Below are 288,358 nucleotides of genomic sequence, written 5' to 3'. Positions count from 1 at the left end.
GTCACTGCATACGCGGCGACTAGTTCTCCTGTACTAGTTCTCATACATGAACCATCCACATAAAGTGTCAGGTCAGGATCTGGTAACGGAATGTCTGTCAGGTCTTGTCTTGGCTTTGTCGTAATATTAACTACTTCCACACAATCATGTGGGTCAGGAATTAAACTAACTGATGGTAACAGTGTAGCAGGATTCAGAACGTTGCAGCGTCTAATTTCTATGTGTGGCTGGAACAGTGTCAATTCATAACCTGTTAAACGTGCAATTGTCAAGTGCTGTGTTTGTGTTCGGTTTAAAAGAACTTCCACGGAATGTGGGACTTGTACTGTCAGAGTATGTCCTAAAACTATGGAATCACTTTGTCTGATAGCTAGTGCTGTGGCTGCAACTGACTTGAGGCACGCAGGCAAAGCCTGGGCGACTGGATCTAGTGTGCTCGAAAAATAAGCACAGGGCTTGTATTGTCCTGCTTGATCTTGTGTGAGAACAGATAATGCTGTACCTTCGCGTTCAGTAACGAAAAGTGTAAAAGGCTTACTGTAGTTCGGTGTGGCTAGAACTGGAGCTTGACATAAAGCTTTCTTTAACTCGTTGAAACTAAGTGTATGTTCAGATGTCCAAGGGAGGACAGTCGATACGGCTGCCTCCTGTGTCGTTAACTGTATCAGTGGCTTGGCTAGAAATGCATACTGGGGAATCCATTGTCTACAATAAGAAGTAAGGCCGATAAAGGCACGTACCTCCTTCTGGGTTCTGGGCTGGGGAAGACTCGCTATTAACTGGATACGGTCTGGTGTCAACTGCCTACCCCTCTTGGACAGCAAGTGCCCTAAGTATACCACTTGCTGGACACAGAATTGAAGCTTCGAAGGTGACACCTTGTGCCCCATCTCGGCTAGAAAATACAGGACTGTAAGTGATGCTCGCTCGCAAGCACGTTCAGAACGGGCTGTGATCAGGAGATCATCGACATACTGGAGCAGGGCAGTGTCAGTTGGCATGTGAATATTGTCTAGTTGTCTCTTGAGTGCTTGACTGTAAATACTAGGACTTTCTGTGAAACCCTGAGGAGCGCGTGTAAACATATAGCTCCTTCCATTTAAACAAAATCCGAAAAGAAACTGGCTGTCTGGATGAATCGGAACACTGAAAAATGCATTCTTGAGGTCAATAACAGTGAAGAACGTGGCTTCGGAATCAATGGCTGTTAATAGGGAAGAGATGTCTGGGACAACTGGGTACTGAGGAATAATACATTTATTAAGTTCTCGTAAATCAATCACTAATCGATATACTGGGGGTGCATTCGGATCAGTACGTTTCATGACTGGAATGATCGGAGAATTGCATACATTGGAGTCAGTTTCTACAACTACTCCTTGAGCTATGAGCTCGTCAATAATTTTGGATAAGGCTGCTACAGCCTCGGGTGGCAATCTGTACTGTCTGATTCGTGGTAGCACTACACCTGGCTTGAGAGTCACACGATGGGGTGTGATTTGCATGTAACCTACATCAGTTGGACCTTGCGCCCATAAATGCTGCGGAACATTAGACAATCTGGAATCAAAATCTCGTAATACATAGTGACCCTTGAAGTCACGTAGGAACAGACGTATTCCCTCTGGGGAACAGCAAATGACTGCACCTAACTCTTTCAGTGTCTTAATGCCTAACAGATTTTCTGGACATGACTTAGTAAGTAACAGATCAGTAGTGCGGGACAATGGACCTACTTCTAGAGTAACTGGCTTTGATATCTCATTAACTATTGGCTTTCCTGAAAATCCAAGGGAAACATTTCTTGAGCCTGAGAGCGGAGCCCCTGGAACTTCGGCATGACTAATTGTGGTCCTACTTGCCCCTGTATCGATCAAAAACTTTCTGTCTTTCCCTAATACTTGACTGTGAACATAGGGACCTTCTTGATCTACAGGTATCTCGATGAGAGGCAAGCCTACCTCCCTCTCTAGGCTGTTTCATGAATATGGCTGATACTCTGGATACTCGGTCTGAGCATACTGGTACATCTGCGATGTAACGTGCTGTGTTGCAGCAATAGGCTGCGGTGCTGTAACTGTCTGTTGTGCATTCTGTGGCTGAAGAGTCTGTGAGACTTGTTCTTGTCTAGGCGGACGTGGTCTTTCTTTAGTCTTACCAGTAGCTATGTTATGTTTCAGAACTGCACACTCGTTTATAAAATGACCTGGCTGTTTACAATAATTGCAGTTCCCTTTAACGGGAGCTGCAGGATGACTGGCTTGATTCGGACCCCTCTTCTGACTGTCTTGAGGAACAGATTGTGCAACTAGCACTTTCATTTTCGTGTCTTTCATACGTTTTCTCTCGTGTTCTTGCTCTTCCCTGATTCTATTCTGGTGATACTGGAGCATCTGGAGCATCTGGGACGGGGTATTAGCTTGCCAGGTGCTTTCGACTTTCAAAACTCGGTTTTTAATTTGTGGGCTTGAATTTTCGACTAATTTAGTAACAAAAAGATGAGGGTATGACTCACTACTTGTCTTGAGACCACTGTTGATACTGAAACATTTTTCAAATCTAGAATAAAAATCACTAATATCTTCATCTTGTTTCTGTTTACAGGCTGAGATTGCATCCCAGTCTTCTTTTCTCGTTGTCAATAATCTGGGTAAAACTTGAATCAATAATTCTGGTAATTCTTTACATTTATCTCCAAGACCGGTACCTGGTACTCGTGCCTTGTCTTCAGCTTCTAGAGCTGCCCAATCGATCTTTTTCTCTCCCACCTCCCATTCTTTTTCTTTTAACTTTTCATATACCCCTGCGGGCAGCAGGACTTTTAACATTTTAATGATATCTGGGTAAGTGTATTCTCCCATACGGAGCATGTCTTTTAATTCTCTATGGAACCCTGCTGGATCTTTGTCATGACAGGGAATTAATTTCTTCATTTCAAGAAGTTCCATCTTTGAAATCGGAGTGTATACAAACACTCGTTGCATTACGCCACCCGCCCCTTGGACTGGGTGGACTTCTCGTAACGGATTCTGTCTGTCTATGTAGAATGGTTTACTTTCTGGGGGTGAGACATGAACAAAATGCGGGTTCAGAAACGTTCTATATTTGTGGCGCTGTTCTAGAATGACACTAATTAAATCGGTACCTAGACCTCTCCATTTATACTGGAGTAACTCGTTCAGGATATCGTGTAACGGACCTGGATCAGAATGTTGACCCTCATACAGAGTAATGAGGTGCTGGATCATATACATACCCACCAGTCGCTGCTCGGCTGGGGGCAATTTCAGAAACATTTGTGCCACTATTTCGTCTGGAAAAGTGGTAGAATCAGTAATCCATCGGACTGCTGATCGGACTAGTTCTTGTTCATGCATAGTACTTAATTCGCTATAACCGATTCGTGATTTCAGAATGTGATTGGTAGCTTGAAATACTTGTTCTAGAGAACCTTGTTCTGGTGCTGGATGATGAAAAATAGACTTGTGTTCTAGACGTAAATGGCAATCTGGAAATCTAGATTTTCCTACATACGCTATTCTGGCGGGATTCTCGTTCTCTTCCTCTTCAGGATCAGAGATACTTTCTTTCTCGCTTACTTGTGCTGCTTTACGCTGGTCGTGTAACCTTATTATTTCTTTACGAATTTTCTTGTACATACTCTCCATGGCACCGACGGTCTTGTGCTTACCCTCGGCTATATTATCACTCCACCTTGTCAGGATCCTCATTTCGGCGGAATCTTTAGACGGATAATCTTGTTCTCTTATTAGACAATTGATCAGGAACTTTAATATCATGAGCTGGATCTCGGCTTTCCTTTGAGACATAATCTCGCCAATACTTTCTGGATCATCCCCTGTACGGATGAAACGATATATTCTGTCTAGATCTTCTTTCATATTCGGCAAGGTGACTAGATACTCGGTCACTCTCCTTACACGTAAGGAATATAAAACCATATTATATTCGCCTGGAACTGGATCATAGACACATTCGTTAAGGGTTTGCCTGATTTCTGTAACAGACTGATGTTTAGGCGTGCGCTGTAACGCTTGAGCATGTAATTCGAGTAATGTTAAACGCTTGTGTGGCGGCGGGGTTTGAGGAAGACCTCCTCCCGCGGCCCCTAAACCAGTATCATCAACTGATGCTTTCCGACCTGGCAGGGTCGGTAATTGTAAAGTGGGCTGGACTTGTATGGCGGGCTGACCCGGGGGAGCTGTTAAGGGCACCCCGGTGTCTGGAGGCGCAGGAATTACCTGGTTTACAGGGACTGGCGGAGTGCGAACAGGATTTGCATATTCAGGGACTATGTCGTCCAGATAGGACGAAATAAAAATATCAGCTGCGGTCGGTTTGTGACGTAGCTTGGTCGGAACTAATGGTGGCGGGAAATTACTGGATGCCTCTGGGGTCGCTTTTGGCAAGCCCTCGGCAAGGAGAGGATACATACCCTTAATGAGGGCATGCCTCTGTCTGTCTGATTGTTCGGTTTTGACTTGTTCACCTATCTCGATTAATTCTCTTTCTTGGGCTCGTTCCTGGGATTCTCTACTTAACTCCGACTTTCTGACTTCCTTTTCGGTTCTTCTATGCGCTTCTTTACGCCATAACTCGATGGCATCTTTCTGTGACTGTCTGGCTTTCTTTTTCCATAATGCTTCTTCTACTCGCATGATACATTCGGCATCCCATGTACCCGATACGGGCCATCTATACTTTTCTTCTAACTGTTTGGTATACTCTACCCATAAATCTAGATACAATATGGCGCTTATGCCATGTTTCTGATACATAAAATGACCTGGACTGTCCCTAGGCGGAACAGGAACTGCTTCTTCTAATAAACCCTTTCTAGTTTTTAACTGACGTAACTTGGAAAATATAGGCATGACTGAACTGTAATCTGGACACAATACAATATACAATGAAAACACGAAATCACGTCGCACTCATACCACAACATTAAAATACATGAAGAACATTGTAAATAACAGTTCGGACAGAATATTACCTGGAATACTGAAAACAGAAATACAAGAATTTTCTCGAGAACGGAACAGACTAGAATTACTGGATGCACTGCTGTAACAGTACGGAACATACCGGTCCCATGAAAGGGACGCATCAAGACCCGTATCCACCTAGGTGAACACTTCGTTTGTGAGTCTGGGCACCACCAACCCACGGACCAGGAGTCAATTTAGATTGGTCCTGTCTAGATACTACCCCAGCAATGGTACTCACCGGGCAGCACGGAACGGAAGGCCTCGGACTGGACTGGACGACGGACGACGAACTTCGGACTTCAGTTACGGGTGGGCCTCCGGATACCTCGGACCTTGGACTCTCGGCTTGGGCTCTGGTCGGGACTCGCCGCGTTCCTCCACCGTCTCGTTCGGATGCTGGACCGCCTCCTCCGTCTCCTCCGTGGGCCTGAGGGATACTTGGAGCAGAAATATCTGCCAGTGCACGGTATGGTTCCGTCACGACTGCAGAGGGTCAGGGGGTCGGCGTGGCTTCACCGACGCGTGGGGAAAGGGCAAGTCCCTGTTCGGGCGCCATTATGTGGTATATAAATAAATAATACCGGATCTATTTTTGAATGAATGAATGAGTAACAGATAGCTCAATAAAATAAGAGTCAAGATTCGAGGTAGTAGGAGTTTCTGCAGGTTTATTACAGCATAAGGACAGGATCAGGACAACCTGCATAGGAACAGAGGTGACAGGGCCCAGCAGGACAACTGGGGCCCAGCAGCTGCCGGGGCTTGATCTGGGATGAGCGCGCTAACTTTTAATAACAATACATCGACTTATATACATAGCGCAAACACATAGCATTACATTGCAGTAGGCGTAACAGTGGGTGGAGCAGAAGGCATGACGCGTAGCAGTCGCGAGAGATAACAGTAAAAGTAGGTGTAACTGGGAGTATACATAGACATGTGATGCAAACGTAACAGAATATGTCATGAAATGGGCGGAAACATAGGAGGGGGCTACCTAAGGAGCCGGGACCTCTAATCTAATGGTGCGCGAAAACTGGCAATGACGTGTTACTAGGAGAAGCTGGGGGCTACGAACTCTGTGCTAGGAGCAGAGACTAGAGTCTGGAGGGTCGGAGCGACATGTACCTAAACCCTATCTGGTATCTAATGTTTAGAGAACATGTTGATATAAACTAGGAGTCATGAGGGGAAAAGCTAACTTGACTCTAAGACTGGACCATGCATTATTCTACATGTAGTGCGTGATGAAGAATATTAAATGACCATTAATACAGTATTTCTCTAACGTGGAGCCGAATAGGCTAGACAATGACGGAAACTATTGATGCAGTTCAGTAGCTTAGGAATGCAGAGAAGAAGGACTGAACTGATAGCTGGAATCATAACATACTCTTGGCAGACTCAGAGGCAGAGCCAAGCTGCACCGGGCACTGCGAGGCAGGAAGTAAGTGAAGGGTCGAGGATACAGGTGGGGGCTGTATTGCTCCTCAGCGAGGCTTTCAGGAGACAGGAGCTGAATCTGTGGTCCGGGCCCTGTTGAGGCCTAGAAACGGGGACTTTATAATGAAATAACGTGCACACTGAGAAACGTGACAACGTAGCTTTACATAGGCCTGATATTCGTAGTATTCACGAGGACTGGAAACTAGCATACTAAAGGTGGACACAACTGGAATTGCGTCATTAATCGGACATGGGGAATAACATATGCATATTGGTCATGCACACATAACATATGATGGATGAGGCGTAGGGACACAGAACATGGCAAAATTTACTTTTCCACACTCCTGTAGGCTAACACCTATCTACATAGTTACATTTAGTAAATGCTAAATTTAGATTGGCAGCAGCTACAGAACTAATTCAAGGAAATTATTAGTAATTTAAAATCCGATTTAATGGCCAGGTTGTATTTTATATTACTATTTTGGAAATTACACTTTTAGATATTTGTCATTTTCCTGCCTAAAATCAGAAGGATCTTTCTGCTTGTGGCTAGTGTCACATGACTGCTGATGGCTCCCCTGCAGTGAAATGTTTATTGCTTCCGGACAGTGGGTAAAGGGCTTTGGTTTGGAGAGAGTTTTTTCTACTTTGAGCAGGATGGCCTGGGGGCTGTGCTAAGCCCCTTGCTGAGCTTCAAAGGATGCCTAACCTGTCACTGGAAGATGTAGCTCACACCTATTGTACAGGAAAAATGGTCACAGTGGAAGCAAGAATTTCATCGAAACACATGACCCTAAATAATCACATAAAACAATCAGAATTAAAATTCAAAAGGAAATGTTATCATCATTTAACATGAGATGAGCAATCAAAGTAATTTGTATAACGGTGCTCCAAAGAAAGGTGTTCAGCAATTGTGCAGGGGATTGTGCTTCAGTGAGGGTTTCATGGAGAAAATGGAGAATTGTGCAATATATCCAATCTATTTACAAAGCCCTGTCTGGTCATTACAATAAACAGAATTGAAATACGCAGTATTATGCAATTACAGTCAATCAATAACTGTTATCTAACTGTGAGTACAAAGCTAGTACAGATATAGGGAAAATATGTACAGCCATCCCTCAGTCTTTCTCCCCGCAGGGAATCACAACGCGGTTGTTACAACGACCGCGTTGTGATTCCGCATACCATTACTCCGCAAGTCGGAACAACAACTTGCGGAGGGGGGGTGCAGGATGTTGGAATAGTATAATTTACTATTCCAACTCCAGTCTGTGCGGATACTAGGGAAGGTGTTGGATTTTAAATCCAACACCTCCCCCCCCTCCGCAAGTCGTTGTTCTGACTTGCGGAGTAATGGTATGCGGAATCACAACGCGGTCGTTGTAACGACCGCGTTGTGATTCCCTGCGGGGAGAAAGTTTTGGGGTAAACGTTGTTTACCATATAGAGAACAGTCGATGTTTCTTCTCCAAATTAAGAGGAGTGTTTAATCCTTACACAGGGGTATTCATTAGGACAAGGGGAGCCACCTTGTTCCACAGGAAGATAGTCCGTGGAATAGATCAAATGATTCGGCCCACAGGCTCCCATGGCAGAGGGATGAATTGTCTCTGAGTTGTCTAGTGAAGCCCTTCCTCCAATAATTTGCTCACTCGGATGGATTCCCATTAACTAGAATGTTTTTGCCGATGCTGACAGGACCATCCATTCAATGGTTGTCGATTATGATGACACGCACCGTTTACTCTAAAACAACTCAGAGACAAGTCATTACTTTGATTGCTCATCTCATGTTAAATGATGATACAATTTCCATTTGAATTTGAATTCTGATTGTTTTATGTGGTTATTTAGGGTGATGTGTTTCGATTAAATTCTTGCTTCCACTGTGACCATTTTTCTTGTACTCTAATTGACCCAGGTCCAGTGAATTTTGGGTTTTCCCCGTTATTGTGTAAAGTAGTTCACACCTAGGCCTACCTTCCTTTCGTCCTCCTAGTCAGCTTGGCCCCAATTCCGATGAGAGGTGGGAGCTGATCTAGAACTGGTTTGGATGGGCCACAAGGGAGGGGTTGCCCATTATCATGACCAGAATTCAGGGGGACCGAGGTAGCTCTGTATAGGGGAAGGAAAGTTCTATCAAGTTGGATTCAGGAGGGCAGAGAAGGGCACTGTATGATAGTTTACAGTAAAAACAAATGGGAAGTTTTGCAAAAGTCATCAGCTCACTCCTGAGAACCAATTCCTCATTTATTGGAGAGTCGCCAGGAGCTTCCTGTGCCCACAGGCTAGCACTGGGCATAAATGTGATATCTCCAGGACCCTTTCAGATCACGTCTGGTCCTGTGGTTGAATAGAAGAGGACTGGAACTGCTGTCTGTGACCTGAGAAGAGCCTTAAAGAGCCTGCTACCCCTCTTTTGCCCAGATTATACCCTGCTTGACTTACAGGGATACAACAATCTGCAAGAGGCCTTCCCTTGCATTCCCAGCTGACCTGTCCAGGACCCTGCTGCTTGCCTCTACTAGAGGGTGTCTTGACCCCTAAGTGTTGTCCTACGGCCCTGGACCCTTGACTGGTGTCAAAGTGTACTACTCCGGAGGTTTCCTGAAACTATTTGCCAACTTATTGCTCTGAGAACCAACGTGGCAATGAGACAAACCTGCTAACCCAATCCAACAAAGGTGCATCACTGCTGGGCCATATTTGGTTGCCCCTACTACGTTCTTCTCTGCAGAAGCAACTATGATTCAGCCGAAATTGTGGAGAAGGTATCCGGCCTTGTGGAGCCCTCTTCTGCAACAGTCTGCAGCCTTGCCCCTCTGAGCTCAAAAAAGTGACTAAATCAGAAGATACTAATCTCCACTGGGCAAAGGCATGAAAGGTACCTAGCTGTCAATGGACTTTCTTAGGTCATGAAATTCAAATTCCTCCCACTTGGAGCTTTCCCTCCAAAAGCCAATGGCTTCACAGAGACTTCGCACAGCAGCTATCCAACTACGTGAAGCCCTCATTGGCCACAGACTGTAGCCTTGCCTCGCTGAGACAAGCACCAAAGGTAAATCTTCTCACCAGCGTGAACCTTTTTCCTGTATCCGACCCGCGCTCCATCACAGTCGGCCTTAAACCTTACCCATGGCCCTGTAAAGTGCAACCAAATGACAGGGGAAGGTGCTTAATGCTTTTTGGCATTATTTTGAACCTCATACTATAACGATATACTGTTCAAAATCCTCTAAGTTAAGCCTGACTGCTTTGTGTCACCCTCCCGGAGAGTTAAGCACAAGTTCCTTTTGTAACAGGTGGTTCACCCTGACAAGGATTGTGATTATTTTCTGAGGTGGGTTTACACCCCCTCAACAAATACTCCAATCTCTTCACCCTATCTCTCTCGCCCTTCTTTTTTCCCTTCCTCACCCCACTCTCTTCAATAAACCCCCCCCCCCCCCGGTGCCTGCCTACCCACACCAGTTAGTGGTGGTGCCATCACTGTATGAGAGGAGGACAGCTTAAAATATATTTGACCCATTCCAAGATGGTCCCTGAGGGTGCAAATGTGCTGAAATATACTACAGACAACTCGGAATGAATTATCTCAAAGCATAAAAAATTAATTCAAAGATGGCTGCCACATGTGTGCACACATAGCAGGCATCTGGGAAAAACAAACAAGCATTGACAAGTCCAACAGGTTTCCCAGATGAGACCTATTGGCTTTGTCATTGCTTGTTTAAAATATTATTTTCCATGGCTACGCCTCCATCTTGTACAGAGAGAGCTATCACATGGCATTTATAGTGAAAATTTTCCACGGACTGTGACATGATTGCATAAGAGCAATTTCCAAGAACTGTCCTTTGCTGCTCAGGAAACGTTTCAGCTTCATTTTGGAAGCATTTGCTTTTATCCTGACATTAACTGGTTTCAGATCTTTAAACAACAGCTCTGTGTTTTGATAACAGTTGTGCTGTGAACCTTTATTGAGAGGGTCAGTCAGTCAACATTCCTCTGAAAGTCACAAGCGTACAGTTTGCATTTTTCACATATCACCAGCACCCAGTGGAATCTTGCAAAGGTGATGAAAAGGGCAGAGCAGAAGCAGTGACATACAAACACAAAGAACTGTGCTCTGGAACAGAGAGTGCTAAAGGGCATTTGTTCCCCAGTTCAGTCTAAGTACTTATGTTGGATTACTTTATATCAGAGTGCTGTGTGCCGCTGTTCTATGTTTGAGTGCATCAGAGGACATACAATACAGGAAGAGTGTGAGCAAGGACAAAAAGGGTCAAAAATAAATATGTCCAAAGTCTCCAATGACTACAAGTACTTTGAGAAGCATGTGGCACAGGTTAGATATGAAGTAAGTCACGCACTTTGATTTAATGGCTAATGCACTTATTTTTAATCGTTAATGCAAATTTATGAATCCTACTGCCAATGTCTCTTGGCTCCTTGCGAAGCACAAAAATCAATCAACTCACCAGCACCCTCTTCATTTTTATGTGCATTTTTTACTTTGGTAAGACTTGTTCTACTTATATAGAATGGACAACTACCGCACATTCAGTTTCATTGCTTGTGAAGTGTGTTTTGTCTGGTGGCAGCACACCAGAAAGGTTTAATGACTAAGATTCCTACCCAACAATGGACCACTGTTCGAACCTGGGTTATTGGTTGAGAGGCGTGGAAGCCCCACTCAGGCAAGTCACAATCCTTGTCAGGCTGAATTAACAAAGTCAATAATTTAACTTGAGCTTGACCCTCTGGTAGCTTTGCACAACAACAGTCAGGCTTAACTTAGACGCCATGTGTAAAGTATCCATGCAGCACACAAATAATTAAGTGAAAATACAAAACAAAAAGATTTGAGTATATTTTAATAAATAAAATGATACCGGAGTAACAAAAATCCAATAGTACCGGAAATATTCAGTTTTACAGTTTTTAGTGAAAATAGCACTCACAGACCCACTGGCAGTCCTCTGGTTGGGGTAGAATTGGCGAAAGTCACAGCTCAAGGTCAACCATGATGGAGTGCGGGCTGGATACAGGGATCAGGTTAGTCCAGCTAAAAGGTTACCTTCTCAAGTCACTATGAAGAGTTCCAGTCACAATAAAGGAGGGCGCAAAGCTGAGCGTCATAGACAGCTGTCACTGTAGTGCAAAGGGCAGTCATCGCAGTAGCGCAAAGAGCCTGTCAAGCTATGCTGTGGCTTCACGTTGTGCAACTGCATGTGCAGGTGGCAAATACACAGCAAAGTGGTGTCCTCATTGTGCAAACTATGCATTGCTATATATTTTATAATTAATTGTTTGCTGGAGTTGGTAGAACTATGTGCAATGCGCGGAGTGAAGTGCTTAACCGAAGATGCATGTGATTAATTGTACTACTGAGTGTACTGATCAGCTAAATCATCTTGATGGGTATACATATAGCGCCTGCCTCAGGCGGCCACTATGATGTCTATCAAGTTACAGCATTTAAATGTATCAATGAAATTTCAATGTCTGTGCATTCAAGCAAATACATGCATGGGAGAGAAACTGGTACTCCCCAAATACATGCAATGTGCCTCAGCTTTCTTCCCATTAAGTATTCCCAAGGGGGGCGCTAGATAGCCCACGGCAAGATGGCCGCACTCCAATGCTGCTCTGCCATCTGAGTGCAGAACTCGACAAATATCCTGAAATGGGAGGGCTATCCGGGCATAAAAGTGGGAGACTAGTCCTAGGAATACAGCAAGACGGAGTATAGCCGAGTGTACAGCAGATCAGTCAGTGTACAGAGCCGCAACTCAGACTCGATGCAGCAAGAGAAAATGGTGGGCATCTGGGCTCGAAGACGGTGAGAGATCTGTTGTGAGTGTGCGGTTTGGAGACTGCTAAAATCCCAAAGGTGCATCAGCATCCCACTGCAAGATTATTGAAGGGCGAGGCAGCAGACGATGCGAGCGTACAGGAAACTGAGACAGGAGAGGATCAACAGCAGACTTCTGCGAGGGAGCGTGTGAACTAGCTGCTTTGCAGGTAACGAGCTGCAAAATGTCTGGGCACCTCCCTGCAAGACACAGTAAAGGTATGTGGACAGGCAGGTCGGCAGCTGGCGGTTCAGGCCGAAGACCACTGCGCAGAGCGTGGAAAGCCTGACCTGGTGCACGTGCTGAAAGGGGCCGGACCAGCAGTACGTTGGACCGTGGTCTAAGGCCCTCTGCAAGACCTTCACTGCAGAAGGGGCAAGAGATCAGCATCAGAAATATGCTTGTCGACACTGTTTGGGCATTTCATTTAGCCTTCCATTATTAAAAGCTACCATATAAAAAGTAACAGTGGGCTGTCTCCTGGGTGCCTGTGAGAAGACATTGCAACAGAGGGTGTGGCAGGTGGGCAGATTGCGGAAAGCGGTCCTGCCAGCCTGCGTGATACAGTACATAAAGCTCTGGAACTGAGGGGAGCTCTGTTAAATCACTTCTTTGGGGAAATCAGACAAGCAGCCAGCATGCCTAACCTTTGAAATGCACAGACCTACAAAAACTCAACAACATGCTCCATCTGACTTGGAGCAGGAGCCCCAGGAGAAGGGTGCTTCAGGGTTGGAGGCAACACTTTTGGCAATGCAGTCCAGTTTGCAATCCACCGATGGAAATATAGATGCGCTCAACTTGAGGATGGACCACATGGTGGCAAAACTCAATAAGCAGGGTGCCAGGATGGGTGAGGCAGAGCAGCACATATCCATCGCAGAAGATGATTTGCAGGCTGTTTCTACTAAATGTTTAAGTATGGAGAGGGTACTGGTGGTGGTACAGGGTAAAAATTAGGACTTGGAGACATGGTCCTGCCACAATAATCTTCGTATTACTGGGCTGGCGGAGTATAGAAATACAGGTCAGCCAGAATTTAATGTCAAGATGATGCTGAAGGAGATTTTTGGACCCCACAACCTGTCCAACGTTCTGATAGTGGAAAGAGTGCATTGATCGCTGGCAGTCCAGCCGGTCCGGGTGCGTCGCGGCGGCCGATCATCGCCAGGTTACTAAACTATCTGGACCGGGACGAGCCTCACAAGGGAGAAAAGGTCCATCAGCTACCAAGGTAATGATATTGCCTCCCATTGGGATATCACAGCTTCAGTCCAGGCGGCGCGGAGAGAATTTCTTTCAGTCAAGAAGAAACTCCAGGCAGAACAGATAAAGTACGCCATGCTGTATCCAGCCTAGCTGCGCATAGAGGTGGAGGTCAAGACCTGGATTTGTAGCACATCTAAAGCAGCAATAGAATATGCTAAGACTATACTGAGATTTCGGAAAGATCAAGTTGAACAGCTAGAGGAAAGTGCAGCTGTCCGGGACTAGGCCGGCTCACATGCTGTGACAGAGATTTACGCTGTGGGATACCCAATGTACAAGATGCATATTGTATTTGGTACGATTGTGGAAAGTAAACCTCCCACACAGGCATGATGTTAGTCAACTGCACTTTGTACCGAATAAGGGCCTGTGGAGGCTTGAGTTGTTGGCAGCAGCCTGGTATAAAGGACATTAGAGGGGGCACCCCGGGTCTGGGTACAAATTTCTAGGCAAGTGGACCTCATACAGAGGACACTGGCAACACACATAGACTGATATAGAACACTTCCCTCCTTTAAATGATACTTGGCCACCCCGACCACCGGGTGGGATTACGGGCTTTGGTGCCCCCCGAAAGGTATACCCCAGTGACAGATGGTTGTATTTGTTTGCATTCTGTATTTGTTTTTGTTGTATTGGGAAAGCTATGCCAAATTGGGTATGCTGGTGTGGGTGGGGGTTGCTATTGTTTGTTCTTGGAAGCAGGAGCATTGCATGCCATACAAAACATAGAGGACATGGTTGCCGAACCAGATGAGGGATACACGCCACTGGAAGTACAGGAAACACACGGAAAATGTCAGACTGTATGGCCCTGAATAAATTACTAACGAGGAACATAAGGGGGCTGAATAGTCCTAAAAAAATAAGACAGGTATTAGCATATCTTGACAGGCATGGGGTACATGTAGCCTTGGTGCAAGAAACGTACCACACAAAGGTCACGGGAGGTGCTGTTGGGAATATACGGGACGCGGTGAGAGTGGCCTGTCATATTCTTCCTACTCTAGAGGAGTATTATTGCTGGTAAAGAAAGGGACACCATTCACTCTACGCCATACAGAGAAGGATGAGCAGGGCAGATTCCTGATGGTTCTGGGTTGCTTGGAAGGTACGAGGGTGGCGCTGGTCAATACATATGGACCAAATGTGGATGATCTCAAGTTTTATAGTATGGTATGGGTTTTATGATATCCCTGCCCCCTATGGTAGTGATATGTGGGGGTGATTTTAAATGTATATCTGGATTTGCTGTGTGATCGTTCAGCCACTACGGAATGGCATTGGAAGCAAGCAGCTAAAACAGTTCATGAAATCATGGAAGCTGAAGGGCGGGTGGATGTATGGAGGGCTAGGAACCCCAATTCCAAAGAGGGGACGTATGACTCCTCAGTACATGGCACCTGGTCTCACCTTGATTATTGGCTTGTGTCAAAAGAGGTCTGTAACTGGGCAGTAGGGGTAACACATTTGGCCAGGACTTTGTCTGACCATGCACCTGTCCTTCTGGAACTGGACATACCTACACACACATGCCTTCCCTTTTGAATGGAGGCTGCAGCCACCAGCATTATTAGATCCAGTGTATAAGGGTAGCATTGGCATGCCCATTACTCACTTCTTCCTAGAAAATGAGGGATCAGTGGACAGCGCCGGAACGTTATGGAAAGTGTTTAAAGTTAATATCAGAGGCGAGTGTATGGGGGTGCAGGTGGGGATACTGAAAGTGCTTCAAAATAAGATGCAAACATAGAGAGTAAGTTACATGCTCTTGAAAGAAGCTATGAACGGTGACCTAATAAAGATAGATTAGTTCAGATACAGGTGTTGATCACAGAACACAAGGAAATAGCTGAGCAAGAGGTGAAACATAAATCAAGGAGGTGGACAGCGAGGGCATTTTGTGAGGGGACAGACCAGGCGCACGCTTGCCTCCAAATTAGCAGAACTAAAGTTGCAGGTACACATATATGAGATTATTGATGAGCACTAAGTTAAACGTCACACAACACTGGAAATCCTCATGGTATTTGAGAACTTTTATGCCAGGCTATACTGGGCATGAAAGTCAGCCTCGGAAATCGAGATACCTAGCTACCTGGATGACATGGCTTGGGCTGGTTGTCACTAGGCCAGAGTGAGTACCAAGCGCAGTCAATGACGGTGGTGGATGTGAAAGTGTTCATCATGGCATTACCAAGTGGGAAGTCAGCGGGGGCGGACATGCTGCTGAGTGAATTCTATAAAAAGGAAGGTGGATAGGCTGGCCCTGCACCTGCTAGCGGTATAAGCAGAAGCGTATGAAAGTGGAGTGCTGCCTCCCACCCTAAGGGAAGCTCTCATAGTTACATTATTAAAACCGGATAAAGACCTGTGTAGATGTGAAGCATATAGGCTGCTTTCACATATTAATATCGCTACTAAAATCCTGGCTAAAATAATCGGCACTAGACTGCAACACTTGGTGCCCAATTTGGTCTTGCCCGATCAATCTGGCTTTGTTGCCAAGAAGTCGACATCGCATAATTTAAGAACACTGTTTGCGATGCTCCATCGACTAGACCCGTGGATGAAGACTGTGGCAGTGTTGTTAGACGACACCAATGTATTCGATTCCATACAGTGGAGATATATGTTTAGAATATTACATCAGATGGGGATGAAATTGGCGTTCCTAAGGTGGATACTTTGCTGTACACCGACCCAGTAGCAAGTATCAGAATAAATCAGTCCATATCGGATCCGATTGAAATTTGCAGGGGTACCAGACAGGGCTGCCCACTGTCCCCAATGCTGTTCTACATAGTCATGGAGCCTTTGGCATGCATAATAAGGCAGAAGTAGGCTTAGACAGCATTGCTGTTTAGGCAGTGTGTGCTAGCTATCTCTCTGTATGCAGACAACACGCTGCTGTATGTAAGATAGCCAGAGAGATATTTGGCACATCTAATGCAGGACTATGTGAGATTTGAATTGTACTCAGGCCTAAGCATCAATTGGGATAAGTCCACAGTGCTCCCCCTTACACAAAGTACCACTCCACATTACCTAGAATTCCCTTTGACTTAGGCATATGGATTGGCAGAGACCTGGAGGCAGTAGGCCGTGTGAATTATGGGAGGGCAATTGAAAAATTATCAGAGCAAGTGGCCCGATGGATACAGCTGCCCCAATCTCTGGTAGACCATATTGCGATTAAAAAAATGATGATACTGCCCACATTTTAATATATGTTCCTAAATATACCAATAATCCTAAGGCAATGTTTAAAACCATCAGAACATGTATGATAACGCTGGCCTGGGAGGGAAAGCAAATGAGGTGCAGTTGGGATGTACTAGGATGCGCACCCTCTCCCACCAAGGTGCAGCAGAGCCATCCTGAGATCTCTCGACTGGAGATAAACATGGTAAACAGCACTTCACTGGCATGGAGGGGACTAAGTGTCAGGGCAGGCAGGGACCACATATATGAGCCATCGATATCCCTTGCTGCACTTCCAAACATATCAGTCACACATGAGTCAAGAGCTCTGAAACTGCTGGCTGCTGCGGGGAGCAGGCACTGGGAGATGTATATATAGACAGGCACTTTCTGCTGCTGAGGCAGTTAAAGCTAAGCAGCCTTATACTGCAATGCTGGGACTTACATATGCTATACTGAGAGGTCAATATATTCTGAGTTCCCGAAAGAGCCAATAACCTTAAAGGCGTTACAGATGCTGTGACTAATGTGTCACGAAAGGGGATAATCACCAGACTCTATAACACATCCCTTAAAGAGAACCAAGGTTCCAATACTATAGCTTTTGATAGGAGGAATGGAGTGTTAGACAGGCTTCTATCTTTGGAGTAATGGGAGGCCTGCTACTCTCACCGGGCGTCTCACAGCTAACTGTAATCTCAGGATAATTAATTTCAAGTATCTCCAGTGGATATATTACACTCTGGCACAACTGCACAGATACGAACTCCGGAATAACTCCCGATGTGACCGCTGTGGGTGCGAGGCTGCAGATTGTCTACATTTGGCCTGGACATGTGTGCCTGTTATCCAGTTTTGGACCCAGGTGACGCTAATATTGTCCGAAATGGTGATGGAAAAGGTTGGGTGCACTCCACAGCTCTGCCTGCTGGGACTGGTTAAATCTCTAAAGACATGCAATCGCAAATTGGTGGCCATCACTACACTACTAGCTAAAAGACTGGTTACAAAGCATTGGGCGGGAAAAGGGCTCATCCAAGGATGCAACGGCTAAAATCAATCAATCAATCAATCAGAACACTTGTATAGCGCACTACTCACCTGGAAGGGTCTCAAGTCGCTTGGGGGAAGGGGTCCGTTACTGCTCGAAAAGCCAGGTCTTGAGTTGTCTCCTGAAGGCGAGATGGTCCTGGGTCAGCCGAAGTTGGATGGGGAGGGAGTTCCATGTCTTGGCCGCCAGGTAGGAGAAGGATCTGCCTCCGGTGGTGGCTCTTCAGATGCGTGGAACGGCAGTGAGGGCGAGGCTGGTAGATCGTAGCTGGCAGGTGGGCGTGTAGAAGGTCAGGCGGTCGTTGAGGTACTTGGGGCCCAGGTCGTGGAGAGACTTGTGTGCGTGGGTGAGGAGCCTGAACGTGATCCTCTTGTTGACGGGGAGCCAGTGCAGGTTCCTCAGGTGGCCGGAGATGTGGCTGCATCGGGGGGTGTCCAGGATGAGTCGGGTGGAGGCGTTCTGGATGTCTTTTCTGTAGTTTGGCTGTGGTTCCGGCGTAGAGGGTGTTTCCGTAGTCCAGTTGGCTGGTGACGAGTGCCTGGGTGACCGTTTTCCTGGTTTTGGTCGGGATCCATCGGAAGATCTTGCGGAGCATGCGTAGGGTGTGAAAGCAAGATGAGGAGACGGCATTGACTTGTCTGGTCATCGAGAAGGAGGAGTCCAGGATGAAGCCCAGGTTGCGTGCGTGGTCTGTTGGCTTGGGAGTGGTGCCCAGGGCGGGGGCCACCAGGAGTCGTCCCAGGCGGAGGGCGATGGTCCCAGGATGAGGACTTCCGTCTTGTCTGAGTTCAGTTTCAGGCGGCTGTTCTTCATCCACTCGGCGAAGTCTTTCATCCCTTCGTGTAGGCTGGTTCTGGCGGTGTCGGGGTCTCTGGTGAGGGAGACGATCAGCTGGGTGATGTCTGCGTAGGAGATGATGTTGAGGTTGTGGTGGCGTGCGATGGCTGCAAGAGGTCTCATGTAGATGTTGAAGAGGGTGGGGCTGAGTGATGATCCTTGCGGTACGCCGCAGATGACTTCGGTGGCCTCGGATCGAAACGGGGGGAGGCGGACTCTCTGTGTTCTCCCGGCGAGGAACGAGATGATCCATCCAGTGCCTTCTCTTGGATGCCGGTGTTGCTGAGGCGTTGAACTAGGGTGCGGTGGCAGACAGTGTCGAACGCTGCAGAGAGGTCCAGGAGGATGAGTGCCGCTGTTTCTCCGTTGTCGAGCAGGGCTCGTATGTTGCCGGTGGCTGCGATGAGGGCGGTCTCGGTGCTGTGGTTGGCTCTGAAACCGGACTGTGAGGGATCTAGGGATCCGTTCGTCTCGAGGAAGGCGGCAAGCTGTCTGTTGACGATCTTCTCGATGACTTTGGCAGGAAAAGGGAGGAGCGAGATGGGACGTAAGTTCTTGAGGTCGGCGGGGTCCGCTGTTGGTTTCTTCAGTAGAGCGCTGAGCTCGGCATGCTTCCAGCTCTCCGGGAAGGTGGCGGTGTTGAAGGAGGTGTTGATGATGTTCCGGAGTTGGGGTGCGATGGTGGAGTTGGCCTTGTTGAAGACGTGGTGGGGGCAGGGGTCGGTTGGAGATCCGGAGTGGATGGTGTTCATCGTGCGGGCTGTGTCTTCGGTGGTCACCGTGGTCCAGGTGCGGAGGGTGGCGTTGGGGGGCGTTGATTCGACGGTTGGGTGCGTGGATGGTGCGCCGAAGCTGTTGTGGATGTCGGCGATCTTGCGGTGGAAGAACGAGGCGAGAGAGTCGCAGAGATCTTGTGAAGGAGTTATGTCGTTGTTGCCGGTGCTGGGGTTGGAGAACTCTTTGACGATGCTGAAGAGTTCCTTGCTGTCGTGGGCGTTGTTGTCCAGTCGTTCCTTCAGAGATTTCTTCTTGGTGGTGCGCATGAGCTGGTGGTGCTTGCGGGTGGCGTGTTTGAGGGTGGTCATGTTGTCGGTGGTCTGGTCAAGGAGCCAGGCTTTCTCGAGGGTGCGGCAGGTCTTCTTGGAGTCCTTGAGTTCGTCGGTGAACCAGGAGGCCTTCTTGCTTCTGGGTCTGCTGGGAGGGTTCTTCAGTGGTGCGAGGTCGTCGGCGCAGGTGGTCAGCCACTGCGTGAAGTTGCGGGCTGCTTCGTTGGGGTCCGTTGTGCTGGCGGGTGGGTTCTGGCTGAGGGAGGTGGTGAGCTGGTCGGTGGTGATCTTGCTCCAGTTTCTGTGAGGAACCTGTTGCGGGCGGTGGTGGGTCGTGGTTCTTCTGAAGCTGAAGTGGACGCAGCTGTGGTCGGTCCAGTGGAGTCCGGTGGAGTGGCTGAAGGTGATGTGCTTGCTGGATGAGAAGACAGGATCAAGCGTGTGGCCAGCATAGTGGGTGGGGGTGTTGACCAGTTGCTTGAGTCCGAGGTTGGCGAGGTTGTCCAGCAGGGCGGCGGTGTTGCGGTCCTTGTTGTTTTCCAGGTGGAAGTTGAGGTCCCCTAGGAGGTTGTAGTCGGCGGAGGGGAGGGCGTGCGGGCTGATGAAGTCCGTGATGTCTTCGCTGAATTGTGTGCGTGGTCCTGGGGGTCTGTAGACCAGGGTGCCTCTGAGGGTTGTCTTTGGGTCGGTGTGTATCTGGAAGTGGAGATACTCGGCGGCGGCGAAGGTGTCGTCGGAGTCAGTCGTGATGCGGATGGTGTTCTTGTGGACGATGGCGATGCCTCCTCCGGTCTGGTTGACGTGGTCCCTCCTGATGATCTTGTATCCGTCCGGGATGGCGATGGCGATGTCGGGGGCTGAGGAGATGTTCATCCAGGTTTCCGTGAGGAAGGCGATGTCTGGTGATGTTGTGTCGAGGAGGTTCCAGAGTTCCACGGCGTGTCTGTGGACGGAGCGGGTGTTGAGCACGATGCACTTGAGGTGGTTGCTGCTGGTGCTTGGCTTGGTGGGTGCGGTGCAGGTTTGAAGACAGGAGAACTTGCAGGTTTTGCAGGAGAAGGGTCCGTGGATGCGTTTCAGGGTGGCCCGGCAGCAGGCAGGGTTCCGGCCGGCATTGAGTGCGTTGAGGGCGGCGGCGTTGTAGGTCTGTCGGGTTGTCTTGCATCGGCGGGGACCAGGGGTCCTGGCGCTGGGCGCGGTCCAGGCGCGGACGGGCGCAGACGGGCGCAGACGGGCTTGCCTTTGGCGCGCCTTCGGCGCACAATCAGCACGTCCGCTGCGCTTGACCGCTGCGCGTAGGCATGGGCGTCATAAGAAGGAGCCGGGAGGGAGGAGCAGCTGGGTGGCGGGAGCGGGGCGGCGGATGGGCAGGAGAGGAGCAGGGCCGCAGGGAGGCAGCGGCGGGAAAGGAGGACAGAGGGCGGCTCAGCGGCGGCTGGGTCGCCCTGTGAAAAACGAAAAAAACGAAGAAGATATTGTCTACTGCAGAGAACAACTGGATATATCTATTGGAGCACTCAAAGTTGGAATAATAGCTATAAATTGTATTGTGTTTCAGAATGAGATTGAGGGATGAGGGTGGGATGGGCACATCTACAGAGCAACATTCCGTCCATCATCTTGTGTGTTTTGATGGGCAGATCTAAGTAAATAAAGTAGGGGGTTGGGTATGTACTGCAATGCACTGCACGAGTTCTTGTGTTATTGTTCTATTTACATGTAATGTCCGCATGTATGAAATTACATAAATAAACAACAAAAAAAGTCTGCTCAAAAGTGCTAATGATGCTGTGAGAACCATAGGGCCAGTGAAGCTATCCGCATTACAAGGTGGGCCCTAAAAGTCTCATTAGAATAGGGAAGTTACTGGATATTCAGTCACATTAATTCCTTATTTTCACCCAGAATTTCGACCAGAGACTTCTACAGCTTTCAGAAGCCGATATCATTGTGTCAAATGTACATTTTCTTAAGTAAATAAACCGATCTTGCAATTCCTGTGGGAATTACTAGAATACGTATAAGAGGGGTGTGTGTCCCTGACAAATGTTTATGAGGTTCCTGTGTCACTATTGCTGCAGACTTATTTGTGGTGCAACTATCTATCTGTGGGATCAATCAAGGTTTTCCCTGGGCGTGCGATTATCTTTGGGTCGAAAGAGACCCCACCTGTTACCTGTTATCCGATAGGTGGCATGGCCTGTCTGACCATGTATCTCTGACTCGGGGTTGATGGGGAGGTCACCTTGGGTAAATCCGACAGCAGTGGTATGAGTTTACTGTAACTCCTAAAAATATTATGGCAGTCACTGGTGTAATTTTTATCAACATTCTCAATAGCTTTTTATAGTTCTCATAGAGAATATTGTAATAGTTTTACTGATATTGGCATAGTTATGTATTCCTAGATCATGACATACATTGACATCGCTTTTACTGGTAACACCATTGTCACTTGTACATGGATTATGGCATACTTTGACATGACATCACTACTGCAGGTATCACCACTGTTGTGCTGGCATAGATTATGGCACTTATTGACATTTTATTTATGAGCATTTACATTGTCATACGGGCACAGGGTATGGCATACTTTGGCATTGCATTTATTAGTATTGTTGGTGTCGGGCCTGCACACATCGTATTTACCCATTCCAACACCACCAAGGAGCTTATCGTTAAAACACATTTTTTTTAAAACTATTTAGAGGGTCACGATATGGACTTTATGGATTTTCATGTTTGGAGGGTCATCAGACATCTACAGTGTGGATGGAAAGAGTACAGTATGAATCTATCATAGTCAGAAAATAATAAAATGTGTACAACCTGCCATTTTAGTCTGCTGGACTGTGTGTTTCTCAGAAGTCCCAGAAATGTGTCATTTATTTAAACAATGTACATTGTAATGAACCACTGTACTGCTCTATGCTGCTGGTTATAAATATGTGAACAATAGCTTTTATCAGGTGCCCTGATCAGAATTCATAAGCAATGTTGTGGTTAGCAGAGCTTGAAAGAGTAAAGCTCAGCAAATAAGGCAACGCTACGCTCCCTGGGTGTGTTGTAACACTTTTCTGAATATTTCATATGTAGTATTTCAGAAATTCTTGTTTTGTTTTGTCATGGTTTTTGTGTGGGCAAAGGAAAAAGTGTTTTTCTGGTTTCAAAATCGTACACATTCCCATGGTACAGCTGGACCTGAAGGGAACTATCTTGTGTACGGATGTGGTCTTTGTGAAAAGGCAGCATGCCATAACTCATAGGCAGGGCCACTGGAATGATGCGAATATGTGCTTGCAGAATCTTCACATAATTATAGATGTTTCTCATTTGCCACATAATACATCATCTGCCGCATAAATCACAGCTTTTAACAAAAAGATTTCTCGATAAAAACAGTTCAACAGTGCCTAAAAACGTAGACAGACGTGTTGTCGCACCTGAAAACCCTGGTAGACAGGAAACTCCTAATATGCTTGGCGGTACTGCGGTGGTCCCGCCTGGCAGCTAGATGCCTCTGGACCACCATACCACTGCCAGGGAACAGCTGTTCCCTGTGGGTGTCGGCGGTTCCAGGGCAGCACGACCACTAGGATCGTAATGTGGCAGCCGCATGACAGCCACTGCCAATCCACCACGAGTCTGGTTGTCAGAGGACCACCAGACTTGTAATCGGCCCCTATGTGTCCTGTTGGACCCAGGTTCACAGAGGGGTTTGATTCCCCATCTGTACGTGGCCATGAAAGAAGATAGACCAGTGGATATAGTTTAGTCACGGCGTAACTGGGACGTGGATCTGGAGGTCCCTTTGACAAATGTGGAATGGCATAGGGTGAGGACATAGGTGCAAGGAATGGCAAGTAATTTATGATTCCGACGTACTCAGTTCTATTACCTCCATAGAGCTTAAGGAAGCGGAGGGCCCTTAATAAACAGGAATTCATTGAATCCTTGGCTAGCTCAGTGCCTGCTCCTAACCCCAATATTAACACCATGGAAGAAAACATCTCCACCTGGCTACAAGCGGTATAGACATGATTCCTTTCCTTGTAATTCGAAGTGTATTGTATTGTATCCTTGAAAATGAGCATTGTGAAACTTTCCGGTCGCCATTTTATGTTATGTATTGTTGTTTTATGATGTAAAAATGCCAATAAAGACATACGGAAAAAAACATTCAAATAAATAATATACATATATAACATAAAAAAAATACAAGACAGTATTTACCACTGAAAAATGATATTATCACCACTGATATACACCACATGGATATTAAAAAAATAGATAATTTAAACAACACATAGAACAATATTTTTGACAATGGTATTCATATCCACGATATCAATGCTAATACAATTTTCTAAACACAATATTTTTGTAACACAATATTTTTGATTCAATATTTTTGCCAAGTAACATGCAAGGCATTAAATAATTGAAATCGAAAAACTACAGAGTAGGAGAGAAAGAAAATAAAGAAGCAGCTGAAGGGTTAATTTAGACAATAGCTTGAAGCTAAGTGGAATCTCCAGTAGAAATGTTGGAGAAAGGATATGGTTGAGGAGTGAGAATTCCCTGCAAAAGTCAAAGAGATGATAAACAAAAAGAAAGCTGATGAGAGAGACGGAGAGAATCTGATTCCTATGAGGAGGATAACCTTTTATATTATCTGTTGAATTCCAGATCTCCTCCATATACTGATTGATTCCAGAGATAGGGTCATAATGCCTCATACAGGTGTAGTAGGAGATGGCACAATTGTACAGTCACAGTGATTAACTGAGCTTGCAGTTGCAGGTCCATCAGTAAGTGTCCCATCTGAAAATGCATTGACAGTTGTTACTGCTATTACTGAAGAGGGGGACATACATGTTGGGCTTCTAAAGATTGAATTTGGAGAAAAATCAATATACAGATTAATGTCATACAGTGTGGATGAGATGAGGTACTTGATCGAAAAAGAGGTGTGCAAACGAAGCACATAATAGTCGAAGAATTTGCAAAAGAGTTTAATGTTGATATGAGTAAACTGAGAAATGTACAGATAAATTACAAAGTTGATCGAACTCATGATGAAATAAAAGAGCTGGGTTTAACAAAAAAACAACTCAATGGCAATGACTGTCTAATCACCACCTCACCTATTCGAGTGGAGGAGTTAGACGTAGAGAGGAAGCATATGCCTGTTATACCCCAATCCTTGCCATCTGGGGACACAGTAAAAATACTTAGTTGGAACATTGCTGGGCTAAGAAATAAAAGTGAGGACGATAATTGGGTTCTCTTTTTAAAAGATTGTGATGTGATTGGGCTTCAGGAATCGTGAGAAGAAAATAGCCCGTTATGATTAGATGGTTTCAAATCTTATTTTGAACCAGCTAGACCATCTAACATGGGAAGATCAAAAGGTGGATTGATTACTCTGATTGCCCTAAAGGTTGCTGGAAGTCACCGTAAGCTAGAAACTGGACTACCAAATTGTCTAGATGTTGAGATCATCCCAGCAAATTCAAGCAGAATTTTAATTGTGAATTTTTATATATCATTTGATAGGATTACAGTCACAGAACACTTGCTCAACCTAAAGACCTACTTAGAGGGTTATAGGGAGAATTATTCTGCACCTTATTCGGTTATTATTTTAGGGGATTTTAATATAGATCTATGTCATAAGCAATGTGGTATTTTTGATTGTTCAGGGCCCGACAGGTTTCCCGAGCCCCACTTGAACATACCATACAAGGTGAAGATTTGGAGCAACTTATAGCAGATCTGGGCCTCATTTATCCATCTGATTTAAGTGACATAGACGCTATCCCAACATTTAAACGGAGGGGTAACGGTACAACTATCGACTATATTTTTATAAATACCGCTCTCAAACTATTGGTCAAGGATTTTACAGCTTTGTGTTCTCAATTTAGTGACCACAATCCTATACATCTGGTTTTGGGGGGTGGTATTCGACCTAATTTGGAGGTTAATAAATGGGTTTCCACTGCAGTAATTAAGAATAAAGGTCAGGGTCGTAGACTGAAGTGGAGTATGGTCATTCCTGCAGATTTCTGTAATGGATTAGCCAATACAGTAGGGTCAGAATTGAAGTTGTGCTGTGATAGTGAGGCAGGAGATGATGGTGTTCTAAGTGCATACGATAAAATTAGTAGGCAAGTGGCACAAGATCTTTCACACGCTCTCAAAGAACACGTAAATAAAGGGGAAAGGTGGTTTGATCATAGTTGTTCAGCTGCACATCAAAAATTAATGTGTGCACTAAAAAATAGCACACAAGATAAGACCTACATAGCTGATTGTAGGAAAGAGTATAAATTAGCTACAAACACTCGTAAAACTCAGATTAAAAATGATGATTTTATGGAATTAACGTCTATTGACGTGTTAAAAAACAGCGCCAAATTTTGGAGCGTAGAGAATAGACCCTTTTTTTCTTACTGTAAAAGTGGTATGTTGGAGTGTAATATTCCTGAAGAGGATTGGTACAATCATTTTACAGTTATATATGGGGACCAGGGAGAAAACGAACGGAGGGATTCTATTTATCTGGGTAAGAAATATTTTCTAACCTTTACAGTTAGTGATGTAGCAAAGGCTATAGCCCAAATGTCTAAAAATAAAGCCCCTGGCCCGGACGTGGTTCCCACCGACCTCTTCCTAACAAATATATCCCTTTGGTCTAACCAAACCTATATTATTCATCAAGAAATGGGCATAGGTTATATAACAGACACCCTTGGAATGGCTCCTCTGCTCAAGTGGATAAGTATTTAGACAAATCCGGAGCTGGAGATGAACCGTGTCATCATTCGTGACTGTTTAACTCTTGACTTGGCAAGTAGCATCCCATGGTTAAATTATGTCAAAAGAACTGCAGCTTATTTAGGCAGACCTGAGCTCTTTGGTTCCCTGGCAATTTTTTTAAAAGCAGACAAATTGTGGGTTAAAAATGTATATGTTCAGATTTCTCAAAGTGATAGAGAGCAGAATGAGTTAAGCAAACCGTCTGTTCGGGCTCATCAGCTGATATGTACATCATTAACGATTGAGCCATACCTAACCATTGTGTCTAACGAGCACCATCGCTTCCTATTGGTTCGATTTAGGTTAAACCAACTACATTTGGTTTTTTGCCGAGCCAAAGGGAAGGAAAAAGCTGGAGGACTTAGATGTATGTACCTGTGACAATTTCTCTACTCAGGATTCTCTGCATTTTGTTTTATTTTGTGAATATTTTTTGCATATCCGTAATCGTTTTATAATACCCATTTTAAAAGGCAAAGGTTTTACTCATGCAAAACCGGCTTTTATTTATTTGCAAATGTTGAATAATATATGGGAAATTTTTAATACAGCTAGTTTTTTAACAGCGGCTGTCAGGATTAAGAAGAAAGGAAGTGCTGCTAATAATGTGCATCTGGTGTCAGGACTTGTATGAAATGTTCCCCTTTTTAGTCTGTATATTAATAATTTAATTATGTATTTTTTGATAAATCGTGATGATTATGTTTATTTAATATTTTTTGGAGAAAAAAAATGTAATGTATTTTTGTAGTATACTTTTATGGTTTTAATTAACCGAATAAAGTGAATTTGACTGACTGACTGAACAAAAAACAAGTTAAAATTATGAATATGGTTGCAACAAAAAAGGACTTGAGGGATTTGAAGAAGTATAGAAAAAGGTGGAAAAAGAAAGTTACTACTAAATTGAAAGTTTCCAAGACAGGAATAAAAGCAATGGACTCTGTAAGTGATTGCGATTTCGAGGCAGTTTCAGAATTTCCTCTGAGAGAAGTGCATGGAGGGAATTATGTGCATGTGCTATGGACGAGAGATGATCTTTATGCTTTGATGACAAATTTTCCAAAATTGTTATTGGAATCTGAGGAAGGGTACATTGAGGCCCTCTGATTAACAAGGATTTTGAAAATACCTTAGGCTGATTTGGTTGCGCTATTTGAGATTGGTGTTCCTAGTGACTGGGTGTCTTGAGTGCAAGGTTGCTGTTGCTTGGTAAATGCACCTAATAAAGCTTCACCTGAATGGGTTGCTGACAAGTACAAAGCAGTAATAGAGTATTTGACAAAGAAGAAGCAGAAGAAGGAGATTAACTGTACAAAGATGTTGGTATTACTTAAGAGATGATAGTCAGTGTTTGCTTATTATTAGAGGCGCATGCTAATTTTTAAGAAGCACAGTGAAGATAAAGATCCAGAGAAAGAAGCTGCAGCAATTTAATTTCTGCTTTGGTTTTGAGTTTGCATCCTGAGCTTAGTTTTCATATTCAACAGACTGTGATATGCTGGCAGACTAAGGATATTGATGAGATTCTAAAATATATCAAGTGCAGTAGTGACTGATGTGATGTGTAGCAGAAAAGAATCAAATAGAAGTGTATGGTTACTTAGACTTAGCAGTTTTAGAAAAATGTCAGGAATCAGTTGATGGGTTCTGATACAGGACCTATATTGCCTGGCAATGCTGGGATGAATGGAGCATATCTGATTCAAGGAATGAGAATAAGAATTGAGATGGTGCAGAAGTGTGGTTGCGGAAAAGGGGTAGTGAATGATTCTGGAATGGATTCAAATATTGATTTGCTAAAGAGGAGTACTGTGTGTCATTTCTGTGATAAAATTGCTCACTTGAAGCAGGAATGTAGACAGAACCCAAATTGAATCCAGAATGATTTTGTACTTCAGATACAGAGTGATATAAATCAGATGCAGACACGATCAATGATCCCAGCCCAACCATCTTCTGTGCAGAATGTGCAAAATCAAAGGCAGTTTCTGAGGAATATGCCTCCAGCTCTTGTTTTGCAACAAAATACGAGAAACAGATTGCCTTGGGGAGCCGCAGCACTCGAGGGAGATTACGAGCAAACTTACCTGCCACACACGGACTCGCTGTCCCTGGGGGCCGCTGACCACGCCTGCACCTGGCTGCCTGATAAAAGGACCTCGCCGCGCAGCGCTCGAGGGAGATTACGAGCAAACTTATCTGCCACACACGGACTCGCTGTCCCAGGGGGCCGCTGACCACGCCCGCACCTGGCTGCCTGATAAAAGGACCTCGCCGCTCCTGCTTCGCGGGAGCCGCAGCGCTCGAGGGAGATTACGAGCAAACTTACCTGCCACACACAGACTCGCTGTCCCAGGGGACCACTGACCACGCCCGCACCTGGCTGCCTGATAAAAGGACCTCGCGCCAGGAAAAGCCCGGGCTAAGTGCGGGCCCGTTTAAGCCCAGAGGAGACCGGACCGCGCCTCCCCTCTAAGTCTATCAGTGGGGAAACAAGCTGTAAGTACTTGCAAAATCCAACTATACCCCTAGGGATAATGGCAGGGCGCAGGGGGATGAAACCTACTCCGGTAGGCCACGTAGCTGGAACATTGGACCAATTCATTCTACGGGCATCTTCCGTACTGGAACATGAAATAGCTATAACGGAACGCCGCCTCTCTTTGGGCCCAGCTGAAAGCAAGAGATCCTCACTGGGCACCTTGGCTCAAGCTCGCAAACCTGAGCACTTACCAGAAATGGGTGTTTTGGTAGGGCATAATGGTGGGCGCAAATTTGCCTCTCAGGTTGTGGACACTTGGACTCAAGGGTCCTGAAATCAAGCTTCTGGGCTCTTTACTCCCATGAATGGGCCCGGTCGCACTGAGACCTCGTTGCTCTCACAAAAAATGAATGCAAAGCTCTACCAGCCTGAATCTTTGCACTGCAGCATCAACCACTTGCGGGGAGGGCCAATGTGAAGCTCCAGAAACTCCTGCCTCCAACGCTGGCATTTTGCTAACAGCCTCTTGCCATCCTCTCTCTGATCCTTGCGGAGTTCTTCAATGTAAACGGGACTCTTGGCATGAACTTGAGACGGTAAACATCAACGGCCCTGACCTGGTGACTGTAAACAACCTATGCTCCATCAGGGTTGGCCTGAAACTGAGACTTTGACCCAGTCCAGTGCAACCAGATATCCCAATTTGGTGTTTTGTGCTTTTGGCTCTTTTTGGCCTGAAACTGAGACTTTGACCCAGTCCAGGGCAACCAGATATCCCAATTTGGTGCTCTGTGCTTTAGGCTCTTTTTTCACTAACGTCTCTAAAAATCCATACCTCCGTTCTACTGGTTGGATTTTTGACATTTTGGCCTTGTTTTATTTATAAACGTTTGCTCTATTTTTCTTACTTGGTGTAGGTTATTTTGTGTGTGCTGTTTTCACTGTTTGAAGTGTACTTTACAAATTACCTCTTAGTTAAGCCTGACTGCTCTGTGCCAAGCTACCTGGAGGTTGAGCACATATTAATTTAGGGTTTGCTTGTGTCTTATTCTGACAAGAACTGAGGGTGCTGCTTGACCAGGGCTAATACCCCAGTCAAACATTAACCTAGTTTCCAACAGTCAGGGAGTGGTTTAGTGAGAGGTGTCAATCATCCAAACACTGATAACCCAACTGCTTGGCTCTGGGGTAGAGATGTGTAACTTACACTTATGTAGTAAGTTTTCACTCACAATTTGTGAATACTGAAAGTAAAAAACTTACTACAAAAGGTAAACTTATTTAAAATTATAACCTACCTTTGTGAATCAGGCCTTATGTGTTGGTACTACCATGCTAGTCTAAATACTCTGTGACACAGTTAGAATTCTTGGTCATTACTTGAGGGGATACTTCTTTCTAATGGACATAGAGGTCTTGGGCATGTGTCCGATAAGATGCTGTCACAAATACAGGCTAGCCATTCAGACACACACACACACAAGTTTTCAATTAGACTAGGTCCATAGACGACATAACGTGATAGTAGACACTTACAAATAAGAATGCAGGGCATGGGCTCTTAGTATACATTTTGCAGGCAACATTTTTTGTCATCAAAGTTTAAATATTGTAGGTGACAAAGGGTAACGTTATCTGCCCGATTTGGAGTTTGGCAAATGACAGATCACACATCCACCATATTACAGGTGTATTAAAGAACATGGTATTTGTAATTTGACAGACCAGACCAGAGTGCCCCATCCATCAAACTCTATCTTTTGAGCCAGAAAAAATTCTGCATCTGTTGCAATTGTTAGCTTTGCTTCGAACTTTAAACCTTAACTACATTACAGGTGCTTTAAGATATAATGCACTTGCAATAAGGAAGATGAAATGTCCTTGAAATTTGTGACGCAGCAATTGATCCCCCAAATTCTAAATCAGGCCCTTTGTATTGTCAAATTGGAAGTCCTATGTTTAGAATATTTGAGAGATTCAGCTTCCGTGTGAGCCGATGTCAAAACTGTGCCACTGTAGCACAGCCGTTGCTACTGCCTAACTACCGTCACTGAGCTGTTGGCGTTGTGAGGGGCACCAATATTTCAAGCTGTCTGCAGCTCGCTTCCCTGACGGTTGCCGAAGCCCAGAGCACCTTTCAGCTGTTTGGTGTTACAGTGGACAGGAGGTGAGAGTACAGGTCGACGCTGCCGACACAGGCTGGAGCACCTCACCGCCCATGTGTCCATAGTGGGTGCGGCCCAAGGAGGCTTGGAGTTTGGGGGTTGTGTCTCACGTAAGCATCTGGGAACATTTAGCATGCCTCCCCCATGAAGAGCCTGATCCCACCCTCCTCCCAGCAATAATTACCAGATAAAAGAGTCCACCATTTTTGGAAAAGAGTGCCCACCGGACTGACAGTCCCAAGCAGTAACACCCCTTGTTCCATTGATCTTTGTTGCTGTTGCTGCTGCTGCCATGGTTGGTGACTGACACGTTAGGTCATCTCAATCTCTGCAGTTTGGAAGCAGTCAGTGTTAGGCAGGTGCAGATTACACGCGGGGCATGGTCGGCATCAACCCTGTGCTCCCCTTCACGAGCTTACCCCAAGGATCTTGTAATGGCATAATCTACAAATCCATAATTAAATTAACAGATCTAGTTACTTCTTCACCGGGCTGCACTGACAAGTAACCCAAAGTTTGCAGTCTATAGCGTGCCCTTCACCCAGTGTCCAGTGGAATATCCTTGTCACGGGGGGGGTGAGGCAGCACTATTAGTGGCAGGCTCTTGGACCTGGGGACCATAAGGTCAGGCAGAACAAGGAAAGAGCCATTAACTGCCCTAAGGCACAGGAAGAACAAGAATGGAAGTGCCAGGTTCCCTTGTGGAATTGGGGAATCATCCCCATCAGTCCTGTCAACAACACTCTTTAACATCTACCCCATCCTTGACACCTGCACTGGGCGCTGACTCCATAATTGTTAAAAGTTTTGAACAAGCCACAACCTCCGACAACATACTGACCACGCCACAGAAAATCAGTAAAATGGTTGGTGCCAGAGGCCCCCGTGCGACAACCCTTTGAGACTTTTTCAAAAAAACTCAGACTGTTGATAGGGCAGTCGACAGTGCAGCCACAACCACAGGAAGTGAAAATGTCCCTCTCACACATTTTAGTCAAGTTTGCCCAATGAGAAGGACCTCCAAGTTTAAATTTTTCATCTGTGATACATCCACCCCATCAGTATTTCCCTCTTTGGACATCAATGGTTTCACTAGCAGCCAAGAGGTCAAGGGGGTGGCAGCTAAATTGTCAGAGTCTAAGAAAGAAGCTGCTGTTCTAAGTATATCAGCTTTAAACCAACAGTCTGGTCAACAGTCCCTCTCTTGGATAGATTAATCTGGGCATAATCTGTCACCAATAGTCATATCAAGTGACCATTCACTCACTTTCTCAGAATTTATACTTGCCTTTAAGGAATCCCTCCAACAGAATGCGCAAGGCCCCCATCACAATGGCTCTTTAAACCCAGAAGTTAGTTCTCGAATATATATGGGAGAGTTAATCTCGTTAAAATGACGATTCTGCCCAAAAAACCCTTTTTGTTTAATACAATTCCCCTACCTTTTAATTCTAAGGATCTCGTTACTCTCCAAGGAAAAATTGGTTCCTTCATATGGGTCACAAAAACTCCTAGAATAGCGTGAAAAAAACCAAGGAGAGGGTTGAAGTTAGGGGGTTTGGCTCTACCCGATTTACTCTCCTACTGTCATGCCTTCCATTTTAAGAACTTTAGAATATTAGCCAATAAATTAGATTCTTCCACGGAGGGCCTTTTATTCCAGGCAATGCTATACGATGTGCCGCAGGGACAAGAATTTTTTCTTTTTAAATTTGGTGACCCCAAATTTTACAAAAATAGTCTGGCTCAAGACTTTGTTAGCTGCTCTTAAGAACTGGGGGTATATCAGGAGCGTTCTGAGAATACCGTACTATACTCCACAGGCTCCAATTTGGGACTCCCTCGACACTCCTGACTGTTTCTGGGACTAACTGTGTCAGCCGCTTAAATCAGCTGGTATTGCTGTGTGGGGTGATCTCTGTAAAGACTCACAGCTTATGAGCTGGGAGTCTCTTTCCAATCTGACAAATGGGACTTTAACAAGATTTAAGTTTTACCAGCTTTCTGCATGGTGGGCAACACAGTCTTGGGGCAACGAGGATGCCTGTATGATCATCAATTCTGTCTCCAGAGTGGGTCATGGAAAAGTGAGGTCTCTTTTTTGTATGGGGCCCTCATTGGACCAGGAGAATTCTTGGACTCTGAATTGGAGAACCTCTGGGGCAATGTTTTTTCAGTTCTCTTACCCTTTTCCGCCGCATCCTTACCCCTGACTCCCTCGCAGCCGATTAGGCGCTGCAGCGGGACAACAAGGGGAGAAGACGCCATTTTGGGGGGATTGCGAGGGTGGCGGACTAGTTGCTGTCATTCTCTCGCCCTCTTCCTGCCTTATAAATATCCACGGCCATTCGTCCGCGCAGCGGGCGGGCGCAGCGGGTGCGCCAAAGGCAAGCCCGTCTGCGCCTGTCCGCGCCAGTCCGTCACCTCTCGCCGGACACGCTGGACAAAGTGTGCCGAATGGTGGCTATTACTCTAGAGAGGAGCTGGTCGGTCTGCGCCCTCCTAAATCCCATGAGTGTTTGGCCCCTCTGTATCCTTTGAGTGGTCCATGAACTTGTTCATGTGGCTTATTCTCTCTTTCCACACCCACTAAGACAGGGGTTCTCTCAAAACCATCTGCTCTACAACAGTTAAAAATACTACAGCTGAATGTTCGGTCGCTAGCTAAACATCACGCGCATGTGCTCGACCTCATAATTGATGAATCTCCCAATATTCTTTTTCTTACGGAAACTTGGATGAGTGATGACATGACGGCTATTCCGAACCTGGCACTACCCCCAGACTATTCGATCTCCCTGGTTAGTAGAGCTACCAGGGGTGGTGGCATTGCCGTGATCACGAGGTCGGTTTTTTCCTGCCTCTTTGAGAAGGTTAACATGGAGGGTGGAGAATGCGCTCATTTTAGCATCTCTGTTAACAGTCACTTTACCTTCTCTGGGCTGCTAATATACAGGCCCCGCGGACCCGCTTCCGGGTTTAAAGAGACCCTCCTGGAGACAGTAGGAGCGTTCGATGTGGGATCAGCAAACTTTAGTGTCTTTGGTGATCTTAATCTCCATTTCGAGTTAGAACACGACCCAACCATTCGTGCCCTGATTGCTGATCTAGCTTCTTTTCAGCTCCTCCAAATAGTCAAGAGCCCCACTCATATAGGAGGTCATATGCTGGACCAGATTTTTACTAACATCGAGGTGTCCAACATTGCTGTGCCTACTTCTATAGCTTGGTCGGATCACTTCCTGATCAATATGACTTTCTCTATTCCTACATCTATATCTTGTACTATTCAACGCTCTGTTCCTAAAAGACCATGGCGTAAGCTTCATCTAGAAGACTTTCATACATTGTTGGGATCTGACCCTTTGGGTCCGGTTGGCAACGTCGAGACAGGTTATGATTCCTTCTGTGCATGGCTCACTCGGGCATTGGATATACTTATACCTGCTACCTGGGTTAAAGGTCGCACGCAGGATGCCAAACCCTGGTATAACATCGCAACTGTGGGACATAGAATCATGCCTCAAACCATGGCACATTAGCTGCTACTTATGTAGTGATTATCGTTCATTTTTTCACCATTTTTGACCTTTTTGCTCTATGTTCTCATATTTTCATCATTTATGTTGATCAACAGTTTTTAGTCCGCGTGCAAGGAAATGCCAATTTCCTGAGTTTCTCATATTTCTGATGGGCCATCCGTACCTCTTCTTTCAAAAATACGTGCTGAAGCAGATTTCATCCAAAAAGCAGTTTATTAACAACCCAATGCATTTCGGGCCTCGTAGGGCCCTTCGTCAGGGGTAACTGGAAAATTAATGAAACAAGTATTGTAATACACTGCGCCACTGTACATATTGATTCCAAATTCATTAGTTATTTACTCATTCAATATAATAATAATAAAACAATACAATTATGTGCGCTGCTGCAACTGGACATCTTGACTATTCCTATCATGATCAGCTCGCTCCGGGTCAGATTTATGTATTAGCAACTACGTTCACCAAATCGCATCTTAACCCATAACTGTACGAGTACTATACTCTCCCCCTACTTTTCGTGTTTTGGGCCCAGATGCTAAGTTCCGTGCAACATTCCTAAATTAACGCTTATCCCTCGACTCTCGGTGATACAAAGTGATTCAAAACAGGCATCCCGCCCTCCATCCTTCCTAATTACATCGTACGTATGACTTTGTTTAAACACTCGGCAGTGTTAACTAAACTTCACATCCTCCTGCTGAGGGTATTTCAGTGCGCTGCGATATATGCTTTTAACAAAGTAAAACTGCTCATGTGTTCTCAACCTGTCAACCTCAGCGTCATCCAAATAACTCTCCACGTACCTGCTAACAAATAAACGTACATCTCTCTCCATCTCCGAAAAAGAATGCCACTCGATGTGCCTCCCGCCCTTGTTCTTAAACTCAACAACCATCCCTCCTCCCATGTTCACCCTCCCATTTACACCACGTGATCATCATCGGAAGTGCTGTGATTGCTCTAAGTGTACTCTCGTACTTCAATTCCCAGAATGCATGCTAATGTTAAGAGATCGTCACCATAGTTAAAATCTCAATACACATGTTGTTTTTAAAAAACAAGCTCCAAATTCCAGTTCTTCAACGTGTAATACTTAATTTCAAACATAGTCCCATTATAGACGATACGATCCCAGATTACTGCCGACTCCTCTTAAAAATAAACTTGCTGATGAAATCAGATGTTACACCTTGCATGTGGTACATAGCGTCCTCAATGTTAATCCATTCTTTTCCGTTATATGTGGGTGCTAACCCGGTGGGGCCAATACTTGAACATCATTTGTAGATGGGTTGCACACCTTTATCTGTATCGTGTAAACATTCTCCTCATTTGATTTCACAAAGCGTGCTCAGTGGTGACGTGCCCAGCCCCAGTGGTATAACGACACCTTAGTGGCACTAAAAAAGACCTGCAAAAGACATGAACGAGAGTGGAGGAAAGAATATTCCTCTGTGAAAAAATCAGACTACTTATCAGAGCTTAAAGCATATCATAGGGCTATTTGTAGGGTTAGGGCGGAGTATTATGCCGCCGAGATAAAATTTAGCTCTAATCCAGCGAAAGTCATTTTCAAGATTCTTAAGTAGCTGAACACTAAGAAATCTTCCAAACTTATTCCCACATCTGCAGCCCAATGTGAGGAACTTGCCTCCTTCTTCGTAGACAAAATTCGAGGTATTTATCAATCTTTTATTCCTCTGAATGTGTCTGACTACAGCCCCTCTACGAGGCTCAGCCCAGCTTTCCAACTGTCTGTTATCCCTGAAATCTCCCGGGAGGACTTTCACAAGCTTACTCTGCGCATTAAGTCCGGTTCTCCGGCTGATCCTCTCAAGCCGGTTCAGTTCAGAGATTCGTCTCGGTGTTGCCTGCCCCCGCTATATAATCTTATTAATGCCTCCTTTTCAACAGCTATTGTTCCAGTCAAATGGAAGCAGGCATGGGTCTCTCCAATACTAAAAAAACCCACCTTAGACCCTTCAAAGCCTGAAAACTTTAGACCTATCTCCCTTCTTCCTTGGGCTGCGAAGATTGCGGAATCACATGTTAATTTAATCCTTACCAACATATTGAGTGCCAATAAGATTCTAGACAAAACTCAACATGAGTTCCGCGTAGGTCATAGTACGGAGACGGCTCTCCTGGCCATGACGGAGCATCTTCGCTCTACTCTTGACTAAGCATGGGCGGATTTTGCGAATCTGGCGTTCGCGAATGTGCGTATTTACGGATTCGCAATCCGCAAAATCCGCGAACTCTCGCGAATTTGCAGATTTTTTTTTGTGTGTTCGCAGGGGTTTCTGCCAGTTCGCGAGGATTTTGTACCAGTTCGCAATTGCGAACTTACTTGTCGGCTCTCAACGGCCGCGACTATGTTGTTTCTACATCTCGTTCATCATCACAGGTTCACAGCACCCTCTGTTTCACCACTGCCACCCTCTGGTACACCCATGCAACCCTCTGGTACATCACTGCCACCCTCTGGTTTGCTTATCACTGTAGATTATGTGTGTGAAAAAAAGCAAGCACACCTGCCCTGCTTCAACTGACATGAATTAATTTGGGGTTGATTAATGTGTCACTGAATTAAAACTGCCAGTCTGGCACCTGCTTCCTTATCTGTAATTTGATTTCTGTTGCAGTGCAATTTTTTTTCACAGGACCTTTGTGGCCTACTTGTAGCTATTCTATGAGCCTGCTGTGAGGGTCAGAGCAGGGTCATAGAATAGTTGCACATAGGCAACTGACCTCTGGAGGGGCCCCTCAGGAAGCACTAGAGGGAATGGTTACAAATGTTAAGATTGAACTTTTGCACCTGCTGAGTGCTTTCAGTTTTGCAAAAATCGTTTTTCTGCAATTTTGCGCGATTCGCTGGGCGCAAATTCGTGCGAGATCGATTTCGGAAGCCGCAAATTCGTGCGAATACAGGATTTGTTTTTTTGCGGCGTGTTTGTTCGCGTGATTTTTTGCGTGTTCGCAAGCCGCTTGTAGCGCAACGTTTGCGAAGTTACCCTAGCGGTCGTACATGGGCGCGGCCATCTTGTTTGCGTGACGTAATTCCGTTTCCGGGCGCTATGTGTAATCTCGCAAAGTGTGCGGCTCGCTAGTACAATTTCGCGTGTGATCGCGAGGAAAATCTCGCGCAAACTCACCCACGCGGTCGTGAACGGGCGCGGCCATCTTGTTTCTCATTCATTGCTATGGTTCTGGGCATGCTTTCTGTATCCTCTCTGAATCTCTGCCATCCTTTCCTTGTTTGAAGTTTTGTTTGATCTATTTTACTTATTATCTATCCCTCTATTTTTCTAGCTCTATATTTTTGTGTTTTCTGCTACTTTTGGTTAATTTTAAACTACTTTTTTAAACTCTTTTCTTTTCTTCTTCCCTATTCTATTTCTTCTTTATTATTTTGCTTCCTTTCTGCCCAGACCATGGTAAAGGGAGCCGGGAAGCATCCCGAGAAGGGGAAGGGTCCCGCACCCCGTGCCCGGCTCCCGTGCGGGCGTTTGAGGGGGGAGAATGTCCAACCCCGGGAGATCTTCAGCACGGAGGAGGTGGGCGCACTAGTTTTTTATGTTCAGCGCCGCCTCCCCAGGACCATCATGGCAGGCGGCAGGATCACTAGCGGGTACGGGATCCGGGAGCGCCGGAAGCGGTGGGAGAAGGTGTGCCGGGCCATGTACCAACACTCTCGGGTCCGGCGCACCTACAACCAGGTCACCCACCGTTGGACGGATATCCTGGACCGGGAACGCGATCTGCTGGACCTGCTCGGCCTTGAGATCCCCGGGCTTGGTGAGTAGCAGCTATTTCTTTACTACTCTGTTTTCTCCTGCTCTGTGTGTTATTATCTTGCAAATTTTTGTTTTTTACCAAGAGCAATAATGCTGCTGATTACATTGTAGGTAAATTATATTTAAAAATCTTCTGTGCATTTCAGGTGCACTGCTCTCCCTCTCAGTAGCGCTGCTACTATGCTTATTTGTTTTCGATTTTGTGTTCATTTCATTGGCCTGTGAAAATATGCATGAGTGTAGTTTAAAGAACTGCGTAATGCTAGACACTAAGGGTCAGATTTTTAATTACCGGCACATCCCTGCAAAGTAGCAGGGATGCGCCAGTAATTGTGTGCCATGCCACCACCACCCATGGTGCGCCGTATTTACAATGCGGCGCACCATGTGCCCGAAACATCACCGAAGCGTTACGCTTCTGTGCCGTAAAGGCGGCGCATTGCCGGAGTTGCGTCGCAACGATGGTGCAGCTCCAGCAATGCTCTAGGGTGCCCTATCTCCCCAATGCTGCGTCAAGCCGTACGTCTGCTTCAAGCAGGCGCAGGGTTTGAGTCACGCATCATTGTCCTCAAAGTGACTGATTGAAATCTTGTAGATGTCCCTCGGCCACTTTTAGGATGCGTTCCTGCGCAGGAACGCCCTCCCTTGCGCCGGAACGCCCCCTGATGGCGCAGGGCTTTACAACGTGATGCATCTCCCATATGCGTCACGTTGTTAATATACGCCGCACCATGGCGCCTCTTTTGTTCTGCCGCTGCGTCACAAAAGTCACGCAACAATGGAGCAAAAGAGCCACAAGGGGCTTCTAAATCAGCCCGTACAGACTCAAGTCCAGTCCTTCCTTTCTACACATGGCGATAAGAAGAAATAGTGGTGGTGGATTGATAGTTTGAGTATTCACTGATCTGCAATCACGATGGACTTTGTCTGTGACTTTGCGTGCTGCGGACTCCTGCCTGCCAGTCCTAGGCGCACCTTTTTAGTAGTTTGTTTAGTGAGTTACATAAGAACTTTCCAAGTCGACGGTCCGCAAATCAAGCAATACTAATAACGTAGTAGACCACATGAGATCGGTCAATATATCCCGTGGAATAGTTGTCTCTTTGCTATTTCGCCAAAATATTTTGTTATTGTTCTTTTGAAATGTTTGATTTGGTTGACAACAATCATCCATGTTTTCGGGTCTTTCTTTCTTTCATGTTGTACATCAGCTCCTCCCAGGGGCAAGAGGACAGAGGAGGAGGTGGTTGCTGCTGCTGTAGAAGCCCAGGATCGGCGAGGCGAGGGCTCCTTTGCTGGCCCCAGTAAGTTCTCATTTTAATACAGAGTACCTATTTTTTCCTGGCGTTCCTCATTCGACTTTTTCTAAATCGTCCTTGATCTTCTTGTAGACTGTATCTAAATTCTTATCCTGCCTCGACTATGACTCCCTGTGGTATTACTAGATTATTCTTATTAGTCTGTCTATGTAGCTAACTAAGATTGCACATTTGGCAATTCCATTGGACTCCCATTCTAGTCAGCAATAGCTGTATGCACTGAGCCTTCCCTGGAAAAAGGAACATTTTTACTTTAGATTAGACAGTCACAAATTATTACATTGTTTTCTGTTTTTTTCACATTTCTTTATTCCTAGACCAAATATTATATAGTAGTGAGTGGTGTATTCTAACAATCTTAAATGTACTTTGTAGGTGGAACATCTGGTGGCGGGACCAGCGCGGAGGTGGTGGTGGTGGTGGATGATGACGAGGAGGACAACACTTCTGGGGAGGAGGCGGTGCAAGTGCCGGACGACACCAATGTGCCTGTGAGGGTGCACACGGTGGTGGCGGGCAGAGGTAAGCTATATATTCCTTACTTATTGAGATTGAAGACTGTAGAGTGTGCTTTCTGCACGGGTGTATTATAAATCAACCAGGTAGTAGCCTCCTCTACATGTACTTCGACTTAGCTGTGAAGTTTTTGGCGAGAAGAATGCCAATTAGATCTGAGATGAACTTGATGGATGGGATGAACGAAAAGCGAAAGAAGGGTGTAAGTAAGTGTGGAAGGACGAGAAATTTAATGATGACTGGCAAAGAAGAATGATATGTGTTTGCTTGGTCCCCGAGGTGGCTGAGAAGGAAAGAATATGGTATGGTGCATGGCTGGGTGAATGATGAAGCAAGAATGGGTGGAAGGAGAACAGCCTTGGTGGGTGAAACAGAAACTGTATGTGTGCATATACTTTGAATGGATGGATGCCTGGATCATGGTACTATCTGACTCTTAGATAGCATATGTGTATCTCGAGAGGGTACACAGACAAAATATCGAAAAAAAAATATCGGAAAGACAAAATATCGAAGTTAAAATATCGAAGGTAAAAAATATTGGGAAGCAAATATATCGGATACAAAAATATCGTAATAGGTAAGTAAGTAGAAATATCGAAAAAAATAATATCGTATGACAAAATATCGACAATACAAAATATCGTGTAGTAATGGAAAAAATAAATAGTGTAGGAAAAAATATAATAATTGTAAATAAAAATTTGATAAAAAGGTCTATATTAAAAAATTACAATATATTTAATATAAAAATATTTTTAAAAAACATATATAGTTTTAGGAGCGGGTTATTGGGTTTATAGGGGATAAGGGTGGGAAGTAATTTAAAAATAATTAATAAATTAATATATATTTGTAAAAAAAATGTATTAATAATTAATTGGTAACTAATTAATATTAATTAGTTAATTAATTAATATAATTTTGTACATTATTTTATATAATAATTAATTGGTAATTAATGAATATTAATTAGTTAGTTAATTAATATAATATCGTACATAATTGTAAAAAATTAATAATTGGTAATTAATTATAATTAATTAGTTAATTAATTAATTAATATAATTTTGGACATAATTTTAAATAATAAATAATTGGTAATTAAATAATAATAATAATTATTTGGTAATTAATTAATATTAACTAGTTAATTGATTAATATAATTTTGAATATATTTTTAAAGAATAAATAATTGTTAATTAATTAATATTAATGAGTTAATTAATGAATATAATTTTTTACATATTTTTAAATAATAATTATTTGGTAATTAATTAATATAAATTATTTAATTATATTAATTAGCTTCATTTAGTTTAATATATATTTTTTACTTATTGTAAATTATTTTGGAAAATATAATATTAATAATTAAATGTATTTCTTTACAGCTAATGTGCAAATATATTAACTTTATTGTTATTATTAATTAATAATTAATTTGTAATTACATAATAATAATTATTTTTGGGTAAAGGAGTATTGTTAGAGTTCAGGGTCAGTTTTCAGTTCTTGGTTAAAGTGGTATTTTTAGGGTTCAGGGTCAGTTTTCTGTTTTTGGGTAAAGGGGTATTTCTTGGGTTCAGGGTCAGTTTTCAGTTTTTGGGTAAAGGGGTATTTCTTGAGTTCAGGGTCAGTTTTCAGTTTTTGGGTAAAGGGGTATTTTTAGGGTTCAGGGTCAGTTTTCAGTTTTTGGGTAAAGGGGTATTTCTTGGGTTCAGGGTCAGTTTTCAGTTTTTGGGTAAAGGGGTATTTTTAGGGTTCAGGGTCAGTTTTCAGTTTTTGGGTAAAGGGGTATTTTTTGGGTTCAGGGTCAGTTTTTAGTTTTTGGGTAAAGGGGTATTTTTTGGGTTCAGGGTCAGTTTTCAGTTTTTGGGTAAAGGGGTATTTTTTGGGTTCAGGGTCAGTTTTCAGTTTTTGGGTAAAGGGGTATTTTTAGGGTTCAGGGTCAGTTTTCAGTTTTTGGGTAAAGGGGTATTTCTTGGGTTCAGGGTCAGTTTTCAGTTTTTGGGTAAAGGGGTATTTTTTGGGTTCAGGGTCAGTTTTTAGTTTTTGGGTAAAGGGGTATTTTTTGGGTTCAGGGTCAGTTTTCAGTTTTTGGGTAAAGGGGTATTTTTTGGGTTCAGGGTCAGTTTTCAGTTTTTGGGTTAAGGGGTATTTTTAGGGTTCAGGGTCAGTTTTGGGTTTTTGGGTAAAGGGGTATTTTTAGGGGTCAGGGTCAGTTTTCAGTTTTTGGGTAAAGGGGTATTTTTTGGGTTCAGGGTCAGTTTTTAGTTTTTGGGTAAAGGGGTATTTTAAGGGGTCAGGGTCAGTTTTCAGTTTTTGGGTAAAGGGGTATTTTTTGGGTTCAGGGTCAGTTTTCAGTTTTTGGGTTAAGGGGTATTTTTAGGGTTCAGGGTCAGTTTTGGGTTTTTGGGTAAAGGGGTATTTTTAGGGTTCAGGGTCAGTTTTGGGTTTTTGGGTAAAGGCGTATTTTTAGGGTTCAGGGTCAGTTTTTTGTTTTTGGGTAAAGGGGTATTTTTTGGGTTCAGGGTCAGTTTTAATTTAATGTACGCTGGATTTGGTATAGTAATAATTAAATTATTAGAGACCAACATATACTCACATTTAATATACAGTGCAAAATTTCTGATAAGATTGTTACATTATAGTAAGATAATGATACAAATAGTACAACATGATTGTAGAAACATTATTTTTATTTATGTTTCACAAATAAAATGTTATTTCATTACAAAATTCTTTTTATTACATTTGGTTTTATAAACATATTTTATAAACACAATGATAAGCAACTATACAGAAGCATTATTATTTTCATACTTTTTGTACAAAAATGAATATTATTTATTATCTCTTTTACATATTGTAATTTCATAAAGAAATGTAGAAATAACAAAAGTATTTTTTACACTTTATTTCAATACATAAAATATTTATTATGTGAGTCACATATTTTTAACACATTTTTCTATTATTATAAATTTTGACAATGTAGTTATATTTCTATACATTGTTAATATAAATATTATTCTTTTCATAATATGTATTTATTACATTCATTTACATATTTGTTAAACAAATCATTGTAGGATTAAAGTAAATATTTCTTTACAATAATAGAAACTTAATGTTCATTTTTGCATATTTAGTGAAGTATATATATTATATTTTATACTTGGGACTATTTTATTGCATTTGGGTGCTTTATTTTGTAACCGGGTTAGGTCGTTTTGGGTTATTTGGAAGAAGGGCTGATCGCGGTTGGGAGACACTTCACGTCGCTTCAGGTAAGGTTTATTTTATATGTTTTATGTGTATTTTAATGATGTTTTGAGATTAGTGACCTTATATTTTGTGTTGTTGAATGTGAGGGAGGTATGTTTTAGATTTCGAAAACAGATAATTACTTATGGTATATACACGTAGTGTTAGTTAGTTAACTCATTATATATAGAGTGAATTTTAGTCTTTTACGGTATATCTACAAGTGAAATCATCTATTTTAATATGTTTGTACCTAATTACTAGCTAATTAATGTGGGTGGGAATGTCTGTTTTCTATGTTTTTGTCATAGGTGTACGCTACATCGGAAGTTCCGTTTTTTTTTAAAGGAAGTGTTTGTTTGTTTAATTCAACACTGCTTTACAAACACTTCTTTACATTTTTCGGTTTTGCTGGAGCGATTCTTTCTATTTTTCAAATTTTTCGGGTTTTTTATGCTTATTCGATGGCTCTGGATAACGTGGATGTCTTAATTTTGGAACAGTTGTATTTTTACATTTTTTTGGGGTTAATTTGGCACTACCTGGATTACTTTGGTGGACAAGGAGGTTATTGGATTGACAACATGATTGGTAAATCCTTGCTTTCTTATTTTGTGTGGGTGGGTAATGTTATTTTTATTATGGAATAGTTTTTTACTTGTTATTTAGTTTTAATGTGTGCATATATTATAATAATATCTCTATATATTGCATACATTAAATACTTTAGAAGCTCACGTTACATATTTTTCCATACTTAGGTGATACTTTTAGTGTTTTATAACATTTTGGGAATTAATTAGAGTAGTGTTTTGGCAATGATATTTAGGTATTCTATGCCTTTTGTACTAGGGTAAAGTTTAACTTGTTCTTCCAGGTACTTGTGCATTTGTTTATTTTGCTTTGATGTTTTAGGGACAAGTTCAGTTACAGATTGGTCCATTCTAAATTCCTGGTAGCTCTGTTCTTTCTGTAGGCATTTAATGAAATGTTCTAGAGTAGGTTTGGTTCTGCCAGTTGATTGTACAAATGCATTGTGCCAACCTTCCACTGCATTGTTAGTTTTTGAATCTCCGTTAAGGGTACTTCTGTAAACGTTCCACCAGGGTATGAGGAATTTGGGATTTCGTCTGTGGCCAGATCTGTGGAGTCTGCCTACCCAGGTGTCTTCAAAGTAGTCGAGAAATGGACTTAATTTAGCTTCATTTTGTTTGTAGAAGGGGCTGTCTATAAGAATGTTGTAGTGTTCAGCTACGTCTGTTTCAGGTACATAAGCAAGTGCAATGAGTTTTTTAATTTGGAAAGCAAAAGATGAGTTTGTAGCATATTCGACACTTAGGGTAGTTTTTTGAAGGTGTCTCCATAAACACTGGTTTAAATGATAATAGCAGCCTTGAATGCAGGTATGGGGGTGGATTTTTATGATAGTTGAGAGCATTGCTTGCTCAAAATCAAGAATGATACTTTCAGGAGAAAAATCATTAGTTTTTTGTTTAATTATATTTATTAATTCCATATATGTGGAATTATTTTTGTTTGGTAATAGTGCATATAGCAAAGGTATGTTGCAGTTGTGGTAGAGGCCATGTATTGTGTATAATTGGAAAAATGGTTTGGGACAGATGTTAAATGTTCCATCCATCATCCAATATTGGCTTTGCTGCAGTTTAACTAAATTCATACTGGTACCAAAAATTATAAGCCTTTTGTCATTGTTTTCGTTGTCGTAAACTATAAATGGTTGTTTATTTAAAGTTATTATTTGGTTAGCAGTTAAATTTATATCCTGATATGTTCTGGGAGATGGTGTTGTAGAAGTAGTAGCTTTTTTAGTTCGTGCTATAGTTCTTTTTAAGGAGAGGATATTTGGCATTTGAGTTGTGGCAGTTTTTGGGATTTTAGGAATGGCTTCTTTTAAAATGACATTTGTTTGCTTTTGGGAACCAGTACTAGCTTCTTTTATATTTTCCAAAGCTGTTCTAACTTCTATTTCAGTAACATTAGGTGGATGATTGTGTTCCCTAGTATACAGTACTGTAGCTTCTTTAGTTGTTGCTCTGCCATAGCACTTGTTAGAATAATATTTACAACATTTCCAATTAACTTGCATGCCATATTGCTTTTCTTGTGTATAAGTGTAACCCATGTAGCATAGTAATAGTTTTCCTTTCTGGCTGGTCACAAATTCGGCTCCTTCGGTCATTTTGTACTTTGTATATCTATAAAATGTATATATAATAGTTAATGTCAAATTAAATGTGATAAATAATCTATGTCAGTGATAAGTAGGAATGTTTATACTTACGTGTTTTTGAATTTACAGCAAAATTAGGAGCTGCTTGCTTCTTTAGTTGGGGATATTTATTTGTGATGTTGTTGTAGCTGTTATGAAAAACATGAAAGTAGTATATTATTAATTAATGTTTCGGTACATTTGCAATGTTAGAGCTCATTTCTACTACAAAAGTGTATCTTCATGATTCACATTGTGAAGATACTTACATATTTTTTTAGGTTGGTCTTTGCCAGTATAGTTGTTTCTTCAGCTTCTGGAGAGTAGTTTGTAGTGTTACCTTAAATAAAAAAGGAACATATGTATTAGAATAATCACCATGTTGGTATGTTTTTTAATAGATTATCTGGTAATTATGTTCTTTAATATACTTACTTTGTGATTATTATCTGTATTATTCAGAATGTGGAGTTCTGTATTATGTCTGTATATCTATTCGTTGTGTTTGCTCTGTAAATAAACAATATATAATAGAACATATTTAGAACAGTTCTAAATGTTTGTATTGTTTTTCCACATTTATTTCAGTTGCATAATACTTACGTAGTAAAATGTATTGGAGAAATAGTACTGATGTCCTTAGTTCATTAGTAGTGCAGTTTTCAGTAGTAGAATCTACAGAAAAAAAGAAATATGTGGGGCAAAAGTCATTATTTCTGTGTGTTTAGATTTATGTGCACATAATGAATCAATGTGAAATTACTTACATAGTTATTAGAATCTGTATTCCTAGGGTTTGTTCACAGTTATTTTGAGTAGAATATTCAGTACTCGTTGTATCTAAAAAAAATAGTTTCATATAAATATTTAGCATGTTAAGTAGTATGAATAGCAAAGGGGCACTGGGTATTTAGCAGGTAAGTAAGTAGTATTAGCAAATAATGCATTTTCTATTTTATTTACTTACTTAGAAGATGTGATAGTAGGTTGATAGTCTGGTTCTTCTAGTTGTTGTGCAGCAATTCGGATAGAGATGAATCTCCTTCAGTGACTTTTGGCAAGTAGTTTGTGCTTAGATTTTAATTGTTTATATAGGGGAGTGTCAGTAGTAATTATTTTGCTATTGGTTCATTTAAAAAATTAGGTTTGTGATTGGTTAGTTAGTATATTTGAATTTCAGTTGTGATTACTTTGTAATAGAAGTGAAAAACAAAAACAAATTATAAAATTATACAAAGTACTATAGAATATTTTTATATGTGTAGGTGATATAATTATACCAATAGGATATTTTTGACAAATTAATAGTGTGTCTATAGTATTAATTTAAGTATTGTGTGTTTATTTAGATGTGAAAACATATAAAACGTTAATTAATTATGCAAACAGATGCATATAAAAAGTCGATATAGCTGATAATCCGATATTGAAGTGCACGATATTTTTGATGTCGATATTATAGTTAATGTCATTATTTTTTGTAGATAGCGATATTTTTGTTTTCCGATGTTAATGTAGTCGATATAAAAGTAAACGATGTTTTTGTATATCGATATTAAAAAATCGATATTTGTGTATATATCTAGTTAAGTATAGGAACCCGATATTTTTGATTTCGATATTTTTGCTCCGATATTTTTGTACGTCGATATTGTGAATCTCGATATTTTGTCAGACATTCTCTAGAGAGAGTAAGTAGACGGTTACTGGATGAACTAAGTGTTACTTTGAAGAGCATGTAACACCGCACCCGCACGTCCGTTCCAGTGTAGGAAAGGCAAGGAAAAGAAGTTGTAATTTTGTCCAAATACTACCATGAATAGTAGCAGTAGTTTGTATTGCAACTGCAAGCACAGCATATATCCGGTTATTACGGTGGACCCTCCCTACCTCTCTTAATAATTTTAGTTTAGTAGTAGTACGTCATTCATGTGTGGGTGTATCACTGTTCACTCAATAAAAAGCAAAGCACCTAAAGTCATCCCATATGTAATCAAATATACATCCCATGTGAAGTGATAGATAATCAGATTATTTAGTTTCTTCTTTTTCCTTTTCTAGTACTCATTTGCACTGTAGGGTGAAAGTTAAATTAATTAAGCAGTAGCCCTTTTAACAGAGTATTCTCAGTGCCACCTGTAATGGAAAAATATGAGCTTCACCACCTGCATGTACTGTACCGGTACAGTAACGCAAGTCTGTCTCACTCATCATAGTGTGCGTCTGTTTTTCTCGGGTGCAAGTTCACTGCGCTGGCATTATGCCGGCTTGCAGAAGATAACGTATCAATTTTCCTAAACAAGAGAGAAGAAGAAGAATAAGACTGGTGTACTGTCATAGTCGACTGTAATGGAAGTCCATAGTGCTCGTCGAATTTGTTCCTTAAACTCACACTAATGTTAGAGCAAGGATGAAGAAGTGGGAGGTTAGATAGATACTGGCCTCAATAGTTATGTACTGTGCTTTCAAGTTGCTAGTTGTACTGTGACACAACTTTCTGCTCAATCATTTTGTGTTAATCTTAAGAGCATTGGTTACAGACTATGTCTTTCTTTCTTTATATAGTTGCTCCTTCCAAATCCAAAAAACCATCAAGGAAGGAGCAGGCTCGAATGGCCCGGCAACGGAGGCTGGATGCCACTGTCGCAGAATATCGGCGGCTGCTGGCCCTGGAGGAGGAGGAGGACACGCAGTCTAACACTACATCTACTGCGACAGCTGCATCCTCCTCCGGGCCCACACGGGCTGCCAGCCAGCGCAGTGCTCCAGCGGTACGGAGCCGGGCTACCAAAGCCAACCGCCACCGCCGAGCAGCAAAGACATCAGCTGCCCCCCAAAGGAGTTGCAAGGCTAGCAGCGCCGCTTATCCCTCAGAGTGTCCTACCTGGAGCAGGAGGTCTCAACTTATAAGAACTTGGTGGAGGGCCTCCGCTCCGACCATGCCACCCTCCGCAAGGAGTATGATGCCCTGGCCGCTACAGTGAACAGCATCCTGCCGTAGTGTCCCTTGCCCCTTTTTTAGAGACTTTTGGGGGGTGGGATTTGGGAGTTGGGTTCTTTTTGGGACTTTTGAAAGACAATCGTTGGGGTTAGGGAGGGTCTTGAGGGAGATTATTTTGTTAGGGCTATACAAATATACTTTTTGAAACTTTATCTGAGCATACCTGTTTTTACTGCTTTTGAGTCTGGTGGGTGGGGGTTTAACAGTAAGTTTGTTTTCCTGAAACTTAAGTCTGTCATTTTCTTTCTTTAAGTGTAAATGGCTAAATGTTTTCAACACTAAGTGCCTCTCACAGAGTAAGTGATCCCCCCTTTCCCACCATGGATTTTCTTCAAATCACTTGCAACCAAAATTACACATTCCCACGAGTGCTCTAAGACCCCAGAACTCAGTTGCAAAAATCAAGAACACCCCGAAACACATGCAATCCTGCTGCTAGGGCTAACCCTAACGAACCCTAAGTTACAAAAAGTGACAAAAGGCTTTCCCGCATGGATGTTGTCCAAACCAGTTTTATCCAGTATTAGACCTTCCCAGCAATGGCCCCAGAGCCGTCAACCCAGGCGAAAACAAGTGGAAGACCCCCAAACAGCCAAAAAGCAAAAGTACAAAAATTGGGACTTAGTCACTTTCCTGAAAATTTCCAAAATCACTCAGCGCGCGCTCTGCAGCTAGGCCCTAACTCCCCTCTGCCTCCATGGATTCCCTTCAAACCTCTTGCAATGAAAAGTATCCATACCCAGCAGTGCTCCCAGACCCCGAAACCCACCCACAAACACCAGGAATCACTATCATCACCCGATATTTCTGTTGTGTCTGGTGCAGATGATGCGGTTGCCGGTGTCTTTAATGGCTGAGAGGTCACTTCTGCCACAGCCACAGGTGCAGAAGTGGAGTCTTTTGACTGGGGATGGCCTGCTGATGCTGATGTACTGCCTTTTCCTTCAATTTGCTTCCGTTCTCTTTCAAACCTCATGGCTGACAAGGCTAGCCAACGTTTGTACTTTGTAACATCTTCATCACTAAAAGGAAATAATGCACTGCCTGCCAGCGCCTTTTTGTAGCGTGGATGCAGAATAGTAGCACAAATGTAATGCTGTTCTGAGTGGATCTTTTGAAGACGTTCATCGCCAAGTAGGCGCTCTAATAATTTCTCCGCCAAAACAAAAGCTTCTTGCTTTTCTTCATCTTTTTGAAACTTAGAAGACACCGCCTTCAGTTTGTGCTCCAGCATGCGCAACAATGGGATAGCTTTTCCCAAATTACAGTCCTTCCTGCTGACTGCACGCGTGAAGACCTCAAAAGGACGAAGCATGTCTGTCAGGCTTTTAACTAGCTCCCATTCCGCCGCATTTAACCTCAGGTCCTTCACAGCTGTACCCAGTGTTAAGAAATACTGATCGAGTACCGTAAACTGCTCATACAGACGCTCAAGCATGTAGAAGGTTGAGTTCCAACGTGTTGGCACCTCCTGGATGAGTGCTTTTACTGGCATTCGACGTTCATGTAGCAGGCGCCTCAGATGCTTCCGGGCCTTAAAAGAATGGCTGAAATGGTTGCACATTTTTCGGCAGGTGACCACTAACTGGCATGCTGGACTGTCTTTATCCAAGAATTTTTTAACAACCAGGTTTATACAGTGCGCCAGACACGGCACTCTGAAATAGTCACCCAGATCCATGGCCTTAACTACATTGGCGCCATTATCCGTGGAAACATAACCAATGCCGCGTTTTTTTGGGGACAGCCAGTGAAAGACCTTTGTGTTGAACTCATTCAAAATGTTTTGTGCTGTATGACGTTGCTCCAAGCCAAACATGGCTAGTGTTGCATGTTTCCGAGCAGCTTTAAAAACTTGGTCCAGGTCAACACCTGCGTTTAGCTTTGCTTTAACCCCTGAAAAAGAGACCCAGTGTGCAGTGATGCACATGTAATCAGTGCCTGCGCCACTGTTCCACATGTCTGTTGTCAGATGTATAGTGTGAACAGTACTCTTCTGCAAAGCTGCCCCAATCACCTCCAGCACATCTTCATGTAGTGCTGGAACCGCTACTCGGGCAAAATAGAACCGGCTAGGAACCTTCCATTTAGGGCAGAGCGCTGCCACTAATTCAAGAAAACCAACCCCTTCCACAAAAGAAAAAGGGAGAAGATCCAGCGCTAGCATTTTAGCCAGCTTAGTGTTATACAGACGCGCCGTTGGGTGGTTGCGGTCATATGGCGCGTCTGAAAAGAACATTGTTTTAATGTTGCCCTGGACCATTTTACGGGATGATGATGATGATGTTGATGACTTCTTCAACCCAGTTACGCTCGCTGATGAACTTTTTCGCATTGGTGTCTCACTCTGTCCCACACTCTTAGTGTGGCGCACAGGGGGTGTGCTGACAGGGGTACTGGGTGTAAGTGAAGTGTGTGACGCTTCTTCCTCCTCGTCATCATCAGATGGAACATCAACGTTTTCTCGACTTGCAATTCGGGCTTCCTTGATCTCCTTTAGGTGCGCAAGCCATTGGACAAGGTGCTGTCTCTTAAGATGACCTCTCTGGCCTCCAGTCCCATAGTTGGTACCAAGCTTACCACGACTAACTGCAAGCTTACAAATGCTACAAATGGCTATGTTTTCCCTTTTTGGGCAAACACTAAAGAAGTCCCAAACAGCAGACTTGAAATGTCTGTGGGGGCCGGAGGAGGCGATACTGGTGGTGTCACTGGTCATGCTGCTAATGCCAGATGAAGTGGAGGAAGTGTATTGCTGAACTTTACTACGTTGTGCACTTTCACCACCACTAATTGAGGTCGAGGTGGATGGAGGTCCCTTCTGGCGAGTAAGAAATATGGAAGCGGAAGGTTATGGTGTACTAGTTAACTTCAATGATTGTGGTGTTCCCATTGCCTCCTCGTCGACTTCATCATCACGCTCAGCAGCTTGTTGGGCTAGGGTCAAAATGTCTGTTTGCTGCATGCCCGCTGGGGCTTTAGTGACGTTAGTGATGACTGCGTCGTCGTCGTGAGAGTCTTCAGCAGCAGGAGTATACGCCACTTCTTGTTGAGCGTCATCACACTCCATAACTATGAGAGTTTTGACGACCTTCCTTTTACGCTTAGCTACCTTTGTCAGATCATGGTGTGCCTGAGCCTCACTCTCAGACGGCAGTGGTGCTGGTTCCCAAGTAAGATCCATATCATCAGAAGGAGGTGGGCTTGAAGAAGATGTAGACACCACCTCCCTTGATCTTTTCCTTGCTCGGGATGTGGAAGACAATGAATGATCATCAGGAGGAGTGGCTTCCTCGAATGATACCTCGGCTTGATTGTCGATTTCCAGATGTGCCCCTACTTCTGGAGGAACAACTATTGTGGCCACTTGTTGTGCCCCTCCATGCACCTCTGCTTGCTCCTCTCCTTGCGCCGCCTCTCCTTCCACATGTACTTGGGCTTGTACTTGCACATGTGGTTGTTGTTGCGGCTGTGGTTGTTCAACACTCGTCAGATGAGTTACAACAACAACGTGTGTTGATTGAGGGACATTGCTGCTACTTTCTTGCGATGAGCCAACATCACTGGTCGATGGTGATTGAACAAGTAGACTGGCTGCCTCTTCAGCACTCAAGGGCTTGTACTTAAGTTGGCGTGGGCGTGGTGGCACTGAGCCCAATGCAGCGGGGGTGCTGCTCCCAGCTTGGTCCCCAGCAGATCCCGCTGCTGCTGCAGGCATACTTTTTTTTTATTCCCAAAAAATGTGGCGGGCGGCACACCAGTCTGCTTGGTAACTTGCTTCTTCTGCTCCTTTCTGGCATCTTTCTTGCTAGAGGAGCTACCGGAAACTTTTTTTGGGGCCATCTTCTTCAGATGTCACTCTGAACAGCAGGCCGCAGTTGCACAAGTTGCAGAGTTGTCTGTGGCCACACGTGACGTTGTGCTGCACACACCGCAGCAGGACTTCTTCCTGGCACTGGTGGTTCTCTTGTGCACCTAAAAGCAATGGAAGACAGAGGAACATCAGTTATACACCCCAAAAAGTCGAAAAAACACACAAAAATCAACACAATCCCAGCCCATCCATGGCCTCAATGATGTTTAAGTTCAAGAAGACACCCCACAGAAAGACTAGGCCCATGCACCACTCACTACCCCTGGGCAAAAGGCCCCACCAGCAGCACCAACACATCGACAAAAACCACAAAATTCAGCACAATCCCAGCCCATCCATGGTCTCAATGATGTTTAAATTCAAGAAGACACCCCACAGAAAGACTAGGCCCATGCACCACTCACTACCCCTGGGCAAAAGGCCCCACCAGCAGCCCAAAAAAACCGACAAAAACCACTAAATTCAGCACAATCCAATGCCATCCAGGATGTTTACATTAAAGAGAGTGAGACCCCACAGGCAGACTCAGTCCATGCACCACTACCCCTGGGCAAAAGGCCCCACCAGCAGCCCCAAAAAAATCGACAAAAACCACAAAATTCTGCACAATCCCAGCCCATCCATGGCCTCAATGATGTTTAAATTCAAGAAGACACCCCACAGAAAGACTAGGCCCATGAACCACTCACTACCCCTGGGCAAAAGGCCCCACCAGCAGCCCCAAAAAAACGACAAAAAACACCAAATTCAGCACAATCCAATGCCATCCAGGATGTTTACATTAAAGAGAGTGAGACCCCACAGGCAGACTCAGTCCATGCACCACTACCCCTGGGCAAAAGGCCCCACCAGCAGCCCCAAACAAATGACAAAAACCACAAAATTCAGCACAATCCCAGCCCATCCATGGCCTCAATGATGTTTAAATTCAAGAAGACACCCCACAGAAAGACTAGGCCCATGCACCACTCACTACCCCTGGGCATAATGGATGAAAGCTAGGCAAAATGGGTGCAGGCCTCAGACACTGCCTCTCTTTAAATGGCCCCTTGAACTCCAAGCACATGTTGCCTGTACCAGCACTCAAGATGGCCACCACCACCACCCACATGGCCAGTCCACATCAACAGTACACCCCAAAAAAAACGAAAAACACACAAAAATCACCACAATCCAATGCCATCCAGGATGTTTACATTAAAGAGAGTGAGACCTCACAGGCAGACTCAGTCCATGCACCACTACCCCTGGGCAAAAGGCCCCACCAGCAGCCCCAAAAGAATCGACAAAAACCACAAAATTCAGCACAATCCCAGCCCATCCATGGCCTCAATGATGTTTAAATTCAAGAAGACACCCCACAGAAAGACTTGGGCCATGCACCACTCACTACCCCTGGGCATAATGGATGAAAGCTAGGCAAAATAAGTGCAGGCCTCAGACACTGCCTCTCTTCAAAATGGCCCCTTGAACCCCAAGCACATGTTGCCTGTACCAGCACTCAAGATGGCCACCACCACCACCCACATGGCCAGTCCACATCAACGGTACACCCCAAAAAAACGAAAAACACACAAAAATCACCACAATCCAATGCCATCCAGGATGTTTACATTAAAGAGAGTGAGACCCCACAGGCAGACTCAGTCCATGCACCACTACCCCTGGGCAAAAGGCCCCACCAGCAGCCCCAAAAAAATCGACAAAAACCACAACATTCAGCACAATCCCAGCCCATCCATGGCCTCAATGATGTTTAAATGCAAGAAGACACCCCACAGAAAGACTAGGCCCATGCACCACTCACTACCCCTGGGCAAAGGCCCCACCAGCAGCCCCAAAACAACGACAAAAACCACAAAATTCAGCACAATCCCAGCCCATCCATGGCCTCAATGATGTTTAAATTCAAGAAGACACCCCACAGAAAGACTAGGCCCATGCACCACTCACTACCCCTGGGCAAAGGGCCCCACCAGCAGCACCAAAAAATCGACAACAACCACAAAATTCAGCACAATCCCAGCCCATCCATGGCCTCAATGATGTTTAAATTCAAGAAGACACCCCACAGAAAGACTAGGCCCATGCACCACTCACTACCCCTGGGCATAATGGATGAAAGCTAGGCAAAATGGGTGCAGGCCTCAGACACTGCCTCTCTTCAAAATGGCCCCTTGAACCCCAAGCACATGTTGCCTGTACCAGCACTCAAGATGGCCACCACCACCACCCACATGGCCAGTCCACATCAACAGTACACCCCAAAAAAACCGAAAATCACACAAAAATCACCACAATCCAATGCCATCCAGGATGTTTACATTAAAGAGAGTGAGACCCCACAGGCAGACTCAGTCCATGCACCACTACCCCTGGGCAAAAGGCCCCACCAGCAGCCCCAAAAAAATCGACAAAAACCACAAAATTCAGCACAATCCCAGCCTATCCATGGCCTCAATGATGTTTAAATTCAAGAAGACACCCCACAAAAAGACTAGGCCCATGCACCACTCACTACCCCTGGGCAAAAGGCCCCACCAGCAGCAAAAAAAAATCGACAAAAACCACAAAATTCAGCACAATCCCAGCCCATCCATGGCCTCAATGGTGTTTAAATTCAAGAAGACACCCCACAGAAAGACTAGGCCCATGCACCACTCACTACCCCTGGGCATAATGGATTAAAGCTAGGCAAAATAAGTTCAGGCCTCAGACACTGCCTCTCTTCAAAATGGCCCCTTGGACCCCAAGCACATGTTGCCTGTACCAGCACTCAAGATGGCCACCACCACCACCCACATGGCCAGTCCACATCAACAGTACACCCCAAAAAAACGAAAAACACACAAAAATCACCACAATCCAATGCCATCCAGGATGTTTACATTAAAGAGAGTGAGACCCCACAGGCAGACTCAGTCCATGCACCACTACCCCTGGGCAAAAGGCCCCACCAGCAGCCCCAAGAAAATTGACAAAAACCACAAAATTCAGCACAATCCCAGCCCATCCATGGCCTCAATGATGTTTAAATTCAAGAAGACACCCCACAGAAAGACTAGGCCCATGCACCACTCACTACCCCTGGGCATAATGGATGAAAGCTAGGCAAAATGGGTGCAGGCCTCAGACACTGCCTCTCTTTAAATGGCCCCTTGAACTCCAAGCACATGTTGCCTGTACCAGCACTCAAGATGGCCACCACCACCACCCACATGGCCAGTCCACATCAACAGTACACCCCAAAAAAAACGAAAAACACACAAAAATCACCACAATCCAATGCCATCCAGGATGTTTACATTAAAGAGAGTGAGACCTCACAGGCAGACTCAGTCCATGCACCACTACCCCTGGGCAAAAGGCCCCACCAGCAGCCCCAAAAGAATCGACAAAAACCACAAAATTCAGCACAATCCCAGCCCATCCATGGCCTCAATGATGTTTAAATTCAAGAAGACACCCCACAGAAAGACTTGGCCCATGCACCACTCACTACCCCTGGGCATAATGGATGAAAGCTAGGCAAAATAAGTGCAGGCCTCAGACACTGCCTCTCTTCAAAATGGCCCCTTGAACCCCAAGCACATGTTGCCTGTACCAGCACTCAAGATGGCCACCACCACCACCCACATGGCCAGTCCACATCAACGGTACACCCCAAAAAAACGAAAAACACACAAAAATCACCACAATCCAATGCCATCCAGGATGTTTACATTAAAGAGAGTGAGACCCCACAGGCAGACTCAGTCCATGCACCACTACCCCTGGGCAAAAGGCCCCACCAGCAGCCCCAAAAAAATCGACAAAAACCACAACATTCAGCACAATCCCAGCCCATCCATGGCCTCAATGATGTTTAAATGCAAGAAGACACCCCACAGAAAGACTAGGCCCATGCACCACTCACTACCCCTGGGCAAAGGCCCCACCAGCAGCCCCAAAACAACGACAAAAACCACAAAATTCAGCACAATCCCAGCCCATCCATGGCCTCAATGATGTTTAAATTCAAGAAGACACCCCACAGAAAGACTAGGCCCATGCACCACTCACTACCCCTGGGCAAAGGGCCCCACCAGCAGCACCAAAAAATCGACAACAACCACAAAATTCAGCACAATCCCAGCCCATCCATGGCCTCAATGATGTTTAAATTCAAGAAGACACCCCACAGAAAGACTAGGCCCATGCACCACTCACTACCCCTGGGCATAATGGATGAAAGCTAGGCAAAATGGGTGCAGGCCTCAGACACTGCCTCTCTTCAAAATGGCCCCTTGAACCCCAAGCACATGTTGCCTGTACCAGCACTCAAGATGGCCACCACCACCACCCACATGGCCAGTCCACATCAACAGTACACCCCAAAAAAAACGAAAAACACACAAAAATCACCACAATCCAATGCCATCCAGGATGTTTACATTAAAGAGAGTGAGACCCCACAGGCAGACTCAGTCCATGCACCACTACCCCTGGGCAAAAGGCCCCACCAGCAGCCCCAAAAAAATCGACAAAAACCACAAAATTCAGCACAATCCCAGCCTATCCATGGCCTCAATGATGTTTAAATTCAAGAAGACACCCCACAAAAAGACTAGGCCCATGCACCACTCACTACCCCTGGGCAAAAGGCCCCACCAGCAGCAAAAAAAAATCGACAAAAACCACAAAATTCAGCACAATCCCAGCCCATCCATGGCCTCAATGGTGTTTAAATTCAAGAAGACACCCCACAGAAAGACTAGGCCCATGCACCACTCACTACCCCTGGGCATAATGGATTAAAGCTAGGCAAAATAAGTTCAGGCCTCAGACACTGCCTCTCTTCAAAATGGCCCCTTGGACCCCAAGCACATGTTGCCTGTACCAGCACTCAAGATGGCCACCACCACCACCCACATGGCCAGTCCACATCAACAGTACACCCCAAAAAAACGAAAAACACACAAAAATCACCACAATCCAATGCCATCCAGGATGTTTACATTAAAGAGAGTGAGACCCCACAGGCAGACTCAGTCCATGCACCACTACCCCTGGGCAAAAGGCCCCACCAGCAGCCCCAAGAAAATCGACAAAAACCACAAAATTCAGCACAATCCCAGCCCATCCATGGCCTCAATGATGTTTAAATTCAAGAAGACACCCCACAGAAAGACTAGGCCCATGCACCACTCACTACCCCTGGGCAAAAGGTCACAACAGCAGCCCCAAAAAAATCGACAAAAAACACAAAATTCAGCAAAATCCCAGCCCATCCATGGCCTCAATGATGTTTAAATTCAACAAAACAGTTGTATCATGCACCCATAACTAACCCTGGTCCTACTGGATACTGTGGCTACCCACAATATATTTTATTTAATGTTCTGAAAAAGTTCCAAAATTGTAGTTGCAGCAACTGTAATGCCCCAAACAAACTTACTTGTGAAAGTTGATTTCTAATCCAAAGAAAGTCAAAAAGGCCTCAAATATCCAGCAGCATCCACAAAAAGTAATCCTTCCAGGTCAAGGTCCAAATGAAAGTGACCAGCACATGAAGAAAGCACTGGGAGGAGCCTGCTGGACAGGAACAGGAAGTTGGAGACTGTGGGGCACTTCCTTCCCCCCCCCCAAAAATGGACTCCTTGCAAAAAAAAGTGCAGGCAAATGTCAACCTGAGGAGTGATTCTGATAAAAATCATCATTTTCTGAAGGTTTATGCTGTTTGCTGGTGGATTTCTTGTGCAGAATTGCAAAATCTCTATTTCGCGAGTGCGAGATTGTTGCTGCCCGCTGCACCTACGTGTTCGTAATTGCGAACTCTCGCGATGCGTGCTGTGCAAGGTGGCAAGCCGCGATTACGTATTCGCGGTCGCCAAACTCCCGCGGGATACCGCAGCAAGATCCAAAATGGCGCAGCACTCGCAAAATATCGAGAAAAACAACTCGGCAAACGCTGAATGACGGAAAGTGAACGCCGCGCGCCACGCCGCGCGCCACGCCGCGCGCCGCAATATTGTATCACCAAGCCAAAAAATCTGCCGCGTGCGGATTTGCGGATTTTCGGCAAATTCGCGAGAGTTCGCGGATTGCGAATTTGCCGAAAATCCGCAAAATCCGCGAGCGGAATGGATTTTACGCCCATACTTACTCTTGACTTGGGTCAAACGGCGGCACTGATCCTATTGGATCTGAGTGCCGCCTTTGACACCGTCTCCCATCAGATCCTACTTCAACGGCTCGAGGAGGCAGGGATTACGGATAAAGCTCTGGCTTGGTTCAGATCTTTTCTGACGGAGAGGTCATTCCGTGTTTCCACTCCCCCTTTTCTCTCACGGGCGCATGCCATCGAACAGGGTGTTCCTCAGGGCTCAGCTTTGAGCCCCACCTTGTTCAATCTTTATGTGCAGCCACTGGCTGCGGTCGCCAAAAAATGGGACCTTACCATCGTCTCATATGCGGACGACACGCAGCTAGTGGTTGCCCTTACGGATGGTATTGATTCGGATCTTACAAGATTCAAAGCTGGTTTGGCTGATGTGTCTAAATGGATGACTGCCAACTGTCTTCAATTGAATGCTTCTAAGACCGAGGTGCTACTGGTTGGTAAGAACACTCACCTGTGGGGAGATCATTGGTGGCCTATTACCTTGGGCAAAGCTCCTACGCCTAAGACCGAAGCTAAAAACCTGGGTGTCTGGCTAGACTCTTCCCTTAGCTTCTGTATGCACACCAAAAGGTTGCCGCCACATGTTTTGGCATTTTGCGCAGCCTGAAGCCTGTATTAAAATTCTTTGATCCTGTTACTAGGCAGTTGATTGTCCAGTATACTGTTCTGTCCAGACTGGACTATGCTTGTTCTCTGTTGTTGGGAGCTAATCAAGCTGAAATTGTTTGTTTGCAACGTATCCAAAATGCGGCGGCCAGAGCCTTAGTTGGCCTCCCCCGGTTTAGCCCCATTTTGGCCACCATCCGGAGGCTTCATTGGCTCCCGGTAGCCCAGTGAATACAATTTAAGACCTTATGTATTTCATTTAAAATTCTGAGATTGTCTGCCCCCAAAATGCTTGGATCCTTGCTGACTTGGTATGCTCCCACTCGGACCCTACGCCCGGCGAACCAGAACCTAGTTACAGTGCCCAGGATCAAGCGCAGCCATGCAGGCGGGCGCTCCTTTCGCTTTTTAGCAGCAAAACTTTGGAATGCCCTCCCAGCCCACATTCGTGAAGTGGAAGGGCTGTTAGAATTTAGGAAATTGATTAAGACCTACCTTTTTCCTCTTAGGTAATTTCTGTGTTTCTGTTGTCTCCTCTGCCTATTCTCTTTATCTGGAATCAGCGCCGGGACGCCCCTTCGCTGGGGCAGCTGAGCGCTCTACAAATTTATGTAACATAACATGTAACATAATAGGGAGGGGTTACGGAAAATCTGGTGTTATTCCTTTACTATGTTACAGACAGTGATCAACCCAGCGACTCTAAGGAGGAATCATCTCTACACCGCCTATATAGTGTACTAGACTCCGGGTAAACTATTCAAGGTGACTACAAAGACATATCACTTCCCCAGATGTAAGTACCCAGCTGCAGACGACCAACACATGTTTGCGGAGTGCCCAAAGATTGGCTCATATTGAACTGAGGTATGTGGCTTTCTGGAGGATGTGTTATTAAGGCGGATCGAAGTAAACCTAAGATTAATCTTTTTTGGTCTGTTGCCGGACTACTGTATGAGTACCCCTGCTTCGAAATTTGTATTCTATGTAATAGTTATTGCCAGAAGGGAAATTTGTAGAGCATGGAAATCGGAGGCTCCACCCTCATTTGCAGATTGTCTTAAAAATATCATCATGATTAGCCAGTCAGATATGGCCTGCGACAAATTCAGCGCCAATAAGATCTGGGCAGCTTTAGAGACCTGGAGGGAGGACTAAGATCGGTCCTATGATTATGCCAGAGGATTGTTGTCAGTTCCTCCCAAGTAACAGGTGGTTTGGCAAGAGTGGGGAACGGGAGAGGTACCAGGAGACAGCCTTACCTCTGGGTGCACTCTGCCGGGCACAGGCTTCCAGGGCGGTTATTGAATATGCTTGTGTGGAAGGCACGGAGGGTTCCCATCTAGAGTTCATTGGTTCTGGTGGCATGTATGAGGACACAAAAAAAAAGAAGATAACGACTTCCTATTGGAGGCTGTTGCAACGTACTGTGCCTACACGCTTTTGGATTGAAATAGCATAGTTCTGGCTTCCAATGCGTGCTGGGCTTGTGACTTTTTTCTTTAATTTCTTTTACTCTGTTCACATTTCGTGCCTTAGAGACTGTGCAACCTCTAATCTTTAAAAACTCATATATCTGGTTCCCTATATTAGCTTGTTGTCATTTTAATCCTAAAAATATCTCCCTATTTATAAATTGGTGTTGGATATTTATTGTGCGTCTTACTTATTTAATGGTATTTGTGTTTTTAAATGCTTTACGCACTTGTCTCCTAAATTAAGCCTGACTGCTTGTAAGCCAAGCTACCAATTGTTGAGCAAAGATTAATTTATTGAAACTTGACTGGCCCTTATTTGTGATAGAGTGTACCTACCTGCACCTATTAATAAGCCACCTTTCAAGATTTGCTGGCAAATTGCTGAACTGTAGAAGTGAAGGACCGATGGACCATCGACTTGTGTGCAGAGATAGCAAACCTAACAGGGATATAATTAATGCAGATGATTACAGGCAAGAAGTTGAACTGCAGACATGTACAATTAAGAAGTAGAGCAAGAGAAACCATCCTGCAAACTAACAGAAACATTGCTTAGCAGAAAGGCCATTTGGCACAGAAGGTAGAACTGTTAGTTTACAAGTTTCTTCAATGTGTTTATAAATTAGATGTAAATTCTCCACATAATGGCAAGAATGTACATCAAGAGAGTAAGAGCCATAGCATGAGAGAGTCGGTTCATATATTGTGATATGTGCATTCTATCCGTATTTAAGTGCTTGGTCAAGTATCCGCTTTTGAATACCATCAAAGCACACAAGTGAAAGGTTTGCCATTTCCACTTTGATTGATGAACCTCAAATGACTACAGACACCGGTGGAGGCAGTGCTCTCTTCCACTCTCTTAACCAGTTCCACTTGTCTCATTTGTGTGCTTAGACCTCATGTTTCCATTTGCATGGGGTCAAGCAGGCAAAGCTGAGTATTGGGATCCAGCATCATTCCCACAGGATTCGGCTGAACACAAAATTAGTGGTCCTGTCTTGACACTTACCCAGGAGAATAAAATGTTCAATACGTTTAATAGACAAAGATCATGAAAACATAATTTTGTGTGTAACGATCGGGTACAGACCGGGTGAGCACACTCTATTTACACCTACTGGTGCCTTCCAAAGTGGCCTGCTAACCTCTCTTCTAACCAGAACCCTTCCTGGTAACTTCAACTCAGAACCCTTTCACCTTCTTTTGAAACTTACCACCCTTGCTTCTTTTCCCTCCACCACTTGATATTCCCCTTTCTTCTGTACTTCTCGTTATCACAGCCCTACGTATGTAGAGGGTGTCAGTGCTTCGCAGCTAGTTCAGTCTATGCCAGTCCCATACCTTCATAGGTACATCATCTGAATCATTAAAGCAAGAAAAGACAGAAAGAATGTTCAGAATATAGAACAGCTAAGATAGTCAGTGCCTGTAGGTATGGTATAAAGTATTCTAACAGAAAGATAAGGATTGCACATTAGCGGCCAAAAAGGAGACTAGAGAACCTTTCTTTACTTTGCTGGCTCTATTATAAGTTCTCTCCGTAAAAGTCGTGAACTGCTTGGATCTGACCCACTCTGCAGCAACTGCTTCTGACTTAGATCCCATAAATGCCCCATTCGAAATACTTGGCTCCTAAGATTAACAATTTCGTATCTGCACCCATTCCAACCCTACATAGTAATTCAATATTTCTCTCTTCTTACATCCCCCTTTGCCATCACAAGACGAAACAAGGTCAAAGACTGCCCTGCTTTGATGCTGAAAACAACCCCCGTGAGTAACGCAAGTAAGCGAGAGAGTATGCACACGTATATTCAATATAGTAACCTCCTCTGTCCACTGATCTATCACAGACAGGACCTACAATCACAATAAACATAGAACTGGTGAGTGTTCAGCTTTCCTTAATTTCAGACATGTGCGTAGATCTCGGCAAGGAGTTCCAGTGGTTCAAGAAACTCTGCTCTGCTTTGGGATGCAGCTAGAAGGCTGCCAGAGCTAAATAGGTGGCGTGCCCTGCAGCTCAGATAGTATAGATTGAATCACGGGTAGAAAGAGCCGCCTCTCCCTCGTTGGCGTGAGCACTCCAATTATGCACCTTACGCATCTAGCCTACAGTGCACGGGCGTCCCCATTCAAATTAAAAAAGAGCCCCTCCTTCCAGCCCCAGGCGAGGGCTACATTGGAACGCGACCATGACCTTAACTATCCTGCTGCAAAGGTGCAGGCCTGAACATGCACCTGATAGTGTGAACTGACTGACCTGGGGACATTCCACTCCCTGGCGATGATTAGCCAAGGACTGAGAATGCCCTTTAGGAGGTGAAGGCTGGGTGGGAAAGTCCGAGAGTTGTCTAAAACTGCTTATTGTGTCACAAATACGCTTAAAGCTGCTTCACCACCTACGTAAACAAAGAATTAAGTGTTGTCAGATTTTCGTTCTCTCGTAAAAGTAGAGCTGTGCATAGCATATATTATTACGCAAACCTATAATTCAAATTAAATGGCTCCGAATTAAATCCTGTCTGTTTGAATACTTTGATCAAAGAAAATAAATGATGCAGGTAAGTATTCACAGACCTAAAAATGTATAGATCAAACTGTGCAAACAATACCATTAAAACACTATAGGATTTTGACATTCAAATGAAACTCTGACTTGTGTTTCAGCTTCATTGGAGGTAAATGTTTTTGAAACCCTCGCGCCACCATGGATGCGGCGTATTTACAATATTAAAGTTTAAGGGGGCACAAGGGGAAGCAATACGTAATTAAGGACCTTCGGTAGCAATTTTGATAACAACAGTGGTCCTTAAAAAGAACTGTAGAAACATTTGTATAAAATATAGCCTTCAATGAGTCCTATATTCATTGGTGTCGAGCCGGACACAAATGTAATCAGTTAGGTATATGTAACAAATATTCAGAAAGCAAACAAAAAATACAGTGGGGCACAATCCTGCATCCGATACACAAGAAAATCACACAAAAGGAGAAAAATATAAAGCAAACATAACGTTTTTTCAGGCAACAAGTAGGCGGGAGCTTAGGTCAATGGTAATACATAAACAAGCTATCCCCGATAGTTAACACACTGGTAGGACACATTGTTTGACTGTGTGAAATTATACAGGTGGTCGACGGCGTTTCGATACCTTACAGCGTATAATGGGATCATCATCAGGACTGTTGTAATCATGCCTGAATTTAATTTCTGCCTTAGTAACTGTAAATGTACAGGAATTTATATAGCGCAAATCACCGAGCGGTTTCTAAGCGCTTGCTTAGGGAACCTGTCCTGGCATTCCCCTGTGAGATAACCCCTGCAGGGTATCTGCAAGGTGAAAGCCAGGCATCCCGCCGCAAGGGGCCGTTGTGGAGATTAAGCAAGCTATTGCCCAGCGTCGCAGAGTTTGAACCTGTGAATCGAGTAGGCACCGGAGCGAGAATTGTCAAGTCCATGGACATTTTAGGACTCAAGACCCCGCAGAGCCGGGAATTGAACCCTGGTCCCGGGCTGACCTCTGCTTCCAGATCTGCCTCATCTAACCAGTGAGCCACACTTCTCCACGTAGTAGTGCTGCCTTAGTAGTAGTGCACGTCTGTTGGACAATATGGCAAAAACACGATTGTTTCCTTTTTAAAGTGGTCAGCTCATCGCGCGCGCGCCATTGCGGAAGCAGCTTACGTCCACTGTGCCGTCTCGTAAGGCATTGCCCTCCTAAGACAGTTGCTCACCGGACTATCGTTCCAGCAACCTCGCACCCTTGATATCCTCGGAATTGCCCGCCCGCATCCAGGAAGTGTGACCACTTTAAAAAGGAAACAATCGTGTTTTTGCCATATTTTCCAACAGACGTGCATCTACTACTAAGGCAGAAATTAAATTCAGGCATGTGATTACAACAGTCCTGATGATGATCCCATTACACGCTGTAAGGGATCGAAACGCCGTCGACCACTTGTATAGTTTCACACAGTCAACCAATGTGTCCTACCAGTGTGTTAACTATCGGGGATAGCTTGTTTATGTATTACTATTGACCTAAGCTCCCGCCTACTTGTTGCCTGAATAGACTTTATGTTTGCTTTATATTGTTCTCCTTTTGTGTGATTTTCTTGTGTATCGGATGCAGGATTGTGTCCCACAGTATTGTTTGTTTGCTTTCTGATTATTTGTTACATATACCTAACTGATTAAATTTGTGTCCGGCTGGACACCAATGAATATAGGACTCATTGAAGGCTATATTTTATATAAATGTTTCTACAGTTCTTTTTAAGGACCACTGTTGTTATCAAAGTGTTTACAATATGGCGCACCATGGCGCAAGGATTAACAGATGCGTCAGAAACTATGACGCACCTGTTGGGGCAAAAGCCACGCTGGAGTCGTGTCGCAAGCACGGCGCAACTCCAGCAATGCATTTTTAGGCCTATTCCCAATACACTGCGTCACTCCTTACCCCTCCTTCAAGCAGGCGTAAGGTTTTGACACAGTGGCGTCCTAGAAGTGACGCAGTGAAATGTTGTAGTTTTCACAGCATCACTTTTACGAGGCTTTCCTATGTGGGAACGCCCACCCTGCAAACATTATACCTGATGCACATATAATGTGACGCAGGGCTTTACAATGTGACGCATCTCCCTAGATGCGTCACGTTGTAAATTCGCCGCATTATTACGCCACCGCTGCGTCAAAAAACTGACACAACTGAGGTGCAAAAGTGTCACCAGGGGCTTGTAAATCTGCCCCTAAATGTCTGCTTTTGATTGCGCTCTAAAGCATATACATAGCTCAATGTTTTAAAAAAGCAAAGCATCAGTAAAACGCACAAGTGTGACGTTAAAAACAATGCATGTGAGTTGTGAAATAATGGTGATATATCAGATGTGTTTTGTACTTGTTAGTAGTGAATCGTTGACTTTTCTAAGCATTTTGCAAACACAATATTTCGCACACATAATTTTAAAAATGCATCGTAGAGGGTATCCTTGAATCACAGACCCATTTTTTTACCACCAGTTAAAGACATGAATTGTATTATTTGTATTGTAAGCCTGCCATTTTAGGATTGGCAACTGGTGCGTATATTTGCAATAGTTGTATAGCAATCTCGTCAGATAAAACTACAAAACAAAAGATGAGAATGGACTTTTGAACCACTAAACAATCCACGTTTGGCAAACATAGCAGCGCCAGAAAAATACAAGAAGCTTGGGCATTGCCGAGGGTTGCCTTCATGGAGAATTAAAAACGTATATGATGACTGTTTTTGTTTTTGTAGTAAATAAATCAGAAAAAAGGGATGACAACATCCTATCAATATTATCAAAGCTCATAAAATGTAAAGGACTGCTACCAAGTACAAAATTACAGCACAGCTGGAAGGGAGGCAACATTTTAAGCAGATCTGTCAACATGTTAAAACGTGTCCCTTTGTAAAGGGTTTTCACTCCAAGCCTGTCACTGAGGAACATAAATTGTGGCTTGTTCGAAAAAGTCGAGTTGGCAGGAAGTGAAATGCAGTTGTTCACAAGGCACCTTCCGTTTACGGAGATGGTCAAGACTCCTTGTGCTGATGTGACATAGTCAGAGCTCCAGCTGACTGCGCTGAATCAGGAGCATAAACACATACAGTACCAAGGCATCAGACCAGCTGTGTGATATACTGTGTAAATAGAGGCCTCCCGGCTCCCCCTTCCAAAACTACTATACCAAAGATAAGATCCCAAGCTGTTAAAGTAGTCTAGAGACTTATGACCAAGGCAGCATGGATCTAAAGATAAAAATAAATCCAGCATTCTTAGGGTAGTGTTCATGTTTACTGCTTGTCTGATCGATCGGTTATTTGTTTTCGTGTAATTTATGGATGATTTAAATGGGGAAGAATGTAAAGGTTCTGAAGCAACCACCTGTTTCTTAACCAATCCAGAGCCTGCCATCTTGACTGAGAGAGCACATACATATCTAGCATAGCCTGGAGTGGTGCATGGTGTGAGGCCTCCAATGTTGCTATGTTTGCTATGGGGGTAAGATTTGCCTTCTGGATTTCATCTCTAGGCTTTGACACGGTTTACACTGAATGCATGTATTTGGTATCAGCCGGATAGGTCTTGGAAGCCTTCTGCATTTTTTTTTATAGCAGTTGATATTAATCACAGAATGCTTTATCCCATCACTATAACTTTCGATGTTTAATGTGCATGTAATTGCCTTTGCCTGCTGTGTCTTCATTGAGGACCATTATCGCCACTGCACAGTTATGATATGATCCCTTAATCTGCTTGTTTGGTTGCTATTTCTGAAACCTTGCATGTTTTTTTCAAAAGTTAATGGCTTCTTATTTGTTTTTCCACCATCAGCTGAGAGCTTGAAGCTATAACCAGTGGCCCTGGAACTATGCGACGAAGGAGGAGCAAATTATGTGGCAGGGTCTACGGAAATATGCAGCATGAAAATGCAAATTATGCTGCATATTTTGGCTCATTTTGTGATCGAATCAATGTATTCTTTTGTCATTTGTACACATCTTAATACTGTCTGAACAGAGGTTTTGTCCTATTAGTAATAGTTTGCCACAAAAATACAGCAATATGCAACTGTAGGGTGAACAGTTAACCTTTGCAAACTGTCTCCTGTTCCAAAACAATATGCGTAGCTACATTTTTGGTAACTTTTGATTCGTTTGAGCTCAAAACTATTTATTAAATTAAAATCTGAAAATTATGCAGCAGATTATGGGCTATGTGGTAAATGCTGTATATCCGTTGAGATGGAGTGGCCTCAGAATCGCATAATTCCGGTGTAACTGGATACTACAGTGCCCATTGTGCAAGCTCTTTAATCAAGTAGAAGGCACGCTCTTTAATCAGCTAGAAGCAGTTTGTAGGGCAGCTGTCTGACCTCGTAAACAGTTTAGGAAGACCAGCCACGCCTGCATTGCCACACCATCAATGCACATGTTGCACATCATGAATCATAACACCTTTACCCTGAATTACGTTTTATTCAAATGCTTCCATTCCCTATCCATGCAATATTTTAGGTGTGTGATATAGCACTAATCCCACGGACGGACAATGGAATTCGTCTACCTGTGTCTCCTTCCCATCTCACCATCTGCTCAATATTCAACCTCTTATGTGTCCTTGACATCTTGCACTCTCCTGAGGCTGACCAATTCCCATGGTGTAAGCAGCAAAAACCAGGAACTCTGCTGTCTGTATGACAGATTAACAACTTTTCTTCCTTGAAATAAACAAAAGTTTTATTTTCGCATTTTACATCTATTTGCTTCCATCTTTTGGCCCTCATTACAAGTTGCACAGTTTTAGGGTGCAAGCTGCAAAAACAAAATTAATGTTATGACTTAATTCCCGTAGAATGGGTCATAAGTGTGCGGACCCAATTTTACCTGGCAGAATTCTGCATGGTGTTCCAGGTGCAGGCAGGTTGAATGCTCACATTTGCCACCTGCTCTGAGAAGGTATTAAATACGAGCTCTGGGCTGGTGCTGGGTGGGAGTGGGAGGAGGGCAGAAGGACAAAGGAGGAAAAGGATGCCCTGCAAAATAAAATGCTTGAGAATTGATGGGGGCATAGGCTTGTAAATCGGGCATGGTGAAATGTTGTCTCTTTTTTGGTCAAAATTGTTTTTTACATGCTTTTTTAAACCTAGAAGTGCTTTTATTCTTTCAAATGTGTTCTCTTCATTTTCTGCAAGGTTTGCAAAGATACCTTTTCACTTTACATCTCCTTTTCCTCCCACATCCCTTCAATGGATGATATAATATATTACACTTTATTTATTTTTTTAATCTGTTTCAGTAGGTGAAGGAAGATAACCTGAACTCTTGTGTTTTGATGTTTGTGCATCCAACAATTCTTTCCTGCCCTCTACTCCATTTTTTGTTTTTAAGGGAGGCCACTACACACTTGTTCACTCATTTTTAAAAATGTGGGTATTTCCCTCTCCTCCAGTCTTCCACAATTACCACTAGGAGAAGTGAAAAAGCCCTCTTTCATGGGGAAAATGGACTCTGTGCACTGGCTTACGGGTAGACCACCACTTTCGCAGCCCCAGCAAGTAGCCTGAGCATGATAGCAACATTCCAGGGCTCCCTATTGTGTCTCCAGTGCTCTACTGCTGAGTTGGCAGCAGGGGTGCTCTAGGAGATTGGCAAAACCAAAAGAAATTAAAGTGGGCGCCGTGCTCACACATAAAGTATGGCGCCCATGCACGTACCGTGTACATAAAAGTTATGAGCATGGCATTAGCGGGCGAAAACCAACAAAAGACTCATTAGAGGAAAAAAAACGCACATTAGTCAGCCCAACATGAGCTTTTTTGCCTCTAATGGAAAAATAGCCTATCAGTAGACCTCCAATAAAAAATAGGCAAAAAAAACAATAAAATGCAGAATAGAGCAGCCAGGGCCAAGTGCAGAACACACCCCTCAATCCACCCAACATCCAGGATAACCAGGATGAGAGCCTGGATGCCTCGCTGGACCTGTGCCTGGAGCCTGGAAGCGTTGCTGGACCTGCGTCTGGAGCCTGAATGCCTCACTGGACCTGCATCTGGAGCCTGGATGCCTCACTAGACCTGCACCTGGAGCCTGGATGCATCACTGGACCTACATCTGCAGTCTCGAGTGGGATGCGGAGGAGCTGTGAAGTCGATAAGCCGTGGTGGTAGACATTGAGGCGCAGCAATCGCCTGTACATGGTGGTGAAGTCTGGTCGGTCGCATGGAGAAACGTTGCTGACCTGTGTGAGAAGACCGCCTTGCACCCCTTGGAGCTGTGAATGGTAGAGGCGCTCCTGCGCACCAACGTAGGGTGGTCTGCATCGCATACTACGATCCACCACTACAACGGGGTACACAGAGAGTATTACCAATGGTGGGCGGCACCTCTCTGCATCACAGACCGATGAGGTTCTGCTGCCCGGACGCTGTGGAGGGAGAGGCCCCTTAGCTGAGCCAAACCTGTGTTGTGGGAGCGCTGCAAGTTCAGGCCTTAGGGGGCCCTGCTGCATCAACTGCATCGGGGGGTTCACCAGTGGACTTGGCGGCGACTGCTGTACCCACGCTTGTGAAATCCCACCTGGCTGAGGCTCCTGCTGGGTGAGTCACAGATTTGGAGAGAGTGTAGCGGATTGCACCACGGTGTCAGTGTCCAGGTAAGGAAAAGGTGGGACACTCAGTGGAGGAGGCTCATGGGTCGATTCGCCCAAGCCTAGCACCGGTGGATTACGCACCCCCAGTAGTGGCTCATCCGCTATGGTAGAAGAGAGTCTCCCCACTGCTTCCAAGTAGTGCAAGAAGAGGAACAATCATCACATGATGATAACTTCCTGATGTTATGGTGTCATGTTTCCATTGCTGGCGAGAGAGTTAGTAGGGCTGCTCCACTCACGGAGCAGGGGCAGAGTGTCAAGCCCACTGAAGTGTGCAGTGACTGTTTGATCGGCCCACTCAGGCCGCACAAAGCAGTCATGAACACTGTCCTGTTAGCTGTAATGCAACCTGCATGGAGAACATGCCCACACCTCCAGCCCCTGGCTGAACGCCTCGTACCGGCACCAATGACCAATCCTAAAGCCGCATTGCAGCGTTGTGATTGGCTTAGGGGAGGGAGCGTAGCTGCCTACTTTCTGTTCCTGGAAGCAGATACAGGAGAGCAGGAATAACGAAGACACAAGACCAAGCGTTGAGTTAAGATTTCTCTCATTTAAATATTTACAACAACCGCTCACACACACACCCCAGCGTCCATGCCCCATCCAATGTTCTTTCCAGCATTTCCCACCTCCCAGCTGTCCAGTCCCCCCCTGCAGCACTTCTCAATGGGGGGCGCTGTGCGGCCATGGGCTGCGGGTGCACCACTTGTGTGCCAAAGGTATATATGGAGTTATGATGCATACCATTATATCGCATTCCATTACAATGCAAACTAATACTAGGCATATTGCAACAGTTGGGAAGGTGTTGGATTGCGGAGATGTGAACATTACTATTCCCACTTCAGTGAGTGCAACCCTAAAACTGACCCTTGCACCACAAAGCAAACCCTGAACCCTAAAATTAATCTTTGAGCCCCCAAAATACACCCTACAAATCATATTTGACCCAAATGCACACCCCAATTTTCACATTTGACCCCAAAACACAACTCGAATTTCATGATTGACCCCAAAAGCACCCTAAATTTCAAATTTTACACCATAATCACCACACATTTCATCTCCGATACCCGGAGCCCATACCCACCATAAAAATAAAAAATACCCCATTACTGACCTCACAATATGTTACAATGGAATGGGATGTAAAGGCACCTACGCTGTTAGATTTGCGTTCTACTGAGTTGTAATGGATGTCTCCCGTGCCAAAGGCAAGCCATAGGCAAGCCCATCTGCATCAGTCAGCCCCTGGACCACGCTCAGCACCAAGGACCCTTTCTCTCGGACACTCCACCCATACGGCGCCAGCACCCACCTCGCCATCAACCCTGGACACCACATTGCTTGCCAGGACCAACATCTGCTCCAGACCGGACTTCGCCATCGCCATCACTGACGGCTACTAAATCACCCGCAAGGACCACCCCGACCATCCAGGAGGAGGCATTGCCATCACCTACAGAAGCACAATCCGACTGACCACGCACTCTAATGACCCAACGGTGACCATGGAACACCTCAACAACCAGATCCGGACCAACCCCATCCCCGTCCTCTGTGGCACCCTCATCTGCAGGCCTCCCGAGCCAAGGACACCGATTCTCCGATATCATTGTAGGCCTCATTGCACACCAGGCTCTCCCATCCATGAGCACATCCTACTCGGCGAACTTAAGTTCCACCTCGACAACCCCAGAGAACAGAACACTACCCCCTCCTCGGGTAGCTCTCCAACATCAGACTCAAACAGCTAGTCATCGCAGCAAGCCACATAGCAGGACACACAGTCGAACACGTCTTCTCCGCCATCTTCACCTTCAACTACAGCCATACCACCGGACTCTCCTGGACCGACCATCATTGTATACATCACAGCTTCACCATGCCCACCGTACACAACCACCATCATCGCCCCACTTGCAGCTGGATCAAGGCCACTGAAGTACATCTTGTCAACTCTCTCAGCACCACCACTCCGCCAACACTTACAGACGATGACACCACAGCGCGCAACCGCCACTGATGGATCTCCAACTGTGCCGACACCCGGGCACCCCTCAAGAAAGGCACTGCGTCAATACCTTACGCCGGCATGATGGCCTGACAACAGGGATAGGCTGGCCTCCGTGCATTGCTGGAGTTGCATCATGGTTGTGACGCGACTGAAGCAATGGCTGACTTTAGAGCAGACAGATACGTCAGGATTCCAAATGTATCTGTCATTACCTGCGTTATGGGGCACTGTCCAGTAAATACAGTGCATCCGTGGTGTCTCAAGAAGGGGGTAGTGAAAGTATTGCAACGCTGTCTTGTCACATCGCTGCAACACTTTTCATGAGTGAGGCCCAAAAATGCACATTTTCTTATTGATGGTGTGGAGTCCTGCCCCGTAGTTTTATCGCAGGGCAGTGCAGCAACATTGCTTGCAGCGCGGTCCAGCAACAAAACCTTCTGAAATAAGGCCCCAAGGGTTATCTCCATTTTTAAGACCAGCTATTTTCTGGTTTTAAAAAAACTGCCTCTAACTGTAATTAGTTTTTTTGATCCTCTAAACTTAAGGAATACCCTGGTAAATATCGCTATGTGGAGTTAGCGGCCATTTTTGCACAAGAACGCCTCCCCTGCATGTCATTATCACTAACAGAAGTGTCGATCTTTATAATGGACATTTTTGCTGGAACATTGCCGCTAACAGAGGTTAGCGGCAGCTTGTACATAAGGCAATAAAAATCTTGCTGCAAAACCGTCGGAAAAGGGTTGCTAATGCGGCGTCAACTCCTTGTACATATGCCCCATAGTACCTTATAAAAGAGGACACCCACTAATAAATGGAAATGAATGTGTAGTTGAACGGTGCTCCTGACCAAGAAAACGGAAGTGATATTTGTGGTTAAGAACCAATTAGCAGGCTGTAAAGAAATCAACCTATGGTATCAGCCGGCGGGATTACAGTCCTGTATTGAATACATATGTCTTGCAGCAGCTCATGCGTGCTGACGCTCAACCTAAAAAGGAAATAAACTGAAATACTGGAACACAATGCACTCCGATTATGAACTGATATGTTTAGATTTAAAGTGTAAAGATAAGCTTATCATAGACAAAATTGGAATTTACACTTGTAAATGTATTTTATAATTTAAAACATTACACTAGTCTACTTGTTGAAACTAGCCCTTTCTGCAATGTTACCTCAGATTTAATGCCTTCCTTTGCAGAATTTGTTTTTGTTGGCTTTTGGGACAATGTGTACTTTTTCTGTGCAAGCCAGTGGTAAAGTGTTTGTGCTCTCTCCCTGAAAACATAATAAAATGTACCTACACCTGATTGGTACATTTAATGTACTTGTAATGCCCCAGTAACTACATGTACCCCGGGCCTGTCAGTTAAATGCCGCTATTGGGTCTGCTAGTGTAGAGGAAACAGGAGTGAAAACCCATCAACCTTGTTGGGATTGGGGTAAGAAGATATATATACAAATAACAATATCCCAACTGGTATTATTTATAGACGATTAGATAGGATATCTATACAGTATTATCCAAAAGGAAACAAGGAGACTCAATTAAGTTATCATATGTGTTCAAAACATCATTTATATCAGCGTATCAAAACAATTTGAATGTAGGACAAACGCAATTACAGTTAGTAACAGCACTGTAATTAATCAATAACAGGTAACAGCCCAATCTGCAGCGCTCACCGTGCCACCCGATAAAGTGGTCTTTTAAAACATGTCTTAAGCCTGTCCCTACAGCCTGTAGTACAGTTTTTCAACTGCCACTTTGACCTGGCAAAATATACCTTTTGCCAAGCCTAAACCTTGCTTTTTAAAACTTATAAGTCTCCCCCCTTAGGTAGGCCCTAAAGGCTTGTAGGGAAGGGTGCATGGTGTATAAAAATTAGGACTTGTGTGTTTAAAATTTACATGTGCTGACAATGAAAAACTCCTAAAGTTATTTTTCAATGTTGTAAGGCTTATCTCTCCTGTAGACTAGCACTGAGTTGCATTATTACAATTAATATGTGTTAACTTTCGATTGGGAGCAGATAGAAAAATTATGTTTAAACTCATATGAATTGTACTTTAAAATACTCATGAATGTCGGATATTAGATTATAATTTTGAAAGTTCCTCTTAAGTTAGCATTTTCCTGTCCCCAGGTTCAGAGGCCCGTTAATGGTTTCCCCATCAGGAATGCATATTCGGCCCACACAGTGAACAATGGGTCATGGGTGTAGGTAGTAGTAGGTCATCCTGGCTGGATGACTGGAAATAAGCTGTATCCTGCCCTGGTTACATTTTGAAGGACTTTGCCCACAGCACACACACAAGAACCTGACAACAGGCCAGCCCTTGCCTTTGTACCCCTAGACAGTTTGGAGCCAGGACCAGGGAAAGGGGAAGAACTAACAATTTCCCCACACAAACGCTGGCACCAGGTTTAAAAGTAGGATCTTCAGAACCTCTCATCAGAACTCTCCTGGTCCAATGGAAGATTTAGAAGAATGACTGCCCTACTGCTTAAAGGACTGTTAAGATGTCGAAAGAAGGTGGTTTGGACCTGCATGACATGATCCAAAGCTAACTAGAGTGACGCCAAGTGTCAGTTGGCCAACCTCTTCAGTGAGCTACAGGGACACAACAAGCCTCCAGAGGCGTCCCTGCAACTGACCAGCTGCAACTCGACCTGCCTTTGTCTCGAAAACCGAGCTTCTCAGGTTCAGGGCGATGCTCAGAGGGGTCCACCTCTTGACGTCCCCACACTCTGACTATATAACTATACAGAGTATAAAGGCAATCAAGCGAGGGATGGGGATAGGGTAGGAACAGCGGTGGAAAAAAGGGAGACCTGGAACAAAATAAGCAAAGAATGAATACAGTATAACTCTCTGGTTATTCTCATATAATTCTCACTGGAGTCATAGTCATACCCTAAAAAGACCGTCCCACAGGTGAACCCTTCCTCTCTCTTTCTGACAAGATAATCCTCTTTCAGTAGGGAAGTTATACACACCTATAATGTAAACACATATAAATATTAAACGCACTGTCCAATATCAAACCCAGGCTGTGCCCTACTACTCTCCATACATACCCTCTGTCACACACCCTGTATTCCAAATAATAAGGCCAACTCCAGCACCAGGGCATAAATCATGAATCATGTAGTAATCAAAAATAGCATCAAAAAATGTTTGAGATCTCTGAATTCCTGAGCGTTCCAAATAACACAAAGAGAATTAAACCAGGGCTCCAAGAATGAACAGCTGACCCAGCTATATAGTTTTGTCATTCCAGGAATAAATCAAATAGTGAAAAGAAAATGTCTCCTAGCTGGGCATCCACTCCAGATGCCCTGGAAGCTTACCGGTCTCTGAATGTCTAATGCTGAAAACTCCAATGGCAGTAAGATGGAGGCGATTGTTCCGAGTATTCCCACCGCAGCCGTTAGTTGGAATAGAAGCCACAGAGGAATGCGTCCACGCTCCACCGAGCGTAACGCGACCAACGGCTCCAACGGAGCCCGATAGAAAATGCACGAATCCAGAGGGCGTTCCCGCTCAGCTGAGCGGAACGCGGCCAGAATTCAAGAGTTCAACTCCAACAGCAAAATAAATCTTCTCCGCGCCTCAACGGAGGATGCGGAAAAATCCAAGGCGGCACACGAACAGCTAACTTCAGAGCAGCCGCTTTGAAAACCAGGAAGCAAGCACTTCGCCAGAATCACGTACAACACACCTTGCGTGGTACATGGTTTTATGAGGCAGGTCCCTCCCAGAAGGCCTTCTTGGAGATGTAGTAGGAAGATCATTTCTCTCTGCCTAGCAATGTATGCGCAACACGGTCAATTCCTGACAGCCTGAACCTGCCTGAGCGCAGCTGTTGGCCTCTGCTGAAGTGAGTTCTGATCCTTAAGAGGCTCTCCCAACCCCCAGGTTCAGGACCCTTGGCTGACATCAGTGAGAAGCTCCTACTGAAGAAAAAGGTGAAAATCCGAAACTTTGTCCAGTGACCATATACAACACGGTTAAGAGGACTAGTAGTAGAAATGGGGAATGGGGAATGGGAGGAGAACGAACACAGAGTGACCTCATACTAACACTTTGATCCATCACTTCTGCTTGTCATTGATATCTGCAGGTTGCAGCCGGAATTTAAAAATAATGAAAGTTGTCTAATATCCTTCTATGAGAGTTATGCATCTAGCTGTAACTGGGTTAGTATATATGATAACTATGTCTCTGTGTAACCACATGTCTTTACTCTGGTGTGTAACTAGTTATTCTTAAAACTAAATATATATGTTATTAGTAACTTAAATATGTGTGCATCAACACTTGTCCCTATTAGTAAGATCACTACCATAAGCGTTGTAACTATTCATTCTCTTTTTGAAGATTAACTTAATTACAAATGACCTCTCTGTGGCACTGGAAAAAGAATGACCATTATTCTGTAGTTCCAATGTTATTAACTAAGAAGTCTTAATACCTTCATACCTTACACATAAGTGAATGTACCTAACAAGAGTAGCATTGTCCTATCATGAGAATTCTTTCTGTCCCATCATAATATTCATACCAAGTTAAGTGTAACAATGTTTACAGTCTTTTAAAGGTCATAATTAAATATTCAAAACATAGTTACATTTTTGTTTTCACAGCACAATTTGATTGTCAGACTCCATCCCTGTGTTCCAAAATGTCCTCCATAAAAACCTCTGGGAGCAACAGTTATTTGCAAATGGAAAACCTGACTTTCTGTACTGTGGTCCTGGCTGCAGCAACATTACACCATGATTGCATAGCAAGATTACCCAATATTTCAAGATGGATCCGTCAAACAACTTGAGAGTTCAAAGACTGCTGGGAACTGTAGGTTGTTGTCAGGGTTCTGTTGTGTAGAGTGCTCTCTACACACACACTAAGCATCAAATCAGAAAGTGGCAACACTCTGTGAGGGCCGCAGCCTTCCCTTCTATTCTATGGGACGAAATTAGCCAAGTGAGTTTGGGTAATCACTCCTTAACACCCTCTGACCCATAGACAGTAAGCAGACCTCCTAAAATTCCTCCTCACACTCTTTTGCATTCATGCATGTGAAAATGCTTACTCAGGTAAGCAACTTGGATTTCAAAAAATAATTTCGGAAATATTCTTAGGACTCTGTACTCTTGGAATACAAATTGGAAAATAGAGTTGGAAAGCAACTCACAACAATGATGGGTAAGAATATCACTTCATGCAAAACCATCTCCAAAACTTTAGAAGATGCTTACAAGAGAAAAGACAGGCTCCGGGTGGACTATTAACTCACTTAAAATTCCATGTGAATGAACTACTCCATCCAGTGGTGTACGGTCGAGTAAAGGCCTTTACTCGATGGTACACTTCACCTAGCCTGAAGATCAAAATACCCTATTCCTGAAATTTCCAACACTATCTGGGACATAAATAACAACTCAATGGATGACAAAACCAATTAGAATCTAAGCAAGAAAACACCAATACTTTACGAGACCTGAAGAAGTTCTGGAAAGTGGAAAAAAACAAGTTAGCTGTGGTTATGTTATGGATGTTTCTGAAGAACTGATTTAGGAATCACTTTAAAGAAAATTGGATGCTGTAGAAATATTCAATGATATAAACTGAAAAACCTCTACCATGATGTTACCCATGGAATTCACTGTGGGAGTACATGTTTCTTTGGTACGCTAGAACAATAAAGAGAGCCTATCTCACTCTTTAAGTAGTAAATGTACTTCGATTTATATAGCGCACTAATCACCCAGGGGTCTCAAGGCACTTGCTTAGGGAACCTGTCCTGGTATTCCCCAGCAGGGTATTCACAAAGTGAAAGCCAGGCATCCCGCCGCGAGGGGCCGTAGTGGAGATTAAGCAAGCTATTACCCAGAGTCGCAGAGTGTGATCCCGTGAGTCGAGTAGGCACTGGAGCGAGAATTGTCAAGTCCGTGGAATTTTTGAGCCCGAGACCCGCCGAGGCGGGGAATCGAACCCTGGTCCACGGCTGATCTCAGCTTCCGGGTCTGCTGCCTCTAACCACTGAGCCACGCTTCTCCAGTAGTGAATTATGTGTGGGTTTTTGTGTTGGTTGGCCGAGGGAGGTGGGCACCAGACACACACATAGGTTTGTAAATCATCTCTAAGGGATGAAGAAATGCTTTGAACCATTCTATTACTATTTTATGAGTCGCATATTCAATGATTAAATAGATCACCTAACATGCAAAACATATGGTTGCTCTCTGACACAACACTGATCTAATTTGCACTCTGTTCCTTTTAACACCCTAGGAAACTCCTTAAGGCAGACATCCTGAACAATGCTAGATGCAGGGGGAGGAACAACTGTGACACCCTACTTGAGCATATGATATGAAGGGTTCTTTTTTATGCAGCTATTGGAACAAAATAAAAACTCTTAGGTTAACAGTAACTTGTCTTTTAGCATCTCACTTTTAACATAAAATAACCTATTCAGCTATCCTCTTCACCAGTCCAAGCAAAAATAAATCTTTTGGGTAGGATGTCTGCTATAGCCATACAGATAGTAACAACCAAGCAGGAACAATATCACCATCTTATGAGCTGTGATGGAACACCCTATATCATATGCATCTCCTTGAAAAGAGAGATTCTAGTTTACATTAATTCTCCTTAAATTATTTTGAGAGAAAACATGCAAAAGTGAAGTAAACTAGTTGATGATCCAGACAAAGCTAAATAAATCTCTAAGATTCTCTAGCTCATTGTAATTCATAGGTGTATGTGTTGTTTTCTCCTAAATGCATTATACTACAGATTTACTATGCTTCTGTCTGGCTAGAGTGTAGTATTCTGGGCTTGTTTATGGAATGTCCAGAGTACAGAATCTCACTGCGTGGGAGCTCTGTGCCTGGAATTCCAATATTGCCAGTTGGAGACTTTCCTGTGTTCCAAGTGGCTGCTCTGCTTAGTGGCTCAGTTTTTATTACGAATAAAAGCTTTTACCACTTACCTGTGTTCCTGGCTCGTTACAACATTGTTTTGACAACGAGGACTGAGCCACCCACACGAACCCACGATGAATTTGGAGATTAGCGGACTTCCAGAAAGATTGACGAGCAGAGAAAGGAAGATTGGATCCCTTGGATCCCGAAGTATTGTCTTCCCACATTACGTGCGGCTACCGGAATCGTTTGGGAGGCTGGCGGGATCAGCGGTGAGTAGAGCGGCTCAAGTTTGTGGTTGGTGGCCCGTGGAACGTATATGAGGTGATCTGCATTTCAGCAAAGTTGATTTCATGTGTGCTACGCGTAGTCACACAATGACGCAGGCACGTTGAAACGCGCTAAACGCTTCCTGGTTCGTGCGTGTTTGCGTTCCAAGAAGAAACGCAGAGTGAGCATTGTTTTTTTTCCTACTTTGCGCTTCCTCAGCCAAGCGCATTTGCATCTTAGTAAGAAACGCAAATAGCTTTTCCTACGTCATAGTGAGCATTTTTTATAGATTCCAGTCCTTTAATGAATCTAGGGAATCCTTCTATCTGAAGATTCCTTGCTCTCTGATTGACATTCTGTTCCAGCATCATAATGGCACAAAGGGAGCAGCTCTCTTCTGGTGACAAAGGTTACAGGTACACCCACCTTCATTAATTTATTTTGTGCTTGGTGCAGGACAAATTGAGAGACATATTGCAGGAATCCTTTCCTTGCTACTTCGTTTTATTTATAGACTGCAGCACTTTCGTGAGGCTAGACTCATATAAGTTTTTTTGGGGGGTACATTTTCAAGCCTCAAATTAGTATACTATTACAAGCATTTATCTAAAATCAATCATCTATCAGTTTTTCCTGAAATTTCGTTTTCTACCTTGTTTAGACTAATAAGCAAACTGCCAGTCCTCCTCCACCTTTCCTCAAAACACCAAGTGAACCACCCATCAAGTGGAAGCAATGGTTTGATGGATTTGAGACATATTTGGGAGCAATTGGCGGAATCAGATTCAGGGCAGAACGCAGAAAATATTTGCTTTTACACTCATTAGGTTTTGAGGGAAGAGCTATAATGAAACATCTTCCAGCTCCTGTTGTTGATGGTGGGAACGTTCCTCTTGATGAGTATCAAGATGCAGTTAAGAGGCTACAGACAAGGTTTGATGTGCAACCCAGTGTTGCTGTTCTTCGTCACAAGTTTTTTTTGCGCACGCAGAATGCAGGAAAAGATGTTGACAGTTATATCACCGCTTTGAAGAGACTGATAGCAGAATGTCAGTTTGATAATGTTTCAGATCAACTAGTGCGCGATCAATTCATTTGCCACTGTTCTGATAAAAACATCATACAAAAAGTTCTCTCCATGGGAAATCCCAGTCTTGAAGAAACTATTAGGGTGGCAAAAAGCATTGAGACTTCTGTATTGCCAGCTAAGGAACTGGAGAGTAAGAGTAATGAAGCAGTTGCTGCTATTTAAGAGAAAGACAACAAAGATAAAGACGTCAAATCTTCTGACAAACCTCATTCACATTTTGTAGGCAGAAAGAATCTTTTTCACCCTCAAAGTAATATCTGCAACCAATGTGGATACAGAAATCACTTGAAGGGCAACAAGTGTCCAGCAAGATTTGTGACATGTACACTGTGTAACAAGACTGGTAATTCTGCTAAAGTCTGCCAAGCTAATAAGGGAAGATTATCTCACCAACCTAATTCTGTAAAATGTGTTGTCGATGGGGAAATATCTTGGATTGATGAGAAATCTGTAACAAGAGAGCTCTGCGACAGGGTCGTTGTAGTAATTGATGATGGGGTTATTGTCGGGAATCCTGAATTGTGTATGGATCCTTATGTAGAAATGTTTGTGGGACATTGTTTGCTTAAGCTCTTGGTGGATATGGGGGCCCGCATTTCCACGATAACATTAGAATTGTACAATGCAACACAGCAAAGACAGACCACTTCTACCCCCTGATCATAAAGCTGTTTCTTATGAAGGCCGAGAGATAAACTTGTCAGGATATATTGAAGATGTGATGGAATTCAAAGGGAGTAGAATTGCGGGGAAATTGTACGTAGCTCACAAAGGATTAAATATTTTAGGATGGTTTCACCAGGGTTTGTTTGGGATGGTGCTTATACCTGGTACCTCTGAACAGGTTCTGGCTATCAGTGAGAGTCCTGACATAGAGAATTTAGTCAATCAGTTTCCTCATGTTTTTCTGGGGAGCTTGGCAAGATAAAGAAATTTCAACACAAGAATATTATGAAAGATAACGCCAAGCCTGTTAAACACAAACTTCGGAATGTTCCTTTCAGTGTTAGACAAGACCTTGAGAAAGAGCTGTACTCATTATGTGCCAAGAGTATCATTGAACCAGTGATGTCTTCGCTTTGGTCGTCTCCACTGGTAGGAGCTCTGAAGCAAAATGGTGAGCTTTAGGTTTGTGTTGACCTTCTCTGCCTTAATGGTGAAATCTGGGTAAACTTCCATCCTCTTCCGAATATTAATGAGCTGCTGGCTGGTTTAAAAGATGCTAAAGTCTTCACGAAGCTAGATCTAGCGTCTGCCTATCATCAGGTAGAGTTAGCCCAAGAGTCGAGACACCTCACAGCATTTGGTTCCCCTTTTGGAACTTTCCAATATGTTCGCATGCCATTTGGTCTTGCATCAGTGGCCTCTGTGTTTCAGCACCTCATGTTTAATATGTTGAAGTGAATTGAGGGAATATCTGTGTTCCAAGATGATGTTCTTGTGTTTGCCCCTGACAATGTTATGCATGATTCTATTCTCAAAGAAGTTTTGTCCAGGTTCCAAGTGAATGGGGTAGTGTTACATAGAGACAAATGTGTGTTCAGGACCAAAGTTGTTGAGTATTTAGGTCATGTTGTCAATGAACATGGCATTTTACCCAAAAACAGTTTAGGTGACTCAATTGTCAAATCCAAGGCTCCTCCTGACAAGGGGGGTCTCAAGTCTTTCCTTGGTCTGTGTGAATTTTATTCGCCATTTGTACAGGATTTAGCAAGCAAATTGAGATTGTTATCATGTATGCTAATGAAAGGTGTTGTTTTTGTGTGGAATGATGAATGCCAGAGAGTCTTTGAGTGGGTAAAGCAGCAACTTATTTCACCCAAAATTTTAAAACACTATGAGCCGTCTCTCACATGCACCCTCACTGTTGATGCCAGCAACGTTGGTTTGGGTGCTGTTCTTTCTCAGAAGAAAGAGGGAGATGTTAGAACCATTGGCTTTGACTCCTTTCCAAAAGAAAGTACTCTGTTATAGAAAAGGAGTTACTAGCGTCCTGGTGGGCTGTAATGAAGTTTAGGAACTTCATTTGGGGGAATACATTCTGCTTACAGACAGATCACAAGCCTTTAGTTTTTATCCTCAGTGGAAAAAATGTCAGGAGTTTTACTCCTAAAATTGCTCGTCTTTCTTCCAAACTCCTTCAGTTTGATGTCGGTGCTGAATAAATTCCTGGTAACAAGAATGGGTGCGCAGATTTTCTTTCTCGTTCCTTGACACTATTGAGAATGAGTTTGACGCAGGTGAGCAGGATAAGGAAGAGTTTATTGTTGCAGCTGTTGACCTTGCACAATTGTTTGCAGTCTCAGAGAGTGAGTGGTGTAAAGCCCTCAGTACTGATACCTCCATGCCTCAGTTCATGAAGTATGTTGAGATAGGATGGCCTAAAGAAAGGAACCTTAATTTTGAATTTAAAACCTTTCTCCAAGTTGCAGACGAACTTGCCATCAAAGATGGATTATTACTCAGAGGGGACAAACTTGTTCCTCCCATTTCTTTGAGAAATGTTCTAGTTAAACAAGCACATGAAGGCCATTTAGGTGCCACCATGACTAAGAAAAGAGTGTGTCTGTCCTTTTGGTGGCCCTCCATTGACACAGAGATTGATGACATTGTTAAATCCTGTATAGTCTGTGCCAGTTGTGACAAAGCTGACAAATTACGCACTCCTCCTCTTTCCCTCATTGAATTGCCATCTTCACCGTGGGTGAAATTGGGGCTTGCACTCAGAGTGGTGGTGATCCCAAACAAGATGGGGAACACACAGTGTTGTATAAATGCCCCTCACACACCAACAGGCCCCTTGGTGTCATGCTTCATCATCGGGGCCTTCGCACCCCTCTACGGGATGCGGCGTGCTACGACTCGCGAATACGCAGGAGCACTTGTAAGTGAACTATGTGAGGGGGTGTGTGTCTACAAAAGTGTGAGTGAGGTGAGGTGAAAAAATGGTTAAAAAATACCTGGCGCGTGGGTGAGACAAAATTTATTAAATCCCCGGCTGGTATTATTAAAAAAGTGCAAGGCGTGGTTGATACAATACTAATTAAGGTATTACAACCACTGTGAAAAGTGTCAACATGTTTCGGAACTCAGAGGTTCCTTCTTCAGGACAAGGATAGCACTTACCCTCCCCTTACTCACATGTAAATGTAAAAGTGTAAAATTTAGTTACAGCAATGTGTAATGTACCTAACCATGTTATATATATAGGTAGGTGTCGTTGCGCCCAATTGGCGATGAAAAACCTGTAAAGAGAAAGCATACATAAACACACTGGTTTTGAGATGCACAGGTACTAGGAGAAGAACTTCCCAAAATATAACTTCTCAAAATACAGCAGGGTAAATCCAAAAATGGTGGAGCCCTGAGAAAAATGCAAAAAATTTTTTAAAAGGAAAAATAAACTCACAAGGACATAGCACAGTATATACATGTATAAACACAGAACATGAACTTAGTCTCTACTCTGATGGAAATAGAGCACAAAAACAGATAATTTCACAGCTTACTTTAGGTACTCAAAATTAAGACCTCATGAGCCTGTGCGTGTTATTGGGGGATCCTTCTTTTCTGTTCAGAAACTGACCTATAGAAACATTAGTATATGGGATTTAATTCGTAGTAGGTATCAATACACCAATGCGCCATACTCAAGCTCCTATTTCTAACCCAAAACTCACGGTTACTGCAATGGCTAGTTGCCTGCCTTCCCTCAACGCGGCTCCGATGAAGTGAGCGTTTATCGCGTCAGTACCCTTCTTTATATTCTGCCATTGGCTCATTATCGTCGGTTAATTGAATAATGAGACCCGGTAGATGCCCAAGTATGGACTTTGTGCAATGTATAGCGGTGACAGATCGCGCAACACCGGACTCCCTTGGATCACAAAGTCCATACTTCTATCTATTTCCATGGTTAGGTACATTACACATTGCTGTAACTAAATTTTACACTTTTACATTTACATGTGAGTAAGGGGAGGGTAAGTGCTATCCTTGTCCTGAAGAAGGAACCTCTGAGTTCCGAAACATGTTGACACTTTTCACAGTGGTTGTAATACCTTAATTAGTATTGTATCAACCACGCCTTGCACTTTTTTAATAATACCAGCCGGGGATTTAATAAATTTTGTCTCACCCACGCGCCAGGTATTTTTTAACCATTTTTTCACCTCACCTCACTCACACTTTTGTAGACACACACCCCCTCACATAGTTCACTTACAAGTGCTCCTGCGTATTCGCGAGTCGTAGCACGCCGCATCCCGTAGAGGGGTGCGAAGGCCCCGATGATGAAGCATGACACCAAGGGGCCTGTTGGTGTGTGAGGGGCATTTATACAACACTGTGTGTTCCCCATCTTGTTTGGGATCACCACCACTCTGAGTGGATTCTACTTTGTTTATGCATATAACTAGGGAGGCCGAATCCACTGACTCTCTCTCTCCCCCCTCTTGTTAAATTTTTGAAATTGGGGCTTGACATTGTTGGTCCTTTCCACGCACTTGATGCTTCTTCGAAGTTTGCCTTGGTTCTTATGGACTACTATTCTAAGTGGCCAGAGGTCAAGTTTGTGAGAGAAGTGTCTTCTAGAACTGCGGGGGAATTTCTCAATGAGGTTTTTTTAAAAGAGGGTTTTCCCGAATTCTTAGTGACAGACAACGGCACACAGTTTGTTGCTCAGGAGGTTGAAGATGTTTTGCACAATTGTGGTATCAAGCCCCTCAGGAGTTAACTGTATCATCCCCAGACAAATGGTCTAGTTGAGCGAATGAACAGGGTGCTTGGGGAGTGTATATAGTGGGCTCTTGCTAATAAATGTGTCATAAGTAATTTTGTGAGAAGCATGCTCATGTTTTATCGCACTACCCCACATTCAACAACTGGTGTGTCACCTTTTGAATTGTTACGTGGTCAGAGAGCAGCTGCTGCTTTTTGTCCTGGCCTGATGAACAAATGGGTTAGAGGGAAACAATGGATGGACACTAGTGTCAGAAGTAGGGTTGAGTTGATTCAGAGCAAACAAAAAATGTATTTTGATTCCATGAAGAAAGTCATGGAAGTGGAGATATGTTTGAGTGATCTGGTCCATGTTAAGAAACCTGTCCATGTGAAGAAAGCTTTTTCCAAGTTTGATCCTCCTATGGAAGTTATTGGTATGAAAGGTGATTCCCTTAAATTAGCAAATGGTCAGTGGTGGAACAAAGGTGTTTCTTGTGAAGTATCGTTCTTGTGAAGAGGATGCATGTAAGGGTGTGAGCAGTAACAATAAAGTTGTAATTCATGATGGGGTTGCAGATTGTGCTGTCCAGTTTCCTTTGAGGCGTAGTACTCTTGCCTAGAATGTACCTTTTCGTTATAGAAAATAGTTGGTAATTTTTTTATTATCTTTTGTGTCTGTTCTTTTTATTCTTACTTCTTTCTTGTTCTTTCAGTGCTCATTTCTCCATTCTTTCTCTCCTTCTTCTTTCTTAGTTTTCTCTTAGTTATTCTGTCTCCCTTATTTTTTATTATTTGTTTGTTTTAGTTTTTAGGAAAGGCCAATGTAGTATTCTGTGCTTGTTTATGGAATGTCCAGAGAACAGAATCTCACTGAGTGGGAGCTCTGTGCCTGGAATTCCAATATTGCCAGTTGGTGACTTTCCTGTGTTCCAGGTGACTGCTCTGCTTGGTGGCTCAGTCTGAATTACGAATAAAAGCTTTTACCACTTACCTGTGTTCCTGGCTCGTTACATCATTGAGACTCTTCTCGATCAACCTGTACATTCAGAAACTCACACCACATGATCTATAATGTTTTTCTCAAAGTGTGAGATCTCACCCCTTTATATGCTTCATGAATAGTATTCCTTAATATTTGCCCAACTAAGGAAGCTATTGTTTTACCACATCTAATAAAAAAATTGGATTGAATATCATGAATATGTTATGCTTGTAATGATGCACAGGTACCTTAGGACTAAGGGTAATAAATCGTAGAACAGATTTGTAGAATTTTTTCATTCAATGTTGATATGTGATGATATCATGATGAGATTATCAGGACTGTGTGAATATTTGAACCTGTGTTTTGCAATTTTAAAAACAAAAAACAAAATAATGGAAATAAAATGTACCACACATTTTGACCTGATTTTTTTGGAGCATGGGGTTTTTAATTTGGTGAAACAGGGAAAACATGTTTATCAACTGCCAAAGTAATAATGTGTAAAGAAGAAAAACAGACAGAAACTTGTGATCAGTTATGGATTACATTCGTTCAATCTGATTGGTAAAAGCACGTGGATGCAGTTTCCACAATTAATAAATCTGTCTTTTAAATTAATGCTAAACAGTTGCGAATGCAATGTTTTACTATGTTTGAAAAAACGAATGTTAGCTTGACATTAGTAGGCCTTGGCCTAGTCGTTTTATGCAGATTGCACATTTCAAATGCATGTGAGGCGCAGTGACTGATACTAATTTGTTTTCTCTCTCCCTGCCTTTGCATCGAGATCCACAAATGTGACCTTCATAACTTGATTATTTGTTTGAAATTCAGTTTGCCGGACGGTCTTGGTCTTGTTTGAACTGTAACATTATAAATAATTTATTATTTTCTGTTCCTGATGATCCTGGAGAGGACAGAATTACAACTTTATACAATTGAAGGCCAATTTTATAGGCCGAACGGAGGTATTGTTTATATTTTGGAATGTGCTTTTGTTTTATTTTGCAGGACATAATACATGATTGTTCAACAGATGTAGAGTAAAAGTCACTGTGCCACGTGATGTGCATTCTGTTATTGGATGACTTGATATTGATTTTGTACTTTTTAAATGTGCTACAATGGCTCTAAACTTTAACTGTTCATTTAGTGTTTGCCTATCTTGCATCTTGTTTCTGTCCTACAGGAATACTCACTATTGAGAGTGACACACTTAACAGAGAATCACGCATATCTGAAAAATAGTCAGTAATTGATGGGATGTGCACTTTACCCAAACACGACACTAACCCCAATCAGTAAACTTAAGAAAGTACTTAATACATGCACCCAACACACCTCTGTTCTACCTATATATGGATACCAGTCTACGCTTTACATCAAATAGTAACTGTAGACATCATCCTTCAATTCTCACGTAGAATTGGTCTTCATCAAACAGTGCCAACAAGACAGAAACCTACACCTTCCTGCACGCAAAACACCACCAAAATCATGGCTGTCAAAGAACTACCAACAGTTCTATCCCTCAACACGCAAATATATATCTTAGAACCACTCACAACATACCTTACACGTACACCACAGCACACACAGCCACGTACCTGGATTAGGATGCTTTTATTTAAAGCGTTGAAGGTTTACAAAGGGCAAATGTTTGTTTATTTCACTGTAAACTATGGCTTGAAAAATACAGTAAAAATGCATTTCAACTATAAATACAACATTTAGGGGCCATTTACAATGTCAGGCGTATGCACCGTTTCGGAACTGGGACCGACCGACCTCCTGTCAGTGGTCGCGGCCTCCTGATTAGGATGCGACCGAACACTGTTCGGTGGCATTCCAATATTTTTCTGTGGGAGCATGTATTATGGCCGTAAACCAGCCGTAGTATATACACTCATAGGGAAAGGGGAGGTGGTGTTAATCCCTTCACCCTGTTGCAGCACCTCAAGGGGGTCCCCCATACTCGCCCTCCAACAGGCTTTCCATGTCGGAAAGCCTGACATGGAAAGCCTGCCTGAGACCAAATAGCATAACCCCATGGGCAGAGAGACCCTCCTTTGGGATGAAAGGCCGGCCTCCAACTGGCTGAAGAGCTCCTTTAGCCTGTCAAACGCCTTCCGGAATAACCGGGCGGTTTAGTTTCCAAAGGCCAACATTGTACTGCAGCGGTCGAAAAGTAAACCAAGATGCAGTCCCTCTATGTACATGTCAAGTTCTCTCAGGGATCGAACTTTTAGTGCATCTTTTAAAAACTTTTGTTGTCCGTTGCTAAGCCAATACAATGAAGGTACTATGTACTGGCCCCAAGCAATGGACAACTAACCACCCAATCTGAACAAAAAAAGTAAAATGTTCTTCAGTACACTCATCCAAAGAAATAAAGCACTACAAAGACCGTTACATAGATCAAACTCATGTTAATTGCACATTAAACCAAACCACAAACCATTGTTACGCTAAACATTTAACACACTTGCTACTGTTCTACAAACACTTACAAGAAACTTGCACAGTCTATGCCAATGCCCAAAGAACCATGTGGAAGGGTGCCCAGATTACAAAAGTGGAGCTATACCATACTAAGAGAAGAATGTGCTATACAGAAAGCGATAACATAAGAAATACCTTTCATCCATGTTAAATAAATACCTGTGGAAACGGTTACATTATTGACCGTGGGTGCCATCATGCTAAACCTCATCTTATTGCGTTTTCTACCATCAGTCAATCCTGTAGGGGTGAGTCTCCCACCAGCTTCATTTTGTTAAGAAAACTCTTTAATAAATTCCACCATAGAACAGGCCTGGCATGAAAATAGAAATTGATGTCTTAAGGATAGACTGCCTTAATAACCTCATTGCCAGTAGGGCACGACAGGCCTTGTATTCCATCAGGCATTTCTCCAGTGGGCTGGACCCTGAAGCCAATTTCTAGGGTGGGGGCTGCTCCTGGGGCCTTTCTGCAGCTCCCTGAGGTTAAGTGCAGCAAATATCGGGAAGCTTCAAGAGAGAAAGAGAGGGAAGGAGATAAGGAGGGGGATGGTAGACAGAAAGTGATCAGGGAGGAAGGAGAAAGAGAGAGAGAATGACTGGATGGAAAGAGAGAGGAAGTGAAGTAAGTGGGACTAATTTGAGCATTTTTGCCAAGGCTGCTTTTAGTTCCTCTGCCCTGCCCAGGCGGCCAAGCAGTCAAGTTTTCTGAGCATTTGTCTGCAAGTGAATGAAAGCAAGAAAAGAATGAAACTATTCATGCGAAGCACAGACTGTCACTCAGCAAGGCATCCTGGCACTAAGGGAGGCTGCCATCAGTCTAGAGAAGAAAGAAACATTGAGTTAAAAACACCAATATTTGGAGGGTGTTAGAGGTCTCAAATGGATTGTAAGACTAGAATCATGTAAGGGCCTTTCTAATAAACGTGGTTATCATTCAAACACAGAGGCAAGGGGAGGTCATTTCACATCTTGTCTGCTAAGCATGAAAATGATCTATTGCCAAGTCAAGATCTCTTGAAAGTTGGATTTTTAAGAAGAGTTTTTCCTGATGGAAGTTATCCTGTAGGGTTGCACTGTTCAAAAGTCTCTTGCAAGAACAGAGAACGCAAGTTGTCAATGGAAAGGTGGACTATGCACACAGTTGAATCTGAATTTAAGGGCATCTGCCAAAAATTTAAAGTCTCCAAATGCAAAGAAATTCGAGGAGGACTGACTATACGCTGTCAAAAAACAGCAAAACTGCTGTCAGGCTAGGGGATGCAGCAGAGATTTTCAGATTAGAATACAGGTAATAATGTAAATTAAGGAATACGAGATAGAGAATCTCTATTAGTGATGCTTAACAATTTGGAGAAGATAAATTAGTTTCAGTTAATTAAGGAGATTTTGAGTGACTCAGGTATTTTTATTTGCTGTTGCACGAAAGTTATTTTGGTGACATAATTGGTGGAATCGTTGGTCGGGGGACAATTGGAGGCCGAGATGTCAGTCCCTTTCCTTGGATAAAGAGGTTGTAGGGCATGAGATTGGTGGCAGGTAGCTAACAGGAAAACAAAGTCTATTTTGTTCGTATAGTTAGAATGATGAGTGGTGCAGTTTGCCGTGGTTGGGAGCCTTTAGGACTTCTCCTGCACGTGTCATCAAAAAGTATAACAAGAGGGGGGCGTGGCTTGGATGGCGAGTTTACAGCAGACCTAAGTCCGGAGCTCCCGACCCCCAAGTCGAACGAACGGCGAGCAACCGAGGGAAACACCTCAAAAAGGGATAAAAGTGGAACGAAGAGGTGTATGAAGCCCAGAGGCATCCGAAGGAGCAGTCCGCAGACCCCCGAAACCCGTAAAGAAGAAGTTATAGGCGGCGAAACAACGGCTGTGGAAAAAGGGACCGCAGCCCCAAGATGGCGGCGAGAGGGAAGTAGGCGATCAAGCTACTACAGAAGGATCCACCAGCGTAAACGCACCCAACGCTGGCACCACACAGCAGGTAACCGCCAAAAGGTGCGCAGGAAGCGATCGGACAAAAGATCACACAATAGGGACATAAGGTAGCCAAGCACTGGGAATACTCATGAGGCAAACTGAAACCGAAACCAACAAGCGGGTTCAAGGTGCGACCATTTTCAGGCGCCCGTCTCACCCCGGTATACAAGCAGGAGAGCCCTCACTCGCCACAGCGCGTGAAGAAGGGGAAGCAAGGCAGAGCGCAGGGGAGAGGGGGAAATCAGACGCACAGAAGCAAGCGGTGGTGCGACCAAGTGACACCAAGTCGCAAAGACACAAGCCAGCAACACAAGTTGAGAATTAAGGGGTGCACCCCCCACCAACCGGCCCACGCCTAAGCGAGACAGGCGCAGAAGCCAACTGTTAAAATCAAGAACAGCGGCAAGTGCAAACCTGCACTAATAACACCGGCGGCCAGAGACCAACAGAACCAGGTGGCGGCCATCATGATGCGGGAATAAGAATCGATATAGGAGCGGCTACAACAACAAAGGAGAGAGGATTAACAACTCCCTCGGAGCCAACAAACAGGAAACAAGTGGGTAAAGCCACCACACCTAAGCAAGACAAACCTCAGCACGGAAAGGCGGAACGGAACTTGGACATACAGTGGCCATTTTGAATCGGGCAGACACAACAGTCATCAGAGGCCATCTTGGTAAAGGTAAATCCCCAAAGCAGCAAGGTGGGAGGAGCATAGTGCCGCGGCGGCCATCTTGAGGTGGGACCAAAAAAAAAAAAAAGAAGAAGGGAGACTGAACACGGCGTCTTGCGGATGCAGCACGGCGCGCTCTCCCTCAATATCGCACCATACCAAGCGAGAGGCACAAGAGGCTAGCGACCTACTGGGGGGAGCACGAAGTGACGCAGTGGATCGAACAAGAACAACACACGGTAAGACGAGCAAATGCAGCGGCGGCCATTTTTTGAGGGGGGACCAAACAGGCAAAAGAGAAGATTGAACACGGTCTGCAACGGGTGTGAGACTAGCATAGACAGCGCGACGCGCTCTCACAAGCACGGCCCATCACCGGTTCTTGGTAACACAGCGGCCATTTTGGATCGGGTTGACACACCGATCATTGAAGGCCATCTTGGTGAGGGCAAACATAGCACTGCTGCGGCCATTTTGAAGGGAGATCAAACAAGAAGACAGAAGATAGAACACGGTGGCTCGCGGATGCTCTCAAGACCGAGGCCAATTAACGAGGGGGTAAAGGCAGCGAGTACAATTAAAACAGACACAAAGAGGGGCCACCCTGAGACGAGGCCATAGGCACACCCCTCCCAAGGGACAAGCACGTGAACAAGGCCACAGCAGCAGAACAAGGCGCAGTAAACGCAGCTAGACATACCCCCAGGCCAGGAATACCAGACAAAAGAGCTGGCGGGGGCAAAAACCAGAACCAGGATGATCAAGTGGCCGTGTCGATTCAGAGAAGAAGTTCCCACACCGCAGGGGAATACCACCACTAAGGTCGCCAAAACAACCAAAGCTCCCAAAGAAGACCCAACTAAACAGCAGCAAATAGAGGGCAGGCTCCTAACTCACCAAATCAGAAGGGGTTTTGACACCATGACAGGGAAGGACGAGAAAAGAATCTCAAACGACCCAAAAAAAAGCAAGAACGAATACCAGGACTCCCCAGGGAAAAACAAAAAAAGGTCAAGGCGGTGAGACAATAACACTAGACACACTCCTAAAGAAAATTACGGAAGGCAATGACCTCGCTAAAGCCACGAAAAAAACTGTGGACAACATTGAAATGGAACTAATTGCTATTAGGGCCGAACAAAGTAGAGCAAATGAGAGGTTAGGCGAGGCTGAAAGAAGAGTGAGTGCCCTGGAGGACCGCACGGAAGTAATGCACAAAGACTTGGGCATGGTCATAAGAAGAACAAACATCCTGCAAAGAATCCAAGCAGAGCAAGACGACAGAAGCCGCAAGGGGAACATAAGACTGCTGGGGCTACCTGAAGGCGAGGAAGAAACCCCCGGATCGTGCGCAGCCATGCTAGAGACCATAATACCGAAACTCACAGGCCTCAAGTTCGACAGGCCCTTTGAAATTGAGAGAGCGTACCGTATACCAGCTAGGAAACCCTCCAACAGCAACAGCCCAAGACCTATAATATGCAAACCACTTCGAGCAAACCAAACAGATGCAATCTTCGCAGTTGCAAGGAAAGGGCAGCCTCTTCACATCAACGGCCAGAAAGTAACAATTACACAAGACTTCTCCAAAATAACGGTGGAGATAAGGAAAGAGTTCCTAGCCCTCAGAGACAAAATGAGAAGGAACAACATCACGTTCAGCTTCGCAGGGCCGTCCAAGATGAAAATAACAGACAGGAATGGCACCAACGTCTTCGAGGACCCTAACGAACTAAGGAGATACCTAGAGGGACCAACCCCGGAGGAAATGGACCTGCAGAGCCCAGGAGCAAAGAGAAGAGCATCGTCAGATGCCGCCGCAGGCGGAGCAGAATAAGGACGCACTGAATATAAACAACAGCCAACCGCAAGTCCTACATGCACAACCACCTGCAAACTTTCAACAACATACCTACCTCAACCAGGAGAAAGCAGCGACACGAATATCATGCGACCCCAAGAGGGACCCTTGCACAAGCACACAAAAAGACAACCTATCTACCTCTAACCACCTCAAGTTCCCGACGAGGGCAAGCGTGACAACTACGATCACCCCATGACATTAGCAGCAGAGGGGTAAAAAGGACGCAGACACCACAGAAAGAAGCGTCGGAAGAATGCAAAGACACACCAGAGTCGACATATCCTTTTTCTCTTTTCCAAACGCTCGAACAATTGGGGGGAAAGCCACTATGTGTTGGACCGGGCCCTTCTGGCAGGTCCACCCCTGAAGTTTAGCTTGTTATATGTGACCTGGGAATGGTGATTCCCGCTCTGAGTGCGTGTACATGAGAGAAGCCTGCCCTCCCATAGGAATGCATGGGGCATGTGTGTGTCCCCGATAGTTCCGGGTGCGTGGGGGGTACAGGCTCGAGTCTGGTATGTATGGACTCGTGTGATTGAATGCTGTAAGATGATGTATGCGACGTGTGTGTGTCTAAAAGAGAAGTACCACTTCTAGACATCGGTGTGTGTGTGCAGTAAGTATGCTGGCGCGTGATTGGCTGAAGTGAGGGAGGGGCTGTGCCTGTATCCTGTATGGGTCTGGGCTGTCCCCCACAATGCTGGCTCCACCCACCTGGGGGGCGTCTGGTGTCCTAGCCTGGCCAGTAACAAGAAATTCCTTATAACCAGTTCTAGCTGGTTCTCATCCTGCCTGCCCCTTTTTAGACAAAGGGATCTCATGTATAAAAGGAGGGTGTGCCCTCTTCTCTCTCTCTTTCCTGCTTGTCCTGCCTGGCATCCTGCCAGGGGCTGTTGCTGCTTGGGCCCAGGGTTGGCTTGCCTCCCTGGGCCCTGCCCTGCTCCTGGACTCTTATGGTCTTTCCCTGCTGGGAGCTGCTGTGCTCCACCGGAGGTCCGGGACTCTGAAGGACCTTGCTACTTTCTTTACCCCTAGCGCTTGGGAGCGCCTTTTATTTATTTATTTTATGTAGCTTGTAGAGCACGCAGCTACCCCCGAAGGGGTGTCCCGGCGCTGAAATTCAGGGGTTACCAAGGGAGAGGGGGAGTGAAGAAAAGAAAAATGGATAGACTAAAGTCCGGAGAAGAGCCAGGTTTTAAGTTTGGCTCGGAAGATTGCTTCGGAAGGACAGAACCTCAGCTCGAGTGGAAGGGAGTTCCACAGTCTGGCAGCAATGACACTGAAACCTCTACCACCGGTTCTAGAAAGTCTGAACCGGGGAGAGATCAGGAGGCGGAGGTCATTGGATCTCAAGGATCTGGAGGAGCAGGATATCGAGACCCGTTTTTTCAAATAGGAAGGTCCATAGTTGTTTACGGCTCGGTAAGTAAGAGTAAGGACCTTGAATTGAATGCGGCTAGCCACTGGTAGCCAATGGAGTTGTCTCCGTTAGGCAGAGATAGATTGGCGGTACGGGATATTACCGATCAGTCTGGCTGCAGCATTTTGGACAATCTGCAGCCGGCCGATCAGGTACTGGGGAGCCCCAGCATAGAGACTATTAGCATAGTCCAAGTGGGACGTGATGAGAGCCTGGGTCACTGTGCGACGGGAGTCCTGAGGGAGATAGGGTAGAATCTTTCTTATCATGCGTAATTTCATAAAACAGGCGGAAGTAACTTTATTAATCTGGGTTTTGCATGACAAGGAATCATCAAATTGGAAACCAAGATTCCGCGCCGAATGGACAGGGGACGGGGCAGGATCAAGCGCAGTGGGCCACCACCAGGCAGAGGGGATAGGGGTTTTCTGATTGAAAAACAGAACCTCAGTTTTATCAGCATTCAATCGGAGGTGGTTCGCAGTCATCCAGCCACTGATGTTATTAAGACATTGGCGGAACTTGAGGAATGCGGAGTCCGAGTGGTCCCTAAAGGAAAACACCAGCTGAGTGTCGTCAGCGTAAGAGACCACCCTAACTCCGTAAGACTCCACAACGTCAGCCAAGGGGGCTAGGTAGACGTTGAAGAACAGGGGGCTGAGGGCAGAGCCCTGCGGCACCCCGCATGATAGAGGTTTTATCTCTGACCTAAAAGGGCGTAGCAGTACCCTTTGACTTCTATGTGAGAGGAAGGACTCGATCCAGCCAAGGGCAGTGCCACCTATGCCAATCTGCTTGAGTCGGTCGAGGAGGATGGGATGAGAGACCGTATCGAATGCTGCGGACAGGTCGAGGAGAACCAACATGGCCTCCTCGCCCCTGTCCACGCATTCTCGGATGGTTTCAGATACTTCCAGCAGGGCCGTCTCCGTGCTGAATCCGGCTCGGAAACCGGACTGGGATCCGTGTAGCAGGGAGTGATCTTCTGAGTATTCCGTAAGTTGGAGCTGTACGGCTTTTTCCAGGACCTTGGCGGGTTTAGGGAGGAGGGAAATGGGACGGTAGTTAGTAAAGACAGCGGGGTCTGCGTCTGCCTTTTTCAGAATTGGGATCACCAGAGCCTCCTTCCAGGTGGTAGGGAAGAAGCCATGGTGGAGGGAGGCATTCCAGACGGCAAGGAAAGGGCAGGCAAGTGAAGGTGCCAATTCTCCCATGATTTTCGCGGGAACAGGATCGGAGGGGGCACCCGATTTGCAGCAAATGAGTAATCTGATGGCCTCGTCCAGGTTGAGCTTATTGAATGAATGAAAGGACGGAGACTCTGGGGGACTGGTGAGAGCAGAGTGGGTGACCAACTCAGTGGGGAAGGAAACACAGAGTTTGTTGATTTTTTCCAAAAAGAAATCTGAGAGTCCCTCACAGAGAGCCTGACTAGCGGTGTTCTGGGGGGCCCTGGCCGGAGGATTAATAAAGTCTTTAACAATGTTAAAGAGCGTTTTAGATGAGTTTTTAGCTTTATTAATTTGAGCGGCAAAGTGATCTTTCATCGCGCCTTTTTTAAGTTTAAGAAATTGTTTTAGGGCCGTTTTATAAAGATGTTTGGCTTCAAGGTCATAGTTAAGTCTCCACTTGCGTTCAAGAGCCTTACATCTGCCTTGCCTGCTGTAGCGCTGGGAGCGCTCTATTTTCACTGATAGCGCTGTAAGCGCTGTCCTGACCGAGCCGGTGCCCACCCGGCATTTGTCCCGTGCTCAGGAAGATTCCTGAGTCTCAGCGAGTGCCTACCTCGCTTTATTTGCCTGCCGTGATTTCATTCCTCGAGGGAGCTGAGCCCTCGCTATCCACCCCGAGTTCACCGCCGCCGCCCGGGACCCTCGTGACGTTATCTCCCCGGTCCGCGCTGGCATTGGTTGCCGGCCCGGGATTTCCCCTGTCACGTCATTCCCCGGGCCGCGCCGTGATTGGCTGCCGGCCCAAGGAGAGGAGGGAGGCCGGCCGATGGAGCTCGTCGAAGCAGGAGCGGCGGGAGCCTACTCCGCGCTCCTGCCTTGCCCCGGAGATGCTGACGAACCCCCCCCCGGGGCTCCCGAGAGTGAGGGAGAGCCCCGGGAGACCAGAGGGAGCCTGCGCAGCAGCGGAGACCGGCGCGACCGACCGGTGAGTGCTGCAAGGCGCGGGGGAGAGGAGGGGCGTGGGGACACATTGTCGGTGCCCGCCCCTCCCCTCGAGCAAAGCCCGAGTTGTGTCTCCAGGCCCGTGGGGCCCCCAGTGATGCCGGGTCCCCCGAGGGGGGACCCCGCCTGCCCCAACTTTGTTCTCCGAGCCCGAGAGGCTCCACCGTGACCCTTTGTTCTCCGAGCCCGAGAGGCTCCACTGTGACCCTTTGTTCCCCGAGCCCGAGAGGCTCCACCGTGACCCTTTGTTCCCCGAGAGGCTCCACCGTGACCCTTTGTTCCCCGAGCCCGAGAGGCTCCACCGTGACCCTTTGTTCTCCGAGCCCGAGAGGCTCCACCGTGGTTCCTTGTTCTTCGAGCCCGAGAGGCTCATCCCTGCCCCTGTCCCTTTGAGCCTGCAGGGCTCCGCCCACCATTTTGTTCTCGAGCCCCGAGATGGCTCCCACGTGGCCCGTGCCCATGTGGCGCAGTCCCAGCACCTTTGTCCCAGAGCCTGCGAAGCTCCAATGTGATGCCCCCATCATCTACGGCTGCCCAGCACTTCGTGGGCAGCTGCCACGTTTAGGTTTATTGTTGGCTACTTACAGCCGGTCCTGAACATTGAGACTTTCGGGCGCCTCGCCCCAGAACGGCCCCTTGGCCTGTGACAGTATTAGCTGAATGTTAACTGTGCCCCTCTCCTTGAGAGTTATTCTGTGTTTCCTTCCTACAGGTACGTCTGTGATGTTATATTCCATGTCATTCCTTCCCTCCTGACTACCCTTGCCTCATGTATGTTGATACTGGTTAGAGTGAGTTCTAGTGCTAGTCCTATGAAACCCCGGGGCGTGACGTATTCTAATGCTAAGCTCCTGGTGATTATGTGTTCTAGTCCTAGTTCGAGGAAACTCCTAGTTGTTATATGTTCTAAGTGCCGACTCCATCATGTGCATATCCCTGGCAGTGGTCCCATGGCCCTGTCCTGTATATTGTCCCTTGTAAATCCTGCCCGTGCCTCTGGCACCCTGTAAGGTATGTGTTCCTATGTGTCCCTTTTAATACAAAAGCTATTTTTATATATATCTGGTGTGGAGTCCTTTTGTGGGGGGCCCGGAAGGTTGTTGCTGGGGGGTGCGTACGCAAATGCTTTACACATGACCTCCGAGATAGGCCGGACTGCTCGTGCCAAGCTACCAAGGGGGTGAGCAGGGGTTGTCTTGGCGGGTGACTTCCCTACCCTAACTAGAAGTGGTGATTTCTGCCTGGCCTTGGCCCAAGCCTCGGCCAACCAGGGATCCCATTTCTAACATTGTTGGCTAGCGGTGGGATTTGGACTTGTGTTTGCGCAGTACCTCAGTGATAGCCGGCCCCACTACAACACTCTGCCGTTTTAGATTGTCGCAAAGAAAAGAAACTATTGGTGCACGTTGCTAAAAATATTTTTTTGTTTTGTGAAAAATGTGGTTCTGGTGCTTTTTGCTAAAAATGTATGTTCTTGTGAAAAATGTGGTTCTGGTGCACTATGCTAAAAATGTCTATTGTTGTGAAAAATGTGGTTCTGGTGCACTGTGAGTTAGGTGTCCCTAGCTCGGGAGGGTAGACCATCCCCCTAGGTGCAATGTGTTTCTGGATTCACCAGAAGGGTGGGATCCAGTGGTGGCAGCGAAATTGTGTCCAATATGTGCGGTCCTTGTCCCTTCCCTAGAGTAATGGTACCTGTGCCACATGGGTCAGGTTGAGGAATCCGGGGCGGTGGAAACTGTCTTACCAGTCCAGGGGAGGGTGTGTGGATGAATGTTGAGCTTACTGAATAATGGAGTGTAAGTCCTCTGGGATGGGGAGCTTGCTGAATCAACGATAATTGTGTCTTACCTACCCCACTGAAAGCGTTGGATGCATCATGTGTTCCGTACACCGCTGAATGTGTTTTATGCGTCAGGTGTCCCCCTTGTTGAATGTGTGTGAAGTTGTATCCCGGACAAGGAAGACCTGCTGGCTCGGCCGCGGCTTGCCTTGGGGAGAGAGGAACACTGAGACCTGCTGGCGCTGCCGCGGCTCATCTTGTTTGTATGTATGTGTAGTTGTATCCCGGACAAGGAAGACCTGCTGGCGCTGCCGTGGCTTGCCTTGGGGAGAGCTGAACACTGAGACCTGCTGGCGCTGCCGCGGCTCATTTTTGTTGAATTTATGTGTAGTTGTATCCCGGACAAGGAAGACCTGCTGGCGCTGCCGCGGCTTGCCTTGGGGAGAGCTGAACACTGAGACCTGCTGGCGCTGCCGCGGCTCATTTTTGTTGAATTTATGTGTAGTTGTATCCCGGACAAGGAAGACCTGCTGGCGCTGCCGCGGCTTGCCTTGGGGAGAGCTGAACACTGAGACATGCTGGCGCTGCCGCGGCTCATCCTAGTACAAGAGGGAACTCCTGCCTGCGGAGGGAGGAGAGGAAGTGTTAGATTCCATTTTTTTTCTTGTAAAAAGTCCTGGTGCGCCAGGCATCTGGCCGGTAGGGTACTGCCCGCGGTTGGGGAGCCAGTAGTCGGTGTTTCCGGATCTGGACGTCGGGGCGACTGTAGCCAGTGTCCTGGCCGGTTTTGTCTTCTAGATGATCCGGTGAAGTTAGTTCCCAGGTGGGAGACCAGTGGAGGGAGAGAGTTCCGAGACTGGTGAGAGACGGTGTTCTGGAGGGTGCTTCTCCTGGGAGAGCACGGAACCTCAGAAGTAGAGGTAGGGTGGGGCGAGCTTGCCCGTGACCTCTGGCCAGCCTGAGGGTGCGGACCCTAGGTGGAAGCGAAAGTGGTGAAGTGGTACTACACAAAGAAAGGGAGTGGAGTATGGCTGTCGTGGGCCAGGGGTTACCACCCCCCACTCCGGGTTGGAGTACCAGTGGGGTAGCCTAGTTGGGCCTATGTTTTTATTTTATTTTATTTTTTTGTTTTCTCTTTGGTTGTTGAATGGATAAGATCAACGTGGCATAGAACTGGAGAGGGTCCCGGCCATGTGGGCCCGCGTCCATGTTTTTTTTCGCCCAAAGCAGGGAAGTCCATCAGTGTGGTGATTGGCCTACCCTGCGTTTTGGGCTGGAAGGGGGCTGTGTTGGACCGGGCCCTTCTGGCAGGTCCACCCCTGAAGTTTGGCTTGTTATATGTGACCTGGGAATGGTGATTCCCGCTCTGAGTGCGTGTACATGAGAGAAGCCTGCCCTCCCATAGGAATGCATGGGGCATGTGTGTGTCCCCGATAGTTCCGGGTGCGTGGGGGGTACAGGCTCGAGTCTGGTATGTATGGACTCGTGTGATTGAATGCTGTAAGATGATGTATGCGACGTGTGTGTGTCTAAAAGAGAAGTACCACTTCTAGACATCGGTGTGTGTGTGCAGTAAGTATGCTGGCGCGTGATTGGCTGAAGTGAGGGAGGGGCTGTGCCTGTATCCTGTATGGGTCTGGGCTGTCCCCCACAATGCTGGCTCCACCCACCTGGGGGGCGTCTGGTGTCCTAGCCTGGCCAGTAACAAGAAATTCCTTATAACCAGTTCTAGCTGGTTCTCATCCTGCCTGCCCCTTTTTAGACAAAGGGATCTCATGTATAAAAGGAGGGTGTGCCCTCTTCTCTCTCTCTTTCCTGCTTGTCCTGCCTGGCATCCTGCCAGGGGCTGTTGCTGCTTGGGCCCAGGGTTGGCTTGCCTCCCTGGGCCCTGCCCTGCTCCTGGACTCTTATGGTCTTTCCCTGCTGGGAGCTGCTGTGCTCCACCGGAGGTCCGGGACTCTGAAGGACCTTGCTACTTTCTTTACCCCTAGCGCTTGGGAGCGCCTTGCTTGCTGTAGCGCTGGGAGCGCTCTATTTTCACTGATAGCGCTGTAAGCGCTGTCCTGACCGAGCCGGTGCCCACCCGGCATTTGTCCCGTGCTCAGGAAGATTCCTGAGTCTCAGCGAGTGCCTACCTCGCTTTATTTGCCTGCCGTGATTTCATTCCTCGAGGGAGCTGAGCCCTCGCTATCCACCCCGAGTTCACCGCCGCCGCCCGGGACCCTCGTGACGTTATCCCCGGGCCGCACTGGCATTGGTTGCCGGCCCGGGATTTCCCCTGTCACGTCATTCCCCGGGCCGCGCCGTGATTGGCTGCCAGCCCGAGGAGAGGAGGGAGGCCGGCCGATGGAGCTCGTCGAAGCAGGAGCGGCGGGAGCCTACTCCGCGCTCCTGCCTTGCCCTGGAGATGCTGACGAACCCCCCCCCGGGGCTCCCGAGAGTGAGGGAGAGCCCCGGGAGACCAGAGGGAGCCTGCGCAGCAGCGGAGACCGGCGCGACAGACCGGTGAGTGCTGCAAGGCGCGGGGGAGAGGAGGGGCGTGGGGACACATTGTCGGTGCCCGCCCCTCCCCTCGAGCAAAGCCCGAGTTGTGTCTCCAGGCCCGTGGGGCCCCCAGTGATGCCGGGTCCCCCGAGGGGGGACCCCGCCTGCCCCAACTTTGTTCTCCGAGCCCGAGAGGCTCCACCGTGACTCTTTGTTCTCCGAGCCCGAGAGGCTCCACCGTGACCCTTTGTTCCCCGAGCCCGAGAGGCTCCACCGTGACCCTTTGTTCCCCGAGCCCGAGAGGCTCCACCGTGACCCTTTGTTCCCCGAGCCCGAGAGGCTCCACCGTGACCCTTTGTTCTCTGAGCCCGAGAGGCTCCACCGTGGTTCCTTGTTCTTCGAGCCCGAGAGGCTCATCCCTGCCCCTGTCCCTATGAGCCTTTAGGGCTCCGCCCACCATTTTGTTCTCGAGCCCCGAGATGGCTCCCACGTGGCCCGTGCCCATGTGGCGCAGTCCCAGCACCTTTGTCCCAGAGCCTGCGAAGCTCCAATGTGATGCCCCCATCATCTACGGCTGCCCAGCACTTCGTGGGCAGCTGCCACGTTTAGGTTTATTGTTGGCTACTTACAGCCGGTCCTGAACATTGAGACTTTCGGGCGCCTCGCCCCAGAACGGCCCCTTGGCCTGTGACAGTATTAGCTGAATGTTAACTGTGCCCCTCTCCTTGAGAGTTATTCTGTGTTTCCTTCCTACAGGTACGTCTGTGATGTTATATTCCATGTCATTCCTTCCCTCCTGACTACCCTTGCCTCATGTATGTTGATACTGGTTAGAGTGAGTTCTAGTGCTAGTCCTATGAAACCCCGGGGCGTGACGTATTCTAATGCTAAGCTCCTGGTGATTATGTGTTCTAGTCCTAGTTCGAGGAAACTCCTAGTTGTTATATGTTCTAAGTGCCGACTCCATCATGTGCATATCCCTGGCAGTGGTCCCATGGCCCTGTCCTGTATATTGTCCCTTGTAAATCCTGCCCGTGCCTCTGGCACCCTGTAAGGTATGTGTTCCTATGTGTCCCTTTTAATACAAAAGCTATTTTTATATATATCTGGTGTGGAGTCCTTTTGTGGGGGGCCCGGAAGGTTGTTGCTGGGGGGGTGCGTGCGCAAATGCTTTACACATGACCTCCGAGATAGGCCGGACTGCTCGTGCCAAGCTACCAAGGGGGTGAGCAGGGGTTGTCTTGGCGGGTGACTTCCCTACCCTAACTAGAAGTGGTGATTTCTGCCTGGCCTTGGCCCAAGCCTCGGCCAACCAGGGATCCCATTTCTAACACTATGCATGGGACACAAGACCTCCTCACATGCCTAACAGACAAGGACTTGAGGGGGGAGAGAGGGAGGACCCTTGCTGTTACACGCTCACGATTCAAGAGGCGGAGGGAGGAGGGGACGGAGGGAGGGGGTGGGGGAAGAAATGGGAATGGGAAACTACGTGTAAACGCCACAGTACATGTATATGCATCTCACTCACTGTACATCTCTATCTTATCTACATCCCCGCTGTCACTATCCCACGGCCCGGGGGGGGGCGCTAGAGGAGGAACTAACAGAACAATGCCACAGATAGCCACACACCAAGCCAACCCACTGAGCGGCGAAACACCGAAACCACCATGATCCCACCAACGCAAGCCGGGCGAGCCACAAACCTCAAAGTAGTGTCCATGAATGTCAAAGGTCTCAACCACCCCATCAAGCGCAGGAAGGTGCTAGACCACCTAGCCAAACTGAAGGGAGACGTCTACGTACTTCAGGAAACCAAGCTATCACAAGAAGAAGCATCCCACCTGAAGGCAAGATGGATAGGAGAAGTCCTATGCTCTCCTGCCAAACAAAAAAAGCGGGGGGTGATCACCATAGCGAGCAAGAAAGCTAACCTAATCCTAAACACCTCCCGTACGGATGAGGAAGGCAGAGTACTACTCACAAGCCTGGCCAGAGGAGATGAACGGCTACATATTGCCAATATTTACGGCCCCAACGCAGAGGACAAACACTTCTGGCAGGAAGTAGGCACGATGCTCGGGGAAGTCCCTCAAGCTGAGCTTCTATTAGTGGCAGGCGACATGAACCAAGTTTGGGACCAGGCAACAGACAGACACCCACACAGAACAAGCCACGAATCACAAAACACTAACACCCTGAAAAACCTATGTGCCAAGCTCCACCTCGCCGATCCATGGAGACTTCAACATCCAAGCGCAAGGGAGTACACCTTTTACTCACACCCACACAACTCCTACAGCAGGATAGACTACATACTGATGTCCACCACACACACACACACCTTATAGACCACACTGAAATAGCGCCGATAACCATATCAGACCACGCACACATCACACTGTCACTGAGCGGAAGACACAATGAGAGACCAACGAGCAGATGGAGATTGAACAGCGACATCCTGCAGAACCCCAGCAACGTGAAAGAGATCGAAGACACCATACGAAAGGACCTGGACCACAACGACAATGACGAGGTGGAGAAGAGCACTATTTGGGACGCCCTAAAAGCGACATTGAGAGGGAAACTGATAAACATCAAGGCCAGAATGAACCACGGTAGAAACAAGAAAATCAAGGACCTAGAAGAAGAGATTACCCTTCTGGAAAAGGGGCACTGCGCGAACCTGACAGAGAGGAACACCCTAACGGCCCTAACCAAAAGGAAATATGAACTAAACAAGATACTCAGCGAGAGGGCAGGTACGTGGATAAAAAAATTCAGGGCAATAAACCTATGCGCAGCCAACAAGGCGGGGAAACAACTGGCGTCTTACCTGAATGCAAAATAGAGGCAGCACACAATCGCGGCCATAACTGACAAATCAAACAAATCACAAACAACAAACAAGGGTATCCTAGAGGTCTTCAGACAATTTTACCAAGAACTATACTGCGCTGACAAAAACCTAGACGCCGATGGAGGCTCAAGCCTACTCAGCAAGACCAACCTGCCAGCCCTCACAGCGGCTCAAATTGATACACTTGAAGAAGACATAATGGATGCGGAAATCGACGCAGCAGTCACCCAACTCAAACCCAACAAAGGCCCCGGACCGGATGGGTACACGGCAGACTTCTACAAGACATTCAACGGCCAACTGAGACCGATCATGGCCGCAACCTTCACGCAATGCATTCACAGGGGCAGAGTGACAGACTCCATGGCCGAAGCCAACATCATTGTGATACCCAAAGAAGGGAAAGATCTGCAACTTCCACAAAACTACAGACCAATATCCTTAATCAATGTAGATTGTAAGATATACGTGAAAATCCTGGCAAACAGACTGAACAGGGTCCTACCACTACTCATCCACAACTCGCAAGTGGGCTACATCAAGAACAGACTCTCCCAGGATACACGCGACTACTATGCCATCTCATCAACCACACAACACACAGCGAGGACCAGGCAGTAATGATAGCTCTAGATGCTGAGAAAGCCTTCGACAGAGTATCATGGCCCTTCCTCAACGCATGCATGGAGAAATTCGGACTAGGTACAAAATACAGAACAATGGTAATGGCCCTCTACAACAAACCAAGGGCAAAGGTGGTGGTGAACGGGTGCACATCGGAGACACTAACGCTGGAAAGAGGCACAAGGCAGGGCTGCCCCCTATCACCCGGTCTCTTCCTCCTGGCACTAGAACCACTACTAGCCAGAATAAGAAACAACAACGACATACCCGGTGTCAAAATCAAAAACAAGACGGTGAAACTCGCTGCCTACCCAGACGATATCCTCATCACCACCACGGAGCCCACCTCATCAAACACAGCCCTAATGGAGACCATAGGGAAATACGCAGCAGCCTCGGGATACAAACTCAAAAAGGACAAGTCGGAGTGTAAGCCAATGAAAGTGCACACCACTAAAGATGTACTGGGCCAGTCGGGCTTAGCCTGGCAAAACAAACTGCTCAAATACCTAGAACTACTCTTCGGCAGGGACCTAAAGACAACACTGGAACACAACGAAGAGGCCATCCTGAAAAAGATAAAGGAGAGACTGGACACCTGGTAGCCCAAATACATAAGCTGGTGGGGCAGGATTGAAACAATCAAGATGATGGTTACACCAGCTATCAACTAGGACGGTGGAGAAGTGTGGCTCACTGGTTAGAGGAGGCAGACCTGGAAGCAGAGGTCAGCCCGGGACCAGGGTTCAATTCCCGGCCTGGCGGGGTCTTGAGTCCCAAAATGTCCATGGACTCAACAATTCTCGATCCGGTGCCTACTCGATTCACGGGTTCACACTCTGCGACTCTGGGCAATAGCTTGCTTAATCTCCACAACGGCCCCTTGTGGCGGGATGCCTGGCTTTCACCTTGCGGATACCCTGCCGGGGTTATCTCACAGGGGAATACCAGGACGGGTTCCCTAAGCAAGCGCTTAGAAACCGCTTGGTGATTTGCGCTATATAAATTCCTGTACATTTACATTTACATTTACATTCACACAACTACACGCTCAGCATGCTGCCCTGGCTACGACAGACAAATTCCACAAGAAACTTGATAAACTAATCAATGGCTTCATCTGGAGAGACAAAAGACTGAGAATAAGTCTACAAAAGCTGAGGCTAACAAAAAATTTGGGAGGCCTCAACCTAATGAACTTCAAAAATTTGCAGACGGCTTGCTTAGCGAAACAGGGCACCTTTTGGCTGACCAGCTTTCAGGAATACGAACCAGAGTGGCTGAAGGTGGAAAAAAACATCTTGGGGGGGCTCAACCCCATAGCGCTACTCACAGCGAACAAACACCCTCACGGATTCAACCCAATCCTCAGACACACCAAAGAGGCACTAATGAAAATAGACAAACGAATGGAACAGAAACTGAAGGGTTCAACCTGCGAGTCGATCTGGCTAAACACAAAAATAACGTACCAGGGTAAACGGTAGCAATAACGTAGCAGTGAAACGTGGATGGAAAAAGGCATAACCACACCCAACCAACTGGAAACAAAAAACTCGCCAGTCACATTCCAAAACCTGCAACAACTACACGACCTCCCGGCAAAGGAACTATACACATTCCTGAAAATGAAAACGCCATTACAAAGGCAAACCTAAGCAAAATCCCGCCAACCATCATCAAATACATGGAAGCCCTCAACGCGACTGGCCACCACACAGCAAAAATATACAAGCTTCACAACCCTCAAACATCCTCACTAAACAAGAAAGTAACGAACACATGGGAATCACTCCTTGGAAGGCAGCTAAACGAGGAAGAAAAGGGCAAACTGTGGCGGTCAGCAACAACAAACAAGGTCACGCCACAGCTGGCATAAACTAAGTTCTGGCTCCTCCACAGAGCATACTGGACCCTGGCAAGACTCCACAAAGTAAGCATAAAAGACACAAGCATCTGCTAGAACTGTGATAAAGAGGAAGGGACCCTGGAACACCTAACCTTCGAATGCCACAAAGTCAAGAAGTTCTGGGCGAGAGTAAACAACTTTATCAATGACATCACCAACAAGAATATAAAGCTAACCTTCGTGAGCCTCGCCACAGGCTTCATGACGGACGACCTGGACAGCAAAGAGGAGAGAGACCTGGTAGACATCCTACTAACGGCAGCACTAAAAATCATCCTAACAAACTGGAAGAACACAGCCAAAGCAAACTTCAAAACATGGATAAACTGGGTCCCTTTCCTCAGAGGCGCAGACAACATCACCAGCAAGTTCACAAAGGAGCACAATGCCAAAGATGGTATGTGGGAGCTCCTCGACACATACCTGGAGTCACGAAGGACTTAACGACAAACCCCCCCCTCCCCTCCCCCTTTCTCTTTCTTTCTCTCCTCTTTCTTTCTGCATTATAATGTACTGTATGTAACTTCTGATATGAAAGTTATATTTTAATAAAAACATTTGAAATTAAAAAAAAAAATTTAAAAAGTATAACAAGAAACAGAGTCCTGGCTCAGGAATTTTGTGAATGGCAATTGCTAGGCCATGGCTCTGTTTGTTGGTTACTACAGACTGGCACAATTTCACTGCATGTCAAGCACACGTTGATAACACTTAGGTGCATTCTCCTATTTTATAAAATGACTTATGCATGGACAGGATATAACTCCCAATTAGAAACTGCACCACAGTGGATCTGATGGTGATGGTGAGCCTTTGTTCATTTCTTTATGTTTTGAGTTTATTTTTACCATGTAAACCATTACGGATCAGATAAATTCTATCTATGCTTATCTATACTTATACCAAGCAGTGGATCTTCTGTGTTTTTTAGGTCTCGCTGAGCCAGCGCATGCGCTGCTCTGCGAGACATTTAGTTAGTTTAGTTTCAAAATGCTACCAGAGGCTTTTGCTGGCCTCAAGCTTGGGTTCACGAGGCGCATAGCGCCATCTGCCTTTCACCTTTCTTTCATGGCTCATTAAGCCTTACAGCATGCTCCTCCACCCCCTTGCTCTCTGCTCTCACTACCCCCTCCCAAGCAGCCCTCACTACCCCCTCCCACACAGCCCTCCTCCTCTGTAGCAACGCCTTCCGTGTCTAGCCTTTCCTCACGACCAACGCATAAACGCACATCCACACACACACACACACACACACACACACACAACCACACACAACCACAAACACAGACAACCACACACAGACACACAACCACACAATCACACACACAACCACACACCCACAACCACACACACAAACAAACACACACACACAACAACACACACAACCACACCCACAACCACAATACACAACCACAACACACAACCACACAAATCCACACATACAACCACAAACAACCACACAACACTACACACAAAACCACACACACAACCACACACAACCACACCCACAACCACACCCACACACAACCACACCCACAACCACACACAACCACAACCACACACAACCCCCCACACACACAACCACACACACCCACACAACCACACACACACAGCCACACACACAAACACACACACATGACCACACAACCACACACACAACACACACAGCCAAACATAACCACACAACCACATAAAACCACACAAACACCGAGACACCCCTTACACAACCACAACCACACACACAACCACACATATAACAACACACAACCACAACAACGCCCAACCACACACACAACCACACACACACATCCACACACAACCACACACAAACACAACCAAATGCACACACACACACACAACCACACACACAACCACAGACAACCACACATACAACCACACCCACAAACACAACCACACCCACACACACAACCAGACACACACACACACAACCACACACACACAACCACATATACACACACAACCACACACAACCACAACCACACACATACAACCACAACCACACCTACACACACAACACACATACACAACCACACACACACACAACCACACGCACACACAACCACACACACACAACCACACACGCGCAACTACACACACACACAACCACACACACACATAACCACACCCACAACCACACAAAATCACACAACCACAAAAACACACACACAACCACAACCACACACACCACCACAACCACACACATAACCACAACCACACCAAACCACACAACCACACACCCACACACACAACCACACACACAACCACACAACCACACAAACAACCACAACCACACCCACACAACCACACAACCACAAACACAACCACAGAAACACACAACCACAAACACAACCACAGAAACACACAACCACAAACACACACAACCACACCCACAACCACACCCACAACCACACACACCACAAAACCACAAACACAACCACAGAAATACACAACGACACACACACAACCACACACACATAAACACACACAACCACACACACACAACCACATACAAACAACCACACACACACACAACCACACATACAACCACACACATGACCACACCCACAACCAGAACCACTCACACAACCACACACAGCCACACAACCACACACATAACCACACACACAACCACACACACAACCATACACACATAACCACACACACACAACCACACACACACAATCACACAACCACAAACACACACACAATCACACACACACAACCATACAACCACAACCACACACACATCACACAAAACCATACACACACACAACCACGCACACAACCACACACACACAACCAAACACACACAACCACACACACAACCAGTCACATACACCACAAATATACCCACACACACACCCACACTTACACCAACACCCACACACACAACCACACACGCAATCACACACACAACCACAACCATGCCCACCACACAACCACACACACACAACAACACACACAACCACACACACAACCATACACACAACCACACACCCACCCACAACCACACACAAACACAAACCACACACACAACCACAAACAACCACAGAACGACACACACAGAACCACACACACACAACCACACACAACCATACACACACAACCACACACACACAACAACACACACACAACCACACACACCACAACCACATACACAACCACAACCACACACGGCCACACAACCACACACACACACCCATACACACAACACACATACAACCACACACACACACAACTACGCACACTCAAACACACACAACCACAACCACACATAGCCACACACACCCACAACCACCCACACAACCACAACCACACACAACCACACAACCACACACAACCACGCACACACACACACAATCACACACACACACAACAACCACACACACAACCACACACACAACCAAACACACACAACCAAAGCCACACTCATCCACACAACCACAGAGACAACCACAGAGACAACCACACCCACAACCACACCCACACACAACCACACCCACAACCACACACAACCACAACCACACACAACCACACAAAACCACACACAACCCCCCACACGCACAACCACACACACCCCCACAACCACACACACACAGCCACACACACAAACACACACACACAACCACACACAACCATACACACACAACCACACACACACAACAACACACACACAACACAGCCAAACATAACCACACAACCACATAAAACCACACAAACACAGAGACACCCCTTACACAACCACAACCACACACACAACCACACATATAACCGCACACACAACCACAACCACACCCAACCACACACACAACCACACACACACACATCCACACACAACCACACACAAACACAACCAAATGCACACACACACACAACCACACACACACACAACCACACACACAACCACAGACAACCACACATACAACCACACCCACAAACACAACCACACCCACACACACAACCAGACACACACACACACACAACCACACACACACACAACCACATATACACACACAACCACACACAACCACAACCATACACATACAACCACACCTACACCCACAACACACATGCACAACCACACACACACAACCACACATGCACAACTACACACACACACAACCACACACACACATAACCACACCCACAACCACACACAACCACAACCACACAAAACCACACAACCACAAAAAACACACACAACCACAACCACACACACAACCACAACCACACACATAACCACAACCACACCCAACCACACAACCACACACCCACACACAACCACACACACAACCACACACACAACCACACACACAACCACAACCACAGAAACACACAACCACAAACACACACAACCACACCCACAACCACACCCACAACCACACACACCACAAAACCACAAAAACAACCACAGAAATACACACATACAACCACACACATGACCACACCCACAACCACTCACACAACCACACACAGCCACACAACCACACACATAACCACACACACAACCACACACACAACCATATACACATAACCACACACACACAACCACACACACAATCACACAACCACAAAAACACACAATCACACACACACAACCATACAACCACAACCACACACACACCACACAAAACCATACACACACACAACCACACAACCACGCACACAACCACACACACACAACTAAACACACACAACCACACACATAACCAGTCACATACACCACAAATACACCCACACACCCCCCACACTTACACCAACACCCACACCCACAACCACACACACAATCACACACACAACCATGCCCACCACACAACCACACACACACACAACCACACACACAACCACACACACAACCATACAACCACACACAACCACACACAAACACAAACCACACACACAACCACACACACACAACCACAACCACACTCAACCACACAACCACACACACAACCACACACACCGAACCACACATACCCACACACAACCACACGCACACAACCACACTCACACACACACACAACCACAACCACACACAACCACAGAACGACACACACAGAACCACACACACACAACCACACACACAACCATACACACACAACCACACACACACAACAACACACACACAACCACACACACCACAACCACATACACAACCACAACCACACACGGCCACACAACCACACACACACACCCATACACACAACACACATACAACCACACACACACACAACTACGCACACACAAACACACACAAACACAACCACACATAGCCACACACAACCACAACCACCCACACAACCACAACCACACACACAACCACACACAACCACGCACACACACACACAATCACACACACACACAACAACCACACACACAACCACACACACATACACAACCACACACACACAACACACAACCACACACAACTACACACACAACCAAACACACACAACCAAAGCCACACTCATCCACACAACCACAGAGACAACCACACACACTCAACCACACACACACAACCACACACACACAACCACAACCACACCCAACCACACCCGCACCAACAACCACACACACAACCACACACATGACCATACCCACAACCACACACACAAACAAACACACACACACAACCGCACACACAACCAAACACACACAACCAAAGCCACACTCATCCACACAACCACAGAGACAACCACACCCACAACCACACCCACAACCACACCCACACACAACCACACCCACAACCACACACAACCACAACCACACACAACCACACAAAACCACACACAACCCCCCACACGCACAACCACACACACCCACACAAGCACACACACACAGCCACACACACAAACACACACACATGACCACACAACCACACACACAACACACACAGCCAAACATAACCACACAACCACATAAAACCACACAAACACTGAGACACCCCTTACACAACCACAACCACACACACAACCACACATATAACCGCATCCACAACCACACCCAACCACACACACAACCACACACACACATCCACACACAACCACACACAAACACAACCAAATGCACACACACACACACAACCACACACACAACCACAGACAACCCCACATACAACCACACCCACAAATACAACCACACCCACACACACAACCAGACACACACACACACACAACCACACACACACACAACCACATATACACACACAACCACACACACACACAACCACATATACACACACAACCACACACAACCACAACCACACACATACAACCACAACCACACCTACACACACAACACACATGCACAACCACACACACACACAACCACACGCACACACAACCACACACACACAACCACACATGCACAACTACACACACACACAACCACACACAACCACACACACACATAACCACGCCCACAACCACACACAACCACAACCACACAAAACCACACAACCGGAAAAAACACACACACAACCACAACCACACACACAACCACAACCACACACATAACCACAACCACACCCAACCACACAACCACCCACACACACACACAACCACACACACAACCACACCCACACAACCACACAACCACAAACACAACCACAGAAACACACAACCACAAACACACACAACCACACCCACAACCACACCCACAACCACACACACCACAAAACCACAAACACAACCACAGAAATACACAACGACACACACACAACCACACACACACAAACACACACAACCACACACACACACAACCTCATACAAACAACCACACACACAACCACACATACAACCACACACATGACCACACCCACAACCACAACCACTCACACAACGACACACAGCCACACAACCACACACATAACCACACACACAACCACACACACAACCATACACACATAACCACACACACAACCACACACACAATCACACAACCACAAAAACACACAATCACACACACACACAACCATACAACCACAACCACACACACACCACACAAAACCATACACCCACACAACCACGCACACAACCACACACACACAACCAAACACACACAACCACACACATAACCAGTCACATACACCACAAATACACCCACACACACCCCCACACTTACACCAACACCCACACACACAACCACACACACAATCACACACACAACCACATACATGCCCACCACACAACCACACACACACAACCACACACACAACCACACACACAACCATATACACAACCACACACCCACACACAACCACACACAAACACAAACCACACACACAACCACACACACAACCACACACACACAACCACAACCACACTCAACCACACAACCACACACACAACCACACACACCGAACCACACATACCCACACACAACCACACTTACACAACCACACCCACACACACACACAACCACAACCACACACACAACCACACACAACCACAGAACGACACACACCGAACCTCACACACACACAACCACACACACAACCATACACACACAACCACACACACACAACAACACACACACAACCACACACACCACAACCACATACACAACCACAACCACACACGGCCACACAACCACACACACACACCCATACAAACAACACACATACAACCACACACACACACAACTACGCACACACAAACACACACAACCACAACCACACATAGCCACACACAACCACAACCACCCACACAACCACAACCACACACAACCACACAACCACACACAACCACGCACACACACACACAATCACACACACACACACAACAACCACACACACAACCACACACACATACACATCCACACACACACAACACACAACCACACACACAACCAAACACACACAACCAAAGCCACACTCATCCACACAACCACAGAGACAACCACAGAGACAACCACACACACTCAACCACACACACACAACCACACACACACAACCACAACCACACCCAACCACACCCGCACCAACAACCACACACACAACCACACACATGACCACACCCACAACCACACACACACACACCCACACACAACCAGACACACAGAACCACACACACACAACCACAACTACACACACAACCACAACCCCACCCAACCACACACCACACAACCACACACAATCACATACTGCCACACACACACACAACCACACACACACAACCACACACACAGCCACGCACAGACAACCACACACACACACAGACACACACCCCACTCCTGGCCACTCACTGCCTATCAGACTCCTCTCAGCCAGGTAGCGCAATCGCGATCAGTTTCACTTTCATGCAATCACGATCAGTTTCACTTTCACAGCCGCGTTCGCAGTGAAAGTGTTCGCGTTTCTAGTTTTTTTCAGCATTCACTCTTGTTTCCTAGTGCTTGACAATCCATTTAAGCAGCCTGCACGTCTCCTGTCAACCATACCACTCCATGCATTTTCTCTGATCCACATAAATATCAGTGGTACAGACAATTACAGACAAAGGTAACCAGGTTTTTTATCCTTCCTTCAAGCAATTACCAGAATACTAAACTGCATTTGTGCCCCACTTAGTTTTAAACACCAAACATTTATTCTAATCGGTTTGTTTCACTAAGGTTGTGTCTTAGAAGGGCAGTGGCACTCGCATGGCGCTATACGCTAGTGTGTCCAAAAGAGTTGTTTAAAAAAAGTTTTGGGAAAAATTGACTCTTTTAAAAATTCTGATTCCACTAGAATCTGAGTCCTCCACAAAACCTTGTTTTTATGGCTGTCAGCTGTGAAAAGGAGACCAATATTGACCCCATTTTTATTATTCTGTATCCTCGGTTCAATTCTCCCCCAAGGTCCACCTTCTCATCGGCGCCCGGGGATGGGTTCCCGGCACCCTGGACATCTTTAAGGGGGGCCCGGCAGTGCTACCCTCCATCCCGGGCACTTCAGGGCCTGGAGATGGGGTCCCGGGCCCCTCCTCCACTTCACAGGCAAAGCAACGGCGCTCCCCGGCTGCTCTTTGTTAGCCAGGGTGGGCTTCTGCCCCCGTTGGGGGATAACTTTACGGGGAGCCCAACAGCGCTCCCCAACTTTGCTTCGCGGCCCAGGGATGGGGTCCAGGGCCCCCGAAGACCTCTCTGCAGGGGGCGTGACGGCGCTCCCCGCCTCCACCTCACAAAAATGGGCCCAGGGTTGGGATCCCGGGCCCCCGAACCTCCTCAAGGGGGGTACAACGCAGCTCCCCTCCTTCCACCATCCATGGAAGCCAGGGTGGTCTCCTGGCACCCCGCTTGGGTCATTTTCACAGGGAGCGCGACGGCGCATGCTGTTTTTTTCTTCTTCTTGGAGGCAGCCCCCGGGACCTGACCCACCCCCGGGGGCATATCCAAGACCGGCGGCGGAGCCCCACGTGCTTTGTCGTCAGTCTGCCAGAGGTCAAACGTTGCCTACCTTCTCGGGCCATTTCTCAGCCTCCAGGGGACCGATCTTCGCAATTTTGGCCTCTTCTTGCTCCTGGTGGCGCACCCCAGACCCTGGGAGCACTTTCCTTTGCCCTCGTGGTCACATGGAGGTGGAATCAGCAGGGAGCTGTCTTCCAACTGCCCATTGCCCAGGCTCCAGCACCCTCTGCCTCAGAAGACCACACCCAGAGAGAGCTCCTCTTCCTGTGCAAACACTTTGGGGTGGGGGCTGGCAGGAAGTCTCTGTTGGCACTATCACACAGCGACACATCACTTCCCTGCCCCGGCTCCCTCCTTGTTGCCCAGGTCTCTGGGTCTGTTCAAGATGGGATTGTCCAGGGTCTCTGGCCACATGGTCTCTGAAAAAGCCCCTTCCCCCCAGAGCTGCGTTCTCCTTGAGGCAGCCTGGTGCCTGGCACCCAGTAATAGCTGCTGATGGATGAGCCTGTAGCTCCACCCATCTTCTCTTCCTTGGAGAGGAGGCCTTAGCTCGTGGAAGAAAGGTGGAAGAAAGGTTATCAATCCAGCCTGCTGAGATCAGCCCTAAACCAGGCCCTGGTTATGGCTGACTCAGAGAAATATGACATTCCTGGATGACCCAAAAGTAGTACCAAATGGACTTTGGACTCTGCAGAATACGGCTTCTCACACCCGTTACAGTGGACTTTAGTGCGTGTCTGGAATCTGTAGGCCTTAGGAAAGTTAATCTAGCCCATGGGCTCCACATCCCCATAGGAGAACAATGAAGTGAAAAACAGTAAAACACACTGACTTTCCCTGGCATGTTTCTTCCCAGTGTATAAAGCATATTCCATGTCACCACCCTATTCTGCATAAGTCCTGCCACACCAGTCTATCTGCACCTGCTTTTTGGCTGCGCGCGCTAGAAATCTCTCCTGCACAGCCCCTACACATGTCCACACGCAAGTACACATGTGTCTGCATGTAACCAGTCCGGTGTCCCTTACTCCAGCTGCTGTGCAGTGGCCTGGTCAAGCTAGTGGCACACCAGTAAAATGCCCATGCAGTCTCTTTCATCCTGAGTTCAATCTGGGTGAGTCCCAACTTATGAGGCTCCTGTCAGGACCCAAAGACCTGCTCATGTGCTGGGTAGAGTAATATCGACCAGAGCATACCCCGGAATGTATGATGCCTATTCTTGGTCAGAATTAGTGAGTTTCAGGAGAATTAAGATGGCCGCCCTTGTGCCCACACCTCGGAACGGAGTGGCGGTTTAGACTTTTCTGTGCAAGATGAGGTGACGCGCGAGCGCTCTACTGCCTGCGCACTTCACCGAAGTTAACCGCCTGAGTAGACCAACCTGAAGAAGCTCCAGATAAATTTAGTATTTTTCCCAGTTTGACCTTCATAGTTCGTGTTCTAGTTATGGTCCGAGGTTCTCGAGGAGTACGTAGAAGACTCGGCGCCTAATTCCAGCGCGCGTCTTAAAAACGGAGTTTGCTTGTGACAACGGCTTCAGGAGCAGAAGCGTTCTCGACGTGATCGACTGAGAGGGCGGAGCAACGCTTATGTCGGAGAGCCGAAAATCGCACGATTATAACTACGCTCGAGTACAACAGCAGTTTGGCCAAGAAAACAGAGCTGAGTGAAGACATTTAAATGCAGATAACGATTGCTAGATAGAAACTTACCTGTCATCGAGATACTGTGCATTCCTTTACAAGCTGAAAGACAGATTACAGAAGTAAAAGAAAGCATTAGTAGTTTATACAGCGCTAAGCACAACCGAAAAAGACTTAAGCATGGTATATGTACAAACGTGTAAATATTCACCTGCAATATAAACCTTTTGATGAATTTCTGTCACAAGTCCTGCAAGAATAAAAGAACAGAATTTAGAGGAAGTGATTGTAGATATTGTACAGCCCAAAAGCCACAGAAAATAGATAACAGAACCCCAGATAAAGAATACCTCTTTTGATTGGTGAAGTAAGTGCACTTACTACATTAGGTTATAAAAGGTGGAGGTGTCTGGATACCCAAAGACTAATCTGTTGTTATTTCTGAAAATAGTACAACTAACCAGAGGAGGAAGTTTTCTCACAACTAAGAAACGAAGAGAAGCAAGAGTCCAGTATAGCCAGGGTGGGTGAAGTATTAATATAAATTAGAAGCTTACGAATGAGGGGAGATAGAGTGTGTAGTATAATGGTGTATTAACTTACAGGGTTCCAGAGAAAGAGCAGAGAATGCTTGGCAAGTACCGAAGAAAGAAGCCAAATCTGGACCAGTCTCTTCTTTGTTTGTTATTTTATCCAATTCCCCCATCCCTTGCGGCAATGACCCGAAGGTTCTGTTAAAAGACCTTAGGGCATTGCCAAGAGGGATTTGGGATCTAGCATCTCTGTTCCTGTGCAAGTTCCAGCAAGAAGCATAATTCCATTTTTGAGTTCTGACAGCTCCCCACAGTAAAAGCTCAACAATTAGGTGCTCAAAACGCAAACAATCCGGGCGGCCCATAGTGTCAGAACCACCTTCTAACAGGGATGTAATGTTACATCATTATAGGAACATATACGGCCAACAACAGACCATTGATATGACATCCTTCAGAGATTTTCTCCAGAGACATGAATTGCCCGCACTTACAGATGTTGAAAAAATGAGTATGGCTAGTCCTTTTACAAAAGAAGAACTGGGGGTTGTCATTAAAAATCTCCCGAATGGTAAAGCCTGTGGCCCGGATAACCTCCCTGCAGAGTTTTATCAAATCTTCTCTAGTACCATTTTGGATTATATTTTGTTGTTGGCCAACTCAATTTTAGAAATGGGAACATAGTCAGTTTTTTTTTTTAAATGTAAAGATAGTGAAGACCCTAATTCTTATCGTCCCATCACGCTCTTAAATTCTGACTATAAAATAATTACTAAACTTTTAGCCAATCATTTTAATTGAATTGCCTCGCATTTGATCCATCCTGATCAAAATGGTTTTATCGCTGGAAGGCAGCTTGGTACTAATACGCACTATTTAACATAAGCACTTGATTATTTTGAGACTAAGAAGATACCAGATTTGGTCCTCTTATTAGAAGCCGAAAAGGCATATGACCTAGTTGTCTGGGAGACCCTATTTTTTATTCTGGCAAATTTCAGCTTACATCCCAAAATTATGGGGTTGTTTCAGAAATTATACTCAAATGCAGAAGGCAGCATTATCATTAATGCCATGGAGGTTGGCCAAGTCAAGGTTAAACGGGGGACTAGACAAAGTTCTCCATTGTCCCTGGTGCTATTCGCCTTTATTATTGAGCCATTGGCGATAGCCATTAGGAACAGTAGGGACATCTGCCCTCCACTGCCAACTATGGCAAAGTTGAAATTATACGCCGACGATACCATCTTCATTATAAAGCCTGAAAAGGAAGTTCAAGCAAAAGCTTTTGAGCAATTTGAGTCACTTGGCGGTTATAAAATAAATAAAAAGAAAACAGATTATACAGTGTGGTGGTGCACCTACTGATTTACATCTCGATATTCTTCCTTGTCTAAATACAAATCCTAAAAGATATCTGGGTATCTATTTTACGGCACAAATGTTTGAATTATATGATTTAAATTTCGCCCCACTTTTAGGAAAAGTCCAGGATTTATTTCTTCAATGGAATTCTCTTCCATTAACCATTTTGGGCAGGGCTGAATTGATTAAAATGTCTGTTCTTCCGCTGTTTAATTGTTGTTTTTCTGCGATTCCCTGTGTTTTAATTACCTCTTTTTTTGGTACATTAGAGTCTATGTTTACATCTTTTCAGTAGGGAAAGAAGGTCCCCCGAATAGCACTTAGCACTTTATATGAGGAGCTGGAAAATGGTGGATTAGCTCTCCCAAATTGTAGGGATTATTATTTTGCATATTTTGCACAATATATGTCCAGATTTAAGCCGGAATTACAATCGGGTCCTTTTATTAATTATTTTATTAATTTAATCTGCAAAAAGAATCAGATTCACTGCCCATTAACAATTGTTAAATTTCCTGAATTAGTACGGTATAAGTGTATACAGTGATTTTTCCATAAACGCCAGGCCTTCTATAGAAGATATTCTGTCCCCGCAATTAACTACTCAACTCCACTATCTGGTCCTATTTTACTATCTGGGATCAGAGATTTGCCTGTAATTACACAAAAATGGGCCAAGGCTGGTTTTGGGAAAATTTCAGATTTTTTTAAGGAATGATAGATGGCTGAATATAGCTGAAATGTCTCATTTAATTCCAAATGACTTCCTTCTCCTTGGCTCATATAACATTTTTAGTAAATTCCTGAGTAAACTTGATTTGGTTCATATCATCGAGAGGAAATGCTTAGTATATGATCTATTAGAAGATATTGTATTTAAGAAACCTGGGGAATGGAAAAAGCGTTTAGCCTCTATCAAGAGTATCGACCTGGAAGGGAATGCCATAGCGAAATGGGAAAAACATGAGGAGATGGAAATTACAGCAAGTATGTGGTCAGTAGTTAATAATCCCAACTTTAGTACATTAAGAGGGGCTAATTGGCGCAGGATGTTATTTTTTAGTAAATGGCTACTTTATAGGAGTCCACTTTTTTTAACTAAAGTTTACCCCAACCAATCTGGCCAGTGCTTTCGCTGCCTTAACCATCCTTCAGCTAACTGGACACATATGATATTACAATGCCCCTTGATCCAGAGATTCTGGAATGTTTTCTTTCACTATTTGGTAACTGAATGCTTTATTATAATAGGTTTGAATACTCGGCTGAGAGTGTTTGGCTGTAATCCAGACCTTCTTCTTTCAGACAAGTTGATCAAATTATTATATATTGCAACTAAGCATGGGCGGACTTTGCGAATCTGGCGTACGCGAACCTGCGTATTTACGGATTCGCAATCCACAAAATCCGCAAACTCTCGCGAATTTGCGGATTTTTGTGTTTTTTTGTGTTCGCAAGGGTTTCTGCCAGTTCGCGAGGTTTGTGTACCAGTTCGCAATTGCGAACTTACTTGTCGGCTCGCAACGGCCGCGACTATGTTGTTTCTACGTCTGGTTCATCATCACAGGTTCACAGCACCCTCTGTTTCACCACTGCCACCCTCTGGTACACCCATGCCACCCTCTGGTACATCACTGCCACCCTCTGGTTGGTTTATCACTGTAGATTATGGGGGTGAAAAAAAGCAAGCACACCTGCCCTGCTTCAACTGCCATGAATTAATTTGGGGTTGATTAATGTGTCACTGATTTTTAAACTTCCAGTCTGGCTGGCACCTGCTTCCTTCCTTATCTGTAATTTGCTTTCTGTTGCAGTGCAATTTTTTTTCACAGGACCTTTATGGCCTACTTGTAGCTATTCTATGAGCCTGCTGTGAGGGTCAGAGCAGGGTCATAGAATAGTTGCAAATAGGCAACTGAACTCTGGAGGGGCCCCTCAGGAAGCACTAGAGTGAATGGTTACTAATGTTAAGATTGAACTTTTGCACCTGCTGAGTGCTTTCAGTTTTGCAAAAATCGTTTTTCTGCAATTTCACGCGATTTGCGGGGCGCGAATCCATGCGAGATCGATTTCGGAAGCCGCGAATTCGTGCGAATACACGATTTGTTTTTTTTGCGGCATGTTTGTTCGCGTGATTTTTTGCGTGTTCGCAAGCCACTTGTAGCGCAACGTTTGCGAAGTTACCCTAGCGGTCGTACATGGGCGCGGCCATCTTGTTTGCGTGACGTAATTCCGTTTCCGGGCGCTATGTGTAATCTCGCAAAGTGTGCGGCTCGCTAGTACAATTTCGCATGTGATCGCGAGGAAAATCTCGCGCGAACTTACCCACTCGGTCGTGAACGGGCGCGGCCATCTTGTTTCTCATTCATTGCTATGGTTCTGGGCATACTCTCTGTATCCTTTCTTAATCTCTGCCATCCTTTGCTTGTTTGAAGTTTTTTTTAATCTATTTTACTTATTATCTATCCCTCTATTTTTCTAGCTCTATATTTTTGTGTTTTCTGCTACTTTTTGTTACTTTTTTAAATGCTGTTCTTTTCTTATTCCCTGTTCTATTTCTTCTCTCTTATTTTGCTTCCTTTCTGCCCAGACCATGGCAAAGGGAGCCGGGAAGAAGCCCGCGAAGGGGAAGGGTCCCGCACCCCGTGCCCGTCTCCCGTGCGGGTGTTTGAGGGGGGAGACAGTTATAGCTCGGGAGATTTTTAGTGCGGAGGAGGTGGCCGCACTAGTCTTTCACGTCCAGCGCCGCCTCCCCAAGACCATCATGGGAGGCGGCAAGATCGCTACCAGCTACGGGATCCGGGAGCGCCGGAAGCGGTGGGAGAAGGTGTGCCGGGCCATGTTTGAACACTCTGGGGTCCGGCGCACCTATAACCAGGCCACCCACCGCTGGACGGATCTCATGGACCGGGAACGCTACTTTCTGGACGTGCTCGGCGTAGAGATCCCCGGGCTTGGTGAGTAGTAGTAGCTATTTCTAGCTATTTCATCACTACTCTGTTTTCTCCCGCTCTGTGTGTTATTATATTGCAAATTTTTGTTTTTTACCAAGAGCAATAATGCTGCCGATTACATTGTAGGTAAATTATATTTCAAAATCGTCTGTGCATTTCAGGTGCACTGCTCTCCTTCTCAGTAGCCTTGCTACTATGCTTATTTGTTTTCTATTTTGTGTTCATTTCATTGGCCTGAGAAATTATGTATGAGTGTAGTGTAAAGAACTGCGTAATGCTAGACACTAAGGGTCAGATTTTCAATTACCGGCGCATCCCTGCAAAGTAGCAGGGATGCGCCAGTAATTGTGCGCCATGCCACCACCACCCATGGTGCGCCGTATTTACAATGTGGCGCACCATGGGCCCAAAACGTCACAGAAGCCTTACGCATCTGTGCCGTAAAGGCGGCGCATTGCTGGAGTTGCGTGACAACGATGGCGCAGCTCCAGCAATGCTCTGGGGTGCCCTTTCTCCCCAATGCTGCATCAAGCCGTACGTCTGCTTCAAGCAGGCGCAGGATTTGAGTCACGCATCATTGTCCTAAAAGTGACTGATTGACATCTTGTAGATTTCCCTCAGCCACTTTTAGGATTCGTTCCTGCGCAGGAACGCCCTCCCTTGCGCCGGAACGCCCCCTGATGGCGCAGGGCTTTACAACGTGATGCATCTCCCATATGCGTCACGTTGTTAATATACGCCGCACCATGGCGCCTCTTTTGTTCTGTCGCTGCGTCACAAAAGTCACGCAACAATGGAGCAAAAGAGCCGCAAGGGGCTTCTAAATCAGCCTCTACAGACTCAAGTCCAGTTCTTCCTTTAGACACATGGCTATAAGAAGAAATAGTGGTGGTGGTCGGTGGATTGATAGTTTGAGTATTCATTGATCTGCAATCACGATGGACTTTGTCTGTCACTTCGCGTGCTGCGGACTGCTGCCTGCCAGGCCTAGGCAAACCTTTTTAGTAGTTTGTTTAGTGAGTTACATAGGAACTTTCCAAGTCAACGGTCCGCAAATCAAGCAATACTAATAACGTAGTAGACCACATGAGATCGGTCAATATATCCCGTGGAATAGTTGTCTATTTGCTATTTCGCCAAAATATTTTGTTATTGTTCTTTTGAAATGTTTGATTTGGTTGACAACAATCACCCATGTTTTGGGGTCTTTCTTTCTTTCATGTTGTACATCAGCTCCCCCCAGGGGAAAGAGGACAGAGGAGGAGGTGGTTGCTGCTGCTGTAGAAGGCCAGGATCGGCCAGGCGAGGGCAGTGGCCCCAGTAAGTTTTCATTTTAATATAGAGTACCTATTTTTTCCTAGCGTTCCTCATTCGATTTTTTATAAATCGTCTTTGATCTTGTTCTAGACTGTATCTAAATTCTTATGCTTCCTCGACTATGACTCCCTGTGGTATTACTAGGTTATTCTCATTAGTCTGTCTGTGTAGCTAACTAAGATTGCACATTTGGCAATTCCATTGGACTCCCATTCTAGTCAGCAATAGCTCTATGCACTGAGACTTCCCTGGAAAAAGGAACATTTTTACTTTAGATTAGACAGTCACAAATTATTACATTGTTTTCTGTTGTTTTTTTCACATTTCTTTATTCCTAGACCAAATATTATATAGTAGTGAGTGGTGTATTCTAACATTCTTAAATGTACTTTGTAGGTGGAACATCTGGTGGCGGGGCCAGCGCGGAGGTGGTGGTGGTGGTCGATGAGGAGGACATTTCTGGGGAGGAGGCGGTGCAAGTGCCGGACGACACCAATGTGCCTGTGAGGGTTCACACGGTGGTGGCGGGCAGAGGTAAGCTATATATTCCTTACTTATTGAGATTGAAGACTGCAGAGTGTGCTTTCTGCACGGGTGTATCAACCAGGTAGTAGCCTCCTCTAAATGTACTTCGACTTAGCTGTGAAGTTTTTGGCGAGAAGAATCCCAATCAGATCTGAGATGAACTTGATGGATGGGATGAACGAAAAGCAGTATTTTATGTGCATATGTCTGTGGTTACTGCTTTTGTCACAGAGAATCTTTTGTTAGTGTGCACATAAAAAAACAAAAAGCGAAAGAAGGGTGTAAGTAAGTGTGGAAGGACGAGAAATTTAATGATGACTGGCAAAGAAGAATGATATGTGTTTGCTTGGTCCCCAAGGTGGCTGAGAAGAATATGGTATGGTGCATGGCTGGGTGAATGATGAAGCAAGAATGGGTGGAAGGAGAACAGCCTTGGTGGGTGAAACAGAAACTGTATGTGTGCATATACTTTGAATGGATGGATGCCTGGATCATGGTACTATCTGACTCTTAGATAGCATATGTGTATCTAGAGAGAGTAGACGGTCACTGGATGAACTAAGTCAGGGGTCTCCAAACCGGTCCTGGAGGGCCGGATACATGCCAGATTTTTAAAATAACTACATGTATCTCAATGGGGATATCCAAAAAATCTGGCATGGATCCGGCCCACCAGGACCGGTTTGGAGACCCCTGAACTAAGTGTTACTTTGAAGAGCATGTAACACCGCACCCGCACGTCCGTTCCAGTGTAGGAAAGGCAAGGAAAAGAAGTTGTAATTTTGTCCAAATACTACCATGAATAGTAGCAGTAGTTTGTATGCAACTGCAAGCACAGCATATATCCGGTTATTACGGTGGACCCTCCCTACCTCTCTTAATAATTTTAGTTTAGTAGTAGTACGTCATTCATGTGTGGGTGTATCACTGTTGACTCAAAAAAGCAAAGCACCTAAAGTCATCCCATATGTAATCAAATACATCCCATGTGAAGTGATAGATAATCAGATTATTTAGTTTCTTCTTTTTCCTTCTCTAGTACTCATTTGCACTGTAGGGTGAAAGTTAAATTAATTAAGCAGTAGCCCTTTTAACAGAGTATTCTCAGTGCCACCTGTAATGGAAAAATATGAGCTTCACCACCTGCATGTACTGTACCGGTACAGTAACGCAAGTCTGTCTCACTCATCATGGTGTGCGTCTGTTTTTCTCGGGTGCAAGTTCACTGCGCTGGCATTATACCGGCTTGCAGAAGATAACGTACCAATTTTCCTAAACAAGAGAGAAGAAGAAGAATAAGACTGGTGTACTGTCATAGTCGACTGTAATGGAAGTCCATAGTGCTCGTAGAATTTGTTCCTTAAACTCACACTAATGTTAGAGCAAGGATGAAGAAGTGGGAGGTTAGATAGATACTGGCCTCAATAGTTATGTACTGTGCTTTCAAGTTGCTAGTTGTACTGTGACACAACTTTCTGCTCAATCATTTTGTGTTAATCTTAAGAGCATTGGTTACAGACTATGTCTCTCTTTCTTTATATAGTTGCTCCTTCCAAATCTCATAAACCATCAGGGAAGGAGCAGCCTCGAATGGCCCGGCAACGGAGGCTGGATGCCACTGTCGCTGAATATCGGCGGCTGCTGGCCCTGGAGGAGGAGGACACGCAGTCTACGACTACATCTACTGTGACAGCTGCATCCTCCTCCGGGCCCACACGGGCTGCCAGCCAGCGCAGTACTCCAGCGGTACGGAGCCGGGCTACCAAAGCCAACCGCCACCGCCGAGCAGCAAAGACATCAGCTGCCCCCCACAGGAGTTGCAAGGCACGCCAGCGCCGGTTATCCCTCAGAGTGTCCTACCTGGAGCAGGAGGTCTTAACCTATAAGAACTTGGTGGAGGGCCTCCGCTTCGACCATGCCACCCTCCGCAAGGAGTATGATGCCCTGGCTGCTACAGTGAACAGCAGCCTGCCGTAGTGTCCCTTGCCCCTTTTTTAGAGACTTTTGGGGGGTGGGATTTGGGAGTTGGGTTCTTTTTGGGACTTTTGAAAGACAATCGTTGGGGTTAGGGAGGGTCTTGAGGGAGATTATTTTGTTAGGGCTATACAAATATACTTTTTGAAACTTTATCTGAGCATACCTCTTTTTTACTGCTTTTGAGTCTGGTGGGTGGTGGTTTAACAGTAAGTTTGTTTTCCTGAAACTTAAGTCTGTGTCATTTTCTTCCTTTAAGTGTAAATGGCTAAATTGTTTCAACACTAAGTGCCTCTCACAGAGTAAGTGATCCCCCCTTTCCCACCATGGATTTTCTTCAAATCGCTTGCAACAAAAATTACACATTCCCACGCTAGATCACTTGTGCTTCAAAGATGGCGATCGGATCTTATACCATCTAAAAATAAATGGGTCCGGAAAATAAAGCAGTTTAAAAAAGCAAACGAGCCTATGCACTGTGAATTGGTGGACTTAAGAAGTTTGAGAGGGTTTGGGCAGCCTATTTTATTTAAGATCTCAAAATCTAACTTGTATCTCATGAGGTATCGTCAGCTTGTTCCACCCCTAAGTATTGTACTATTAGCATTTTCATTTATTATATGACACTTTATATTTTTCTGTAACATAGCTGTAAGACCTGGAACCTTGGCGTGGGTCTCCCTTCCATTTTTTTGCTGTTGCCTCGTGTTTTTGCTGGTTATAAATGATTTGGGCATGGTGCCACTGCTATTCAGTGCCACAGCACAAATGCTCCCTATGGTAAATTGATGTATAGATTAGTAACTCCATGATTGGCTGGTTTGGTTCACTTGTCAGACCCTAGTACAGTGAACTGAGTGTGCCCAGGGCTTGTAAACCAAATGCTGCTGGTGGGCTTGCAGCACTGGTTGTGCCACCCAAAGAAGCAGCCGGTAAAAGTGTGTCTCAGGTCTGCCATTGCAGAGCCTGTGTGCAGTCTGGTACTGCCCTGCTGACTGGGCAAGTGCACCCACTTGCCAGTCCCTTAACCTTCCATTTTCTGCATATTAGTCACCCCTATGGTAGGCCCAAGGGCAGGGTGCATTGAACGTAAAAGGTAGGACATGCCTTGGTGTGTGTGGCATGTCCTAATAGTGAATTACAGCCATTTTCTTTTTTCACTATTGCAAGGCTACTTATTCCCCATAGGCCAGAATGGGCAGTTTGATTATTACATCTTATAATCCTAACTGACTCAGGGAACTAGATGGAAATTCATGTTTAGTATGTCTGAACTCAGAATGATAAAATACATCTTTTAGTGAAATTGGTTTTAACATCTCGGGGATTCAAAATACCACCTTTAGAAAGTAGGTATTTTCTTGCCTAACTATCCAAGCCTGCCTCTGCTAGGTTGTGTATTCTTTGTCTAAAGTTTGAGTGACAGGGGCTGGGGGATTCCAGGAGACAGGGTGAGTCAGCACAGGGCTGAATAGAGAGATCTGCAGGCAGATGGGCGGGAGGAGTTACACATGGGACCTGAATAGGGCTGTGCCTTCCCTCCACAATGCTGGCTCTACCTCCTGTGGTGCGTCTGATGTCCCTGGCCTACACTGTGAAAGGAAAGAAGTAGTCTTGTCATCAAAGTGCTCCAGGACTGACCTGAACTGGTTTGGACTAGGTAAAGGCCTCTCTGCCTTCAGAGAACAAAGGGAAAATGAATATAAAAGAGGGTATCCAAACCCAAGAACTTTAGATCACTTTTGGGAAACAAGAAGAACCTTTGCTGAGAAGAGAAACCAGAGGAACTGAGGAGGAGACTATCCCTAAGCTGAGTGATGTTTGGGGGATTGGCCTGCAGTGGTTGCCTGACTGCCAAAGAAAGGAAAAGGGACTTTGTGCTACTTTTGAATTCAACTTGTAAAGAGTCTCCAAGGGGTTGAGATAGAGCTTGTCTCATTGCTTAAGTCTCAGGGACAACAGACTTCACCTACCAGCTCCACAAGAGTGCTTTTGAGGTGCCTGCTGCTGTGTTGGGCCTTCTGAGGGACTGCATGTCGCAAGGAGCTGGAAGCGTTACTCACAAAGAAGAAGCGTGTCGCTGCCGCAGCCGCTGTCATCGCGTTACTGAAGAAGGGTGTCGCGGCTGTCGCTTCGCCTCGCAGAAGTACCTCGCATCACTGGAGAAGAGTGTCGCCATCGCATCAGATGCCGTTGCATCATCAGAGAAGCGTGTCGCCACCGCAGCTGCTGTCGTCGCATCACAGAAGAAGGTTGTCGCTGCTGCCGCTGTTGCATCACATCGCCGAAGCATCTCGCATCACCGGAGAAGACTGTTGCCGTCGCATCAGAAGCCATCGAATCACCGGATAAGCATGTCGCAGGCCTGTTGCGGCTCAGAAGAATTGTTGAGTCGCCACACGGCAGTCAGGCGTGCACGCATCGTGTCGCATCAAGGAGAAGATGCCATTTTGTTTTCATTGCACCGGATCTTCATTGCATCACGGCGCTGCTGGTCGCATCGCCATGGACGCGCAGTAAGAAACCGATGCATCACCTCCCCACGCCGAGAAGAACTGACGCATCCCCTGCGCATCAGTAAGGACCCGACGCATCACCATTCTTGCGTGTAAGGAACCGACGCATCACCTTCCCTGCAACACTTTTGTTGTATAGCGTTACGCATCCACAGGTACATTGAACTCCAACTGTCGCATTTTACATCTAAAAAGAACTAAGCTATTTCTACCATTTTTAAAGTACAGTATTGTGGATTTTTGTCGTTTATGGTCTTGTGTTAAGTCTATATAAAAAAACGTATTCTTATACTACAACTTGTGTGGTGTCCATCTGTAGTGTTGTCACTGGGTTACTGTATGTGTTCACAAATGCTTTACACACTGCCTCTGAGATAAGCCTGTCTGCTCGTGCCAACCTACCAAGGGGGTGAGCAGGGGTTATTTTAGGAGTGTACCCCCTTACCCTGACTAGATGCAAGGGTCCCTATTTGGTCAAAGGTACCTACCTTTGCCAACTAGAGACCCTCAAACCTAACATTGGTGGTCAGCACTGAGGATTCTGGACTTGCATTTGTGACTCATATACAGTGATTGGTGAACACTACTAGTGAGTGCAGACCAAACGAGACCACATACTTTTGGTCGATTGTTTTTCCTGGGATTTTCTATTTTTGCCAAGAACTGCCAAGTTTAACCAGCATGGATAAAGCCACATCCTTAGCATCTTTTGATTTTGATTGGGAAGAGGAGAAACTGGAATGTTACAATGTGAGCGCTGAGGGCCTGGGTCGAAGCAAGGAATACCCCTGAGAATGAGGAGGGGGTTGAGAATGCAGATGAGCAGCTACATCGGCCATTGGGTCCAGAGGGGCGGAGAGCACTTAACAAGTAGGTAGGAGTGTTTCTGCCTAAGGCCTGTCCCAAGAAGAGTTGGAGGACAGGGAGAAAAGTAGGATGCACAAATTGGAGCTGGCCAAGCTCAAATTAGGTGGGCAGTTGGAGTTGGAGAATAGGAAATTGGCCCTAGAGGAAAACAGGATGCAGTTGGATCATGAGAGGAATTGGAGGGAATTGGAGTTAAAAGCTAGAAGCTTAGAGATTACTCCCTCTGGTGGCAGCACACCGTCTATGCCTGTTGAAGCAAGGGTGTACATACCTAAGGATGTGGTTAGAGAGTTTTATAAGAATGATGACATTGGGCAGTGGTTCAAGGGCTATAAGGTAGTTATGTCCACCCACCGGGTCCCTGACAAGGATTGGGGAGCAGGGTTGTGGGGACGGTTCCTTAGTGAGGGACGGGATAGATTGTTAGACTTGCCCTCTGAAGTCCATAATTCTTACAGCCTCATGAAAGATGCATGGATGTCCAGGTATGGGTTAACTCCTGAATTATATAGACAGAGATTAAGTAATTGCAAGAAGATGGAGTCAAGCACATGGGTAGAATATATAACTTTCTTTTGCAGAGCATTGGATGGTTGGGTGAAGGATAGCAAAGTGAGTGCTGATTCTGGAGGTCTCTTTGATTTAATTGCATGGGAGCACTTGTCAAGTAATTGTTTTCCAGAGCTACGCCAGCACCTTATTGATAGCAGGCTGACTAACCCTAGAAAGCTTGCTGGGGAGGTGGACCGCTGGGTGAGTACCCGCGTCCACAAGGGTCACATGGGACACAGCCAAGAGTGGGCAGGGTCCCCAGCAGAAGAGTGGGGGGGACAAGGGTAAACAGAGGGAGTTCCAGAAAGGACCCCAAAGTAATTACCAAGGAAAAAGGCTCCCAGCCTCCCCCTGAGATGAAGCAAGGGTCCCCGACAGGTAGACCTGTTCCCAGAGGACCCCTGAGATGCTTCACATGTGGGGAAGTGGGCCATAACTCTGTTTATCCTGGGTGCCCACAGTTTGGAAGGACAGCACCCACTGGTGCTCCACCCCGGCAGATGGTGAGTGTAGCCCTGGGGGAGGAGATGGGTGCCCAAGGTGGGTGGGATCCCGCATAGATGTCCCTTGTCTCTTTAGGAGACTGTGGGGTGGTCCCCAGGACCCAAGTGCCTGATAACACTAAAAGGTACAGGCAGTGGGTGACCGTCAATGGCCATAGAGTGGAGGCTCTTCGAGACACAGGAGCCAGTGTGACAGCTGTCAAGTGTCACCTGGTGTCTGAAGAGCAGGTTGTCCCCAATGCATTTTACACAGTTTTTGCCGATGACGACAAAGAGAGCCACTGCAAGGTGGCTCAGGTTCCCTTTGAGTGGGGGGTCTCTGGTACTCTTCCAGTAGCTGTGAGGCCAGCAACGCCTGTTGACTGTTTGTTAGGGAACGATTTGGAGAGCTCTCCTTCGGCTAAGGTGGAGCGCAGTGCTCATTTGGAGATATTGGGTCTGCCTGAGTGGGAGTGTGTGACCAATCGGTTAATGGCAGCCAGTAAGGGTGTTCAAGAGGACCTGGAGCCTGAGAGGGGGGCCGAGGTGCCTGCCTCAAAGAGAAGAGGCAGGGGGCACTGGAAACTGGCCCCTGAAGTTCCCACAGTCCAGGAGGAGGCAGACCCTGAAGGGAATGCCATGGAGCCTACTTGGGAACAGGTAGCTGAACTGGGGGACCTGCATAAGCCGACCCATTGGCAGGAGGAAGGAGGACCCTCCAGGGAAGAGTTCTGCAAGGAACAGAAGGATTGCCCTACTCTTGTGGATTTGCGGCAGCAGGCTGCAGACCAGGCAGTAGGTGATCAGTCTGGATCACATTGGATCTACTGGGAAAATGATCTCCTGTATACTCAGCCTAAGGTTGCTGAGCCTGGATCAGCCCGTGTGCTGGTGGTACCCCTGCGCTTCAAAGCCTTCCTACTGGGGCTGGCTCATGATGTGCCTTTAACACGATATTTGGGGCAGGACAAGACCTTTGAGGCTTTTCACCCATTTTTATTGGCCCCAAATGCGCAAGAGTTCAGACACTCATTACAGGACCTGTCAGACTTGCCAGACAAGTGGAAAGAGTGGGAGAAAGCAGAAGGCTCCTCTCCAGCCATTCCCTGTGGACAGCACCCCCTTTGAACGGGTGTGTATTGACATTGTGGGGTCACTGGACCCCAAGACAGCCATGAGCAACAGTTCATCCTGGTCTTGGTGGACCATGCCACCCGGTACCCGTAAGCCATACCTCTGCGAACAGTGACGGCCCCCGTGGTGGGACGGGCACTGATGGGAATTTTCTCCTGTGTGGGGTTCCCTAGAGAGGTGGTGTCTGACCGAGATGCAAACTTCATTTCCAAGTATATGAAGTCCCTGCTGCAGGAGTGTGGGGTAACTTATAAGTTCACCACTCCTTACCACCCCCAAGGAAATGGGTTGGTTGAGAGATTCAACCGTACCCATAAAGGCATGATTATGGGTCTTGAGGAACCTATGAGGCGTAAGTGGGACGTCCTCTTACTATGCCTGCTCGTTGCATACCGTGAGGTGCCACAGAAATCTCTAGGGTTCAGCTTCTTTGAGCTTCTCTATGGTCACTCAGTGAGAGGACCTCTGAGTCTGGTAAAGGAAGGCTGGGAGCAATCTCCCAGGAAATCTCCCCAGGATGTATGTAGCTACATGCTGCCCTTCAGGAAAAAGACTAGGCATTTCAGGCAACTCACTGAGGCGAATCTGGAAGCCAGCCAGGGGGAGATGAAGTGGTGGTACGACCAGAATGCCACTATAGTAGAGCTTCAGCCTGGTCAGAAAGTGTGAGTCAGGGCACCAGCGGAGTCTTGTGCGCTCTAGGATAAGTGGACCGGTCCATTTGAGGTGGTGGAGCGCAAAATTCCTGTTACCTACTTGGTCGACTTGCTGTCTCCCAGGCACCCCTTACGGGTCCTGCATGTCAACCACCTGAAGCCCCACTTGGAGAGGTCCGAAGTGGACATGCTCTTAGCGATAGATACTGGAATGGAGGAGGAGACTGAGCCTCTTCCTGACCTCCTGTCTGCGTCAGAGTGAGATGGGTCAGTGGATGGAGTGAATCTCTCTTCCACTCTGACCCCTGAGCAACAGAATGACAGTCACCAGTTGCTGGGACAATTTTGTGATCTGTTCTCCCTAATTCCTAGGGTCACTGATTGGTGCGTCCATGATGTGGACACTGGAGCTAGTCCTCCTGTGAAGCACAAAACTTACAGGGTGACTGACCGGGTGAGGGCTTGCATCAAGGAGGAGGTCTCCTAGATGCTTGCGTTCAGGGGTGATGGAGTCCTCTAACAGTCCTTGGGCCAGCCCAGTGGTATTGGTCCCAAAGGCTGCCGCACCAGGTGCCACGCCAGAACTTCGGTTCTGTGTGGACTACCGAGGGCTCAATTCAGTCACAAGTACTGACGCACAACCCATCCCCAGAGCTGATGAGCTCATTGATCGGTTAGGGGCTGCCTGGTACCTCAGCACTTTTGATCAAACATCTGGGTACTGGCAGATCGCCTTGACTGATGGGGCAAGAGAGAGGTCAGCATTCTCCACACTAGATGGGCACTACCAGTTCCGAGTTATGCCCTTTGGGATGAAGAATGCCCCTGCCAACTTTCAGAGGTTGGTCAACCAGGTGTTGGCTGGACTGGAAGAGATCAGTGCCGAATACCTGGATGACATTGCAGTGTTCAGTACCAGTTGGGAAGAACATCTCTGCCACCTCTGGGAAGTGTTGATGGCGCTGTGGAGAGCTGGCCTCACGATCAAGGCGAGTAAGTGCCAGATCGAGCAGGGAGCCGTGGTGTACTTGGGACACAGGTTGGGAGCGGCCAGGTGGTGCCCCTACAGCCCAAGATTGAGACCATCCTGGCTTGCAAACCCCCCAAAACCCAGATAGAGGTAAGAGCCTATTTTAGGACTCACTGGGTATTACAGGAGGTTTGTCAAGGGGTATGACAGCATTGTTGCACCCTTGAAAGAGCTGACTTCCAGGAAGCAGCCCAAGAAAGTGATTTGGACTGACACCTGTCAGAAAGCTTTTGAGGCCTTGAAAAATGTCATGTGCAGGGTGCCCGTGCTCCAGGCACCAAACTTCTCAAAATAGTTTATTTTCAGGCAGACGCTTCAGAGCATGGTGTGGGGGCTGTTTTGTCACAGATAAATGAGGAGGGCCTACATCAACCTGTAGCCTTCATCAGTAGGAGGTTACTTCCACGGGAACAGAGGTGGAGTGCAATTGAGCATGAGGCATTTGCTGTGGTCTGGGCACTGAAGAAGTGGAAACCATACCTGTTTGGGACTCACTTCCGGGTTCAGACAGACCACAGGCCCCTCAGATGGTTGATGCAGAGGAAGGGTGAGAATGCACAGCTGTTGAGGTGGTCCATTTCCCTACAGGGGATGGATTTCACTGTGGAGCACCGCCCTGGTACAGAAAACGCCAATGCTGAGGGTCTGTCCGCATTTTTCCGCCTTAGTGATGAGAACTCCCAGGAGGTAGCGTAGTTCTCCCCACATTTCAGCTGGAGGAGACACGATTTGATGTATGGAATTGATGTATGGATTAGTTCAAGTTCAAGTTAATTTTTTATTGTTTGATTAATTAAAATCATTACAATACCCCCCTAGAACTAAATAATAAAAGAAATAGGATTACGTGGACAATAACATTACCATTCAATATAAAAAGACACATAATTATTATATATATTGTTTTTAAAAAGCTTATCATTAAAATTTGTAAATAAAAGTTCTTTCTTTAACAGCTTTTTAAAGCTCAGAGCTACAGGTTAATAGAGAGCGAATCCCTTCGGGAGTATGATATAGTCATCGGAACCCCCGTGCTCGGCTGCGATTTCCTGGGATGTAATTTTATTTTGATTCTCCGTCTGCTTGCCGCAAAAGTCTACTAACGATCTTCATAAATTTAACTCCCTGGCAAGCCAGGATGGTTGACGAGCCTTCTAACCAGCATATCACTGCTTGCCTGATGGAGCGAATGTTCAACTCGTTAAAAATTTGTTTCAGGTGCTGTCTCCTTTGTGCTAGAACGGCTGGGCAAACGCATAGAAGGTGGATTAGAGTTTCTTGTTTATAGCCACATAGACGACAGGACTCTGACTTGAAAACCTTTTTCCACGATGGGTGCAGGTCCTTTGAGTCGTGAACGCCCATTCGAAACTTAATAAAACTCATTTTTAACTGAGAGCTAAAATGGGTGGATAGGTATGCCTGTGGCCTTGAAGATCTGTAAGTGTTTATAATTGTCCACCCATGCCGGCGCTTGTTGAGGGCCTTTTTATCAGCCCACAAAGATTTCTTTTTGGCTGCAATGTTTACCTTTTTGCCGAAGCTTCCTCTGTCTTCCCTGGATTCCCATACTGTTTGTAAATTCAGCTCGGCCAGAGAATCTCGCAAAAAGCTTCCCCAGGAGTTCGGTGTTTCGAGGTCCACCTGGTGCTCGATTTCATCCCAGCATAGTCTATTCAGGGTGTTCGGGTCCGCCGAACGAAAGGCATGACAGAGTTTAATAAAGCAGCTCATTCCCTGGAATTTCTGGTGAGGGAGGCCGAATTCCAATCTGACCTGGGAAGGAGAGGCAAATTTTGGCAGGTCAAAGACAGCTTTATAGATCTTATACTGCAACTCGTTCAGTAAATGCGCTTCTTTGCCGCACCAGGGGGCCAGGCCTTAGGACAGACTGGGCTGAATTTGGGCGGCCATTACTTTTAGCAGGTGGGAGTAATTTGGACAGTCCACTTTTTTGCGTAGCAGTCGGTATGCATAGATTAATGATTGTGCCTTTGCTTTTAGTATCATTTTGTGTTCTTTGTGAGTTGCGCACTGCCCGATTATTACGCCTAGGTATCTATATGAGCTATATTCTTCCACGATTGCCCCTTTAGCCCTCCATTGGAACTGTTTTTTTGCAGTCCACTAAACGGACGATTTTTGTTTTTTCTTTGTTTAGCTCTAGTTGTTCCTTATCCAAATAGGCTACGAGATTATTTATTGATCTCTGTAAACCAATCGGGGTTTGGCTCAGCAAAACAATGTGGTCCGCATATTGTAAGATGGCAACTGGCTCATTGGCCATTTTCGGAGGATGAGAGTCAGGTTTTTCGATGTGTGGTGCAATATCTGATAGGAACAGGTTGAATAAGTTAGGGGCTAGAACGCAGCCTTGTTTCAAGCCTCTTTGCGTGTAAATACTTTCCGTTGTACTGGACCCAGCGCCCATCTTAACTCTTGCCCAGGTGTCCGTGTACAGAGAAATTATGGCGTTGAGCATTGAGCTAGGCAAGCCCCATGTGTAAAGTTTCTTCCAGAGATGATTTCTGCTTACTCTGTCAAAAGCAGATTTGATATCCACGAAGCAGGCAAACAGCCGAGATTTCCTTTTTTGTGCTGTTTCAGTGAGTAGTGCTAGGGTAGCGAGGTTCGTTGTAGTGCCCATGCCTTGCCTGAATCCCGTCTGGAACTTTGGGATTATGTTTTTTTCTTCCATCCAGCCTTTCAGCTGGATTAACAGGCACGAGACGTACAGTTTGGCTTCTACATCAATCAGTGAGATTAGTCTATAATTTCCCGGCTTACGGCGATCTCCCTTTTTAAATATGGGGTGGATGATATTCCCCTTCCAGGAAGCCAGGATGTTGGTTTGCTTATAGATCTCATTGAAGAGAGGGGTGAAATAGGAGGACCAAAACTCTGGATCGTTTTTAAAGATGGCGTTGGGAATGCCATTTGGACCGGCCGCTCCCTCGGTCTTAAGTTTTAATATTAGGCCTCTTAGCTCCTTTGCGTTAGTTAGGGTGCTTGGCTCGTTGCTGAGTAGCTCTAATCGGGATGTACTACCTTCTGCATGATCCTGGGGGGGAAGTGATTGTGTTTCTTCCTGGTCGAGATCCAGCCCCTGGGGCCATCCTGCAAGACCTGTCCCTACGTTGTTATACAGTGAATGTACATGGGCAATCCACGTGTCTTCTCCGATTCCCGCTTCTTGTTGCAATTTGGGACCGATTGCCAGTTTGTTAATTATGCCCCAGAATTCGCTGCTGTTGGGCTTTTTGCTAGCGGACAATAATTGCAGCCAGATTGACCCTTTGTGTGCTGTTTTAGCACTCTGAACGAAAGAGGGGCTGGATGGCGCACAGCTTGAGTTCAAGGTTTTTTAGAAGAGGTTAATCTGTTAGGTTAATGGGGAGAGTCGGGTGCTCCACCAGGTGACGTGTCCGTCCTTCACGCCTTTCGATGAATCTTTAGTGTGTGACACCTCGGGGATGTGGTGTCATCCCTGTGTTTGTGGGCACTCCTTTGGTTCATGTAAGCAAGACTCCGTAAAAGATGTAGGTGGTTTGCAATTTTTATTTCCACATCATCATTGTATGTCATGATAATACTCCATTATTTCAAATGGTTTAACAATTCTTTTTTGATTCCACGTATTGGACTGTGTGTCCGATCAGCTCCAATGCATTTCGGGCGGGATGCCCTTCGTCTGGGAGCTTTAGTGGTTCATAGTCGCTAGCTTCAATCGTCGGTTTGATTGCAATTGAAGTCACCTGAGATAACAATGTGACAGTTCTCATGGCTTCTCTGCATTGATTTTATTAAATTGGTTAGGATTATATATTTCCCCTTCTGCATTTTTCTTTCTGGGTGGATGTAGACATTAATTAATAGAAGTTGCCTCATTAGTTCGTCGGACATGTGTTTGCTGCTAACTTTGGTCACTTGGATCCAATTGGTCCCCGTATCTAGTTCTTCCGATGTCCAATTCAGTTTTTGAGTAATGAAAGTTTATAGGCCCCCTCTTGGATGTCCAAAGCTTGAGAGTCTTTCTGCCATGCAGTGGTGTTCTATGAATCCTGGAATTGGGTTAGCAACCAGATTCCAGGTTTCCTGGAGCAGGATTATGTCTTGTTGGATGAAGAATGATAAAGTTTTGTGATCCTGCCCCATATCTTAAAATCTGTGGACGTTCCACGAGCAAAGCGTGATGTTGGCTGTGCAAGAGTCTTCCATAATGGGGGACGTCCTCCTTTCTGTAATAGTGCATTACTTGGCTTGATTAGGGATACTTATTGTTTAGTGTTCTGGGCACCCAAGACCAGTCCCTGGCTTCCTGTGAGCGATCCTCGTTCTTCCCGGAACTTTCTCTTGCGTTATAGCTGTTCATACTGGAGTATGTTGCTGGCGAGGTAGAACGCGCGCCGGGCACACATGTAGTATAGGGTTTCCCCGAAGTATCCGACTCTATTAGATTTTTGAGGAGTGGATGCGGGTACCTTGGGCGCTGGTGAACCTTCAACAAAATTCCCCAGGCTCCGAACCAAGCACTCATTGCCACTATTTTGTCCACCAAGTCCTTACGTGACCAGGTTGTCAGCGTCTCTTTGACTTCGCTCTTGGTTGTTTGTTTGAAATCAACCGATATTAGGTCACAAGAGTGGGTTCCTTTTAGCTCTGGAATTTCGTTGAAGAGCCTCAAAAGGTTTCCTCTGTTTAGTGTGTTTCCTGACTTCCTTTTGTCGAGTATTCAGGGATAAATGACAATTTCCGTTCAAATTCCTCAGGTTGAACTTGATCGATTTGGAGGAACGGTGCATTTTCCTTTCTTCCGACTTTGGAGGTTGTAATTAGTAAGGAGTCCTTTTCACATTGGGGTTCGTGCTCCCTGAGAGCAATACTTGTCATCTCCTGTGTCAGTTTTGGTGTTTCAGGGGTTATTAATGGTCTTTTCCCTGATTGCACAGGCACGTGGTGCATGCTAACGAGCTTACAGTGTCGGACTTTTCCTGTTATTGTAACCGCAATTGGTTTGGCTGGGCTTTGAGCCTTAGGTGGAGTTAGTACCTGGAGCGTCTTCGCTACTGGGGCTTTCTGCTTTGCTGTTTCTAACCCCTTGTTTGTTTCTTCGTGTTGAGAATCCAACGAGTTTGATTTCGGATCTTTACAGCTCCCTGGGACACTGTTGCACAACATGGGCGAGGATTTTTCTTGCCTCTCTCCCATGTTGGATACTGCGTTTCCTCCTTGTTGCTGCATTTCCAAGATGGCTTTTTGGGCTGCTTTAGCCTCAAGAGGTACACTTCTGGCCCTTAGTAAAACTTGAGATGTGTTTAGTAGTGTGGGAGTTTTACTTATGCACTGATGCTTTAGGTTTGGAGACTGGACAGCTTGGAGTTGGTCTCTTGCCGGGACTGCCGGCCCGCACGGGGGGAAGTGTTGTTTTTCCCCTTGCTGATTTTACTGAAAATAGAGGGAAAAAGTTTTCCGCTGCTAGGCTAGGCTGTTTGTTGGTTTTAAGCCGAGCCTTTCTTGAGCGTTTTCTTTCCCGTTTAGTCGGTTTGGCTACCACCCCTGCTGGTTTGAGAAGGTCCTCTGGAGCATCTTGTTGGGGATCAATTGTATCCGATTGTACCTCGGTCTCTGTATTCACTGATTCTTCGTAGGGGTCACTTTTTCTTTCTGTTTTTCCATTAAAGCGTTTTGCTTTTTCCTCCGGATCCGCACTTTTATTGGAGTTGGTATGCTGTTTGCTGTTGCAAGATTGTTTTACTGCACTTAGGATGTCCATTAAAATTTCGGGGAGGGTTGCCAGTTTTTTGATTATGGGACTGCAACAGCATGAGGATGCTTGATTGTTAGTATCTCTTTGTCGGTCAGCGATTTCCCTTTTTGTTAGTAGGGATGTTATTAGATCTATTTTGGAGTTTACACCTGAGATGTGACTGGCGATCAGATTTACAAGGTCAATTTGAACGTCCATTTTATCCGACTGGAAGTTTAAAACCCTTATGGCTTGTTCGAGGGTGTGGATCAAGGTTTGAGCCCATTGCATATTGGAATAGTCCTCAATGTGCTGCACCGGGACCTCTGGCCCGAGATCTGACCCACTTTCTGAAGAGATTGTTATAGGAGAGGAAAGTTTCAGTTGCTTAAATCTTATGGAACTATGACAGGCCTCCTCTAAGTCTGAGTGCCTGAAGTCTTGTTTGCCTTGTGGGCTTAAGGGTGCTGATGAAACCAATTTGGATCTGCTTTGTGATGTTCTTTTTCTTGAACCTGAACTTTGGTGTTCATTGTCCTGGCTGTTGGATTCTAGTAATTCAAGGATTTCTACCAAGTTTGAATCGTTTATATTGGAAAATTATTTACTGCGTAGTGCTTCCTTAGGAGCTGCATTTGCTGCGGATTTTATTAGAGTTATTTTTTCTGCCTTGGTCCATTTTGAATTTGATCAACCCACCTCATTGAAACCAGCTAAATGTTTTACATCCTTTGGGTCTGTAGCGGTTATTGGAAACGTTGTTGCTACGTTTGATGGTGTTAAGCTGCGGTTAGAATTGCCATGTTCTCTCGTATCCTCCGTGAGGGGCTCGGGCCATTCCCCTGAAACGACACGTGTGGCTGGTATTGTTCCGATTAAAATTGGCGTATTGGTGGGCGCTTCGGATATTGTTATAGGCGTAGTGCCGGTGTTAAAGGGGCTGTCTGATGCACCTGAGCTGTTGTTATCACAAGCTTCCTAGCGCCTGAGCAGTCCGGGTTTTTCCCAAAGGGGAATTCCCTTAATAATTCTTTATTTGAATTTGCGGGGGACAGTAAGGCGATGGCTTGTGGTTTGTTGGGTTGGATTGGACTTGGTAACTGGGAGGCTTATTTAGAGTGGGCATATATTGCCGCCATTGGGTCTTTTAGAAAAAATAATTTTCAAATCCCTGTTTTGTGGATCGGGCTGGGTGATTTTGTTGTTGGGGTGGGTGCTGAAATAAGCCTCTCCCTTAGGCCTGCCCTGTTTGCTGGTGGATTGGAAAGAGAATCCTCCTCTTTTGCTGATTTACATTTGTTTTTTTTATTTGTTTTTTGCCTGATTTTTTCCCTGGCGCCGCTTGGCGAACAGTCCCTGATCTCATTTGCGCGGCCTTCCACTTGGTCTGAGATCTGATGTATTACTTGAATTCTTTATGTGTGAAGAAAAGAATTCCCTGGCATGCAAGGGGTCGAGATTACTGGGGTTCTTACTCCGGCTAGGGGATTTCAAAGGGTTTGCTACTCCCCCGGCGATGTTACTGCCTCGCCCGGCGGTGTTTCTGCCTCACCTGCCTCTTGCTGTTCAGCGAGGCTCTCCGCTACTCCTGCCGGTTGCCGTCATGCCAGCTTCCTCACGCCACGAAATCCGGGCTGACTTTTCACACTGAGTTTCCCCTCCACCGACTTCTGTCTTCAGTCACGCACGCTGCACTCTCCGCACACGCCGCACTCACCGCACTAGCTGTGATTGGAATGGTCAGAGTGATGTCTTGGGCTTGCACACTCTTGCCAGGCACTTACTTGTGCGGGTGCTGATGCAGGCGCAGGAAGAATCAGTGGGCGGGAAGAGTCCGGGGTGATTCTGAGGTTCTGTAAATTACGAATTCGTTCGTGCTCAGCCTCCATTTTGTAGTCGCCGCCATTTTTGTTGCCCTCACTCAGGCAGCGCGGCGAACGCGATGTTTTTGTCGTTTCTGCATTTACGTGTCAGGTAACTTCTTTGCCTGTGTTTACTAACAAGTGTCAGGGTCTGGCCGAGTACACTAATTCCTGTCTGAGCTGATTATCCCCGTCCGGACTATTTGTTGGTTCGCACCATTCTTTCCTTCAAGTTATCTTAGCTGCTGTCTTTCGCAACATGTCTCATGCATTCTCCTGTTTCACGACTGTCCTTCTACAACATGCAGCTGTGTTTACTCTACTTGTAAATCGAATTGCGTGGAATCACTTGTAATTTACTTAAGGGGTCGAGTGACAAACATAACCGGGAAACTTGAGTTACTTTAGACTTAAAGCATTGTTTATAACGTTTGCCCATGTCTCATGCTCTTGTGTGATTGCATTTTGCATTGAATTGTACCGTATATAAACCTGTGCGCCACGGAGTTAAGTGACAGTCTCTTTTGAACCTTGTTTTACCAACGACTTCTAAGACCACTGTACCAGCTGCAGATAATAAATACTATCTTCTACGCCAGACGAAGAGTCCGTGTCTCTGTTTCTGACAAGGCAAGGCAGGTGAATCCAGGGGATTTCAGGCATACCCTGCGCCGCCGAGCCTTAAGGCTACAGTTCTCCAACTGGCGCCCAAAGCGGGGCGACTTCAACGGTAGCAGTTGAGCCCGAGGGTCGTGAGGAGCCCCGCAAGAAAATTCCGGAGGAAGCGCACCACGTGATCGACCCCTGTATGTTGGAAGTGGACCGAAGGTCTTTGACAGCGCGGCTACTCCTCTCCGACGACTGCTGACGACTGCTAACCTGACTGTCGCCCTGCCTTGGACCCTTCTGATGATGTTTGGTAAAGCGAGACGATAGTCGGACCTTCGCTGGTGTAGGACGATCCTTAGTTAAGTATTTGGTGGGTCGCTCCCACAAAACTTTGTTTTGTTTTGGTTTTTGGGTTTTTATTCAGGTATTGCAATACCCGAAGCCAAGGGGTAAGTACGTTTGTACTGTTTCATTGATTTACACCCCTTGTTGTTTGTGAGCAGTCTAGAGAAGTAACGATGCCTGGACTGAGTAAGTTCAAAAGAATTTGTTGTTTAGGTTGTACGAGGGAGTCCCAGTTGGAGGAATCATGTCCGATCCCCCCAGGTGGAACTCCCACTTATGAGCTCTATTTGAAACATGGTATTGGTCCCATTTCCTTTAACGAGACATGGGTCCGATACACGAAAAATAGTGGAGTTTTGAGATGGCCCCAAAATGGTAGTTTTGATCCTGCCATACTAGATAATTTGGAAACGATTCTGTTTAGAAGAAAAGCCCGGCCGGCAATGTTTGACTCTTTTCGCCTTTGGCGTAAGGAAGCCAAACAGAAGGAAATTAAACAAGCAAAAAAGGATAAGAAAGCGCAAAACATGTCAATTATAGAGGCTGCTCAGCAGTTTAAAAATAATGAAGTAGACGGTGCGAATGAGATACTAGAGAGACAACATCGCATGGCGATAGACAGATGCTATCCGATGCTGCCTACTTCCTCGTCAGATAAAAGTAAGGAATTGGAAGAAGATTCCCTAATGTCTTGTTTATTGAATTCACCTCCGCCCTACGCCCAAAATCCTAATGCACCTTTGTTACCCCCTCCTATTGCTCAACCAATGGTTTACTCAATTGCCGATTGTTCAGCAACCGCCTCAGCCTATTAATGCTTCCTTGCCTGCCTCTGCTCCGTCTTTACAGCCTGTAATTCAGCCCCCACCTCCTCTCCAATCCCCCGCTCTTGTTCCTCAGTCAGCTACGTTCCAGTCCCCGTTGTCTTCTATGTCTGTAAGGCCTCCTGTTCTCTCAAGGGATTCCCCAACCTCACACAGGAGACTAGCAGATGCTGTTTCGAATTTCTTTTCTCCTCTTCTTGGGTCTTTGAACCTGTCTCCAGCTTTCTCTAGACGACAATCTCGTTGTCAACTTCCTCTCACGGATGAGAAAGTAGTTTTGGGTTCTCTAGCTCGTAAATGGATTGAGAATGGACTAGAATATAGTACAGAAGACATTATGAGTTCCTTTCATCAATGGGCAGAGCCCACACAAAGATATGTTTTTAATGTCATGTGTCACACTCTTATCAAAGGTTGGGAAGATATGGAGTTGGACACAGTTCCTTCGGAGTTACTGAAATTACAAGCTGATTTTGATAAAGGTTTTATTGTAGGACCACGAGTTGAAGAGGCGGTGAATAAACTTGTTGCGTTTATTTATTTAAAATTTATAGTGCGCAACAGCTACCCGCAGTGGGTTTCCCGGCGCAAGGGACAGACTGAAGAAGAAAACTGACATCAATCACCGCTACAAAAGGAATTTTTTTTTTTTTTTTAAGTAAAGTTTTCAGTTTTTTTCGAAAACTAAGCATGTTGGTCTCAGTCTTCATGGCAATAGGCAATGTATTCCATAGTTTGGGGCCAAGATGGGAGAAAGATCTTCCACCCATCTTCACTAGCTTAAATCTGGGGATGACATAGTCGCAGTTAGCCGACGATCTCAAAGTACGACAGGGCTTGTAGGGTAGAACCAAGCTTTGAAGGTATAGTGGGGCAGAACCCTGCTTAATTTTAAATATGTAGCATAAAGCTTTAAATTGAATTCGACTCGAGATCTTGAGCCAATGAAGATCTCGAAGAGCCTGCGCAGCTGAAGACCTCCTCGGGATATTACAGAGGAGACGGGCTGATGAGTTTTGTATGACCTGTAGTTTCCTTACAGTTGCAGCATCTGCACCAAGATAGAGAACATTTCCGTAGTCCAGGCGAGATGTTACTAAAGCCTGGACTACTGTTCTTCTCGTGGCAAGGGGCAGCATCCAAAGAATTTTTTGGAGCCATCTTAAGATGGTAAAACAGATGGCCGCCACCTTAGAGGCTTGTTGTCTCATAGACAATTTGTCATCAATAAGGAAACCCAGGTTACGTACTACCTGGGCTGGAAGAGGAGTAGGACCCATGGTGCTGGGCCAATGTTGAGGGCCCCAAAGATCCTTCTGCTTCCCCAGGATGATGATCTCGGTTTTGTCACCGTTAAGTTTGAGGAGATGCCTCTGCATCCACTCAGCCACAAGTGACAAACCAATTTTTAGACCCGACACGTTGCCATCTTCTGCACTGGAGAGGGAAAAGACGATCTGCGTATCATCGGCGTATGAAAAAATAGTCAGCCCGGCTTCCTCTGCGATGGTAGCGAGAGGTTTGATGTAAATATTGAAAAGCAACGGGCTGAGAATAGACCCCTGAGGGACACCATACGCCGAAGAGCAGATCGTAGATGCAGCTTTCTGAGAAAAAACTTGGAATGTACGCTCACTTAAATAGGAGGCAAACCAAGCAAGTGCGGGGCCAGCTATCCCAAGGGAGCGGAGAGAATTTAGTAAGATGGAGTGGGACACGTATCGAACGCTGCGCTCAGATCCAAAAGGATGAGAGCAGAAGTTTCACCGCGATCGATGCCGTGCCGAAGTCTCTCCGTCACCCCTAGTAATGCAGTCTCAGTTGAATAGTGGGCCCGAAAGCCGGACTGAGATGGATGTAAAAAGCCCTGGTTTTCAATCAACAGAGTAAGCTGCGTGTTGACATGCCTCTCCAGTATCTTAGAGAAGATAGGCAATAGAGAGATAGGTCTAAAATTGGAGAGGTTAGAAGTATCCGCACCAGCTTTCTTCAGGAGTGGGATCACCATCGCGTGCTTCCATTCTTGTGGCACACGGGACTCACTTAAAGAAGTATTAAGGAGTCTCATGAGAGGGCGCCGGCACTCAGGATCGAGCAGCTTTAAAATTTTAGCAGGCACCGGATCACGCGGTGAACCAGATCTCACACTGTTCAAGCAGGCGAGAAACGAGTCATCGTCAAACAAAAGCCAATTAGTTATCAATGGCATCACGGGTGAGGGGGCGGTCAAAGTCACACACCCCAGTTGAGACTGAGTTGCTGTATTAGAAGCACTCAAGGAATTGTTAATACGCTCAACTTTAGCTATAAAGAATTCGGCAATGGAATTACATTGGCCTTCTTCCAGAATTGGGGGGGTCGGTAGTGTGTCGGCACCTGTCAGTTTTTTGACCACTGCAAAAAGAGTGCGAGGGCAATTCTGAGCTTGCGACACTATGTTTGTCGTGTAAATAGCTCTTGCCTCTTTGCACTTAGAATGGTATCCTTTCAAGGCTTCTTTGTAGACGGTTTTCCGAGAAGCAGAGTAGGTGCGCCTCCATCTCCTTTCCAAGGCCTTACACTGAGTCCTCAAAACCTTTAAATCGGGCGAGAACCATGGGGACGGACAACGATGGGGTTTAGATAGTCTCGAAGTAGGGGGAAGCACCTTGTTTACAGCATTCGTGAGCCATGATGCAACTGCCGAATTCAGGTCTTTGAGAGGGGCTTCGTCATTCAGAGGACGAGTATCAAAAAGATACTGATTGAATTTCAAAATATCTAATTTACCCCATCTGTGGACTAATTCGCCCTTACCCTGTCCATTCCAGATATACGATTTGATGTCAGATAGGGCGAAGTGGACTGCATAGTGATCAGTCCAGTCCAAAGGACGAGCACTCTGTGAGCAATCAAAGGAAAGAGTGGAAAGGACTGGATCCAATTGATGCCCCGCCGAGTGAGTGGGACCCGAGTTGCGCAACATCAGACTCAGCACCTCGAGGTCGTTTAAGAAGCTCTTACTAATGGCGCAAGAGGTATCATCGAGATGTAAGTTCAAATTGCCGAGAATGGTAAAATTTGCAGCTTTAAGGAGTAGAGGGGCTATGGAGTCACTGAGCGCAGATAACCAGGTTTGAGCATTCCCGGGAGGGCGGTATATTAAGAGACCGGACAGAGTAAGTTGAGGGTTAATAGCAAGTTTAAAAAGCGCCGCCTCACATCCAGGAAGAGGAAAGGTTTCAAGTTTGCAGACGTAGCAAGATTTAAAAATTATTGCAATACCCCCTCCTTTGCCAGAGTTTCGGTCCTGTCTCAGAATGACGTAATTATTGGGGACAGCACACGCAATATCCGGCCCAGAGCTACCATGTAGCCAAGTTTCCGTTAGGAACAAGGCGTCAGGTGCTCAGCGACCAAAAAATCAAAAATATTTGATTTATGTTTGGGTAGGGACCGGCAATTAATATTCCAGAACTGGAGAACAGAATGTTTAACAGGAGGTACCTTAGTTCTTCTTCGACCGCGCGAGTGGACCGGTTTCAAGGCCCTACAAGTGGACATTTTGCCAGTGCGGAATTTACAGCCTCCACAGATGAAATTGTGGATCGGTAAGACGCAACATGAGCATGAGTCAAATGAGGGAGGGCGTAGAGATCGCATAAACTCACCTGTATAAGATCTTGTAGGTGCAGCCTGAATAGCAAAAGTAGACATAACTATGAACCGAGTCCCTATGCCCAGTCCAGCCCAGTCTAGCGCGGACGGGCGCAGACGGGCAGGACTCTGGCACGACTCAGGCTAAGCGAGAGGCGTTCCCGCTGCGCGATCCCGCTGCGCTAGGCAGGGAGCTTTAAATAGGCGTCCCCCGTGTGCTTCTGCGCACTAGAGCGCCCTGAAGCGCTTCCTAAAAGATGGCGCCCATCAAACAGCAGCAACACCAAACTACCCCACTCCAAGATGTCTGCCGCGATTTGAGCCCACCCCGAGGACCGGACCCGCTCTAATAGCGGTGGTTTGACAATTAGGCTGCAGGTAAGGGGGCTGAATTTAAAATAATGCAGATAGTAAAACGAATATTTTACACAAACAAGGTCGTTTAAAATAACACTTAGCAGCGTGCGCGCGAAGCGAAGCGCTGAGCAGCAGTATAGGTGTCAGTAGGACTGACCCTGGGGCAGCTCGCCTTAAATAGGCGTCCCCGTGTGCTTCTGCGCACTAGAGCGCCCTGAAGCGCTTCCTAAAAAATGGCGCCCATCAAACAGCAGCAACACCAAACTACCCCACTCCAAGATGTCTGCCGCGATTTGAGCCCACCCCGAGGACCGGACCCGCTCTAATAGCGGTGGTTTGACAATTAGGCTGCAGGTAAGGGGGCTGAATTTAAAATAATGCAGATAGTAAAACGAATATTTTACACAAACAAGGTCGTTTAAAATAACACTTAGCAGCGTGCGCGCGAAGCGAAGCGCTGAGCAGCAGTATAGGTGTCAGTAGGACTGACCCTGGGGCAACTCGCCTTAAATAGGCGTCCCCCGTGTGCTTCTGCGCACTAGAGCGCCCTGAAGCGCTTCCTAAAAGATGGCGCCCATCAAACAGCAGCAACACCAAACTACCCCACTCCAAGATGTCTGCCGCGATTTGAGCCCACCCCGAGGACCGGACCCGCTCTAATAGCGGTGGTTTGACAATTAGGCTGCAGGTAAGGGGGCTGAATTTAAAATAATGCAGATAGTAAAACGAATATTTTACACAAACAAGGTCGTTTAAAATAACACTTAGCAGCGTGCGCGCGAAGCGAAGCGCTGAGCAGCAGTATAGGTGTCAGTAGGACTGACCCTGGGGCAGCTCGCCTTAAATAGGCGTCCCCCGTGTGCTTCTGCGCACTAGAGCGCCCTGAAGCGCTTCCTAAAAGATGGCGCCCATCAAACAGCAGCAACACCAAACTACCCCACTCCAAGATGTCTGCCGCGATTTGAGCCCACCCCGAGGACCGGACCCGCTCTAATAGCGGTGGTTTGACAATTAGGCTGCAGGTAAGGGGGCTGAATTTAAAATAATGCAGATAGTAAAACGAATATTTTACACAAACAAGGTCGTTTAAAATAACACTTAGCAGCTTGCGCGCGAAGCGAAGCGCTGAGCAGCAGTATAGGTGTCAGTAGGCGTTCCGAACCATGTTTTTGTCCATGTCCTTTTCCGAGACTGATCCTGCCAAAAACAAATGCATTAAGAATTATCCGATGCGTGAAGTTCCTCCAGTATGGAGGGAAGCGGTGAATGGTCCGCCTCCTGTCCCTGCTCATTTCCAGCGTATATGGGTTCACGCACCCTGGAAAAGGTCTGAAGTATTGGCGCTTAAACAAACTCTTCCGGACCCTCGTAAAAATCCAGCTGGATATTACAAGGAATTGTCTCAAACAGTTGAGGCCTGTATTATGAATTTGGCCGATATTGATATGTTATTTGGAAATGTTGTTACACAAGCATTATGGGCACGGATTCGTAGGGAGAATCATGTTGGTGAATTAGGTGGTGATTGGGCTGCTATTAGAGCCGCTGACGCAAATTAAGTGGGTGGTGCGAAGCCTGAGGATCTGATTACGGCCCTACCAGGCAGAATATTTGAATTGATGAAAACTATGATGCCCGCGGTGCGAGTTAATTGGGATAAGCTGGCTGCATGCAAGCAAAAGAAAGACGAAAGCGTCTCGGATTGCATCACTCGTTTTGAAGAGACGTTTTTTTATCATAGTGGTCAAGATTTGAGTGTAGAGGGTGGTCAGCGGTTGTTTGTGGATAAGTTTGTATACAACTTGCTTCCCGAATTGTCAAATAAACTAAAGAGTTCTGAAAGTGCATGGGCTGTCTCTTCCCCTGCTAAAATACTGGCTACTGCACAGTATTATGAGAATAGAGATAAGGAGGAGAAGGAGAAACAAGAGAAGAAAGATAAAGATTTGAAAACAAAGGTTCTTTTACAACAAGCTTATCCTCCGCGTTCTGCACAGCCTCAGTTTTCTCAACCCCCACAGTTTCAGAAAGTGCTCCAGAAACCTGAGTACTTCGCACCACGTCTTTCGTTGGGTCCTAATCAATGTGCGTATTGTAGGGAAGAGGGACATTTCAAGAATAGTTGTCCGGTTTTATTACAGCGTAATAATGGGATGTCTGGTCCACGGGGTCGTGGTACTTTCCAGACAGGATCTAGAGGTAGAGGACGAGATGTGTCCTCTCAGGAGCAGCGTTCTTTTCCTCCATCTACTACGAATTACTTTGATCAGCAGAGAGTTCAGTCTACGCAGTATTATAATAACGATTATAGTGAAGAAAGGGCTGACGATTTTCAGATCGAATAGGACAGCCATGGACAAAGTGAGGGAGTTGTGTCGATTCCAGTAGATCAAAATGGGCCATATGTCACTATCAATACTATGGGTGTTTCAGAACCGTTTCTTTTGGATACTGGTGCGATGAGAAGTTCTATTATGCATACTAAACTCCCTGGGGCACCTTTGTCTGGCTTAATAAATACTTCTGTAGGATTTTCTGGCGCCCCAGTCCGTAATCCGGTTTCTTGTCCCTTGCCCGTTTCGATTGGTCCCTATGATTTGAATGCTCCACTTATTCTGACAACTGGTTGTGGCGAGAACCTGCTGGGTCTGGATTTATTGAAAAGACTACATGCAACATTGTATTGTTCCCCTTCTGGTGTGCATCTTACGTTGGGGAAGAAACTGACGTCTTCCATGTATTTGTCTCGAGACCAGTTCCCATCTGAGTTGCTTTCTCTTCCTGAAAGTCTTTGGGCTACAGGCCCGAATGACGTGGGTTGTCTTGCGATCCCACCGTATGTTGTCACAGTTAAAGAGAATGTGAGAATGCCACGCATTCCCCAATACCGTATCTCTACTGCTCTTAAGTCACAACTTGATGCTTTCTCTTTGCCTCCAGGTGCTACGCTTATTCAGTATGTGGATGATTTGCTGGTGGCTGTTGATACGGAGATGTGTGTAAGAATGTGACTGTTGCGTTGTTGCATCATTTGTCTGCTCTACATCATAAGGTGTCTCCCTCTAAGCTGCAATATGCCCGCCAAGAGGTTATCTATTTAAGTCATCTCTTGTCGAAGGAGGGAAGGCGATTGACCCCAGAACGCATTCTTGCTATTTCACAGATGTCTGTACCCACCACGCAGAGAGAAGTGCGTGCCTTTTTGGGTATCACTTCCTACTGTAGACAATGGATTCCCAATTTTTCACTTTTGGCTAAACCACTGTTGGTACTAACGTTGAAAAATACGTCACATCCGCTCCCTTGGACGGATGAATGTCAGAAAAGCTTTGTTGACCTACGTACTGCTCTGTGTTCTGCTCCAGTGTTGGGTATCCCAAATTTTAGCAAGTCCTTTACACTGTACGTTCACGAGAGAGAGGGTTGCGCATTGTCAGTTTTGACACAGCAATTTGGAGATAAGCAGAGGCCATGTGCCTATTTCTCCGCTACACTAGACCCAGTAGCTAAAGCTTTGCCCAGTTGTCTCAGAGCTACCGCAGCTGCGGCGATTTCTATTAGACAGTCTGCCGGATTAGTGTTGGATAACACACTCATTGTTATGGTTCCACATGCAGTGGTTACCCTGTTGAATAGGACAAGAACACAGCACCTTACGAGTGATATGAGCTGACACTTCTAGCGAGTCATGTACATATCAAAAGATGTAATACGTTAAATCCAGCTACACTGTTGCCACTCCCAGAGGAGAAAAACGCTCAGGAAAAACATGATTGTTTTCTTCGAACGGAAGAAGAAACAAAGGGTAGGATTGATTTAAAGGACACTCCGCTCAAGGACCCGGACGGGATCCTATTGGTGGACGGTTCTTGTTTCAAGCTTCCAAACGGGGAGACTACTTCTGCTTATGCTGTTACCACCTTATGCACAATTGTTGAGACAGCACGTATTGGACATAATTCAGCACAAGCAGCTGAATTGATAGCCTTGACTAGAGCGTGTGTGTTGTCGATGGAAAAGAGAGTGAATGTGTACACAGATAGTCAATATGCTTTTGGCGTTGCACATAGTTTAAGTAATTTATGGAGGGAGAGAGGATTCTTTACCTCTCACGGGACAAAGATTCAGCATGGTCAGTTAGTGACTGATCTTCTTGAGTCACTTACCTTACCTGCACAAATAGCGATCATAAAGTGCAGCGCACATAAGAAAGTCACAGATGATGTGGGTCGTGGAAATGCATTTGCAGACGAGGTAGCAAGAACTACAGCTAGAGACACCGCTAGTCGAATGTATGTGGCAGGTCCTGCAAACTGGGTTAGGGAAATTAGAATGTGTGAAGACACGATTGAGAGTGTAAAAACGATTCAGTGAGAGGTTACTGAGAAGGAATTGAGAACGTGGAAAGAAAATACGGGAATGTTAGACTCGACGGGTTGTTCGACGGAATTGTCGGAACATCAGCGATGGTTATTACCGGACGCTTATGTGCTGCCGGTTGTGACTATGGCTCATGGTCCAGCTCACATCAGTGCGAAAGGCATTTGTAAGCTTTTGGCTCCTGTGTGGCATACTGAAGGAATTCCAAAATGTGCAGAGTATGTGGTTAAGCATTGTATTGTTTGTCTAATGCATAACCCAGGAAAGGGTACCCTAACTCCGGCAGGCAATTTTGCTCCGTGCCCCTAACTCTTTTGTCAACCAGAACTACAGTGCACTCTCGTATGGGACTTAGCCCATATGAAGTGGTATTCGGACGCCCAGCTAATATTTGGGGTGTCCCTCGTCCCAAGAAATACTCTGACATACCATATCCTCTGTTAATTGATTATTTGCATGACTTGACTACTAAATTAAGTATTATTCGTCAACAGGTACAAAGTGCTTTGCCAGCGGCCTCCACAGACCCAGGTCACACCATTTTGCCCGGTGACTAGGTCTGCGTCAAAAATTTTCAACGGACTAAGAATCTGGAGCCTCGTTGGTCCACGTCTACGCAAGTTTTGCTCGCCACCCGCACAGCTGTGAAGGTGGTCGGCAAGCGAAACTGGGTGCATGGCATGCACTGTAAGAAGGTGCCCTTGCCATTACCCTTCGACCAGTGGATTCGCAGTGGTGTAAGGGAATCGGACACTGCAGCGGTTCCTTGTTTTGTGCCTTTCAGTGATGCTCAAATTTATGGAACTCAGTCTGAGAAAGCAGATGACGATATTCTTCAAGCCGCTGTGCCTGCGCATCTTCGAATAGACACTACGAATCCAAAAACTCTGTTTAAGGACCAGACGGTGCCGAGCAAAACCCACTACAACCTGAAGCCGAGAGCTGGCCAAAGGAACTGAACACTTTGAACACTTTTTTTCTTATTGATCAGAGACATTTTTTTTTGTTTGTTAGTAAGTGGCTAGTGCCTCAGGATATACAGAAGTACGTAGCTGAGTGATTGAGGAAGATTGCCGTGAGCGACATTTTTTTTGGGATAAAGATGGATGGTACCACAACCATAGGTAGGGAAAAATGGAAGCAGGAAATGAGATTGAAATATTGTAAATTATTGTGTAGTCGATTTGGCGTAACTTTGTGAATTTTCATGTTTTTGTGTATTTTATTAGCCTGCATAGGTTGGATTGTACATGTTCTACACCCGAGAAATGTTGCTAACTCTACAACTTCTTTGCCCTCTCGTCTTTCTGTCTTTTCACATAAAATGCATGCTCTACCCCCTCATGAACAGATAAGGAGAGCTGAATATATGAATAATACGTTTATCCAATTGTTACACCAACACCAGTTGGCTATTAATATGAGTGACTGTTGGGTGTGCGGTCTTATGCCACACAATACACGAAAGGGGATGCCATATTTGGTTCTTCCCTCCTCATATGAAGGTTCGGCTTGGGCTTACCTGACTATGTTGTCGGCCGCATACCACAACAGACTTCGAAGCCCTGTAAAAACTTCTGGGAATGGATTGGATTTCAGCCACAGCTCTTTGATAAAAGGTATAGTGACGATGGCTAAGATTGTAGAGAAGAGCAAGATTCCGTTTGATGAGAAGAAAGCTTATGAAGGATGGAATGTTACCCACTATGTTTTTAGCCTTGGTGACAAAACCAGAAAGGGTGAGTCTTCTCCTGTATGGACTGTACCCCATCAAGGTAATTTTTGTCTCCAAGTCAACAGTAAGAAAACTGACATCAAGCAGAGTTGTTTGCACAACTACATTTTCTCGTCCCCTGATTTCCCTCCATTGGTTCCGTCTCAAGGAACCTATTTTGTTTGTAAAGATAGAGCTTACACATGGCTCCCTTCCAACTTTTCTGGAACCTTTTATATAGCTTTCCTTCTTCCCCCTACATATACGGCTCCGTCAGACCACCACAGAGTTAGATATAGCCGAGGTATATTTGATGCCAAGGACACGGCAGAACAAGAGGGAGGAGACTTCCTTAAAGGATTCCTTCCCTTTTGGGGCCCGATGGTCAACAGCAGAAACATCAGGCAATTGGTGCCTGTGGTTGAGACCACTATTAATGTTACTGCAGGTGCAATAGGTAACATTACAGCAGAGCTTAAGACTGACCGTCTTATGACGTTGCAAAATCGAATTGCGCTAGATGTGATCCTAGCAGACCGAGGAGGCGTCTGTAGATTGATCGGGTCTAGCTGCTGCATTTATATTCCAGATGATGCTCAGGCAGTATACCAAGCCATTTCCAAATTGCATACCATCTCTGAGTCGATTCATCAAGACGAAGGGGATTGGTCCTTTATGGGATGGTTTTGGGGAATATTGTCAACTTGGGGATGGAAGATTTTAACGTTCCTTGGAGCAACTTTGGCCATCATATTCTCTTGTTGTCTGTGTGTTCAATGTGGTCCCACAGTGTGTGGCCTGCTGGCTACTTTATGCGTTCCACGTCCTGCAACTCAGAAGACAGAGAATATTAGGATGATGGTGCAGCAACAGTTTGAGGATTTTATGAACATCGATGCTGATTCCGACTCAGATTAGCATGAGTTGGTTTGTTTTTGCCTGAGTAATGGCAAAAGGAGGGGCTGAGGTTCTGTAAATTACGAATTTGTTCGTGCTCAGCCTCCATTTTGTAGTCGCCGCCATTTTTGTTGCCATCACTCAGGCAGCGCGGCGAACGCGATGTTTTTTTCGTTTCTGCATTTACGTGTCTGGTGGCTTCTTTGCCTGTGTTTACTAACGAGTGTCAGGGTCTGGCCGAGTACACTAATTTCTGTCTGAGCTGATTAATCCCCGTCCGGACTATTTGTTGGTTCGCACCATTCTTTCCTCCAAGTTATCTTATCTGCTGTCTTGCGCAACATGTCTCATGCATTCTCCTGTTTCACGACTGTCCTTCCACAACATGCAGCTGTGTTTTCTCTACTTGTAAATCGAATTGTGTGGATTCACTTGTAATTTACTCAAGGGGTCGAGTGACAAACATAACCGGTAAACTTGAGTTGCTTTAGACTTAAAGCATTGTTTATAACGTTTGCCCATGTCTCATGCTCTTGTGTGATTGCATTTTGAATTGTATTGTACCGAATATAAACCTGTGCGCCACGGAGTTAAGTGGCAGTCTCTTTTGAACCTCGTTTTACCAAACGACTTCTAAGACCACTGTACTAGCTGCAGTTAATAAATACTATCTTCTACGCCAGATGAAGAGTCCGTGTCTCTGTTTCTGACAAGGCAAGGCAGGTGACTCCAGGGGATTTCAGGCGTACCCTGCGCCGCCGAGCCTTAAGGCTACGGTTCTCCAATGCCTGCCGCGTGTGCCAGGACCGGAGACAGTGAGATGCGGCTGGTGGCCTGTGGCGTCAGTGGTGTCCTCCTGCTTGTCGCCTCTTCGCTCACACGCTCCGTTCTAGGCTGCTCCTCACTCTGTGCCGTGGCCTGTACGAGAGTGTGGCTGTTGGGTCAGGATTGGATTTGGGCAGTTTCACCCTTTCTTTAACTTAGTGGGTCACGGCTTGTAGCTCTTGATGCCTTTTAGTGCCACTTGGTGCCTGCCGCTCAAAATTGCCGCTCAGTCGCAGCGTTTCCGCGTAGCCACCCTGCTGTTCTTCTCCTTTTCAGACCTGAGGCTCGTGGCTCGTGGCTCAGCAGTGATGCGGCTCGGTCCCCCCCCCGCGGGACTCTCTCCCTCCTTCCTTCCTCTATCGTGCTGTGAGCGTCGGCATGCAGCTTGCGGCTTGTGGGTGGTGGGAGCGGCTTAATCAGGTCTGCGCAGATTGCCCCGCTTTACCCGCTCCGCCGCCCGCCCGCCGTTTGTCCTGCTTGCCGCCTCCTTGCTCCTAGATCCTTGCTCCGTGCCTCGTACCTCGAGACTCCACGAGATTCACCTGCGGCTTCCCGGCGGTGGGCACCCGGCGGTTGGCACCCGGCCGTGGACACCCGGCCGCGGCTGTGGCTGTGATGGCTGCGGTGCTTTTGCTTTTTGCGGTGGTTTTTGGAGTTCTAAGCTTGCGGTAGCTGTAGCTGCTCTCGGCCAGCTCAGCCTGCTCACCCTCGGCTCTGGCGCGCTGCTCTCTGCTATCGGCTCACCGGCAAACTTAGCCTGGATTAGTGACTCCATAATTGGCTGGTTTGATTTACTTGTCAGACCCTAGTAAAGTGCACTGCTGGTGAGCTTGCTGCACTGGTTGTGCCACCCAAAGAAGTAGCCTGTAAAAGTGTGTCTCAGGTCTGCCATTGCAGAGCCTGTGTGCAGTCTGGTACTGCCATTCTGACTGGGCAAGTGCACCCACTTGCAGTCCCTAAACCTTCCCTTTCCTGCACATTAGACACCCCCATGGTAGGCCCAAGGGCAGGGTGCATTGAAGGTAAGATGTAGGACATGCCCTGGTGTGTGTGGAATGTCCTAATAGTGAATTACAGCCATTTTCGTTTTTCTCTGTTGCAGGCTACCTGTTCCCCATAGGTCAGAATAGGCAGTTTTATTATTACATCTTATAATTAGGGCTCCCGGTTTTCCGTTTTTACGGATATTTACATATAAATACAGACGGAAATCTATATTTCCTTTGTCTGTATTTATATGTAGAAACGGAAAAATACTAAAAAATGTTGCCACACTGCCGTGCTCGAATCCAGCTAAGCCCCCTTCCTGCTTCTGCTTCCTTCCCGGGCGCGCACACAGCCGCACCCGAGTACTTCACAGGTCTTTTGAAAGACCATTTACTTGTTAATTAGGCTTTATTGTTGTTTCACCCCATGCCGTGGCCTCCCCCAACGCCCCTGACTCCTCCTGTGCCAGGCTCCATGCAGTGCACATTTTAAGCCCTTCAATTCACAGTGCTGCAGCCAGAGAAAAAAAATGCGTGTTCTCATCTGTCACTACTTTATATTGTCTGTCGGTCCTGGCAGTGTGAAAACAAGATTGTTTCAAACGCATGCCATTCGCCCCCTCTGGCTAGCAAGAGGTGGCCTCTTGTAGCCTGCACGTCTAAAGTTATGTATTGTGCTATTCGAAGAGCCTTATGCTCTGATCCATAATTTTATCGACCTGAGCAGCATGAACTGCAGGGATCAAAACGCCCGAGGTGCGGATTAGGGTGAGATTTCGACAGTAGTCATGGCTGAACCCACTGAGCTATTTGTCACCTGAATGTTACAACCTCCCCCGCTCTCACACAGTCTGGGAAGGAAGGTTTTCACGGATAAAAAATTGGCAGCAGTCTCTGAACTGGTTTGGTGTTTGCAGACAGTATTCGAACCTGAATATTTCACTTGGCTCCAGGGCTAATTAATCTCCTAAATGTGAGTAAAGATGTCATGGAAGGAAGCAGCTCGTTTTGACTGTGTGGAGGTCCAAATTAGATTTTTGATTTAATTGTTCAGAGAAAACGACTTCCTCGGTGCCCTGCTCGGCGAGTGAGTGCACACGCAGACCTGGCACACGTTGGCAGAGGCGGGCATGCATCCACCAGAGATCTTCTGCCTTTTACTGCCAAGTGGGGATTCTTGTTTCCAGGGCGGTGCCCTGTAAATAATATTAATTTACGCACCTACCAAGGACAGAACTTTGGACCTAAGGGAAACTGAACAATCACAGACTGCATCGGCCTTCATTTCTAGCCAACAGCTCCAAGGTCACGCGGGGTGCATTTGTACGGAGCCGGGCATCTGTGGCAGCACTGGAAATAGAAATGTCGGCTTGTGTTGATTTAGAAACATAGAACAGTACAGAGGACATTCACCTCACCAACAAGGCTGAACGTCATACCCTGCACCAGAGACCCCCTTACTGGCCAAACTATACCCAGCAGCAGCCTACCAACCCTGCACGCCAATGAAGCAGATGTGAATCGGAGCGCTTTCAGGCCTCATCAGTGGTATGAAGCGCTATATACATTCTGCAATACATTGCACAACCATAAGCTGTAGAATAAACCAGCCCCCGCTCAGAGGTGCACAGTGTGGTACCCTGAAAAGGGCCAGTCTGCGATGTCGCCTGAAGGGGGCGCTGAATGTGGCTGCAGCTGCCACTAATTTTACCTCGTGTTATTCCCACATGCTTAGTTGTTCTGGCACAAAAAATTACTTTGCTTTCCACTGGTGACGTGGATGGCTGTGAGAATCATATCTGGGCCTTTGTAAAATGTTAGAATGAGAACAGAAGGCTGGTATTTTTCTCGGGGTGGGAGAGATACAGAAGTGATGGGGTTCTGGTAGTTTCAATACCAAGCTGGCCCATGCTATAAAATGTGCTTTTTAGGCTAGCGCGTGGTCATGAATGATCAGGTCATCTTCTGAGCAGCAGCAGTGTCTGCCTGCCCTCAGTTACTGAAAAATCGAGTCAGCAGTGTATCTCTGGTTAATGCCCTTCCATTTCAGGTGCTTTGTAGCAGTTTTAAGCTCTTCTTAGAGTTTCTCGTTGCTCAAATGGGTGTAATTTCTGATATTTATATGTTCCTCTAATCTTCATTGCTTGATTTTTCTTGTGAGAATTTGTCACTCATAGTCGTTGAAATGTCACTCATAATTACACTTAAATTATGAAAATGTCACATATAGCAATGTGAAACCTTGGCAGCTATGAGCAGAGAAGGAGCCGACGCTCCCCTCCCGGGGTATTGAAAACAGCTTTCGGTGGCAGAGAGCTCCCAAGCTACATGCCACGTCCTTAATTATTATATATATATATATATATATATATATATATATATATATATATATATATATATATATATATATATATATTATATATATATTATATATAATATGTATCAAAAGGATGTGGTGTGTAGCTTGGATATATCTATCTGTCTGTCTATCTACACACAAACACACCACCACCAATATATGTACTTACTTTCTGTGTGAAAACCATAGACATTTGAAGGCAGATTTCTAGCTGGCTTTAGATGGAAATACAGAAGCACTGGCACATGTTTGCTCCTGATAAGTGCTTGTACTCTATCCTAAAGTGTTTTTATAGCAGAACTGAGAAGCACAGTTACTCTCCTATTCAAATTACTCAGTACCGGACCATTCAAAGCACTGCTAAAGCCACAACAAATCGCCAGTTTAAGTGAGCGCATGTGTGCATTGTCAATTTAAATAAATGTGGAAAAATACTAGCTGTAGCATCGTCTTTTATTGTGGCAAAAATAAATGTGGATAAATACAGAAAAAATGCCCAAAAAATAAATATGGATAAATACAGACGGAAATGGCAAAAAAATAAATACCATAAAACCGGGAGCCCTACTTATAATCCTAACTGACTCAGGGAACTGGGTAGAAATTTGAGTTTAGTATACCTGAACTCAGAATGATAAAATACATATTTTTGTGAAGTTGGTTTTAACATTCTGTGTTTGAAAATACCAATTTTAGAAAGTAGGTATTTTCTTGCCTAACTATCCAAAACTGCTTCTGCTAGGTTGTGTATTCCTTGTCTGGAGTTTGAGTGACAGGGGCTGGTGGATTCCAGGAGACAGGGTTGAGGTTCTTTAATTTTGACTCCATCTTACATTCGCCGTCATTTTGTGTTGCCTTTACACAGGCTGCTTGATGAACGAAGTGTCTCTGCCCTTTGGACTGCAACATGTCGAAAACCCCCTTCGTCCTTGTTTTTGAAACCAATCTCAGACACCAGCCGGCCTAACTAATTCTTGTCTGGACTACCTAATCCCTGTATCGACTTTCTGTTAGCCTTTAGTATTCTTCTCTTGCCGTATCTTATCTTTTGGCCTTCGCTATTCTCTCCCTGTGTTTTCCTATTTCACAACCTTTCTTTTGAAGCATACAGGCATGTCCTGCCATTACTGATTGACCTATAGGTGCTGTAATTGATTGACTTATGGGGTTGGGCAAAAACACGACTCAAGGGGGACGTTCTGGTTACATGATGCCTTGTTTTGAATGTTTTCCTATTGGCTAATATTTGGCAGATCTTGAATGTCCTTACTAGGCATTTTGCATGCTTGCAAAAGCTAGGACTGCCCCTTACTTTTATGCTGAGTTTGTAACCCTCACATATATATAAGACCCCAGTGTTCTGTCCTCTTTAGACTGCCTCATTCAGTTGCTAAGGCTTCTGTGTGACGTAGTCTCACTCATTTGAGTTTAATAAAGATGTTCTTTTTATATTCCAGCTTCTCTGTCAACTTCTTCTTTGTATTAGTGAGACCCCTGAGAAGGAAGATTTGAGTTCTTCAATTGGCGCGGCCAACGTGGGCTTCATCAGAGAAGTGACTATCTGAGGGAGTGATCTTGTCAGGAGACTGAAATCTACTGAGGAGGACAGGACAGGATTCTACCAAGGAGGTACTCTGTGCACGGAGATTCTGGGGATTCTTTTTCTCTGCATCCCAGTATATTTCTGATCTTCCACATGATGTCACTCCTGACGGGGGTGTGGCCAGCCGGGCAACATGGTGGGCGCACCTTGCTAGAGCTCCGCTAGCGAGGCCCCGAATTTATCCTAAAATTCCCCTTATGGTGCCGTGGGCACCCGCCGAGGTGGAGCGGAGGAGCCGTGCGACTGTCTGGGAACGCAGCCGGTACAGCTTGTAGCGGGCAGAAGGACTGGGACGCCGAGTGTCCGCTGCTGTGAGGGAGCTGCTGACGGGCCGCTGTAAAGGGCGCGAAGCCCGGCTGAGCCCCGTAGCGGAGGGGACCTGCAGTTGCTACTGCGGAGGGATCCAGCCCGCGGTAGGGAGCTGTGGAGAACGTCTGGGGAGCGCCATGGCAGCCCCGGATCACCTGCTGGGGCGCTGACCAGCCCACGGAGGGGGTCTCGCGGTGCCCGCGAGCGGACTGGATGGCGAGCCGCCATTTTGAGGCCAACTGTGACTAACTCTGTGCGCTCCTGACGGTTGGTGAGTCCTAGAGCAGAAAGTCGGGCAACCGATCCGCTGCCGGTTGCATGAGGAGGTGACACCCTGCGACGCCCGAAGACCCCGAGGTGAGCTGGGAAAGCCGGAGGAGAGGGGACAAGGAGCCGCCTGATCCCGTCGAGTGGTGTCCGGGGACCGGATGGAAGAACAGGGTGCCGAGAGTCCGCTGCCGGGGGGGTGCTGCTGGCGGCCTGCTGCAGGAAGCGTGAAGCCTGGCTTGGCCCGTAGCGGAGGGGGCCCATTGCTGCTGATGTAGAGGAGCCTCCGCCTGTGGCGGTGAATCAGGGAGAACACTCGGGGAGTGCAGCGGCAGCACTGGACCGCCCGCTGGGGTGCTGACTGACTTGCGGAAGCTGCCTTGGGGTGCACGAGAGGGGACTGGTCCCTGGGCCGCCATTTTGTGCCTGCCGGCGCCCACCTCCGCTGCGGAGCGAGAATGCGCTCCTGACTGCTGACGGACCTTGGAGACGGCGACCGGGGGTCAGACACCCGATTCGCCGCCGTTTGTGTGAGGAGGGGACTCCAGCAGCGCCCGACGACCGGAGGGTGCTGGCAACCCCCGCGGTGAGCGGGGAGAGCCGGGAGCAGGAGGGCGCGAAGCCGTCGGACCCGCTGTGAGGTGTCCAGGACTGTGGGGCTAACACAGTGAGGCCCTAGAGGTGAGCAGTGGCATCCAGGAGGAGGGGCACGGAGGCGGCGTCCTGACCCGGTGTGAGGGCCGGTGTGGGAACGGAGGCTGGGAACGGCGGAGGAGATCCCCCGCGGCCCTCGCTGCGACCACTGGGGGACGTAGTGGACTGCCGGGGCCCTGAGGAAAGCATAGACAGGGAGCACATGACTTAGGAACGATCACCTGGCGCCCGCTCGGGAATCATTTGCAGTGCCTATGAGGACGACCCCGAAGAGAGGCCCCCCCTTTTCACGCAAGGCAGCACCTGGCATACGGCTTGAAGTGGACGCCAGGGGCGGACCGCAGTGGTGAAGAAGCTTGGCTGGCCCTGGGCCCACCTGGAGCTGCCTAGACGAGAGCCATCAGCGGCGAGCGGGCTTGTACATAGCTCCTGACAATAGCGCCACCGCCCCCGCGAGTCAGAACCCTCGGCGCATGGGGTACGGCTAATGGCGCAGGGACCTGCCCCCTGGGAGGCGGCCGCGCTCCGGCCGTCGCCTAAGCTGGAACGGACCACACAACAATCCGCAGGCATTCCCTCCTTGCACTGCTCACTGAAAGAGCTTGAACAACGCCTCTGCTGGCACTGACGGAGATCCCTTGGGAACTGACCGCTGACGGCTGGAGAGTGGCGTCCATTGGCGAGAGAAAGAGGCTGCAAGTTAAGGAAATCTAAAGCAGTGGACCACCACTAGCCGCCCAGCGGGAGACAATCTGACGAGACCCCGCTACCCAGAGATCGCACCCGACCACCGCGCAGCCGGGAGTGCGGATGCCCACGCCACAGCAAATTGCCATGGGTAGACTGAAGGACAAAGCGCTGCTGTGGCAGCAGGAGGCGAGTGGACAGGATGCGACACAGGACCAGCGACGGGCAATTGTAGACCCCACAGCTGCATTAGCGGCGAAAATGGACACAGTTCTAGCGGCAGTGGAACGCATAGGGGCGACTCTGGAGCAAACTAAGACGTCGCTGGAGGGGCGGATTGACAAAGTGACGTCTGATTTCACACTGCTGCACGCTGACCACAGAAAACGGGCGGAGACCATCACAGAGCAGCGCCAAATAGTTCAGGAAATCCAACCTGTGGTGCACAGCCACGCAGCGGCCCTACAAGATCTGATAGACAGAGTCCACGAGCTGGAGGATCGTGCCGAGGATGCTGAAGGGCGCTCTCGGCGCAATAACGTCCGGGTAGTAGGCCTGCCGGAAGGGGAGGAGGGGACGACGCCAGAACGATACGCTCAGACGTGGCTCAGGGAGATCCTGCCGCCTGGAGTACTTTCCCCGCAATTCGTGGTGGAACGGGCACACAGAGTGCCTGCGCAGGCCCGGAGGGTGGGAGACAGGCCCCGCCCGTTCCTCTTCAAACTACTCAACTATAGAGACCGGGACACGTCCTCCGGGAAACCCGGAAGCTGAACGACCTGCAATTGGGCAATAGTCGAGTAATGCTCTTCCCGGACTACACTGCGGCGACTCAAAAGAGACGGGGCTCGTACTTGGCAGTGAAGAAACAACTCATAGACCTGGACCTGCCCTACTCACTGCTCTTCCCCTTGCGGCTGCGTGTAGTGGCAAAGGAGGGCACATGCTTCTTCGACACTCCAGCGGACATCTGGGATTAGTTGGAGGAAACCGGGCAGTGGTCAGGGACAAGGCCGACGAACCATGAGGGCGACGGATGGCAGGAACAACGCTCCAGGAGGAGGAGGAGACGGCGAGGGGCCAAGCGAAGGACAGGCCTGGGACAAGCGGCGCCCAGCCCGGAGAAGATACGACAAGAGCGACAAGAGGTATTGGAGGCGGTGGTCACGCTGGGCGCGGGATCGGGCCACGGACACGATGGAGCGGGTCCTCTTCACCGTCCACTGCACTGTCGGATGACACTCTGCTGCCGGAGGTGACACCCCAGACAGTGGACTACATAGTGTGACACACGAAGGAATCATGATGGACTACTGCATGGCTGATGCCCTTGAACACAGATCCGCTGTATCCTTTGAAAGACTATGGTAACATACGGATTGGTAACCTTGTGGACCCACTGGCCCCAGTACACATAGACATAGCAGCTGGTTAAGCCAACGCGCTGCAGGTGCGCGGACACGCTGTCCATCTGGGTCACAAATACACGCGCTGCCGCACAGGGAGGCGCTGGTGGGCAAATCGCGTAGGCTGGTACGCTCCGCTGGTGGTGGCGGCCCACAAGCACCCTAACTGCGCTGGGGCTCTGCTGTGGGAGTTTCACGACGGCATCACCGACTGAGCGTTCCCCACACGCACACGCGTTGCGTTCCTAATACACTAGGCAGCTGCTACACATTGCGCTCGCAATAAGCTAAGCCATAGTTTGGTTGAACAGTTTGGACACATCTCCCATTGGGGTTACGCCCATAGAGTTATGAACTTCACCACAGCTCTTACATTTCAGATGCAGTCACTGGAGCCTCCTGACAGAGAGCCCACCCCCGGACCTCCCGCGACATACCCCTGCCCCCCCTGGGCGAACACAGCACAACCCCTCACATGGCATGCACTAATATCATAACCTGGAACATCCGGGGCATGCACACCCCCTCGCGCCGCTATTCTGTTTTTGCGTATATGCAGCGTCATCACACAGGGATCGCGCTTCTCCAAGAAACGCACATGTCTCGAGTAGAGCTGGACAGGCTACGCAGACGATGGAGGGGTCAAACCTATGGCACTACCTACTCAGCGCACCCGCGGGGTACTCTGGTCTGGGTGAAGGCAGGGGTCCCCTTCCACACACGGACACGCAGGTAGATGCGGAAGGGCGATATACATTAGTAAGGGGGAGGCTTAACGTGCAAGACATACTGCTGGGCTCCATTTATGCCCCTAATACGGAGCAACCTGCCTTCCTGGCGTCTCTAAGCCAAGTCCTTCAGCAATACGCGGGCCTTCCCTGGTTACTAGGAGGCGACTACAACATGGTACTAAACACACAGTTAGATCGCTCATATCCACCCCTGCGCGCAGCGGCTGCGACCTCACTGGCACAGGCGTTTGGTGACTGGCTGATACACTGGGCCATCCAGGACCTTTGGCGAGTACAGCACCCCACAGACAAGCTATACTCCTACTACTCACCGGTACATGGCCTGCATGTTAGACTAGATAGGATAGTGGGCTCTCAGTCCCTGCTCCCGCTCATAACCAAGTCGGAGTATTTAGGCAGGACACACTCTGACCACAACCCCCTGTTATTCCAGATTAGCTGGGCGGCTGACAGACCACCGGTGCCCACATGGCGACTGCAGGCGGCTGCGCTAGAAGATGCGGAGTTCAGGTCATCCCTGGAGGGCGCCATTCTCTCCTACTTTGAGGACAACGAGGGCACAGCGAGCGACCTTTTGGTGGAGTGGGATGCACATAAGGCAACCATACGAGGGCACTGCATAGGGACCACGTGGAACATCCGAGCAAGTCTATCAGTGTCCCTGACCCGCGTAGAATCCGAACTGCAGCAGTATGAACGGGAGGGGGAGGGTACGGGTAGGCATGCGCTTGAATTGGAGGGATTACGGAATGAGCAAGAAGTCCTGATCGAACGATTACGGTGCCACAACTATGTGGCGCACACGGCCCGGACGCACGCGAAAGCAGACAGAGCCGGACGTTTGCTCGCCTGGCTGATACAGGCCACAGAGCGCAGGGCGCCAATAGGAGCCATCCGGTTGGACAATGGCACTGTGGTATACACGCAGCGCGAAATACACAGGGCGTTCACGGAACACTACCGAGACCTTTACAAGGCCGGGGCTCTGGCCGGGAGGGCGCGGTGGCTGCCTTCCTGGGGCTGGTCACAGTGCCCACAGTCGCTGCCGCACAGGGGGAGGAGCTAAGTGCCCCGCTCGCGCTAGAGGAGGTGGGTGACGCGATCCAGGCGTTAGCAACTGGGAAGACACCGGGACCTGACGGCCTACCGGCTGAATATTACAAAGCGAACAGAGACATCTTATCGCCGAGGCTGCTTCAGATGTACCAGGAGGTGATAACCGAGGGCCGACTACCGTCCTCGCTGCGGGAAGCGTTTTTGGTGTCCCTGCCCAAACCAGACAGGGATCCCGTGTCCCTGGGCTCCTATCGTCCATTGGCAATGCTCAATACGGACTATAAAAAATATTGGCCAAGATGCTCGCCACTGGTCCCCCACCTGGTCCACTCGGACCAAAATGGCTTTGTGTCGGCACGGTCAACGTCCCTGAACCTCAGGAGATACTTCCGTGTAGCGACGGAGGCGACGAAGGCTTGGCCCAGAGCGGGTTGCCTGATATTGGATCTGGAAAAGGCCTTCGATAGCCTCGAGTGGGGATAACTCCGGACGGTGCTGGAGGCGTTTGAACTGGACAGGGAATTCCTGGAGATGGTGGGGCTATTGGACAGGAGCCCCGTGGTCCGCGTTCGCTTGGGGCCATATGTGTCGGAGGGGGTGGCGATAGGCAGAGGCACCCGACAGGGATGCCCCCTGTCGCCGCTACTCTTCGTGCTGGCCATTGAACCTCTAGCAGCAGCTCTGAGGCAAACACTAGCAGATGGGATCCCGCTGGGAGATGGCACATATCAGGTGTCCCTGTACGCAGACGATCTGTTAATATTTGTCAGGGACGTGAACAACATGCCGGAACATCTGGACCCACTCTTAAGTCAATTTGCTGACCTCTCGGGCTCCGTGTTAACATGGGCAAGTCCTGTCTCTTCGCCTTCAATAATGAGACGCAAGACCCGGAGTACACCCTTCATGGTGCAAGAGTGAGATGGTGCCCAGACACGTTCAAATACCTGGGGATCCAGATATACCGGCAGTCGGCGGACCTGCTGGACGGGAACCTAGGCAGAGCGGTCACCGCGCTCAGGGCGCAGGTGGACTTTTGGTCCACTCTTCCTCTGACGACCACGGGCAGGGTCGCCCTGGCCAAGATGGTGATGCTCCCTCGCCTCCTTTACTACTTCACAAATCTCCCGCTGTTTGTGCCCGCGGCTTTCTTCTCCAAGCTCAATGGGATCCTGCGCGACTTTGTATGGGGCGCATCCCGACACCGGCTGGCCCTAGGGAAGCTATTCCTCCCCATAGACAGAAGCGGCCTGGCTGCCCCCTGCTTCGGGCACTACTACTTGGTAGGGCAGCTCAGGTGGATTGCGCGCTGGCTAGCAGACAGGGGGAGAGAGGACACCGCTACAGATGAGCCGCCTTACACCCTGGAGCCGCGCTGTTCCACCCGCTAGCAGACAGGGCCAAACCTGCCCCGCTCCTATTGGGGGTGGCATATCGGTGCTTCCGTAGGGCACTATACCTCACGAGGAAAGTGCTCCCGTACGCGCCCGCAGTGCCGTTGGAGGGCTCACCGGGAGGCGAGGGTGTCCGTATGCACCGCATGCTTGAGTAATGGCAGGAGGCGGAGGTGCAGACGCTGGGAGACCTCTACCAAGACGGTACCCTGATCCCCTTCGAGTCACTAGTTGCAGAGGCTGGGCTTCCCCCTGGGGGATTCCTAATGCACAGATCGCTCATAGCCCGGATGGCGATGAGGTGGGGTGACATGGCGGAGGAGCCAACGCAGCATCTGGTAATCCAGTACCTCCACGTCATGGGCAAGGGCAAGCACCTCATTAAATGGTTCACCGCGTCCCTGCGTCGACACACAGAACTGGACCTAGCCCCCCTCCATGGGAAATGGGCACGAGACATGGGGAGGCCGCTGGCGGACAAAGAATGGGAGCGAGTGCTCAGAAGCCCGGTGCGCATACCCAGAAACATGCGCTTTCACCAGATCCAAGTTTATATAGTCCACAGGGCCTACCTCACCCCGGATTTAATTAATAAATACTTTCACAGGGCGAATGCAGCTTGCCCCAGATGTGGCGAGGTTGCTGCGGATCACCTTCACCTCCTGTGGCGCTGCCCGAGGCTTGATGATTACTGGGGAGTAATACACGCCCGGCTTGTGCAATGGACTGGTCGTGACGTCCCATGCGACTGGCCAGTGTTCCTCTTGCACCATTTCAAACGGTCCCCTACTGCCAAAGCGTCGTCCAGATTCCTAGACCTGGAAATGATCACGGCGGTGCGACTCCTGACAAAAAGATGGAAGGCGAGGGAACCGCCCAGTGTACGGGCATGGACCCTGTCTCTCCTTTCGTGGGGCCGAGCGGAATGGACTGCTATCAGGAGGGAGGAAACGTTGGGAGTGCGCAAGGAGCCCATGGCGGACAGTTGGGAAAGTATGCTCAATGCACTCCAGGTGGCGGAGACAGAGGTGGCTGCGGAAGGGGCTGAGGGCATGGAGGGCGGAATAGAGCATCATGGAGAGGGAGGCGCAGCGACCACCAGCGACAGTAACAGAGGCAGCAGAGGCATTGACACCACCGCACAGGCGGGAGCCCGTAGCCGAGATGATGGGAGGGTGTAGTGAACGGAGGGACCACACGGACATCAGCAGAAGAGGACAGAGGAGGGAGGGACACGAAAGGCTGACCAGGCAAATAGAGGGGTGCAACACACATTCACTGATTCAAATAGAGGGGAGGGGGGTCTTGGGTGGGAGTACAGGGGAGCGATCTGTAATGTGTATAGGCGTTATGACTGCATCTTGTTGTTACTGTTTCTCCATTACAAATGTTGTGGTTACAACCGAGTAGGGTTTATATGAACTGGCAATTCAAATGGAGAGATGGCGCAAAGACTCACACGTACTGCGGACATGCATGAACGGCTGGTGCTCAGACACTCCCTGCACATGTCATACCGAACTAACGCCTTTGTAGCGATTGATGTCGCCAGTGCGCTGACAATGAAGTATTGGAGTGCTTGTAACTGTAACTGTAAATGCTGTCTAAAAAAACGGCCACTGCGATCTTTGGAATTGTTTATCACAAAATGCCAATAAAAAGAGTTGACAAAAAAATGATGTCACTCCTGACTGAGAACCTTTTTTTGGCGTGAGTATTCTAAAAAAGACCGTTAGGTCATTCAGAACTTTGCAGTTAGAATTTGGACAACCTTTTGATTGGTAAGAGTAAGGTAGTTTAGTAACGCTTACTGTAGCTTTGGAATTTTGGAATTTGTGTTGGCCAACTTTGAGTTTAATATGGATTTGATATGCAAATTGCAATTTGTGTAGGCAGGTAATGACGAGATTTTTCTCTATCTGATTTTGTTGAACGGTGCGCGTACGAAGAGTACCTTAAGCACTACTTTCTGCAATATTTTTGCCATGCCTGTTTTCAAGCTCACATTGAAGAATGTGTTTTTTTTTTTATTTACCATAGTGTGATGTGAAGTAAATTAGCCGGCTCCCCTAGAGGGAATATCTAAATAGGTTTAGGTTTAAAAACATATTTCTTCCTTGGTGATTCTGTATCCCCAGGGAATTAAAATTTGACAAAATACAAACAAGGATCCTTTGTTCTGTGCAATTTTATGAATGAAGATATGCAGAGCGATTTTTGGTGTTCTGCTAGCCAAAGCTAGTGAATTGAGTGTATTTTAGTTTCTTGGATATACATCAGTCTGTTGGGCTGTTTTTGCAGTCTTTTGGAACACTATTGAGAAGCACTACTTGTAAATATGACTTACAACTAGTATTTACAAATAGTTTGGTTCAAGTACAGTCTGTGGGCTGTCCTTTGTTTCTGTACTGAGTATTGATTTGTGGGTTAAATGTGTGTTTAAAGTGCAACTTCTGTAAGTAACTAGTGATGGCGCTATTTATGAAATAAATGGCTAAAGCGCGCTGTATTGTGTGCCCTGAGTGTTAGACCCCTTTCTGTTTTTGTCTGAAATGAGCTCAATGTGTGTTTGTGTTTTTTTTAATGTTTTCAGTCTATTAAGCAAAATGTGTAAATGCTTAAAAAAAATTTCACATTCACTAGGAATAAAAAAATCCTCAAAAACGAAATTTTGTGTTTTGTAGAAAAATAAATTTATAGTATTTTTTACTTACATACATTATATTAGATATTAACAGGCAAAAACTTCAGCTGAAGTAAATTTTTGCTGAACTCAAAAAAATATTATAGAACACACATTGATATGTCTTAGTTTGAAAAAGACTGCCACCGTGCTCATATTACAATACTGAGAGGAGAGCTTTTATTGCCGCTGAGCAAATAGCTGTTGTCTTTGTAGGTCATAGAATAGACAGGAATATTTACTTAAGCCAGGACTTAGCCCTCAGTTAGACACGGGTGAATATTTGCATTTTAGAACGTTGTTTTAAAAAGGTTCCAAAACTAAGGTTCATTATTTTGTATTACAGGAAGACATTTCAATTAAGGGTTTTCCTCTCTTTAAGCATTTCTGTAAGCATATTCTTGGTTCTGTTGCTAAATAATAATTGTCCTTTTTTTAAAAAAAGTGGCGCAAAAATTTGTCATGTTTCAAGTTAGGCTTCTGTGCTTAGGCTTATAAATTAATGCATCTAAAATGATAGGCAAGGGATGCAGCTTGCTTTTATATGTGGCATTATCAAACATGATTGGGTTTATTAAAAATAATTATTAATTATGAAAAATAATTATTAAAAATAAGTGCTTCAAAATTCGTTTTTTACTATTTATAAAGCTTAATACTCATACTGTGACCACCTAGCATTATAATTTAATTTAAGTTATGTTGTACTGCATAATGAGGACATTAGCATATGGAATTTTACTGGGCGCAGGCGTAAAAAAACTCATTTTTCTAAGGATTTGCATGAGATATGTCTAATGTCCAATCTCTGCAATATGTAAAGTACATTCTGAGGATGATTAATATGTAACACAATTATAGGATATTTATTTTTAAGTGTCCCAAATATCAAAGTCGAATTTGGGTAAAATAGACTATTCAAACAGCATTCTTGCCATTTACAATAGCTTTAAAGTGCCTTAGGTTTCAGTAAATGCATACATTTAGGTATAATACAAATTTGCAGGTGGTTCCCATTTGGGGTTGTTTTTTTTTGGGCTCAGTGAGCCAATGTGCCCGGTGCAGAGGTTTGAGTTTAATATCAGGGTGGAAGGTTTTAACTCTAGCTGGACCTACTGAGATGTTCATCCATTTAAGGTTGATGAAATGAGTACCATTGCGTAGGATGGTAACAAGCATTTGTTTTAAAGCTGGTATGTTGTGTTGTTGAGTTCTGCGAATTATTCACAGTAGATGTTTTTGGGTCTGGGAATAGGAGTAGATTGTGGCCCCTAAAGGGAGTAATATATATGGTATGTGGTATGTGGTTTTGGATAGGGTTGGTTATTGCAAGTTAGAAAGAGTTGGAAAGGCTTTTTGTCTTTGACAGCCTCAGGGTGAGGGAAAAGGGCTGAGTAGCGCAGAGCGCGAGGCAGATTTTGACCTTGAGGTCATTAATGTGGGAGTTAGGAGTGAGTGTAAACAGATGGAGAAATCATTGCTTGGAAAAGTAGGGCCTCAAAGGGGGGTGATACCTTCATATTTCTGCTTTTGAGAAATAGTGTCCATGTAGTTGCCTTAATTTAAGATGGTTAGTTACAGTTGATATTTTGTGTATTATGTGAAGTATCAGCAGTATGTTGAAACAAGATGTGTTTTGTATGACTCCTTTAAAAAAAAAAATGTCATGTGTTTTTCATGTTTTTGCATTTTGTCCTTCTATGAATTGTTTCTGCTGGTCCTGTGTATCAGAAGCAACACAGTAAGTCGTATTTGACAACCGATCACCACTAACTGGTGACCAGCTGTCAAAAGGAGGGTGAGGAAAGTAAAAGAAAGTGTAATTTTGATTTTAATCCTGACAAATTAAGCAGGCAGAATATTGGGTTTTGGGCTGCATGAAATGTGTGCATCACCGCTCATTTACATGTGCTATTGTATTTGTCTATGCTTTTTGTGCTTGGTATACAGCACGTATATCTGATGGCTTGACATGTGTGTTTTTTCATTTTATGTATGTTTTTGTTTTATGTTGCTGCTTCTGATACTATTACAAGTTCCCCTGTGTTGTGAAGGGATCTTCATGATGATGCATATCGCTGCACAACAGTTGGGTGGATTTGCTCTGATACTAAATTTTACAGATATGATATTTTCATGCTGTGAACATGAGAGACAACACTTCACCAGTGCATGTCTATTTTGGCTATAATGGTATTGAAGGAAAATAAAAGAGATATACAGGATCAAAGTGTGCCACCTGCAGTTAGTCAGGTTACTGCCCCTTCCCTTAAGGAACAGGCAGCCCTAGATTTATGTATCCTGATTGGACGTAAGGATAAAATATAGATCTGTGACTTCTGTACAAAGTGTCCTAATTTCTATATTACATTAGTCAGTTTTGTTCTGCTTCCTAAAGTAGTATATGGCTTTGTTCCTTAAAAGGAAACCAGGTTTAATTTTTCCCTGAAGAAGGAACTGGAACATTAGCTGAGATTACCGTATATTGTGTAGCGGCCAGCAGTAGAGCTAACATTTGTGAACTATTTTGATTTTTGTGTATCACCCGTACTCTTGGTGGTGTGTCACATGCCTGACTATCACCCAAGTAATTTCTTGTTCTTCTTATAGATTTTTCTTTTGTCGCTTCTCCCCTGATTGATGTCGCATTGTGCCTAGTTATTGGGGATTTTAGCTGTGTCCTAGTCCCATTTCTCTTTTCCGTATTCCTTTCACCAGTCAGCCCTTTTATTATTGTTGGTGTATTGTTCAGGTTCACACTTCCAGATTGCAGTAATGTACCAGGGACCCCATATTATGTATAATTCCCTTTTGTATGACCAGACTGGTTTTCAAGAATTTTCTTTAGGCCTACTTTGATGTTTTCCAATCTGACTGTCAGGGTAGTGATGGACTGGTTAACTGACTCAATACTATAATAAGACAAGTTTTCACCTCAATAGGAGATACCTTACATTTATTTTTTTGAACATGACAAATTTCCAATGACTATTTTAATTTGTTTTTTTTACCCTTTTGTTCCTGCTTCTTTAATTTTCGGTGGGATCAGATGTGTTCTAAATCATGGAAATACCAGGACTCCCTAGTTCTTGTCTTTTGTTCCCACATTTTGATAATTAGCCTGTGTATTGCATAGTGCACCTGATGTGCAATTATTAAAGGGAGGTATCTACATGTCCCTGATAATCTGTATCATGTGATTTCTCTTTTGAGGTGTTCTAGATAAGGAATTTAGGAACACCTAGACGTAATCATTGAAAAAAAAAGAAATGTTTACCCCATTAGATAATGCCACCATGTGTGAGGACTTCCATTCAGATAGAATTCCCATGTAACTATCTACCCTTAGATGGCAGAGGATAATGAAGGGTACCCAATTGAAGAGATTAGAAGTATTGCCTTTGAGAATGACAGTGTATTCTAGACCAGAATTGTTCCATAGCGTATGGCCACTCCCTCGCAGATTGCAGGCCACCTGCTTGCAGTCCCCTTGTTTAATACAATGAACTGTTTTTGTACTAAATTGAAGGAAACTAACAACTGTGTCACATTTTCTACGTCACTAGGTTCTGCGGGATTAAGTCATAATAACCTGCGGAACACTGATTTAAGCCTCATTCCCATCAGTGACAGCTACAGATGAATGGCAGACGTCTTGACCCTACAGTGCCAGCACCCAGAAAGTAGCAAGGCTGAACAGCGATCGCCAGCGCGCCATCAATGGTATCTCCAAAGCATCGTACTTGCTCCATCAGACGGAATTGGACACCACAGAACCAGAGTTTCAGTGCAAAAGAGCGAAAGAGAAGGATCCCTGTTGTTTAGAGGCTTCAGTTTTCTACCTGTCATGTGCTGGTAACCTCTGACAGTGTGCAGTCCCTTGAGCCCCTTGGCCTGAGTTTTGGCCACACACAACCCCTTTTCTTTGCTCCAACAGAAGGGCAGTGCACCGGAGGATCCAAGATTGGCAAAAGGCACTACATTGTGGTACCCAACCTTTGGTTTTTCTTTACTACATTGTGGTACCCATGATGAAAAGAAAAATTAAATAAAAGAGCAGCCCGAGCATCCTCTGACACTGAATAGCGAGTGTTGGAGCCTGAAAGTGTTGCTGAGTGTGAAAGTCTGTTGCTCGTTCCCAATTAATAGTACTTGGGTCTGCATGAGATGATCTGTGCCCATGACTAACGAAGAGCACAATATCTGTAGTGCCTACCGCAGAGGAAATACATTGGTGCACTGCATTGAGACATTGAGACTTTCGAATGAGCTGTAAGTGTTTGCCAGGAGGGCACTCCAACGGATACTGAGAGTCACTATTTTCATGGAAGGCCTGAATCAAGAGGCCCAATGCGACAATGGAAGCAGATTTGATGGACGATAGAAGCCTACCAGAGAGGCTTAGACGGACTTTGGGCATAGTTATGGTTGCACAAGCGGTTCCCGTGCGATTGCATAGAATGGGTGTTAGGAGACTGATTCTTATTGTTTTACTGGCATTGTCAATAGTCACTGAAATACATAGGAGTTCCTGAAAATGTTTGCTAAATAATTTTAGGATTTACTTTTGCCTAGGGTTGTGAAAAAATGATAAACCTGTTTGTAATAGTGTTCATTACTTTCTTAATGTTGATTATGACCCGATGCTTTGTTCTGATAGCTTTAAATGAAATGAGTAGAATGCTCACCTAGCAATGAATTAGGATTTGCCTGTGTAATGGCAAAAGGAGGGTCTGAGGTTCTTTAATTTTGACTCCATCTTACATTCGCCGTCATTTTGTGTTGCCTTTACACAGGCTGCTTGATGAACGAAGTGTCTCTGCCCTTTGGACTGCAATGTGTCGAAAACCCCCTCCGTCCTTGTTTTGAAACCAATCTCAGACACCAGCCGGCCTAACTAATTCTTGTCTGGACTACCTAATCCCTGTATCAACTTTCTGTTAGCCTTTAGTATTCTTCTCTTGCCGTATCTTATCTTTTGGCCTTCGCTATTCTCTCCCTGTGTTTTCCTATTTCACAACCTTTCTTTTGAAGCATACAGACATGTCCTGCCATTACTGATTGACCTATAGGTGCTGTAATTGATTGACTTATGGGGGTGAGCAAAAACACGACTCAAGGGGGACGTTCTGGTTACATGATGCCTTGTTTTGAATGTTTTCCTATTGGCTGTTATTTGGCAGATCTTGCGTGTCCATATTAGGCATTTTGCATGCTTGCAAAAGCTAGGCCTGCCCCTTACTTTTATGCTGAGTTTGTAACCCTCACATATATATAAGACCCCAGTGTTCTGTACTCTTTAGACTGCCTCATTCAGTTGCTAAGGCTTCTGTGTGACGTAGTCTCACTCATTTGAGTTTAATAAAGATGTTCTTTTTATATTCCAGCTTCTGTGTCAACTTCTTCTTTGTATTAGTGAGACCCCTGGGAAGGAAGATTTGAGTTCTTCAGGGTGAGTCAGCGCTGGGCTGAATAGAGAGATCTGCAGGCAGATGGGATGGAGGAGTTGCACCTGGGACCTGAATAGGGTTGTGCCTTCCCTCCACAATGCTGGCTCCACCTCCTGTGGTGCGTCTGATGTCCCTGGCCTAAACTGTGAAAGTAAAGAAGGAGTCTTGTCAACAAAGTGCTCCAGGACTGACCAGAACTGGTTTGGACTAGGCAAAGGCCTCTCTGCCTTCAGAGAACAAAGGGAAAATGAGTATAAAAGAGGGGACCCAAACCCCAGAACTTTAGATCACTTTGGGAAACAAGAAGAACCTTTGCTGAGGAGAGGAACCAGAGGAACTGAGGAGGAGACTATCCCTAAGTTGAGTGCTGATTGGAGGATTGGTCTGCAGTGGTTGCCTGACTGCCAAAGAAAGGAAAAAGGACTTTGTACTACTTTTGAATTCCACTTGTAAAGGATCTCCAAGGACTTGAGATAGAGCTTGCCTCCTGCTGAAGTCTCAGGGACAACATACTTCACCCACCAGATCCCCAAGAGTTCTTTTGAAGTGCCTGCTGCTGTGTTGGGCCTTCTGAGGGACTGCGTATCGTAAGAAGCTGGAAGTGAGTCTCACGAAGAAGTGTGTCGCCGCCGCAGCCGATGTCCTCGCATCACTGAAGAAAGGAGTCGCCACTGCCGCTTTCGCTTTGCCTCGTAGAAGAGCCTTGCTTTGCCGGGGAATAGTGTCGCCGTCGCATCAGACGTTGTTGCATCATCGGAGAAGCGTGTCGCCGCCGCAGCCGCTGTTGTTGCATCACTGAAGAAGGGTGTCGCCGCTGCCACTGTCGCTGTCGTATCGCATCATGGAAGCGTCTTGCATCACCGGAGAAGAGTGTTGCCATCGCATCAGACGCCGTTGCATCACCGGAGAAGCTTGTCGCAGGGCCTGTCGCGGCTCAGAAGAATCGTTGTGTCGCGGCACGGCCGTCGGCCGTGCATGCATCGTGTCGCATCAAGGAGAAGACGCCATTTTTGTTTCATTGCAGCTGATCTTCATCGCATCAAGCGCTGCTGGTCGCATCGCAGCTGAAGCGCAGTAAGAAACCGACGCATCACCTCCCCACGCTGAGAAGAACCGACGCATCCCCTATGCATCAGTAGGGACCCGACGCATCACCGTTCTTGCGTGTAAGGAACCGACGCATCACCTTCCCTGCAACACTTTCGCTGTATAGCGTTACGCATCCACAGGTACATTGAACTCAAATTGTCGCATTTTACATCTAAAGAGAACTGAGCTATTTCTACCATTTTTAAAGTACAGTATTGTGGATTTTTGTCGTTTATGGTCTTGTGTTAAGTCTATATAAAAATACTTATTTTTATACTACAACTTGTGTGGTGTCCATCTGTAGCGTTGTCACTGGGTTACTGTATGTGTTCACAAATGCTTTACACACTGCCTCTGAGATAAGCCTGTCTGCTCGTGCCAACCTACCAAGGGGGTTAGCAGGGGTTATTTTAGGAGTGTACCCCCTTACCCTGACTAGACGCAAGGGTCCCTATTTGGTCAAAGGTACCTACTTCTGCCAACTAGAGACCCCCAAATCTAACAATAGCTATATTAATTAATAAAGGATGAATTAGTATTTTGGCCATACTCGCTGATTTCTCTGTATATGCTTAAGGTTTCTAAAGTCTAATCAATTGTTTAGTCTGTGTTAACTATCGGCAGTGGATGCTGTTCTAAGATATTTAGGTGTCTCCGTTTTTTTGAATACCGGCTTAAAATGTCTATATTGTTCATTTTTTATTGATTTTAGGATTTACTGTTTTTCAGCAAATCGGTGCTATTTAACAATTCTGTATTATTTGGCATATTTAATTAATTTTATGGATTTATGTATGGATAAAAAAACGTTTTGTTATATGGATTAAAAAAAACTAGCTATGTTTGGACAGTTGTCTCAGCATTTAAGAGATGAACATAAACATTATAATTCTCCCAGATTCGAAAAACTTCCAGTGACTGATGAGGGATGCACAATTCTTCTCAGTTCAGGAAGTATTTAGAGAGTAAACTTTTCCGAGAGATGAATGGCCTCTATATGTTTTGCTTTTATCGACAGTTTTCTTAATGAAGTCATGGCAGCTTCCCCAACAATACATTTCGCAAAACCCCTGATAACAAAAAATCAAGCATTGACGAGGTCAAAAATCTGGCAGCCCGAGTAAAACCTATGGCTTTGCCAGCGATTGTTAACAATATGGTACTGGAAAAGAGAGGATTGTAGCTTCTTTGAAGACTCAGCTCAGCTCTATTGTCAAGCTAATCAAAGCTCCATCCTATTTCATAATTCTAATGCTCACTGATGACAGCAGAGCCCCGCCCCCCACCTGCATTCTCGTGCACTTGAATTTCCAATCTTCAAGATGAATCGAATCAACATAATTGTTAGCAAGACCTCCCCGCTGTGCTAATTAATGTAGCAACTCATTTGCATTTCGACCCGGAGCTTCCTCTTCCTCCCCTGCCCGGGGATCAGGGCACTAATGGGGCACACTGGGTTCTTCTCCGGTCAAGCATGAAACTCCAGCTCCGATCTGCTCTTTGCTTCGAGGCAAATTACTTCCCTCCGATCAGCTGAAGCTCCCGCTCTTTAGCAGGTGCGGCTTAGTTTCCAAAAAAACAGAAGACGCTCGTAATTGCGCGTTTTTTGTTATTTTTTTTTTCCAGACTCGACTCGGTCCTCCTTGCCAGCTCTTGCACAAACTCGAGAAGAGACTGAAAAATAGCAACGAAAGCATCGTCATCAGTCCCAGTACACCAGTTATACCGGTTACTAGTTTCGCGTACTCGCTTTACATATATTAATTCTCGACCAAGGTATAATCCCTCTCTGTTGGCTGCGGTAGTATTGTATTAACTTGCATTATTTTTAGCTTATCCGATGACACATCTGGTTCTTTACAAATGCGTGCGTTGTATGCCCTGTACAACGGTAACGCCAGCAGAATCCAGGCACGCCTTGTTTGTTGGGAGTCATGGCGTCTGCACTGAGGGGAAACGCATCACTGGAACACGCGCTGACAATACAACACATCTGCACGCGCTTAGAGGCCTGTTCGGAGCATCGAGGATGGTGCTTTGAAAATGCATGACCCGTTTGGTCAATGAGGACAATTGGAGCGTATGATTATCGTTAAAAAAGAATTCATATTGCCAGTGCCACTGTAGGTTTTAAGCTGTATTTCGTCCATCTCCGCTACTGTCCGTTATATACTGTTATTATGTATGTTACCTACTCCACATGTAACTCGTGCACTTTCTGCTGTGCTAAGTCTGCAAATATATATTTATTACCTACCTCAAATGTCACACCATATTTATGCTCCCTATCTACCTATAATATCGTCCACCCATACTACTGGCCGTTGTCGTGTTTATACTGTGAGTTTGTATTTTTATTTGATTCACATGGAATTGTGTTCACTCGCCGCCTCTCTAGCTATGTGAAGGACCGTATACATTTAAACTGTTTCTATCTCAAAACTATGTTGCCAACATATATTGAAGTCTTCTGCATACCTCGTTTGTATGCCCTCACCACGTATTATAGAACAGTAGGCTGGGTCCACCCAATACCTGCAAGTTGTTGTGTGAATTTGGAGTTCAGGTCGCATGCACATATTAATCCAAGCAGGGTCGGACTGGCCTATAGGGCAGTCAGTCAGTGCCCGAAAGGCTGCTCTGACAGGTCAATGTGTGGGCCAGTTTTCTAGCTGTTTGTGGGCCTGTTTTATGGTCTGGTGGCAGTTGGTTCCTCTAGTATTTCTACAAACATTGTTTGCAGCAAGCAGAAACAGGGCCAGGGCTAGGCATGGGCAGCGTGGGCAGCTGCCCAGGGTCTTGCACTAAGCCCACCAGCATGGAGCCCCACAGCAGTATAACACACCACCAGCCACCTTGTGCTCCCCCAGATTCAATTGAAAGAAAGGCTCTCTTTGCAATTGGGCCCATAGGAGGGAGGGGAGCCTCTCTGGGCTTCTTAGGGATGGTGCCCCAGCTGCAAGGAGACGCATTTTTCAGGTTTGTCCTGCAATTAAACCTCCTGCCCTGCTGCCCATTCAGAGACGTTGCGGGCGCCCATTGTCAACACTTTTGCGTCACACAGGTCTAACTCTCAGCTCCCAAGCAATTCTCACACCTTCAGCCCGAAATGGGCTGTAAAAGAGGTCCTCGTAGGTGGCTGAGATGAGGAGCTGTGGCAGAGGAGAGGTCTGAACTAAGCACCTTCTCGAGCCCTGAATATGTCATTGTAAGCAAATTAGAGGGGTATTGCACATTCCCTTTCAGCCAAGGGCCCCATAAATCCTATAACCGGTCCTCAGCATAAATATATGCAGTCGCACATATTTTGCAAACCACATCTACAGCGTGTTCTCACAACTTCAAAACTAACTTGATTTCCAAAGGTGGGCCACTCTTTTAGCTATCTTTTTTGCAAATGGGGACCACTTCTATTTTGATGCCAGGGTCAGTTTTCTGTCCCAGTCAGACCCTTTTTTATTATTACTATGATGACACCCTGCACATTATGTAATGGACCTCCATGAATCCAGACTTTACGAATGCCAACCTATGTTCTCTCTCAATTGTATACTCCTATCTGTGTACCTTTTAGTTTTCCTGATGTACAGCGCTCTGTTACCCGAAAGGTTCATGTTCACGCTGTATAAAATTTTATTAAAAAACAAACCAAGACATTGATTCCAAGAAAGGACACTGCAAACATTCAGTATGGGACACTATAGACTGCTCTCCCTCAAAATGAGAAATGATAACAAATCAATCAATCAATCAATCATAACACTTGTATAGCGCGCTACTCACCCGGAAGGGTCTCAAGGCGCTTGGGGTAAGGGGGCCGCTACTGCTTGAACAGCCAGGTCTTGAGTTGTCTCCTGAAGGCGAGGTGGTCCTGGGTCATCCGAAGGTGGATGGGGAGGGAGTTCCATGTCTTGGCCGCCAGGTAGGAGAAGAATCTGCCTCCGGCGGTGGCTCTTCGGATGCGTGGTACGGCGGCGAGGGCGAGGCTGGCGGACCGTAGCTGGCGGGTGGGCGTGTGGAAGGTCAGGCGGTCGTTGAGGTACTTGGGGCCCAGGTTGTGGAGAGACTTGTGTGCGTGGGTGGGTGAGGAGCCTGAACATGATCCTCTTGTTGACGGGGAGCCAGTGCAGGTTCCTCAGGTGGCCGGAGATGTGGCTGCGTCGAGGGATGTCCAGGATGAGTCGGGCGGAGGCGTTCTGGATGCGTTGTAGTCTTTTCTGTAGCTTGGCTGTGGTTCCGGCGTAGAGGGTGTTTCCGTAGTCCATCCGGCTGGTGACGAGGGCCTGGGTGACCGTCTTCCAGGTTTCGATCGGGATCCATCGGAAGATCTTGCGGAGCATGCGGAGGATGTGAAAGCATGAGGAGGAGACGGCGTTGACTTGTCTGGTCATCGAGAGGGAGGAGTCCAGGATGAAGCCCAGGTTGCGTGCGTGGTCTGTCGGCTTGGGGCGGTGCCCAGGGCTGGGGGCCATCAGGAGTCGTCCCAGGCGGAGGGTGATGGTCCAAGGATGAGGACTTCCGTCTTGTCTGAGTTCAGTTTCAAGCGGCTGTTCTTCATCCACTCGGCGACGTTTTTCATCCCTTCGTGGAGGCTGGCTCTGGTGGTGTCGGGGTCTCTGGTGAGGGAGAGGATCAGCTGGGTGTCGTCGGCGTAGGAGATGATGTTGAGGTTGTGTTGGCATGCGATGGCTGTGAGAGGTCTCATGTAGATGTTGAAGAGGGTGGGGCTGAGTGATGATCCTTGCGGGACGCCGCAGATGACCTCGGTGGCCTCGGAACGAAACGGGGGGAGGCGGACTCTTTGTGTTCTTCCAGCGAGGAACGAGATGATCCACTTCAATGCCTTCTCTTGGATGCCGGTGTTGCTGAAGCGTTGGACTAGGGTGCGGTGGCAGACCGTGTCAAACGCGGCGGAGAGGTCCAGGAGGATGAGTGTCGCTGTTTCTCCGATGTCGAGAAGGGCTCGGATGTCGTCGGTGGCTGCGATGAGGGCGGTCTCGGCGCTGTGGTTGGCTCTGAAGCCGGACTGCGAGGGGTCGAGGGATCCATTCGTCTCGAAGGAGGCGGCAAGCTGTCTGTTGGCGTTCTTCTCAATGACTTTGGCAGGAAAAGGGAGGAGCGAGATGGGGCGGAAGTTTTTGAGGTTGGTGGGGTCCGCTGTGGGTTTCTTCAGCAGGGCGCTGAGTTCGGCATGCTTCCAGTTCTCCGGGAAGGTGGCAGTGTCGAAGGAGGTGTTGATGACGTCTCGGAGTTGGGGTGCGACGGTGGAGTCGGCCTTGTTGAAGACGTGGTGGGGGCAGGTGTCAGTCGGAGATCCGGAGTGGATGGTGTTCATCGTGCGGGCTGTGTCTTCGGTGGTCACTGTGGTCCAGGTGCAGAGGGTGGCGGTGGGGTGCGTTGGTTCAATGGTTGGGTGCGAGGAAGGTGCGCCGAAGCTGTTGTGGATGTCGGCAATCTTGCGGTGGAAAAATGAGGCGAGGGAGTCGCAGAGATCTTGTGACGGGGTGATGTCATTGTTGCCGGTGCTGAGGTTGGAGAACTCCTTGACAATGCTGAAGAGTTCCTTGCTGTCGTGGGCGTTGTTGTCCAGTCGATCCTTCAGTGATTTGTTCTTGGTGGTGCGGATGAGCTGGTGGTGCTTGCGGGTCGCGTGTTTGAGGGCGGTCATGTTGTCAGTGGTCCGGTCGAGGAGCCAGGCTTTCTCGAGGGTGCGGCAGGTCTTCTTGGAGTCCTTGAGTTCGTCGGTGAACCAGGGGGCCTTCTTGCTTCTGGGTTTGCTGGGAGGGTTCTTCAGTGGTGCGAGGTCGTCGGCGCAGGCGGTCAGCCACTGTGTGAAGTTGCGGGCTGCTTCGTTGGGGTCCGGTGTGCTGGCAGGTGGGTTCCGGCTGAGGGAGGTGGTGAGCTGGTCGGCGGTGATCTTGCTCCAACTTCTGTGAGGAACCTGTTGCGGGTGGTGGTGGGTAGTGGTTTTTCTGAAGCTGAAGTGGACGCAGCTGTGGTCGGTCCAGTGAAGTCCGGTGGAGTGGCTGAAGGCGATGTGCTTGCTGGATGAGAAGACGGGATCCAGCGTGTGGCCGGCGTAGTGGGTGGGGGTGTTGACCAGTTGCTTGAGTCCGAGGTTGGCGAGGTTGTCCAGCAGGGCGGCGGTGTTGCGGTCCTTGATGTTCTCCAGGTGGAAGTTGAGGTACCCTAGGAGGATGTAGTCGGCGGAGGGGAGGGCGTGCGGGCTGATGAAGTCCGTGATGTCTTCGCTGAATTGTGTGCGTGGTCCCGGGGGTCTGTAGATGAGGGTGCCTCTGAGGGTCGTCTTTGGGTCGGTGTGAATCTGGAAGTGGAGGTGTTCGGCGGCGGTGAAGGTGTCGTCGGCTTCGCTCGTGATGCGGATGGTGTTCTTGTGGACGATGGCGATGCCTCCTCCGGTCTGGTTGACGCGGTCCCTCCTGATGATCTTGTATCCATCCGCGATGGCGATGGTGATGTCGGGTGCTGAGGAGGCGTTCATCCATGTTTCCGTGAGGAACGCGACGTCTGGTGATGTGGTGTCGAGCAGGTTCCAAAGTTCGACGGCGTGTCTGTGGACGGAGCGGGTGTTGAGCAGGATGCACTTGAGGTGGTTGCTGGGGTTCGGCTTGGCGGGCGCGGTGCATGTTCGGAGGCAGGTGTACTTGCAGGTTGAGCAGGTGAAGGGTCCGTGGAAGCGTTTCGGGGAGGCCCGGCAGCAGGCGGGGTTCCGGCCGGCATTGAGTGCGTTGAGGGCGGCGGCTTCGTAGGTCTGTCGGGTCGTCTTACGTCGGTGGGGGCCAGGGGTCCTGGCGCTGGGCGCGGCCTTCGGCGCACAAACGGCGTGCCCGCTGCGCGTGACCGCTGCGCGTTTGCTCGGTCGCCATTTAAGGCTAAGTGGGAGGGAGGAGCAGCTGGGAGGCAGGAGCGGGGAGGGCACAGAAAAAAAGGGGGCGTGGCCGCGTGAACGGCGGCGGTGGCGGGAAGAGGGGACAGGGGCGGGGAAGGCGCAGGGGGAGACGGCAAAATGACAATGAGGCAAGAAATACAACAAATACAACAATGCAACAGTACAATACTACAGAAAATACGGCGGAAACTGTGGGGGCAATGAGTAGCGAGGCAGGCAGCTAGGCAGGCGTCAAGGCGAGGCTGCGAGCAGCAGCGAGGGGCACACACACAGCTGGTGGCCGTGCGGCGCGGGGGTGTCCTGGGAACAAACAACTAAAGGAAAATACAACTGAATATGATATAAAACAAAAACGTTGCTTTTTGGATTTTCCCAAAAAATGGTTTATTTGGGCCACTCAAGAGCTATGTACATTTTCTGTAGTATGGAAGAGGCGCTTCCACCAGTTTCTGTTCAACTTCTCCATTATTCACTTACAAGCTTTCCCAGTTTTCCCAGTATGCCCAAGCCTTCCCCCTGCAGGGTATCCCGCATGCTCCTGGCCCTCGCTTATCCAGAGACTTTACACCATGACATGACTGCTCCTATACCATGATGAGTGGCCTATTTCTGGATGGTGAACTTCTAACCATAAACCTCTTGGGTAATGAATTGGCACTCCCAATGGTCAATTCATACAGTGCCATTTTTATTTAATTTATTTATTTTATGTGCTTCTATAGCGCATGAATAGACCCCCGAAGGGGTATCTCCGCGCTTTGCCATACAGAAGGAGCGTGTGCTGTGCCAAGTCATTGCAGAAATTACTGGGAATAGGGGGAATTAACTACTGTTAAAAAGGTAAGTTTTAAGGGATTTTCGGAAGGACAAGTGGTTGGTTATTTGTTTTAATATAAGGGGAAGGGAGTTCCAGAGAGTTGGTCCAGTATGAGCCAGAGCACGGCCACCTTGTCGGGATTTCTTTATTTTGGGGATCTGTAGTAACTGAAGGTTACTAGAGCGTAGAGAACGGCCTGGGACATAGGGTGAAAAGGCTTTTGTGAGATATTTTGGGCCATTTCCTGACAAGCATTTGTGTATTGTACATAGGATTTTAAACTTAGTGCGTTGCCGCACTGGTAACCAATGGAGTTCAGTCAGTAGTGGACGGGAGGGGGTCCTAGATGGTACGTTAAGGACTAACCTCGCCGCCGTGTTTTGGACTACTTGTAGTTTGTTAAATTGGCCTTCATTGGTGGATAATAGAAGGCCATTACAGTAGTCCAATCTACTAATAACTAGTGCCTGGACTAGGGTTTTTCTATGGTTGTCAGAGAGAAAGGGAAACACCCTTCGCAATAGTCCAATGGCCCTGAAGCATGTGCCGGCAACTTGGTTGACATGATCTTTGAATGTCAGGGAATATCACACGCAAGTTTTTCACGGTCTGCTTTGGGATGGGAACTGGTCCCAGTTCCAAGGGCCACCACTCATCAGACCATAGTGTCACTGCATCTCCAAACAGTAGAACCTCTGTTTTGGCCACATTACATTGGAGGCAGTTCTCAGCCATCCACTTTGCGACAGCCCTCATGCCGTCTGCAAAGGATTTTTTCAGGGCAGGTGTTAAGGTTTTAAAAGGGAATAGAAGTTGGGTGTCGTCGGCGTAGGACACCGGGGTAAACCCAAAGGACCTCACTAAGTCGGCCAGGGGGGCCACGCACACATTAAACAATGTGGGGCTTAGGCATGAGCCCTGTGGCACTCCCCTGGTGAGCTCTCTGGGGGTGGATTTATGGGAGCCCATCCTGACTTCTTGAGAGCGGTCGGAGAGAAAGCTCTCCATCCACGACAGAGCTGTCCCTCCCAGTCCCACATCCCTCAGACGGTCGAGAAGCACTTCGTGAGACACCGTATCGAAGGCAGCGGATAGATCCAACAGCACCAGAATCATTGACCCCCCGCCGTCCAGTGTCATCCTGATGTTGTTGGTCACTGCTAGTAGGGCTGATTCGGTGCTGTGGTTAGGCCTGAACCCAGATTGTGAAGGGTCCAGGCCTTCCGTTGCCTCGATATAGTTTGACACGTGGGTGTTCACGTGCTTCTCTGTCATCTTACCGATGTAGGGTAGGAGGGATATGGGCCGGAGGTTGGAAAGATCCGTCCAGGGGGAGGCCGCCTTCTTCCTGATTGGGTTTACCACCGCTATCTTCCATTCCCTTGGGACTTGTCCCTTAGCCAGTGAGGTATTCATAACCGCCTGGATAGAGGGTCCCAAGAGGGTGATCAGAGGGGCCACCATTTTGGCAGGGAGGTAATCGTTGGGAGAGCCAGTTTTTATGTGATTGATCAAGGGTGGAAGATCTTGATCACTGACTGATGGAATGGTAAGAAGAGGGTTTATATTCTGTGAGAGTGGGCTTTTTAGGAGGGAGGTCGTGGTACCTAAATCCCTTGAGGCCATGATTTTATTGTAGATGAGATTAATTTTGTCCTCAAAGAACGTAGAAATCTCATCACACAATTCTTGTGATATGTCGTCGGGGCTCTCAGTTGCTGAGGGTTTTACAAAGCTCTGCAGGATTTTAAACAATTCCCGAGGGCAATTGCCTGCCTCTGCCAGTTGAAAGGAGATGTTGTCTTTCCTTGCTTTCTTGATGTTTTTATAATAGCTTGATTGGGCCTCTAGAAAAATTTCCTTTTGCTCTGTATTTTTAGATGACCTCCAAGCTTTTTCTAATCGCCTGCATTTCTGTTTTTCTTTCCTGAGGTCGGGGGTATACCATTTTTCCTACTTGGTGGGAGGGTACTGCTTGTGGAATTTCAGAGGGGCCAAGGTGTCGATAGCAAGTTTAAGTGAATTATTAAACTTCTCCAGTGCTGACTCTACTGAGTCAGCCTCTGTAAATAGCGGTTGTTACCAGTTTTCACGCAAATTTCCTACAGATATTTTATGCCATTGGCGGCGGAGAAATGGCGGGGGCGGTGTTCTATGCGGTTGTTTAGCCAGTTTTGCCAGGAAAAACTCAACTAAAAAGTGGTCTGACCAGCAGACTTCTTTGGCGGGAGAGCATCTGGATGTGGTGCAGTTGGTAAATATTGAATCCAGGGTGTGGCCTCCTATGTGTGTTGCACCTTTGTTTATTGCCACTAGTCCAAGATTAGACAAGTCAGCCGTAAGTTGAATTGTTTCGGGGAGTAATGGATTATCCATGTGTATGTTAAAATCCCAGAGGAGGATAAAATCCTCCTTGGCTTTAATGTGTGGAGCTAGTAGCTCCAAAAGGGACAGAGAGAAAGCAGGGTTGGGGGCTGGTGGACGATACACCAGTGCACCTCTCCAGGAATTGTTTCCTGACAGGTTAATTTTGAAGGCCATCATTTCCAGTAAAGGGCAACATCTTTGTTCTAAGATTGTAACCTTATATATGTCCTTAAATATAATGGCTAAACCCCCACCTGTTTTGTTTGGCCGATCAGCGTGTATGATCTTGTAGCCTAAGGGAACCCCTAGTGTAATTGCTGTTATCGTGTGGGGTTTCAGCCATGTTTCAGTAAAAAAGCATATATCAGGCTGTTTAGAAAAGATGAGGTCCCAGATCTGCAGTTGATGCTTAGGGAGGGACCGTACATTTAAAAGGAGGCAATCCAATTCCGTAGGGAATATCGTTTTGAGAGTGTAGTCATGATTGACATGCCTTGTCTCAGCTGATTGAAACCGACATTGAAGGCACGAAAAACAGCCCTCCAGCTGTTTGCTAGGTAACCGAGTAAAACAGTTCCTGGTAGGTTGTAACTGCCGGAGGGTTTCAGGGGAGTAGGCAACATGACTCGTACCTGTGGGTATGGGATTCATGATAGTAGCGCGCATAGCCCCTATGCCTCGTACTGTCGCGGACGGGCGCAGACGGGCAGGTCTTTGGCTGGTCTTCGGCGTCACTTCAGCGCCGCTGCGCGCGATCGCTGCACGCGATCGCTGCACGCGATCCCTGCACGCTAAAAGGGGGCGATGGCTAAATAGGCCCTCGAGAAGCATTCACTAGAGCGCTAACCGCTCGGGAAGTGCCCCTGCAGGAAGTGGCTGGCTCTCCCTGACCCGCCCTCCGCGCAACGGTACTAGCTACCGCGTCGGAACGGGGCGGGGCAGGAGAAAAGACGAGCACAGACTTCACAATTTACTGTAAGTGTTCCCCCACCTTGTACTCAGGGTAGGGGCGATGCTGTTAATCGCACTAAGCAGCGAGTGTGGCAGTAATATAGTGCGTGATACTTTTCAGTGAAGTGCGTGTCTTTAAAATATAAGTGCACCGGTTAAAACATCGTTTTTACATCAACAATGATTTTTAAAATTTTAGCAGGTAAATCACAGTTCTACATTCATAGCATTAAATGCAGCGCGAGGCACAGTCGAGTTACCTTCAACAGGCTGAGCGGAATGGAGACTCTGCCACCGTCACCATCAGTTGTGGCACACCCTCCGCACTCAATGGTTCATATTAGATACTGCACCCCCCACGCACCCTGTTATACAGACCTTGCTCACCATGGGAACAGGGATCACCTTGTCGTGTGGATCTAAGGGGCCATAAGAGATCACATGGGGACTCCACCAGCATCTCTCAAAGACAAGTACGACACAGATATAGGGCGTACACCCCATGACTCTGAATGGCGTCAGAGCACTTGAATACCAACACAAGGTCTTCCGTAATGCCCGGTTTCAGAGCATACATTTCTCCATACTCCATAGAGCATACCTCACACCACACCAGCTTAACCGTTTCTTTCCCGGGAGGCTTTGGGGTGGCCAGGCTGTTAGGAGTTCTCTGCAGACCTCCAGCACATGCTACGGTCTTTTCCTGCCCGCTCCTCCTATTGGCAGGCAGTACACACCACACTTTAAGAGGTGGCAGAGCTTCCGGATATAGCTACTTGGGAGGTCTGTGCCCAGGGTATTTTTAACCATGGGAAGTGGGTGGTAGTTAGGGCGCACTTTGCAGTTTATCACTACTGCTCGCTAAATGTGCTATCACCCTTCACTGGGGATCTCCCGAGCTCCCTGGGTTGACATCATGGCATGGTGCAGTGCAGCGATGAGGAAGGGCCGAGAGTGAAGTTTTATCTTTGAGGAGGTCCAGCACATCTGTAGGCGGCCCATTTCCCCTGCTTGGGATACCCTTTGTGAACATTTCCTGTCTCTCCCCCGAGACAATGCCCTACCTATATAAATCGTATGACATATCACTCAAGTATTTCACTCTCCTCTTCCCTGAGTGATACGTCTCCCACCCAGTGGCATAGCAAGGTTAGGTGGGACCCGGTGAGGAACATTTCTTGTCACCCCGGCTTGACAAAATGGCAAAAATATGTGTTTAAAAGACATATTTTTGCCATTTGACACCCCCCTCAGTGATGACACTCGTCACTCCCAGCTTGACAAAATGGCAAAAAATAGATGTTTAAAACCCATATTTTTGCCATTTTGTCACCCCCCCTCAGTGATGACACCCAGGGCAGCCCGCACCCACCGCACACCCTTTCCTACGCCACTACTCACACCCCTCTTGTGGACCTTCTTTTCTTCTTCCTTAACATCACGTTGACACATGGTCAGTTATAACGATGCTCCTGAAGAAATTTTGTGATTCTTGATTTGTCAAGAGGTTTGTTATAATTTGTTATATGTGAAAAAAAACATATATGAAACACAACAGATAGTGGACTGGCTAGTTACATAAACATGTAAACACCCACAAATGTATATTAATAAAAATTCATTTTTTATTCAATCAAGTTTTTTTATGTTAAAAAGAAGGGAGAAAAAAAGTTTTTACATTCATTAATAAGATCAAGGATTGTATATCATTCACTTGTGGAGGCAATTTCTAAATTGATGCACTTGCCTATATACAGTATAGTCATTGATCTATACAAACAATCTTTTCAATTAAATATACATATTCATAATACACTATACAGTAATTATGAAAAAACAGGGGGAAAGGGAGGGAAAGGGGATAAGATTTGATGCATATTCTTATATCTCTCTTGGTTACTAATACATTGTCATGGCTAATTATACATTCTACGAGCGTTTCGGCCATGTACCTTCATCAGGTGGCCATGTAATTATGAAACCTTATACAAGTTTTATACAATCATGTGTAAGGTGAAGGCTCTCGCTGCAGGTAGTGATGATGCTGGCTTCAAGCAGAAGTATACAAGAATGGCAACAATGAAGAGTGAACACTCTGTAGGTAGTTATCATCAGCTCCCTGAAGTGGCATTCAGGGGTAAACAAAAGAGAGGACCCTGTCCCACCTGAAACAATATAATCTGCAGAATCGAGCCCCTCTCCCCTACCTTCCACCAAGAGGCAGTGCTTCAGAAAATGTAGTCAGTAATCCTATGCTAAAGGTCCTCATAGTATTTCTGTAGGTAAGCCTGCCTCCACTCTCACTCACTTCAATGTCTGAGCTTCCCTCTATATGCTTCAGGAGCACAAACAGTACTCTTCCACTACTGGCAAAATGTGTATCTTTTCTCCATCTTATGCAATATTAAATCATGGCCATCCAACATGGATCTCACTGACCCCATAATACATACTTACATTGCTCTCAGTCTCACCTTTGTGCATGTGCCACCCATAAACAATGTATGCAGTAATCAGGCAGACTGTTACCCTCCAACCTCCCAAGCATTATTTGAAAATGGTACATACTGGTTAGCAATCAATCTTGGAGCATTTGTATTAGTAAGTTCCAACGTGTTGGAAAGTGGATTATTCATAGTGATAAGTCGTTATTTACCACTAGTAATAAAGCCACAAACACAATTAAAGTTTCAGTTAGGGTATAAATAAATTATATCCTTGCTCAACCTGTGGTAGCTGGCAAAAAGCAGACAGGCTTAACTTAGGAGACAGGTGTTGAGAGCATTTAAAAACACTAATACATTAAATAGGTAAGACACAACACACAAAAAGAATCCCACTCCAATTTATAACAATAGATTATATTTTTATGAACAAAAAGACACCAAAACAACAAAAATGTAATGCAGGGAATCGGAGATAGGAAATTTGAAAGAATAGACACTTTCTAGTGCTTAATAGTGCTTAAAAAATATAGTGCCACTTTGGGACATCTGGCCGCGCTTGACTGGGACAAAGTCAAAGTTTGAGGCCAACCGCGATGGATCCCTTGTCGGATACAGTAATCAGGAGGCCTTGTTCAAATGTTTGCCTTTAGACTTAGAAGCTTTTCTGGAGAATTTTTCTCTCAATGTCGTGTAGTCCCCTTCATTAGGCCAATTTCGGTGCAACATCGTCAAATTGCTTCTCTGTGAGGCCTCAGTCAAATCCTGGTACTCCGGAACTCCAGAACTTTTAGTGGGGCAAACCTGAAATCATGGCCGGGTTGCAGTTGAAGGTAGCCGGCTTGACTCTCGACGTCGAGTTGGTCACCTTATGAAGCTTTTTGACAAAAAGTTCCCAAACTTCACCAAAATTCTGAAACTTCTTCCTCTTGAGGGTTCAAAGTGTCCAAAACACCAGTCCAAGGAACTAGAATCTCCTAGATGGCCTTTGGATGTCTGGACTACGATTCCCACAATGTACCTGGCCAAATTCTTAAAAGTCCACAGGACGCACTCCAAGATGGGGACTGTGGAGATGATGCAGGTGGGCTCTGTTACCCGGTAGCTTGCAGGGAGTCCACGCCTTAATCCTTCATGAAGGGCTGTAGTACAGATGATGCAGCTGGTGTGGTCCTTCAGAGTGCAGTTCTTTGGGTGCAGGTCCAGATTCCAGCATTGCAGTCCTTCTTCTCCTTGTAGTTCCAGTCAGCAGATCTGAGTTGCAATGCTGCTCTTTCATATGTATTCACAGTTTCTGGGTGTCAAGCAGGGGGGAGCCCTTGAACAATAGGACGCAGGGTGCCACCCAGGTGTATGACCACTTCCTCCAAAGTGTGGCATATTATTGTCCTAGAAAGCACTATTCTCAAAATCCAACACGGAGAAAGTCTCTCCTTTGGGGTTAGATCTGGCTAAGCCAACCAAGTGGTGTAGCTAGATTTCACTAACACACCCCTTCCAACCCACTGACTAATCTAATTATTGAGGCTCCTGTGTGGCTGTGGGTGCAGGGTGTGGGGGTCAGCCTGTGCTGGTACCAAGCTGTCATTCTCCCTTTGGAGACCAGTTTAGCTCCCCCCACCTTCTTATTGCCTTTTGACTTCTGCAGCTAAAGTTCTCCACCCACAGGAAATCCATTGTCTACTTGACAGGGCACTTCACACCTCATCAAGCAGCTTTGGCTTAGTCTGGGAAAGGCTGGCCAGATAGGAGAGGGCAGCTGCAAAAGCTGTATTTTGGCTCACAGAAAACAAGTTTAATAACTTATTTTCTGTAATACTTATTATTAATCTAATAGTGGCAAGTTGTTGGAATTATCTAAATTATTAATGTGGTACCTTGAAATATATATTTTAGGTGGCTCCTGTCAATATTTATACTTAAATAAAATAACTCAATGTTAGCCTATGGAGTCATTCATTACAAGGGGAAAAAACGGAATTGCCAGTTTTCCCCTCACCAAGTCTTATCATCTTTTATGATGTCCCAGCTTATAGCTACAAGGCGCCCTACATGTGGGACACATAGGGGAGGCCTTAGGCGTGACCTATATGTAAAAATAAGGTAGATTACTATGTTGAAAGTACCTTTCATTCCAAAGTCCAATTTGCATATAATTACAATTTAAAAACAACTTGCAGGGCTGATTTTTTAAATGACAGCATATAACTCAGCAGTGCACACTCTAGGGCAGGAAATCTATTGGGCCTCTAAACCACCCTGACATATTATATATTAGGGACTTATAGGTAGGTTAAAACTCCCTTGCCTTATTATATACTAGGGACTTACAGGGGTCTGTCAATGCCAATTATAATTATACCTAACCATGTACTTTTAGTCAGAGCACAGGCCCTGGATCTGGTTAACGGTACCCAGGGCACAATCAGAGTCAGAAAACCATCGCCTAGTAGTCAAAATAGGGGCAAAAGGTGTGGGGGCATAGCAAACAGGTCATGATTTCTCACAAAAAGCCTCTTTCTCTATGGACGAGCACACATAGCAAATCCATGCTATGGACAAGTGTTGGACTTAGCCCTTTTTGCAGGGTCATCCCCAAACTTTTTGCCTTCCTCCTGTATTTTTTCTGACCTGTTGTTGGCTGTTTTATGACTCTGGGCCCTTTACCACTCGCATCACCGGAGCAGAGTGTCGCAGCAGATGCCGTCGCATCACCGGAGAAGCGTGTCGCAGGGCCTGTCATGGCTCGGAGAAATCGTTGAGTCCCTGCACGGCCGCCTGGCGTGCAAGCATCGTTTGTCGCATCAAGAAGAAGACGACATTTTGTTTCATTGCACCGGATCTTCATTGCATCATGGTGCTGCTGGTCACACCACCACCGAAGCACAGTAAGAAACCGACGCATCACCTCCCCACATGGAGAAGAACCGACGCATCCTCTACGCAGCAGTAGGGAACCGATGCATTACCTTCCCTGCAACACTTTTGTTGTATAGGGTTACGCATCCAAAGATACATTGAACTTAAAGTGTCGCATTTTACATCCAAAGAGAACTAAGATATTTCTACCATTCTAAAGTACAGTATTGGTGATTTTTGTCGTTTGTGGTCTTGTGTTAAGTCTATATAAAAATACTTATTTTTATACTAAAACTTGTGTGGGGTCCATCTGTATTGTTGTCACTGGGTTACTGTATGTGTTCACAAATGCTTTACATACTGCCTCTGAGATAAGCCTGTCTGCTCGTGCCAAGCTACCAAGGGGGTGAGCAGGGGTTATTTTAGAAGTGTACCCCCTTACCCTGACTAGACACAAGTGTCCCCATTTGGTCAAAGGTACCTACCTCTGCCAACTAGAGACCCCCGAATCTAACAACAAGGAAAACTCTAAATCTTCTTAAAGAGTCCACCAAATAACCTGCCATGAGGCCAGAGCCTTGTTCTATACAAATGAAATTGCTGTAACTCAAACTTGCCCTAAAACACTCTTCCAGGTAGTTAAAACCCTCTCTGACCCCGCCAGAATTGCAACAGGCATCCCCCTCTCACTACTCCAGTGTGATGAACTAGCTGATTTTATCTTTAAAAAAGTGGCAGACATCCAGGTTGCTTTCGTAGATAAAACTCCTAAAACCTGGAAAACAGCTTTAGTCACCCTATTATTGAAAAAACCCAATTTGGATCCACTCACTTGGTCAAATGATAAATCTATATCTCTGTTACAGATTTTAGCAAAAGTGTTGGAGAAACACATGAACCAACAACTTATAGTGCATACAAAACTTAATGGCCTATTCCACCCATCACAATCTGGGTTTCGAGCAGGCCATAGCACTGAATCGGCTTTCCTCAGTGTTACACAGTTCCTGAGGCATCAACTGGACAATGGTGGAGCCGCTGTACTGATTTAGTTAGACCTCAGTGCAGCTTTTGACACTGTAAATCACACCACGCTCCTACAAAGATTAGAGGGAATGGCAATGCAGGACTCTGCCCTATTCTCGCAAAAATCCTTCCTGCATGTCCGTACCTTTGAGGTTCACACTAACCAAAACAGGTCAACATTTCAGAATTTCACCCCCTAGCCTCAGGTGTGCCTCAGGAATCTACTTTGAGTCCACTGCTCTTCAACGTATATTTGTAAGACCATTAGCAGAGATAGTGAAAAACTGTGGCCTCACACTTTTTTCGTACACAGATAATGCACAAATCACAGTGTCAGCCAAGGACAATCAGAACGCAAAGGTCCTTCACTCTTGCTCACCCAAGTTTCATCATGGATGGGCACTAACTCTCTGAAATTAAACAGAGACAAGACCGAGGTACTGTTGGTGAGCAATCTCCCTAACCCTTGGGAAACCCTCATGTGGCCTGCGACGATGGGCAATACCCAAGCTCAGTTACGGTTGTAAAGAACCATGCAGTTTGGCTTAATGACAAACTTACCATGAGCCATCAGATCAACAAGGTGGCAGCTACCTATTTTGGCATCTTAGAATGGCTAAGGAAGATTCTATACTGTCTCTCTACATCTGCACAGAGAACTGTAGTCCTAGTGTAGTGTAGTTCCTATTATCCCAATAGGCTCTGCGCATTGGAATAATACCTTCAATAGTAAAGGCCTAGACCAGACGTTAACTAGGTCTACTACTGACGATATTAGACTTAAAGTTTTGGGTTTGCCAGCTAGCTCAGAGTTCACTAGAAACTTTCTCGAATGTTCAGGAAGGAATTAACTTCCCTGATTAGACAAGAAGGGATTTAGTTTCTGACAACCATAGAACATGACAACTTTGCTCTCCCCTAATCAAGAGTGTATCTCGAGAGTCGTGTGAACAAAAGGCAATTTATTTTACTCAGTCAGTACGTGCATTCTTAGTCTCATCAGAATGTAGAGAAAAGGAAGAGACGGGCGTGTTCAATAAAAAGGTGTTATTTATTGATCAGTCTCTTTTCTCATACAAGAGAAATGGATCGATATTATTGCAATACTTATAGTTAAGTAAAGTGCATACATTAAAAGCAGAAGTATAAAATAATACTGTAAAAACATTGATATGGTTTCTAAGCCATAAGATGTTTTAAAATGAATAAAATATATTATATACACATATACATTTGACTAAACGTACTCAACTGGTGTTTCTAAATACGCCTACCCCGTGTACCTGACCTAAGCCTAATACGTGGGCGGGAATAGAAAGTTACAGTTTAAGTTAAGTTTGTTTTTGCCAAGTGAATAACTAAAGAATTCTCTGCGAGGGGTTGTTCAGTTCTGTACCTGGAATTAAGGATGAATGAGGGATGGTATCTCTCTCTCTGGTCTCGATATTCCAGGCTGCCTGCGAGGGCTACCCGGAAGCGCCGGTGCTGGATCTCTCGGCAGGAGAAAGCAGCGCGTCTCGTTCTCAGCGCGTCAGGAAGGCGGGGCTGTGCCAGCGGGGTCTGCTCTGCTCTGGGCTTCGGCAAGTATGGCTGCTCCGTCTCGTCACCACCGCGTGTGTTTGCATAGGGCAATATCGGTAATATTTATACCTTTGGGTGCCGAGATTGACGTAAGGATGGACATAGATACGTCAATAAGGATGTCATACGACTTGCTCGTTAGCACATTCTTTTGCTGAAGTTCTCGGTGAAATCAAAACAATGGCCGCAGGGTTTTGCCCAGGTTGTCATAGGTTTGATTTGTTATGAGAACTCCGTATGCCTTATCAGGGGCTGGAGGAATATCGCTTGTCTAATTAGATCGCAAGCGTTATGACCTAATCAGATAACACGTTCCTGTGCCGTAGTGTGACTGCGTCAGATAACGGTATCTGCATCATGGGGGTTTTCTGCCTCATGGGCTGACTGCTAGTTAACTTGTTGGTTTGTTTAACCAGAATAGGGTCAGGAATAGGGGGATCGATTCAGAACCTATAGGAATACATCACACCCACTCCACGCTAACTATGGACATATTTACTAATCTATGCATAGTAAAAACATACTATAGAGTATAGTGTATACCTTACCACCCCAAAATACATAAATGCATTTTGAAATTTTTCAAATATACGGAAGAATTGCAATCATATGTATTGTATGCACTCAAGCTGTAGAATAATGCCAAAGTAATCACGCATTTGTATACATTATTGCTATTTGGTTATATGAGAATTTACACATGAAATGGCTCTTAATACAGAAAAAAAATTCGAGACCATTCCATCACACAATAAAATATTTATGAACATACCAGCGGGCAGCTAATGTCTATAAGCTATCTAAAATTTAGAAACCTTAGTTCTCTAAGAATAGTTCTTACTTTAAGCAGAAGATAGTGTCCCGAAAAATATGCAAAAATATTTTGGGGCTGCTGAAAAATTGCTGTCCGTGAACTGGAGGTAAAATTGTTCATGTGACTTTATTTTTAAAGTTGAAGGCCGAATTCAGGGAACGCCGTGTGCGAGCTTGCTCAAAAGTCTCTATTTCTGCTCTGGTGAGAACATCATATCATTTAGGCTTTCAAAAAAGCTGTCAACAGCTTCCTGGGAAAGTTCCACTAACTCGGAAAAAGGTGTAACCATGCATTCGTGCGCATGATTTTCTCCATTGACATTCTGATTCGCATTGCTGACAGAAGGTCGTACCTGTTCGATACTGCTTTCATCTTGAACTTCACTACCCCTTAATCGTAGTGGTGAAGCTTCCACGAATGCCGTCATCAGGATTGGTAGCCGTTGAGGGCAGCACAAAGCGTGAACCTTGATCGGGCTCAACAATGTTTCTGCATCCATTGGCGCATCCGATTGTAGCGTTAGACAGGTGTCTAACACGCATTCTTCTCCGCATAGCAGACACCTTAATACAGGTAAAACACATCTTTGCCACATTGGTCGAAATGATAGAAACCAAGTCATGTTCAGGTCTCTAAGCCGGGAGAGTCCCAGGATTTTTGATATCCGGTCCCGGTATCCAATGGCTAGGATTGTTTCTTCCCTTGTCGCAAGAGTTTGGTCTGTGACATGGGTTGCCATAACGAAAAATAAGGACCAAGAATAGTATTCCTGCAATTAGTCCCAAGATCAGGGGAAGTCCGCCAAAAATCGAATGGACGAAATCTGGAAAAATACCCAGTATGGCTTTGAATGGTGTTAATGCCATCGAAAATACTGTCTTAAATACCTTTGAGACCCCATTGGTATCAGAAATATTTAAGATTTCATTCAGGATTTCTGCGAAATGTAAGGGGGAATTAGTCGATAACAATGAATGTATCTTTGCAGTCGTCCTTGCGACTTGTAGATCATACGTTTCTTTTGATGACGTGAGCCTTGTAGGCATCTGAAGAAGCACTGTTTTCATTCTGCTTAAAGTATCTATTCGAATAGAAGTAATTTTCAAGTTGGGCCATGCCCTTGCCTCCCTGTCTGGAAAGGAGCTGGGGAACAATAAGCGTCCACAGCACTTGACCTTCGCAGTCGTAGTTACGAGATAAGGAGTCCCGTGCATAAGACTACAACATCTGCGATCTACAATTAGAATGTAACTCCCATTATAGAGTCTTTGAAAGAATGGTTCTATCTCTGTTGCAGGTGCGCCTTGCTGGTGACATGAAAGGTTGTATGAATTCCCTTCACAGGCTCCATGCAAACTAATTCCGTTACACAGAAGCGTGCCGCTTAGTGACATCGCACAATTATTGCCACTAAGAAACACTTTCTGTCCTTTATTACTGACACATGCATGTGAATAGGGCAGGTTCCATGTTGTTTTAATGTACCCCTTTCCCAATTTCTCGTACATGCCAGCCTGTATATATTTTTGGCAGTATTGAAACCTGAAGGTTGAGATTGGAATATTTATTATCCCATGTATTATCCATTCACTGACAGGTCGTTCTGACATTGTCACTGGTAATCTTTCGAGTTTTTCAATGCTCAAGATTGTATAATCAGCACCCTTTTGTGCCATACTGATTTGTCTATCAGTAAGGTTAAAGATTTGGAATAGTGACGTTGTGTTGATTAAACGCCAAGGCACATATCCTGAACACAGATTTTGTAACGTCCAGCCAAGCTGTACAATAGAACGCAATTGAGACTGACCGTGTTGTAATAACAGTAAGTCTTGCGATAATATGTCGATTGCTGAAGACACAATGCTGTCCAAAGAAAAAATTCTGGAGGACAGAGTCATTAACCCATTGTCCACTACAGAAAGTGATTTTTCCAAATTAATACGGTCAATTTCCCGTATTCTCTCTGCTGTTTCAATTTGAGTAACCTTCCAGGCCTCATTGTATGCTGCATATACAGAGGCTGCTATGAAACGTTTCTGACGCTGTTTGCGTGGTCCCAAAATGAAATCACGCAAGTCAGCACCATCAGTAAGTAAAGTTAGGTGTTGCTTAATCTCTGTCAGTGTGGAAGTTTGTAGCCACTGAAGGCATAATTTGCCCACACTGTAGGTGGTTATTATCCCTGGGTGATGTCTTTGGGGATATCTAGGGTCTGGCCTGGTCATTTTGAACCCCTGTGTTCTGTTCAGGAATCTGTCTTGACAGTTATTAGTATCTGTGGGCCAGATCAACCACTGTTTCCAATCTGGATGTGTTCTGTTTTGGTTTAATACATAATTTACGTCTATCTCTTCATCTATAGTGCTATTGCTGTACATTGTTGGTTTTGGAATAGACGGTTTATTTAAGTCTTTGATTTTGGCTAGGCCAAGACAGGTAGTTTGTTGAACAGTGTCGTTTAAAAATATCATTTGTTCTGGGATCATGCAGGCTCTAAACAAAGATTCTATACCCTGTACTTGCCATTCTTTTGTACCCCAAACACTTTTCAATTCCACATTTTTGTCCCAATAATCAAAACCGAAAGTATTCATTTGTTCAAAAAATGAGTCCGAATATATCAATTTTGTGTTTGATATCATGGTCTTAGTTCCTGTCTTGTTTGACAATTTGAAATAAAATGCTTCAGCATTACTTATGTTAAAACCTGAAAAGTATGAATATTTGTCATAGAAGGTTCTTGAGCTTCCTTTTGGAGGGGTTGCACAATGTTCCCATTGATTATAATTTAAAACATTTCTAGGTTGTGCAGATCTATGTAGAAAATGGTTACCATAGTGATTATAACAGTACATACTATCATAATTTGTAGAACCCTGCAAATAATCATGTTTGGTAAATTTAGCAGACATTACTAAGTCAGACATCATATTATTAATGCTTTCGAAGTCCCAATCATCAGCAAATGAGCTTGGTTTTGCAAAGTCACTCAATGAGATCTTAATTTGGTGTGGATATTTCAGGATTTCGACCGGACCATAAATTTCATAGTCAGTGTTGTCCCAGGCTACCCCACCCGGTATCGGATTGGCTGTGAAGTTGACTGAAGAAAGTTCTCTTTTCTCGACGTGTGACGATGTGTGTGGTTTGAGGATCAAGTTGATTTTCTGACTTGCTGTGTCCATTTTAGCATATTTTCCCTCAATGAAGCGTCCCAAAGTAAGTACCATGATGAGCCAAAGTATGAGGATAAATGCACCAAAACCCACCCAAAATTCGATCCATGGAGAAATCAGATATGTTTCTTTCAGTTGTTTCAAAAGTTCTTTAGCTTTATCTTTAAAGGTTTTTGATGATGTCTGTGTCTTTGATTCACTGAAGCCTTCAGAGGAATCATCGAAGTTTATGAAGTAGCCGGATGCAGTTCTGTCAATTGTTCCAATTGCTTCAGGATTACTGTTTCCTGAATTTTCGCTTGGTACTTCATTGTAGATTGGTGTGTCTCTGCCAAAAGTTTTTATTTGGGTTTTCAGAGGTCTGAGTTCTATTGCATTGTTGCATAGTCCTTGTTGTTCTTCTGTAGGCGTTTCGAATGTGATGAGCCTCTTCGTTAGGACCTCTGTACTGGTAGCAAACCTTGGTGTTCGGCTACTTATTGGGAGTCCACTTGGCCTACTGTTTGTTATCGGCCACATGATTGTGGTTTTACCAGGTCGATGGATACAACTCGGTTCTCCTTTTTACCAGCAAGTGGCGGTAGTACAACAGATCTTGTCCCGTTGATAGACAAGACAGGAACTGCTTTCCTGTAAGAAGGCCCAAATTCCTTCTTTACCGCGATCTTTTCCCTGACTAGATCCCCGACTTTTGGAATCCAGACAGGTCTTGCTGGGACAGGTGGTGGTTCTTCAGTGGTTGTTGGCTGTTGTTTCAACTTTATGTTGCTCAGGTCTTTTCTTGTTTTGTTTAAGTCCTGCAAAATAGCCAAACGGTCTTTGATATCAAAGCTTTTTTCTTTCACCACTGAAGTCTGACTATCAATGTCAGAGATCAACATCCTAGTTCCAAATAATAATTCGTACGCACTGAATCCCTTCAGATAATTTCTTGGCAAGTTATTTAGACTACGTTGGACACTTATTAGATGTTTGACCCACCCAGCTCCCGAACCTAATATCCTTTCCGTTATAGATTGCTTTATGCCTTGGTTTTTTCTTTACACCATCCCGTATCCCTCAGGAAGGAAGTGAGAAGATTCCCGCTGTGCTATGCTCATTTGGCCATGTTTCCCATCAGGCTGGAGGGCTAGAGTGAAAACAATGGTCAAACGTAGCATGCTCTTAGCGTATATGCCATTTAGACTCGCAAATCTTTGTATAACAGTCCAGACTTCAGCCGAGTGCTGGTGATCTACATTATAAGTGGAAACTAGCCTGTATATGTTAATCGCAAGCCTTCCTTTTTACTCTTGATTTTTTCTGGAGTAAAACGACGAGGTATTAAACTGTTTCTCTCCCCACTGCGATCTCTGTTGCAGTTTGGGCAGTTTTTTACAAACATGGTGTGACGCAGGCTCATGCCTGGCCACCAGTACCGTGATTGTAATTCTTCCAGAGAATCTTTTAGTTTGAGGTGTCTGAGACCCTCGCCCATATGTGCGTCTGCGATTAACAAGTTTCTCCTGTCCATGTTTGGAATCACTCTATCCCCCACTCCAGGGATTCGAGCAAAAGGGACGGAGTTTGCATCGATTATGTATGTATAATTGAGTGGATAGTTGATCGGTAGCGCTGAGCAGTCGCCTTTTGATGACGTTTTCACCGCCAGCACTGTTTCACCGTCAATGTATTTTAATGTACGCTTTTTTCGAACTACGGGAGCCGATTTAGTGGCTGCCGCTGCGGCTGTGTCAGCCAATGAATTCCCTGCAACGTGAACGCCATCACGCTGATGACTCAGTGAGTGTGTCACGTGAGCCCTTGGTAGCTCTATTTGTAAAAGAGCTATTTGTTCCCAGAGCAGTTTCTGCTTTATTGGTGCATCTGTGTCATCTTTGTAACCTTTTTGAATCCATGTCTGCAAATCCTTGTTATATGATTTGACGCAGTAATATGAATCTGACACTATAAGTGTCGGGAACTCGCGATCCGCATTATCTAGCGCCATTTTCAATGCTAGTATTTCAGTTTGTTGTTCTGAATTAGTTTCTACTGAGTGTGTTTTTGTTAATAGAGGTTTTAGTTTACCTCCGCGCCACACTTCTTTTGTAATCCCACATGTGGGGTTGTATGCCTGTTCTCCCCAAACGGGGGGTTGAGCATGTCCGTCTGTATAAATTACACAGGCGTAATGTCGTAAAGGCAGAATGTCGATTGGCAGAGGGAATGTTTTCTCATATTCTAGATTTTTTAATTCTTCTAGTTCTGGATCAAAGTAGTAGTATACTTTGTCCGTTGTAATTGAGTTCACCCATTGTATCCATTCCGGATTCAGTGTTGTTGTTGGTAAATTACACGGTGTTGTTAGTGCCTCAAAGGCTGATTCTGCTGTTCTGACTGTGACATGTCTACCGTCAGCTTGATCTTTTTCTCTAGCTATTGCGGTTTGAACAGCATGAACAATTTTTTCTATAATGCTGAACTTCTTTTCAGCTTCTGTGTACAAGTGTGATTTGAATGCAATTGGTACCTTTTCTCCCTCATTAGAGGTCAGGTATGTGAATCCGCATCTCCCTGGGATGACTCGAATCACAAGATTGCGTGTGTTATCACGTGTTTCTAATTTTGTTTTAATTAGCATGTCTGTTTGTAAGGATCTCAAAATTTCTGTGTGTGTTTGAGTCCAATTGGATCTTTTAAAATCTGGTTTTATCAGATCATAAAGGGGTTTGACCCTTTCTGCGTAATTTGCAATGTATGTTCTTCCGAAATTTAGGAAGCCTAGAATCGACTGTAGGTTTTTTAGTGTTCTAGGTGCTTGGATTACGGCACATTTCTCTAGGAAATTGTCGGCCAGGCTTTTGCCTCCACTAAGGATCCGCTGCACTTGTCTTGGTCCGACCACCTTGCCATTCCATTTCATCTGGAGTATGATAGGGAGGAAGGAGGCAAGAAGGGAAATCACGTTGTGGAAATGGCTAGAAACTTTAGGAATATTAACAATCACTCGTTTGAACCCTGGGCTGCTAGCCTTTCTACCATGGGCATGGATAATGTACAGACCGCAGTCGGTCACTTTGAGTATGTTATTACTGAGGCTATGAATGAACTGGCCCCTACACTGACTCGTCGCCGAGCCAGGAAGAGACCATCTGCCCCGTGGTTCTCCGACTCCCTTAGGCTCCTTAGGCAAGAAGTAAGGAGGAAGGAGAGGCTTTGGCACTCCAGTTGGGACCTCAAGAATAAAGAGGCTCATAAACACCTTATCAGGAAATATAAGGCTGAGATTGTGCAGGCTAAACAGGACTACTTTGTGACCCTGACATCCTCGCTCTCTTCGCCGAAGGAGCTTTTCAAAATTGTTGACTCTCTTGTCAATCTACAGGCCCCTGACCCTGTCGTACCTTCGCAGGATCTATGCGATAGGATTGCCTCTTTTTTCCACACTAAGATAGAGGACATCCACTTAGCTCTTGAAAAACAAAGAGCCTGTATTAGTGTGCCCACGGACATGACTGAGATAAGCATGCCAGCCACTAACCTCTTTTCATTGGGCTCCTTGGACTCTTTTCCACCCCTTACTTCTGAGGATCTTGAAATCTTGACTGATAAGATCAAATCCGGTTCCCCCTTGGATACCTGCCCACTGAAAATCATCAAGCAGTGTAGGGAGACCCTTTTACCACCGCTGCTAGAAATAATGAATCTAGCTATAAGAAATGGTGTCTTCCCGTTGGAGTGGAAGAAGGCAGTGGTAAAACCACTGCTAAAAAAGGCCTCCCTCGACCCGGAGGTCTTAAAAAACTTCCGCCCAATCTCGTTGCTTCCTGCTCCGGCAAAGATGCTTGAAGCTCATCTGAACAAGCATCTTGCGGCTTTTGTGGAATGCTCGGGCTGCTTGGACTCCTCCCAGCATGGATTTTGTAGGGAACATAGCACCGAGTCGGCCCTCACCATTGTGCTTGATAACATCCGTAGGACAGTGGATGGGGGCCAGACCACCCTCCTGGTCCTTTTGGATCTGACTGCTGCCTTTGACACCCTCTCCCCCTCAGTACTTACATCTCGTCTGAGGGACGTGGGGGAGGTGGGGGCGGCCTTGGATCTACTGACATCCTTCCTCGCTGGGAGGGAGCAAAGAGTCAAACTGGGCGAGTTTCTATCTCCATCCCGATCTGTGCTATGCGGGGTCCCTCAAGGGTCGGCTCTTAGTCCGACCCTGTTTAACATCTATGTGACCCCCCTGGCCAGACTTATAAGATCTTACGGGATGGAGGTAGTTTCCTATGCTGATGACACCCAAATCCTCGTCTCTCTCTCCCATTCAGATGTGCAGACCGCCTCCAAGTTTAGATCTTGTATGGAGGCGGTTGGTCACTGGATGATTCAGAACTCTCTCAAACTGAATGGGGAGAAGACTGAGGTGATGGTGTTTGGAGGGAACAATAACATCTGGTCAGATAGTTGGTGGCCCAACTCGCTCGGAGCTTGCCCTTCCCCTACAACATCTGCCAAGAATCTGGGGGTGATGATAGACCCGGTCCTGGATATGAATGGACAGGTGAGCAGAACCATCTCCACCTGCTGGGGCCTAATCCATATCTTTAGAAGGATTAGGAAATATCTATCATTAAAATCCAGAAAACAGGTAGCTGTGGCATTAATAAGCTCGCGGCTAGACTACTGTAACGCGTTGTATGCGGGGCTGAAAAAGAGCCTCCTGCAGCGCTTACAGGTGGTCCAAAATGCCACAGCAAGATTTGTCTTGGACGCTCCCAGACGTACTTCGGCTACGTTAGCCAGGAAAACACTGCACTGGCTTCCGGTAGAATACCGAGTGCGGTTCAAGGTCCTGTGTATGACCTATAGAGTCACCACAAAAAATAGTGACTCTGGAGTAAGCCCCATCATCTCTAATTACATCCCTGGAAGGAACCTGCGTTCCTCCGGGAAATTACTTCTATCAGCCCCTCGTATGCGAAGAGCTAAATGGGGTGGCAGGGCCTTTTCCACCCTTGCCCCTAAATGGTGGAATGAACTCCCTTTGGATCTCAGGTCCCTACCCACATTGCAGGCATTTTGTGGTGCACTTAAAACTCGCCTCTTCCTGCAAGCCTATGTGTAATGGATGATTGGTTCTACTTTTTGATTTTATTGTTAGGCGCCTTGATACCTTCGGGTTATTGTTTTTGCGCGTTATAAATTATTTTCATTCATTCATTCACTTGATAATTCATATCCTAAGAACAGGACTGTCAGATGGGCAATTCTGGATTTTTTAAAGTTGAATTTGTAACCCTCTGCTGCGAACCCAAGTATTATGGTGTTCACTCTCTTCAAGTGAGTCTCCAAGTCATCATCTGTTAAGTAAATGTCGTCGACATAAGATAATGCTTCATCATCATATATTTGTAGTAATTCTGTTACTCTCGCTGAGAATACTCCCGGGCTGTTCTTGTACCCCTGGGCTAACCGACAGAATTGTTTTTGAGTGCCATTTATTGAGAACGCAGACAAATATCTGCTCTCTGGTGCTATGTTTTGACAAAAGAATCCATTAGAGATGTCTAATGTTGTTTTGTATTTTTTGCGCACTATGTTATTCATTAGTGCAGCACTATGCGAATTTTGCACTGCAAAAGTTTTGCAACATGTGTTAAGGTGTCGGTAATCCAAAACTAGACGATATGAATTGTCTGGTTTGGAGACCGGAAACAAAGGGTTGTTCATTTGTGAGGTGCAAGTTTCAATCACCCCCTGGTATTATAGCTGATCTAGTATTTCTTTTACCTGTTTTTTAGCTTCTTGCTTAATTGGGTACTGCCTTTGTGCAGTAGGTTGTGATTTTAACTGGATTTTGTGAGGAGGAGAGTCCTCATCCCATCCCACGTGATTTTTATATAAAGCAGGAGCTAGAGCCACTGCCCACTTTCTAGCAAGTGTGTATTTTTTATGAATTGGGATATGATTTGAGAAGGCAGGCATAATTACTTCTTCGCCATGAGGGCAATCCCTGACAAACTCTGGTGGCCAGTCTTTTTCAGCTAGAAGGATATCATAGCCCTTGGAGAGATTATCCCAAAATAGTCCCCTTATTTTCCTAGTCTTATCTCCCTCTATACGTAATGTTATTTCATATATTTTGTGAGGTTTGCTAACTCTGGTGTCTGCAGTTTCCACTTGAAGATATTCATTCGTGTCCACTGTCTCCAGATGATTCATAAGGACTTTGCGAGCTATGCTCACTTCTGCTGCGCTGTCTAGCATTGTCTGAGCCCATTCCCCGTTTTTCAGTTGTGTCCTCAGAATTCTCGGCATTGTTAACTATTTTAATGCTGGCTACCTTCTTCTTTGGAAATTGTAATTTCTTTTTTAGCTGAGCAGGTTCCTTGCCTTTGGACTTGGCGTGCTCTTCTCTTTGTTCTGATCTTCCTCTTCTTTCCGATTTCTGCGAGGAAGTCTGAAAAGATTGAGAGGGACGTGTATCAATGTCTTGATATCTATCAGGCTTTTTTATATTATCCCTATTTCTAAGGTTATATCTTTTCCCAGAGGGGTCACTCTGGGGTGACCTGTGTCTTTGGTTCAGAGGTTTCTCTCTTCGCCTAGGAGACCTTCCTCTGGACTGGAATTTCTTTTCTTTGGGATTGGATTGTTTGTTTCCATCCCAGCTCTTTTTCTGTGATGTTGAATTATTATTAAAAAATATTTTTTCAGGACTTTCAATTAGCGGGTTCTGGACTGTATTCGTCTTGAATTTGTTTTAGCACATCTGGTATTACCGAAATGGATGGAACACCGTGCGTTTTTGTGTAGATGGAAGCAAAGACTGTACCCCAAGTGTCACAGTCCTCAATGTGTGGTGCGATTCCCATTGGAAGACAGATAGTCAGAATCCTGTGCTTTTCTAGCGGGGTGGTGTCTGGAAACACCGCCTCTATTTGGGTGATTTTCTGCGCTAGCCAGAATGGTATTTGTTCCCGTTTAGCCGGTACTTTACCTAGGCAGGACTGAATGTTCTGTGGTGTAATTTTATTTGTGTTCCCCTGGTGAGGGGTCAGCTGTGGGAGTTTAATCGCTGGCTGAATTGTTGAAGTCCGCATCACATACTGGACTAATTGTCTATGTATTTTTATTAATTGTTTTAGCTATGTTAATAGGTTAGCTGCAGACATCCCGTCGATGTCTGGATGTGGTGTGTATCCGGCTAGGACCGGCCACGTTGCTCCTGGTCTACCTAAAGGACCGAGCCTGGTGATGTGATTATTATGTTTTAGGGCGCCATCAAATAAGAGCAAATGCTCTTGAAATTTGAGTGGTACTTCCACCTCCTCGAAAGGAGTGTAATTTTCAGGAGGTTCCTCTATTTTGTAATAGTGGAAGTACTTTGTTACAGGATTTGCTGCTGGAAAATTTATCCATGAATAGTATACCTCTGTCTGCCGATATTCGTGTGCCTCAATTACGAATATGACTGTACCACCTCTAGGTGTCAGTCCATTTTCTATAAGTTTTATGGTTATAGATTTCCTTTTAATGACCGGGATGAGTATTATATCCGGGTCTGCTTCCTGTATGGTAGCATCAGCTGCTGCGAGTTCAGTTGCTAATCTAACTGCCTCTCTTTCTTCATCACTGTCTACCATTTTACCGACAGGATGGTTATTTTGTTTGTTTGCAGATCAGGTTTCTTATGGAAACAAAGATTAGATGCACAATATTTTGGAACAGTGTATCCTTCAACGTTGACTATACCAAGAACCATACATAGGAGTTCCCTCCTGCGAGGTCTGGCGGATATGACCTTTTACCCACTCCAGACGTCTTTGGAGTATTATGGGAGAAAGGGGTCTGAGTGAGAAAGCACGACTGAGTTACTTTAAATGTCTTACGTTAGTTTTATCGCCCTTTCCAAACACGTTGGGCGCCATGTAGTGTAGTTCCTATTATCCCAATAGGCTCTGCGAATTGGAATAATACCTTCAATAGTAAAGGCCTAGACCAGACGTTAACTAGGTCTACTACTGACGATATTAGACTTAACGTTTTGGGTTTGCCAGCTAGCTCAGAGTTCACTAGAAACTTTCTCGAATGTTCAGGAAGGAATTAACTTCCCTGATTAGACAAGAAGGGATTTAGTTTCTGACAACCATAGAACATGACAACTTTGCTCTCCCCTAATCAAGAGTGTATCTCGAGAGTCGTGTGAACAAAAGGCAATTTATTTTACTCAGTCAGTACGTGCATTCTTAGTCTCATCAGAATGTAGAGAAAAGGAAGAGACGGGCGTGTTCAATAAAAAGGTGTTATTTATTGATCAGTCTCTTTTCTCATACAAGAGAAATGGATCGATATTATTGCAATACTTATAGTTAAGTAAAGTGCATACATTAAAAGCAGAAGTATAAAATAATACTGTAAAAACATTGATATGGTTTCTAAGCCATAAGATGTTTTAAAATGAATAAAATATATTATATACACATATACATTTGACTAAACGTACTCAACTGGTGTTTCTAAATACGCCTACCCCGTGTACCTGACCTAAGCCTAATACGTGGGCGGGAATAGAAAGTTACAGTTTAAGTTAAGTTTGTTTTTGCCAAGTGAATAACTAAAGAATTCTCTGCGAGGGGTTGTTCAGTTCTGTACCTGGAATTAAGGATGAATGAGGGATGGTATCTCTCTCTCTGGGCTCGATATTCCAGGCTGCCTGCGAGGGCTACCCGGAAGCGCCGATGCTGGATCTCTCGGCAGGAGAAAGCAGCGCGTCTCGTTCTCAGCGCGTCAGGAAGGCGGGGCTGTGCCAGCGGGGTCTGCTCTGCTCTGGGCTTCGGCAAGTATGGCTGCTCCGTCTCGTCACCACCGCGTGTGTTTGCATAGGGCAATATCGGTAATATTTATACCTTTAAGGTGCCGAGATTGACGTAAGGATGGACATAGATACGTCAATAAGGATGTCATACGACTTGCTCGTTAGCACATTCTTTTGCTGAAGTTCTCGGTGAAATCAAAACAATGGCCGCAGGGTTTTGCCCAGGTTGTCATAGGTTTGATTTGTTATGAGAACTCCGTATGCCTTATCAGGGGCTGGAGGAATATCGCTTGTCTAATTAGATCGCAAGCGTTATGACCTAATCAGATAACACGTTCCTGTGCCGTAGTGTGACTGCGTCAGATAACGGTATCTGCATCATGGGGGTTTTCTGCCTCATGGGCTGACTGCTAGTTAACTTGTTGGTTTGTTTAACCAGAATAGGGTCAGGAATAGGGGGATCGATTCAGAACCTATAGGAATACATCACACTAGCCCTATTTAGTTCTAGGCTGGACTACAGAAATGTCTTATACCTGGGGGCAGCAAAAGCATTACTTAAATGCTTCCTGATTGCACAAAGCGCTGCTGCACGTCTCTTGCACTACCTTCCAAAAATCACGTACGCAGCCAGTATGCTACAGAACTTACATTGGTGATTTATCGAGCAACGTGTGCAATTCAAGGCATTGTGCTACATGCACAAATGCCTATCAAACCCTGAACCGCTTTACCTTAGAACCTTGGTGTTTTTTGTATTCACCCAAGCGCTCATTACATTATAGTCATCTTACGTTGGCTGTAATTCCTAGAACTAGGAAATCCCGCCTATAGGCCAAACGTTCTCCTTTCTTAGACCTTGACTTTGGAATGATCTGCCTCTAACATTGAAAGAGTGGCATTCACTCTCTTTGTTTCAAAAATTGCTAAAAACATGGCTGTTTCAACCCCTGGAACTTTCCTAACTCTGCATTCCTCTTAGATAGCACTCTGGTCTCACCCATAATCCGTAATGAGCCTAGCGCTAGGAAAAATATTTTAGGAAGCCATGCGCTTTACAAAATACATATAATAATAATAATAATATGGGCCTGATTTAGAGTTTGCCTGACAGGTACTGAGGTGGATCGGATGTCCGTCATGTTTGTGATAGAGTACTTGTCAGCCAAACTCTAAATCAGGCCCTATCTATTTCAAATACATTATTAAAAATGAATGCCCTAATTCAGTGCAGAGTATATGAATGTCACAAAAGCATGATGGTGTCAAAGCCAATCCCTCACTCTCCCTTAGAGATAGACCAACCCCCTAGTCTGAGGTCAATGATGGTAATGAAAACCAAAGCTAAAGGAAAAGGGGTAATGGAGAGAGAGAAAGAGAGAGCAGGGCAGAAACACTACTGCAAGTTGGCAGGTGGGAGATCCAGCATGGATTCCTAGGCACATCATCTTGAGTTAAAGCATCAAGGTTATACCTCCACCTATGGGTGCAAGAACATGAATTAGTAGGAGGTCTAAACACTAAAGATTAGTATGAGAAACAAATACCACAGACTGGAACTTACCATATGCAAGCAAATGATAGGCTCTAACAGGCCCCTGGTGCACCATGAAATCCACACTGGAGCCACAGATGAAGACCACTGCAGTATCAGGAGGAAAGGAGACTGGATGGGAAATATATTCCTCAAAAAAGGATAAGAAAGATTAATAAAACAGAACAGCAGGAGAAGGAGCTAGGGAACTCAGTGAAGTAAACAGGGGAACAAGAGCAAAAGAGGAGGAATTAGTCAAGTTGGATGTCAGGTTATGAGACCAGTGATGGGTCACAACAGCCATTGTTTACAGACAAGTGAGATCAGTATATATAAGGTCTAAAAACTCTAAATACACAGTTGACTTGGAAATGTGTCAGGGTGTACTGGTCTTCCAATGGCTGGAATTGCAACTCAGACTCTGGGAAATTTAGTTTTTGTGTTGAACTATGCCATTTCCATTGTTCTGTGTACCACTCCTTCAAAGTTTGTCTTCCAGTATGCCATCAGTGCAGGGGCATGTACAAATGAAACTGGTTGCTATGTATTATCTGACACCTCACTTCACATCAACCCACCACACACTAGAGTTGACCGCTGTACTACCTGGAATCTAGAATGTTCTCTATCTCACATTCTGGTGTTTCATCTATCAATGTGGTGGGGTTAGGGCTTTAGATGGCATTTTCTAATGTGAGAAACATGAAAAACTGGATCAGTTCTCAAATGAATGGCTTAAATGCTGCTGTATCCACCAACTAAAGGATTGGGAAAGGACAAGCAAACTTAGGTACAAACTTGGAATCTACCCCGGGAATGGTGCAGTATTCAGTAAATAACCATACATTCTCTTCAATGGAATACCTTGGACAAGGAGTATGATGTCTTTCAGCAATTTTTTTATACCGGGTCTTAGCTTCTCTGACATGCTGTAATGTGAATTTTGTAGAGTATTGATGTAGTGCAAGAGTGACTGTACCGAGGCAACAGATGAGGTAGAAAAGTCTGACGGCCAAATATGAGGATTATATCCTCATGCAAAAACAAGAAAGAAGAGCATCCTAATGGAGTGTGAAGTGTATTATTCTATAACAATCCTGCTGTAGCTACCCATTGTGCCCAATATTCTGCATAATTCATTAGAAAACATCGTATTGTTTCAATCTCATATTCAGCCTCTCTCTCTGCCCATCTGTCTGAGGATGGTAAATTGTGGACATGTACTGTATTACCCCTAAATACTGTAGTGAAACCTTCCAAAACCTAGCAGTAAAGTTGGACCCTATGAGTATCAATAATATAGGTAGTCTATCTAATCTTACTTATTCCCTTAGGAAGGTAAAGTGGGGAAGGGATTACAAGGACCTGGACAGCATACAGGTCAAGGCCTCTAGAACAATGTTCTCACTCCCGACTTACACATCTCCAACACAAATAAGATTGGAGTTCGGCCTCCAAAAACAATATTTAGCCAGGCACGGAGCGTACATCATCTGTTGCCACAAACTAAGAAGTGCGACTCCAAACACTAAATTCTCTGCTATGGAGCGACATACAAAGCAGGGACACTTCAGAGGCAAGAAAATACCTCCAATTAGCCTTGGAAGTCAGCAAACTCTCAGAGCTCTGGGACAAACAACTTGGGCATGGTAACTTCAAAAAAATAGTCTGGAAACACGTCAAATTACTCTCCTTATTGGAGGAAGGCTTTATTTGCAAAAAGATCACATGCATGGATGACTCTCAATTCCAACAAATCATTAACACCACAAATGTACTTTAATCAGGGGTACACCAAAGCTATGAAAATGAACTTTTTAAAGTACAGATTAGGGATATTGCCATGCACAGGGCACTTTCCACCATGGCTGAGGAAAGACGGCGACGAGACCTGTAGGTCATGCAATGCCTTCACGTAATTTGTCTATGCGAAGAACTGCAACAGGCACGCCAACTGCTTCTCAAGGACCAATTTAAGGGAAGAGTGATTGGCACCAGCCTGAATCCATCAAACACGCAACTGCATTGTAGATTTGTGAAGTTCTTGAGAGAGGCTGAACAGAAAATGACAAAACTGGTAGAAATCACCAAAGATGCAGGCCGAATAGCAGACGGGCAATAGGACAAAATGGCACCTTATGGAACATAACGGCCTAACACCAGTGCGACATCACTCAGCAAGAGAGAGATCAAGGTCGAGCACACAGGGTAAACACGGCATATGGCTGAACAGGATGAGAGCTTATTACAGAGAGACCGGCGCTCTCAACTATGTGTTTTATCCTGTATTGCTGAGTTTCTCCTTTTATGAAATTTTTTAAAGTGTTTTACAATAGATGTTTTAAGAGCTTTTATGAAATTTGTATTGCAACGGTTTTAATTAACTATGCAAATAAAATTAACTAAACTTAAAAAAAAAAACTTAGGAAGGTAAAGTGGGCAATCTATTAAGAGGAATCACATAAGAGCTTTTCATAAAGTCATCCACTACAACTAAAATTACTGTATTTCCTTCCAATGTAAGACCGATCTGTGATAAACTCCATTGACATCTTTAAACAAGGTTGCTGAGGAGTAAATCAAGTAACAACCATAAAAGTGCATTTCATAAATGTACATTAACACATAAAATCCAAACATTATTAAAAGCAACATCTAGTACAAAGTCACAAGCAGTATAGACATTAAAAAATATAAGTTATATTAATTAAAAATATATCTATCAACAGCACAATTACCCCTCCATACTTTTCCTGAATTTAAGTGCTAATTTTAAAAAGCTGCATACAAATAAAGTGCAATCACAGCTTAAAAGTTGAAGGTATAAAGTGCTGGTTTGATTTGTGCAAAATTCAGCTGTTTGAGGCATGGTTTTAGATATAGCCTTCATGGTACAGTGTAAAAGGGGCAGATGAAAAGAAAGTGTGCCAAGTCTTGCGGAGACTTTTCGTCGCAGCCGCAAGGTGGCAGCACTTGGCCACGATAGGCCCCCCTAGGTACGGCTAATAAAAGATGGAATATATCTAGGCGAAACCTCGTCAGCAAAAAGCGATCATAACCTGACAAGGGCCATGACAGGTACGGTTCCATGCACGAAGATGTTTTTAATAGCACATGTTTCCGAACACTGTCTTTCATTAGTTCGCCCTCCTCCCGGGCTAGATACCTAGATGTAGTAAAGGTCTTTTTCACAAAGATAACATCAGATTTAGTTATAGACGTTGGGGTTACAAAAAGATCGGGGCGCCCTAATTCAGAGAAACAGTTGCTGATGTATTTAATCCAAGGGACTTTGAACCTGTTATCCCATGTTAAAGCTTCTTGCAAGATTTGTTGTGTGAGGGGTATATCAGTATTTAGCCAAATTCTTGCTTCACGCGTCGGTGCTGCGGGCATATACTGACTCCTGGGGGGATATCCAGGAAGAGCCGCCAATGCATTATCTAATACAATACCTACACGTCATGGGCAGAGGCTCACACGTTACACACTGGCTGGCCCAGGCACTCCTCATTCACACACAACAACCCACGCAGCGGATCAGGGATAAATGGGCAACCCACCATGGGAGGGACTGGACAGATAGGGAGTGGAACCTGGCTCTAGCCAGCCCTGTGAACATACCCCGCAATTCCCGCTTCCGAGTCATCCAGTTGTATATATTACACCAGGCGTACTTAACACCAGATAGGATTAATAAATACTTTGCTATCGCCACTGCCGCTTGTCCCAGATGCGACCTGCTGGGCGCGGATATCCTACATATGCTATGGAACTGCCCATCTCTGGCCACATACTGGGGGGAGGTGACATCGCTCCTGACCCACAGCATGGGCCCGGGGTTGCCTAACACGTGGGAGGCATGCATTCTTGGGTTGTATAGAAGGACTAAACTGAACAAAACACAAGCCCGGTTCTGGGATCTGGGCCTCATCACAGCCAAGCGGCTGCTCACCAGGCACTGGAAGCGGCGGGAACCACCCACCCCAGCACACTGGTTCGCGTCCTTCACTAACTGGGCCAGAGCAGAGGGTACGGCACTGCACCGGGAGGAGATAGCGGGTTTGAGGCAGTTCCCGATCGCGCAGCTCTGGGACGACATCCTGGGGTCCCTACAGGGAGAAGGAGCAGTCAGAGGACTCACGTAGCGGAGGCGGTGCTGGGCGGGCACCACAGGGGCGACAGCTCAGCAGACGACACCACACATCGCGTCGTCCCCCCCCCCCCGACCTGGCCGCCGACCCCCGGGCGCACAGACCGCAGATGCGGTTAACCACCCACACGAGGGCTCTTCAGCAGACGCCGATTCACGATTTACCCCCAGCTCCAAGGCACTGACAACGCTCCCGCAGGTACACTCCACCCCCCCCACCCTTTCCCCCCCTCTTATGTTTACATGTTTCTAATATCGGACTCCTGATTCCCAGCGGTGGCCATAACACCCTTCCACGCCAAGATGGAAAGACGACACTGACCGCGCCCTCGACATTGAGTCCAAGCGCGGGCGACATTTGACACAACAGCAGCTAAACTGCTCCACTTGTCTGCCACACACACTGCTAGCCAGGCTGACGACTGGCGAGGTACCTCGGCCCACAGATGCTGCCCCTCAACCTGCCTGCGCTCATCAGCACATGCGCACCACAGACCCCTCAGCACCCTGACACATTATCAGAGTGCATTGTACCATCTAGAGGGGTCTCCTTTTGGCACCGTATATGTAGAACTGGCACGACGCGGAGCAGCCACAAATAGGTCATCGAGACATGCTGATGCGAACTGTTCTGATTTGTTTGTAGAATTCATGGTTTCATTATAGAAAAATTGTAAAATGAGACGTCATTTATGGAACTGTTTATTTGCTGCACAGAAGTACTGTAACTATAATGCCTGAAGACCAGCGTGCTTGAGACAAGTAGGGCGCCGCAGGGCACCCTCCCCTGCTAACCATCACCCTTGAGATCTACTAAGTTTTTTGCAGCCGGCCCGCGGGGTTGTAGTCTTTGCTATATGTACTGCAGTTTTTGAACACTAATAAACGTCTTACAAAAAAAAAAAAAAAAAAAAATCAGTATTTAGCCAACAGTTTAGCCAACAAAGTAAAGGATTTACGGCTATCCTGTCGCATAAATATGGCATGCCCAGCTCTTCATGCACTGAAAAATTTGCTGTTCCCCTTGGGACCCTCAAGATCCGTTTTAAAAAACTATTTTCTGCAACCTCCAGGCCACCAGGGGAGGCATACCCCCATAACTCGCTTCCATAACATGCAATAGCAATACTCTTGGCTTGGTAAAGTTGAAGCAGTGCGGCCACTGGACTGTTACCCATTTTGCTTGCAAAGTCAAGTATTGCTGCATTTGATCTGGTTATCTCGCCCGTTTTCCTCTCTACTGCAGGTCCCCAATTTAATTGATAGTCAAAGAGGACACCAAGGTACGAAAATGTTTTAGCTACAGGCATTTTTTCGCCGTTGACGTTAAAAGAATTTGGCTTTTTTTTCCCTTGGCCTACCTTCATGACATATGATTTTGAGTTATTAATACTCAGGTCCCGGGACTTCATAAAGGCGTGGAAAGAGTTTAACAGAGTTTGCAGGCCAATTGCAGTCCTGGATATCAGGACTGCGTCATGCGCATAAAGCAGGACCGGTAGGCCTTTCCGTCCGACATAGGGGTAATCTGCTCCTGTACTTAAAAGATGCTCTTCCAAGTCGTTGATGTATAAATTGAAGAGGAATGGAGCTAAGATACACCCTTGTCGGACGCCCAGATGAATTCCAAAGTCCCTCGTTACTTTTAGATCTTGTGTGTAACGGACATTTGCTCTTGTGTCGGAATGCATGTCGGCTAACAAGTTAATCAAACTCTGTTCCACACCCATTTTTACCATGGCATCCCATAGCCTACCACGGTCTACACAATCGAAGGCCGACGATAGGTCCATGTATGCCATGTGAATTGTACCTTGCCGGGCCATAGTGTATTTTCCTATAATCATATACAGGTTCAGACACTGGGTAACTGTTGAGTGACCAGGCCTGAAGCCGTATTGAATCGGGGAAATTATATTATTTTCATCTGCCCATGCTGTTAGCCTGTTTAAAATTACACCCCCCCACTACTTTCACTACAGAATTAATTAAGGATATTGGTCTGTAGCAGTGGGGGCTATTACGGTCACCTTTTTTAAACACAGGTACTATGGTGGAGATCCCCCACGACTTTGGGCAACCAGAGGCCGCTGCTGCATTCACTACAGCGGTGAGAACAGGAGCCCATAGTGATGGACAAGATTTAAAAAGAACTGGGGGAAGGCCATCAGGCCCTGGGGCCTTATTACAGGTTAAGCCTTGAATTCCTTTTTCAACCTCATTAATTGAAAAATGCAAAAAATTCTCCTTAGGAGTGACAAAACTATGCTCAGCTTGTGGCTCGTTGCTTTTAAAAATGGTACTAAAATAGGTGACCCAATCCTCCTCTGGGATATTTGTGCCAAGAACGGTATTACTTGGATGGTCAAACAAGGGTTTATTAATAATATCCCAGAACTTGGCACTATTACCCAAGATTTTGGGATCCAGAAGGGACTCCCAAGTACTTGCCATTACCTCTTTTTTTCGTGTCGCAAGTGATTTATTATAATTGGCGCGCATAACCTTAATACGGGCCGGATCTCTGGGTCTAGCTTTTAGTGCAGTCTTAAGGTCTCGACTAGCTTTATAACAGGAGTGATCAAACCATTTTGGATTACTGCCAGCATGCCCATTTGCTGGCACCATTAACAAAGACCCTACTGTTGATACAACCCCATCAAATGCAGACAGGGTTTGTCGAGGGGATGATGTAGGTGATACACAAAGTGAAAGATCAGAACTACATAGGTTATTAATTGAGACGTACAGGCTATCATGGTTCACCAATGTCCATTTCAAGCGACGCTTTCCGTTTATACACTTTAAAGACCCAAGGCCTTTGCATTGCTTTCGCATTTCAAAGATGCCTCCACCCAGTTTGATAGAGAATGGGTTATGATCGCTATGAATATTCATTTGAATACAAAAATCTGAGGCAAAGTTGGCAAAGTCAGCAGATAATAGGATATGATCTATGTATGATCCGTTTATGTTGCCTTTATACGTAGGGACGTGAAAAAGGGTATGCTCCGCCATCACAGACATGGCTGCCACTTGATTGTTTTCGTTCATCAAGGTGTTAAGTTGGGTTCCTCGCCGAGAGTGATCAAAGTGAAAGCCTTCCTGGCTATTACACCCCAAATGTCCCATGGGCGTCACTCCTGGGTTCCCACATGGATGGGTGTTAAAGTCACCTGCAATCAATATGTGGCGCGGCAAATTCCCCACATTGGCTCTCAGAAAGTCGCACAACTGTAGTAAATTACACTCTCCATGTTGATTCACTGCATTATAGAAGTTGATCAAAGTCAGAGTATATTTGCCCCTCTTTAACTCTAGGACTTGGACATTCCTATTGCCTAAGTGGCGATTGTTTATTTTACAAATGAGAGCCAGATTAATGTAAGTTGCCAGGCCACCCTTTGCTCTTCCACTACTCGATGGTTCAGCTGGCGTGAAGAAACTTTGATATCCCTCGATGTGGTTATTTTTCCCATCTACCAACCATGTTTCTTGGAGGCATATCACTGCATGTTGCTTGACAAAAGACAGCCAAGTGGGATCACAAGCTTTATCAGCCAGGCCCGCTACGTTCCAGGAGACCAAGCTTTTGTTACTTGATGGTATTATGTCTGCTTCGACGACTGTGTCATTGTCGGCTAGATTTAGGGCAATACCTTCTGTGCATATAACTACCTGCTCTTCCATGTTGCAGTGATTTTGTTCTATACAGGTTGAAACAGGGCTATAGGCCTCTAAGAAGTCAATGGGTGAACTCGGTTTATCTTGTAAAAGCGAGCTCTCTAGTAGGGATCTCATTTCTGGGCCTATCTGGTCATCTAATTTTGGCTTCTCAACAGGGATGGATTCAATCAGTCCCTTTATGTCTGCGTCTTTACCAGATGATATGTCAGGGTGTGCGTGCTCAGCATAGACAGGGGGGATTAGTGTTGCGGGTAGTCAATCGACCCCCTCCAAACCACTCTGTTCGTAGAAGGCATTAAACCTATTTGAAATAGGAACGTTGTACTGATTATGCAAATAAGTTGAGTGGGGATATACTTGTTGGTGTACTTGATGTATACCTTCCCTCCTTTCTAGATGCCTAACATGGTGGTTAGCATTTCTATAGGCCCTGGGTATGGCTTGATATAAATATGATGGATCAGTTGGCGTGTAATCACCATAATTCCCTGTATTATCCCAGTATTGGTATTGGTTAGGAAAAGTATAGGATCTCCCCTGTTCCTGGGAAAAATGTTGGTACATATTATTTAGCCCAGGATCGTTTGAGGGGTAGAAGTAGCTAAGATCCATAGTACGAATCAAGCTATTTGCGAGGCCATCCCTCCAGCTACAAATATAGCCTGCCACACGAGTGTCGCTGAAACTTACAATGATGCACTCGCCCTCGGTAGACTTAAATCTATGGCCCACCCAATCTACTCTCCTAACATGGGATATTTGCCCATTGAGGTGTGAGGGGAGCGGTCTATGTGTAGTTAGCCAGTGGCTCACTTTATTTTTTAATTCCCCATACGTTTCTGTTTTCCCCTCACCCAATTTCGGGACGCCTATCATTACTATCGTATATGGGTGACACTCAGGGGGAAGATTGATATAAATGGGTTTTTTAACTGGTATCTGATTTAAGGGTTTCTTGGGGTGATCATTTGTGGGCATATTTTGAGGTACTATGGGCCTTAAAAGCCCAGGCTGGTCATTTTGTTTATCGGTACATAAGCCCTCTGCAGCCCATTCGCTCTCATCATTTTCAGTTGTAGAAGACTCAGGAGCTATATTAGGGTCTAAGACCGTTACAGATGCTTCTTTGGCAGTAGGGATAGCTACAGGAACAGATATAGGAACAGATATAATCGTCTGGGCTGTACCTGAACCTACCGACTCCTTGTTGATCGCTGGTGTGGGAACTTTTTCCTTACTGGTTTTAGGTAGCTTAGACAGTTTAGTAACAGAGGGTGAGATAACTCTGAGAGTGGTTCAACGAGGCCCTTAATATCACGTTCGATCCTTTTTAGGTGGACCTCAATCTTGCTCAACCTCTCTACTAGTGGAGCTAACAGGAGCCTAATAGTGTCATAGATAGCATTAGGCTCCACCTCCAACACCCTCTGTGGCATTTCTTGGCTTGGTGACCCATCTAAGACCTCTACTGCCCTATTTGGCGGAATGGAGCCTGTTAAACCAAGAGGTGAATTGGCGACAACTTGCACCGCAGTAGGTGGATTTGCTTTCCTGGCCTTACGACCTTTATTTCTCCCCCCACCTGTATTATTAGGTAATTGGTGGGTCTTTTTAGGTATTGCCCCAGGGTCCTTCCCACACTGTTGCCTATTATTATACACCTTTACTGCTCTAGGTGCAGTGGGAAACATTTGAGGCGACAGCAGCAATGATTCTGTGGCTGTGGATTGGCTGCTAAGGGTTGTCTGTGACAAATTACAAAGGGGAAGCTGTCGAATTGGGAGCTCTAGAATGGGGGAAGCACTTAGGCCACTATTGGCAATCAAGTTATCAGGAGTCCCATAGAAGATCTTCTTGCAATGGCTAGTTCATGCGAAACACGTCGCTCCATTATAGTAATCCCCTCATCGACAACATTGTTCATCTTTATAATGAATTGGTCCAGAGCTCCCGTGAATATTGCGGCACCCGCCCTCCCCTTGGCCTCTTTAGTAGGCATTCCAAGATCTCTCAGTTTGTCGCGTAGAATTTTAATGATAAGTTACTCACTCAGGTATGCAGAAAGGTGAATGGAAGGGGGGTGGCCCGGCCCGGCCTCTCAGGTCTTGAACGGGCTTAAACGGGCCCGCCCTTGGCCCGGGCTTTGCCCGGCGTCCCGCGAAGCTGGCCCCTGCGCCTGCTTTATGCACCTCCTGGTGCGGGCGCAGCGTCAGCGGTGCGCGCCGCCGCTGTGCCTGCCGGGAGTTGTGGTCCCGGGGCGGCGGCGCGAAGAATGGCGTTTTGCTGACTCTTGGCCGGTGGCGGCATTTACCATGACCCTCTGGACTCTTGGCAGTGGCGGCGATCCCTCAGGTAAGGTTTGCGCGGTGCTCCTGAGTTTCTCCTTTTATGAGATTTTTTAAAGTGTTTTACAATAGATGTTTTAAGAGCTTTTATGAAATTTGTATTGCAACGGTTTTAATTAACTATGCAAATAAAATAAAATAAACTTAAAAAAAAAAACCTTAGGAAGGTAAAGTGGGCAATCTATTAAGAGGAATCACATAAGAGCTTTTCATAAAGTCATCCACTACAACTAAAATGACTGTATTTCCTTCCAATGTAAGACAGATCTGTGATAAACTCCATTGACATTTTTAAACAAGGTTGCTGAGGAGTATGAGTGGCTGTTAAAATCCCTCTGATTTTGTTCTTGGCCTCTTGACTTGAACATGGATTATACAGTGTTTAACATACTCATCATTGTCCTTTTTTAGCTCAGGCAACCAAACCTGCTCAGACACTAATTCCTGTGTCTTTCTCATACCAGGTGGCCTGCAACTAGTGAATTGTGTCCACGCTGCAAAATTCGCTGTTAAAGATCTTTTTTCTGGAATAAAAACGCTTTCATTATACCAAAGTAGTTCTTTATGTTTCTTTCTTTTACCACCATCCCGTGAAACTCATTGTTCTGTATCTACCTTCTGATAAATTCTTAAGTTAGTTTAAAAATCCTAGATCCGATTCAAGTAGCTTGTTTTCAGCTGTCAAAATGGATGACAGACTTCTCATGGGTTCAGTTCTTTGCCTTATGTAGATAATGTGTCAGCCTATCCAGGGCTATTGCTTGGTTAGAAGCTGACTGTAGGAGAGTAGGATCTGCTCTTATGGTTACCCCCACTTTTTGCTGATGTTTCACTGTTTTTCGACTTTAGTCTGGCTGAAGCCCTGCTTTCCAGTACCCCAGCCTGCTTCCTCTCCTAATTTATTCCAAGTACTAAAGGTACACTCCAGTTTGGTTGCTGGGGTACCCTTATGAGTCCCTAGTATATAGTACCTTAGGTACCTATGGCATAGGTACCCCAGAGTCCTACCAGGGGCAGCAGCATGTATTATGCCACCCCTGGGAAGCCTTCCAAAATGACACTACAGGACTGCTACTGCAGCCTGGGTAAGGTGGTGCATGCACCCCTTACTTAGATACAGGTTACCTATATCTACCTAAATCACTGCACATAGAAACCTATCAGTCACCCCTATGGCAGGCCTTATCAACCCTGAAGAAAGGGTGCTTGGTTTTGTATGAGAGGGTGCCCATGCATGAGCAGGGCCCGTCTGCAGCCTTCGGAACCTATTCTCTGGGGCTGTTCTGTGATGCAGCCAGACCATATACTCTTAAGGGCATTATAACCTCGAGGTAAATGCTAACTTTGGAATGGCTGCCCGGAAACATGTTGTGTTTGGTGTCAAACACTTTGGAATCCTACCCCCACCCCTGCCAGTCCTGGTTGCGGGGGTAGAATTGCACCCTTCTAGAGGGAGAGACATGCACACACCGGTATACCCGGGACCAGTTCAAAAGAGCCCTGGCATCACAAAATGGATGCTGCAGCCACAGACACGAGTCTGGCCTCCTGCTGCTGGACAAAACTCTGGCAGGGGATGCCTGGACAATAGGTTTCCTGTCACAGGGAGGTGTAACCACCTACCAGACATGCTTTAGTGTATTGAGGCAGGGTGGGTGCACTCTGAGAGTGCTTTGAAGTCTGCACTGGGGGCACATTTTGTTTCCCTGTGCATAGCCCAGTTCAAACCGGTTGCAGGGACTACCAGCCCCTGCTCTGGCGCAAAACTGACAAAGGAAATGGGTGTAGCCACCCCTCTTTCAAAACCCTCCCATAGGTGAGTCCCCAGGGTATGTCCAACCCCTTCCTTCGGTATCAGAAAGGAACCCCTGACTACAGGAATTTAGATTACACCTGGACGAAACTCTGCTACAGAAATCCTGGAACTTCGACGATCTACACGACTAGATGACTGAAGAATCTCCCTTGGAGTGAAGGAGTTACTCATCTGCTTGGCAAGCACCAAAGAAGCATTTGCCGGTCTGCATCCGAAGCTCCCGTCGAACTCTGAAGTATTTGCAGCCCAAGAGGTGGATTTCGAGACTTCTCAGAGGCCGACCCAAGTCCTCAGCAAAGCTGAGACCAGCAGCCTTCATGAGTAATGTGAAACCGGAACTCCTGGACACTGTGTACATTTGCAAGTGTATCAGCTTCTCGACATCCCTTGAGGCTGTGCACTGGGTTACTTGTAGCCCAGACCCTCAGGCACCTTTTCCACTGAAGATTGCTCACCTACACTCCACGAGTGTTCCGTGAGCCGGCCCTTTCTGTTTTCGCTCGAGGTAACTTCGCGATTCCGGGTCCGTTGACTAGTGGGTACCCGAGAAGACAACTTTAACTTTTATTGGTTTTCCTTAGTTGCTCCAGATGCGCCCTGACTCTCCACCACTTGGTGAGTCCCTCGGACCTTGCTGGTCTGCACCGAAGCATTTCTTTACTTTCTGCATGGGTTGCTGTTGCCAAGGCTGGTTCGGTCCAAACTGGTCACCGATGCCGCAGCACTCGACATCCTTTGTGGGACAGCTCGAATCCAGCTCCTGGTCATTGTCAACACCTCCTGGTCCTCGTGGCTGCATAGTCAAGCTTCACCTCTTCAACCTGAAATCACCCGACATCGGTGGGCATTCGTCTATCATGCCCCTGGTCACTGGCTAGTGACCCAGACTCTGTCCCCTCTGCTTTCAGGTTCTTCTCATCTTCAATCCAGGCTTGGATCACCCCGGACACTTTCCACTTCAGCGGCAGCAGCACTTTGCAGCAGATCGCCATTGAAATCAACAACGAATCCCAACACCAAAAGACACCTATGGACCTGCTTCCCTGGGGGATGTAACTTGAGTACTCCGGTGCTCCCATGGGTGTTGACCCTAGAACCCCTTAAGTCTAAAGGGGTTTACTCAAAATCCTCACCTAAGTGTCCTTTATCTCTAAATTTCCAACCTAACTTTCCCCACAGAAGCTAACGGTGACTCGCGGCTGTGTTCTCACACTGCACGCATCCCCGTGGGTCCCCTTTGTCACTACCTTGGGTGGTTCCTTGTGGGCCCAGCGATTCTACAGGCTCTAGGCCTTGTGTCTAGTCAAGTCATGGTTATTATACCACTTTCTTAATATATGGTATGGTACGGCCCTAGGGTTCAACGTATATTGTGCTAATTTACTGTGTGCTATTAAGTGTAACTTATGTGCTTTGACCTCTAGCCTCATAAAGAGACTAGTAGGTTGTGTTTAGAATAAATACATATATTTTATAGATATATATATACCTGGTGTGGTTCTCGTTTCATTACGTCATTCAGGAGATTATAGACTGGTAAAACAAACATTCTTTCAAGACCTAGTCTGAAGGCTGCTCTCCATAGCTACCACTAGGATAGCTTTCAAATAAGGTTGTCTTTAACCTATCACCTTATGGGGTTGTTTGGACTGGTGCAAGGTGCCCACTATAACTAGTGGACAGCATATGCCAGGCCAACTTCTCACACTGATTTCATAATCAAATCTGGAAAAGAACAAGGACCACCTGGCACTTACAGGGTTTATACATTTCATGGACTAAAGTTATCCTGAATGTTTCTGCTCTGTCCAAATGGTTATTTTATATGTTGAACTCCTTCCAGATAATGCCTCCCTCCAGTGGGACAGGGCTTTTTTCATTGGCTATAGCTCTCTTTTGTAGCTGGTTTAGTTAATTTTCTATAATGTCAGAGTTCGTGAAAGTAAGTTACAGGATGAATTTTATCTGCAGCTCACTCATTTTGGGGTTAAAATGGCTCCAATTGCCAAAGATGACACAGCTGTCTTAACAATAAAGAGCAGAAACAATCTGGATGTCTTAAGATAAGTGCATTTGTAAATGGTATTCTGAGTGTTTCAAAGGTGTTGGTCTTTACCCCAATGAGAGGACACTCCTGTTTGAGTTAGATGACAAATGGGATGTGTCTTTTCTGACAACTCTTGAATAAATTGTTTATAAAATTTTGAAAATTCCAAGAATCACTGCATCTCCTTATCGCTGACCACTCTTGTGTAGCTTTGACTTTGTCCAAATCCATATGTAATCCTTTGTGGGACATCTGAAATCCAGAGACCACAACCAATGGCATTACAAAACCTTATAAACCCCCCTGCAAGGATCAGTGAGGGGACTCCACCACACTTCCATTTCATCCTCAACCACACCTCCCATCTTCATGAGGTCTCACAGAACCAAGCTATCACACATCTTGCACAGTCCCAAAGGCTCTAGAGTTTGGCTATGGATCTATCCCACATGCGAGACATACCTTCCAGGCTTAAATCTCACACAGAAGAGCTATCTATCAGGATAAACCAATTTGACAGTCTGCTGCCTTATACAGCAGAGCTATCCTCTCAGGTTTGAACTGATACTCTTGCATCACCACTAAATATCACAAAGCTCAAAGACAGAGTTGTCTAATCATTCCTAAAAATGTGCAAGAATCCTATATTTCCTCAACCCCCATGACCCAATCATGCCTGATCAATTAGCCATCTTAAGGAATGAGGCCGTTTTTTTTAATTAACTGTAATAGTTTTAGTTGGGCAGCAAATATGGTTGCCTGGTGCATTACCACTAAGACCATCATCATGAGTTCCATGTAATTCTGGATGCACCCATTTTATACCAGGAATTACATTAACGGCCTGCTGCTTGAGAGCACCAATGTAGTAGTGCCAGCAACAATTATTCTATGCATGTTGCAGATGGCAAGCATTAGAAATCAAGGCATCACCAAAACCAAATCATATGTTCATGGGAAAGACCGATTTCCTCACATTTACACTCTAAATCAACATTATTGAGAATGGTTGTTTAAATCCCCAGCATTAGGACTCAGAGCCAAACATAGTCATCATAGAGAATATTCTGACCATTCCATGGATGAGAGAGGGTCAAATTAGATTTTTGCAAACTCTCTGATGGCAGATACTTCCTCTTGATGACAGGTGATTACACTAAATATCATTAGACTATGATCATCCAGGCTATATCCAATAATGACATCATCCCTAAAATGCAAAATGGATGTCCACCTTTGGGCTTGTTAAGCCCTTAAAACTTGTAAGGGTCACAGTTCCAGGGCTGGAAATACACCATAGTCGCTCTGAATTAAAGAACTCACCATCACTGTAAACGGTTAAGTAACTTGCGCACAGAACATTGTTATCTGCACCACAAGAGCGGAAAGCAAGATTCTGGAGTGGGCCATCCACTTATTCTAAGATCAAGCACAACAGCACACCCCAAGTGACAACTCACTGCACCTCAGTGTCAAAGAGTATTGACAGCTTGATAATACTGTTAAGTTCCGAATGTCTAGGGGGCGTGGCCTGACGGCGGCGAAAATGGCCGCGTAGTCCCGAGGCTCGTCCGGGGTTCGACAAAAGGCCCTCAACATCCGCCCTTAAATCCTGCTACCTTTCCTGCCTGGCTGCGGGACCCGATAGCGGACGAGCTCCGGTGCTGGCGGAGCCCGCTTCGGTCCTTCCCTGCCCCCGCGATCTGCTGCGGACGGATCCGGCGTGTGGGGCCTTGCTGCGGCCTACAGCCGCTGGGACCGGCAAGTGCGACTTCGGCCTCGCGTACCTGCGGGGCCGGCTTGGAGACGGGTGTATCGGCGGCTCGTGGCTGCAATTGACGACGGCCGAGAGGGCCGCGAACTGGAAGTCCCCGATTGGCCCCCCCTGCAGCGGGGGCTGAACAGCTGCAGTGATTGTGGCCACCCTGGCTGTGAAGGGCACGACGCCGAGTGAGGGCCTGAGGGGTACCGGAGGTGACCGCTGGCTGGAGACCCCCCCTCGCTGACCTTGCGGGGGGGAGAGACCATCTGAGGCACCTTCGGTCGGTGTGGACGGCCAGTGGGGGCGCCAAGTGGGCCCGGGGCCCGCCAGTCTCTGGGTGCAGGTGTCGACTGGCTCGGAAAACTCTGTCCTGGTGCGGAGACCTCCTACAGTAGCGAAGACCCTGCGGCGGAGGCTGGCAATCGGTGAGGCGGGAGGGGTTCTGGAGCCCCCCCGGATGGACGACTGAGGCGTGGAGGACTGCGGGGTTTGTAAGAAGATACACGGCGATTGTTTACCCCTCGAGGGCCTGGAGTGGTGCAGCGGGTTGGCGACGAGGGCCCGACACGATGGGGCCGGGAGCACGAAGCCGGACGGTAGGAGGTGAGGCGGGGGGCTCGGGTACCCGGGGTGATACTCCCGCCACTTCTGGACAGCAGCCCAAAAGAATGCCCAAATCGAAGTCCTCCGAGACTGCCCAGGCCAATACAATCGACAAATATACGGCCCCGACGGGCAGAGGGAGTGCTGCCACCCCTGGGACGGCAGTGGAGGGTTCGGAACCATCCTTGTCTGCCATCATGCTGGCGATACAGTCCCTGGGCACAAAGCTGGAGTCTAAGATCGATAAGGTGGCCATCGAGCTGGCCCTGCAGTGAGCAGACCTCAACAAGACGACAGAGAAAGCCTCCCGTAACGCCACAGACATAGGGGAGCTTCAACGGGCCACTAAACAGTTGCAGCAGCAGGTCCAACATCTCACCCACCAACAGAAACTCACCACGGCACGGCTGGAGGACCAGGAAGGGAGGGCCCGAAGGAACAATATTCGGGTGGTGGGTGTTCCGGAAAAAATGGAAGAGCCGAGCATGGACCTGTTCTTGGAGAACCTCATCCTACAACATCTTCAACCTAAGAGACTGTCTAAGTTCTTCGTCCCCCCCCCCTCGCCCGGCGGCCCCCCGAGGACTATCATTCTGCAGGCGGCCCGTCAACATGGGGACCTTCGGCTGGAGAATGCAGTGATCCGGTTCTTCCCTGATTTCACTCTGAAGGTCCAACAAGAACGCCGCTCCTTTGATGGGGTCAAGAGGGAACTCCGCACGCGGGGCCTGACGTACATGTTGTTCTTCCCGGCCCGCCTCAAGGTCCTAGCTAGAGGTAAATCCTTCTTTTTCACATCCCCGGAAGACGTCATGGCATGGCTCGAAGAATCAGAGCACCCATCTCGGGACCCGCATGGAGAGGGGGGATGGTGAGCTACTGGAGCCCGGTCCCCGGCGTCGTCGCAGGTTTCAGGGAGAGGCGTGCCTCAGGATTGTGGTATTCCTCGGACACCGGACAGAGTGGGTACCCGCAGTTGTTGGCCCCGCCAGACCTGGGTTGACTCGGTAGGGCAAGGCCTAACAAGAGACATGTAGCTGGACTTCGCAACAGGTGGTGGGACCAATACCTGGGACTGGAAGTTCCTGGGAGACGGGCGGGCTGAGACCTGCCATGATCCTGTGCTGCACCTGAGGCGCCATGGCGGGCATGTGGTAATGTATATGGGGGGGAGGGAGGGGGGAGGTGACACAAGTGGGGCAGGGGCAGCGCTACAGACTGGTCGCATCTGGACTTGCAGCTATGGAGAGGTGGACGATATCAATAGACTGGGCCGGACATTGCCCTCGGACTGGCTTTTTGCCCCCAAGTTTTTCGTTGCCTGGGCGACAGGCACTCTGCTTATTGGGCTATGTCGGGCCCGTTTGGCCTGCGAAGCAGGGTAGCAGGGGGGGGGGGATTCGGGTGTTGGGGGGGCAGTTTCAGTGTTTATTTGCAACAGGAAAGTTTAGTTCCGGTACGATTCTTTTAGCTCCAGGGACACAGGTGGTGGGCGGGAGGGTGGCGGGAAGTGGGGGAGTATGGATACTCCCTGGGTGAGTTGCACTGCTTTACATGTATGATGCATAAGTCGAAGGCACAGACGATTACTGTTTTATCCTGGAATGTTAACGGCTTGCAGAATAAGATAAAACACACTATGGTTTTACAGTACCTACCGAGGCATGGCCCCGACATAGTCCTACTCCAGGAAACACATCTAATTGGGAACCACTATAAGGCCCTCAATAGGTTTGGCTGTACGCTGAGGGCGCACGCCGCCTTTACCACAGGTTCGAGAGGGGCAGGGATACTAGTTAAAAATTCCCTACCACTGGTGATTGGACGACATTGGGTGGACCCCCTAGGGCGCTATGCAGCTATCACTGGACATTGGGAGGGCCTGACCCTTAACATTTGTTTGCTCTATGTTCCCCCACGACTACATGGTACTACCCTTCCAGACATTGGAAAACTGCTCCTCGACATGCCGGCGGGCATCCTGCTCCTGGTGGGAGACATGAATGAGGTAATGGGGGAGGAGCCAAGATGGCGATCGGAACAGTCGCATAACCGCTTCGCTCCGTGATCCCTTCCTCCCCGCCACCTATCCTGTATTTCATCCTGTTCGGGGTGTTCCGAATTTGATCACCAAGGAAGAGCCTTCACTTACCATCCTTCTCCGGGGCTCTGGCGTGCAGTCATTTCGGCGTTCTGCCCTTGTCGCCTTGCTGGCCTTCCCGGCCCTGACGCCGGGGCCTCGAGTGTTGTGCCTGCCCGGAGATGTTCGGAGTGCCGGCGGTCCGGAACCGGTGGAGAGACCCGATGGTGGGAGCCTGAGAGCCGCGGGCCGGAAGCCCTGGAGCGGACCCACCCCCGCGGGTGGGCCACCCCGTATGTCCGATTGCCTGCCGGCCCGGAGAAGAGAAGCCGCGCTGTCCGGCACCCCTCAAGTGGGAAGCCCACTCCTGTTGCTTGTCCCGCCCGGGGTCCGGTGCTGGGCTCCCCCCGAGTGTTGTGGGGAGCACGCCCATTCTTCTGGTGACTCTCCTTTCTCCGCCGAGCGCCATCCGCCACGGATCGGTTGTGTGCCCTGGGGCCGCCGGTACTCCTGGTGGACTTGGAGGCGCCCACGATGATGGCGGTGGGCGCTGTGCTTAAGATGGCGGGTGGCCCCTCGGAGAGTCCTTCTCCTGGAGACGGGGAAGTTGCTGCATTTGTTCTCTCCAGCCCTCGTTTGATTCGGGCGGCCCCTACTCGGAGTGCTGTCTTGTCTGCCCTGGCTGCTCTGTGGATTGACCTGTCCTTGAAATGCCGAGATTTGGAGTCGCGGATCGCCGCCATGGCTGCTCCGCCATTTTGTGACACGGTGTCGTCTTCCCGAATTGTACTGGTTGAAACTTCTCCGGCTGCTGTGCTGGGATCTCCGGCTGGGTGTTTGATTCTATGGGATCAAGTGGACCCGGTGCCGATGCTGCAGTGTTTCCTACATCCTGATTTCTCTGCTTCGTGCTGGACAGCCCAGATATTGTGCTTGGCCACGTGGATCGTTGAGGTACTTTTGCATTCTGACTGCTGCCGAGTTCTCCTGGTTGCTTCTTGTTGGCCGGGACGGTGTTTTGCGGAGATCCCACTGGCTTTCCTTGACTGGTATGGACCCTCTGTATCCTGCTGCTTTTCGGCCGTGGCGGGGTCTGGAAGCTCGACTCTTCATAAAAGTGGACAGGGGTGATTGTGCCTGAGTACCTGTGGGACACTTTTAAATGGCATCTCCAGGCCTCATTATTTTGGTTAGTTCTTGATTTTCATCCTTGGGTGGGCTCTTCTCAATGTCCTTTTCGACCTCGATTGGTGATGCGTTGTTGCGGGTGGGGTAGTATTCCATGTTTCGATCGCTGGCTCCTCTCCTCTCCTGTCCTTCTTTTTCTCTCCTTCTCTCTCTTTCTCCTTTCTCTTTCTTAATTATTATTCCCTTTCTCTTTCTTCTATATTTCGGGTGACTCTGGGCGACAGGCACGCTGTTTAGTGGGGTAGGCCGTAGCCATTACAGTGATGTAGGGTGGGGGGGGTGTTTGTTATTTTAGTTTGTTTTATTCTATGGTCCCTTTTCGCTCTTTTCAGGGGGTGGGCTATGTCCCTTTGTTTTCACTCCTTTGTTTCGTACGCGTCCGCACTTTCTCCTTTTTCGGGGCGGGAGGGCTGTACATGTGGCGTCCACGTTATTGTTTGTTGACATATGTCCTTTATTTTTGAACCTTTGCTGGGCGTGAGATATCTTTGGGCTTCGACCTACTAGGGTTATTGATTGCCTGGGGGGCTGTCTCCCTCCCGCCCCCCCCTCTTTTTCTGTATATGTTGCGTGACGCTTGGTAGATATGGTTGCTGCCTCCTCTATAAAATGTAAAATGAAACCTTTCTTATCCTGGCGCTGACTGTTTAACGTCTTTATTTCACGTCTATCCTGTATTCATTCTACTGTACGCATTGATGTTGCCCTTTTTTTGACTCTCCTGCTTTTGCGGCCGGCCCCTGTGGTTGTAGGCCTGCGCTTGTACTTCTACGTGTCTTTCAATAAAGGTTTTAAAAAAAAAAAAAAAAAAAAAAATGAATGAGGTAATGACAGAAGATATGGACAGGTCATCGGGTTCGAAGTCCAGGGGGAAGGTGAGCCACCTGAGAGATTTTGTGCAGGCGATGGTTCTGGTGGACCTCTGGAGGGCACATCACGCCCACACTCGTCAATATACACATATATCTGCGGCGCATGGGTCGAGTTCTAGATTGGATCACCTGTTCACCCAGGTTGGGGGCATGAACTCCTTTCGCGGCGGGAGCCATAAGGCCAGAGGCATTTCGGACCACTCCCCAGTGGAAGTACAGCTCCTGGGCCCTGGGAGGGATTGGAGTGCTCCCCCAAAGACTGGACACTTTTATATTCAGAGATCGGGAGTTTCAGACGCAGTTTCGTGAACGGGTAGATCAGTACTTTACTGACAACGTCGGCTCGGTGCGGTCACACAGCATAGTCTGGGAGGCCTACAAGACAGTAGTGAGGGATTTCGTGCAGGCGGAGGCGGGCAAGTGAAGGAATCAATCAATCAATCAGGAGTTTGTTAAAGCGCGACTACTCACCCGTAAGGGTCTCAAGGCGCTAGGGGTGGGGGGGGGTTGGGGGGTGCAGGTTCCATTCCATCAAGGAGGGGGTCTGTCGAAGAGCCAGGTTTTGAGGTTTCTTGCGAAGATGGGGAGCGATGTTGTCTGTCTGAGGTGGAGCGGAAGGGCGTTCCATGCTTTGGCCGCAAGGAAGGAGAAGGAGCGGCCTCCCGATCTGGTCTTTCTGGTGCGGGGGACCACAGCGTAGGAAAGCTGGGCTGATCGTAGGGTCCTTTGGGGTGCGTGGAATTTGAGTCGGCTGTTCAGGTATGCTGGTCCGGTGCCGTGGAGGGCCTTGTGTGCGTGGGTGAGCATCTTAAAGGTGATTCTCGCCTCGACGGGGAGCCAGTGGAGTGTGCGCAGGTGCTGGGAGATGTGGCAGTGTTTTGGCAGGTTGAGGACCAGTCTTGCGACGGCATTCTGGATGTTCTGTAGCTTGCGGATGAGGTTTTTGTTTATTCCGGCATAGAGTGCGTTGCCGTAGTCGAGTCTGCTGGTGACCAGGGCGTGAGTGACTGTCTTTCGGTGTTCGAGGGGGATCCATTTGAAGGTCTTACGAAGGAGGCGGAGGGTGTGGAAGCAGGAAGATGAGACAGAGTTGATCTGGCGGTCCATTTTGAGCTCGGAGTCCAGGATGATTCCCAGGTTGCGTGCGTGGTCAGTGGGGGTTGGCGGGTTTCCGAGGGCGGTGGGCCACCAGGTGTCACTCCAGGCGTCGGGGTTTGGGCCCATGATGAGTACTTCTGTTTTGTTGGTGTTTAGTTGTAGGCAGCTGTTTTTCATCCATTTGGCGACGGCTTCCATGCCTTCTCGAAAGTTGCGTCTGGCGGTGTTGGGCTCGTTGGATAGGGAGAGGATGAGCTGGGTGTCGTCTGCATATGACACGATGTTGAGTCCGTAGGTTCTGACGATGGGGGCAAGTGGAGCCATGTAGACGTTGAAGAGCGTCGAGCTGAGGGAGGAGCCCTGGGGGACTCCGCAGGTGATAGGTGTGGGGTCCGAGAGGAAAGGGGGGAGTCTGACCCGCTGCGTCCTGCTGGAGAGGAAGGAGCAGATCCAGTCGAGGGCCTTGTCCTGGATTCCTGCATCGTAGAGTCTGCGTATTAGGGTGCGGTGGGAGACTGTGTCGAACGCCGCTGATAGGTCGAGGAGGATGAGGGCTACTGTTTCTCCTTTGTCCAGTAAGGTGCGGATGTCGTCTGTTGCGGCGAGGAGGGCGGTTTCCGTACTGTGGTTTTTTCTGAAGCCGGATTGGGAGGAGTCGAGGATGTTGTGTTCTTCAATGAATGTGGCGAGTTGGCTGTTGATGGCTTTCTCGATGACTTTCGCTGGGAACGGGAGCAGGGAGATGGGTCTGTAGTTTTTGAGGTCGGTGGGGTCCGCTGAGGGTTTCTTTAGGAGGGGGTTGACCTCGGCGTGTTTCCAGTCGTCGGGGAATGAGGCGGTCGCCAGGGAGCGGTTGATGGTTTGGCGGAGCATGGGTGCGATGGTGTTGGCGGCTCTGTTGAAGATGTGGTGGGGGCAGGGGTCCGTGGGGGCCCCTGAGTGGATTGACTTCATTGTCTTCAGTGTGTCTTCGGTGGTGAGGGCTGTCCAGTCATCAATCGCTGGTTTCCGGGTGTCGGGGGTGGTTGGTGAGGGTTCAGTGTGTTGGTTGTCTTCGTCGAAGTTGTCGTAGATGCTCTTGATTTTGTGGTGGAAAAAGATGCTGAGTTTGTCGCAGAGGTCTTGTGAGGGAGGGATGTCGGTAGACTCGCTGGTGGGTTGGGCGAACTCCTTGATGATGCTGAAGAGTTCCTTGCTGTTGTGTGCGTGGGTGGAGATTCTGTCTTCAATCGCTTTTTTCCTCGTTTCTCTGATGAGTTGATGGTGGGCGTTGGTGGCGGCTCTGAAGTTGTTGTGGGCTTCTGTGGATTTGGTGTTTCTCCAGGCCTTTTCGAGGCGGCGGCATGTGCGCCTGGACTCTCGAAGTTCGGTGGTAAACCATCTGGCTTTCTTGGCACGGGTATTGTTGTTTTTCTTGAGGGGGGCTATGGTGTTGGTGCTGTCCGAGATCCATCTATGCAGGGTTCGGGCTGCGGTGTTGGGGTCGTCGTTTTCCGCGATGGTTGGGGTGGAGTTGTTGAGTGAGGAGGTGAGCTGGTCATCGGTGATTTTGGTCCAGTTTCTTTGTGGAAGCAGGTGCTGGTGTCTGTGGATGGTGGGTGTTCTGAAGGTGAAGTGGACGCAACGATGGTCGGTCCATGGGAGTTCGGTGGTGTGGCTGAAGGTGATGGAGTTTCCTGTAGTGAAGAGGGGGTCGAGGGTGTGTCCTGCTGAGTGCGTGGGCTCGGTCACGATCTGGCGGAGTCCAATGTTGTGGAGGTTGTCCAGGAGGGATGTGGTGTTGGGGTCCAGTTGATTGTCGAGGTGGAAGTTGAGGTCTCCCAGCAGGGTGTAGTTGGTGGATGCGATGGCCTGCGGGGAGATAATGTCCGTAATGGAGTTGGCGAAGGGTCCGCGGGGTCCAGGGGGTCGGTAGATGAGAGTTCCTCGGAGGGCGGCGGTGGGGCTGGCCAGTATCTTGAAGTGAAGGTGTTCCATCAGTTCTGTGGACTCGTCAGGGAGTGTGCTCAGGCGGAGGCTGGATTTGTGGACGATGGCGATTCCTCCTCCTGGGTGGATGGGGCGGTCCTTCCTGGAGATCTTGTATCCTTGGGGGATGGCGATGGCGATGTCCGGTCCTGAGGTGGTGTTGGTCCAGGTTTCGGTCAAGAATGCTACGTCTGGGGTTGTGCTGTCGAGGAGGTCCCAGATTTCTGTGGCGTGTTTGTGGAGGGATCGGACGTTGAGGAGGATGCATTGCAGGGTCTTCGGTTCGGTTGTGTTCTTGTGGGCAGGTTGTGCTGGATCCGTGTTCTTGGCGGTGCTGCAGGTGTGCCGGCAGCGGTGACAGCTGAAGGGTCCATGGGTGTCGGCTGGTGATGCTAGCTTGCAGTTGTTGTTGCAGCCTGGGTTGAGTGCGTGGAGTGCTGCTGGGTCGTAGCGTTGGCGGGGCGGAGGTCCAGGGTTCCTGGTGCTGGTCGCGGACGGGTCGCAGACGGGCGCAGACGTGCTTGCCTTTGACACGCCTTCGGTGCAACAGCGGCGCGCCCGCAGCAGTGGCCGCCATTAAGTAGGGGTCGGGGAGGGCTGGACAACTGGGAGGCGGGAGCGGGGAGGGGAGCTGGATTGGGCCGGTCGTGCTGGGGGGGGGGAGGGGCCGCGGGGGCAGCAGCGGCGGGGAAAGGTAAAGGGAGGAAAGAAGGGATAAAGAAAAAAGGGAAAATAAGCAGAAATAAGGCACAAAAGAGCAGAGATGCAGAAAAGAGCAGAAAGGAGAAAGATAGAAAGGGTAAAAAAACGAGTGAAAACGGGTGAAGGAGCAGAGGGAGAGAAAGGGAAAATGGGCAAAAATAAGGCACAAAAGAGCAGAGGTGCAGGGAGGTGAAAGATAGAAAGGGAAAAAAACGAGTGAAAACGAGTGAAGGAGCAGAGGGAGAGAAAGGGAAATGGGCAGAAATAAGGCGCAAAAGAGCAGAGGTGCAGAAAGGTGAAAGATAGAAAGGGGAGAAAAAGGAGTGAAGGAGCAGAAAGAAAGAAAGGAGACAGAGGTCCACTGGACCACCAGGGATGGGGCGCAGGGAAACCTGCGGGTGGAGGAGGGCCTCGATCACCAACACTCAAGAGTGCAGGGGCAGGGGCACCTCACTTAATGGTGGAGCTGCGAGGGTGGGAGAGCAATTTCACTGACAATGAGTCAGTGGTCTTGCTCGCCTGTCCCCGCAGTGGCCGCCATTAAGTAGGGGTCGGGGAGGGCTGGACAGCTGGGAGGCGGGAGCGGGGAGGGGAGCTGGATTGGGCCGGTCGTGCTGGGGGGGGGAGGGGCCGCGGGGGCAGCAGCGGCGGGGAAAGGTAAAGGGAGGAAAGAAGGGATAAAGAAAAAAGGGAAAATAAGCAGAAATAAGGCACAAAAGAGCAGAGATGCAGAAAAGAGCAGAAAGGAGAAAGATAGAAAGGGTAAAAAAACGAGTGAAAACGGGTGAAGAAGCAGAGGGAGAGAAAGGGAAAATGGGCAAAAATAAGGCACAAAAGAGCAGAGGTGCAGGAAGGTGAAAGATAGAAAGGGAAAAAAACGAGTGAAAACGAGTGAAGGAGCAGAGGGAGAGAAAGGGAAATGGGCAGAAATAAGGCGCAAAAGAGCAGAGGTGCAGAAAGGTGAAAGATAGAAAGGGGAGAAAAAGGAGTGAAGGAGCAGAAAGAAAGAAAGGAGACAGAGGTCCACTGGACCACCAGGGATGAGGCGCAGGGAAACCTGCGGGTGGAGGAGGGCCTCGATCACCAACACTCAAGAGTGCAGGGGCTGGGGCACCTCACTTAATGGTGGAGCTGCGAGGGTGGGAGAGCAATTTCACTGACAATGAGTCAGTGGTCTTGCTCGCCTGTCCCCGCAGTGGCCGCCATTAAGTAGGGGTCGGGGAGGGCTGGACAGCTGGGAGGCGGGAGCGGGGAGGGGAGCTGGATTGGGCCGGTCGTGCTGGGGGGGAGGGGCCGCGGGGGCAGCAGCGGCGGGGAAAGGTAAAGGGAGGAAAGAAGGGATAAAGAAAAAAGGGAAAATAAGCAGAAATAAGGCACAAAAGAGCAGAGATGCGGAAAAGAGAAGAAAGGAGAAAGATAGAAAGGGTAAAAAAACGAGTGAAAACGGGTGAAGGAGCAGAGGGAGAGAAAGGGAAAATGGGCAAAAATAAGGCACAAAAGAGCAGAGGTGCAGGAAGGTGAAAGATAGAAAGGGAAAAAAACGAGTGAAAACGAGTGAAGGAGCAGAGGGAGAGAAAGGTAGATGGGCAGAAATAAGGCGCAAAAGAGCAGAGGTGCAGAAAGGTGAAAGATAGAAAGGGGAGAAAAAGGAGTGAAGGAGCAGAAAGAAAGAAAGGAGACAGAGGTCCACTGGAGGAAGGAAAAGATAGCGCAGATTGACAGACTAGAACTGCAATATCTGGAATTGGAGAAGGACAGGGAGGAAACTCGGGAACAGCAGCAAGAACGGCATCATAGACTATGACTGCTAGAGAAAGAAATGCAGGATGTGTTGGCGGAGCAGGTGCGATCTAGAGCGTTAGCGACCCAGCGGCGGGTCTATGATCTAGGGGACAAGGCCAACAAAATGATAGCTTGGCTGGAAAGGAGAGATAGGGAACACAACTTGGTACCAGGGATTAGGACACAGGAGGGTCAGCTACAGACCACGAGTGCGGGCATAGCGGAAGAGTTCGCTAGTTACTATGAAATGGTCTACAGGTCCCACACGCAGCGGACGGACCGAGAATGCGAGGATTTCCTAGCCCCCCTACAGATGCCTTCCTTGGAAGAGGCAGACAGAGATATCCTGGACTCTGACATTACCGTGGCGGAAATAGAACATGCTATGAGTGACTTACAGGTTGGGAAGGCACCGGGGCCTAATGGGTTCCCGGCGGAGGCGTTTCGGTGTGTTGCTAGTAAAATAGCGCCCCACATGCTGCGTATGTATAATGAGGCCCACCAGGCTGGGCGCTTGACAAAGTACCTGCGCTCGGTGACGATTGTGGTGATCCACAAGGCTGGGAAGCCACAAGACCTGTGTAGCTCATACAGACCCATCTCACTCCTTAACTTTGAGACTAAGGTCCTGAGCAAGATCCTGGCTACCAGGCTGGGAGCAGTAATACAATCCGTGATACATCTCGACCAGTCGGGCTTTATGCCACATAGGAACACCCGGCTAAACCGACGACGTCTCTACGGGGTAATACAGACGACATCAGCCAGGACGGACGTCCCGGCGGCCCTGCTGTCACTCGACGCCCACATGGCCTTCGACAGTGTAGAATGGCGCTATATTAACGTGGTCTCTGCCAGGATGGGATTTGGGGACAAATTCCGAGCATGGGTACGATTGCTATACACCGACCCCCTGGCGAGGGTCAGGGTAAATGGCTTGCTGTCCGTAGAGTTCTGACTAGAGCGAGGCACATGGCAGGGCTGCCCGCTCTCCCCGACCCTCTTTTCATTGGCCCTGGAACCGTTGGCGACTTGGGTGCGGGCAGACCCACTGGTGTGGGGAATAGATATGGGTGTTGGCTGGGAAGAGCGTATTTCTTTATACGCGGATGATGTCCTGCTATATGTTCAGCGTCCTGAGGCTTCCATCCGGAGACTGTTAAAGATTCTACGTACGTTTGGCACCTTCTCGGGATGCCAGATCAACTGGGGTAAATCCCTGGGTCATGTGCTGGCAGTGGCGGATGACTGCGCCAGGCTCGTATGGAAAGAGGTTTTTCGGTATCTGGGGATCTGGATATCGAGGACTGAGGCAGAATACATGCGCCTGAACGTGACAGCTCAACTGGAGCGTCTACGAGCGATGTTGTGCATTAGAGGACCCTCCCGCTGTCCCTAATGGGACGCGCGGTCCTATTCAAGATGATGGCCCTCCCTCGAATACTCTATGCGTTACAGAGCGCACCGTTCATGGTGCCGGAGCAGTTCTTTTGGGCGGTTGAATCGGAACAGCGTGCATTGTTGTGGAGCGGGGCTGTCCTAGGATAGCTCTCAAGAAGTTACAGAGGGAGGTGTATGAGGGGGGATCGCGATCCCCGACGTTCGCCTGTACTACTGGGCGTCCCAGCTTGTCAATATTAATGGTTGGGTGTTCGCACCTGTGGAGGAACCGGCATACAGAGTGGATCGTATGGTCTTTGGAGACGCAACCTACCTGGTGGCTCTCTACCATAGGGGCAGACGCGTGGGTCCCTCCCGCCTCAGACAAATGCAGTGGTGGAGGTATGGAGGAAGGCGACAAAACTGCTGGGATGGGGAGCGACATTGACTGCCCAGACCCCCTTATGGGCCGGGAACTTTCACCCTGCAGTGGCCAAACTGCGGGGCCTCAAAGCTTGGAACCTTATCGGCATTGACAGACTAGGGGAGATTTGGAAGAGAGGAGACATGGTAGAATTTACAGCACTACAGACGGAATTTCAGATGGGAACTGGAGAGTTCCTGCACTACCAGCAGCTTAGGCATGCCATCCGGGGACATTTACAGTCCGGGGACCAATTACCGGAATATGCCCCGCTTGAAGACCGGCTGCTAATGGATCCGATGATAGATAAAGCAATCTTCCTCACGTATAAAAAGCTGATCAATAATTTGACTGACCCCCTGGGCCCCCTGAGGGAAAAGTGGGAGACGGACGTAGGCCTACTGGAAGATGACGACTGGAATGAAGCATTGCAGGGCCCAAGGGAGGTGGCGATTCAAGCTCAGTTCAGGCTGGTGCAGCTTCGCATATTACACCGCTCCTACACTCCTCGCACAACACAACACCGAATAGGCTATGCGGACTTGAGATTTTGCCTCAGAGGGTGCGGGGAAGAGGGCACGTTCTTCCACATTCTGTGGGATTGCACCAAGATCAGGGCTTATTGGTCCAGGCTGTCTGACATCATGGCGGAGGTAGTGGGGGCGGACGTTCCACTTGAGGCCAGATGGCATGTCTTGGGGGTAACGAGGGACATCACATGGCCAAAGAGCGACAAGATTTGGTTAGCACTAGCTAGTATGGTCGCCAAACGGAATATAGCAAGGCTCTGGGGGAGTGAGGTGGTACCTGCAGTGGAAGAGTGGGAAAGGGACCTCGATTGGTGCCAAAGGGCGAGAGGGTTATTTATAAGAGTTGGGGATGCCCCAAAAAATGGGAGAAAGTATGGGGGCCTTGGAGGCGGTACAGAGGAGAGATGATAGACACCCAGGCAGACTCTGAGTCCGTTTAAAAGCTGGAGAGGGCCCTGAGTCCCGCTCCCTTCTTGAGGGGATGAGGTTGGATGGGTGGCGCGGGAGGGCGCAGGTCGGGTTTGGAAGGGGGGGATACCTCAAGGCGTGGTGAAGACTCACCGGTGTGGGCCCCAGACATTCCTGGTTAGGGTTGGGAGGGATACGAGAGGTTTGGGGTTTTCCTGCTGGCCGTGATGGTGACATGCAATGTATATGATGAGGCCTTTTTTATGTATCAATGTATTAGCACTGCCGTCCACTATGTGATCTTACTGGGGCATGTTTGCAATAAAAAGATTTAAAAAAAAAAAGTGTTAAGTTCCTGCATGTTAGAAATGGGATCCCTGCGCCAAAGTCAGTCAGAGACCACCACTTCCACGTCAGGGCAAGGGGGTTACATGCCAAGATAACCCCTGCTCACCCTCTTGGTAACGTAGCACGAGCAGTAAGGCTAAACTCGGAGGCAATGTGAGTTAAGTGTTTGCGCATGCACCCCCAGCAACAACACCCAAGGCCCACCACAAAGGAAACTCCACACAAGGTTATGTATAAAAATAGCCTTTGTATTACACCAAAACACATTAGATAAAAACACAAACTTTACAATGTGCCAACAGGTACGGGCAGAATTTACAGGGGATATATGTACAGGACAGGGCCACCTGGACCACTGTCAGGGATCAGCACTTTTAGAACTAGAAATTCTGTTAGAATTAGCACTTAGAACATAGAGTATAAATCACTTTAGCACACAACCAGTAACTACTGGTACCAGGTAAGTACCACCTACGCAACCCTAACCCTCTTAGGAGAATGTCACGCAGGGAACCAGGGCCTCACTAGAAACACCTGTACTAGGAGAGAACAACCACCTAAGTATCACCATACATTTAGGGTTATAAGCATAGGAACATTACACATGATGCATAAACATTCAGAGGTGTAGGGAAGGAAAACACATGATGCATAAACAACACATTCAGAGGTGCAGGAACAAGGCACATGACGCATAAAAACATTCAGAGGTGCAGGAAAGAACAATTGCGCATAAATCACAATAGCCACAACCTGTAGCAGTCCCTAGGCCAACTGGCCTCTATAGGGCTAGGACGCCCTGGCTCCCAAAGTCAGGGGGGGCCTAAACGTAGCAGCTGCCCACTAAGTGCTGGGCAGTTATGGAGGCAATGGGGCCAACGCTGGAGCCTTGTGGCCCTAAACAAATACAATGCCCCCTGACCCTCTCAGGCTCTGAATACAATGTGGGCGGTGAGCCTCTCTGGGCTCTAAATACAAAATGCCCTCAAAAGCCTCTCTGGGCTCCAAGTAAAGGAATGCGGCGTTGTTGGAGTCCCGCTCGGGGGACTCGACAATTAAATGCCCCCTGAGCCTCTCAGCGGCTAGGGCTGCAGGGCTCCCGCTCCTGACTTCGGACAGCAGGGGCAGAGGCTGCGGCGGCTCCTCTCTCTCCTGCTCTCCGGGCCTCTCTGCAAGCGGGCCCTTCCTCACCCGGTCCCGCTTCTGGGGGCTGGGGGCTGCTAGTGGCGGCAGGCGGGGGAACCAGCACGCTTCCCCTCTGCTCCGGGCTTCCTCTCCTCGTGGGTCCCGGAGCACGACAAGGCCCCTCCCATGTCTTCTCTCTTTTGCCTGGCTTCCTGCCTTGGGTGGCCGCCAATGACAGCGCGGCCCCGAGCAGGGAGGCGGGCACTTCCGGGTCGCACTAGGCAGCGGCCCGGCAACGTTTCAAAACACTCTTGGGCTGCGGCGGTGAACTCGGTGCTACGAGGGGTGGACTCCCTCTAATTTAAATAAAGAGCGAAGTGCCACGAGTGGCACAAATGCAAGGTGGAAACTAGCTCCGGGTGGCAATCCAGCGGGGCAATGCCGGGTAGGCACCGGCCTTTGCAAATAAAGCGCCCTCGGGCGCTTAGAAGAGCGCTATAAGGCAAATAAACAAAGCGCTCCCAAGCGCTTAAGGCAATCAACAGCGCTCCTAGGCGTTTAGAGGAAAATAAAGCACCCCCAGGTGCTTAGGGGCGAAATAAAGCGCTTCCAGGCGCTTGGAGGTGAAAGTAAAGCGCTCCCAGGGCTAGGGCACAAATAAAGGTCCAAAAAAGTTCTTTGAGGCAGGCAGGGGGGCAAGGCTGGGCCCAGAGCCAGCTAACTGGGCCTCCAGGCAGGGAGGCAGTCCAAGTGGCGGTTCTCCTGGCGCCCAGCAGCAGCCCCCCTCAGATAGGATCCTGGAAGAGAACAGTTTGTAAGGGGACACAGACCCTTTTTATACAGTTAAACCCTTTGTCTGAGGTGCAGGGTGGGGGAGAAACCAGTCGCAGCTGGTTATGGAGCACCCTTGATGTGCTCAACCACCCTTTCTATTCACTAGGGAGGCTAGGGTCATTAGACACACCACAGGGGGGAGAGCCAGCATTGTGTGGGGAAAGCCCAGCCCTATTCAGGACCCGGGTGCACCACTCCCTCACATCACACATGCTAATCTCAACACTCACCACCGGGCAGACCCTTCATGACTCATGGAGCCTGGCACCCCAGCCAGCTCCAGCCAATCACACTCCAGCCCATTCACTGCACAGACAGGCACACTTCTAAAAGTGGCACTTCCATACTAGACACATACATGCCGCATGCATCATTGCGCAGCATTCAATCACACGAGTCCGCACATACCAAACTCGGGCTTGCACACCCCATGCATCAGGAACTACCAGGGACACATACATTCCCCATGCATTCCTATGGGAGGGCAGGCCTATCTCACCACATGCACTCAGAGTGCGCACGCACTTTCCACTGGGACACAGTGACAGTGCGCAGAAACCAAAAATCACCATCACCAGGTCACATTCAAAAGCAAAACGTTTAGGGGTGAACCTGCCAGAAGGGCCAAGTCCAACACCTCAGAAGATAACTCAGCCTATCTATAGCGTAGAATTGTGGCTGAAATTGAATTCAGATCTGTAACCACCAATGAGCATACAGGAAAGCTCCATGTCTAACTGACTTAGTTGGATCTTCACATTCTAAATGACACAACAATGTTCCTGAAACATCTACAAAAGGTTGCAACTCACCATAACACACTCCCCTAAAAAGAGAGTAGGAAAGATATAAATTAATGAAAACACAATAACACATACACAATATAGAGCTTCTCAAGATGAACACAATGATTCCTTATAGAACCGTCAATTACTAAAAACTAAGGCTAATATAGAATAATGATGTTATAAGTAAAACAAACTGTTTGGTAAATAATAAAACATCATCAATTATCAGGTCAGCAGATTTGAAGCCTGATTGAGCAGACAAACTTGCAGGAAAACCAGAAGACATTTGAGGCACGCTCCATTTTACCAACCAAGGCAAACTCAAACCATCATCTGAGTCTTAAACGACTACATTTTATTTCAATATGCATATTAGAATGGGCCCATGAAGTTTGACATGCCCTTTTTTAACATACCTTTTTTTCTTTACTAACACATCATCCCCAACCTTCCATTTAGTGTCCTTAATGCAATTCTTCGCATCATAATGGTTCTTATCACACTTTTGATATTGATCTCTTCTGAGGGAAATCTCATTGCTCAATCCAAATTTCTCTTACACACATTCTCTCCATTTCAGCTATGTCAGGCAAGGCTTTGTGTTAGCCGTTCTGCCCCTTAAACAACAATCTGGGTTATATCTTTAGGCACATTAGATGTGCCCAACATGTCTTACTAAGAACACCCTCAAGGGATACTCTCAGTTCCAGTGTCCTCTGCACCCAAGATGTAACTATCTTGTTCATTGTCTCCATTAAACCATTTCCCTGGGGCACATACAGAGTAGTTCTTTGATGGATTATAGATAATACATCCAAAAGCTCTTACAGCTTTATAGAAATCAGCTATACTCCATTGTCTGTAGCTTTGGTATACCTTCACAAGCAAATTCATCTTTAAGAAACTCAATCATCACCCTAGTTTTGTGAGATGTAACACATGTAGTCATCACCCATTTTTGTATATAGTCAACTAGTAACAAAACATATCTCTCCTTTGCTGGCAAAAGTTCAAAAGGTACCATCAAGTTAAACCCCAGTTTGGTCCATGGTTCCTCTTGCATTTTCACTGGAGCCAATGGAGGTGTGTGTGTGATTTTACCCTTATCATTATTTGCACAAACCTATAGTTCTTCATCACTTCCTCCACCTGTTTGTTCATACCTGGCCACCAGTATTATTCTCTTAAACTAGACTTGGTTCGGTTCCTTCCTAGATATCCATCATGCACTAGATTGGTCAGCTCCTTCAAAATCCTTTAGGAGGTATTAATCTGTAACTTCTCCAAAGTTTATCATCCATCAATCTCAATTCTATTCTCACATTCTGGAAAACATTTTCAAATTCAGAAAGGTCCATGTACTCTGGCCAACCCCTAACCACATACACACTAACTTCTGTAACCCAGAATCTTCATTCTGCACTTGCATCCATTCTTCTTCCTTCAAAGCATTTTCACACATCCAGCACACCAGACACGATTTTTCCAGTGCACTGTCTTCTACAATGGGTAGCCTGGATTAACAGTCCATTGAGTTATTTTTAGCACCAGAAATATATTCAACCTGAAAATTAAATTCACTTAGACCTTCAATCCACGTCCTGATCCTTTAAGTCACTTAATCTCCTTTCTAACTCATAAAGGTTTTAGCTAACAGTTTCTCCTGAACTCACATTATTTGTACAAAGTACAAATTAATATCTTAACAAGGAATCAGAGATCTCATCAAACTCACATGTACATGCTAGAGTTCTCATTCAGGCTACATATTTTCCCACACTCTCAGTTTTGCCCTGAACTCTTGTAAAAAGGTTGTGTCATTCAAGGACTACATTGATGGGGACACAAAAAGTTTTCTACAGTATCATAAGTGGCATGACATAGGCAAGCCTGGGTTCTTTATCTACCTTTCCTATAGGCATAGTTTCCAGAATTTCATAAATGTTCCCCCCTTCCACTCCTAAATTGTATAATAACACAGCTTGGTCCTTGCTTAAGAAAATTCTTCCCCACCAATGGCTAGCAGATAGAAGTTAAAGAGTGTTTCCCGTGGTTCCAGGGAAGTGCTGATTTACCTTTTTTTGAAAGAAATGCAGGCGGTTGATACAAATTTGAATCTTCCATCAATGTTTGTCGTTGCAACTCGCTGATATTCTCACAGTAAAGTTAGCTGTTTTATCATCTATCACGAACTAAATAACCCAATTTGATAGTACCTCTCTTGTTGTGTGTTTACTACTTGGCTTCAAACACAAAGGGTTTGTTGCTGTGCCGGATGTCAAGATGGTTCAATTTTTTTTAACTCCTTCACTAACTGTAGCTGGACACCTCTGTGTTCATGCTTATGTACTGCTCTGCTCAGTTATTCTCTAAAAGGTCCAGCCAACAGAGTTTAAAATAGCACATCGGGCACTAGGCGTCACTGTGACCATCCAATCAAAGATGACCGCTGATATCCAGCACGTCGGTATGCATATGGGTGTCAGCGAATTCAACTCTGGTCGACAGTATATCAGCACATACTTGCGCTGTGGTGCTTTCACTGCTGTGCCCAGTACTGGTGTGGCATTCTCATGAGCAGGGTCATGTTGCTTAGTGGACTAATGCGTCTACTGCAGAGGCCTGTGTTCAACCTCATGGTCCCAGGATTAAATCTTGGCAGCTCCACTCAGCCTTTCATATTTCTGTGGTTGATAAAATGAGTACCATTGAGTTGGGTAACAATAAACTTCTGTTATGCAGTGCAAAGATACCATTGGGTCACATGAGCTATACAAATACACGTTATGTTATAAACGACGGCCCGTGGGTGTGCTCGCACAAGTGCGACCGAGCATAATGAGCAATGAAAATTTCTTTTTTTTATATAATTTAAGTTAAAGTTTAACAAAAAAAACTCTGCATAAAGTACTTATGTTTGGTTTACAAGCGGTGATCTTTCTTTACCCTGTACTCTTATCTGATATCTCATGGGTTCTTTTCCAAAATAAAGAGGTGTTGGTTGGTGATGCCTGTTGCTTAACAGATGCAGCTCGTTGCCAGAGTTAAGTTGGTGTCGAAGAAAAGATAAGATGTAGTGTGGAATGGTGGTTAAAGGTTAATTCTGATCCATAACCACCAACCAAAATGTTGGGTAGCTGCAGGTCTAACTGACTTAGTTGGAACACTCCACCCCTCATGTTCTGGTTTTCACATTTTACATGGCAAAACAGCAATCTTGAAACATCTAGAAAAGGTTGCAACTCCCCACAACAAAAAGATTCTGTCTCATCACTCCTTCTTGGTACCTGTCTCCATGAATTCTTGGGACCTACAATGAATTAGGCAAAAGAACAACAAGCCGATCAGTTAAAAGGGGAAACAACCTTTACAACGCAACTTTTACAACGCACTACCATTACAACAAATTTTTTACAACGCAAAAACCATTACAACGCATGTATTTACAATGCATGTTTTTACAACGCAGGTACCTTTACAACGCATACCATTACAACGTAAGTATTGGTAAGTATATAATTATATTTACAATGTTATATGTTTGGGTTTTTTTAGGGGTATTTTTATAATTATATTTAAAATGTTATGTTTGGTTTTTTTTTTTAGGGGTATTTTTAGGGTTCAGGGTCAGTTTTCAGTTTTTGGGTAAAGGGGTATTTTTAGGGTTTAGGGTCAGTTTTCAGTTTTTGGGTAAAGGGGTATTTTTAGGGTTCAGGGTCAGTTTTGGGTTTTTGGGTAAATGGGTATTTTTAAGGGTTCAGGGTCAGTTTTCAGTTTTTGGGTAAAGGGATATTTTTAAGGGTTCAGGGTCAGTTTTCAGTTTTTGGGTAAAGGGGTATTTTTAGGGTTCAGGGTCAGTTTTGGATTTTGGGTTAAGGGATATTTTTAGGGTTCAGGGTCAGTTTTCAGTTTTTGGGTAAAGGGGTATTTTTAGGGTTCAGGGTCAGTTTTGGGTTTTTGGGTAAAGGGGTATTTTTAGGGTTCAGGGTCAGTTTTCAGTTTTTGGGTAAAGGGGTATTTTTAGGGTTCATGGTCAGTTTTCAGTTTTTGGGTATTTTTAGGGTTCAGGGTCAGTTTTCAGTTTTTGGGTAAAGGGGTATTTTTAGGGTTCAGGGTCAGTTTAGGGTTTTTGGGGCACAGGGTATTTTTAAGGTTCAGGGTCAGTTTTGGGTTTTTGGGGTACAGGGGTATTTTTAGAGTTCAGGGTCAATTTTGGGTTTTTGGGGTACAGGGATACAGGGTAAAAATAAAATAAAATTAAATTAAATTTAAATTAAATAATTAAATAAATTAAATTTAACTTAAATCAATTAAATGAAATGAAATTAAATTAAAAGAAATTAAATTAAATTAAATGAAATAATATTAAATTTAATTAATTTAAATTAAAAAAATTAATATATATTACATTAAATTAAATAATATATTTAATTAATATAATTTAATATAATTAATTTAAATTAAATGAAATGAAATTAAATTAAATTAAATTACATTAAATTAAATTAAATAATATTAATTTAAATTAAAACAATTATTATATATTAAATTAAATTAAATAATATATTTAATTAATATAATTTAATATAATTAATTTAAATTAAATTAAATTAAATTAAATTAAATTAAATTAAATTAAATTAAATTAAATAATATTAATTTTAATTAATTTAAATTAAAAAAATTAATATATACTTAGCAATACTTACGTTGTAATGGTATGCGTTGTAAAGGTACCTGCGTTGTAAAAACATGCGTTGTAAATACATGCGTTGTAATGTTTTTTGCGTTGTAAAAAATGTGTTGTAATGGTATGCGTTGTAAAAGTATGCGTTATAACGTCATACATCCGTTGAAAGTGTGCCTCTGGTCAATCAGACCCCCAAGTTAGGCACCTTATATAGGTAAATGACCTTCATATGTAGGCAGGTTTTAGATGCCCTTTCCACCAAAACATAACATGAGTCATAATTGCATGAAATGTTACACAAATAACTGCCCAGAGAAATGGCATTTTGCAGTGTGTGTTCTTCAACAGTTTGCAGGACTAAACTCTGTCCTTCTCATTGACTTTTACCTGGCTCACCTGTCCAAGAATTGATGGTGAAGACAATGGTGTTTCTGAAAACAAAATGGACAGTAACCTGTACACAGATAGTAACTCACATGAAGCCTGAGGAAGCCACCTACCTCTCTCACCAAGTCCCCACTCATGTGATTTAGTCAGATTGTTGGTCATAGCCCTGATACCTAAAGCCTCACCATGGTCTGTCCTACAACTTCAGAACTATATCCCATTCAAGTGCTTCTGTCCACTTCCTCTAAACTACTTGCCTTTCTAGTTCTAGTACCTTAGGGATGTTGCCTACCCCTTCCATGTTCATTCATATCAATCATTCTATTTTTATTTTCAAACTTCACTGATTGAATGGGGGAGCCTATGCACTGGAATGGATGTTACACTATCTAAGGCTTTGAATACAGGCAGTCTTGTTTACGGGGTTGATTACTCGGGTAAATATAGTTACCTCTTCTTATAACAAAGTACTAAGGGACTGATTATGATGATGGTGGGACCGCCACCGACAGCCCGTCGGTGGCTGTCCCACCGCCATCAGAACCATGATATCGCCTAACATATTACCATGGCTAGGCGGATAGGTGGCGGTCAGAAAGACGGCCACCATGCATCCGATGGGCTCTTTGAGCCCACCTGTGCGTCAAAGTGGAATCATACCCCTGCAACTGTGGCGGTGCCTACCAGGCACTACCATAGGGATTATGATGTCCTTTCCTCCCGCCTTTTCATGGTGGTTAACCTGCCATGAAAAGGCAGGCAGAAAGAGGCTTGGGGGCCCGTAGCCGGCCCCCCTTCCCCTTGGCCCTAAGCTGTGGGTTTTGTGGGGCACCTATGGTGCCCCCCTAAATATTCCCGCACAACGCAACAGGCACCGCATGGTGCCTGCCACGTAGCGCAGGGATATGTCATGTGTCCCCATTTTGCATTGCGGCCCGTGCGGCTGCCGCCAACAACACCAGCCGCAATGCAAAAGATAGGCAATGCCTATTTTGGGACCGCCGACTCATCCTGTTCCCGATAAGGTGGCGGGCAGACATAAGCCTGCCCGCCATCCAAATCAACACCTAATATACTTATTTGGGAGATGGGATAATTCATCACAATATAACGGATATCCTGTTTGCCGCATTACTAGCATAGGAGGCTAGGCTGAACTTGTAATCCGGAGGACCAGAAAACCCCCAGCTTGTGATGAAGAATTATATCCATCAAACTCTAAATAAGATCCGAAGTAAAATTACTCCTATTCTTTTGATCAGGCCAGAAATATCATACCCCAGGTAAATATTTATTCTTTTCTGAAAAGGCTTTGTATTTGGGATTACCCAAACAACTACCTAAACAACTGCAAGTCTCCAAACCATTCATAATGCTAGTCTGACCATCAGGCTAAATACGTTGATATCTGTTTCTCAGCATTTGGCCAAACTGCACTGGCTTCTGATCAGGAAGGGGGTTACATTCACAATCTTCTGTCTCTTCCTTTGGACAGTCTATAAGAGCCCTTCTTTTGCTCTGTCATCTTCATCCCTATTCTCCTCATCGGGCACTTAGGTCTTCTCATTCCTTTTTAGGGGTACTAAGATTTTGCCAGGTTCAGGAAAGGGGTGATTTCTTTGTTCAGAATCATACCATGGAATGAACTCCCCAAAAAGACCAACAACAGCAATTTGCTTGTTTTCAGAAAACTTTGAAAACATGACTTTTTGCAAGACATAGTAATTGTCAATTGTTACAGTCATTACCAGCTCAATGCTGCGTATCAGTGCAGTTTACAAAATTAACAATCCAATCAAACAGTTATGAAAATACCTAGGAACTTTCAGTACACTGAAGGGTTTTTAAGCTCTTCCATGGATTGTGGTGTTGAACATCTGCATATGTCCTAAAGCTTCCATGGAGGTAATGAAAATAGAAACCAATTCTCTAATAATGAATTGATATGGGTGTATCAATCATGTCCTAAGCTCCGCCCCCTACCGCCCCATAAGGCCCTGCCCATTTAAGAAAGATGCTTGGGCCTCTTAGAATTATGCAGAATCAAGCTTTGCTTGTTCCAATGCCCCCACTAAAATTAAACTGCTTTGCTTTCGTAGGCTTTCTGAAAAATATCTGCTGCTTCTAATTCCCCACATTTTCATGGAATAAAGACTAATCGTTTTGCTATGACACATGCCCATCCTTTAGCCACAGATTGCTGTTGCAAAATACATACCCATTATATTCTCAACAGGAGTATGCATTTATTACATTAGCATATGAAAACCTCCACGGCCTTCATAGTGTGCCAGATTACACCTATGTTTCGCAAAAACTTGCCTGTGTATTTGTTTTCTCTCAGTAGTCTCTTCCTGTCTGATTTTTCTGTCTTTCTTCCTCTCCTAATATCTCTCTTCTCTCATCCCACTGTTGTCCTTTTTTAAAACTGTCTCATCTCTATCTCGCTGTTTCTCACATCTCCCGTGTCCTGTCTCCACTCATGTGTCCTGCTTTATTTTTCTCATGACCTGTCTGTCTCCACCCTCTTGTCATCTTTCTGTTCTAAGTTTTCCAAAATGTTCTACTAGAGAAATAGATGGCTATACAGTGGCGGCTCACAGAGGTAATGCTGTGGGCGGTGAGGCGGGGCTAGTGGAGTCTGACATACGACAGCAAAGGTGAACGTAAATAAATAAATAAATATCTGTCGTCGTATGTCAAACTCCATTACCCCCCCCACCCAGCCCCGCCCCACCTCACCGCCCCACAGCGTTACCTCTGCGAGCTGGCACTGTGGCTATAGTTTGTGTTGCTGCAGTTTTTATTGCCATGAAGTCTTTGGTCATCCGCATGAACTTTAAAAGCTTTCTTTCATTCATTCACCTGCCGTCTGTCACCTGTCTGTCACTCATTTGGTGGTTGATTTGCATTCCCTTTATCTTCCTTGCCCCCTCTCTCTCCCTTTCTCCTGTTACATCTCTCACTGCTGTCTTTCTCACCATCTCAGCTGTATCCATAGTTACTCCTCTATCTCTCTATATACCTCTTCCTCTTTACTACAGTCTATAACTTTTCTTCAGCTATCTCTTCCTCCTCTTAACTATCTTCACTGTCTCTTTTTAATCACCCTCGTTCCCCCTCCTCTTTCCTTTCTCTCATCTGTTCCCCCGTGTTCCCTCTTTCACACGTGTCTCTTTCTTGTGTCTTCCTTCCTCTTTAATGTGATTTCTGTCCAACACTTAGTGGCATCCTGTATCATCTCACCTATACTGTTTTCCCTCCTCTGTCTCTTCTCTACTCGGGTGCTCTGAGGCAACAAGAGTCATGCTGGCGCCCTTTCGCAAGGCCATCTCCACTTGCAACATTAAATTAAAAAAATATAGCATGTTTGTTACTTTACATTTGTGAAAATGCACAGACCTCCCCAGGCTGCTGCCTTGCCTTTCCACTCCGTTAATGTGACAGCAGAGCAAAGGGCCCAACTGCCAGATGGGGAACCCTGCCCCCCCATCACTGTGGGGGTCTGGGGTTCTCTATTAATTACACCCTGACTGCAACCTCTGGTACTCCAAATAAGCATCTTTATAACTGGACAAAGAGTGAGTGTTTACTTAAGAATCCTAGTACGTCCTTCACATGTCTATGCTGTCTGTCATAGATTCTGAGAATACTAAGAAATCATCAAGCTGCATGAAAATGCATGTATCCAATACATCTCTGAAGATATAATTTACAAAATGCTGAAAAGCTGAGGGTGCGTTGCATAACCCAAAGGGCATTTTTTTAAATATTCAAAATTGCCATATTTGGGGGCCGATTATGATGTCTGTGGGACCGACACTAACGTCTGTGTCGGTCCCACTGACATCTTTAACTGTGGTCAGATGACCACATTATGATGCGGTAGATCTGACCACATGACCCTAGGGACAGACCAACAGCTTCCAACTGGCTCAAGGAGCCACAAGGTGTAGTAATGTTTGTAAACATGCCTCTTTGCCTTGAGGCTTGTGCTGCGACCCATTTATGGTCCACAATTACAAAATATAACGCGGTAACCCAATAATCGTCACCAGACCTGGGTGCAATGTGGGAATGAGAAATTGGTCAGTGACTGCTTTAAATAGTTCCTGCGTGTGTCAGCAATGTTAGTTAGACACTAGTAATCAATACCGTTTAGAAATGAAACTACATACCCTAGTAGCAAGATTGAAATTCTTCACAGAGAGAATTGAATCAACGGTATAGTCATATGACACAATGAGGAGGGCATTCTTCACACAACTCTGGAATGGATGGTTGATCAACCTTCTCCGCCATGGAAAGGCATTCCACAGCACACATCATAATGCACCGCCACCATTTTATGGGCCTTTTCCGCCCAGCAGGCAATCGTGACGATTATCTGCGAGCGGAAAAGCGGCAAACGGTCTTTCCTTCCACCTCGGTACCCCTGACATGCTAGTGTGGCCGGGGTAAATAGCCGTCCGGCGGGGTGTTTTGGCGGCAGATCGCCACCGCTGGTAGGGCAGTGGTGATCCGCCCGCCATGCTAAAAGGCCCCATAGTGTTTATGCATCTAATACAGATAATTCATATACACCAAGCATGTGTAGGGTGTTTACAACCTAAAAGAGGGGTTCTTAAAATATTAACCAAAGTACTGGACCAAGAATAATTTTATCAGAGCCTGTTAATATGCTGCATTTCAGCAAACGCAGGGTTCGCTAGTGAGGCATTCTAGCAGCCACTGTGTTCATAAACTTCACAAAGCACACAATGAGCCTGCAGTCCCTTTTCTCAAAATAATGGTCGATTGCATCCTGACATAAATGAATGTTCAGTAAGCAGAATAATGGCTTGAGCCAAAATTGCCTTTCCCACATAAACCCGGGGCAAGAGTAAAATAAGTGGGCCAGTGATTCCTACTGGTAGGAGCAAAAGTGGCAGGATTCTCCGACCTGTATAAATTCCCATCTTTGGATTATTTCCCCCACATCGAATAGGCCTTAAGAACCTTAATTTATATGATTTTATCATTGGAAAACGCAGATAAGGTTGCAGATTCGACTCACCATAGGTCGCTACTACAAACCAGTTGCGAGACTTTGATTTTAGTGAGGATCTCATTTTTGACTGACTAGTTTTTGATGATCTTACGGAAAATACTTTTAAATGAGACATGTAAGCTGTTCAGATCACTGGGAGAAGATATTTCAAGGTCGGTCAGAGTTGTTTGCATTGTCTCTGACATGGTGATGAAGATAGTTTGAGCATCTCTGGGAATAGGTGCCAGCATCTGCTTGTTTTAATTTGAAAAAGGGTTTCAATGGATTGGCCACCATAACGGTACTCGGGAACGACCGCCAGAGGTGTGGCGGTCCCGCTGTGCCCATTAGGATGCGACCACCACCCTGGCGGTCGCATCCCACATATTCAACGTTGTGGCGGCGGTGCTGTAAGCAGCACCCGCCACAATGTTAAAAATGCATGTTGTGCATTGGCATGTACACGTGACAGGCACCGTGCGTTGCCTGCCACCTTGTGAATGCCAATGTAGGGGGGTACCATGGGTACACCCCAAGTGCAGCCGCCCACCCCCCAAGGGCCCGGAAAGGGCCCCCAAAGTAAACACCGCATGCCTTTCTATGGCAGAGTCTCCACCATGGAAAGGCATTCCACCGCACACATCATATTATGGAAGGCATGGCCTTTTCTGCACGGCAGGTAATATTGACAATTGCCTGCCAGCGTAAAAGCGTCGGTCGGTCTTTCTGTCTGCCTCGGTGCCCCCGCCATCCTAATGTGGCGGGGGTAAATGGCGTCCGGCGGGTTGTTTTGGTGAGCGGATCGCCACCGCCAGTAGGGCCGTTGCGATCTGCCTGCCATGCTAATAGGCCCCATGGTGTTTATGCATCTAAAACAGACAATTCATATACACTAAACATGTGTCGGGTGTTTAAAACCTAAAAGAGGGGTTCTTAAAATATTAACCAATGTACAGGACCAAGTATAATTTTATCAGAGTTGTTGATATCCTGCATTTCAGCAAAAACAGGGTTCGCTAGTGAGGCATTCTAGCAGCCACTGTGTCCATAAACTTCACAAAGCACATTATGAGCCTGCAGTCCGTTTGCTCAAAATAATGGTCGATTGCATCCTGACATAAGTGAATATTCAGTATGCAGAATAATGGCTTGAGCCAAAATTGCCTTTGCCACATAACTCCGGGGTAAGAGCAAAATAAGTGGGCGAGTGATTCCTACTGGTAGGAGCAAAAGTGGCAGGATTCTCCGACCTGTATAAGTTCCCATCTTTGGATTATTTCCCCCACATCAAATAGGCCTTAAAAACCTTAATTTATACGATTTTATCAATGGAAAACGCAGATAAGGTTGCGGATTCGACTCACCATAGGTTGCTACTACAAACCAGTTATGAGACTTTGATTTTAGTGTGAGGATTTAATTTTTTACTGACTAGTTTTTGATGGTCTTACGTGAAAGACTTTTGAATGAGTCATATAAGCTGTTCAGATCACAGGGGGAAGATGTTTGAAGGTCGGTGTGAGTCGTTCGCATTGTCTCTTGCCATGGTGATGAAGATAGTTTGAGCATCTCTGGGAATAGGTGCAATTTGAAGATCCCAGTGTCTGCTTGTTTTAATTTGAAAAAGGGTTTCAATAGATTGGCACTCTGTTTTAATATTTAGTCTTTAAGGCAGAATTCTAAACAAATCTGTGAATCCCTTGAGTAAATTAGCAACCGGAATGTTTGTCAAAATAGTTTTGATTGCATCTGCCATAGCCCTAATTTGTCAGGAAAGGCTTCCAGGATATATACAAGTAAAGGCAGAAATATGGCTTTTACAACTTGCCATAAAGGCAGTAATGAAGGTCCTGCAAGAGAAGATACAGCTTTACACAGCCCAGCTGTTATCCCTGTGGCATTTTTTTCAGGTCTTCCTTTTGGAGACTGTAGATGCCTGCGGCCTGAAACTCAATGCCAAGATATTTAAATGCAGTTGTCTTATCCATGATGTGTCTCCAAGTTTCCACAACCAAGATTGCCACTTGTGTAGCCTTTTTAAAGCGACTATTTCCTGAATTGATTTCTAACCCGTTGATGCAACAGTATACGGCCGAGTTGTTAAGTGAAGATTCCGGGCCAGTAACTGAGAAATCTACCAAAATATTTTTCGGCAGCATGCTGCATAACAGATAGCGGTAGATTGTTAGGTTTCGGAGGGCGCGATTTTCGGTTTGATGCTATGTCCACAGTAAAAATGTTGAAGAGAATAGGGGCTAAAACACATCCCTGTTTTAACCTTTTGTTAATGGGGTTTCTGTTGGACAGGGCGCTGACCACAATTAGTTTGACTTACACCCAATTGTTTGAATAAAGTCCAATGGCAGGGTTGAGTAATTCTGTCGGGAGGCCCCAGGTGCAAAGTTTCTGCCACACTCTTGACCTATCAGGGTTATCAAAGGCTTTTTTTAAACAATAAAGCTGGTGTGCAGCACATGCTTATTGGCCAATGTTGAGGAGATTTGGAGAGCCTGTGCTATGATATTGTCTGTGGTCCTGGTGTTTTTACAAAATCCTGTCTAGAATCATTGAATTATGTTTCTTCAGACGCCAAGTCCTGGAGATCTTGAAAAAGATGGAGGCAGAGACTTTTGCATCAACATCGAACAGGCCTATCAGATGGTTGTTCTGCTGAATCTTCCCTGCTCCCGTTTTTGTAAATGGGAACTACATATGACCCCTTCCAGGACGGGGAGACCGGACTGGTTAGCAAAACATTGCCAAAAACACTTCTCATTCCTTCCCTCCAGAATTTAGAGTTTGCTTTAAAAACTCCAGTAGGCAAGCCATTCAGTCCCATGCCCCGTTACTTCTTCCCCTGGTGATGATCTTTTCGATAGCTGCAGGATAAAACTAGGCCGGGCCATCCCCTAACGCAGAAATGGCTGATTTTGTCAGGTGTGGCAATGCTGTGGCTTGCTCAAGATATGCTGGTACCACATACATGGCATCTGTATTTGTGATTTACAAGCCAGTAATGTACATTTCCCATGCCCTGCTGTCTAATTGCATTTACTAAAGAACAAGAGCACTTTGTATATCCAGGTGAACAGAGGAATCACGGCAAGCTTAACAAGTGTTCACATGGAACTCGCTTAAAAAAAAAGTTTTTGTTTACAGACTTTTCATCAGTAATACTCTTGAATGGAGAAAAGAAGATTTCATAGCAGCCAGTATTTATAAACAACTAAGGTTCAGCCAACTGAGTTTATTAAACCAAGGAATAATAGTTTAGCCAAACAGGTGTGAGCGTTTCTCAAGGAAAGTAGGAAGAGTGAGTATAACCCAGGTGAAAAGACAAACCAAAATTGAATTTGAAGATTAGAAGGTAAGGTGCAAATGTGAACATACACAGTATATTCGTTGCTTTACAACAAATTACATCAGTTTTTTTTATTCAATAACATTCGAGACACAGAAAATGAATTATTGTATCACAGTTCAAAGAAACAATCTGTCTTTGTGAGTATACCATGGTAATACCCCTGCCACGGGAGCACCTGGGAGTTGGCACCATCCAATGGTGGATTTGCTTATCTCAGAATGTAATTCAGACATAGCACAATCCCAAATTGCAGAACTGAAGTGATGATTGTTAATTGCAATAGAGTTTAGATAATTTGAGCACTCTAGCTGCTCATCCAAGCCCCCTAAAAGACCAGTTGATCTGATTCAGTCTTAAAAAGGTGAGTCTTACCCTAACTGCAGCAGGACTCTAAATCTTAACCTTCTCTTTTACACACAGCAAGTTAAAAGCAAATTTTCTACCAAACGATTTCCAAGAAAGCAGTTCTGATAGTAGAGTTATGATCAGAAGGTAATGGTCTGTTGCACCCCGTCAATAGAGGGACTGTGTATCCTTTATCAAGGCTTACTTAACACCACATCGAAGGCAGTAGTTTGAATGAGTCCAAGCTGAATGATTTCTAAGTGTTCAATATTCAAATGTAGTTAGTGTACTGAGGCACAACGGGATTGCCGGTCATTACACTACTCCCATCATAACCAAGATTGGAGTTTCGAGGCAAAGGAGTGGCTGTAACTCCGGCCACATTGGATAACCTGGGCAGAATTCTCCAATAGATGAGCACACTCCTGTTGTGCAACTTCAAGATTGGTTTGGATCTTGTTGATTGCTTGTGTCATGACCTGTAGGGTATTGGTCTCAGGCTCCATCTTGGTGGGTCTAGCAAACTCTTATAGAGTCAATACTGCAGGCAAGATGGCGGCAAAGCCAATCAATTTCACTTTTCCTAGAGGTGATTTACTTGTTTTCTGAGATCAAGGATGGTGACCAATACCCAAGTTAATTGCATAAGTAGCTGATGGAACGGAGAAAGCAAACACTCCTGCAGGGTGGCATTTGTAAGATCTGAAATGAATTCCTAGATACAAAGTCTTTAGTCAGAAGTAACAAGGGGAGGTCTCCATCAACGGGTTAGAGAACATGCATTATTATGAGGTATAAACAAAGAAGTTAAGTATGAGAAACAAACACCACAGACTTAGCTTTACCTGGGAAATGTTGTTTTTCAAGTCAAACAATGTAATTTTCATTGTCCTGTGTGCCATCTCCACCAAATTTGTCTTCTCTTATGCCCTACTGAATCCCGTGACCTGACAGTTACATTAAAAATAAACAAATTACTGGTAACAAAACAAGCAATTAATATATTAAAAAGAATTGCAACATTTTTAATGGTATTCAATAAATCAAAGCACTGAATGATGGAACCCAGTCTTGATTTTTAAAAAAGCTCCTGGTTAAGCCACTAGCTAACCCGTCTTAGCACCAAAGTTCCTATCTGAGAGTTGTTTAGGTGGCCACTGATACTCATAACTTGGCTGGATAACAAAGTTGTTTTCAATCAGGCGCTGTGCTTTGAGAAGGATGTGTGTAATATGTCTCTACTTTGACATTGTGAACTATAAAACACACCGATTAGGCCTGCCTGTGGCTTTCAGTTTAAGATGTTTACAGAAACACAGCTCGAATGAAGCTCCCAAGGAAAGCTGAAGGTGTTTCTCTTAGAAGATGTGTCTGTAGTAGATATAAATATCCTTGCCCGGTTATTATGAAAAGGCTATGCCTTGTGATTAATGATGCAGAAAATACAAAATTGGCAAGCACATTTTTTTTCATATTCATTAAACCATAAAGGCCTTGCCCATTTCTTTAGAAGAGCCAGGTCTAAAGAAAGGGGTGTGGCCCCTTTTAGGTGGGACGCTTGGAAACAACCCCCAAAAAAATATTTGTAAAGCAATAGGTGTCGCATTTGCGAGAGGTTAAGCTATTGTCATTTAAAATGGCAATAGCTCAAACTCTCCTAAATGTGAGACCTATGTCATTAAAAAGAAGCAGCCGCCATTGTCCCGGCTGCTTGGAAAGTAAATGCGTGCATTGCGTGCTTAATGTAAGGAAAGCATTTTGGGCTGGAAGTAAGACAAAACTCAATAAAGAAAATAGTGCCTACAGACTAAATAACACAGATGGTGTAACAACAGGAGTAAAAGGGCAAATCGCCATGGGAGGTTACAGATAAACACAAGGCGGTACTAAGGAGGGACTAACAAGCCGTTTACCGAATCAGAAGCCAGCATTTACAAAGGACAAAGACACAAGCCAATGAAAAATATGACCGGAGAGTGGGCGGAGCTTCAAGTGCATATACTAATACAGCATGCCTCGCAGAGCAATGCATGTGCTGCCCAGGCTCGACCTAAAACGGCATTCTGATGCTGTGTCTGAAGCAGTATATGAATGAGAATAGAAAAATAAAAATGTGCCTACTTATTGACCATGGGAAGGGGGGCATGGCTAACTGCCGAACATGGCGGGCATGTGAATGGGGGGGCTTCCGGGACCGGCCATTGGGATTATCCACCTGCGCAAGAGATGATATGACACCAAGGTTGGGCCCTAGCTGTCGCCTACCTGCATGGCTGCTGGGGTGCACCTTGCACACTAGACTGAAGGAGGTGACGTTGCGGCTGCCAGACTATTGGCTTGGCAACCGACTCTACCATGGCTGTGCTACTGAGCCTGGCCTTCAGAGGCGAGCATCAGGATGGACCTGAGTGGCTCATTCTCCAGAGCCGGGAAGTGCAGCCGAGACAGCCGGAAGGGTGACGAGGCAGGCCCCTGAGGAAAGCTGTGGACTGGAGCCATCAGGACAGGAGGTGAGAGGAGCCACACACCCAGCTTGTCATTGCTATGAGGCTGAGTGGTCCAAGAGGAAAGGAGGAAAGGAGAGCAACTGGCCTGTGTGGTTGGCCCTGGGAACATAGTGGGCCTCCCTAATGTAAATGGATTCCGCATGGGGTCGGGAGTTTGTAGCAGGCCTTTGTGCCCGTCGATCTGCAGAGCAGAACACCTGACAATATCTTCAGTGATTTCCCTTGTCCCCTGCCCCACCACTGACCATGTGACTGCTGTTAGGGGCTTCTTTCTGGAAACTTGCTGCATGATGACAGGGGATGCCCAACCCATCACAACTATGTGTGCCACTGCTGTATCTCCCTGCACTGGAATTGCTGAGTCCTGCATGGTGGGCTCCTGAGGACTCCTCCATTCTGCAATCCTATGGGGCCCTTATCCTAAAAACCACTGAGGGGTCATGTATCCAAAGGGGCTGAGTGCTTCTGGACACCTCTAGTCCCTGTTCGGCTACAGTATCCTGAGTGCCTAGAGGGGGTGTTGCGGACCACACAAATGATGGGTTACACCAGAGTGAGAGGCCCTTACTCATGGGATAAGGCTGAATCCCACTCTACCCCGTTTGAGAGCTCTCCATTGGCAACAGAGACTGTATTCCTCCCACTAGCATGGGCCCACAGCAAGACAAATTGGATATCATCTGAAGGAAATATGGGAATCTTGTCTTGCAATAGATCAACAGTTGGGAATGCTCACCACCGATCTTAGCTTCCTTAAAGAAGATAATAAGAAATTGGCAGATAAAGTGATGACTAATGTAGCTACCCTTGCTACTTTGACCCCCTTGGCAGGCTGATTGTAGCAATAGCATAGCGTAACTCCAGCTTCAAGTTGAGGCTTGCAGGAATGCGTGGAGGATGCCAAGGACAGGGCCCTGGGCAACAACGTTTGTATTATTGGACTGCCGGAGGGAATTGAGGGGTCTAACGCTACACACTTCATTGAAGACAGGCTGAAAACCACAGTGGTGTGTCCGGTCTCTCTGCCTTCTTCATAGTCGAAAGGGTCCCCGCGAAGAAACCACCACCTGGTTGCCATCATGCTCACTGGTGGCCTGCATCCTGAACTACAGGGACTGGGTCACCTTGCTCTGTAGTACACGAGAAACAGCACCGATACTGGTAGATAATGTCCACGTCTCCTTGTTTCCTGACTACCCGCTCTCAGTGCAGCACCAGCAGAGAGCCCTTATTTCAATCAGTTACAGACCTGAGGTCTCCCAGTTATTGCTACCAAGAAGCAGCAGCTCCCTCGGAAGCATCAGCGGAACTTGGAACCACATGCGCAGAGCTGCGCAGTCCCAACGCCACGACAGGTGATGGAGGGCCAGAAGGCAACTCTCCTGTCAGCGACCTCCCGTGGGACACAAGATCGCCTTACAGTAATGCCTCAATATGCAGCAGTGTCTCAAAGTCAGATTCAGAGGAAAGTATGGCACCTTTTCCCTACATAAACCTTCAAACAGCCAACAACGTACTTGGCTTGTAATTCTGTATGCTGCTGAATGAAATCCAGAGACGAAGATTTAGGCATCTGTGGGTGAGTTTGGTATGCCGCTGCTATGCAGGGGTGACTATATACAATGAAACTGAGAAGCAACCAGCGTTTTCAATTATTAACAGCTAACTTTGCATGAAGAGAGAAGACAGACCAGTTGGTTTTCTTCTTCAAATAGAAAAATATATGCAGCCAGCGAGTTTCACGTAAACATAGACTTCTTCAGAGCTGCAAACCTGCCAAGAGAATACATATAAATAGTCTGTTTAAGACATCTAAAATGCATGAAAAGAACATGTAGGAAAAAGGCCTAGACAAAAGGAACAGTTAATGGTTACATGATATATGTTAGAAATTGTTTTTTTTTTTGTTGGCTAGGGTATGCACCTAAGCCAGGCAGAACACACCACTCTAGTCAGGGCAACTCCTATGATAACCCCTGATCACCCCCTTGGTAGCATGGCAGAGCAGTCAGGCTTATCCCAGAGGCAATGTGTACCCGCACACACTAGTGACACACTAGGCACACAACAAAAAGAGACTCCCCATAAGGTTGTATAAAAATATCCTTTGTATTGCACATAAAACACTTTAGTCCATAATCACATAAATCACTGTGCCTCTAGGCACTTGTCATGATGTAACATAGATTACACAATCACATTGCTAATTGGGCAATTGTCATAAAAACACAAGTAGTGCACTAGAGTCAATACTTGTAGAGGTAACACATCATAATTCCACCATCACAGTACATAATCAGCAGTTCCTGCTACCATAGTACTGGTTACTCCCACATGGGGCATACCACTACATACATTTATATCTCAGGGCATGAAATGAGCCATAGCACCACCTCAAAGAATAAGAAAATGCAGTAGTCACAAATTACCAGGAACCCTCATGGTTGTGTAGGTATTCCCCGGGTATGGCACACTTACGCTGCCCTTACCTGTTTAAACGGTAATTGGCACCCACCGTAGGTGACAGGCCTGTTTGAAGGAATCCGCGTGTTTCTGTAGAAATGCGGCTATCCACGTGACCCCAGCATGATGCCTCCAAATCAACCCCAGAGCGGCCATGAGTGCAGCAGGCTCGGGCCAGCTTCACAGAGAACAATGAGGGCAGAAACCTGGCACCCGGCTGCACGGAATGCGATGCGGTCCGGCCAGCAACCCAACAATGAATGCCCAGCAGGGGAGTTTCAGCACTCCCTCTCACATCAGGGGAAAAAAAAAATCTAACATTTGGATAGGATGGGGATTTTAATATACGACTGTGCCGCTCACAGGACGAGAAAATATGTGGCATGAATTATTTAGATGGCTCGTGCAAAACACACTTTGCACATAATAGCTATGGTGATAAGATAAACAAATTATTCTATTCTTTAGATCTAGCCTTTTGTAATGAACTGGCAGCACCATATGCACCTTTTAAATGTACTTTTAATAGTAGTGGCAATTTGAGTACTATTGATAAGGTTTTAGGTTCGAATAACTTGTTTCCTGAAGTCTTTCATTTTAAAACACACTCAATTCTATTAAGCGACCATTACCCCCATTCAGTCGAAATATCAAAGTCTGTCCTTATCAGAGAAAATAAAGTCCCTGTGATGGTTTCAAGTGGAGACCTAGATCTTGCCACAACTAATGGGTTTTCCCTGCGCTGGGACAGGATTATCCCAGAGGACTTCCTTGGTATATTAATAAGGGAAGCGCTGAAAGTCATTGAGACCTGTCTGAAGACAGTGCAAAGTCTATAGATATCATTAACTGTTTTGTAGAGATACGCAAGTGGGTGAAAGTGAATTTGTGGTTGTCAACAAAAACAGAGAAGATTAAAAAGGGGTGGTTCGATACACACTGCACAATGGCGAATAAAAAACTTAAACAGGCACTCCGTAGAAATCCTAGGGATATAAACGAGGTTAAGCATTGCAAAACCACTTATAGACAGGCTTTAAAAAAACAAAAACAAGGTTAAGGGACAAGGCCTGGGATGCATTGTGGGAAGCAAGCAGATCAAACGATAACAATACATTTTGGAAGTTAGTAAATTCTTCTCCATTATGTGAAGATACTGGTCCTGGCATTGTAGTTGCAAATACGGAAGGCAACTGGATCAAACATTTTTCTGCCATATACGCCTCACAGCCCGTCCTTGATTTACTTACTATCAAAGACGGATCAGGGATACTTATCAGCCATCAAACATTGCCCCTTTTACCTTAGAAGAGGTAATCGAGGGGATAACTTCTAACAAAGGTGGAAAGCACCCTGTCCTGATGCCATCCCACTGGATCTGTATAAAGAAAACATACCACTGTGGGGTCCCATCTTAACTATTGTTTTAAAAGCCTGCTGTTCATCTGCATTACTTCCGACTTGGGGGGAGACTATAATAGTCCCCATCTACAAAAAAGGGTACCAACACAATCCTGCCTGCTATAGAACAATCTTGCTGTTTGACTCCCTAGTCAAAATTGTTGGCAGAATAATTTTAAAAAGATTACAAGATTGGGCCGATAGTAAAGGTGTGCTCATCGATTTACAATGTGGGTTTCGTACCGAGGTGGGGACGATTGAACAGAGTCTTAACTTATCCATCCTCATAGGGAAGTATACAAAAATTAAAGGTTGCAATTTGTATTTGGGATTTGTCGACCTTTCAACGGCCTTTGATTGTCTTACTCACTCTAAACTTTGGACAATAATGGGCGAGATGGGAGTGGGCTCCCAGGTAATTTCTTTCCTTAGGGATCTTTATGCAGGCGCCAAAGCCAGGATTAGACATGGACTCCATGGCGAATGTACTAAGTCATTCAGCATAGGTAGAGGTGTGAGGCAGGGCTGTGTCCTTGCACCATTTCTGTTCTCACGTTATATCAACAATGTGGGTAATGGCCTGGCCTTTTATCCAAAAGACCTGGACCAGGTAGTACACCGCCCTGTGCCCGTCCTTCTCTATGCTGACGATGCTGTACTGATGGCACGCACCCAAAACTCATTGCAGTTGGTACTTAATGACTTTGTTAAATACGTGCAGGATCTTGACTTCTATGTAAACCGGCAAAAACTTTTGTAATGAAGTGTGTGAAGAAACCTGGTAACACACGAGCTATGAGAATTAGGGACTCCATTATTAAATCCAACGACACCTTCTCATATCTCGGTGTGTTATTTGACAAAGGCGGCTCCTGTAATCAAGCTGTTAAAACAAGGTCGCTACTTTTTAGAAGTGCCTGCATGGCACTGCGTAAATTTGCTCTGAGATTGGGCACAAATCTCCCATAGGAAACGCTGATCATCTACAAGGCCTGGTGTGTCAGCAAAGTTATTTATGGGGCAGTCATCTGGGGACACGTGAGCTGCAAGCCAATCCTGTTAGTGGAAAATGAATTTTTAAGATACCTGCTTGCTACTCCTAAATCTACATCAACTTTTGTCTGTCATGCAGAGCTGGGACTACCTTTTCTTCCAGATTTAATTAAGACCGAGCCCATACTCTTGTGGCATAAATTGTGGACATCCGAGTATACTGGTTTTAATCTACTTGTCATTAGGTACTGCCTAAACTCTACTCAATACGCACAAATTACCTGGCTAAAATATGTAGAGACTTTTTGCAATGATTTAGGGCAACCAGAATATTTTTATAATCCTGAAAGTTTAGCAAAACTAAACAGGAAAGACCTAAAAACTGACTGTTTAGTACACCTGGAGATTAACAGGCTGTCGGAAGAACTATTGAAAGGTTCTGTTCAAATAAACCTACTAATTCTAACTAGTTATGATACTCAATTATGTCTTATACAGGTCCCACACCAAAAGCATAGATATGTTTTAACACGTTTTAGGATGGACATTTTTCCCCGCATGGTTAAGTTTCCAGATGTAAACGATTGGTGCTCTACTTTATCCAAGTGTCCATGTGATAATGTATCGGTACAGACAACAATGCACGTTGTTCTCTTCTGCAAATTTTAGAACAAATGGAGAAGGCATTATATATTAAGTTATCTAAAGCATCAAGATTTTCATTAATGTCGTCCAGCTTATCTATTTTTGCAGTCCCTTTCGACAATTGATATCTGCCTAAGAATGTAATCCTTTCTGTGGATTGTATTTTATGGTAGGAAGTCTGTTTTATGAACTGTATGATGATCTACATGAAATGTTTACGGATTGTTGATTGCTTCAGGTGAGCATGACAGGCCGGTATGTGGGCCCAGAATTACTGAGCCTCTTACCTTCCTGCTACTCCATGGTAGTACACCATGAATATTTTAAAGATATAAGTTATACATTTCTTTTTTAATTGACTGTTAAATGGGCATATGGAAAGGTCTGTCGTTTTATAATTATGGGATGATCTGTATGTGTCTGCAACCCTGTTTCTAAGGCATTGTTTTATTTTTTATATTTGTTGTATCATGCTTTTATGGTCTGATATCTTCTTGACCTAATGAAGATAACGACTCAACTCGACACTCCCTCTCACCCGGGCCCCCCGTCTCGGAACCAGTGAGCACTCGGGAGAGAAGATGTCCTCAACAAAATCACCCACACTGCTCTTTGCGCACAAGTTCCAGTGGTTGACTCATTGACCTTGGTGAGCCGCCGCCGACTGTGGAATTCTCGCTATGACTCTTTCCTAGTGCGGGGGGTGTGGACAGACCACAGTTGGAAGCCCAGCAGGTCTGTAGAAAGAGGTGGGGTGGCCTCCGGGGCACACAGAAGATTCCCCAGGGTAGATGCCGGCTTGTGACCCAGGGGGACTACTGAATGCACTCCAGGCTGGAAGCACTCCAGTAGGCCCCTGCTTGTTTCCCGGGGGCACTGTAGAGGGAACACTCCATGGGAAGACAAAAGACAACTCGGCTGGTTTCTACAACACAGCGAGATTAATCAGCGCCTCAGCATGGATTTCATGAAGCCAGGATGGCAGGGCAAAAAGCTCCCCCTCCCCCTTTTGCGCTGGGTCCAAGAAAAGGCAGGTAGCAGCCCTCCATGCGCTATCCTGCTAGAGAACCAGTCACAGCACTCAACACACGCCTTCTGTCTCCACAGTGAAAGGGAAATAAAGCGCTCACCATGCGCTCTAGTTTACCAAGACAAGGGGCATAACAGCACTCCTTGGAGAGCATTGGGGGCACAGGTGCAGGTTGGCAGGCTAGCACAAGTGTCCTCAGGGCAGAGCGACAGTCCTGCTTTCAGCCCAATGGGGAGCAGGTACGTACCCCAGAGGAGCCAAGTCTCAAGGCAGATACTCCTGGCAATCCAGCAGTCCTCTGGTAGTATGCAGAGCCTGCAGCATCTGGCTACAAGTCCCATACAGTTCATGGGGTCACAGCCCCTGAACTTATAGTCAAAAAGTATTTGTTCTGGGGGCACTTCAAATACTGTTTAGAAGTGCACAAAACCCGCATTCACATCCTAAGCCTTGGCCCCAGCCACTCTGCAGGGTAATAACAAATCCGTTTTCACCAATATCAGGATTTATTACTACTATTCCAAACATTGCAAACATGGTCACGCTACCCCTTTCATATTATAAATTACCAATGAAACATGTATCAGGGAAACCCCGATGCAAACCTATGATAAGGCAGCCTCACAGCAGTTAGAATAGGCTGTTTGTCATTACCAGGACATGCCACACATTTAAGGCACATTTCCAACCTTTTACCTACCCAGCACCCTGCCCATAGGGTTAGCACAGGCCTACCTTAGAGGTGACTTATATGTAGTAAAAGGGGAGTTTCAGACATGTCAACCACTTTACATGCCACGTCACTTACGGTGTATTCATTTTTGGTATCCCATCACATATATGTAGTGCATGGGAAAGACTCGATTTTATTTGAACATTTTTAATGTATAGAGAACTATATGTAGACCAAAAGGGGAGGAGAGAGAGGGATAAAAAACTGAGAGGTTCCTTTTAGTTCTTCTAGTAGGTCAGAACCAACCAACTGATTGTGAAAAGCACGGAAAAAGTTGAAAGGGAACACAGTCAGTTCAGTTCATACGTCTTTATTTCGATTAATACATCATTAAAGACAATTTACAGACAAGATTAAAAGACCAGATAATATGTACAAATAGTGTTTAAAGGCGATACAATTCATCTCGAGTTCGTTAAATAAAATTCATTAGACTGGCAAAGTAGGAATTAGATAACAAAAAAATGAGAAAAAAGTAAGAAAAAAAGAACTGTACCATGACCGAAGTTGTGTCCGTACCAGAAAATTTAGAGAAATATGAGAGAAATAACCACACTTGTGCCCATCAGTGGAGCATTAGACCTAAAAATTGTTTGTATTGGCCAAGTGTCAAAGGACCATTTAAAATCAGTCTTACCAGTGTTTACATATTCAATTGGATCTGGTGGAATGATGTAGACTCCCCAGATGGACACACACCAGTTCTAGACAGAATGCTTAGTGAAGATAGGTGGATGCATCTTAATGTAGCCTATGTATACATATGATTAGTACCTGGTGTAATTTAGCGGAATAGACATATATATAGGTGGAATACTTATTTTGCTATTCCGTGCTCCCCCTTTTTCTTTCTTTTTCCTGTATCTCATTGATTATTGTTTGGTTGAAGCTCTGCATATCCGCAAAGGATCTGTTTAAACAATCATGGAATAAGAGGCCTTACATTTAGGTAAGGACACGGGATCACTGAAATAATATCGAGGGACAGAATATCGACCAACAAAAATATCGTTGACAAAATATCGAGAGACAAAATATCGAGTTTCTATCTACAAACAGGTAAGTACAAAAATATAGAGTAAAAAATATTGTTTACAAAAATATAGTTGTAAAAAATATCGACTTTAATAAAAACAATGTTTAATTACATTAATATAAAAAATTAATTACTAAAATATACTTAACAATACTTAAAATAACTTTTAATAATTAAATAATTAATGAAAGTATTTCATTAATAAAATAAAATAAAATATTTCTTAAAACATATATATATATAGTAACAAAATGTAATTAAATAATAGCCAATATTATTAACATACAAATACAAAACAGTAAAAATTACTATTCCCACTCCAGTGGGTGCAACAGTAGGGAAAGCGTTGGATAGCGTAGGGGTTAAAATTACTATTCCCACTCCAAAGAGTGCAACAGTGGATATATGACGTTACAACGCAACTTTTACAACGCACTACCATTACAACGTAAGTATTGGTAAGTATATAATAATTTTTATAATTTAAGTTATTTAAAATTAATTTAATATAATTTAATTTAATTTAATTTCATTAAATTAAATTAATGTAAATTTAATTTTACTTTATTTTTACACTGTACCCCTGTACCCCAAAAACCCAAAACTGACCCTGAACCCTAAAAAAAACCCTTTACCCAAAAACCCAAAACTGACCCTGAACCCTAAAAATACCCCTTTACCCAAAAACTAAAAACTGACCCTAAACTCTAAAAATACCCCTTTACCCAAAAACCCAAAACTGACCCTGAACCCTAAAAATACCCCTTTACCCAAAAACTAAAAACTGATCCTGAACCCTAAAAATGCCCCTTTACCCAAAAACTAAAAACTGACCCTGAACCCTAAAAATACCCCTTTACCCAAAAACTAAAAACTGACCCTGAACCCTAAAAATACCCCTTTACCCAAAAACTAAAAACTGACCCTGAACCCAAAAAATACCCCTTTACCCAAAAACTAAAAACTGACCCTGAACCCTAAAAATACCCCTTTACCCAAAAACCAAAAACTGACCCTGAACCCTAAAAATACCCCTTTACCCAAAAACTAAAAACTGACCCTGAACTCTAAAAATACCCCTTTACCCAAAAACCCAAAACTGACCCTGAACCCTAAAAATACCCCTTTACCCAAAAACTAAAAACTGACCCTGAACCCTAAAAATACCCCTTTACCCAAAAACTAAAAACTGACCCTGAACCCTAAAAATACCCCTTTACCCAAAAACTAAAAACTGACCCTGAACCCTAAAAATACCCCTTTACCCAAAAACTAAAAACTGACCCTGAACCCTAAAAATACCCCTTTACCCAAAAACTAAAAACTGACCCTGAACCCAAAAAATACCCCTTTACCCAAAAACTAAAAACTGACCCTGAACCCTAAAAATACCCCTTTACCCAAAAACCAAAAACTGACCCTGAACCCTAAAAATACCCCTTTAATTTAACATAATTAGCAATTAATCAATTAAATTAAATTAATTACCAATTACATTTTAATTAATTAACAAATATGTTTTAATTAACAATTAATTAAATATAACTACCAATTATTAAATTTACATATTTAATTATTTATAATTAAATTACTTCCCACCCTATTCCCCTATAAACCCACAACCCGCTACAGGAAATAAATTATTTGAATTTACATAATTAGCAATTAATCAATTAAATTAAATTAATTACCAATTAAATTTTAAATAATTAACACATATTATTTAATTACCAATTAATTAATTATTACTACCAATTAATAAATTTGCATATTTAATTAATTATAATTAAATTACTTCCCACCCTATTCCCCTATAAACCCACAACCCGCTACAGAATAAAATTACACAATAATATAAAAAAAATCATTAATTAAAAATAATTATAACATAAAATGACACTTTTCACACATATTATAACATGAAAACACTATAAATAATTAAATATTATTTAAAAAACGATATTTTTTACTATCTAGATTATATACTTCGATATTTTCACTTTCTATATTATTTACAGTCGATATTACTTCACTTACCTTAAAAACGATATTTTAGCTGTCGATATTCTGTCTTGTCGATATTTTGTCCAAACGATATTTAAAACTCGATATTCTGTCCAAACGATATTTTGGAGTCGATATTATGTCTGTGCACCAAGGACACAATTTTCTCTTCCCCACCCCTGAGTTGGGGTTGTTGCACTACCCTAGCACAAGTGTGGTATATGGTGGTGGATGAGTTAGTTGTGCAGTCCACTTTTAAAAATTGAGCGGAATGGACTGATAATGGCAACATTTGCTGCTGTGTTTTGTTCTTTTTGTTTCCTAAAGCACCATAACTGAAACCTGAAGATGAGGTTGACACACCCAGGGAACTACCAGGTCTAATGTATGGTCAATTTAAAACAATTGTCTTTCCTTTACTGTTGTAGCAGATTGACAGTCTAACTCTGGTCCTGACGAATGCCCATAAACTTATACAGTCAGCTAGGAGCAGAAACATGTCGACCCTTTTGAGATAGGGTAGTTGTTACCCCTTGTCTTCACTGTTTTTAAATATACCCAAAGGAGGTACCAGAATAAAATAGTTTTACCCACCGGGAAAGAGTTTTAATCACTATCCCCCCTTTTGTGCACTCTGCCCCTCACTCACCAACATACCATCTTGCTCATCAAAAGCACCTCAGCTCCTCTCAATATTGATGGGAGTTGTAGCCCACACAAGAGACCTTGAGGTCCTTGCGTGAGGAGGGAGCCCAATGATTAGCATGTCACCTTCGACTGAGCGAGGGTTCTCGTCCTTAATGCTTTGATGCCCATCCTCAGGGCTACCCTAAGTACATATTGTGTGTATACTAAGAATAATTTCTATGCTATGTCTGTAGAATTCATCATTTAGCCCCGGCCTGCAATCACCAAGCCACACATAAATGAGCTTGACGCGTGCAATAGTATAGCATAGCCATTATAGTCGTGTCCTGGTCACATCCATGGTGGGCATGCGTTTTTAGTCAGAACAACCGATCTGCATGTCTTACCAGGGACGATGCAGGAGAAGGCGTGTGGGCCATTACGTGCTTGACTGGACGTATCCATAGTTGTTCAAAACACATGCGCTGCGTTAGAAAGTTGCTTATTAAGGCAGTGTGTGAGCAACAACGGTGTAGCGTGTTGTAAGCTTTAAAGTAAAATGGTACTACAAAGTTGTGTCCCACACACCCCTGCATATCAAGGCAGTCCCACACACCCCTGCATATCAAGGCAGTGAAATAAGTTGATACCAACCAACACAGGGAAATTCCCACATCAAACTGTTCTAAATTATTCTCAAGTATGAGATACGTATATAAGGTATACAGCACCATTTTCAAAAATCTGGGACTGATTACTTAACCACTTGGATGCTAATGACAAGGGTAACTCGTCATGGAGTTTCCATTGATTTCAATGGAATTTACATTGACCCCATGAACATGCCATAGCATCCAAGTGGTTAAATGAAGGTTAGCAAAGGTAGTGGGGTGGTTGTCAAATATACCCCGGCATTATTTTTAAGTGCAGCATGTGAGCAATCACATTGTGGTATCTTACGGGTTTGTCATATATATATATTTAGAATCACAGCATTATCAAAATTAAATTAAACAAACCCCCAGTATCAAAGTTGCAAATAAAGTCGATACCGACCAACAGAAAAAAATATATATATCCGCCGCTTAAAGTGTTCTTACCCGTGGCAAGGATTGAGTTTGTAAAACCTGCCATGCAGGGGTTCACCTGCGGTAAACCAGAACTGCTCCAGAAAGTAATTTATAAAGAGCCAATCACACCCTTTCCATGGCACTAGACCACAAACTGCAGTCAAAGATCCTCATGCGTTGGCATCCACTTCTGATGACTATAGTCGGCAAATCTCTAATACCAACATTTTACATCTCCACTTTACGTAAACACAAACCACCTATTTAGCCACAGTCGTAGTACTAGTACATCCGATAGTGTCCGACAGTCGTAGCTGCCCATGCAATATAAAAAACGTTGAAAGCACATTGCATAATGTCAGTGCTAATATGAAATTTAGAGGAGAAGTTGATAGTACCAAAATACACATGAACGGTATAACAGCCTAATGGTTGGAATCTTCTGGCAAACCCATTAGGAGAGGTTCAATGATATTCAAGCATCCAGGAGAGTATAGCTAGTGTCAGTGTATACTTAAACGTCATAACAGCCCAGTTGCGTGTTTATTCAAGTCCCATGTAAATTCGGGCCAAATATGACATCTATACATGCAGAGATATGCAGATAAAAGTTTAGATTGATTAATAGATGGAAAAGTTGAGAGGGGTCATAGAAAATGATGAAGTCCATGATCGACATTGAGTCCCATCTCAACTTATCTCAAAGTACAGATCCGCCTGGCCTCCAGTTGTCTTAAAGTACTGCTTTCTGTCCCCAACTCTCCTATCAAGTAGGGATACATCAATCCAATGAAACTTAAAGTTAGTCCTGTTTGTCACATTAGTACATTTGTGTGTGACCAATGAATAAGTAGTATCCTGATTTATACATGCAATCCCGTACATGTGTCCGAATTCTAAATTGTCATGTGGTACTGCCAACATACAATATTTTTACAAATACAGACACCATTTGTTTGAAATCAAATTGCTCACTCCAGGTACTCCTTTTAACAGAGTCCAATGTCTATTAAGAATTTTGAACACCTCATGGTTACGTGTTTTGAGTGTAATCTTTGTTTCAGCCTGAGAGTATCCTTACGGCTGGTGTTTCTTGCTTTTGTTGCAGCACGTTGGAGGTCACAGTGCTTATAGTGCCTTCCTTCAAGTCTAGTGATTGTTTGTTTGACATTGTGTTCAAAGTTTGACTCCTTACTGCAGTTCCTCCGCATTCTAATCATTTGGCCAAATGGGATGGCTCCTTTGGTGAAACTAGATGAACGCTCTTGTAATGCAGAATGCTATTCACAGCTGTTTGTTTACGAAATAGTGCACTATGTAGTGTGTTTTTAGAGATGTAAAACTCCATATCTAGAAACTGTATTCATGTTTGTGACATATTACCTGTAAACTTTACATTGGAAGGCATTGTCATTGATAAAGTCAAAGTACATTTTCATAAGATTCTTGGTTCCAGTCCAGATGATGACCACATCATCTATATAGCGTCCCCAGAAATGAATGTTTCTAGTCCATGCCTCCGCTGCCGGGGACCATGCATGGATGTTTTCCATCCACCCCTTGAACAGGTTTGCATATGAAGGTGCATATTTGGAATCCATGGCCTTTCTCTTGATTTGTTGATACCAGTCTTTATCATACAAGAATTAGTTGGTCGTGAGGATTAGCTCAACCATCTCAAGTATCATTCTGTTATGTTCCAAGTAGTAAGCTCTTCATGTGTAAAGGAAGAAGTCGACAGCCATGCACCCAAACTCTCTCTTTGTGCAAGTATATAGCGATCCAACATCGAGAGTTACTAGCCACATAGAGTCGTCCCATGCCAAGTCCTTTTATTTAAATTAAAGATATTAGTGGTCTCCCTCTCAAATGATGGTAGGTTAACCACTACGGGTTTCAGGAACGAATCAACAAATTGGTATAGATGTTCTGTCAAGGAATAAATTCCTGAAATGATGGGGCACCCTGGAGTGAACCGTCCCTTCTTGAGAACCTTGGGAAGAAGATACATGCATGGAAACCTATGGTTATCTATTCTAAGAAATCGGAATTCAGAATCTGATAGAAGGTCATCCATCCTCCAGTGTGCCAGTCTTTCATTTATTCAGATTTGGACAGAATATTAGGGTTCTGTTGCAATGTTTTATTGCATGTCATATAGTCAGTTGTCTGCAAATTTCCCCTTCAGAGTCCATCCTGTTTATCAGTACCACATTGCCCCCCTTGTCTGCTTTACAGAGTATCAAAGAAGTGTTGTTCCCTAAATTAGTCAGGGCTGTTCTTTCCTCCAAGGAGAGTTTGTCTTTGTAATGAGTCGTACGAGATTTGGTCAGTTTATTTTTTAACTAATGGAAGTCATCGGTTACTAGTTTGTAAAAACCTTCAATGCTATATAAATGGATCCCCTGAGGGGTGAAGTTGATTGCGGATGTAGTCCACTATCGCAGGAATAATCCTGTTCAATGTTCAATTCCCCCACTATGTGATAAATAGCAGAGTCACTGTCATTGTCCACGGACAGCAACATAGAGATATTCTTGATCTGTGCCAACGTTAAGTCCTGCAGCATAGTCTTGGTGTGAATGGTAGATCTTTGTATTCATGCACCTCAAAATGACATTTGAGTTTAGCTTTTCTTGTAAATTTAAAGACATCAATGTGTAAATCAGAAAAGGTGCCACTATGCACCGGACAGAATCCAAGTCCCTTATTAAGTACCGCATTCTCACAGTTATTCAAGGAATAGTATGACAAATTAATTACCAAATCATTCATAGAGGTGGTGAGCAATGTATGATCCCTAGTAGGTGCCCTACTAGCTGCCATTCCTTGTTCAGTTGTTTCCTCTGGTTGCATGTAAGAACCCCGTTCTTTCGGTTCTTTTACTCTACTTTTTGCTTCCAATTCTGAACCTCAAGACCTCCTCTAAAAAAGTTCCCTGAGCAACTTGGTTGTGCATCCGTCTCATTAACACAACTGGGGCCTCCTTCTTCAATGGAGGAATCATCCGAGCTGCTATTGACACTGGAATGACTACAAAAACCTGGTTGCTATTGTATACACGGTTTGGGAACTGTAACATTATCAAACGTCCGGCAGAACATGAAGATTCTTTCTTCCCTTGTCATAGTCCCTGATAATACTGGGAGACTTGACTCAATGGTGCCTGATGAGAGAGGACTACGACCCAGTTGGCTACTCTCTGTTCATGACTGTACTATTTCAATCTGAGCCCTACAACTTGCTACTTATAATGGGACGTCTATTCCTCCCTCCTATTCAGGAAATATGTTTTGCATAATTGGATATTGGGCTCGAGTCTGGGTGGACCCTCTGAACCCTTATGATTATAGTTATTTCGCAAATGTTTCTCTAATGCAGGTCACACATCCCTCAGGCGGTTTCATGTATGGTTATGTTGTTTGCATGTTTTGATTTACAGGTTGGTCAACTGAGACATTCTCGCTGGACCCCGTATTGGGGAACAATATTGTTAAAGTTAAAATGGCATTGACCTGACCAATATTTAGCTGTTTAGACACTCTCTGTTCTCCCAAGTATAAGGATCTCCACTCAATCAAAATAAGCGATAATGTCAGTGTAGCAAATCACTATAACATACTTACTTGGAATGTACATGGAAGGGGGTCTGTACATAAGTGACAAAGGATACTGGCCCAAATTCACCATCGTCTAGCCCAGGTGGTATTCCTGCAGAAAACCACTTGACTACACTTGAGGCCCTCAAGTTGCATAAAAAAAGAAGGGGGCTGTTGCTTCATACCCCATACTCTGCATTCGCTCGTAGGGCTACAGTCTGGATACGGTCTGGGGTCCCATTCTGGGTCCAGGGCACTAAAATAGAAGTACATGGACGATATGTCCTCCTCCAGGACATTTTAGATGGACAGCCAATAGTGCTGGCCAATATTTATTCTCCTAATACAGATCAGGATGTGTTTTGGCGCATCTATCCATGGTGCTGGCAGAATGGGCACCATATCCTTGAGTGCTGGGCGGAGATTTTAACCCTGTCCTCGACATGGTTCTGGATTGTTCCCACCCCTTGCTGCCAGGAACGAACTCTACAAGACAAGCCAAGCCACTCGATGTTGGGTACAGGCTGTCGGATGTGTGGCGGTGCTGCAATGAAGGCATGCACGAATAGTCCTTTTACTCCCAAACACACTTTACATGCTCGACTAGACCGAATGTTGTGTACCAAATCCCTCTAAACCCATCTAAGACATGCAAAACCCTGTCTGACCACAATCCATTAGAAGTAACACTGCCTTGGGGTAGGGTACCATCACCAATACCAACAGGATGCTTGCACCCACAATAGGTGCTTATTTCAGTGAGAACACTAACACAGTCTCCTCTCCATTGGTGCAGCAGGAGGTATTTTAAGTTGTAGTAAGAGGTAAAACTATAGGTGCTGTGGTGGCAGCTCACCAGACGGTGGTCTGTGATCTTTCTCATGTTGAGAGCCATTTCGGATCTCTGTAATGGTTGGTGACAGCGGAGGTTTCATGCATGCCAAAACTCCAAACAGAATTGCCTAAGCGGAGCTACTGGAGAGGCTGTGCGACATAGACCACAGGACATACATGCAAAAAATATACAGTGAAGCGGATAAATCTGGAATGCTCCTGGCTCCATTGATTTGGGAACCGCCCACACCCACTCCTGTTCTTCATATTATCACTCCACAGAGGACTTCCATGAATACTCTACTCGACATCAAAACAGCGTTCTCTGATTATTGTGAAACTGTATACCACTGGAGAGTTGTTACGTGGATTGTCATTGCCGCAGATAATAGCTTTGGAAAGGGCATCCCTTAGGCGCCCGGTTGATGACAGGAGTGATCCATGAAGGCATTAAGGACTTAGCACATAACAAATCGCCGTGTTCGGATGGCCTCCCGGTTGAATTTTATTCAACCTATGGTGCAAGGTTGATCCCGCATCTGGAGAGGTTGTAGAGGGCCTCCCTAGAGGAGGGCATGCTGTCCCCACTATTAGACAAGCACTGGTAACGTCTTTACTAGCACCCTTTCGGATATGTCCTCCTACAGGCCACTGTCACTGCTCAATACTGAGTATAAGATCCTTAGCAAAGTTCTAGCATGTAGACTCCTTACGTTGCTACCTAAGAACCATCATAGTGACCAGAGAGGCTTTGTTCCTGGTCGTACCACTTCCCTCAACATTTGCAGGTTGTATATCATATAATGGACTCGGCTTATGAGCATTATCTGTGATCTAGGTTTCTTTCATTAGATCTTAGTCAGACATTTGACATGTTGGGGTAAGACTACATGTATGCGGCCTTCTGTACATTTGAAATTCCATCATCATATATACAATGGGTCCAGCTGCTGTACACCTCCCCTGCGGTGAGAGCATGTGTGGGTGTGTATATATCGGACTCCTACCCTATATCTCATGTCACTAGGCAGGACTGTCCATTGTCTTCCTTGCTGTTTGGGATAGCTTTGGAACTACTAGTACAACGTATTAGGCAGGAGGCATGGGACTGGGGGATGACAAAAGGGCCTTCTGCTGGTGATATGATATTATATGCCGAGATATAAACTTTACTACAGCAGCCCAGATGTTTTTAGACTTTGCTTTCCTTTTGGGCCTGAATGTAAATATGACCAAATCATATGCTGTTTCATTTCAGGGAATGTTTACCAAGGAAGGGATGGTACCAGTAGCTCCCAGTATGTTCCGGTATCTGGGAATTCAGATCTACAGAACACCAATAGATCTCATAGAAGGGAGTCTGCAAAAAGCGATTACATCTCTCAGATCATGAACTCGCTCTGGGGTCACGCTGCCACTGTCAATGGCAAAAAGATTGGCACTCAGTAAGATGGCAATGTTACTGTATCGCCTTTAATATTTTGTGAACCTACCTGTATTATGGTGATTTCTTAAAGCACTGAACACTTTGCTCATAAATCTGGAATGGGGAGTGATTAGCTGAAGGGTCTTTAATTGTTTTTTGAAACTGCGCTCATAGGTGATCAGGCAGTGCATTCAGCAATTTGCAGGTAGTTATTATTAATATAAACTTTATTCGGATTTTTGAAGATCCATAAAAGCAGTACAGGTAAAAAATCTTCAGTGACATATAATTACAAATTACTTAAAAAGCAGAAAAAGAGTTTCGATAATGTATAATGTATACAGTACTATTGTGAATTAGAGGTTTTTCCTGTGTCCGTATATACATTTCAGAAAGTTAAGGACATGGTAACATGTGGCTTCGGTGTCCAGAAGCTGCAAGCTCAACATGGCTACTCGACATTGTCTGAGACCCCAAGATTTTAAAAGAGTTAGTAACCAGAGTTTGAGGTGTTCCTGATCAAATTTACAGAACAGAACAGTGTGAAGGGTAGTTTGACCTGATATCCCATCGCATGGACATGGAGATGGATTTAGGTCCCAAACATTTGGCGTTGGGAAAGCTACCAGTTTGTGAAATATGTTCAGTCTGAATCTTATCAGGAGGAATCGTTCGAAGGTACCGATATCAAGGTTTAAATAGGGCTGCATAAAAAGGGTAGATTGAACCATTATTGCGTGCTGCACTGACTGTTTCCCAGCTTCTGTTTGTAGTCTCCGATTGCCCAGGTAGTCCAAGGCTTGTTTTTTTAAATTAGTTTTTGAGAGTTCTCCAATTTTTTCGGGATTTGAATAATATCTTTCTATTCCAAGATCAAAGAGAAAGGTCCGGATATAGGCCAGCCATTTAATTTTTAAAACATAGTCCAGGGACATTGCATCCGCCAGTATTGTTTTTGTGAGGTCGTTTTTATCTGACGCCCAGATACGTCGCCAAAGGAGGAGAGGTTGGATTTTGGCAAGATCTTCGATATATGGTGCCCCCAATTCTAAGTGGCAGGCATAAGTCGAGGAACTTTTGGGGGCGGATAAAAGGAATCTGAAAAACTTGTTTTCTGCAATTTGCAGAGAGGTGACATCCGTGTGGCCCCATAGTCCTGCTCCGTATAAAGCTGTGGATTGGCACTTGGCTTTATATATGGTTATCAGTTCCCTGGGCGGACGTTTTCCTAGTTTCTGTGTAAACGACACCAATGCGGCTAATGCTCTTTTAAAACAATGTTTTCTGGCTTCTACCGCTGGTTTCCAGGAGAGTTTATTATCTATCATGACTCCCAGATAGCAGTATTCATTTGTAAAATCTATTCTTTGGCTGTCAAGGTAGATGGAGTTTTGCTGTTTCTTCCCAACCCCAGCCTTCATTACAAAAGTCTTTTTTACGTTTATGTGAAGGTCAAGGGTTCTCATAAACTGCGAGTATCTGTTAAGGGACCTTTGAAGTTCGCGGGGGGTTTGTGCAAGGAGGACGGCGTCGTCCGCGTAGAGTAGGGCGGGGATCGGGCGATGTTTGGCCAGTGGGAGGTCACGGGCACCCTTCAAGAGCTCAACCTCCAAGTTGTTGGTATAGAGGGAGAAAAGGAAGGGTGCCAGGACACATCCTTGTCTGACCCCGCGCTCCACTCTAAAAGACGCCGTCAGTTCCCCCTTTGTCCCGTAGCGGACTCTTGCGGATGGATTGGAATAGAGTTCCCTTAAAAAATTCAGGAGTGATGGGTCTACCCCCATCTGTGCTAAAAGGGACCACAATTTTGTATGGGAGACGCAGTCGAAGGCCGCGGACAAATCTACGTGGGTCATGTAAAGTTTTGCTTTCTTTGCATGCACATATTTTCCGAAAATTATCGACAAATTTAGGGCTTGTTCCACAGTACCTAGTCCTTTTCTAAAACCAAATTGGAGGTCGGATAGGATACCTCTCTCTTCCGCCCAGTCCTGAAGTCTTTCTAAGATCACTCTTCCTGCAATTTTTCCCAGTGAGTCCAGCAAGGAAATTGGTCGGTAGCAGGCAGGGTCCATACGGTTCCCTTTTTTGAATATTGGCACCATGATGGACCTTGTCCATGACTCCAGAATTCCTAGTTTGGCCGTAGCGGTGCAGACCCTTGTTAAAATCGGTGCCCAGAGTTCTGTTTGGTGTTTAAAAAAGTCTGCCGGGACTCCGTCCGGCCCTGGAGCTTTTCCTTTTTTGGTTGAGTTCAATGCCACAAGAATCTCGGGAATTTCAAAATTTATGTCTATTGGGTATGGTAGGAATATTTTTTCCTCTTCTTCCGTCTCTTGGCCAGAGGTTGGTTTTTGGAAGATGCTGGTAAAGTGTGATACCCAAGTTGCAGCGTCTATAGCAGCTTCGATTTTTGGGCAAATGTCGTCTGCCAAAAAAGGAGTTCTTATGATTCTCCAGAAGGCTTGAGAGTTTTTTTCTTGGGCACTAGTGTGGAGTTCGTGCCACAGCGCTTGCTTCAGTTCCTCTTTCCTCTTTTTCCTTATGTTATGGTATTCACTTCTGAGGGTAGCTATTGTGCGGGAATCCCTTTCATTTTTGTTTAAGGCTAGCTTCAATTTTGTGTGAGCCTTAGTGCACTCTTGATTAAACCAGCTTTTGGGCCGGGATGGACCGAATTTTTGTTTTTTTGTGAATAACACCTTTAGTTTGTCCATAATTTGGGCAAAATTATTTAGAAGCTCCGCGTCCTTAGTTGCTATGTCCAAACAAATTTTAATTTGAGGATAGACTGATCTTATTAACTCTTTGGTGAGTTCATCTGGGTTTATCCTTCCCCATTTTATTGAGTACCCATTTACTTTATCCATATTGATGTTTTCCTGGGTCAGTGCATTGGCTATTATTACTGGAGAGCATTGTTGATAGTTTAGTGAGACTTCCAGAGTTAATATTGCATGGTCACTTTGGAGATTCGGTTTGACTTCAAACTTTTTTATTCTTAGTTGTAAAGATGTTGATATAATTATGAAGTCTACCGTGGTTTTATAGCCTCTTCCTATATAAGTAGGTGCAAGTGAATTATCCCCATAGTCCAGGGTGTTTGCTATCTGGAGATCCAGGTCGGATAGGAGATCATTCATTTGTCTACCCATTTTGTTATGCACGAAATGGGTGAGAGAGAGGCCATCTTCTGTCACCATGCCAGGACATTTTCTTTTTGGTTGGGTGCAGGCGTGAAGATTGAAATCGCCTGCCCATATTATTACGGCCGGGCCACTTTCTCCTTGTTTCATTCTAACAGTAGTTAGTTTTCCGTGGAGGTGGGCTAGAACTCCCTCAAAGTCCAGTTCATCCAGGTTATTATAAAAATTAATGATAACCATTGACTCTTTTTTCTGGAAAGAAAGACCAAGGATCTGCAAATTAGGTGCCAGTTCTATGACCTTTATTTTAGCGTTTTGGATGGTGTTGGCTACATAAATGCACAGACCTCCCTTTGGTCTGCCTGTGTGTCCCGACTGTGCGAGAGAGGAGTACGTTTTGTACCCCTGCAGGTGATATTCTTGTAATGACCATGTCTCCTGTATGCATATTACTTGATGATTATGCATGTGGTGTATGATTGTCCCATCCTCTATTTTTGACCTTAATCCAGCGATGTTCCACGAGATCAGGCTCAGGATTGTTGGACTATCCCTTGAGCTTTTTACTCTTCTTGGTTTGTTAGAGATCTCTGGGGCTGGAGGAATCTCTGAGACTGGAGGGACTGATAGGGAGACCGTGAGTTCCAATGGTTCTGTGTGGATTTGGGAGTGTTCTTGTGGTTGTAGTAGTCGATCAACGCACTCCAAGGCGCTATACCTGTTTGCTAATTGAAGGCCATTCCAGCTATCCCAACGTGTGGAGTCGCTGAACTTTCTCCAGTGTTCCTGTCCACTCCATTCATCCCTATCTCTGCCTTGGTGATTAAGGCCTAGTGGGTTGAGTGGGGGAAACCGTCCCTGCCGCGGCTGCTGCCATAGGTGAGTGTTGTATTGCATGGATTGCTGGGGTTGCCACCACTGTTCGGTGGTATGATATGGGTATTGGGGGGGATGAGCAGGTGGTTGGGTAGCAAGGTGTGTAGGTTGAGGGATTTGGGCGAGTGGTTGCCAGTGGAAAACAGATTGTTGTGAATTTTGTGGGAATCGTGGCAAGTGTGGGAGTCGTGGCATGTGTGGGTGCTGCTGGTATTGATATATATTGTATTCAGAGGAGTTTATAGGCCCAGTGTTTAATGGGAGTACGGGAGGGGGGAAGTTTGGCCTTGCGGGTGGGGGTAAAAAATAGGACAAAGGAAGGGGATTTATTTGGGTAGCTGGTCCTCTGTTGGGTGAGTTGCAGATATAATTTGATGCCCCTATCTCTCTGAATTTGATGGTGATAACATCCCCCGCTATTACCTTCGTGCTTCTACCAACCCAGTCTCCTCTGCGTACGGAGAAGATGTCACCCCTAATGTGAGCGGGTAAGGGTCTATGGAGTTGGAGCCACTGGGCGCATTTGTTCCTCAGCTCTGCGAAAGTTTCTCTTGCGCCCTCCTTCAATGGGGGAACAGCTGTTAGCACCACCATAAAGGGAGAAGCTTCCGGGGGTAGATTGATTATTTTGGGCCGAGACTGCTTGGTCTTCAGTTCTGGTGGTTTTTCTTGAGAGGGGGTCTCTGCTGGGATGGTAATATTTCTTTTTGTTTGTCGATTGCTTGTTTTGGTTTGACCTGCTGGACCTGTTTGTGTAGCAGAGGGGAGATCTTCCGCCACCAGAATGACTTGGGAGGCGTCTAGATTACTCCCTTTTTTGGTGTGAGGGTTGTTTGTTATACCTGCTATTTGTTTGGTACTAGATGAATTTATTGGGAGTATTTCCTTTGCCCCCTGCGTTGGTGCGGGACCATTCCCACTTGCCTTACAACTGCATTTAGTATTGATTAGTGACGTAAGTCTGTCCAACTTTGATATTAAGGGTTTGATCTGTGTTGTGATTTTGGCTTCGAGATCTGATTTTAGGTCCATAACCATGTTTTCCACCCAACAGGGGATACCTGTCGAGGAGTTTGGGGTGGGCGTGATAAGATTATGATTCTTTGTTATTGTTTTGGGTTTTTCCTTGATAGTTGGCATAGCCTTAGTGAGGGTGGAGGAGTTTTTCCTTGTTTTTGTTGGTTCTAGGGTCGTTACTGGATCAGGTAGTGAGGGATTGCTAATGGCACTCTGGTCTAGTTTTTCAATCGGTGATTGGCAGGCTTCTAAGTCTGGGGTAGCTTCAAAGTCAACGTAAGATTGATCAGAGTCAGTTTGGGTTACGGACAAATCTACAGAGTTTGGAACGGTCATCGTAGGGACGATGGTTAATGGCAGTGGTAAGGAGCAGTTGTTAGCCTCCTGTTGAACAGGAGAATTAGCGATGGCAAGTGAGCCAAGAGAGGATCGTTTGGCCTGCATGAGGTCCAAAGAGACTCTTTTCTCCAGTAGGATGATACTCTTATCAATGGTGTCGTTTACCCTGGATATAAAGAGGTCTATAGGACCGGTCACTTGTGTCACCAATGTGGCTTTTTTAGACGTGCTTCTAGTTTTGGGACGCATCGTGATTCTCAGTGATGTACGTCAAGAATCGTGGGGGCCTGCAGGGATGAAGTAAAATTCAGGGTGACAGGGCCGGGGCCGTCCTCTGCCGTCCTCGAACGGCCTCAAACGGCCCTGTCTTTGCCCAGTCTTCGCCCGTGCTGCGTCCCGCGCTGCGGGAGTGAGATGTTGTTAAGTAGGGGGCGCAAAAGGGCAGGGGGCGGGCCAGCAGGGAGAGCGGACCGGAAGCTCTTCCTTGGTCTTGCAGGGACTTCTGGGAAATGAAGTCCCCGCACGCTCGCAGCCCCGCTGGTTCCTCGCGCCCCTTACCGCCTTGCTGCCGGAGTCCTCGCGTCAATCCTGGAGATGCTGCCTCTACCAACACCCACCAGCGAAGCGGGTGCGGCGAGAGGTGGGCTGGGAGGCTGGTGCCCTGCTGGGCTGATAGATTTGGACGTGAGCGATGCCTTCCGCTTCAAATAATTAGGTAGGTGTCCCACAGGGTAGAGGAAGAGGAGCGCTTTTAGCTAGCTTTGATGGGCGGGGGGCGGGCCAGCAGGGAGAGCGGACCGGAAGCTCTTCCTTGGTCTTGCAGGGACTTCTGGGAAATGAAGTCCCTGCATGCTCGCAGCCCCGCTGGTTCCTCGCGCCCCTTACCGCCTTGCTGCCGGAGTCCTCGCGTCAATCCTGGAGATGCTGCCTCTACCAACACCCACCAGCGAAGCGGCACCCGCGAAGCGGGTGCGGCGAGAGGTGGGCTGGGAGGCTGGTGCGCTGCTGGGCTGATAGATTTGGACGTGAGCGATGCCTTCCGCTTCAAATAATTAGGTAGGTGTCCCACCTTTGCAGGTGTGTATTTGCAGGTAGTATGGGAGAAACGTCTTCCTCCCCAATGGGCCTTCTTGAACCTAGGGACCACTACCTTATTGGCAGTAGAATATTCAAGAGTATAGATGCATACATGTAACAAATTTCGTTCGCGCACTGCATCGCCAAATGCGATGCAGTGCATGCAACAAAATTCATGTTATTAATTGTTATGTGTACTTACCTTTACTTGGCCGTTTTCTGTAGTTTACTACCTCCCACCCGGCCCCTCCCCCGCCCCACGTCACCGCCCAGCAGCACTCTCACCACTGACCGCTACTGACTTCATTCACTACACCTAAAGATTATAAAAAACTAATAAGGCAAGAGGTTAGAGTTCATAATTATGCGGATGACCTGCATTTGCTATTCACCATCAATCATTCCATAGAATCTTTGGAAATCTTTGGAAATCTTTCAGAACACTATGCTGTTCATCCGAGAGTGGATGAATAGCAACTAGCTTAAACTTAACTCTGATAAAACAGAGATTGTTACTACTCACAATAAGTTGGATATGTGGAATGCCTTCTTCTGGCAGTGGCAGCTTGCAGTGGGAGTGCTGCGGGCGGTGAGGCGGGACAGGGGTAGGATGGGGGGTAGTGGAGTCGGACATACAACGTCCACAAGTAAAGTAAGTAAATAAATAAATAAAACTATTTACCTTGCGCTCGCTGCATCGCCAACTCTAATGTCCTGAAGGTGCACAGAGGCAGACTAAAGGGCTGGACATAGTGGTCAAATATACAGATCAACACAATGTCCACCTACTCCTCTGTAAAGTGCCTATTCAGTGGTCCTGGCTCAGTCATGTGATTGTGACTCTGGATTCATGGGCAACAGAAGTGGAAGAGGCTAAGAATTAGGGAGGATTTGCTATATGCGTGTTGTTGAATATAATTAGTCATCGTGCTTCCTCGTATGTGCAATCTTAGGCAGTGGAATATGCCACTACATAGTCTTACACAGCCCCTGGTCTGTATATGCAAATTAGCACTGGTTGACATTACGTTCAAAATTTCTGTGCACATGGATAAGTTGTGAGAAAACGAAATTTTACACCTGTGCACAATTATGTTAGTAAAAGTACCTTTGTGAATGGGCCCCTTGTTTCTAGACCAGGTTTTTTTTTTCATTTACACAGCAGAGTACTCTACAAGCTGTAGCCTTTGTTTACTCCAGTTGACCCACTTGAACTGTTACACGGATAGAAATCAGTCGTGAAAGGAAAGCCCAGTATTAAATAAACATCCTTTGGTGTGAATGGAGCAGCCCGAAATATGACGTGCTAATTCTAGAGAGATGAGGATATTCAGTGGCAGTGCTGCATATGCATTATTACCAGGAAGCCATGGCTGGAATGGGTATGCATGATGCACTGTATTGATACCTGTCAGACGGTCCGAGGGTCCACTGGAAAAACATGATTCATCGGTCATGTCTTATTTTGGGATAAAAATTAATTTGTCACACAAGCGACATAAACTGGCATCTGCTGCGTTATGTTCTGATTTCTAGCTCAAACTGAAACACCTTGTTTTAAAATCTGCCACATGGGCTGCAATCCCTCATCTAAGACCGTGCAAAAATCAACATGGCATCTCTGAGCTCTTGAGTATTGCACTCAGTTGTTTAAAGGCGTGACAGTTTTGCACAAGATTTTATAAGAATGTATGGAGGGCTTTTGTATGCAGCTGGGACATAAACCTAAAAAGATTACATTAAAAAGATGGAAAAGGGATTGGAAAAGATGACATATTTTTCATAAAAATGTTGTGTTAACTCCTCCGTCCCCCCTTAACCCAACTTCAACTCTGCACCCCCTCCCTCTCCCTACCCACCTGCTCTTCTCCACACACTCCCTCCACTATAAATCATAATGTGCTCTCTTGTCCTTTTTCTCTCCTCTCTCTTTTTTCACCTCTCTTTCTCTGTCGCTCTACGCCCATCTGCTCACAAACAAGGTACCTTACACATATCCTTCAGTAAACAACTTCACTCCCTCACCATACGATTACACCCTACCTCATTTTCATGTACATGTACAGTTACACGTACATCTCCCACTACAACTATATAAAACTCACCGATTATGGGATATTCGGATGTTTTCATACAGCTTGTCGGTACCATCCATCCTAGGGATTGCTTTATCGGTATTTTCTTAGCTGTATCTTCTGCTTTGTATAAAATCCTAATAAAAACTTTATGAAATTTAAAAAAAAGAAAATGTTTTGTTAATTGCAAGCTTAAAGTCGGATTTTGGAAGAACAGGTTTAATCTATTTGTATGTCCTGGTTATTGATTCCCTGTAGTGTTTTATAGTGGAACTGTGCATATTACGTATGAGATGCACTATACCGTTCTGCACGGATTTTTCCCAATGGGATGAGTTGCTTCCTGCTTCCCTCTGTCTGAATGCAAGGTAATCCAGAAGCTGAAGGCATATTTTGTAGCACATACTAAAATACGCCAAATAAATAAGTTGCCTTTTTTATTGTGAATGTATACAAATAGGCGAGTTTTACTGCTCTTCGTAACATTGCATGTTTTAAACTATCACTTACACTGTGGGAAGCTGAAAGGACAACAATATTAATATATGGATATCTGTGTGCGTCCATACAAGGCAAAATGAATTATTGGTGTGAAATCAGGATCCCTTTTGCATCCATATTGTATATTCGTGTGTTAAATTATCCAAATAGCTGCATAATATAAGGAAGACTGAAATCCCTTTATAAATGTTCATCTCTAATATCCTTATTACAGTAGCAATGTGGGGTTAGCTGCTCAACCCATAACGCCTAGTGTCACAGAGCAATATTACAGCTGCTGTTTGAAAAACAAAAATGAGAACTGGCTTTGTATTATTTTTAGAAATTGAACAGTGATCAGCAGAAATTATACATTTATTGCAGAATGATTTTTTTCTTTTACAATACACAGGACATTACTAGATATATAGAATATCTCTGCATATTCCTAGACATGCTGAGCCACAGCATGCACATTTCATTGATTCTAATATCTTTTTATAACAAATTATTAACTGACTTTATTGTTTAATTGCTCACCCATCAGCTCTAATTTAATTCTTCATGTCTGTAACCATACTATAACTTTCAAGTGAAAAAGAAAAACACCAAGGACTTATGCAGATTAAGGGTGATCATGTGACCATATATTAAAATAATATACCATCGTTTTTTCTTAAGTGGATAATTCAAGTCACCTAGATTTTCATGATCTGATGAAGGATCGCTGATTGTATAAAGACACATTTTGAAATAATTTACCCTAAAGACCTCTGGTCCCATATATTCTGACCTTCTGTGGCATGTGAACCCTCCAATTTCTCCAGGGTGATCTTTGTTTCCTGAGTACTATTGTTCTCATGTGTCTTGACAGAGCCAGTCTTATCATTTTAGGCTGCTAGTTCGAACTGCTGTGCCTCTTCCTTGCAGGTACAACACAGCCCCAACTAACGTTGGAAGCTCTAGTAGACATTCAAACCCCTTTCCTCAAAAGCAGGTTACAGTTTATTATTGAGCCCCATCTATTTGTATATATTTTAGTTAGTTCTCGAAGTGCACAGCGGATAAACATGCAGCATCCCATCCTGTGCCAATTAATTAGGAACATTCACGAGTACATCCTTAGATGTAAGCATCAACAATCAGAAATCTTCTTTAACTGCTCATATCTGTCACCCACAGCTTAGCTTTATTCAGGTTTGCTAGCCAACACACACTAGGTCTTAGGGCATGCTTAGATGTGCTAGCCAACACATACTAAGCCGTAGGGCATGCATAGATTTTCCACCCTTCATGCAGTAATCTCACCACGTGACCAGATCTTTTTACTCCCTTTTCCATTACTTTGAGCAATGGTGGACAAAGAGCCTGAGATAGTCCATCACCCATCACAAAAAGGAGAGGTCAACAGTCAAATGGGTTTTGATATTCAATAATTTAGATCACGTCAAATGTAATTTTCTCCGCAGAATAGTAAAAGATACAATATAAATTATGACTATTTCTATCTATGCCCCTGTGTACATTGGTCTTTGTTCTGTGGCAACAGCATGTCTGATAGTCTATATGTAAGGGCAGTTGCATGCCGGCTAGCTATAGGCATTGATGACTAAAGGTTGGTGGTCTGTGTATGTCAATGCCTGTAAATATGTCGGTCTATGTGTGCATAGATGTCTACAGATGCATTAGTTTGTGTTACATACATCTGTTTACATATGTACTTATGTGTATAAACAAGAAACAGTGAGCCATATTATCAAGACTGGGCGATACATTATCGCCGCTTTTATTGGCAGGAAACTGCCACTAAAGTGGCGATAATGGACTTGATAATATGCCCTAGAGAATTCCCACAAAAGCCCAGGTTAGATGTCTAACCTGGGTTTCAATGGGAATTCAGAAGGGCATATTATCAAGCCCATTATCGCCACTTTAGCGGCAGCTTCCTGGCGATAAAGCGGCGATACTTTTATCGCCCAGCCTTGATAACATGGCCCAGTATTTTTATATCGTTTTTCATACTGCTCCAAGTTGCAAGTTACAAACAGCGCCATACTGGAATGGGGGGCGAGGGAAGGGCTCATGTACAGGTTAGAGAGAACTGAAATCCTCCATTTTCTAGTGGAAAGTCTTAATACGAAGTAGAATTCATCAGCTAAAATCCCTCAATTATGTGGATTATATTGAGGATGAAATTTAGCCTGAGGATTCTACACTGATGTACATTTTCCTCTAGAAATTTGAGGATTTTCAATTCCCTCTAAAAAAAAGAGCTTGGGACTGCAGAACATCACGTCTGAGATGTGATTTTTTTATACAGAATTTTTTCTCTAAATAACGCCCTGGGACTGCAAAGCATCACATTTGAGATGTGAATTTCAATATGCCATTTTTTCTATGTAGAAACCTCTTAAAGAATACATAGTCTAAATATTATTTTATAACTGAAATGCAGTACACCTGTGTTCAATGGCATGGTATTAGTAAATGTGCATATTTACTCTTGAAATGTGGAAAATTATCTACTGGTTAAAGGGCAAAAATGATTCTGACGTGTAGGCAGAGGGATGCCAGTGACCTTCCTCGGGGGGTGAGCATATGGTACTTTGCCCCATTTTAGTGCCGCTGTCACTCCCAGACTCATGAGTGTTTTATTTAATGAGATGTTAAAGCGGCAGGGCCTAATTTGCTTCATGTCCCTTCGAGCAACATTTGGTGACTGGCACTTTGCCAGGGAGCGTCTTTCAAGGACCTTCCTCATTAGCAGTCAGTGTGTGTTTGTCACGCATTCTGTGACTTGTTCATAAAGCGGACGTATTAAAAAGCATACAGTTCCATTTGGTATAGATAATCCCTTAAGAGTACCATCCGTGTAGGCACATGCCCTTGCTGTATAAAGAAAATTGTGAAACGTAAGTGTACATCAGAGAATTTGTATAAAATAAGAAGGTAGCCTTAGAATGTGCATGTAGAATGCAGAATAAATTAGGTCAGCTAAACAATTATGTTTTTCTTTCTTTGCTGTTGTATGGTGTGGTTCACTTAAGGGGTTCCCACACTCCTCACGGGACACGCGCAGCTTTGATGCCGAGATGAACACGGCATACTATACTATTAAAATGTGCATGTAGCCAATGTGTAGATTAATAATTTATGTTGTGAATAATATGTTAGGAATTTGTTAAACTCTAATGAAGTGCTCGAAAGACTTTCCCAGCCGCAGAAACTCGCCCCTTTAACCCTTACCCATGTTGACATATGACCAGCTGTTATGCAAATAACATCTAATTTTGTCCGATGTGCTTTAATTATAAATGCTAATCCTTCTTCGCAGAATACTTCGATGGTTCACATGCATTTTCAATTGGGAGGATCAATTTTCCACTCTGTAATCTATCATCGCACTTTTTACTGCCAAACATTTCATAGAATCATGAGAAGCAAAAGAGGTACCAAATGGGAAAAGGCATTGGCGCAGACAATAGATATGGCCCTGGCATGCTGCTGCAATGCATAATTTGTTCATTACACTTTTTATTGAAAGCATATTCCATAAAAGTCCCAAAAAAAAGCAGGCTGTCACTTAAATGTGGTCACCATAAGCTTGCTATAATAATGTTTAATTAAAAAAAGTCCACTGATGTGTCTATTTATCTCGTATTTTTAAAAGCCTTTCATTTTACTATTATTGTTGTAAAGATGACAAGAGGAAATAATCACCCAACCAGCCACTCAATTTACTTGCTGCTACACTGTAACATAAATACTTTATAAGGCCAACTTTAAAAAGGAAGCACGAAGTAAATCATCATCATACTGGGCACCTGAAGTACAGGCAAAATGAATAGTCATTTTTAAAGGTAAAATATAACATTCAATTAAATGCGCTCTATGAAAAGCTTTGTGGCAGAAGAGAAAGTAGCTACTTTTAAGTAGAATATTGAAAAAAATGCACACACTTCGTGCAGATAATCAAAGTGAAAAGGCAGTCGGTGGGCAAAGTGGGCTGTCCCATGCTATAGTATGAGGAAGAAAAATGTGAATGACAATTCAATAGGGTAATCGATGAAGCCTAATCTTCAAAAGCCCCACTACATATATATATTATGTATGATCTTTTCAGAAAACAATGGAAAAGGCCAGAACTAGAGGCACTCATAACGATTGTTTCAGTTTATAACTGAAAACAAGATTATAGGGTTTAGCAGTCTTTCTGTGTACACAAGCAGCACTCGAGCACAGAAGCCAATTAGAAACAGATGTGCAAATTCAATGAACACAGGAGTAGAGGTAAACATTGTTGGACGTGGCCCTCTCTGCAGGGTCACCCCCAAACCTTTAACTTCACTCCTATTTTTACTTAATTCGTTTTTGTTAACCTTAGGACTGCTAACAAATGCTAAAGTGCTTGTGCTCACTCCCCAAAACATGGCATAATTGCTTTACATCTGGGGCCATATTATAGAAGTGCCCTCGGGCGCATTGGGCGTTTGTTCCCACTTTGCGCATCCCTTGGCACTTTGGTATTACAGAAGGGACCACAGATGCTTGTGCCTCCCCTTCTGTAATACAGAAAGCGCTG

Source organism: Lissotriton helveticus, chromosome 3_1 (genome assembly GCF_964261635.1).
Source record: "Lissotriton helveticus chromosome 3_1, aLisHel1.1, whole genome shotgun sequence".
Lineage (NCBI taxonomy): Eukaryota > Metazoa > Chordata > Amphibia > Caudata > Salamandridae > Lissotriton > Lissotriton helveticus.
This window is presented reverse-complemented; position numbering follows the sequence as displayed.